This window comes from Stegostoma tigrinum, chromosome 15 (assembly GCF_030684315.1).
Source record: "Stegostoma tigrinum isolate sSteTig4 chromosome 15, sSteTig4.hap1, whole genome shotgun sequence".
NCBI lineage: Eukaryota > Metazoa > Chordata > Chondrichthyes > Orectolobiformes > Stegostomatidae > Stegostoma > Stegostoma tigrinum.
In genome coordinates, this window is record NC_081368.1 from 67991466 (window position 1) to 68279823 (window position 288358).

Sequence of the window (288358 nt, forward strand, 5' to 3'; positions counted from 1 at the left end):
TTCTGCCTGAAAAAAGGTGCCCCTTAGGTCCCTTGTAAAAAAAAAATTGGGTCGCAGCTTAGAACAGCCATTTAAAAGCCAACCAAACTCTTGACCTTATTTCGAGGAAAGAGAATTGAAAAGTAGAGAAGATATGCTGAACCAGTACTGAATGTTGCTTAGCAATTAACTTGACTCCCCAAAGGGTACTCACCATTTACAAGGCACAAGTCAGGAGTGTGAGGGAATACACCTCACTGACCTGCACGATTGCAGCTCCAACAATACTCAAGAATCTGAACACAATTCAGGACAAAGCAGCCTGCTTGATTGGTACCTCAATTAATACTTCCAGCATCTACTCCCTTCGCCATTGACAACAGTGGCAGCAGCGTGTACCATCTTCTAGATATGCTGTGGCAACTCACCAAATCTCCTTTCACAGCACTTTCCATGACCTCTACCATTCAGAAAGACAAGGGCTGTAATGCATGGGAGCACTGCCATCTGCAAGCTTCATTCTAAACTACACACGACTCTGATTTGGAACGATTTTGCCTTCCCTGCCACAGGATCAAAATCTTGGAGCTCCCTTTCTAACTCTGTTACTGCTCACCATGCAGAATTTTCACCTTCTGATCTGCAATATTTATATTGTTGTTACAGTTCAGTTTTCGATTAATGGTAACTTCAAGGAGGTTTTAGAGTTGGTAATCCCACTGAATGCCCAGAGATGATGGTTGGATTCTGTCCTGTTGCAGATGTTCATCACCTTGCAGTTGTGTGCTATGAATGCTACTTGCCACTTATCAGCGCATACAGGAATGATGTCCAGATTGTGCTGCATCTATCCAAGCAGTTGTAAATGGTGTTGAAAATTGTGCATTCAATGACAAACATCCTCATGTTTGATAGTATAGTGGAGACAATGTCATTGATAAAGTAACCAGAAATGTTAGACCGAGAACATTCTCAAGAAGTTTTTTTTAAAATTCTCTTATAGGACATGGGCATTGCTAGCTAGGCCAGAATTTATTGCCCATCTCACGTTGCCCTTGAAAAGGTGGTAGTGAGTTGCCTTTTTGACTTGCTGCAATTCAAATGCTGGGGGAAGACCAACCATGCCCTAGGGAGTGAAGGTCAAGAATTTGATCCATTGACAATGAAGAAATGGCAATACATTTCCAAGTCAGAATGAGAAATAGCTCAGAGGGACAATTGCAGAAGATGATGTTCCCAACTGTCTACTGCCTGTGTTCTTTGAGATGGAAGTGGTCTTGTGTTTGGCAAGTGCTGTTTGAGACTCTTTGGTGAATTTCTGGCGTGTGTCTTGTAGATAGTACACACTACTGCTCCTGACTCTCAATGGCGGAGGGAGTGGGTTCTTGTGAATGGGGTGCCAATCAAGTGGGCTACTTAGTCGTGGATGATGATAAACTTCTTGGGTGTTGTTGGACCTGGTTCCAAGTGGGGAGTGTTGCATCACAGTCCTGGCTTGCGTCTTCCAGATGGTGGAGAGGCTTTAGAGAGTCAGGAGGTGAATTACTCCCTTCAGTATTCCTAGCCTCTGAATTGCTCTTGTAGCTATTGTATTTAGATGGTGAATCTAATGAGTTTCTGGTCAATGGTAGGTCCCAGTATGTCGATAGTGAGGGTTCAATGATGTAGCACGATTGAATATCAAAAGGCAGTGTTTAGATTGTCTCTTCTTGGAGATGATTATTGCCTGGCATTTGTGTGGTGCAAATATCACTTCCCATTCTCAACCCAAGTCTGGATACTGTCCAGGCTTTGTTTCACTTGAAAATGGGCTGCTTCAGTATCTGAAATGTTATGAATGGTGCTGAACATTGTGCCGTCATCTGTGAAATTGCCTACTTCTGACTTTATGATGGAGGAAAGGTCCTTGATGAAGAAGCTGGAGATAATCTGCTGTAGGCCACTACACTGAAAAATTCCTGTGAAGATGTCTTGGAGTTGAGATGACTGATCTCCAATAAGCACAACCAGCTTCCTATGTACTAGGTATGACTCATTGGAGAGTTTGCTCCCTGGTACCTATTGATTCCAGTTTTTCTCAGGGTCTTTGATGCTACAGTTGGCCAAATAAGGCTTGATGCCAAGGACTGTCACTCTCACCTCACCTCTGAAATTCAGCTCTTGTGTCCATGTTTGAACCAAGCCTAAAACGAGGTCAGGACCTGAATAGGTCTGGAAGAACCCAAATTGCGTGTCTCTGAGCAGGTTATTACTGTGCAGGAGTTGCTTGATAGCACTATTGATGAGACCTACCATCACTTTACTGATGATTGAGTGTAGACCGATGTGGCAGTACTTTGCTGAGTTGGATTTCCACATTGTTGGGTAGATCTCAGTGTTATAATGGTGCTGAAACAGTTTGGCTAGAGGTGTGGCAAGTTCTGGAGCACAGGTCTTCACCGCTTTTGCAAGAATGTCGTCATGGCCCATAGCCTTTGCAGTATCCAGTGCCTCTAACCGTTTCTTGAAATGACATGGAGTGAATTGAATTGGCTGAAGGCTAGTATCTGTGATGCTGGGGACCTTTTGACGAGGCTGAGTTGGATCATCCACTGGTAATTTTGCCTGAAAATTGCAGCAAAAGCTTCAGCCATATCTTTTGCACTGATGTGCTGGGCTCTTCCACCATTGAGATGGTCATATTTATGTATCATCCTCTTCCAGTGAGTCTTTTAATTGTCCATCACCATTCATGACTGCAGAACGTTGATCTGATCATTGGTTGTGGGATCGCTTTGCTCTATCATTTGCTGCTGATGCTGTTTGGTGTGCAGGTAGTCCTGCTTAGCACTTTCACCAGGTTGACACCTCAGCTTCAGGTATGCCTGGTGCTGCTCTTGGGCATAGCCTCCTGCACTCTCTATTGAACCAGGGTTGATTCCCTGGCTTGATGGTAATGGTTGAGCGGGGGATAGGATGGGCCATAAGGTTGCAGATTATACTGGAGTACAATTCTGCTGCTGCTGATGGCCCACAGCACCTCATGGATTCCCAGTCTTGAGTTGCTAGATCTGTTTAAAATTTGCCCCATTTAGCACAGTGACAGTGCCGCACAACATGATGGAGTATAATCTCAGTATAAAGGTGGGGCTTTGTCTGCACAAGGACTTTTTGGCAGTAGGTTTTGCCAATATGGTCATTGACAGATGCATCTGCAGCTGGCAGATTGTTAAGGAGGAGGTCAAGGATACCTTTCCCTCTTATTGGTTCCCTCACCATCTGCTATTGCCCCAGTCTAGTAGTTATATCTTTTAGGCTCTGACCAGCTTGATCAGTAATACTACTGCTGAGCACTCTTATGGTGAACATTGAAATTGCCAACCCAGAGCACATTTTGTGCCCTTGTCACCCTCCGTGCTTTCTCTAAACACTGTTCCACATAGAAGAGTACTGATTCATCAGCCGATGGAGAAATGATATATGGTGATATTTGTTTGCAAAAATTTAAAGGACAGGATTTTTAAATGCCTTAGCAACCTGACTGCTCCTTTTGACAGGCTTTCTTGACGCTTTCTATCATGTGCTCTTAGGAGTTGCCTTTAACAATTTTGGCACACCAATAAGCTGGATTGCTAATTAGTTGATACACATTTTGTACCACTCATGCCTACTTTCAACCATTCCAAATGACAGATGGCCTCACCTAAAGTTGTCCCAGGACCATTTCCAGAGACATGTAGGACTTTTCCAAGGGTGTGCTCCAGCTATCCAAAGAAATGCATAAATGCACCATTCAGATTTACTGTCATCAAGGCTTTTCTACTCAATTCAGTTTGCACGCTCGTGGACTAATAAATTCTAAACATGGTGGAGGCAGCTAATGTTTCAAATGGTCATCTATCTCATGAACCATGTACATGCAAGAAGTTACCTTCCCAAATCCCTCCAGCAGGTGAAAATGGGAAGTGACACATTTGGGTTGTGAAGCTTGACATTTCTAGGTTCGTATCCAAAATTTTTGCCATGATGGAAAAGCTGACAAACATGGAGAAAATCAAAATCAAACTGCTTTAAATCATTTCCTCCCCCTCAAATATGTTTAATTGACTGTTAAAAATTGCATTCTGCAGCAGTTATAATAGTGAAGAACAACACTGTCCAAAACATTGGGCTGTCTTTCCTTTCATAGAATCTGCCAGGCTCGCTGTGTTTATTTCAACATTTATTTCAGACAATGCTTCTTTCCCAACATATTTTTTTGCGTGGTTTTTTTTGTAGTTGTTGTATTCTATTTGAATTGTTTAATTTACTGTCAGTTCTCTGTTTCGGGAATGTAGCCTTGAAGAGGTTTTGTTCATTTCTTCTTTGTCATTTCCATATGCCTTGTTCACCCATTACCATAATTGTTACTCAATTCCTTGTCTCATTTGTGACTTTGTATGTGCTGAGACCCTCCTTCACAGCCATTTCTGGGCATTTGCCTCTTGCTCTGGTGGATCCCACTGACAATCTACTCAATGCTTGTTCTTGGGACCACTGCTGGGGTCCAAATCTCCTCCGATCACTGATTCCTTGTTTGTATATTCAGTATGCCTATTTGCAAAGCCAAAATTGTACTCCCTATGCCCAAGATCGGTTAATAAGTATGGAAGAAAAGCAATGACACTAATATCAAATGGGCCGCAAATGCATGATAAACATGGAATTTGCATCAGAGAATGAAATCCAGGTTAGATTAACTATGGAAAGCAATGTGACCAATGTCTAGCCAAGGTGCTGGTGTGAGGTGTTACTCCTTATGGATGTGAGAGTTCGAAGAAGGATAATAAGAAAAGGTTAAATGCTTTTGAAACGTGGGAGTGGCCGAGGAGACTCAGAAACAGCTAGATGGCTGGAAAGACAAATGAGTAGGTGAGATCGAGAACTGTCATGCAGGAAATAAATGGTTATTAAGTCCAGTTTGAGAAACAAAGATAGTTCTGTGGAATTGCAATGAGAAGGGGAGTATCCAATGGTAGAAGTCCCTGGCAGTGCCAAAAACATAGGTGGAACTTGGAAAGATCTTGAAGTTGATAGAGTTGTGTGTGGATAAACTTCCGGCTCATGATAGACTTCATTTTAGAGTCTTAAAATAGGTTGCTCATGAGGTGTGTAGGTGTTAATTGTAGATTGGTGTTAATTTACCAAAATTCATTAGCCTCTCTATTCAAGAAAGAGGGAAGCAGAAAACAGGAACCACAGTCCAATTAGCTTGACATTTGTCATGGAGATGTGTCTAATTATAATCTATTTTCTTTAGCATCAAGATAGCTCCATATTGAGGTGCCCCTATCTTTCCTTCTGCTAGAAAATGCTTGCTATCAAAAGAATCCCCACATTACAGCTTTGACATTATTGATTTATTGTTTTCCTGGCAAACTTGTTTCCAGTCAACCTGCGCTGATTTATTCTCAAATCGTTGTCAGTCATTGAGATGCAGATTCTGCACCATGTGCCGTAGATGAAGCTATCATGTGTCATCAGTGGGGGACATTTTTTTAGGCATTAACAGTTGTTTCAGTGGAGTCAAGTGTCATCATGGTGGTGCATGCCAGAGGTGTCACCATTGCCCTCTGTCAATACCTTGTGATGCCTACCTCCACCCAAGTTGTGATTATGGATTTTAGAGTGTTTAGGTCACATGGCATGGTGGCTCAGTGGTTCGCACTGCAGCCTCACAGCGCCAGGGACCCAGGTTCAATTCCAGCCCCAGGCAACTATCTGTGTGGAGTTTGCACATTCTCCCTGTGTCTGCGTGGGTTTCCTCTGGGTGCTCTGGTTTCCTCCCACACTCCAAAGATGTGTGGGTTAGGTAGATTGGCCATGCTAAATTGCCCATAGTGTTCAGGGGTGTGTGGGTTACAGGGGGATGGGTCTGGGTGGGATGCTGCAAAGGGTGGTGTGGACTTGTTGGGCCAAAGGGCCTGTTCCCACACTGTAGGGAGTCTAATCTAATCTAAAAACCTGCAAACACTCTTGAGCTCTGGCTGCAGCTCCTAACTTCTAGATACCTCACAATAAAGAAGGTCCTTGCGTATGCAATCATTCCTCATCCTACAACATTTTTTTAACCAAAGAATTCTCCTCCGTTTGATTTGTGCTGAACAAACATTGATGTTATGTATGGTGAAAATTACTGGAGAGAGACATTGGGGATCTATTGAAGTGTCACTTTTCCTTTGCAAGAGCTTCTGTTCACCAGTTGTCTTGTTTCCAGATTTGTACATTCTTTCAATTCTTTCCAGAAGATACCATCTGGTTGGTATGCTCACTGTAAAGTACTTCAGCACTGGTTAGACATAACAGCTACAGCAACTGGTGGGAGAGAATATACAGCTGGTCTCCAGGCTTTGGTTACATCACAGCCTGGAGTCTTTTCTCCCTGTACCATGAGCTCACACAATGTATATCTGCATAGGAGCCAATCAGAAAGTTGTTTTCATGCTGATGGCTTCTGACATCTAGTCCTGATTTCCACAAATCAATCAGCATCTGCCACTGGGAGGAACTCAATCCATAAACACATGCCCAGTGCAATGGCATCATAGATATTCCCCCAACATCTTGAACAAAGCGACAGTGTAATCAGTCATAATTTCCACTAACTGGTTTTTAGAAAATGCAACAACTTCCATTTTAAAACATTCTTTTTCCCATTTTGGTCCACAACACAAAATAAAGAAAAAATAATTTTAATCCTTGCAAGAGTCAGTTTGTTATTGCTCCCTGCTCATGTATTGAATCAGCCAATGTTAATAAATGCTTAGCCTGAGTGTGTATCAAGTTCTACATCAATGAGTAGATCATCTGTGGATGTATGTCAGTAAAATTTGCTCATTGTAGACAGACGTTAGCACAGAAAGAGACCATTTGGCTCATCACGTCTGCACCAATTCTCTGAAGAGCAACCCCATCTCACGCCAGTAACACCACATGGGATTTTTAATCATGTGGTAACCCACCTGACCTGCAAATCCTTGAGCACGTTTCTTTTTAAAGCACGGCCGATTCACCCAACCTGCACATCTTTGTAATTGTGGGAAGAAACCGGAGCCCCAGGAGAAATCCATACAGATGCAGGGAGAACTCCCTGCAGACAGCCACCCAGTGCTTGAGCCCTGATGCCTGGCGCTGTGAAGCAGCAGTGCTAACCACTGTGCCACATTGCTGCCAGCACTGGTATCACTTCCAGTGAGTTGTGATCATGAGGTCATTTTGTCTTGTGAATACAATTTTCTTAACGTTTATAGTCAGTGGGATCAAGTTGCTGGCATTGCAGAGATATTCTATGACTCTTTGTAACTCTACTCACTGTGGACCTCCAAAGATAGACCAAATCTAACTGTTGGAGTCTACAACAGGAACCTGCTCTCTTAGCTGCATGAGGGCTCCACCAGCAAACTCCTCTGCAGTGTTTAGCAACGAGGTGTGCTCTCACTGAAGCCATTAGTATCACTAGTCATTAGTATCACCACAAGAACTCCCATCCTACCCATGAAGTAAACTAGTCAGCCCCTGACCAGGTTGGCGCTTTCTGTCATCAAATAATAATTTTAAGAAGTTTTGAACATTTTAAAACCATGCAATACATTTAATCACTTTAAATAAAATGTTGAAAAACAACATTTAGAACTTTACAAAAGCTTCCACAATTGTTTGGCATTGATTATTTCAGCAGTAGAAGTTTAAACAATAGAACATGACTAATTATTAGTAGATTGCAGCAAAGACACTGATGAGAAGAAATAGGTACCACTTGCTTATGTTTTAGATTTATATCTTTTCATAGCCTTTGCAGAAACAATTCTAGTTAGTTACTAAGTTCAGGAAAATTGGAAATTTAATCTAGATTTTTATAAGTCCTCTCAACATAAACCTCAATTCTCATTCAGCTACAACTTACCACAAAGCAATCTAATTTAATAGTAGGTTTTAACACTTAACGGCATCACGATGGAACACAATATAACTAATTGAACTAACACCAGGGAATTGTGTTTTCCTTATAATGCATTCTGTTTTTAAGAAAAAGATTGCGTCTGTGGATGGACAGGTCAAAATGTTAATCAAAAGCTTTGATTTCATGTAGAATAAGAAAGTGGAATCTTTTTTATCATATGAGTTAATCTGAGGTTCCTTCAGTTCTTTGCATATTCAGCATGATTTTGTTCTCCTGTTTATTATCAACTGATAAATACAGAAGTAAGAAGGAAATTTTAATAAGACAAGATCATTGGAATTTTACACATGTGGTAATACCAGTAGCCAAGGTGTACCATTCTGTTTAGTTGTTGTAATAAGAAACAAATAATCCAAGCCAAGGTTCATGGTGAAGACATCTGTTCAGCACTGGTAATAGCAAAATCCTAACCTTGTCAATAAGGAACAAGTTTATGCAGTAATTTCACAATGCTTACAGCATGCACCTTTTAGTGACTTCGAAACTGTCACACACTTTCACCACATTATGTATGTTGTGTCATTATATGTCATCTGTTTGGTAATTCTGCTCAATTTTAACCGTATTATATGGATCTTCCCTGTCAAATGCTGTTTTTGAAAGGAGATTTTTTTTTCACCAGTTGTTGGTCATCTGGTTAAATACTTACGAAGTTGTGAGGGTAGGCATTGCTTATCCAATACATGTGGTTGGCTGTCTGATGATGTCTCAGCTCTGTTTTATTGAGAAATTCTGCACCAAGCCTCCTTTCAAAGATACTTCTTATTTTTTGTTGGATTGAGGGGAAAGATGAAATTAAAGATGCATAAGCTCCAGACACATGCTGTTCTTTTATAAAATTTTATGATTTTAAGTATTGAATAATTACAGGGAATATTGTGTTTCACCATTATTGCTGTTTTTAATAAAGCTTAAAACATAAAATGACCTGATTAGTTTAGTTTGGTGCATGTTCATAATATTAAATTTATGCTCTCGTCATCATAAATAAGAAGCAGTTTTGTGATTCTTGTGCCTGATAGTATTTCAGAGGCAGGACGAGAAACAAACTGTATTTGACATCAGTAGAAACAGGAAACCAGTGGACCTGGAACTGTGGAGCATGGGGAACTGATAACAAGAGGAATCATGTTTAGTATCATAACTGTCCCTGCATTCTCTATGGGCCCTCCTGTCTTCTCCTGATCTTCTCATCAACAACTACTTCAATAACATTGGTCAGTTTTCAAAGAATGTCTTGGATTTATGTAATGCATTTCACAATGCTGAGATGTTCCAATGAACTTTTGCAGCCAGGTATGTCCTCCTTATAAGTGTAGTCCTGGTTATAATGATGGAAATCAATTTACGCACAGTAAGCTCGCAGAAACAGCATGAAATAACCTGGAAGATAAATTGTTTTCAGCATTGGTTGAGAGATTAATGTTGGCTGGGATACCAAGGACAGGTCTTTGAAGTTTTCATTTCTGCCATTGGCACTTTTCTCTGGTTAAGCTTATGTTACTCTGCCTCCCTCTATACTTGCAGTACTTTGTTCTTGCATTGCAAAGTACATCATCAAGGTCACTGACAAAAAGAACTTTCATTTTGCGGGACACAAAGCTCTATTTTTGTTTGATCCTGAAAGCCATCTTTTGTGTAGCTCTTTATGCACCATGACTCCACTGTGAAATATTATTTTTCAGACGATTACAAATCTCATCTCAACTGGAGAATTCTGCCACTATAACGGGACACAAGAATTTCAGATGAATTTCAAAAAGGCCAAGCTTGCCTTCGTGATTTGCAGAAATTATCAACAAAATGCAGCTGTGGGTATGTAACGGAGTTAAAGAGAGATAAGACAAGAGCCATAGGTTTATAAGAGTTGACAAGAAGTTGATAACCAATATACTGTCGGCTTTAGTTTTAGAAATTTATTTTAATAAATTCAGTAACATATCAAAATGTCTGATATTGTACGGCCTTCTGAAACCTCCAAAGGAGATTCAGGTCAATTAGGAACAAAGTCTGGTGAGTGGAAAACATCATATGAGAGTTTGTAGTTAATAGTGAAGAGGATTAAATATAGGATGACATTAATACACTTGCAGAGTGAGCCTCTTTTTCCTTTCTCTTCTTCTTCTCCATAACCAGTCCCTTCAGGATTGAGGGTGGCTTTCTTCCATTCCAGAACTGTGGATTCAGAAGTCACTAAACAGTCCAATGTTGGATCAGCATCCTGCTTCCAAAGATGGGATGGGTCTGGTTTAATGAGGGGGGTTGGGGGGGTAGATTGTCAGTTTTTGCCTGCTTCTTCCACAACATGTACTTCATCTCCAGTTGGGTCTGTCCAAGATGTTTGAATTGTATTGTGCTTTCATAGATGTTTCCACTCCTGCTTGCATGGTTTTGCATAAGAGATTTCATGAATCAACCGGGGCATTGCATCATTTCAGGAAAACTTTGAGGCTACACTTAAAACATTTCCTCTGCTCTCTTGGTGACCCCTTGCGTTGAAAAAGCTCAGAATAAAGGGCCTGTTTTAAAGTGCTTGTGTCAAGCATGTGGACAATGTGACCCATCCAGACAGCTGATTAAATCTAACCAAAGGGCCAATGCCCAGGGGTTTGGCCTGAGAGAGATCACTGACACAGGACTGCCAGCAATGTTATTAAATTTCAAGGTTTTGCAGTGGTATCTATGATGATATTTCTCCAAGGATTTGGGGTCTTTGATGTACATTACCTATGTCTTCAATGCAAACAGAAGTGGGGAGAGGAGTTGGGGGTGTGTGGTGGTCAGTAACTGTGTGGCCCTGGAGATTATGAGCTTGGTGCTGGGTTTGAAGTCTTTGACATTGAGCACTCTGTTTTTCAGATAGCAGCAGAGAGGATCACTAATATCCCTTCAGGGAACAAATCTGTTATTCTGACTAGGCTTGGCCCTCGTCTAACTGTAGATCCACAGTAAGGTGGTTGACCTTCAGTGACCCACTGACATGGCCTAGATGGTCACTGGTTAAGTTCAAGAAGGTGGTGCGCCCCACTCTTCCCAAGGACAATAGATATGGGAATTCAAAGCTGACTTTCCTGATGCTTTGAGTAAATTGTTTTATAAGGGTGATTCTGGAGGCAATTGCTAATATTTAGGATATTAAGGGGTGGATGGTGGGGGGGTAGTTCCTGATATTAATGAATTAGATACTAAACCTGTCTAGTTCTACCAACCGCGACAAACAAATCATATTAAGACCAACTTGCTCACTGTACGAAACTGTGATGTTAAGATCATTGCAAGCTAATACTTTCTTTCAAGAAGCTGCACTAAAACAAAACTCTCATAGTTCAATGGTAAACCTATATAACATGTGAGCTCTTGTGTACCTGTAATATTTTCTTTTTAATATAAACAAAAGTTGATCTTTTACCCAGAATTAGTTTGAATTGTACTGAAATTCAATTTTGATTTGATTTATAGGAGTAATATGTACCTGGGTACAATGAAAAACTTCCTTTAGCGAGTAGTACAGGCAGATCATAGCAAATAAGGGCATACAGATCATAGTGTGCTTAGACAGAGCAAGGCACACAAGATTATGACTGCACAGAAGGTGCACAAAGCCAAATCAACATTATTTGAAGTTAAAAATGTCCCTTCAGCTGAAGAATAATGGCAGAGAAGACACTGTTTTTGACAGTATCTTGAACTTGTTGGTACGTGTGTTCAAGCTCCTGTATCTTCTACCTGACAGAAGAGGTTGGAAGACAACATTACCAAGTGGGAGGGTTTTTTGATTATGTTGGCAGGCTTTCCATGGCAACGAGAAGTATAAATGGAATCCATGGATGGAAGGTTGGCTTTTGTGATGGTCTGGGCTGTACACTTAGCTTTCTACAGTTTCTTACAGTCCTCAGCAGATCAGGTGCCACATCAGGCTATTATGCACCTATATAGAATGCTCTTTATTGTGCATCTGTAAAAGATGGTGAGGATCCTGATGGACATGCAGAATTTCCTAAACGGGCTGAGGAATGAGAGGTGTTGTTGTGCCTTCTAGAACGTCACATCTACGTGAGTTGTCCAGGTCGTCACTCCTAGGAACTTGACGCTATTGACTCTCTCCAACTCAGCTTCATTGATATAGACAGGAGCTTGTCCTCCTCCTTTCTTCCTGAAGTCAATGATCAGTTCATTTGGTTTGCTGACATTGAGAGAGAGGTTGTTATCATTGCACTCTATCTCCTCTTGTGTATTCTGATTCATCGTTGTTTGATATCCATTGGATAATGCTTGGTTCTGGTTAAAATGTAACGTTTTACGTTCATAATATCAAGCGCGATATTTGAAATATTGTTGATGCACATAATTCTTGCAAACAACATTGAATAATTAGTGTTTTGTGTACAATACCAGAAGTGATATTTTGAATACTAATTGAAAGCTACTTTGTTTCTTTTCAATTTTTAAACACATGCTTTGGGATTAATGGGATTATACCTCAACTATGTGTTTAAAATATTTGAATTTTTGTTATAAGTAGATGGCCTGGATTACTCTTTTTGTTTCTTTTGCAATTATAAAATTCTAAAATGAATTGTATTATATGAAGTTGTGCTTAAAATATTATTCATTTTGTTGCATAAGCGGCAGTACATTCAAAAATACACTCATCATATTATGCATGAGAGCCGCAACAGCAAAAGTTCTATAGACAATCCCTATCTATTTCTTAAAAACTGAAAGAACAGCAAATGTTGGAAATCAGAAACTAAAATAGAAATTGTCAGAAAAGCTCAGTAGGTCTGGCAGCATCTGTGGAGAGAAATCAGAGTTAACGTTTCGACTGCAGTGACACTTTCTCAGATCTGTTGGAGATGGTCACTCTGTTAGGACTGTATTATAGAATCCCAAACAGCCAACGGGTACGAGAGGAGCAGATGTGTATAGAGTTTTAGATACCTGTAGGAATGATAGAGTAGCATTGGTTGGAGATTTTAATTTGCCCTGTATTGACTGGGCCACCCAGAGTGTAAAAAGTCTGGACAAGGTGGAATTTGTCGAATGTGTTCAAGAAAGTATCCTAAGTTGATATGTAAAGGTGCAACTCAGGAAGGTGCAACATTGGACTTCCTCTTCAGAAACAAGTTCAGACAAGTGACTAACGTGTCAGTCAGAAAGCACTTGGCGCCAGTGACCATAACTCTCTGAGTTTTAACAAAGTTATGGCAAAAGATAGCACAGGTCCACAGGTAAGTTACTAAACTAGATCAGGGCCAATTTGGGGACCGTTAGGCAGGATCTAGCAGAGGTTGATTGGGTGAGTCTATTTGAAGGAAAAGGAATGACTGGCAAATGGGAGACTTCTAAAAGTGTGTGAAGTCAAGAGTCCAGGGGCAGAATGTCCCTGTTCAGGTGAAGGGAAAAGCTGGCAGGTTTAGGCATCCCTGGCTAATAAGGTATCTTGAGGCTCTGGTCAGGAAAAAGAAGGCAAACATTGGGTTTAAGCTGTTGGGCTCAAGTGAATCCTAAATGCCTATAAAAAATGTAGGACCACACTTAAGAGGTAAATCAGAAGAGCAAAAAGAGGGTATGAGATGGGTCTGGCATATAAAGTTAAAGATAATCCCAAGAGGTTCTATAGCGATGTTAAACGTAAAGGGGTGATTAGGGAAAGAATAGGTCCCCTTAAAGATCAGCATGGCCATCTATATGTGGAGCCGCAGGAGATGGGGGAGATTTTTAATGAATATTTATCCTCAGTGTTTGCTGTCGAGAGAACCATGGGTGCTAAGGAAATAAAGGAGACAGTGGGGGATGTTTTAAACTGCATACATATTACCAGGTGGTTGCAGACTTAAAGTGCATTAAAGTGGATAAATCCCCTCGGCCTGATGAAATCTATCCTTGGACATTTTGAGAGACTAGGGAAGAAATTGCAGAGGCCCTTGCAGAGATTTTTGTTTTATCTTTAGCCACTGGTGAAGTTCCAGAAGACTGGAAGGTGGCTAACGTTGTTCCCTTGCTTAAGAAAGGTAACGAAGACAAACCAGGGAACTACAGGGCAATGATCCTGACATCAGTGGTAGGCAAACTATTGGAGAGGATACTGAGGGACAGGGTCAATCAACATTTGGATAGTCAAGGTCTGATTAAGGATAGTCAGCATGGATTGCGCATGGGAAGCCATGTCTGACAAATCCTTTAGAGTTTTTTGAAGAGACAAGCAAGAGGTTAGATGAGGGTAGGGCAATGGATGTTGTCTATATGGACTTTAGTAAGGCCTTTGACAAGGTTCCACATGGCAGGCAAATCATGACAGTTAAGTCACATGGGGCTGGGGTTCCCATTCCTGTTCTTTTGGTACAGCCCTACAGAATCTATAAGACCCTGGTAAATAGTTCTTCCAAAGCTGATTTTGGAATTAAAGGTCCAGATGTGGTCTGATATATTGATACTTGCAGACCCATCCAAATATAAGTTTGCAAAATATTTTACCAAGATAAAAGAGATTGACTTAATCATACAAGTCTGGCCCAGAGATATGGTTGGCAAGAATATGACCAAAGTACAAGATTCTTGAATGTTACAGCTCGCAGCCATTCAATTCACCCTCCTAGCCCATAGATATTTCAATAGCTCACAGGAAAAATAACAAAAAAGTTCACAATGTAAATATAACTTCTGCAATCCATCTGTTGACTCAATATGGAAGAAAAAGAAACTCTAAGAAGATACTGGAATACTAATGAAACATCGCCACCTACTGTATCCCTACTGGAAATTGCATCAGAGGCAAAAATCCAAACAAATTCAACCAAACACACTCAGATGAAACTTCAATTCAATGTTTTCTTTTTGTTTATTTTTTAACAGGAAGGGGACAAGACCAGCACTTATTGTCCATCCCTAACTGATCTTGAGAAGGTGATGTTGAGATGCTTTCTTTAACCGCTGCAGCCCATACAGTGTATGAGCTCCTGACATTGACATCTCCATCTTGACTAAGACACAGCAGGCTGGAGTAGGCCAGCTCAAAGAGCACTGTGGTGGATAAGTAAAGGTAAGTTACAGGAAGGCCACTGACTCCATTGGATTCATCATAAAAAACAAACTAGTTGGCCAACCAGGTGAGTTTCCCCAAGGGATAAATGAACAACTTATGACCCCTTGGCTCATTCTAACCGAGAAACAGTGTACCAGAGATGTGGATATGCTGATGTTGGGCTGGGGTGGACAAAATCAGAAATCACATGACACCAGGTTATAGCCCAACAGGTTTATTTGATATCGCATGCTGTCGGAGCACTGGTCCTTTGTCCAGTGAAGTGGAGGGAAACATTTATAGACAGAGATTCTCAGTCAGGGAACACTTCAGTGGTCAAGGGCATTCAGTCTGTCTCTCATCTTTGGGTAAGTGTCCTCCAACATGGCCTTTGAGATACATAACAATGCAAAATCACCGAGCAGAAACTGATATCAAAGTTCCATACCCATGAGGACAGCCTCAACCGTGATCTTGGGCTCATGTTGCGCTACATGTAAACCCACCACACTGTTCTGTGTTTTTAAAATCTTCCTTACTGTTCTGTTTTGACACCATCACCATGATAACCTGCTATTACTGCTCTATCTTAATTAGTTTGTACCGTTTTGGATTACTTTGCTTCGACCCTTACCATGCAACTCTGATACGTATCATATTATTCCAGACATTTGGTTTCTCTGTAGCAAAATTTTATTTTTGATTTTTTGTAATTACCTCTCTGCCTTAATTAATTGGATCATAGGTCATCCCTTCACTTGTTACTCAGCTGTTGACACTTTACTTACCCAGTGTGACCCAGCCTGTCCACACTCCACTCACACTATTTGCGTTTATCTTTTGACACTCTTAATTAACTGGAATTATCTTCCCATTATCTCTCTGCCTATAAATTCTGTGCCTGTGTGCTTCCCTCTATTTCACCTGATGAGGGGGCAGCAGTCCGAAAGCTTGTGATTTCAAATAAACCTATTGGACTATAACCTGGTGTCATGTGACTTCTGACAGTGTACTAGAGTCAGGGGTAAGGCAGAATGTCATTTTGAATTTGGAATCACTTCAGCCAAAATCTTGTTGAATATTGGAACATGTTCAATGTGTTGGAGATAATAAGGACTGCAGATGCTGGAAGCTAGAGCCTATAGGTGTGAGGCTAGATAAATGCAACGAGTCAGACGACATCCGAGAAGCAGCTAAGTCAAAGTTTCAGGCCAAAACCCCTCTATTTAGAGGGCGGGGGATGAGGCTTGAAGAAGGGCAGGAGAGATAGTGATAGGTGGATGCGTGAAAGGGGTTATTGCGATTGGTCCGTAGGAAGGGTGCCCACAATCACATCTCCTCCATTTCCCACTCTTCTGCCCTCAAACATCCTCCCCCAAACAGCAATAAGGATAGAGTTCTCTTAGTCCTCACTTTTAACACCCCACCAAACTCCGAATCCAATGCATCATCCTCCGGCATTTCTGCCACCTATAATCACACCCCACCACCAAAACGATATTTCCCTGACCACCCCTTCCGCTTTCCACATGGGCTGTTCATTCTGTGACTCCCTCATCAGATCTATGCTCCTCACCAATTCCTCCACTATGCCCAGTATCTTTCCCTGCAACTGCAAAAGGTGCAACACCTGCCCCTACACCTCCCCTCTCAGCTCTGTCCAAGGCCCCGAACTATCCCTTCAGATCTGGCAGAGATTCAACTGCATTTCATCCAACCTTATCTGTTGCAATTGTTGCTCCCGATCTGGTCTCCCTTCTATTGGGGAGACCAGACACAGACTTGGGGACCGATTCACAGAGCATCTGCATTCTGTGCGCAACAATCAACCTATCTTCCAGTTGCCATCCATTTAATTCCCCCTCCCACTACCCTGGCGACATGTCCATCCTTGGCCTCCTACACTTCTAGAGTGAAGCCAAATGTAAACTGGAGGAGCAGCATCTGATATTTTGCCTGTGGAGCTTACAACTCAATGGCCTCAATACTGACTTCACCAGCTTCAAAACTCCTCCATCCCCAGTGTTATCCCAATTCCCCTCCACCTCCTTCCCTGACCTAACCTGTCCATCTTTCTACTCACCAAACTGCTCCACCCTTCCCACAGACCATCAAAATAACCCCATACCATCATCCATCTATTATCTTCTCTCCTACCCTTCCCCCAGCTTCCAAACCCCCCCCTCTATTTTTTTTTCTGAACTCCCTTCTCCCTCCCCAGTCCTGATGACAGGTTTTGGCCCGAAACCTTGACTCACTTGCTTCTTGGATGCTGTCTCACCCTGTTAAGCTTTTCCAGGCTCACACCTGTAGACTCATGTTTAAGGGGATAGATAGCTTATTTGTATGTTTGTAATTCTTATGTGAAATATATCATATGACTTGCTTAACTGATTTAACATCAGGCCAATATGTGGATTGGCCAACAATCTCTTATCTCTGCATCTGTGTAACTCATCTGGAGATGGTGAGCATTATAAAATTGAAGCATGCACTTACTGAATGATAGAGCATTTTGAGAAATTGAAAAAATGCCTGTCAAATGGATAGTGTGTTTTTATGGGGAAGATCTTGAAAAATGGGCAATTTGGTTGCACACTTTGGAATGTATAGGGATAAAGTATAAATGCTCCTTGTAAGTCATTATTCTCTTGTAGTGTGCTATATGCCTTCTATTTTTAGAGGAACAGATCCAATACCAGTTGACAAGTAAATGAATCAAGGAAATTGATCTGGCTAATGCTAATTTGTCACTTCTTAAGTGGCCATCAGGAAAAAACCTCACCATCTATAGTGCTCTTGGCAACATAAGTGAATGCAGGCCAACATCCCCATCCTTTGAACTGAATCAAAGGGAAGCTTCAGACATGGATGGCAGTCACAGAATTATAGAAACAACAACAGCCGAGATGGAGGCCATTCAGCCCATTCAGCCCATTATGACTCTCTACATGAGCAACTCAGCTTGTCCCCATTCACTTATCATGTCATGTTGCTTAGTAAATTCTTTCCTGTTCTGTTATCTGTTCAGTACCATTTGGAAAGCAATGCCTTATTCTACTGCAACACAATCATAAATAGGCGATTCCGGATCTGAAATACCTACTGCGTAGAAAATATATTCCCTTTGGGTCCTCTGCCTTTTACTTTAATTTTGTGGTTTCCGGTTCTCATATCTTCTGCCCAATGAAATTTGAGCACTTCTATGAAATATCCTTCCCACCTTCTCTTCAGCAAGAAACCACAGTTTCCCCAGTCTATCTCATAACTAATGGTCCCCATCCTTGGAATTATTCTTATGCATCCTTCCTGATGCTTTTATGTGATTCCTGAATTATGGGGTCAAGCAATGTATACAATGCTCCCTTTGAGGCCACGCCAGGATTATCATAACTTCCTTGCTATCACACTCTATGGGCTGAACTTTAACAAAAATCAGCTAAGTATTCGTGGAGTTTCATGGATGGGTTCTGTCTGTGAGCTTATTCTGTTATTCTTATTCACTGTGCATCATACCACCTACAGCATTGTGCATTCAACAATGGTCGCTATGTTCACCACTGCTGGAAATGTCGGGCTTTTTGACACCAAGATAGCAGCAGACTAGGACTCGTGAGCTGGAGTTCATCCGCTCAATCCGTTCCTTTTCTCTCTGTTTTCACGTTTTTTTTTCCTTTTGCTTTTTATTTCCCATCCTCAGGTGGCATCGGCAATGTCCAGGGTGAAAGTCAGAGCAGGCTCCTGGCCTCCATGTGATCTGACTCCCAGCCTCAGCACAGTCTCAAACTCTCAGACTCAGCGTGGTCTTAACTCCCAACCTCAGTGTGGACTCAAACTCCTAGTCTCGACTCCTAGCCTCAGTACGGGCTTGGACTGCATGGATTCAATTCCTAGCACTCCCAGTCCCAAGGTGAGGCCTGGTCTGGCCTGGGAGACTGTTATTCTGAACTCTAATTTCTCCATTTTCTGATTTTCTTTTTCCTTTATTCATTCATGGGGTGAGGGCACCACTGGCTAGGCCAGCATTTATTGTCCATCCCTAATTACCCAGAGGACAGTTATAAGTCAACTACATTGCTGTGGGTCTGGAGTTATATGTAGAGCAGACCAGGGAAGGATGGCAGTTTCCATCCCTAAAGGACATTAGTGAACCACTTGGCAATGGATTCACAGTCTTTGTTAGATTCTTAATTCCAGATGTTTATCAAATTCAAAATTTAACATCTGCTGTGGTGGGATTCGAACCGTGGTCTCCAGAACATTATCTGGGTCTCTGGATTAACTGTCTAGCGATAATACCACTAGGCATTGCCTCTCCTATTGCTGGATGCTTTATTTCTTTACCTTTCTTCTTTTTTCCCACAGAATTCGTGTTTAAGACTCTGTAGCCTGCTACCTTGGTACCTAAGATTGCACCGTAAGTGGCAACTTATAAACTTTTCAAGTGCTCATGTGAGTACATGTGATAATAATTCTAATGCTAGTTCTAATTCCTACTTCTGGGGACATTATTAAAGCCAAACATATGTCAGGCCATGCGTTGCAACCAGGAGCTGCCCTTCATATTGCATTAAGTAGGAGAGGAGCAATCAAGATACACTTCTGTGGGCACATATGTTGCATGAGTCACACTTTTGTTTTCAAACATTCATAAATAGATTGCTGCTTCTGATCGAGCGTCCTTGCAACTGCAGCTCCAAGCACGAAACTGCACAGGGTACCCAACCTTGGTGTCAGCTTATCTTAAAACCCGATATAAGGGGGTGCTACGTTTTCCCTAATGCCTGCTTAAGAATAACATCTCTCATTGTTATAGGTGGTACATCATGTGCTGGAAAGCCTAACTTTCATTGAATGACAACTAAAGCAAAGTAAAAATAACAAAGTAAAGATGCATGTAGATGGGGAGTTAGGGAGGGGATAGGTCAGTCCAGGGAGGACAGACAGGTCAAGGGGACAGGATGAGGTTAGTAGGTAGGAAATTAGGGTGGGGCTTGAGATGGGAGGAATGGTTAGGGGGGCGGGGCTGGTTTTGGGATGTGGTCATGGGGGGAGGGGAGATTTTGAAGCTTGTGAAGTCCACATTGATATCCTTGGGCTGCAGGGCTCCCAAGCAAAATATGAGATGCTGTCCCTGCATCTTTCGGGTAGCGTCGTTGTGGCAATGCAGAAGGCCCAGAATGGACATGTCATCTGAGGAGAGGGGTGAGGAGTTGAAATCGTTCACGACTGGGAGGTGTAGTTGTTTGTTGCGAACTGAGCATAGGTGTTCTGCACAGCGGTCCCCAAGCCTCTGGTTGGTTTCCCCCATGTAGGGGAGGCCACAATGGGAACAGCGGATTCAGTATATCACATTAACAGATGTGCAGGTGAACATCTGTTTGATGTGAAAGGTCTTCTTAGGGCCTGGAATGGGGTATAGGGGCAGGTGTAGCACTTGTTTCGGTTACAGGGAAAAGTGCCGGGGCTGGAGGGGAGTGTGGAGCAGACAATGGTCCCTCTGGAGAGCACATAAGGGTGGGGAGGGAAAAATGTCTTAGGTAGTGGGGTCTGATTGCAGATGGCAGAAGTGTCAGAGGATGATTCATTGGATTGGGAGGTTGGTGGGGTGGTAAGTGAGGACGAGGGGGATTCTGTTTTGGTTATTATTGCGGATCGGGGTGTGAGGGAGTTGCGGGAAATGCGGGAGACATGGTCGAGGGCATTGTTGATCACTGTGGAGGGGAAGTTGCGGTTCTTGAAAAAAATCCGAGATGCCCTCGTTTATTAAGAACTGCAACTTCCCCTCCACAGTGATCAAAAATGCCCTTGACCGTGTTTCCCGCATTTCCCGCAATTCATCCCTCACATCCCCATCCGCAATAATAACCAAAACAGAATCCGCCTCGTCCTCACTTACCACCCCACCAACTATTATTATACTGACTCCATAACTGAATATGCTGAATGGGACTGCACTTCAATGTGACTGTTAAACTGGGACAATGTAATAGAGGGACTGTATTTTAACATGACTATGTAATACATAGAACATAGAACATAGGACTGTGCAGCACAGTACAGGCCCTTCGGCCCACGATGTTGTGCCAAACTTACACCCTAAACCTAAGGTCTATCTACACTCCACCCCTACCTTATACTCTCATCCATATGCCTATCTAATAGCCGCTTAAATGCCCCTAATGATGCCGACCCCACCACCTTCTCCGGCAATGCATTCCACGGCCCTATCACTCTCTGAGTAAAGAACCTATGTCTGACGTATCCCCTATATCTACCTCCACTCACTTTAAAACTTCACTCCCTCATAATAGCTACGTCCAGGCTATCCACGCCACCTATACCTAGAACATAGAACATAGAACATAGAACATTACAGCACAGTACAGGCCCTTCAGCCCTCGATGTTGTGCCGACCTGTCATACCAATCTGAAGCCCATCTAAACTACACTATTCCATGTACGTCCAAATGCTTCTCCAATGATGACTTAAATGTACCTAAAGTTGGCGAATCTACTACCGTTGCAGGCAAAGCGTTCCATTCCCTTACTACTCTCTGAGTAAAGAAACTACCTCTGACATCTGTCCTATATCTTTCACCCCTCAATTTAAAGCTATTCCCCCTCGTGCTCGCCATCACCATCCTTGAAAAAGGCTCTCCCTATCCACCCTATCTAAGCCTCTGATTATATACCTCTGATCATTTTGTACACCTCTATCAAGTCACCTCTCATCCTTTGTTGTTCCAAAGAAGAAAGCTCTAGCTTTCTCAACCTCTCCCTCATAAGACCTTCCCTCCATTCCAGACAACATCCTGGTGAATCTCCTCTGCACCTTTTTCAATGTTTCCACATCTTTCCTGTAATGTGGCAACCAGAACTAGACCCAATACTCCAGATGTGGCCGAACCAGGCTTTTGGATAGTAAAAATAATAATACCTGGACTATGTTATAACGGGATTACTTTAACATGAGTGTGTAATACTATGACTATTTTAATAGTCATACATGTTAAAATAATTGTGTTAAATGAGGACAATATTTTAATGTGGCTGTATATTGATGCAACCATGCTCTACTGGGACAATGTTATAATATGCATTAATCTGATTATTTTCGGAATAATGGGACAATACTTTAATGAATCTATAAACAGAATTGCTTTTATTCACTCACAGAATGCAGGCACCACTGGGGTGAGACCAACAGTTCTTACCCAATCCTAATTTTCCAGAGGAAAGTGAGAAGTTAACCATATTCCTGTGTGGGTCGAGAGTCACATATAAGACAAATCAGGCAAGAATGGCAGATTTATTTCCCTAACAGACATTAGTGAACGAGTCTGATTTGTACAACAATTGACAATGGTTACATATCACCCTTTGACTAGGTCTTTGCTGCTGATTTTGTTGAATTCAACTTTCACTATTTCCCATAGTGGTATTCAAACTCTAATTCCAAAATTATTGGCCTGAGATCTGGATTGCAAGTCCAGTAACATTACCATTTGGCCATTGTCTCCCCAAAAGGAAAACTACCTAAGAAGAGAGATTAAAATCATATGGTATGATTTATTATACTCCTAAGAATCATGCTTGTGAATAGGGCTGCTGAAAATATCACAGCGAGTAAAACAGCAGAAATAATCCAGATTGCTATAAACAGTCATGGGACATAATTCAAACAGCTACAATGTGGCTCTATCAATAAGAAAGAGAAGTTGGATTCTGTGAGTACACAACAATGGATATTGTTCATTCATTAATGCTGCGGAGATACTTGTCTACAAACGAAAAGGGACATTTCAATTGGCCATACTGTTGCTTGGCACTTATTAGACATTCTGAGAATTAGAGTTCAAAATATAGAGTACGGAAATGGATTTATTCAGTGGTGACTGTGTCTCCATCTCCACCTATGAGATTGGATGTTAGTTCAAGCTCCAGTTGGGAATACACAAGTTCCTTTTCGCCAGGGTAGGAGAGTCCAAAACTAGATGTATAGGTTTAAGGTGCTTACCACCAGGTTTTTGCAGCGAATGATAGACCTTGATATGGAAGTTCTGTCTTGCATAATTTTGTCAGCCAATCAGAAGCTGGGAACGGGAATGATCCCGAAAGTGTAGGGGGTGAAAACTTGACAGAAGCAATGCAGTCGTCACAGGGAAGGAAGGGGATTGAAAGACCATTCTCACCTCTCAGAATAGGTATTGCAAATGAGCTTACGTGCAAACATACAAGGAACAGACCAAGTGCTGGAAAAAATACTTTATACTGGAGGCACCATCGTAAAAAGGCCACAGGCTGTATTTAAGGGGATTAAAACAAAACAGAAAAGATTGATGGAAGAGTAAAATAGAAGAAGTTAAAACAGTTGTAAAAATGTTAGAAAACTGGGGCACTTGGGGTTTAAATGGTTATTTCAGCACAAAGATTTATTAAAGCTGCAGCCAAAGAACTTTACTTCAAAATTGTGCAAGTGGATATGCCTTGTGTAGGAAGGAAAAAAGATGGGAAAGCTTTCATTTCATCTGGGGAAAAGCAGAATATCACCATCTTGACTGCAAAAGGTGGGAAAACTTGCCAGGAAGTGGAAACCACTATTTTGTTTTTTTTTAATCAAAATGTAGGGAAACACTGAGCGAGTGGTTTGGAGATACAGAATTGCTACTTAGCAAAGTGAGAAACAAGAAGTGCCAGAATAAGCATTTCTAGTTAACAGAGTTTAAAACTTTATTAGAAGAATGCAGAGATGCTGTAAACCTAAGTTTAAAAGTCTGTATAGTTTAAAATATTGAAACAATTTTAAGACAACAAGTTTGAATATGTCTTTAGTTCAATACAAGAATAAAAGCTGAAAGAGAGCAGATTTGAGATCCTTCAGATTTGAAATAATATTACAGTAATTGTGGCTTAGATACTCCATTGGCCAATCAGTCAATATTCCAGGCAGTTGTGCATTGGATCCCTGCAAATCCCTGCCATAACAGGCTCCAAAATAATAGCGCAAGAAATTGATGATTCCACATGGAAATTCCCCTACACCTGGAAACTTTCAAACGTCCACATTTAAATTGGACAATTCAGAGTGATCCAATGAAAATGTTACTCAACAAGTTTAAACTATTGAATTAATAGTCCTGAGTAACTACCTGTGTGCCATAGAATCACACATGGTGGAAACAGACCCTTCAGCCCAAATTGTCCATGCCAACCAGGTTTTCTAAACTGAGCTAGTCCCATTTGTCTGCATTTGGCTCATCCTATCCATGTACCCATCCAAGTATTTTTTTAAAATAACATAGTTGCACTCACCTCTACCATTTCTTCTAGCAGGTAATTCCATATATGCACCACGTTCTGTGTGAAAATGTTGCCCCTACCGTGTCTTTTAAATCTTCCTCCTCTCACCTTAAACCTATACATCTAGTTTTGGACTCTCCTACCCTGGCGAAAAGGAACTTGTGTATTCCCACTATCCACGGCCCTCATGATTTTTAAATCCCTGTAAGGTCTCCCCTCAACCTCCAATACTCCCGAGAGAAAAGCCCCAACCTATCCAGCCTCTTCTTATATCTCAAACACTCCAGACCTGGAAACATCCTGGTGAACCTTTGTTCGTAGCTATACCTATCTCAAATTGTTTGCACCCAGTATACACTGGTCTGACGCGTCCTGCCCCACTCCACAACTGAGCTTACCGCTCCTCCAATGCATGATCTGACAACTGAATCCCTCCCACCCCAACACACCCTGATACCCTGAATTTATCACTACCCACTCCATTGCTGGCTCCAATGCCCAGTTAGAATGGGCCCACACTGATCGACACTAAACATTGCTTCACTTACCTCGTACCTTTCCCACTTGCAGTCTGGCCCTCCATTCACTCCCCACCTGGTACCCAACCTCTCACTCAGCTTGTACCCTGTTCACCTGGCACATCATCTCTGACCGAGCTGGCACAATATTTACCTGATACCTGACTAACCTTCACACTACTCATTGAGCCCCCTACCCATAATGTTACTATTACTTGATGTACTTACCTCTGACACCAGCTCTTAGCTACAAATGGGTTGTCAAAATGGAAGTATGGCTCTGCACTTCTGCAGGATCCCTGGGCAGAATCTTCTCTCAGGGCAGCATGGTGGCTCAGTGGCTAGCACTGCTGCCTTAGAGTACCAGGGACACAGATTCGATTCCAGTCTCGGGGAACTGACTGTGTGGAGTTTTCACATTCTCTGCGTGTCTACATGGGTTTCCTTTGGGTGCTCCCATTTCCTCCTACAGTCCAAAAATGTGCAGGTTAGGTGGAATGCCCATGCTATATTGCCCATAGTTTTCAGGGATGTGTACATTAGGTGGGTTATATGTATTTGTGTGGGATGTTCCAAGGATCAGTGTGGACTTGTTGGTCCAAAGGGCCTGTTTCCACACTGTGGGAATTCTAAGAAATGAATTGGTGGGGCTCCATTGTTACATAAAGAAAGAAGGGCCAGGTGGCAATCTCTGTGAGATTGCCTTTCCTTGAAAAATCTGGCCCTGTACATCCAAATAGATTTAATGTGAGAGTTAGGCCCAGCAGAACATGAGTTGGACAATTTGGAAAAGGCCATTATTTAGATACGGAATTGTTTTGAAATTAAACATCAAACCTGAAGCTAAACAAATTGAAACATTATTCTACTCAGTGGTTCTAAGAGAAGAATAAATTTTAAATCACCTAAATATTAAATAATGCAGGAATCTTTTGACAAAGTTTTAAAAGCCTTTGATGATTAATTTAATTTGGGAAGAAACATAATTCCTAAACAAGCAAGAGTTACCAGAAGAATTCAGCTTCTGGGGCAATCCATAGCTAATTTGGTGAAAGGCTTCTACAGGTTAGTTGAAACTTGTAATGGAGCTTCTAAATTAGAATTTGTAAGAGGCAGAATTGTTGGCTATTGATGAGTTTTTGTCAGATTTCTTACAGTGAAGCAATATTTAACTTTGAAGAATCAGAAATCAGAAAGTCTCACAGAGACCTATCTATGGAAGAACCAAATCAGGGAAGTAAGAGAATCTACTTTCTTCATAACATACAGACTTACTAAAGAGGCATGTGAAAAGCAATTACAAAAGATGCTAAGAGGCAGTGTCACTCTGTGACACAACAAAGCCTCACAGACACAGATGATGCCCAGACATGACAAAATAAATTACATTTGCAAAACCCTAAGCCATTTTTAGAGCATGCAAGGGATTCAATGGTGCCAGGGAATAGTCAGGAAAGTAGAGTTAGAGATGATCAGATCGTCTATGATCATGCAAGGCATCCACTGAGGCTTTTTGGATGGTGAGAACAACAATTTCAGAATAACAACTCTACCCTTGTGGAGTGGCTGATGCAGTTAGTCCAATTCCAGTAGAAATATTAGTGGTGTTGGATGACAGAACTCTGATGGTAAAGATACCAAAGGCAATCCTAGGTGAAATTACTACTTTAAGTAAACATAGAGTTTCAACTAATGTGATTTCCACAAAGCTTATTAATGTCAATAGAGATTTTGCTATATTAAGCTTAATACAGGAAGGAGTGTCCCTATCCTGTTAGATCAGGTATGGTGACTGAAGAAGCAAACATTGGAGGCTATAGAAATGAAACAATATGTGTAGTTGAGCTCCAACATACACAATGAGGCTTCCTCCTCCCCATTGTTCCCATTCTCCTCTTTGGAAGCTGACTGACATTCTATTAGTTCATCCACAGCATCCAGTGTGTTCTCTTATACTGTACACAACTTGTATGCGAGTGTTGTGAGGCTGATAGGGCACGCTTTGCCTAGACTATGCAGGAAACTTTCCATGCCCCACAGGATCAGCCTATGCAGCGGAACCACATTTTTAGGTGGTCCCTATTGTCAACTCTACCACGGCCTTGGTTACAGCATAGACGCAAATCTGGTGATGGTGCCAAGTGGCTGAGTGACCATCAGTTCTTTCATTACTGAAGCAGAAAGAAAAATAAAATAACTGGTTTTGCTTCAGTTTGTTATTGGGGGTCTCTTATGACTTCCTGCAAAGTATTTGCAGAGCACACACTGTGACTGTCTGTCCTTCCTTGTTCTGATAACATCTTTCTCAGCATATGTCTGAAACAGTAACCACTCCTAAAGGGAGATCTGTAAGATTCACACAAAACATTTTACTTTCACAGTAATTGGGTTGTATCGGGAGCAATTTTCTCATCCTGTTTGAAAACCTCAATGTTATGACTCACTGGTTAACATGTTGTAAATGAAACTGCACCATTCCTAGAGTTGTCACGAAAGTTAGAGATTTTAAAAAGTACACAGAATTTCCCAGTTTATCAAGTTAACAGAAAACACAGACAATGTTTCTGTGCTTAACAAAAAAATACTACTTATTACAAGTAATTAGATTGTTGTTAAAGATAAACACTGAGGAACTGTCAGCATATAAATCTACTGTATAAAACTCTTAACCACTTTAAACACACACTTAAACAAACACGGATCAGAAAAAAAGGCCAAGCAGCATCTTAGGAGCACAAAAGCTGACGTTTTGGACCTAGACCCTTGTTTAGTCCCAAAACGTCAGCTTTTGTGCTCCTATGATGCTGCTTGGCCTGCTGTATTCATCCAGCTCCACACTTTGTTATCTCGTATTCTCCAGCATCTGCAGTTCCCATTATCTCAGATCAGAAAAAGACATGGGTTTTATAGATGGAGGGAAGACTGGGAAAGCAGTTCAGTAGTCTGATTTCACAGGACCTGCTGAGATGGTTCTTGTACTGATCAGTGTTGTTTCTCAACCTTCCTTCTCTGCTGGTTTACAGAAGGTACAGGGTGGCTTGTCTGCAAATGAAAAGATGTCTGTCTCTTTAATTAAAGAACATAGCTTACAGTAACTGTTGTAGGAAAACTAAAATGGTTTTCTTTTGGCTTAAAGTAATTTTTGTTGGCTTTACTGAATCCTGTTCATAGCCTCAAGCTGCTCAGTTACCTGTAAACCAAACATATATTTGTTGGCAGGTAGAAGGCCTTTGGAATTGACAATTTGTCATGCATACACAGACCAAAACTACTTGCTTCCAACCAAAACACCATTTGTACATACCCCTGTGGCTTCAGCTGATCTGCCAACTATACTTTAGTGACTGTTCGAGCAAGCAGCTGTATGAACAGCACTTATGAGTACTCAGTTATTTGTTTTCAAACCATGCAGAAATCCTTGGTTTTGAAAGTTTATTTTTCATTTCAGTCCACAATTAAAACTACATTAATTTTTAAAAAAAGTGACACAGCCATTACATGAGTGATCCTTTCTTTGATTGAACCTGTTCATTTCCGCTACCCAGTGTAAGATGAAATTCTATAGTAAACAAGCTGCCCTGAAGGCAGGACAAAGTAGATGATGGTGTCTCTTTGCTTCCTTGTTGCTCACAGGGATAAACAGATTCATCAAGGACATTGAGATGATGACTTGAGAAAGGAATTAGCTCTATTGGCTGTGGTGAGAGTGTGTTGGATTCTGATCTCTCTGTGTTTGCTGGCCATAAAATGTTACATCATTTAATGATTAAGCTGAAAATACAATCCACTTTGTTTAGTACCTTGTTTTGAGCATTTGTTTCATTCAGGAAATCTTAATGCGTTCTCTCTATTCATGTTGATTGTAAACAGATACCACATCACTGCTCAATACTATATTGCTAATGCACCAGGAACCATAGGTTCAATTACAGCCTCAGGCAACTGTCTGTGTGGAGTTTGCACATTCTGCCCATCTCCATCTGAGTTGCTGCCAAGTGCTCTGGTTTCCCCCTCAACAGCGCAAAGCTGTGCAGGTTAGGTTGATTGACCATGCTAAATTGCCCATAGAATCCAGGGACGTGTAGGTTAGGTGGATTAGTTATTGGAAATACAGGGTCATAGGGATAAGGTAGGTGGCTGAGTCTGGGTAGGATGCTCTTCAAAGAGTTGGTGTGGACTTGTTGGGGTGAATGGCCTGTTTCCACACTGTAGGCATTCATTTCTAAAACAAACACTGCTTCTGGTGGGCAGTGTTGGTAACCTGTTACACTGGACGAACTTTAAAATCATGATGGGTGTCTAAAATAATGAAAAAAAAGGTGGGTTCTTGAGTAAAAGAAGAAAAGCCAGGTTCTTAGCCTCAAAGCCTTTAGCAAGAAATGAGCACCACAAGCACAGGGACAGGAATGCATGAGAGATAATGGGAACTGCAGATGCTGGAGAATTCAAGATAACAAAGTGTGAAGCTGGATGAACACAGCAGGCCAAGCAGCATCTTAGGAGCACAAAAGCTGACGTTTCGGGCCTAGACCCTTCATTAGAGCGGAGTACACTGTATACTGTATTCACTGTACCCGTTGTGGCTTCCTCTACATTTGGGAAACCAAGTGGAGGCTTGGGGACCACTTTGCAGAATACCTCTACTCGGTTCACAATAAAAAACTGCACCTCCCAGTCGCAAACCATTTCAACTCCCCCTCCCAGTCCTTAGACGACATGTCCATCCTGGGCCTCCTGCAGTGCCACAATGATGCCACCCGAAGGTTGCAGGAACAGCAACTCATATTTCGCTTGGGAACCCTGCAGCCCAATGGTATCAATGTGGACTTCACAAGCTTCAAAATCTCCCCTTCCCCCACTGCATCCCTAAACCAGCCCAGCTCGTCCTCGCCTCCGTAACCTGTTCTTCCTCTCACCTATCCCCTCCTCCCACTTCAAGACACACCTCCATTTCCCACCCACTAACCTCATCCCGCCTCCTTGACCTGTCCGTCCTCCCAGGACTGACCTATCCCCTCCCCACCTCCCCACCTATACTCTCCACTCCACCTGTCTTCTCCTCTATCCATCTTCGGTCCGCCTCCCCCTCTCTCCCTATTTATTCCAGAACCCTCTCCCCATCCGCCTCTCTGATGAAGGGTCTAGGCCTGAAACATCAGCTTTTGTGCTCCTGAGATGCTGCTTGGCCTGGAATGCATTATCTGCCTGTCTAAAGCTAATTTGATTTATTTCACTGCCTTATTTCCCCACCTTTTTAACTTTTATGATTGTCTTGCTATCCTAAATGGGCAGTCTTTGTTGTTCGTCAGTTGAGTGAATTGGTAAATTGGTGCTCTGTTTCACACGTACAGTGAATCTAAGCTCTTTGCAGCCCCTGGTGGGCAGTGTTGGTAGTCTCTTACATTGGATGATTCGATCACTCGGTGGGAGGCGACTGAAAACAACAGTCTCCTTCCAAGTAAAAACAACACAAAAATAAAGAGTGTGAAGCTGGATGAACACAGTAGGCCAAGCAGCATCTCAGGAGAGGGTGCTCCTGAGATGCTGCTTGGCCTGCTGTGTTCATCCAGTTTCACACTTTGTTATCTTGGATTCTCCAACATCTGCAGTTCCCATTATCACAAAAATAAAGAGGCTGGGTTTTTAATTCCTGTAGCTGTTAGAGATAGGTGCACACCACTGAGGCTGGAGAGTATTATTTCTGTCACCAACATGATTTTAATTTAGTTATTGTCTTTGTATTTTTCCCCCCTTTTTGGTTTTAGATGTTTGTCATTTTGCCACTCATGACCAGAGGATGCAATTTGCTATTAGGTGCTTTGCAAATTTGATGATGAACGTATTTAATAAAGGAAAGATGTTGGGTGTCTTAGACCGTAGAGCTGTAGAATCTGCAAGCCATACATTGAATTGACGATGTTAAATTACTCTGTAGCATCCAGGAATGTGCAGGCTAGGTGTGTTATTGTAGGGTTACAGTCAGGTGACTGGATGGGATGTTCTTTGGAGGGTTGGGTGCAGACAGGATGGGCCAAATGGTTTCTTTCTGCACTCTAGGGATTCTGTGACATTTGGGGAATGATCAGAAGGATCAGAAGGTGAAATTAGGTAGACAAGATGGGTGGAGGCATTCCAATTCAAGAGAACAAAATGATTACAGGAAAGAATACATTAAAATAGCAAAATACTGCAGGTAGATTGTGATAAAGGTTAGGAAGAGAAGGATCCTACTGGTAGGGAGGTATTACTGATCATGTGCGTAACAATGCATTTTGGCAGGAGAAATAGAAAATGACAATATGAACAGAACATATTGAGATAACAAGGTGTACAGCTGGATGAACACAGCAGACCAAGCAGCATCAGAGGGATGGGAAAGAAGACATTTCGGGTCTGGACCCTTCTTCAGAAAAAATATTGACAGAGTAGATAGCAAAGCGTATGTGATTGTGAATGTGGTAAGTGTAGATATTGGCCCAGATCAGCCAACTACTGTTACACCGGATCCAACTAGCATTAACCCTATTAAGGATTACCCATTTAATATATCAGCGATTATTTCTGATGCCACCATCGTTGGAAGGAGGCCAAAATATGCTGAACTTTTCTGTAAAAGCTGTTAGGTTCCCATGAGTAAATTGTTTAATAGTGCCATAGCCACTTTGAAAAATACTGAGAGAAAGTGTGTAAGGTAAACCGATGAGGGATAAGATAGTAGATGAGTGATAGGATAGGACAACAGGCAAGTGAGTGAGCATTTAATGTAGGGCAGGTGTGAGGAGAATCCAGGGTTAGGGATGGCGTATTCAGATCTTCCTTATGGGGAGATGGTGTGGGGATGTGAATGATAGTTATAAAATATTACAGTGCAAGAAGAGGCCATACGATGCAGTGTGTCTGTACTGACAAGCTAGTCCCATACTCCAGCCCTATATCCATAACCATTTAAATTCATCATTTTCAAACATAAATTCAGATTTCTTTTGAAATGTCCAAAGGAACCTGCCTCCACCACTTTATCAGGTTTCACCTGATGAAGGAGCAGTGCTCCAAAACCTGGTGATTTTAAATAAACCTGTTGGACTATAACCTGATGGCATGTGTCTTCTGACCTTGACAAATGTCCCAGATAGCACCTTCCAAATCCCAACAACTCTCTGAGTAAGGAGGCTTCTCCTCACCTTGTTCCTAACTCACTAACAGACAATCTTGAAATTGTTAGCCCTAGTTATTGATGTACAAATTCATGGAAACAAAATATCCTCCTTTACCCTGTCAAAATTGTACATAGTTTTGAACACCTCAGTAAGGTCACCTCTTAATTTTAAATGAGCCCACATTTTTAAAATCTTTCCTTGTATTTAAAATCACTCATTCAGGTTTAATTCTAGTAAAGGGATAATGAGGTGCAAAGCTGGATGAACACAACAGACCAAGCAGCATTAGAGGAGCAGGAAGGCTGATGTTTTAGGTCAGGAACCTTCTTCAGAAATGGGGGAGGGGAAGGGGGTTCTGAAATAAATGGGGAGAGGGCGAGGCAGATAGAAGATGGTTAGGGGAGAAGACAGGTCAAAGACGTTGGGATGGAGCCAATAATGGTGATTGGAGTTAGGGTGGGGATAAATCAGCCCAGGGAGGATGGACAGGTCAAAGAGTTGGTATGAGATGGTCGGTAGGAGGTTGGGGTGGGGCTTGAGGTGGGAGGAGTGGATAAGTGGGAGGAAGGACGGACAGATTAAGGACATGGGGACGAGCTGGGCTGGTTTTGAGATGTGATAGAGGGAGGGGAAATTTTGAAGCTTGTGAAATCCATATTGATACCATTGGGCTGCAGGGTTCCTAAGCGGAATATGAAATGCTATTCCTACAACAGTCAGGTGGCATCGCATCACACTGCAGGAGGCCCAGGATGGACATATCGTTCAAGGAGTGTGAGGGGGCATTGAAATCATTTGTGACTGGGAGGTGCAGTCGTTTGTTGCAAACCGAGTATAGGTGTTCCACAAAGTGGTCTCCAAGCCTCCGCTTGGTTTCCCTGATGTAGAGGAGGCCACGTCAGGAACAGCAGATGCAGTATACCACATTAGCAGATGTGCAGGTAAACATCTGCTTGATGTGGAAGGTCTTCCTTGGGCCTGGGATGGGGGTGGGGGGTGGATTAGGGTAGGTATAGGGGCAGGTGTAGCACTTCCTGCAGTTGCAGGGAAAAGTGCCGGGGGTAGTGGGGCTTGTGGGGAGTGTGGAGAGGACAAGGGAGTGAGAAAGAGAGTGGACCCTCCAGAAGGCAGATAAGGGTGGGGACGGAAAAATGTCTTTGGTAGTGGGGTCAGATTGCAGGTAGCGGAAGTGCTGAAGGATGATGACTTGGAATTGGAGGTTGGTGTGGTGGTACGTGAGGACCAGGGGGATTCTGTTTTTGTTGTTGTTGTGGGGAGGGGGTGTGAGGAATGAACTGCGGGAAATGTGAGAGGCCTGTCTGTCTCCTCTCTGCCTATCTGCTCCTTTATCCAACTTCCATCCGCTTCCACCTCACTCTCTATTTATTTCAAAATCCCCTTCCCCTTCCCCATTTCTGAAAAAGGGCCCAGTCCCAAAACGTTAGCCTTCCTGCTCCTCTGATGCTGCTTGGCCTGCTGTGTTCATCCAGCTCTACATCTTGTTATCTCAGATTCTCCAGCATCGGCAATTCCTACTATCTCTTAATTCTAGTAAATCTCCTTTACACTCTCTTCACGGCCTTAACATCCTCCATTAATTGAGTTACCTGGAGCTGAACACAATAGTCTAAGTGTGATCTGACCAATGATTTGTAGAGGTGCAACATTACCTGCTTTTATACTCTATGCTCTATTTATAAAATCTTAGAAGCTTTCTTAACAATCATTTCAACTTGCCTAGCCGCCTTCAGAGATTCATGCACATGAACTTTGATAACAATCTCCTCCTGTATTCCCCTCAAAGTTGTATCATTGAGCCTGTGTTGTCTGTCTGCAATTTTTTCTACCAAATGCATTTCCTGACATTTCTCTGCTTTGGTATTCATTTGCCAGGTAACTGCCATTTGGCCAACTTGCCAATGTCCCTCTGAAGTCACTCAGCACCACCATCATAATTTATGACTCTCCCTAGCTGAGCATCATCTGCAAATTTAGAGATTTTATCCCTCAACATCCATCTCCAAATCCCTGATATAAATCAGAAAAAGCAAGAGTCCCAACAACAATCCATGGGGAGCACCACTGTCAACTTCTTTCCAATCTGAGAAATACCCATCTATGCCTACCCTCTGTTTCCACCTTCTAATCCATGCTGCCAAGGACCCATCAATCCCAAATGTCTCTAACTTGCTAACCAACTGCATCAGATGTTTTCTGAAAGTGAGCAGCAATGTTTTATTTAGGCAAGGAGGCAGCCATGCCAGCTGGGTCATGTAAGGTTACCTCAAAAGCAACAGAAGAGTTGCCTCACCATTCACCATCCAGTTAAGAATGATGGGCACATTCCCAATGTGAGAGAACCAGTCAGAGAGCCACAATCAGTAAGGATAGTTGAGAACACCTTTGCCACAATAATCCTCAACACCGGTGCCCCACAAGGCTATATACTCTGCCCCTTACTCTACTCCTTATACACTCAAGATTGTGTGCCCATATCCAGTTCTAACTCCAAATTTGCTGATGATAACATAGTAGTGCGTCAGTTCTTAAACAAGGATGAGGCAGAGAGGAAGGAGATCGAGGGCTCAGTAGCATAGTGTAAAAATAAAAATCTCTCCCTCAATGTCAGCAAAATGAAGGAGCTGGTTTTCAACTTCAGGAAGCAGAAAGGAGGAAGTGCTCAATGGTGCTGAGGTGGATGTGATCGAGATCTTTTAAGTTCCTAGAAGTAAATTTCACCATTTATCTGTCCTGGTCCAGCTATAGTCAAAAGAGCACACCACACCTCTACTTCCTCAAAGCCTAAAGAAATTTGGCATTCCCACAATGACTCTTACCAATTTTTAAAGATGCACCATAGAAAGTATCCTAACTGGATGCATCACAATTTGGTATGGCAACTGCTGTTTGCAGGACTGTAAGAAATTACAAAGAGTTGTGAACGTTGCCCAGTCTATCAAGAAAATCAGCCTTCCTTCCACTGACACCATCTACACTTCCCACTGCCTCAGGAAAGCAGCCAGCATAAACAAAGATGCCTCCCACCCCAGTTATATTCTCTTCCAACATCTTCCATCAGGCAGAAAAGAGAAAAGTTTGAAAGCACGCACTGATAGATTTATGAGTAGCTTCTTCCCATTGTTAACAGACTTAGGAATAACCTCTCGTATATTAGAGTTGATTTTTCCCTGCATCTTCTCTGTAGCTGTAACAATACAATTCTACATTCTGTTCTGTTACCCTGTGTACTTATGTAAGGTATGGTTTGTCTGGTTAGCACACAAAACAATACTTTCTACAGTATTGCAGTACATGTGACAATAAAAAAACAAATCAAATCAATTCTCTGGATGGCCCAACAAGAAGAAGTGGGCACCAGTAAGGAATGGAGGAGAATGCATGTTCTATTAGGGTCTGCAAGGGTCAATGCTGAAGAGTACATTTTGCAGTATGGGATGGGGTGAGGTTGAGGGTTTAAACCTCCAATGAGCCTACTTTATAGTCCCATGCTCTCCAGTGAGCTCGGATGCCTCAGGAATAAGTCATATCACATCAAAATCCTTCAATGGGTGTGGAGTCAAACAGTCAGTTACAATTGGACCTTTGCAATGATATGTGCCCAGCTGACTAGCTAAACCAGGCAGTGTGTCACCAAGACAATGAAAGGCTGTGCAATAGGACTCTCACTCTAACAGATGTAATGCAGAGGCCTGTTTACAAGCAGCAAATTTCCACCAATTATTCCGCAACCAGCTAGTGGTTATGGCTGCCTGGGGTAGTGGATCATAATATCTGGGAGTTTCTAGGCACAAACTGACAACAGAAATTGCAATTACCAATTAATCATTTGACTTTTAATGAAGGCAGAGAGATGGTTGGATGTGTAATAAAAATTGTTAGAAATTTACAGAAGAAGCACAATGTGATTGATTCGCCAGATGTCATTCTGGAATCTGGCTTTTCCCGTAAGAACATCAGTTGGAATTGTAGCATGTGGGGCTTTTGTGGGATCTTAATTCACTGAATTTAAGAGGGACCTGTTTCTTTTAAAAAAGTGAAGTGCTCCACATAAAATGTTGTATTGAGGTGAAGTTTAATGTGGAGATTTTGAAAGTGGCTTTAAATGTTACTAAGAATTTTCTGGGTACAGAAGATACAACAGTGGATTTGTAACAGTTGATTAAGGATAAGTTGAAAGAGTTAGTGGATAAATGAAAGACGTCACAGCTGATGTGATAATCCTCAACTCCACTCTCCTGCCTTGACCAGTATCCCTTGATTGTCTTACTGACTAAAACTATCCATCTGTCTCTAGTGGCCCATCCCACTGCAGTAGCTTTGGACTGGCAGTTTAGGAGCAGGTATAAGGAGCCATTGTGATCTGCAGCTGACAGCCCATCAACACTTGCCGACTAGGACCATAACCTTCAAATAGGCTGAGACAGCAAGGGTCTAGACCCGAAACGTCAGCTATCCTGCTCCTCTGATGCTGCTTGGCCTGTTGTGTTCATCCAGCTCTACACCTTGTTGTCTCAGATTCTCCAGCATGGGCAGTTCCTACTTTCCCCTCAAATAGACTGCCTTTTTGGGAAGGACATGGAATTGCCATCACCATGCCTACAATTGACCACTTGATGGATCTCACTGTCCATCTGTCTTTACCAGGTAACACATTGGCATTAGTTTCATTGATGTTGTTGGGATGCAGGGCCACTTATATAGCTCACCCCTAAAACCAACATTTTCTCCTGGCCCCATCTCCTAACATGCCTGTCTTCATGAGGAGCCTAAATACCAGCATCAATATGACTGGCTGAATGGTCTGGTTTCATGTTGTATGTCCGCTATAATTCAGTGTGTTGTTTTAACGAATGAAACTGTAAATAAACAAGCTGAAAATAATTGGCCTCATTCTGCTTCTGATTTTGCCTGGTGCCTTCATTTTAAATAGGGTCTCTTGTTCTGGGCCTTAGCAACATACATCCCTCCAACACATGGGCCTGTTGAATACCCCTTCTGGGCAAAAGCACAGGGCTGGTGTATGACCATCTTTCAATACTGTGTGGATTCCCATTGTGGCCAGAGTGAGAAATAAAAACAGAAGGTGCTGGAAAAGTTCAGCAGCTCTGGCAGTATCTGTGAAGAAAAAAAAATCAGAGTTACTGTTTCGGGTCCAGTGCAGTGACCCTTCCACAGAAGCTCTGAGGAAGGGCCACTGGACCCAAAACATTAGCTCTGAATTTTTCTTCACAGATACTGCCAGACCTGCTGAATTTTTCCAGCGACTTCTGTTTTTGTTCCTGATTTCCAGCATCCGCAGTTCTTTTGGTTTTTATTTGACCAACGAGAGTTATCCAAGCTGCGGTCTCCACCTTTTGGCAGGTAAGGCAATAAGGAAATATCTTTCGAATATGAAGGGTAGAAAGCAGTGAGTCATGGCAAAAAGTTGCATTTCAGTTTGAATATGGTTCTCCACGGGCTGATTCTAGGGTCACGGACTCGCCCCGTTTTATATTTACAAATGAAATGAATAGTATGATGCAATTTATAAAAATGAAATTTTTCTGAAGATACTGAACTTTGGAGTAAACAGTGAGGGCAGGCAGTTGAACATGGGTACACCAGCAGATTGGGCCGAAAAGGGACAATGGAATTTAACACAGAGAATAACTTGAATTTAGCAGAGCTTAGAGATTGCCAATGAGGCAGCAATGTAGCTCGAATTGCCTGAGCATGCTGTATGTCACAAACAAAACATAGACACACTGGATAAGTGAAGATAAAAGATTTTTTTTCAATTAGTTCACACCTTACAGTTGCACTCCCTCTCATTTTTTCACATGGAACTCAAAGGTCTATGCATAGATTCATAGAGTCCTTTAGTACGGAGACCGGCCCTTTGGCCCAAACTGGTCTGTGTTGACCAAAATGCCCATCCACGTTAACCCCTGTTTTCCTGCACTTAGTCTATAACCTTCAAAACCTTTCCTATTCATGTGTTCTTCCAAATGTCTTTTAAATGTTGTTAACATACCCATCTCAAACACTTCCGCTGGCCGCTCATTCCAAATGCATACCACCCACTGTGTAAAAACGTTGCCCCTCAGGTTCCCATGTATTCTCTACCCTCTTAGCCTAAACTGATGCTCATTTCCCCAACCCTGGTAAAATGACTGAGTGCATTCACCCCATCCATGGCTGTCGTGATCTTATACACTTCTGTAAGAACCCCCCTTAGTCTCCTAACCTCTAAAGAAAAATGTCCCAGCTTGTCCAACCTCTCCCTGAAATCCAGACTCTTAAGGCCTGGCAACTTATGACAGGGACTTCCAAGTCAGTTCTGGGAACAGTGACTGCCGATCACTGTGCATGGACTCTTGGGATGGTCACACAAGTTAAACTGATTGGTACTTACAAAGGGCTTGACCATGTAGAATAAAAGGTACTATACATACTAGCAATCCATGGGATCAGGATAATGTTTCATCACAGCTATTGGTAGAATTTTTAAAAAACAGTGAATTATGAATTTAATTGAATAAAAGAAGTTGTATTTGAAAGCTGGTTTCAGTATTGGTCAACATGAAACTATCATTACTGGTTCAGTAATGGCCTTTAGGAAAGCAAATCTGCCGTCCTCGCTCAGTTTGGCCAACATGTGACACTGGATCCATAGCTACCCGGTTGACACTTTACTGTTCTCTAAAATAGTCTAGCAACATGCTCAGTTTTGGCAGTTAGGGATGGGAACAAAATCATTGCCAGTGATACACACATCCGTTTAAAGAACATATAAAAAAAGTTGGGCCGTTGAAATACTTTAGTGAATGACCTCTTGCATAATGCATCAGTATTGAAGATTTCCTGGAGCATAATCAATAATGCAATAGCTTCCTTATGTGCTGAGGACACCCTGCACCTTCCTTTCTGGAGAGGTGCAGACTAGTTGAAATTAGCCCCAGGCTCTGGTTTCTAGCCCTCAGCTTGTCTGCACTGGCAGTCCACCACAATGTTAGATTGCACACTGTACCGATGTTCATCTCCAGGATGAACAAAGTTGAAATATTTTCTGCATCATATTGAATAAGTGCATGTTAATTATGCAGGAATCTCAGAATTATCAAATGTTGTCCTGGTATCTGTAATTTTCTGAGTGGGGTTTCTTCCACTTTTTGAATGGTACTACAACCTGAACCTTCTTCCACAACTAGATTTCCTTGTGTGATCACATTGTAAGATAACCTGATTGGAAACAGATTTTTATCTCATTGAAAGTGTGATGTAAGGTATGTGATTTCTGATATTCTAATATCACCTGGTTTAGATTTTGGACTTTGAACATGTGGCCCATGGGATTTTATCTGTGTCTGAAGAAAATTAAAGATTAGCTTATAAGTGTTCCTATAGATATGGTAATTAGTTTTAAAGCGCAGTATGAGAGAAATGGAGAGCAATGTTGCATTATTTATCTTGGAAAAATTTTTACAAATCCAAAGAAATGATAATAAGGAGGATTGCTCTGCAGTTAAAAAAGATTGGATTTTATTTTGCCTTAGGGGAAATGCTCATTCTTTGAATGAAGCCATTTTGGTTTCGGTTCAGTTGGAAGCAGCCCTGGGTGAAACTGGATGTGTAAGGTGGTTACTCCTGAAGAAGAGAGATTGCTCATAACTCCTAAAAAAAAGCATGTTACCTTGCTGTAAGGAGCAATTTGAAAGCTCCAAACCAGAAGAGGTTGGTTAAAACTGTGAAGGTGTATTTGAAGATGGGAAAGTCTAAAATCCTGAAGGTTCCAGGAAAAGGCTGTCGGATTCTCAGGAATGGGTATCAAAGCCACAATTAAACGAAACAATATAGGTACAGCAGAGAAGGAAATCCAGTCTGGTGTTAGTTCTGTAAAGAGGTGTTATTAAGAATAATGGCATTGCGTTTTATTATACTTTGGAACTTGTGTGATTTGTAAATAGTGTGGTTTATTCTTATTTTACCTTAAGTTTTTGCAATAAACTTCTGATTTATTATTTGAACCAAATCTGCAAATTTTGTCGCATGTTTCAGTGTAAGACTAAATTGTTAAAGAGAACAAAAAAAAATACAAATTTCAGTCTAGGACCTGATTCATCCAGTAAGAACATTAGCTGTGGTAGGGCTCTGGGATCAGAACAGAAGTTGATGGTCAGTGAAACTTGGGCTGAAATCGCTAAACATTTCATTTTTCCCTTCACAGATATTTTCCCAACTAATTTTGCCCAGAAAAATTTACAGACAGAAATTTAGATCAATAAATACTCAGTGTTCACAGCAGATTGCCATCAGTTCCTGATTGGGATCTGTACTTGGAACCACACAGATGGAAAATATACAGAAACAAGCCGGATTCTACAAAGGCCCCAAACTGTTTGCATCTCCTTAGTCACTCCTAAGATGTGAGAAATGGAAGAAAGGATTTGATGTTCTATTTGTAAACAATGTCCCGAAAATCCATAGGAGGACAATGGTTTACTTACAGGATAATATCAATGCAAGTACTCTGCAACAGTTAAAAATTCAGCAAGGACACCAATAACCAATTCAGAGTTTATCCTTCTGAGTCCTTCCTGTATGTTTATTGGTGCTTTCTGTTTAAATCAGTTTGGGATCTGTCAAACTATCTGCTCCCATCTCTTAATTCTTCTCATGTTGTACTGTTGTCTCTTATTTACTTCTTAATCCGTTTATGGGATATTGTCCATGCCAAGTTACAGAGGGCAGTTAAATATCAACCACATTACTGTGAGTTGGAAGACACATATAGGCCATACTAGGCAAGGATGGCAGAAATACTGTCTCTAAAGGACATTTATAAACCAGGTGATTTTTTAATGACAATTGACAATAGTTACTTGTTGCCATTAAAACAGCATTTTTCCAGGTTTTCATCAAAATCAAATTTCACCATCTGCTGTGATGGGATTTCAGTCCATGTCTCCAAAACGCTAGCCAGGACCTTTGGATTACTCGTCCAATGACAGTATTACTACTCCTGTAAAGTCTATACCCTGTCATGCTTTGGTCCAGTAAAGTTCTGAGATGCCAAACTTGCGATTTCTTTTCTGTTCTCTGTGATCAAAACTCTCACCGTTTCGGGCTCAGCTGTTGGATGGACTCCAAGTACTTCCAAGATTATTTCCTAACAGAAAAAGTTGTTGACTAATTTTGATTGTTTAATCTGTTCACTTCCTGACTTGTTACAATTATAATACTTAACAGCAGGATTTAAACGCTTCAGGAGGCACCTCCGTCTGGGGCAGCACCATCTGGAATCAACCCTCAGGGATAATAGCTCCACATGATTAATAAAAGTTTAAAACTGATTGAGAACATGGGCCATTGATATTCTGGTGTTGATTCGATTCTCGCAGTCATCCTTAATTTGAGATTTTAAATCTTCTGTAATGTATTTAGTTTATCATATTTTTATATTTTACCATCAGGAAACTGGGTGAATTTTTCCCAACTAATGTTTCCAGAAAACTTTGCAGGCAGAAATTCAGATCAATAAATACTCAGTGTTCACAGCAGAGTGCCATCTGACTGATGTACAATATAAAGCTCAAGTAAAGTGTGAGAGATTAGCTTGAAGATTTCAGATGGGAAACAAATGGCTAAATTTTACAAAAAAAGTGACAAAGTCAATTTCGTGGAGGCTTTCTTCCTGTGAGTTCCAATGGCTTATCTCACGCATTTTCTCTGCACCCCTCAGTATGACTGTGCCATGACTTAATAGCACTGCACCCACGCTATCAAGTATTTAACAGCACAGCAAGTACTTTTCACTGTCAGAAATTTCTGGTATTTCTACTGCAAGTGCCATATTTTAATACCACCTGTGCACTAGGTGTCAATAAGGAATAGCCGTTCACAGTACATGTAATTGGGGGGGCAACGTCTGTGAGAAAATGGATGGCGCAGATGATATTTCACTGCAAGTTGAATCTCACATTCATCAACATATTACTTTGTTACACTTCCTTGATCATCTCCCTGATCAACTGTCATTGTGCAAAATTCAAGCTACACAGGCTACTTAGTCTCAGCACCATGTCATGGCAGAGCCTTGTGCATGGGACTGCCATTTTTTCCTTAAGGCCCAGCAAACATCTGGTTCAATGCCAAAGTATAATTTGTTGGAAGACAAATAAACAATTGTTAATGTTAATTTCTATTGAATAACAGGAGCATAGGTTTCCTTGGGGTACACCGGTTTCCTTCCACAGTCTGAAGATGTGCACATTAGGTGGATTGGCCATGCTAAATTGCCCGTAGTATCCACGGATGTGCAGGTTAGGTGGATTAGCCAAGGAAAATGCAGGATTGCAGGAATGGGGAGTCTGGATGGGATGCTCTTCGAAGGGTTGGTGTGGACCTGTTGGGCTGAGCAGCCTGTTTCCACGCTGTAGGGATTATATGAACAGGAAAAGTGAAGAAAAGAAATGAATAAAAAAGATAGCATTTGCTACTGGGGACAAAGAGGGCTTCTTGTCTGTTGAGCAACACCAAGTTTACAGTCAATGAATGATGACCTCAACCAACTCAAATCAATTGAAAGTGAGTGTTAACTAACTCCTGTATAACATGTTGCACTTGATGCTGCACCCATCTATTATGCAGGGGGAGATGTTCCTCCTGTCCAATTGTCTTCATCTTCTTTGTCTGATTTTTTTTCAAAGAAGCGATCAGGCATGTAGCTGAGGGCATCTGACATACTCTAGTGGGACTTCAGCAAGCCTTTGATAAGATCCACCATGAGAAACTGATAGCAACGATAAGAGCACAAGGGGTCCAAGGAAATTTAGCTAATCAGGTCCTTAGTTGGCTGAGGGAGAGGGCAGTGGTCGAGGTGTGTATTTGTGGTTGGAGGCCTGTGCCCAGAGAAGTTCCACAGAGATCAGTGTTGGAGCCCTGGCCGTTTGTGGTATGCATAAATGATTTAGACACGAACATGGGAAGGCTGATCAGTAAGTTCATGAATTATATTCAAAATTACAGATCGTAGGCTGATCACGTGGACTGATCAGTGGCAAATGGAATTTAACCTGAATAAATGTGAGGTGATGCACTTGGGTGGTACAAGCACAGCAATACATGATGAATGGTAGGAGCATGTGAAGCACTAAGGATTAGAAGGATCTTGCTATGCATGTCCACTAGTCCCATACATATCTGCTGCTTTTTGCCTTTAAGATGGTAATCAAAGAATACCTTTTATCAGCACAGACACAGCATTAGGAATCAAACTCAGATGGTTGGCTCACTGTCAGGAGAGAGAAGGAAGTAGTTCAGAAGTCTCCTGAGGCTATTCCTCTCTCAAACATACCCAGTTTTAGGTGCTGCTGAAAAGGCTAATCTCAAAGAGGATAATAGAAAAGTCAGTCAGACCGTGGGGACTTAGAATGAATCTTGCTTTCGATGGGGTTGACAAAATTTATAAGAATAATTGTTTTCAGAGACTGTCCTATCAACGGTACAGCCAAGAGATTCTGTGGAAGTGAGCATGAGTCTAGGATAGTATGTAGCTTTCCTGGTGCCAGGATTAAGAACATATCAAAATGTTTGAAGCATACTGTTAAAGGGGAGAGTGAGAAACCAGAAGTTATTGCACACAATGGGAGGAATGACATAGTTTAAGAAAAGATTAAGGCTTTACAGACTGAATATAAGATGTTCAGCAGAATATTAAAGAACAGAACTTCAAGGGTAGTACTCTTTGTTTAACTCCTGTGTGCCAAGCTTAAAAGAAGGAAAGAATAAAACAATAAAGGAAATAAATCAACGGAGAAAGAAGTAGTGTAATGATCAGTAATTTAGGTTCTTGGATCATTGTGATCTCTTCTGGGACAGAAAAGACCAGCTCAAAACAGATGGGTTTCACGTATACTGGAAACAGACCAATATCCTAGCGAGAAGATTTGCTAATACTATTAAGGGAGACTGTAAACGATTAGAACAGCGGGTCCTAAGTAGCACAATAAATAGAAAAAATAGATGGTGATGGTTTTGAATCTGAAAAGCACAAGTTAATTAGAAAAGACAGGCAAGAGCAAGTCAGGCAACGAATTAAGTAACTGTGAAGAATTAAATTACATTTACTTCAAAGTAAGGCACCTTACAAGTAAGGCTGATGAACTCAGGGCATGTTTGAGTACATTGGATTGAGACGACCTAGCTATTACAGAAACTTGGCTGAGAGGTGGACATGAATGTCAACTCAATGTTCTGAGTTTCAGATGCTACAGGAAAGATAGAAAGACAGGTAAATCAGGTGGGGGAGTGACATTTTTGATTGCTGTTTGAACTAGAGAAGATACTTCTGAAAAATTGCCCAGTAAAAATATATAGGTTGAAATTAGAAATAAAGAAAGAATTGATCACCTTGTTGGGATTATACTATAGACCCCCTCAACTGTCAAAGGGAAATTGAGGAACAAATATGTTAGAGAGAAGTCAGATATATGAAAGAATGGTAAGGATGAAATAGTAGATGATTTCACTTTTCAAAACATTGACTGGGACTGCCATAATGTTAAAGGTTTAGATGGTGAAGTAATTGGAGACTACCAATTCAGAATGCTCCAGACCAGGATGCAGTAAAAACAGGATTTGATAGTGAATGTATTAAATATTCACATAGCAAAAATCTGTTCCTATTAGAGCAGATTTGTTGGTTTGGCCACATTAAATTGCCTGTAGTGTCTCAGGTGGGAAATGCAGGGATAGGGTAGGGCATGGGTTTGGGTGGGATGCTCTTTAGAGGATCGGTGTGGACTCCAAGAGGACGAATGGCCTGCTTTCACAGTGCAGGTATTCTATAATTTCTATGAAAGCCTGACCTTGTGTATCCCAGGACATTGTGGGAAGTTAGGGAGGAAACTGCAGGGCCCTTTGCAGAAATACTTGTATCGTCTGTAATGAAGAGCTAGGTGCCAGATAACTGGAAGCTGGTTAATATTTGGCCTTTGTTCAAGAAGGGATGCAAGGAGAACCCTGGGAACTATAGACCTGTGAATCTGGCTTTGGTGTGGGTAATCTGTAGAAAGTGATTCTGGAAAATGTGATATAAATGTGTTTGGACAGGCAAGAAATGCTTAGGGATAGTCAGGTTTCATGCAAGGGAAATCCTGTGTCACAAACCTAATTGCTCATTTTGAGAAAATGAGCAAGAAGTTTGATGCAGGCAGAACAGCAGCCATGTTGTGGAGGTGCCGGAGTTGAACTGGCATGGACAAAGTCAGAAGTCACATGACATCAGGTTGTAGTGCAACAGGTTTATTTGAAATCACAGGCTTTTGGACATAGAGCAGTTTTTCCGCCACCTTCGCCTCCACGCTTATTTCTTCAACCGGGAACCTAACCCTCCCTCCACTGGCCCCTTCACCTGCCTCCAACACAAGTCCTCCTCCTGGACACCACCCCCAGGCCTCCTACCCTCCCTCGACCTCTTCATCTCCAACTGCCGTCGAGACATTAACCGCCTCAACCTCTCCACCCATCTCACCCACTCCAACCTCTCCCCAGCAGAACAGGCAGCCCTCCGCTCCCTCCGCTCCAACCCCAACCTCACCATCAAACCCACAGACAAGGGTGGCGCAGTGGTAGTTTGGCGCACTGACCTCTACATCGCCAAGGCCAAACGCCAACTCTCCGACACCACCTCCTACCGCCCCCTCGATCATGACCCCACCCCCGAGCACCAAACCATCATCTCCAACACCATTCATGACCTCATCACCTCAAGAGACCTCCCACCCACAGCCTCCAACCTCATTGTTCCCCAACCCCGCACGGCCCGTTTCTATCTCCTTCCCAAAATCCACAAACCTGCCTGCCCCGGTCGACCCATTGTCTCAGCCTGCTCCTGCCCCACCGAACTCATCTCCACCTATCTGGACTCTATTTTCTCCCCTTTGGTCCAGGAACTCCCTACCTACGTCCATGACACCACCCACGCCCTCCACCTCCTCCAGAACGTCCAATTCCCTGGCCCCCTACACCTCATTTTCACCATGGACGTCCAGTCCATATACACCTGTATTCCACATGCAGATGGCCTCAAGGCCCTCCGCTTCTTTCTGTCCTGCACGCCCGACCAGTCCCCCTCCACCGACACCCTCATCCGCCTAGCCGAACTCGTCCTCACCCTCAACAACTTCTCTTTCGATTCCTCCCACTTCCTACAGACAAAGGGGGTGGCCATGGGCACCCGCATGGGCCCCAGCTATGCCTGCCTCTTTGTAGGTTACGTGGAACAGGCCCTCTTCCGCACCTACACAGGCCCCAAGCCCCACCTCTTCCTCTGTTACATTGATAACTGTATCGGTGCCGCCTCTTGCTCCCCGGAGGAGCTCGAACAGTTCATCCACTTCACCAACACCTTCCACCCCAACCTTCAGTTCACCTGGGCCATCTTCAGCACATCCCTCACCTTCCTGGACCTCTCAGTCTCCATCTCAGGCTACCAGCATGTAACTGATGTCCATTTCTAGCCCACCGACTCCCACAGCTACCTAGAATACACCTCCTCCCACCCACCCTCCTGCAAAAATTCCATCCACTATTCCCAATTCCTCCGCCTCCGCCGCATCTGCTCCCACGATGAGGCCTTCCACTCCCGCACATCCCAGATGTCCAGGTTCTTCAAGGACCGCAACTTTCCCCCCACAGTGGTCGAGAACGCCCTTGACCGCGTCTCCCGCATTTCCCGCAACACATCCCTCACACCCCGACCCCGCCACAACCGCCCAAAGAGGATCCCCCTCGTTCTCACACACCACCCCACCAACCTCCGGATACAATGTATCATCCTCCGACACTTCCGCCATCTACAATCCGACCCCACCACCCAAGACATTTTTCCATCCCCACCCTTGTCTGCTTTCCGGAGAGACCACTCTCCCCGTGACTCCCTTGTTCGCTCCACACTCCCCTCCAACCCCACCACACCCGACACCTTCCCCTGCAACCGCAGGAAATGCTAAACACCTCCTCCCTCACCCCTATCCCAGGCCCCAAGATGACTTTCCACATTAAGCAGAGGTTCACCTGCACATCTGCCGATGTGGCATACTGTATCCATTGTACCCAGTGTGGCATGCTCTACGTTGGGGAAAAGAAGCGGAGGCTTGGGGACCGCTTTGCAGAACACCTCCGCTTGGTTCGCAATAAACAACTGCACCTCCCAGTCGCGAATCATTTCAACTCCCCCTTCCATTCTTTAGATGACATGTCCATCATGGGCCTCTTGCAGTGCCACAATGAGGGTTGCAGGAACAGCAACTCATATTCCGCTTGGGAACCCTGCAGCCAATGGTATCAATGTGGACTTCACCAGCTTCAAAATCTCCCCTTCCTCCACCGCATCCCAAAACCAGCCCAGCTCTTCCCCTCCACCCACTGCATCCCAAAACCAGCCCAGCCTGTCTCTGCCTCCCTAACCTGTTCTTCCTCTCACCCATCTCTTCCTCCCACCCCAAGCCGCACCTCCATTTCCTACCTACTAACCTTATCCCACCTCCTTCACCTGTCCGTCTTCCCTGGGCTGACCTATCCCTTCCCTACCTCTCCACCTATACTCTCCTCTCCACCGATCTTCCTTTCTCTCCATCTTCGGTCCGCCTCCCTCTCTCTCCCTATTTATTCCAGAACACTCACCCCATCCCCCTCTCTGATGAAGGGTCTCGGCCCGAAACGTCAGCTTTTGTGCTCCTGAGATGCTGTTTGGCCTGCTGCGTTCATCCAGCTCCACACTTTATTATCTTTTGAAACGCTGTCCATTTATCAGGTGAAGTGAAAATTGGCTTAACAGCTGGAAACAGGAAGTGATGGTGGACGGTTTTTTTTCAGACTGGAGGCCTGTGACTGGCTGCATTTCCCTGGGATTGGTGCTGGATATGCCTTTGTTTGTTATCGATACAAATGATTTGAATGAGAATATAGAAGGCATGGTGAATAAGTTTGCGGATGACACCAAGGTTGGTGATATTGTGAACAGTAAAGAAAGTTATCTAAAATTACAAAGAAATCTTAGCCAATTGGGCCAATGGGCCAAAGAGTGGCAGATGAAGTTTAATTTGGATAAATGTAAGGTATTGCATTTTAGTGAAACAAACAAGGGCAGAGCTTGTACAATTAAAAGTAGAGCCTTCGGCAGTGTTGTAGAGCAGAGAGACCTAAAGCCTCAGTTTTATAATTCTTTGAAGTTTGTGTCACATATAGACAGGGTAGTTTAAAAAGGTGATCAGAGATAATGGGAACTGCAGATGCTGGAGAATCCAAGATAACGAAGTGTGAAGCTGGATGAATACAGCAGGCCAAGCAGCATCTCAGGAGCACAAAAGCTGACGTTTCGGGCCTAGACCCTTCATCAGGCTCTGATGAAGGGTCTAGGCCCGAAACGTCAGCTTTTGTGCTCCTGAGATGCTGCTTGGCCTGCTGTGTTCATCCAGCTTCACACTTCGTTATCTTAGTTTAGAAAGGTGTTTAGCATGCTTGCCTTCATTGCTCAGACCTTTTGAGAATAGGAGCTGAGAGAATAGGTTAAAGTTGTGCAGGACGTGAGACCTCTTTAGGAGCATTGTGTGCAATCCTGGCCTCCCTGTTATAGGGAGGATTGTGTTAAACTGGAGAGGGTTCAGAAGAGATTTACCAGGATATTGCTGGGAATGGAGGATTTGAGTTATAAGGAGAGTCTGGATAGGCTGGGACATTTTTTTCACTAGAGGATATCAGGTTGAGAGGTGACATTATAGAGGTTTACAACATCATGGTGGGTCTAAGAGAGGTAAATGGCAGGTGTCTTTTTCCAAAAGTGGGTAATTTCAAGACGAGGGGCATGTTTTTAACTTGAGAGGAGAATGATTTTAAAAAGACATGACAGGCAATTATTTTACACAAAGAGTCATTTGTGTGTGGAATGAATTTCCAGAGAAAGTGGTGAATGCAGATATATATACAATGTTTAAAAGATGTTTGGATGAGTGCATGAATAGGAAATGTTTGCAGATATATGGGCCAATTGCAGGCAGATAGGACTAGTTTAGTTTGGGAATATGGTTGGCCTGAAATGTCACTTTGCATGCTGTATGATTCTATGATTCTAAAATCAGAAGTAAGAGTTGCACAAATCTCCACCTCCAGAACAGAGCTATCAAGAGACTTTGCTAGTACCTTAGAATCATGCCTCGTTAGATCTCAGCCTAAAGAGTGAATTTGGTGTAACCAAGCATTTTGTTCAATCCAGAAACATGACTCTTCACTTACGACACCCAAATTGTTCAACTTGAAGTTGATTATGTGGAGGAGAACAGGACTAATCTGACAATAAGTTTGAGCATCTGCTCACGTGGGTCATTGACCCAGATCCCACTAATGCCTAAGACAGTCATCCACATCCCTAGAAACATAACCTGGTGCTTGGCTTTCATATTGCACTGGAAAAATTGGTAGAATTATTCAATTCAGGGGTACAGATTGTTCTCTGAAAATAACAAAACTGTGCCCCAGTCAGCTTTCATTTCAATTCTAACCTTCCACCTACTCCATGCTTACTTGGCATCAGTTCTCAATGGGCAAGCTACTGCCAAGCAGAACCTGGAACCCACTGTGGCTCAAAGTGCATTGACTTTAAGATTCGGAATCCTTTATATCCTCCAATGCTGTGGGATATGTTGAGGTTACTGACGTTAGAGAAGGAGTATTCTATTCTTGCAGTACCTTTTCAGGGCTATCGTTTACAAATTGAATGCATTTTCATTTCCCTTCAAGTTTCACATCTCAGGGAAAGTTAACAAGTTTCACAAAATGAGAGGTCGCACTAGGGACACACTAGTTTTTTCTCTGTTATTCCAAGCAGGGGCAGCAACTAGTGTCCGATGCGCACGCAGCAGAAATTTTCTGTGAAAAGTAAAATCTTCACTGACTTCCTCATGAATTTTGCACATACATGCAATTAACATCCACGGGGAGAACAGGAACAGAGTGGTGGGAGGGTGCAGACTGGGGTTGGGATGGGTGGGGGAGTTGTGGTGGGAGACAGTAGAGTTGCCATTAATGCTGACACTGACAGTTAAGCTGGGCATGTGAGTGAATGATATTAGACAAGAGATTGTTCGACTAAAGCTGGGGAAGATATTGGATAACATACAACAGGAGGGTCATGAATCTTTAGAACTGTAGAGGAATTGGAGCCTAAGTCACTTAAATCTGGGTTTGACGGATTATTAGCAATTGGGGAGTTCAAGGTTATGGAAAAGAGGTGGGAAAATGAAGCTTAGTTCAAAATCAGGTCAATGATGAAGGGTCTAGGCCCGAAATGTCAGCTTTTGTGCTCCTGAGATGCTGCATGGCCTGCTGTGTTCATCCAGCCTCACATTTTATTATCTTGGAATTCTCCAGCATCTGCAGTTCCCATTAGCAATGATTCTTATTGATTGGAGAAGCACACTAGAAAAGCCATAAGACTCATTGCCATTCTTACTTTGTATGTTTCATGTTCTTAAAAACCTGGTGATCAGGATGTTAGTTCTTGTTCTTCCTTCTCCAGGTGTTCTCACTGTTGGCACAGAGGGATTGATTCACAGTTACAAAACTGCCTGAATTATTCATTTAAAGTTGCAGCTTACAGCAGCTGGTCAGAGGAAATAAGCTGGGTATCTTCAGACTTTGGATGCTTTTCACTGAAGAGCTTCTTCTCTTCCAGTTTGTTTGGACATTAGGAGAAGCCCATTTTATTAGCACACCATTTTTGCTGCAAGATTTAGCCCACTATTTACCAGTAATGTAAACTTTATCACTGTTGTGCACCATAACATTGATTGTTTTCTCATTTTCCATTCTGTTTCTAATTGATGTTTCGTGTCAAATTTTAAAAATGACAAATTTCTTTGTACAGTCTCTAAATATTTAATGTCATTATTCAACTCCAATCTCTGTCCATCCTAATACAAGCGCAATATTCTAGTGTGTGTTCAGGACCAGATTAGCAATTTCTATCAAAATGACTGCTGGAATTCTACATTTTCATCATTGTTCAGTATACATAATCCAGAATAATGGTATCTAATTTAACGTCTGACTGATGATTGATTTCAGAGATCTAATTAAAGTGATATGATGGATTTGAATAGATTTATACTGCTGGTTACACTCACTTATAGATAATAAACAGCTGAGTTGCTATGTTTACATTGTTTATTGTAAACTATTTTCAGATCTAAACTATTGGATCTACAGAAAAGGTATGTTAAGAATGCTGAACATTTTCTCAACTTTATAATATTTTAACGGGAGACAGCTAATTGGACACTGCATTTACCTGACTGTGACCTCTGAATCAGGCTTGTGTGTGCATGAGCCATGTATCCATGGATGGAGAATATGACAAATCAGCAAACACACTCATTGTACCTGGTTTGCACTCATTGTACAACTGTCAACACAGCCAATGAAGGCATCTTGGTAACAGTTATTGTGGAACTTGTTGCAGGATGACAGCATTATTAAGCTACTAGAATTCATCGAGGAAGAAGAGAAAATTTAGATTTCTGCATCTTTCCAGACCTGGTAAAGAGAAGGCTTTATTAGTCAGCACTAGGAGACTTTGAGAAATGACTTACTATAATTTCCCTTCAAAAACTGAAAGAACTGTGTTTACTGGAAAGCAGAAACAAAATCAGAAATTGCTAGTAGAGCTCGGGAGGTCTGGCAACATCTATGAAGAGAAATCAGAATTAATGTTTTGGGTCTCGTGACCCTTCTTTACAAACTGATGGCAGCTAGGAGAATGTTGTTTTTTTTATGCAGAAGATAGGGTGAAGGGGTAAGGCATAAATGATAGGTGGGGATAGAGCCCAAAGAGAGGCAAGAACAGTTGGACCAACAAAGGAGTGGGTAACAATCAGGTTAGGAGGGTGAATAGCTGTTAATGGAGTTTGTTAGATGCTAACAATGGATTGTATGTAATAGCAGAACATGTGAAAGCAAGGCCTGGTGTATGGGGGTGGGCGGACATGTGAGAGCTCAAGCCCAAAAATTGCTGAACTCAATACTGATTCAAGAAGGCTGCAGAGTTCCTAAACTGAAAATGAGGTGTTGTTCTTCCAGCTATCCAACTACCCTATCCCATCCAATTCCACCGCATCTCATCATATCTCATCTAATATGTTAAATTCAATACCTGCTAATGTATAGAAGACAAAAATAATAATTAATCTTCTCACACAGCTTTCTGCTGATTCCCTGATACAATGGACAACAACGTAAGTTGTCTTAGATGAACAATGCAGAAGAAAACATGCAGTCTTTAATTAAATGTTTCAAATAACCAGCTCATAAAGAAACAGAAATATTAAAAAAAACACATTCACTGAAATTATAATTGGCATCTTCTAGTATCTTTTATATGTATCTACTTCTAGTCTTTATATCTGTACTTCAGATAATAGTTGCATCACATTTTTACCGGGTATTCCTCAAAAATCTGGTAAAGTAAACTAATCTTTGAGCTTTGCTGTTAGCTATTTTCAAACTGGACCACTCAATGAAGAAATGAAAACATATAGATGAATGAGATAAATTCATGGTTCAAACTGACCAAGCTGCAAGTAGGCTTAGTGGTCATGGCGCAATTATATTGTTACTTTTACTTCAGCATCAACTAGTTTGGAGAAATCTAACTGGCTTCAGATGTAGAATATAATTCCTTTAGACGGTCCCTCCAGGGTAGCCCTTTGAATCAGGAGTATGGTCAGAACACATATGGGAATGTCGCTGTGAAATAAACCACCAGAACAAAAAGGGAAACTTGGTGGATCTTTCTGTTTTGCGGTTACAACATTTACAGCATTCAATCCAAGTGAATGGAAAAATAATATGATTAATGACTTCAAAGAATGAATCCAACGATGATTGGAAAAGTAATAAGTAAATGACAGCTGTACTTAAACCTGAGCTACAAAATGTAACTGAATATAAATAGCACAATATTATTCTTTAATTTATTCCTGATATTCAGGAAAGTAAGACATTCAAAAAGCAGAATGTAACACAGTATAATAAATATATTTCACTCCTCACACCTACGCCTCAGGTCTCTTTCCAGTTCACACCATCCAGACAAATCTCATTTCACCCAACTAAAACCCTGATCTTAATCTGCTCAATCACTTCCCCCAGGCCTGCTCAGGTTCCAGAGCAATTGGAAATTCCCCCAGAGACCCTGTAATGGTGAGTGAACCCCTCAGATTGAGGGAGACATTGCAGGGATTTGGGGGGAATTGCTGCTGTTCTTTCCCTCAGGAGAAAGATCTTCACATCTCCCTCAGGCCACAAGTTTTGATGAATTATGCACCTCCCACACCTCAAGCAAATGTTTGTATTATCACTTGGGAGATACACCAGTGACTACACAAATGATTTATAAATTCCAGCTTCATTGTTCAAGAAATATGAACTTTGTCACTAGCTATAACTCTAATTGTCACTAAGAATGTACCTCTCCTGAAGATTTGATTCCTTTTGATAGTGCTGCTCCAACTATCAACCAAGCCAGAAGCAGGCAGAGAGCTAAACACCAGACTATCTCCCCAATCTCATCCATTGAATTGGAATGGCCTAAAATCACATTACTGAATAAAATTACAAAGAAATAATTGAGTGTAAGGATTATGTTCATTATGTAGGAAAGAAAAAGTATGTATAATATGAAGATATTATTGACAAAAAGACACAATCGTTTGAAGCTTTTCATTTTGTATTTCATGAGATCAGTTCACAACAAATTAAGGGACCACAATAGTCATACTGTATGAGAAGAAATCTGATTTGTTGCCAATAGACTCTAATTATTAGAGGCTTTTCTAGAGACAATGCATCCATTAGTGATGTTTAACAGTTAACTGCCAATGTCTGTTCACATTTTAAACAAGTCCAGTTGACTCTAGTCAAGGGATTGCCCTGAAAAACAAAAGCGGCCTGAGAATTATTGTGGGATAGTAAGAACTGCTGATAGTAAGATGCTGGAGTCAGAGAAAACATAGTGTGGAGCTGGAGGAACACAGCAGGCCAGGCAGCGTCAGAGGAGTCGGAAATTTAACGCTTCGGTTTGGGTCCTCCAGCTCTACACTGTGTTATCTCTGAGAATAATTGTCATCTATTTTGTCAGGTTTAAACAGGAGCACTGTATGTACTTCCTCTTTGATTTCAAAGAATAAAGCACTGTGAATTAATATATGTACTTTCCAGTACCAAAAAGTGCTCCACACTACAAACTCAAATGTTAATCTAAAATTCTTTTTCTTTGCACAGTCAGGGTTATGTCATAAATGGAGTAAAATTATAGAATTACAGCTAATGCTGGACAATGCGTTGCAGGTTTTGTAAGCGTAGGCTGTTTGGGTATGGTTAATGTCATCCTTATTGTGGACAGCTGAAGAGATATGCAGTTTGATAGGATCTGCTGGGTTTTGGGGCATCCAAGCTAACTGGCATCAAACTGGCACTGACATTCTTCCACCACTTTATTCATTTGTATGATAGACAGAATGCTTAGTTGGTTTGACATAATATAATGTATGACAAACTTTCATTTGTGTTGCTGCTGTAAAGTTGCAGTGTGAAACAGTTAGCTTTATCTGTTTCTCAAACTGCCAAGATACTTTAAACATTCAGGGAAATTTGAGGTTGACTGAGTACTTTCAAGGACCAAATTCAATGGCCTTAGCCCGTTCATAACTTTCTGTGATATACAGAGAAGAATGTGAAGAAAGGATCAAATAATGTATACCAGTGAGAAAAGGACATTTTTCCTTCCATATTCATAGGCTATGAGTTCATTGGTTGGGTCAACATTTGACCCCATCCCGAGACAATCCTGAGATGATGGTGATGGGCTGCTGAATGATATGAACATATGAACATGGAGCAACAGTAAGCCACTAGACCCTGCTCCGCAATTCAATAAACTCATAGCCGATCTGATTTTAAACTTAACTTCACATTCCTGCATATCCTGATAATCTTTCAACCGTTTGCCTTCTTGAACCACTGCTGCCCATGTAGTATGGATAAATCATCCATGCTGTAAGAGAGATGCATCCAGGATTTTGACCCAGAGCAATGTAAAAGGAACTCTGCTCTTCAGAGTTGAAGAATGGCCTTGTGGCGTGAAATATTAACTGTGTTTTCTGACAACAGATGCTGCCAGACATCCAATATTTTCAAGATGGCACCAAAGCATGGCGACTCTGTGTGAGCTCTCCAAAGTAGATCATCCTTTTACATCTTTCAGAATCATTCCACTCTTTTAAATGTCAGTTGTAAGTCTGTCAGCATCAGTAACAATATTGTCTTAAATCTACTTTCAGGTCTGGAAATCTTTTGATTTCTGGAGACAACTGAAGGCCCAGGGAAGATCAGGACCTCCAGGAACACCCAATGTGTGAACCAATGATATCCGACTGATGACTCTTGAACTGCGACCACAGCAACGAACAGCCACTTACTGGCTCCCAGTAGGCCTGATCCAGACATCCAAAAGCAACCCAACTGTGTGGAGTGGACGCAACTTCCTACCTAACCACATGGAGGCCCAATAGCGAGGCCCAAGCAGGTAGAGAACAAGACCCCTGGAGTGCCCAAGGCTGCAAGCAATGCCCAGGGCACAATCAGGAACACCAACTTACCTTCCAGAATGACAAGCTATCCACTAATTCCTGGGCCCCATTCAAAAGCAACAAACTAACCAGGAAACATGGGAGACTCACCAATATCAGACTCCGATTTATTGATTTTAGTCCCACCTTCAACACCATAATTCCAACGAATCTCATCTTCAAACTCCAAGACCCAGGTCTCGGCTCACCCATCTGCAACTGGAATCTTGACTTCCTGACCCTCAGACCATAATCAGTAAGGATAGGCGACAACACCTCCTCCACAATAACCCTCAACACCAGTGCCCCACAAGGCTGCAAACTCAGCCCCTTACTCTACTTCTTATGTACCCATGGCTGTGTGGCCAAATCCAGCACTAACTCCATTCACAAATTTACTAATGACACCGCTGTAGTGGGTTGAATCTCAAACAATAACAAGACAGAGTATAGGAAAGAGATAGAGAGCTTAGTGGCATGATGTAAGAACACAATCTCTCAAACAAAACAAAGGACCTGATCATCGACTTCAGGAAGCAGAATAGATGATATATCTGTATCAATGGTGTTGAGGTGGAGATATCAAGAGGAAGTTCTTAGGAGTAAGTATCACCAACGATCTAACCCTGGCCCATCAACATTGACTCCACAGTCATGAAAGTACATCAATGCCTCTACTTGCAAGGCTGTAGGAAATTATAGAGAGCTGTGAATTCAGCCTGGTCCGTCAGGAAAACCAATCTTCCTTCCATTGACTTTGTCGGCACTTCCTGTCACCTTGGGAAGACAGCCAACAGAATCAAAATTCCTCCCACTCTTACTTTACTCTCTTCTACCCTCTTCCGACAGGCAGAATGTACAAAAGTTTCAGATTCAAGATTCTTCCCTGCTGTTATCAGACTAATGAATGGGCCTCCCAAATATTAAAGTTGATCTTTCTCTGAATTTTCGCTGTAACTCTAATGCTACATTCTGCATTCTGTTCTATTACACTGGTGTATTTATGTACGGTATGACTTGCCTGGATAGCGTGCAAAACAATACTTTTCACGGTATCTCAGTCTATGTGACAATAATAATAAACCAAATCAAATCAGACCTGCGGGGCATGTTTTGTCTTTGCCCTGCTTGATGATGCTGCTTGTGGATTTTGAAGATACTGTATAATGAGCTTTGATGAATTGTACATGGCAGACTCTGCTGCTAGTGTGTGTTGGCGTTAGAATTGGAGAGGGGGATGTTTGTGGATACAATAGAAATCAAGTCTTTCATCTGGATGATGTCAATCTCTTTGAATGTGGTTCGAGCTGCACTTCTCCCCACAGTTGGGGATTATTTCATCACGCTCCTGACTTGAGCATCCACACTTCTGACTTTATGGTGAAATAAAAGGTCATTGATGAAGCAGTTGAAGATGGCTGGGCCTAGAACACCCACCTGGGGAATTCCTGAAAAGGTGAGCTGGAGCTGAGATGACTGAGCTCCAACAGTTGCAATGAATAGCTGTAGACATCACTTCACCCTATCACTTGCAGCTTACGTTGTTTGCCATGTAAGGAGGCCTCTGTTGAGGTTTCATCAGTCAACACCTCATTTTCAGGCATGCCTGGCACTGCCACTGGCATGCCGTCCTGCACGCCCCATTGAACCAGGGTTGATCCCTAACTTAAAAAATACCGAAAGAACTGCAGATGCTGTAAATCAGGAACAAAAACAAATCTGCTGGTAAAGTCCAGCAGGTCTGGCAGCATCTGTGAAGGAAAAAGCAGAGTTAACGTTTTGGGTCCAGCGACCCCTCCTCAGAACTCTGCCTTTCCCTTCACATATGCTCTCAGACCTGCTGAGCTTTTCCAGCAACTTTGTTTTTCATCCCTAACTTGATGGTATTGGTAGAGTAAGGGGATATGCCGGACCATGAGGTTACGGATTGTGTTGGGGTATGATTCTGCTGATGCTTTTGGCTCACAGCGCCTCGTGGATTGCTAGTTTTCAGTTGCAAGATCTGATTAAAATTCATTCCATTTGGCGTGGTGATTGTGTCACAATTTAATGTATTTTCATTGTGAAGGTGAGCCTTTTTCTAAATAGGAGTCTGTGATGCGCTCACTCCTACTGATTGTGTTATGGCAGATAGATCGGTAAGAATACCTCTCACTCTTGTTGCTTCCTTCACCACCAGCAATGGGATTGGCCGTATTTGGCTCCGCAAGCTGGGGCTCAGCAGCTCACGGGCACCATGCAGCAAAGCCGAATGCATCAATGTCACCCACTCCATCTTGTACATCTTCATCGTTTGGTGCCCTGGCGGTTTTGTTCCCTTTTCTGCAGTGGAATCAGTTGGCAGCAAACCTGTGTAGTCCCAGATCTATGGCTGGCTCCCGCTCCAGCGCTGAGGACTCAAAGTCTTCAGTGTCAGCAGTGGGCGAGGCCAGATCCAGGATCCAGACCACCACAGGATCTGGAGGAGGAGCTGGAAGTATGACACCAGGCCCATGTCTCCAGCTCCGATGCAGCGGTTACAGGGCCTTTAACTGAGAGTGAAGTCAAGCAGCGAACAGAGGAATAGCAAAGAAGAGTGGACGATTCATAGAAACCCCACAGTGTGGAAACAGGCAATTTGGTCCCACACGTCCACGCCAATGCTCTAAAGAGAATCCCACCCAGACTCATTCTCCCTACCCCATTCCTGCATTTTTCCCAGCACTAACCGACCTTCCTTACACATCAGCATTGGACGTTATGGGAAATTTTAGTATGGCCAATGCACACCTTTGGAACATGGGAGGAAACCGGAACATGGGAGGAAACCAGAACACCTGGAGAAAACCCACACAGACACAGGGAGAACTTACAAACTTCACACAGACAGTCAGCTGAGGCTGGAATCGAACCCAGGTCTCTGGTACTTTGAGGCTGCAGTGCTTAACCACTGAGCCACTGTGTCGCCTGATGAATTCTGTTGCAGTAAAATCTAACATGAGATTCAATGCTTCAAGGTGGTACCAGAGCATGGCGACACTTTGCGTCTTGCACATGAAGAAACACTTTTCACTGTTTATTTTGAATACATTGACAACACATTTAAATCTAATCTCATCTACTCTGTTCTGATCAACTGCTGTAGATCGAGTCAACCAGCTTAGTTAGCATTGCTATTGCCGACCCAATCTTCAGGATGGACGTGGAAGGCCCCAAGTCAGAGAAAATTCATTGTCATTGTCACGCTTAGTGCTTTCTCCAAGTGGTGTTCGACATGGAGAAGAACTGATTCATCACTCAAGGTGGGTTTTGGTAATTGTTGATCAGCAGGAGGTTTCCTTGGAATCCCGAGTACTCCCAGGATAACTGCTTCCTTCCTTTACCCCACTGTGCCGCCAGTGGGACAGGTTATCCCAAAGGTTGGTGATACTGCCTTCTGGAGAATGATCTGGAAGTTGAGACACCCTGACTGTGATTATGTCAGGCTGCTGCTTGGGGACTCAGTGACCATTCCCCTACCTTTGGCACTCCGCCGCCTCCCCACCCAATATCTTTGTAAAGATGATTTTGTCGGGTCAACAAGGCTGTTTTCACCTTTGTCACTTTTAGTGCACAGGTCAATGCCAGGCAATCTATCAGTTTTCACTGCCTTGAGGCTTTTTTTTTTGCATTTTGATACAATTGATTGGCTTGCTGCCTCATTTCACAGGTGTTAGAGGCCTTACCAGTGTCCCTCAAAATATTTTACGGAGATAGCCTGTTCTAACTTCTATTTTTGCTTTAAAGGCCAGTATAAGGCTTTTTGTTCCAGGTATGATTCAAATGATACATCACTAACCTTTAATCAAAACACACTTTATTCTTACAATGAAATGCAATGAAAATGCAACAAAATGAAGAATTGGTGTAACTTTACATTATTGACACACTTAACAAGGTAATTTACTATTTAGTCACCAATCATTAACTGTTGCAATAACCTCCAGATTACTCCCTGAACCACAAGCAAATTAGCACAGGGTCAACAAGACTACTGCAATGCATGAGTGGCTGAAAGATTGGTATGTGGAGAAATGAATTCAAATTCATGGGACTGGGGAGGATGGGTTTGGCTCCACTTGAATGATGCTGGGACTAGAGTTCGTGAGAATTGCATAATTGGTGCATAGATAGGGCTTGAAACTAAATTGTGAGGCAGAGAGTTGGCTTCAGTTACATGGAAAATTATGGAAAATGTTAAAGCTGGGAGGGCTCAGGAGAGGTTATTAAAGATTCCAGAATAAGTAATAGGGCAGAGAGTATGGTAAGGTTATCTAACTTCAGGCACAGCAGATAAAGGGACAACTACGAGAAGGGACAGTCAACGCAGGACTGAAGGTGTTGCAATCAAATGAACGCAGTATGCAAAAAAAGGTAAATAAACTTGTAGCACAGGCTGCAATTGGCAGCAGGACGTTTTGGGCAGCAGAGAAACGTGGCTGCAGTGGGATCAAGGCCGGGAAGTAAATATTCAAGGATATGCATCCTATTGAAAGGACAGGCAGATGGGCAGAGGGAACAGAGTTGCCTTACTTGCAGGAAAAGAATTTAAGTTGAAAGCAAGAAACAATATGGGGTCAGAAGTTGTGAAATCCATGTGGGTAGAGTTGAGGAACCCCAAAGAAAAAAAGAATGACTCTGATCAGAGTTGCGTACAGGCCTCCTACCAGTCGTTGGGATGTGAGGAAGAAAATATATTAAGAGATAAAGACATGTAAGAATGGCACTATTACAATGATCATGGGGAACTTCAATGTGCAGGTGGACAGTGAAAATCCCGTTGGCAGCAGATCCCAAGAAGAGGAATTCATCAAATGTCTCTGAGGTGGTATTTTGAAGCAGCTTGTGGTACAGCCCTCTGCGGAACAGGGCAATTCAGATTTAGTGATGTGTAATGATGCAGGTTTGATTAGGGATCTTAAGGTAAAGAATCCCTAGGGATTCTAATGACCATAATATGATAGAATTCACACCGCAGTTTGAGGGGAGAAGCTGGGATCAGATATAATGGTATTACAATTGAGTAGAGGTAACTACAAAGACATGAGGGAGAAGCTGGCCAGAACTGATTGGAAGGACACCCTAGCAGGGCCCACGGTGGAACAGCAATAGCAGATGTTTCTAGGGATAACTCAGGAGTCACAACAGAAATTCATCCTAAGGAAGAAGAAACATGTAAAGGGGAGAACAGGCAGCCATGACTGACAAGAGAAGTCAGGGACAACATAAAAGCAAAAGTAAAAGCACACAATGTTATGACTCATGGCAAACCAAGGGTTTGGAAAGCCTTTGAAACCAACAGAGGATAACTAAAGAAGAAAGAACATGGAAGAAGATGAAATATGAGGTTTAAGTTACAGAGTAATATAAAAGAAGATTGCAAGGGTATTCTTAGACACGTTAGAGCTAAGACAGAGGCAACAGTGACATTGGACAGCTGGAAAATTAGGCTGGAGCAGTGGTAATGAGGAACAAAGAAATGGTGAAGGAACAGAACAAATATTTTACATTAGTCTTCATCAAAGAACAGACATCATGACCATACTAAAACTTCAGAAGAGGCAATGGCAGAGATGAGTGTAATGGTCGTCATTACAGAGAAAGTGCTGGAAGCCTGAAGTTCTGAAAGTGGATAAGTAACCCGGGTCAGATGGACTACACTCCATGGCTTGATGCTGAGGAGATTGTGGAGGCATTGGTGGTGATCTTGAATTACTGGAATTAGACAGTGTCATAGAAAGTGGCTAAAGTAACACCCCTGCTCAAGATAGGAGGGATGCAGAAGACTGGAAATTGTAGTCTCTACTGTTTAATTGGGAAACTACAGAACATAGAGAACTCCATTGAGTCAGTTCATGTGGATTAACCTCATGGTTCATGTCATTTTATGTGTTCATATTTATGTAAAGTTTCTCACTACAGACTGATTTAATTTCCTATTTACCAGATCTGGAAAGATGCTGCTACTCAAATCTTCTCTTCTATTTCAGTGGGTTGGGCAGTTTAATCATATTGTCATCCTACAATACTTTCCACACTAATTACTACAGAGATACCGTTGTTGTCAGCGCTGTTAATTGTGCTACAAGTGTGTTTGCTGGATTTGCCATTTTCTCCTTTCTTGGACACATTGACAAGACAAGACTGTTTTAGAGGTTGCCCAGTCAGCTATACACAAATGACAAAAAATGTCAACCAGGGTCACAGAGTTTTACCCATCTCTGTGACAGCAACCAAAATAATACTACTGCATCCACTTGTATAATGTTTGATTCTGTGTGTAGATTAACATCAAAATTAACCAAAATATCCACTCTTTCTCCTTACTACCCAAACACCACTGAAGTCAAACTGACCCCTACTCTTTTGATAAAGTATTACTATTAAAGACTCAACTTTGACAGCAAAATATGTACTACAATGCTCCAGTGCACAGATACACCGATTCGGGCAGCACAGTGGCTCAGTGGTTAGTACTGTTGCCTTACAGTGTCAGAGACCTGTTTTTAATTCCCGCCTCGATCTGTATGAAGTTTACATAGGTTTCCTCCAGATACTTCAGTTTCCCACAGTCTAAAGGCATGCCTAAAGGCTGGATTAGTCATACTAAATTGTCCAGGGATATGTAGGCTGGGTGGATTAGCCATTGGAAACGTAGGGATAGAGTAGGGGTGAGGAATGCTCTTCAGAGGGCTGGTGTGAACCTGATGGGCCAAATGGCCTATTTCCCCACTGTAGGGATTCTATGATACAACCTCAGGTCCACAGTAGTAATTCTAATTGGAAATTGATAACCTGGCTTTGAAAAGCAACATACTGATATGATGTTTGCATTATATTGGACCTGAATGAAACTGAATAATGAGCTGGAATGCCTGAAGATTGACAGTCTTGTTTATTTAACCTTCGATCTTAAATGTGAGATTTTCAAATTGCTAATAAATAACGAATCACAAAGCAACAAATAAATATTGACATAATGTAGGACCAGTTATTTATGTTACAGTTACATTTTATGTCAGACGTGTTTTACACTTTATTAGTGAAAATGTTGAGTGAGTTGGTCAAGGCTTATCATTTTTATAATGTAATGACTTTCTGTGTTTTACATAAGTGAATGGCAGTAGTTTGTATTAAAAGGTAAAACCACCATAGACTTGTTAAAGAGAAGTAACTGGTAGTAAGTGTAAACTGACAGTCACCATACCTCAGTAAGGGGTGAGTTTGAGAAGGCAGGAGATCCGTGGTAATCAGGTAGCGCAGGAATTGAACCTACACTATTGTTATCATAATGAATAAATAAACCAGCTTTAAAGCTAACTGAGCTTCCAAGTGCTTTGTTGTGGCATGCTCTCAAACCATGAATCGTTAATTGTCTACTTTATTTCAGGGTAGTTTTAATATGAAGTGTGAAGCTTATAAGCTGTCTATAGATGATGCTGCAATGAGGAATTAGTTGAAAACCTGGTAAAATTGCATTAAAACGAGGTTTGCGTATCTTGCCTGGATTTTCAAATATCTGTTTTAAGCAGTGAATGGTACTGCAGCCTGTATCTGAGCATTAAGTTCTCCAGTCAGGTACTTCACATCCATCCCTTTTCTCTATCATTTTTTTTAATGCCAGTCTTACCAAACAGATCTGAGAGATTTTTACTTTGCACGTAAACATAACTTTGAACTTACAATGTGCTATTGCTTCTATCTATTATACATACACAATATTGAGTGATTTATAATATAAATATGTGATATGGAGTTGATGATTTTCTTTATACACATGTGTTGCATATATATTGCAAATTTTGACAAATATTGATAATCTAGTTTCTAAATAAACTAACTGTTGTAAGTAAACGACGTCAGTTTATTGTGCATTTCTCCTGAGCACCATTCATTTTGTTATTTGAATTCTGTCCATTGTTTAGGTTTTGGTTTAGTTTTCATTGCCCGCCCTAAGGCTCTTGCACAATTGCATGGGCACCATTATGGTCCATGTTATTTTTTGTTGCGCTGCTCATTCTGGGAGTTGACACAACATCTTTTTTTCACAACAAAATTTCTTTCTACTGGAGCAGTAGTAGGCCATTCAGCCCATTGAGTCTGCTCCATCATTCAACAAGAATATGGAAAACCTGATCATCCTCAATAACAACAGAAATTGTTGGAAAGATCAGCAGGTCTGGCAGCATCTGTGGACAGAAATCAGAGGTAATTTTTCAGATCCAGTGACCCTTCTTCAGAACTGATGGTAGCTGGGAAAAGGATGGTTTTTTATGCAGGGGAAGGGGGACACTAAATACTGGGTGGAGATAAAGCTCCTTTCCCACATCCTCACACACCAGGCCTTGGCACCTCATGGGCTGCCATTACACACTACTCTTTGTCAGTCCCTAACAGACCCCATCAACATTTATTCATTCCCCAAGACTGGTCTTTACCCACTGCTTTTTCTATCCAGGCAGAATCAGAGGAGCAGGCAAGTTGACGTTTCGGGTTTCTGAAGAAGGGTGCCAACTCGAAATGTCGACTTTCCTGCTCCTCTGATGCTGCCTGGCCTGCTGTGTTCCTTCAGCCCTACATAGTGTTATCTCTGACCCCAGAATTTGCAGTTCTTGCTGTATCCCTTTGTCTGTCCCATTGTTTTTCTCTCTGTTTGGGCTCTATCTCCACCTAGCTAGCATTAGTTCTGAAGAAGGGTCATTGGATCCAAAATGTTAACTCTGATTTCTCTCCACAGATGCTGCCAGACCTGCTGAGCTTTTCCAGCAGCTTCTACTTTCATTGAGGATTTCTAGCATTTGCAGCTTTTTGCAGTTTGTCTAATGCTCCTCAACTCCACTCCCTTTTCCCGGTGACTCTTAACTCCATTACTGATTTTTTAAAAAATCAGCCTTGAACCAACCTCAACAGGCTTCTTTGGTAAAGAATTCCACAAATTCACTACTCTCTGAGAAAGAAATTTTTCCTCATCTCTGTCCTAGCTGTGGGACCCCTTATTCAGAGATTATGCATTCCTGCCCTAGACTCCTCCACAAGGGAAAGCAACCTCTTCATACCAGCTCATTAAGCTGAAAGTGGACTGTAAGTAAAGCTCTCTTGATGCTGTCTCCATGACTTAGTCCCAGAATGGGGACGGTACAGGGTTACATACAGAGTAAAGCATTCTCAAACACTGTTCCCATCAAACACTCCAGAGCAGGTACAGCATAAGGTTACACAAGGGTAAGCTTTCTCTGTGAAGAGAAATCAGAGTTAAAGTTTCGGGTCAGGTGACTCTTCCTCAGAGCTGATGGTAGCTGGGAACACGTTGGTTTATATGCAGAAGAAAGGGTGGTGAGGGGTTAAGGATTAAACAACTAGTGCAGATAGGGCCCAAAGAGAGATGGGAACATTTGGGCAGACAAAAGAGTTGAATATGTTCTGGCTGACAGGGTGAATAGCAGTTAATTGTGACCATCAGTGATTAACAATAAGTAGTGTGTGATGGCAGGCTATGTGGTAACAAGGCTTGGTGTATGGTGTAGGGGGCGAGGACATGGGAGAGTTTAGGCCCTAAAATTATTGAACTCCATACTAAGTCCAGAGGGCTGCAGGGTCCCCAAGTGGAAAATGAGGTGCTGTTCTTCCAGTTTGCGCTGAGCTTCACTGGAACACTGCAGAAAGCTTAAGACCGAGACGTTGGCTGGGGAACAGTGTGGTGTGTTAATGCAGCAGGCAACTGGACACTCAGGGTCTTCTTTGCAGGCAGAATGTTAATGTTCTATGAAGCAGTCACCCAGCCTACACTTTGTTTCCCCAGTGTAGAGGACACTACATTGTGAGCAGCGAATGCAGTAGACTAGATTGTAGGAAGTACAGGTAAAGTGGTGCTTCACCTGGAAGGTATATTTGGGCCCTTGGATACAGGGGAGGGAGAAGGTAAATGGGCAGGTGTTGCACCTTCGCCAGTTACTAGGGCTGTGTGAGGGGGCTGTTGTGAGTGAAGAAAGAGTGGACCAGGGCACCCTGGAGGAAATGGTCCCTGTGGATGGTAAACAGGGGAGGGGACATGTCCATGTGTCTAATGTTGGAATCCTCCCTCTTTCCCTTAGGGATCTGGGGTGGAGGGTGTTGCATGCAGCAGACCCTTGCAATCCCAGATTGCGGTGGTTCACAGACTCCTAGCCCGACTGCTTGTTACACAGCATTGAGGAGTCCATAGACAATGTGTAAATTGCTTGTGGATATTTGCATTCACTTTTGGGTTACTTAAAGAGCCTTCAGCCATGTTTCTGCTTGCAATTTAGTCCCATGCTCCTGATCTTCAGGCACCCGGTGCAGAGGGTGACGGTAGGTCAGAGGATCTCCTCCTGGGTCTGCTCCTCGGCTTGGTCAGGCTGGCTATAAACTGGCTGGTTATGGAGGAAGTCATTTTGGCTGGTCGACTGCCCTGCTTCCATGGCTATGTTCAAACCAGGGTGCCCTTGGAGACGGAGCACATGGTTTCCACCAAAACTTGTGATACCTATAGGAAGAGATGTGCACTGTGGGAGGGGCTGTTGGTGAGGGGATGGGGTGTGGCTAGGGGCTTAGATTTTCCCCTCTGACTATATATTGATTTAGCCCCTTCCCTCTGTTCCTAGCTCTCCCTTTCACGTTTTAATGACAGCATTGTCCGCAACAGGTTTTGCTTGTCCATGTTTCAATAGTCACATAGGGTGTTTCCCTGGTGGTGGAAATAAATGTACTGCAGTCTGTGAGTGTGTACTCGCTTGTGGAACAGTGGTAGTGTCCCTAATGTCAGGCGAACAGGCCCAGGTTCAAATCCCACCTGCTCCAGAACAGGTTGATTTAAAAAATAGGCTAAGTAGTCAAAAACAAAAAGCAAGGTCTGTGAATATCAAGGGAACCTCAAGGCTGGTGGTGCTGTGAGGTCACATCACTAAGTATGGTGGCAACATCTTTAAATGGGTCAGGCACTCCGCTGAAAAGAACCAGATCCAAAGGAAGTTCAGCAGGATACCAGCAAATGTAAACTCAATAAATAGCTGCAGAGGCAAAATCCTGGGCGGCCCGACAGTTAGCTCCAGCAAGTCAAAAAAAACCTTCTTTCCCAGGAGGAAAAGATGGGACTGTCAGTCCAAGCAAGTCAGGATAGAGATCACAGAGATGGTCAGCATCATGGAGACAGCTGTAGAACCTGGTTGCAGTGCTGCAATGGAGTCATTCCTAGAACCTGGTTGCAGTGTTGCAATGGCGTTATCCCTGGAATGTGGCTGCAATGCCACAAGGTGGTGGCTGACTTCCTGTGCTGTGACAGGGTAATTGCACTGTAATCTGATGTCCTTGTGGGGTTTCACGTGACAAGATATAAGGATGAGACATTTCGGAAAAGAAAGCAAATCCAGGCCCTGATAAAGAGCCAATGCGTGTATAGATTAGCCCCTAATTATATTCCCATCTCACCTAGGTCGTGGACAAGAGCAGATACCTCCAGTCATCAGGGGAATAGGTTTCCATCTCTGAGTTTAGGGGAGGGAGTGTCAGAGGATGCACTGTTACACTGCCCACTGTACCCTTCATCAGTATAGATTCTCTCTGATCTAGCTGCTCTTTAATCTGTGATCACAATCTGGTGACAAGCTTGACCAATAGCTAATGGAAGCTGCAGCAGTTGAGGCCAGTGATAGTCAAAGGTATCTTTGGTGAGCTCACTGATACTGAATGTCAGGCACTGGCTGGTAGAATTTCTGGAGGCTTTTTCCCACTGACAAACATATGACCGAGAATTCCACCGCGACTGTAGGTGCACTCACAGCTCTGGTGATTTAAGGGCCAATCTTCCTCCATGGAGAGATTAGCTGGCCTCCCAAACAGCTATAACCAGCAGGACACCCAGTGGACGATAGAGACAGACCTGCAAGACCCTCAACAATTCTATGAGCTTTTACGCTGCAATGGATGAGACGGCGGTACCTCGAATCAGTCCCTGCAGCTTGCGGAACTGAAACAGCAGGGAGGTGCTTGTGTGCCTTTAATGGGTAAAAAAGTGGCTGGGGTTAGCTTGGAACACCTCCTGAAATGGCAAACAGCTCCTTAATTGCTGCTAATGGTAACTGAGCTACAAATACATATGTCCTCTCAGCTGGGTAACCATATTTCATAAACAAAGGATGTGCAGCCTTCTCTGCCCTTCGTTTCCAATTCCCACCTCCCCCATACCTTTTTCCCTCCCTACAAAGACCACCATCACAAGGCTGGCACTCCTGGTGCCCCTTTGGTTGATGCTGACCTGCTACGTATGCTTGCAACTCTTTCCCTCTTCAACGTCATTAAAGGATCTGATTCCTGGATGAACGAGTCCTATGACATGCAGCTTTGCTCACCATCGAGGGTCTCACTCCTCCTCTCAGCACACCCATACCAGTACTGTACTCTCATACTATGCTTACCACAAGCACTGGCACCTTTTCTCTTTCTCACAACCCTCTCCCCAACCCCGACTATGCCAATGCCTACACTTTTGCACACAATTCCTCAAAGTTCCTGAGGACGTACATGGCTGCTTCTCAAAGATGGAACTGACATCCCTGTGGCTCGGTATCTCTTTATACCTGTCATGCTCCTGCCCATGGCTTTCAAGCACTTCTATAATGATTCAATCAATTTGGTGAAATTATGTGGACTTTTAAAGGGGGCTTTTAAAAGACTTTCAAAGAGTTTTAAAAACTTATCCACTATCTGCACAAAGACCTTGCTCTGCTGGCCAAAGTTTGTTGTATTCAATTCCGAAGTGTACTGATTTTGAACTTCTGTCCGTCAGCCTACCAACCCTGCCATAGCACAGCTCACTGACAGAAAATGATTACAGTTGAGTCTAACTTTGATAGGTAATTTATTCACTCAGCACAACAGCTTGAAGACAACAAAAATAATGCAAATGTAAGCAACTAAGAATGAACTGTTTGTGCCTATGAGGTTTCCTTGCTGTACAGTATTGACATTGAGTCTTAGTATCTACTGTCTAGTTAACTCTCTCCACTGATTCCTCTGCTGTTGTTTTGTTTTAATTTTTAACAAAGGAACTGAAGAGAATCTGCTGACCTCTTGTGGTAAGGTTGACCTTCCTGACTTTGGTTGATCTGCTTTCCTTCCAGATTTTTGCTTCTCTCACCATCTAAATGGCTTTCTCTGAAGTAAAATTTTCTTTGGACCACAATAAGGCTGACAAAGTCTTATCAGTAATTCCAACAACAATTCTTTGTTTAATGAAGGTTGATTTCAAGGCATCATAGTCACATTTTTCCAGTAATCTGGACAGAGTGAGAAATAAATTCCCCATAGTTTTCTCTGGATGCCGAACACTTTTGATTAATAACGCACATTTTAAAACTTAAATTCATGAATTTTTGTTTTAAACTTATTCATTCACACAATGTGTGTATCACTGGCCAGGCCAGTATCCCTAAGTCAGTTAAGTGTCAACCACTTTTCTGTGGGTCTGGAGTCACATGTAGGCCAGACCAGGTAAGGATGGCAGTTTCCTTCTCTAAAGAACATTAATGACCAGATCGGCTTTTCTGGCAATCAGCAATGGTTTCATGGTCAGATCTTAATTCCAGATCTTTATTGAACTCAAGTTCCAACATCTACCATGGCAGGATTCAAACCTGGGATCCTAGAACATTGCCTGGGTCTCTGGATTAACAGTCCAGAGATAATACCATTTGACCATCACCTCCCCTGTTATTGTGAAATACTTACAGAACTTTAAGTTTTTATGGTGCAACATTTATGACTTAGCAAGCTGGATTATTGAATACAAACGTGTATTTGCTCATTCAGCCTCCATTTCAGAGTCCAGTTTACAGTCAATTCTGTATCTTAATTCTCCAAGGTGCCCATTTTTGTGTATTATTTGCCCATTTCTAAAATTATATCCTACTGGAAATATCATTACTGTTGCCTTATGTGACCATTTATCTTCCTTCCTTTAATTATGTAGTATCTCAATGTTGCTTTATTCTCCTGACCTTAAAGGATTTCTATGTTGCAGCATAACAATGCAGTTACTGAACATTGCTGTATAAGTTTACATGGTCAAAATAGATTATTCCCACCTTACTTGCAAATACAATGAATGAGTTCCACTTCTTTGTGACATGATAAACACTTCCTATTCTCTTCAATGTCTTTACCTGCTGTGTGTGGATTTAAAGACAATCCCGTTCATTTTAATGTACTCTACCAGCTGAATCTCAATCTGTTGATTCCGCCTTGCTAAATATTACCATGATTTATTCTTCTTAAACTTGTCTCTGTAGGTATCTTCAAAGATCATCAAAACCTGCCCCACTGTTCACCATGGCGCAGATTGGCCCATACTATCAGAATATCAAGGCAGGCCATCAATAGGTCACATTTTACCACATTCTTCCTGGCAGGGATTTGTGGGGCTCACTTTGTCGAGTGTGGTTGAGGGAAACCACTTGGTCATCCAACAAGGAGGGGCCCTTGTCCAAAACAAGGTGTCGTTTATTATGTGTTAGCGACTAGGTACACATTCTACAAATAATGGTAGATATTGCTACAGAGACTGTAAAAGGGACTTCAATGATACCTTTTATTAATCATGATCCTATTCTTCCACTCAAAACAGGTTGACATCATTAATATAGCAGCTCTCAACACACATCTCAGCATTAACACTTTCTGCACCTTCGATGACAAATATCAGTTTGGATCAGATCCCTCTGCCATAACTCTATGGTTAATAACAGGGAATCCAGCCACTGCAGACTGTAAGTGGGCATTGTTGTGATAGTAGGAGTTTCTGTATACAAAGTACAGACACAGGAATCTTGTATATTATCACCAGGATTCAGGGAGGAGCACAACTGAACGCCCATGATGCAGGAACTCAAATGGTCAGTAATTCTTGCCAGCCTCACCCTGCTCCAAAATTGATGCCCATGTTCACAATGGGCACAGGAAACCTCAACCAACCTTATGCCTTGATCTTGGCCAAGGTGCTGACTGATCAAGGGAATACCCAATGAAGTTACATTGATTTTATATCAGAACAGTGGTGGAATTTTTGGACCATTGTTTACTAAATGAACAGGAATTTTCCTTTAAATTTTCATTTCTCAGGAGAGGCCAGATGTTGCACACAGTTCAGGAGTTCTGTAGAGTCAGGCCTCGCCCTGTATCTTCCCCTTCTGTGTTTTTCCAAGTACAGACCCCAATCAGGAGCTGATTTGCAAGCAGCAAATATTTTCTGTGAATGGAAAAGTGAAATGTTTCATCATTTCTGCTGGATTTTTACCCACTGTTAACTAGAATTGAAATCCGGTTCCTAATCAAATTGTTCTGCAGTTTGTCCTGACACCTGTTGATTCATATCATACCAAATAATATATAGCATACATGGTTATGACATATGTTATACTTTCATCCAGACACTCTAATTGACACTGTTATACACTTGCATTTAGACACACTGAAGGAAATTGGGCATTGCATTGAAATTATCCCTGGTGAAATGAAATTATTGCAATTCATTAAATGTTAAAGGTAAGTGAGTGTGAGATAAAGTAGTTTAGAGATGAAATTCCAACATTTATGATCAAGTCTGCTAAATGAACAGCCACCAATAAAGGAGTGATAAAAGAAGCCCTCACCTTATCACACCCTCCCTGCCCTCCCCCTAACATGAAAACCCACAACTGGGAGGGAGGATAACTGGTGCTCTAGGCTTTGCCCACACTTTATGTAGTAGACTGGACATGAGCAGGTGGGAGAACATTAAGAAGGCAATTGAGGAGATGTCACAGGCCTTCCTGCCTGCAAATCTGCCAGTGCTGGTCCGTAAGAAGCTATTGTTTGCAACAACCTCAAAGACAATCTCTTAACTATTGCATTAGGCATTTAGTACTGTGGAACCAACTTGTAATGATATCACAGAGCTGCCCTTCATTGAGAAGAGAAACCACAGTGTGAGCTGAGTTCAGAAATGAAGGACAGAAACTCTTGGTGAATTAGGCAGAGCCCCAAAATCTAACCTTGTTTACATTAGAAACACTTGTAGAGAAGCATATGGAGTGCACTGACTAGAATTAGTGGTAGTGATCACAATAGTTTATCAAATAGTCATTTGGAAGGACAGAACCAGTGTGTTGCAGAGAAAAGGCACATGTTGTCAAAACTTTTTGTCTTGCATTCATCAGAATATTTTGCAAGAATAAAAACTAATTCAAGGTGAGAAACAAAATTTATACTACATGAATGGTTGCTAAATTGAACTCTGATGGGCAAAGGTGATGATGTGGAGAATGCTCCCAGCAGTACTGATTGACAGTTATCTATCAGGCTTTGAATAGAGGATTTGGGACTTTTCTCCATAGAGAGGAGATTTGCTTGGTGTTTTCAAAATCATGAGAGGTCTGGACAGAGCAAGCCAGAACAATTAGCTCCCACTAATTAAAACGGTGCTTTTTAGTCCTTGATATTTCAGAAATGGTTTGCAAAAGTAGCAAATATGATGTGAAAATAACACTGTTGTACAGTTTGTAACGTATCCTGGAAGTCTGGTGGAAAAAGAATCAGTCGGGGTATTAGAGACGGCATTGGATAATCATTGAAATGGGAATAATGTTCAGGATTATGGGGAAAGGTTGGCAGAACAACACCAAGTCTGCACATTCAGCAGGCTAGTACAGACGCAGTGGGCTAAACGAGCTCTTTCTGCACAGCAACCTTCTGTGAACTTTGTGAAACTGAAACAGATGAATTGTAACCTTGGTTTTATTCAAAGTTGAAATGGGCTTCTGTATACATGTTCGTTTTTCTACCTGCATAATATGGTCAGAGTCCTCCTCAGTTCATCTGTTGCAGAAATCCTCTTCCAAGCAGTTGTGTCATCAGAACTTGATGACTCAATTAACTCAGGTAACCTGCCAAATTCTGCCCTTTGTGAACTTGGTAATTCCAAACCGTGTTCTTATTTACAACAAATCCTGATTAGCTATCATTCCTTTTTCCCATTCACTTTGAGTTATTGCTTAAGCAGGAGCCAATTTTAAAATTCTCCTGCTTGTTTTCAAATCATCCACGGCCTTGGCTCACCCTGTCCCTACATTTTCATGTCACCTTAGAAGCCTCCGAGATGTTACAGGAAAACTAATGAATCCCACCTCCTATTAACGCTACCTCTTGTCACAACTGGAGAGAAGTAAAACTCTGCAACACAGAAGACATCATTCTGAAACTGAGAGAATGATTATGAGACAATCCAAACTCCAACTTTGTAAGATGCATAACTAATACGTGAATTGCTTGAGATTTTGATGCATTCAACTTGACAACCTATGATCCATGAGCTGTGACACAAAATTTAGAGCAGAGCGGACCCCTCATTGTATATTTGCTAAATTAAGAAGATCTGCATTTTGCATGGTTTTGAAATTATTGGCATACTGATGAGTTCATATTTGTGCAATTATTTTAAAACTTTTGTTTTAATTGTGTATGTATTATAATTTATTATTTTTTGTAATGTTAAAGTCACCATACTCTTATCAGACCATAAGTCAGATCTCTCTTTAGAGAGAGATAGAGAGAGAGAGATGACTGATGATGGTTTAACCTGAGAGTCACGGTGTCTCAGGTAAATTTTTATTTTAGATTCCCCTACAGTGTGGAAACAGTCCCTTTGGCCCAACAAGTCCACATCGCCCGTTGGAGCATTCCACCCAGACCCATCCCCCTATAGCCCACACACCCCTGAGCACTGCAGGCAATTAAGCATGGCCGATCCTCCTAGCCTGGACATCTTTGGACTGTGGGAGGAAACCGGAGCACCCGGAGGAAACCCAAGCAGACACGGGGAGAATGTGCAAACTCCACACAGACAGTTGCCTGAGACTGGAATCGAACCCAGGTCCCTGGCACTGTGCGGCTGCAGTGCTAACCACTGAGCCACCCTGCTGCCCCAAAAAAGGGAGAGCTCCAGGAGAAGAGTTCCTCACGGTAACCTCAGCTGGTACAGGAAATGAATCCATGCTGTTGGTATCATGCAGCAGTGCAAACTAACCATCGAACCAACTGAACTAACCAGCCTGCCTTGTTTTATTTGTATAATCAACACTATTCATCTGTTTTGTTATGAACTCATGATGCCCTCAGGTAAAGAGCCTTTAACTTTGTAATTTTACTCTTTTTCCTCACTTGGACCTTAATTACTGTGCATTCTTACGTTTATACATTCTGTCCCTTACTATCACACTCTGGATTTATCCTTACCTATGGCATAATCCAGGTCCAACAGCAAGTCGTTTCTCGTTAACATGGTGAATCACACCTCAGTGAAGTCTTCACATACACTACTTCCAGTGCACACACAACACTTCGCCTTTAAAGCCCTAACCAAGATTGCATTCACAGTGAACTAAACTGAGCATGAGTGGAAGCAGAACTAAAGGGCATTTTGACTTTGAAATGATACTTTTTGTGTTGAATCTATTGGAACTCTAGGGCCTAATTGTGTGTTCTATGTTGCTTTTGACTTTAAAATATTTCAAAGATGTTCCTCACCTGCCACAAGGTGGAGCCCTCAGCTTGGACAACTCTCACCACGGCCACAAGGGGGATCCATATAATACAGGAGATGATCACACGCCAGCCCAGTGCTATTGACCAGACAGGGTTATTCAACAGGACCATATGTTGGAGGGGAGAATGTTGCTAAGGACCAGATTAAGACTGCCTGAACGAAAAGATGCAAAACTAGATCAGAAACAGAATGAGAGATTGTCTGCCAGCTTGATTGTTCTCAGTATAAATCATTAAAATGTGTAAAATCTCCTTACCACCAGCAAACATGGAGAGATCAGAATCCAATACATTCGCCACCACAACCAGAAAAGCCAAGTCCTTTCCCCAATCATCATCTCAATGTCTTTGATAAACCTGTTTATCCCTGCGAACAAAGAAGCAGAGAAACACCATCACTCACTCTGTCCTGTCTTCAGGGCAGCTTTTACACTGACAAAGTTCATTCTGCACTGAGTGGCACTAATGAACAGGTTAAAGCGGAGAAGGGATCACCCCAGATTTCAAACAGGATGAGGAAATCCATCCCTGCCACCAACTGATCAATCATCTTCTCCTATTTTAGGAACAATAGTCTGTCCAACCCAGCACAAATCAGAAACATGAGCTTTTCCTGGAGTGAATTCTTCATGGGCTAAGAAGGGAATGTGGAATTTGAAATACAAACTGAGCAGTCATGATCTTATTGATGGTGGAGGAGGCTTGAGGGGCCAAATGGTTTATTTCTGCTGATTAGTGCTTGTTACAAACTTTTGAATTTCATATTTTACAAGTCCTTAAAGAAGTAGATGTGTCATGACACAATGATGGAGGAAGCTGTTTAAAGTGTCAAAGTTGGGAGAAAAATTATGAATAACCCCATGACTACTGCTTGTATCACTGGAAAACTGGCACAAATTATATAAAGTCGTGGAGTTAAATGTGTGGCTCTGATTGGTTTGTGAGTTATAAGGTTTAATGCAAGAGAGCAGTACTGGTATAGAAAGTAACTGTTCCAGTTGGATGGACAGGCCTCATTTGAACCATATTTGAATCAGTGTCCCGGCAAGTTGAGCAACAAGGACTCTGTAGGTGTCTTTGGGGCTGTAACCTAAGTGGAGTTAGTGAGGGTCCAGAAGAGAGAAAATTAGGCTGACAAAGCAAAATAATTACATGGCATTACAAGGCAACCCCTTAAATAATAATATTCAGAGTGGGATAGAAAGGGACAAGACTGTCTAAGAATGCTATTTTCATACTGACGATGTCTGGAGAACAGTGACCATAATATGGCAGAATTTCGCATTTAGTTTGAGAATTTGTAAATTGGGTCAGAATTAGTTGAGCTAAACTTTAACAAGGAAAATTATATATGGATGAGTGCGGAAATGGCAGGTGTGGACTGGAAAGGGAGTTTAGAAGAACAGGCAATTGAGAAACAATGGCTGATCTTTAAGAAAATAATTACTGGCCTGAAGCAAGGAAAAATTCCATTGAGGAAGAAGTTTTCTAGGAATGGGATAGACCAACTACGGTTAAGAAAGTAAGTTAGTTTGGATGATTTCATACTGAAAGAAAAAAAAATACAGGATGGCAAGAGCAATAGCAAACCAAAGGATTGAGAGATGGATTTATTGATTTCTTATTGTCATATGTACCAAGACACAGTGAAAGGAGTTGTTTTGTGTGCTATACCGGCAGATCATATCATACAAAGTGGATCAGAGTAGTAGAACAGAGTGGCAAATACAGTGTTACAGTCACAGAGAAGGTGCAGAGAGAAAGGTCAGAATTACCCTTTGAGAATTACCACTCAAAAGTCTGATAAGAGCAGGGAAGGAGCTGAGTTTTAGGAACAAAACACAATCAGAAAAATAATCAGTGCGAAAGTTAATAATGAGAAAAACTGGAAGTAACATAAAAATGCCTACAATGAGAGAGTTTCTTAAAATGTATAAAAAGGATGAGAGATCCAAAAATAAATAGGCGCCTCAGAGAATGAAACTAAGGAAATGCTAAGAGAAACAAGAAATGGCAGTGGTGTTTGATTAATAATGTCCCAAAGATTAAAAAAAAATTAACAAAGTACTAAAATGTAGCGTGGTGGGATGTGGGACGTGAATAGAGGGTCACGGAGCTCTACAGCATGGGAATAGGCCCTACGGCCCATCTCGTCCATGCCGACTAGATAGCCTAAATTAATCTATTCTATTTTCCAGTACTTGATCCTTATCCCTCTAAACTCTTCCTATTCATATACCCATCCAGATGCCTTTTAAAATGTTATAATTATACCAGACTCCACCACTCCCTCTGGTAGCTCACTCCATACGCACACCACCCTCTACATGAAAATGTTGCCCCTTAGGCCCCTTTTAAATCTTTCCCCTCTCACCTTAAACCTATGCTCTTTAGTTTTGGGCTCTGCCACCCTGTCCATGACCTTCATGATTTTATAAACTTCTATCAGGTCATCCTTCAGCCTCCAACTCTCCAGGGAAAATAGCCCCAGGCAATTCAGCCTTTCCCTTCAACTTAAACCCTCCAATCTTGGCTAACATCCTTGTGAATCTTTTCTGTATCCTTTCAAGTTTAAAAACATCCTTGCTACAGCAGGGAGACCAATATTGAACGCAATATTTCAAAATTGGCCTGACTAATGTGCTGTACAGCCGCAACATGACCTTTCAACTCCTATACTCAATGCACTGGCCAATAAAGGCAAGCATACCAAATGCCTTCTTCACCATCCTGCCTATCTGTGACTGTGCTTTCAAGAAACTATGAACCTGCACTCCAAGTTCCCTCTAGTGTGCTCCATACAAGCTCTAGCCTGCTCCAAAACAAGTTCCATGAGTGCTTCCCTTGTGCCAGCGTCTACTCGGGACACGGTCCTTGTGCCAGCCTCTGCTCCAGTACTGCCTTACCCGCTTCGGCAGCTGTTCCAGGACCACTTCTCCTATGCTTATGCTGCAATATTGCGCTAAACACTAGCCTCTGCTTTAATCTTTACTGATTGCCTGTTGATGTGATAAATAAACATTTCTTTCTGTCCATCACTCATGCATGCATACTCCCAATCACTCAGGCTGCATCTCCAGGCTACCCACTTGATATCACAGTGCACACTCATTCTGAGCTGACCTGGGCACTCACAACATCTCTGCCTTTGTGTGTTTTGCTTCCTGGGCCAGGGATATCACTTATATCTTGCCTTGCCATTTAGTGCAGACACAAAGGAAAGAAATGAGCTGTGGTTGTCAGCAGTATGCTTAAAAAACAGAGAACAAACAAAGAGGTATTTAATTATGACGCCAGCCTTGAAAGTTAATTGCAGGTTGATTCTTGTTCAAACAGTGCTTTAGATGTTTCAGTTTCAGAGAAACATTACACTCAAAGAGATGCTTGAATGTTAATAGGACAAAATACTAGAAGACGTGTTCTAAGCAGTCTAACCAAGAACATTTTGGAAAGGACAAAAGCAGAAAGAGAACCTAAAGTTTGTGTTTCATACAGTGTTCCTATTAGAAGGATTGTGACTGCCAAAGCTACAAGAAGGAGATCTCATTGCTCTTTGGTTATCCTCTTATTATCAACTTATTGAAAGCTTGGAGAATAGAATCTAAGTAGTAGGTAAATATTTCTCAGAGTCTAATGAAAAGTATCTGCATTAAATCATTGTCTTCAGAAATCAAGTTAAGGTACAATCCCACATGCTTGTGATATCACAGATCATGGAACCTGCTTAATTGAAATGAAAATCAAGGAGAAGATATGATACAATTAAAGAAATTAGACAGATAGAGGGGATTCTTGGAGGATATTCAAGTAGATAAGCCTCCAGGGCCAGGTGAAATGTATCCTGGGTTGTTGAGAGACACAATGAAGGAAATAGTAGGATTGCTTGCGAAACTTTTTAAATTCCTCTCTGCTTACTAGAGAGATGCCAGAGGACAACCAATATGGTAATATTTTTCAAGAGGAGAGTAAAGGATAAACCAGTAAACTACAGGCAGGTTAGTCTAACCTCTGCAGAGGGGGAACTATTCTGAGGAACAGAAATTATCTGTATTTGGAGAGGCAGGGATTAATCAGGAACAGTCAACGTGGTTTTGTTAAGGGAAGCCATGTCTGGCCAACTTGACTGATTTTTATGATGTGGAGGTGTCGGCATTGAAATGGGATGGACAAGGTCAGAAATCGCACAACACCAGGTTATAGCCCAACAGGTTTATTTGAAAACACAAACTTTCAGGTCTTCAGTCCTTCAACAGGTGTCAGTGAGGGAAATAGGATCATACACAGAATTTATAAGTAAAAGATCAAAGTTTCAAACCATTGATGATAGGTTTATTTAGTACATCACCAATGGAATGAGCCTTAGATCTTTTACTTATAAATTTGGTGTCTGACACTATGTCTCTCAGTAATGCCTGAAGGAAGACTGAGGCTCCGAAAGCTTGTGTTTTCAAATAAACCTGTTGGACTATTGCCTGGTGTCATGTGATTTCTGACTGGTTTTTGGAAGAGGTGACCAGGTGCATAGATCAGGGCAATGCTTTTGATGTCATCTACTTAGACTTCAATAAGGCTTCTGATAAGGTCCTGCAAGACAGACTAATAGCAGAGATAAGAGATGGACTGAAAACATTAATTTCCAGGGGCTATAAATGGACGTGGTGGACACTGAAGAGGCAGGTTGGGTTGTTCATGAGATAAATGTGGTGAGAGATGGCAAGAAAGGCCATTAGGCCTTGTGGGAGAAAACCATTCAAAAACACGATGAAACTCGGACCAAGCAAAGTACAAAAATGTAATTCAAGTTAGAGAGTTGGGAGAAGGTGGCGTTTTCAGGGTGGCAAGCTGTACCTAGTGAAATAGCCACAGGATTAGTGCTTTGGTCACAATTATTGACAATTTATAGTAAGGACTTGGATGAGGAAAGTGAATATACAATCACCAAATTTCCAGATTGCACAAATATAGATGAGAGGGCAAGTGGTGAGAATTAAACAAAGATTGTTCAGAGGGCTATAGACAGGTTAAGTGAGAGAGTAAAAATTTGGCAGGCAGAATATAATATGGGAAAATGTGAGGTAGTGAACTTTGACAGGAGGAATAGAAGAGATGAATAGTATTAATTTGGAAAGACTGCAGAAAGTTGCAAAACAGAAGGATTGAGGGTTCCTTGTGTATAAATCTGAAAAAGCTGGTCTTCAAATTCGATGATAATAGGAAATGGACAATTGGCCTTTATTTTCAAAGGAAATAGAATATAAAAATAGACAAGCCTTGCAAAAACTATTCAAGGCATAAGTGAGACCATAGCTGGAATACTGTGAACGTTTTTTGTTCTCCTGTCTAAGGCAAATATATTGTCTCCAAAGCCAGTCCAAAGAATGTTCGATAGATTGATCTTGAATATCGAGAGATTTTCTGATGAAGAATGGTCAGGTGGTTTGGCCTTGAACACTTTGCAATTTACAGAAATGAGAGGCTATTCTCACTGATCTTAAAGGAGAGTGAATCTGTATATTTATTTACCACACAGGGCTGTCAAGGCTGGGTTTAAAAGTCTATTCAAGACAGATGGATTGTAAATCAACAAGGCAATCAAAGGTTGTGGGGGAAAAGCAGGTAAGGATGGTTAAATGAATGATGGAACAGACTCAATGGGCTGAATGGCCTACTTCAGCTCCTCCATTTATGGTTTTATTGTCTTAAATCCTTGCATAGCTGTAAAAATTCATGCTTACACAGTCTGGGCTCTGTGCTGCACACCTACATAAAGCAAACATACAGTAATTGCAAGTTGGCTGCTGATATTATTACAGATACTGAAGGTGCATCAGGAACCTTTGCACATCATATGTTTCTGAAGCCATCTGACAGAACAAAGATAATCTGCCTGTCTGGCCTGGGATCTACGGAATGATACAAGTATCAGCAATTAACAAGACAATGATTGCAGTAAAATTGCGGCCAAGCTGAAATCCGGAAAATTCAAGTCAATCATGAGTGAAGGGTGCAAAAATGAACCCTGTGTGTTTCATGTTGGTTTTTGCCACCAATTAGGGAAAGATAGAGACATAGTCACAGAGCTATACAGCATGGAAACAGACCCTTTGGTCCAACTCATCCATGCTGACCATATATCCGAAATTAATTTGGCCCCATTTACCAGCATTTGTTCCATATCCCTCGAAACACCTCCTATTCATATACCTATCCAGATGCCTTTTAAATGTTGTAATTGTACCAGCCTCCTGCAGCAGCTCATTCCGTACAAGCATCACCATCTGTGTGAAAATGTTGGCCCTTCAGCCACTTTTGAATGTTTTCCCCCCCTCACCTTAAACTTATGGCCTGTAGTTTTGGACTCTGCTACCTGAGGAAAAAGACCTTGGCTACCCTATCCAATGACCCTCATGATTTTATAAACTTCTATTAGGTCACCCCTCAGCCTCCGGCACTACAGGGAAAATAGTCCCAGCCTATTCAGCATCTCCCTACATCTCAAACGATCCAACCCTGGCAACATCCTTGTAAATATTTTCTGAAACATTTCAAGTTTCACAACATCCTTCCTATAGCAGTGAGACCAGAACTGAATACAGTATTCCAAATGTAGCTTAACCAATGCCCTGTACAACCACATTTAAACATTCAAAGAAGAGCTCTTGAATTCCCATCACCTTCTGATATAACTACACCATGTGCTGATTCATCTGGTTTAATTTTTATTAAAGAAACTTTAAGGTCCACAAAGTGGCATGATTTAATTTATTTTAGAACATAGAGCATAGAACATAGAACAGTACAGCACAAAACAGGCCCTTCAGCCCACAATGGTGTGCCGACCATTGATCCTCATGTATACACCCTCAAATTTCTGTGACCATATGCATGTCCAGCAGTCTCTTAAATGACCCCAATGACCTTGCTTCCATAACTGCTGCTGGCAATGCATTCCATGCTCTCACAACTCTCTGCGTAAAGAACCTGCCTCTGACATCCCCTCTATACTTTCCACCAACCAGCTTAAAACTATGACCCCTCGTGCTAGCCATTTCTGCCCTGGGAAATAGTCTCTGGCTATCAACTCTATCTATGCCTCTCATTATCTTGTATACCTCAATTAGGTTCCCTCTCCTCCTCCTTTTCTCCAATGAAAAGAGACCGAGCTCAGTCAACCTCTCTTCATAAGATAAGCCCTCCAGTCCAGGCAGCATCCTGGTAAACCTCCTCTGAACCCTCTCCAAAGCATCCACATCTTTCCTATAATAGGGCGCCCAGAACTGGACGCAGTATTCCAAGTGCGGTCTAACCAAAGTTTTATAGAGCTGCAACAAGATCTCACGACTCTTAAACTCAATCCCCCTGTTAATGAAAGCCAAAACACCATATGCTTTCTTAACAACCCTGTCCACTTGGGTGGCCATTTTAAGGGATCTATGTATCTGCACACCAAGATCCCTCTGTTCCTCCACGCTGCCAAGAATCCTATCGTTAATCCTGTATTCAGCTTTCAAATTCGACCTTCCAAAATGCATCACCTCGCATTTATCCAGGTTGAACTCCATCTGCCACCTCTCAGCCCATCTCTGCATCCTGTCAATGTCCGGCTGCAGCCTACAACAGCCCTCTACACTGTCAACGACACCTCCGACCATTGTGTCTTCTGCAAACTTGCTGACCCATCCTTCAATCCCCTCGTCCAAGTCATTAATAAAAATTACAAACAGTAGAGGCCCAAGGACAGAGCCCTGTGGAACTCCACTCACCACTGACTTCCAGGCAGAATATTTTCCTTCTACTACCACTCGCTGTCTTCTGTTGGCCAGCCAATTCTGTATCCAGGCAGCTAAGTTCCCCTGTATCCCATTCCTCCTGACCTTCTGAATGAGCCTACCATGGGGAACCTTATCAAATGCCTTACTGAAGTCCATATACACCACATCCACAGCTCGACCCTCATCAACTTTTCTAGTCACATCCTCAAAAAACTCGATAAGGTTTGTAAGGCATGACCTACCCCTCACAAAGCCGTGTTGACTGTATTTGATCAAGCCATGCTCTTCCAGATGGTCATAAATCTTATCCCTCAGAATCCTTTCTAACACCTTGCAGACGACAGACGTGAGACTTACCGGTCTATAATTGCCGGGGATTTCCCTATTTCCTTTCTTGAAGAGAGGAATTACATTTGCCTCTCTCCAGTCCTCAGGTACGACTCCAGTGGAGAGCGAGGATGCAAAGATCTTCGCAAGTGGCGAAGCAATTGCATTTCTCGCTTCCCAAAGCAGCCGAGGACAAATCTGGTCCGGGCCTGGCGACTTGTCAATCTTAATGTTTGACAAAATTTTCAGCACATCAGCTTCCTCTATCTCTATCCATTCCAGCATGCACACCTGCTCTTCAAAGGTTTCATTCACTACAAACTTCGTTTCTTTCGTAAAGACAGAAGCAAAAAACTCATTTAGGGCTTCCCCTACCTCCTCAGGCTCCACACACAAGTTCCCTATGCTATCCCTGATCGGCCCTACTCTTTCTTTGATCATTCTCTTATTCCTCACGTAAGTGTAAAATGCCTTTGTGTTTTCCCGGATTCCTTCTGCCAAGCCTTTCTCGTGCCCCCTCCTGGCTCTCCTCAGACCATTTTTGAGCTCCTTCCTTGCCTGCATGTAATCCTCTCTAGCTGAACTTGACCCTAGCTTCCTCCACCTTATGTAAGCTACCTTCTTTCTTTTCACTAGAAGCTCCACCGCTCTCGTCATCCAAGGTTCCTTAATCTTACCCCTTCTTGCCTGTCTCAGAGGGACATATTTACTCATCACTCCCAACAACTGTTCCTTAAACAGTCTCCACATGTCTATAGTTCCCTTACCATGGAACAACTGCTCCCAGTCCATGCTTCCTAACTCATGTCTAATCGCATCATAGTTTCCTCTTCCCCAATTAAATATCCTCCCATTTTGCCTAATCCTCTCCTACTCCATAGCTATGTAGAATGTGAGGCAGTTATGGTCACTATCACCAAAATGCTCTCCCACCACAAGATCTGATACCTGCCCCGGCTCGTTTCCGAGCACCAAGTCTAGAATGGCCTCTCCCCTCGTCGGCCTGTCAACGTACTGCATTAGGAAACCCTCCTGAACACACCTTACAAAAACAGCTCCATTCAAATCTTCTGCTCGAAGGAGGTTCCAATCAATATTAGGAAAGTTAAAGTCACCCATTACAACAACCCTACTGCGTGCACACTTTTCCAAAATCTGTCGACCTATGCTTTCTTCAATCTCCCTGCTGCTATTGGGGGGCCTGTAGTAAACCCCTAACGAGGTGACTACTCCCTTGCTGTTCCTAATTTCCACCCATACTGACTCAGTAGGCAGATCTTCCTCGACAAAGGAAGCTTCTGTAGCTGTGATACCCTCTCTGATTAGTAGTGCTACACCCCCTCCTCTTTTTCCCCCCTCCCTATTCTTTTTAAATGTTCTAAACCCTGGAAGATCCAGCAACCATTCCTGCCCATGTGAAACCCATGTCTCTGTTAAGGCCACAACATCATAGCACCAGGTACTGATCCATGCTCTAAGTTCATCACTTTTATTCCTGATACTCCTGATTTTGTTCTAGTATTCTTCAAGACTCACTGACCATAGATCCAGCTGAAACCGATGAGTTGCAGGAGAGCTGTTAAAAACAGAATCCAGTTCGTAGTGTAATGATCCACAAAATTTAACCAGTAAATCCCAACCTAAAATTACGTGGAAAATTTAAAAATGTTGCATAGGAAAATTAAGTACTCTTACTTTCAAATTCAGACTTTAAAGAGATTTGAATTATGAAGACCTGTGAGTATTTATTAAAAAAAAGCACAAAATGGTAATTAAAGCAAAATGCGGTAAATGATGAAAATCTGAAACAACCACAGAAGATGCTGGAGAAATTTACCAGATCTAGCTGCATCTGTGGAGTGAGAAACTGAGTTACCATTCCCAACCTGGTATGACTCATCTTCAGAATTGTTCCAACACAATTCTTACTTGGTGTTCAATATTTGGTCAATCATTTATGTTTGGGCATCAATTACATTGCTGTTCTCTCTTCTACATTGATAACTGAATGTGATTTTCAAAATTTACCTGCAGTATTCTAAATGTGATCTTACATGCCTAAATTTAGACATGACGACCATTCCTGTCCATCTTAACCCTCTATCTCCAGATTTAACTGCCTGGGATCATTGGGTTTTTCACAAATCCCATTAATACAATGATATCTCTCAGTATCTCAGAATTCAGCAAGATAACTTTGACATGTAATACAAACTAGGCAGCAAAATAGTTGCTTCAGACACAATGAGAAGTGTGCCAAAGCCAAATGAGACTGTGGTTGTTTTGCAAAACTGACAAAACACTACATTAGAAAATATAGTCAATATTAATATGATGAGCATTGGTCAACAGAAATGCAATCACATGAATAAAAATATACAACAAGTGATCCACGGTTGAAGGCATTTTGGAAAACTTTATTGAAGTCTGATCTGATGTGATACAAGATGTACCAGATACGCTGAAAGGACTTTGATGATACAGAGATGACAAGTCTCTCAAGAGACATGACTTTCAAACATTCACAGATGCTTGTAGCTGAAGTTCTTTTCTGAGCTATATTCCAAATTATACCCAGGGTTTGTGGCATATAGTGAAAAAAAGGTACCGCTACAGCTCACTCTGAATTGGTCAAGAATCAACAGGAAAATTGAGAAGGCATTGAGAACGTGTTACGCATGTCAAAGTCACCCACCACAATCAACAGAAAGAACCTCTCCAGCCACACAAATTTCCATTGTACGCTTAAGTTACCACGAGTGCAAAGTATCTTCTATTCATGTATCTGGACAAAATATCTGAAGTTGGACCACAATGCACTAGTTGATCTTTAATGGATATGGGACATGTCCTTGCATGTGTACTAAATGGGACATGAATCTCGTGACAGCCTCACTATGTTATCCCAGACCCAATAGTCTTGCTGAATGAAATGGTTCACACCATCGGTTATGAAATGCCAGGCAAATGACATAATCTTCATATTGCCACGCCACACTTAAAAACAATGCCTCTAGATATGGGCTTTCCAATTCCACAACAATCATGCTCAGAAGCAGGTCAGGTCATCTTTTCCCATGTCATCAGGTGTCCAGGATCTCAGAAATACAGGATAAACTTCTTGAATGTCCAGGGAGAATAAAAACAGCACACAATCGACATCCACGTGTGGAATTGTCTAGTTTGTGTGAATGGTAAAAAGTTTGAGTCATGCCTCCCATCCAGGAAACATGGTCACCCACAGAAGTATTCAGGGTGTACAGTGAGCCTTGAACTCAAGAGGTCACATTACCCGTATTGTGGAACAATGAGAAAGAGGAATAGAAGGTAATTCAGAGAATTGTACAACATTATAACACCGAGCATTCCAATTGTGCACAGAACACCACCAGAGATAAACTCAGGGAATGTAATTGTGGAACCCTACCAGAAAAATAGTATACCCTTCAGCAATACCGAAGACACCAAAATTCCAGTGGGTCAAGAACAGCTGGTTGATAAATCTAGATCTCAGAAAGGTTACACAATCATGAGACCTGGGAGGATTGTTAAATCATTGTGGCGTTATACAGCCTCTTAAAATATTAACTTGTCTAATTCTTAAACTCTTAAACACTGTGATCTACTTTTGGAGTGAAGGATTGTTTGCACAGCCAGCCTGAGGCACATTTACTTTTGTTAATGTATGTAATTACCTTGGGAGAAAATAGGATATTATAATATCACTTTACGAGGAGCATGTTGATGTGCAAATACACATGTCACTCAAAGCGTAGACCCATTCAGTGTACAGCACATATTGTGAAGGGAGATCAGTTGTGCTTTCCTGTTACAACTTAACTACTATAATAAATGAATCTGCTGAGCAATCTTATAACACAGCTTCAAATAAACAGAACCAAGGTCCAGTTTCCCATTCAATGTGAGCTAGATATGTCTGTGAGAATGAACTCAGAATTGCAGCAACATATCAGTATGATATGATCATTGCACAACATCAAACAACTGCAAAAACAAAATGACCAAAGTACAAGCTCCTTCTGTAGCATTTCATTTCGTGAATGTGATCACCTCTTAAGAGTTACCGAGTATGTGTGAAAGCACCTTAAATTACTGAGAAACAACCTACCCCTGTCACAAATAGAAGGCCAAGGAGATAAACAACGAACACCAACAGTCAGAAGAAGGCGCTTTGATCGGAGAAATGTAGGGAACTGGTCCAGTAGGGCTGTTATAATTGTTTCTGATGGAAGAGAGAAAATGTCAAATGAAATCATTAATTAATAACTTGCATAATGAAAAGGAAACACACCATTGCAGAAACCAAAGCCTCAGAGTCCAGACAAACAGGTGTTTGCATTGTTTTTCTAGCCCCGAAACATGCATTTTTTTCCTAGTCGTGTTCCCGTTACACTGACTCAGAGGAAAACTGCATCACCATGATCTACAGGCATCATTTCCCCCCACATTTTACTTCCAAGCAGTTGCTAATCAAACAAATCAGAGATTGATTCTTCTTTCAGACAACGAAGAAACAATTGCTACAAAGAAATGTTATGCATTTGTCCACTAACATCACCGACAGCACATTTTTGCCCAATACTGTCATTATTCCTTCAATACAATCTATTATTTAGATGATACAATACCTAAACCTCCCAACTGTGTGTCAACTCCCAGTGTGAACAGCATGAAAAAAAGGCCATAATGGTACCCATGGCAACTGTGCAAGAGCCTCTGGGTATGCAATGAAGACCAAGCCAAAACCCAGACAGTGAATAGAATTGAAATGATACAACTAATGTTGTTCATTGACTTAAAATCCACATAATTTATTATTTCTTAATTTGTTAATATTTGCAAAGTTGTGCATGTCATCAAAGTTCAATGATGTGCTGATATAGCCAATAATGTATTTGTAAATGTATATAATAAATTAATAATCAATCTCAGTTAAGAATTTATAATACTTGGAGGCAGTGAACACTGAGTTCAGAGTGACAATTGTAATCAAGGCAAAAAGAAATCTCTCTAATATGATGTTGAAACTGGCGTTTTTAAGCAAGGGATAATGTTGGACAATAGAGAATGGGAGAGAAACAATTAAACAGATAACTTAGTGCAGTATATTTCTTTTAAGTTTTTAAGGGTTGCAAAGTGTACATGTAGAAAAGGACCTCAGTATTCTTGTTGCTGAGAATTAACATGTTTGGACAGCAAGTTATTAGGACATGGAATATCAGCCGTGGAAACAAAAGGATTTAAGTACAGGAATAGTGAAATCTTGCTTCAATTGTCTATGATAACAAAGTGTGAAGCTGGATGAACACAGCAGGCCAAGCAACATCTCAGGAGCACAAAAGCTGACGTTTCGGGCCTAGACCCTTCATCAGAGAGGGGGATGGGGACAGGGTTCTGAAATAAATAGGGGGAGAGGAGGACGCAGACCGAAGATGGATAGAGGAGAAGTTAGGTGGAGAGGAGAGTATAGGTGGGGAGGTGGGGAGGGGATAGGTCAGTCTGGGGAGGACTGACAGGTCAAGGAGGTGGGATGAGGTTGGTAGTTGGGAAATGGAGGTGTGGCTTGAGGTGGGAGGAGGGGATAGGTGAGAGGAAGAACAGGTTAGGGAGGTGGGGATGAGCTGGGCTGGTTTTGTGATGCAGTGGGGGGAGGGGGAGATTTTGAAGCTTGTGAAGTCCACATTGATACCATTGGGCTGCAGGGTTCCCAAGCGCAATATGAGTTGTTGTTCCTGCAACCTTCGAGTGGCATAATTGTTTATGAGCTTAGTAAGACCACACCTGGAATACTGTGTACAGTTTGTTCTACTTTTCTTGGGAAAGATATCTTTGCTTTAGAAGGAATGCAATAAAAGTTCACCAGACTTGTTCCCGGGATGGCACAACTGTTCCGTGAAGAAAGATTGGGAAAACTGGACCTGCATTCTCTGGAGTTTTGAAGAATAAGAGATGATCTCTTTGAAACTTGCAAAATAGTTACAGTAAACAACATGGTAGCTGCAAATGAGGTGTTTCCTCTGCCTGCAGAATCTAAAACCGCGGGGAGGGTGGGGGCATGATTTAAAAACAAAAAGGGGTGTCAGTTAGGGCCAAGATGAGGAGAAATTCATTTACAGATATAACTGGCATTGCACAGAATGTTTATATGAAACTTGTTTTTCACATGAAAAACTTTATGGAAAATGTGTTATCAGCAACTTATAATTTGAGTACACCATATACTACTAGTTATATCTATTGATAATGCTGTAATAAGTAATTAATAATGACCAGGGCTACATGGTGGCACAGTGATTAGCACTGCCGCCTCTCAGTGCCAGGGTCCTTTTTTTGAATCCAGCCTTAGGTGACGGACTGTCTGTGTAGAGTTTGCATCTTCTTGCCAAGTCTGTTTGAGTTTCCTTTGGGGGCTCTGAATTATTCCCACAGTCCAAAGAATTGCAGGACAGGTGGATTGGCCATGCTACATTGTCTTATAATGCCCAGGGTTATGCAGGACAGGGATAGCGTGGAGGCTGGGTCTGGGTGGGATACTCTTCAGTGGGTTGGAACAGCAATAGGACAAATGTTATTTTTCTGTGCTGTAGGGAATCTATGATTCTGGGTAAAGGTCTAATAAAACACAGTTCACACACCATAAATGTCATAAATAAACAACTAAAAATGTGGTTCAGATTATAAATACGAGCTACCATTATGGAATTCATTCAAAATTTTCTTCATAAAGCATGATGCATGGCTCATATATAATGTAATTCTAAGTTAAATAACAGATCTTACTTTGGACCATCACGTTAATTGATTGCTTTGGCATTTCCTATTCTGTGGTTATTTCAAAAGCTCACTTTTAGGAGCTAAGGTTCAAGCCGCAGGCACTCCATTGCATTATTCAGCTCCGATCCCTGTCCAGTATAATCTAAATATCATGGCAGTGTATTGCATTTCAGAGCCTGGTTATCAATTTGGATCTGAGGATTGATTATTGTGTCTGGACTTTGAGTGTCAGGTTGATTCACTACAGAGAGCAGATGAAAGCTGTCTGACCCTTGATACTTTTAACAGTTCTAGTTTACCTGAAAGTGCAACTTCTGAAACAGGCTTGTCTCGTACATGAGCCATGTGCCCGAGGATGGAGAAGATGACAAACCTAGCGAACACACTCGTAGCACAATTAACAACACAGACGACGATGGTGTCTCTGTAGCAGTTGTTGTGGAACTTGTTGTAGGATGGCAATGCGACTAAGCTGCCACAACCCACTGAGATAGAAAAGAAAATTTGTGTTGCAGCATCTTTCCAGACCTGGTAATTAGAAAATAGAGTTATTGTCTGGAGAGAAATTAAACACAAACTAATTCAATAGGTTAATAATATTAACCTTGAAAACAATGAGGATTCAGATGCTTAGTCCATGGTGAACTGTGGGTGTAAGTAGCTGTGATGCCTGATACATTCTTCCACCAGTCTTGGCTTTCAGTGACTGACTCAGTTTCCAGAAGGCATTCAAGATAGTGCCATCAAAAGCCTGCTTCCTAAAATAAGGGTGCATGGTGTGATGGACAATGTATTAGTGTGGATAGAAGATTAGTAAACTAACAGAAAGTAGAGTAGGGATAAATCAATGTTTTTCTGATTGGCAGTCAGTGACTAGAGGTATGCCTCAAGGACCAGTGTCGGGATGGCAATTGTTTACAACTGAAAACATAATTTGGATTTGGGGACTAAGTGTAGTCTGGCCAATTTCTCAAATAACATTAAAATCAGCTATATAGCAATCTGTGCAGAGGACACTGAAAGTCTGCAGAAGGATATAGATAGGTTCAATGAGTGGCAAGGTTATGGCAAATGGAGTACAATGTTAATTAGTGTGAGATCATCCATTTTGGTAAGAAATGACAACAAAATGAATGACTATTTAAATAGTTAAAAATTGCAGCATGCTGCTGTACAGAGGGACTTGGGGTGCCCATGTAAAAAAATCACTAAAAGTTGGTATGCAGGTGCAGCAGGTAATTTGGAAGGCAAACGGAAAATGTTCTTTCATTGCTAGAGAGAGGTGGAGAGGTTATGCTGCAGTTGTATAGGGTGCTGGAGGCTACACCTGTAGTACTGTGTACATTTTTAGTCTCCTTACTGGAGAAAGGATGCACTGGTACTGGAGAGGGTGCAGAGAAGGTTGGCTGGGTTGATTCTGGACTTGAGAGGGTTAGCTTCTGAGGACAGATGGAGTAGACTAGGATTATACTCGTTGGAATTTAGAAGAATGAGGGGGATCTTCTTGAAACGTAAAATTATAAAGGGAATAGATAGGATAGAAGTAGGGAAGTTGTTTCAACTGGTGGGTGAAACTAGAACTAAGAGGCATAGCCTCAAAGTAAATGGGAACAGATTTAGGACTGAGTTGAGGAGGACCAAATTCTCCCAAATGGCTGTGAATCTGTGGAATTCCCTGCTCAGTCAAGAACTTGAGGTTATCTCGTTGAATGTATTTCAGGCAAAGATCAATAGATTTTTGAACAGTAAAGGAAATAAGGTTTAGAGTGAGATGGTGAGTAAGTGCAGATAAGTCCATGAAAATATCAGCCATGATCAACATGCTGGATGGCCTACTCCTGCTCCTATTTCTTATGTTCTTAGTTCATTACTGGCAGCATTCACACTGGCCCCAGTTAACTACATTCTTTTATGTACAGCAACAACATAGAGCATCTTTCAGCACAAATAATGATTCATTTTTAAAATTGTAACAATATCACAGCAACCAAAAAAATTTAACATCTATAGGCATCATGAAATTGTTGTTATTACCCATTATAAAACTACATTATAATCTGCAGACACAAGTTAAAAAGTGGATAAATAAAAGAATGGAAATCTAATCTGATTGCTGTCTGAAAATTTGAGAAACTAATAATGTTCACTATTTTCGATTTGCAAACTCTGCAGTATTTGAGGACTGAATACAATTATCCAACCATTGTTATCCAGCAGACATTAATCCACTGTCTGCTTCCCAAAACAGTATCTCCTAGGCTTCCCATTTGTATTCACTGGGTGCAGTGAAGTTCCTGTCCTCACACTGTGAACTGAATCACCTCAGAAATCTGTTTCAAGGATAATGATATGCCAAGTGTTGATTCACTACCTGCCACAATCTCTGGGACTTAAACTAACAATTGGAAGAGTGGAATCACTCAAACTTACACTTTCCTTCTCTGCCTCAGTCCTTGCATTGTTAATTTCAAAATACTACACTCAGACTGGTTAAGGATATAATCAGTGGCTTTCCAATGCTCATTTCAGACGTAAATTCTAAATTTCAGATGTAGACAATGTGTCTCATTTCCCTCTCCCACTTCAGATATTTGATGTATGAAATATCATTGACACGGACAAGTGTCATCAAGAGTGGACCCTTTCTTTGCCCTGATACAGCAAAATATGGGTCAATATTTGCTTCATACGTTGAAAAGGCATTTCATCCGGAACTCTTAGACCTGAAACAATTCCATGGTTTCAGAAAGGAGGAGACATGGATGAGAAATTGTATTGCATCCCATTCCATGTGACATTTCCTCATCAATTTCCATCCTCTTTTCCATCACAGCCTACACCCGACCCTGTTCCTTGCTAAAGGCAGGATGATATAGACCTTAAACTGACTCTTTTAAATTCATTACAAGCTCAATTAAAACTTTGCAATAACTAAATCTAGTTTTCTGACATTTAATGAAGGACTCACGAGTAAGACCCTCATTTTAAATTGACTACCCCAAGCAGACTAAAAATATAATTTAGGCTCAATCATTGATGTTGCTGCATTTACCTCAGCAGCAGCCAGTTTGGAGAAGTCTGATTGGCTTCCGATGTAGAAATTGATTCCTTTAGAGGCTCCCTCCAGTGTAAGTCCATGGATCAGGAGTATGGTTAGAACCACATGAGGGAATATTGCAGTGAAATAAACCACCTGAACATGGAGTGAAGCTTGTTAGATTTTCCTGTATTACTGTTACACCAGGAGAAAATAAAATCAAGGAGCAGCACTAGGCCACTTGGCCCTCAAGCCTGCCCCACCGTGCAATTAGATCCTGCTGCTCAGATGTTAAACATAAGTTTGTTTTCGCGCCTGATCACCTCAACACATGCCCTCTCGCTAACCTTGACTCTCTTGTAAATCAACAAATGATCAAATTCTGCCGTGAATGTATTCAATGAACGAACCTCTCCTGCATTCTGAGGAAGAGAATTTTAAACTTTGAAAATACGCCGATGGAAAAGATTCCTCTTCGTCTCAACCTTACCAGGAGACGCCTTATTTTGAACTGAGCTCCCTGTTCTAGATTCTCCCATGTGGAGAAAAAAGCCTGTTAAGACCATTCAGAATTTTTGAAGACAGTTTCTCAGTTTCCTAAGTTCCTGTTAGTATAGGCCCAAACTTCTCAAACATGTTATTTTTTATAGAATAAACTTTTTATTTGTGAAATTAGCCCAGAGACGTTGACAGAATTGTCTCTAAAACAAATACACCCCTTAAACAAGGAGACCAAAGCAGTACATGCTGTACCTTTATAGTAAGACTTGCCCCATTTATACTTCATCCCCCCTTGCAATAAAGATAATATTTCCAACTAAATGGCAAAGTAACAGGATTCTCATCAGTGCATTGAAAGTAGCAGAAGTCAACCAGGAGAGAAATAGTGACATGGAGGGTACACAAACAGATGTGTTTGCATGCGGTTCACAGAGTTTGCATCTTGAGACAGTCTGAGACCTTGTTATAAATGTGCTCATTTAAAATGTGCTAAAATCATAGACATAATAATAGAAATAACAAAATGAGGATAATCAGTTGAGGGTAATTACATTTTTTTTGAGGATCAAAAACATGAATATACACGTACAATCACTTATTACTGAGCAGGATTTGACAATGTACCAGAACTAGTTGCAGGCGGAGCTAAGTTGTTCCATTACAATGTGGAAAGTTGCCCAGGTATACCATATCTTCAAAAAGCAGAACAAATCTAACCTTACTGAGTAATGCCCCATCAGTAAATTCTCGGCCATCAGTGAAGTGATGGAAGGGGTAGTTGATAGTTCTATCAACTGTTACTTACTCATCAGCTGCTTAATTCAGGTTCTTCCAGGCTCACTCAGCTCCTGACATTATTATAACCTTGGTCCAAGTCAATTGAACCAAACTCTGGAGGTGAGGTGAGAGAGACTGCCCGAGACATCACAGCAGCATTTGACTGAGTGTGGTTGCAATGAGTCCTAGTAAAACAGAAGGGAATGGAAACCAACAGCAGGGTGGGAAACGGAGGGGGGAGAATTTTCCACTGGCTGGAGTCAGACCAAGCATGAAGGAAATGGTTTGTGGTGACTAGGGACTGAACAACTCAAACCTAGGACTTCTCTATAGGAGTTGCTCAGGATCAGGACCAAGGCACAGCCACCATCAAATGCTTTATCAATTGCTTTTATTTTTGCTCCAAAATAATGTCAGAAGTGGACATTAAACCTTTCATAATGTCAGAAGTTTGCTGATGATTGCACAAAATTTGATACCATTCCCAAATCCACAGATACTGAAGCAGCCCATGTTCATATTCAGTAAAACTTGGTAACACTTAAGCTTGAGGTAAGCAACATTCACAGCATTTCAGTGCCAGGCAATGACCATAGCATCCCTACAGCATGGAGACAGGTCATTTGGCCCATTAAGCCCCTACCAACCTTCCAAAGAGCCGCCCTATCCTGGAAGTCCTGCATTTCCCATGGCTGACCCACCTAGCCTGCACATCCCTGGACACTATGGGAAATTTAGCATGGCCAATCCACCTAACCTGCACATCTTTGGACTGTGGAAGGAAACCGGAGAACTTTGAAGAAACCAGCGTAGACACAGGGAGAATGTGCAAACTCTCCACAGACCAAGGGTTGAATTGAACCTGGGTCCCTGGTGCTGTGAGGAAGCAATGCGAACCACTGAGCCACCTGTTCCAACCATCTCCAACGAATGAGAATCAAGCCATAGTCCAGTGGAGTTCAGTCATATTGCCATAACTAAGTGTACCATTATCAACCTACTCAGGGTCACCATTTACCTGAAATCTCAATGGAATACCCACATAAATATCACCACTACACAAAATGTTATTCATACTGTTCATGACATTAAATCTTTCAAAAATTTGGACTTTGTTTTCCATCCCCCAACATAAATATTGACTTCCTCTAATACTTGTGCACTGTGGCAGCTACGTATACCAGAGACAAGATTTAGAGAAGTAACTCGCCAAATTCCAGATGGTACTTTCCAAATCTATGACCTCTGCCATCTAGAAGGACAAAGGCAGCAGACACATGGGAAAAACACCACTTGCAATTTACCCTCCAAGCCACTCACCATCCCAACTTGGAAATATGTCACTGTTGCTTCAATGATGCTGGGTTAAAATCCTGGAACTTCCCCCTTAACAACACTGAGGGTGCCCTGACACCTGTTCAACTACAGTCGTTCAAGAACACAGCTCACTACCACCTTCTCAATGGCAGTTAGTAATGACCAATAAACACTGGCCCAGCCAATAGTGCCCGTATGGTTTATAATAATATCATAGATAACCTTAAAGCTACTTCAGCGAAACATTGCAGATGCTGGATATCTGAAACAAAAGCAAAACAAAAAATTTTTGGAAGTACTCAGCAAGTCAACTAATGCCTGCAATGAGAGAGAAACAGAGTTAACATTTCAGGTCATTGACTTGTCAATAGAACAATAGCAAAATAAAACAGAGAGTAGGATGTGTCCATATTAAGAACTCATGGTTTCAGGAAAAGCCAGCGATATCAGAAATGCCAGTGTGAAAGGCTGCAACATCAGATCAATGTGACAGAGATGGAAGCAGGGTGTGAAGAAGTATAGTCAAAGGTAGCTGTGAGAGTTGTTGCTTTTGAGTAAAAATTAGGAAGGCTATATCCATAAATCACAGACATCGGGAAAGGGAAGATGAGATTCAGAGCTGAATCAGGTGAAGGTTATGGAAGTTGGAAATTGGAATCAAAATCAATGAACTTTTCCAGTTTGTGGTGAGAGCAAGAAATGACACTGATACAGTCATCAATGTACTGGGAAAATGAAGCAGCTACCAAGGTAACAGGCACGTGTCTCAAGGAAGCGGTAAGAGTTCTCAGATATTACCTAAACACCAATGAAATCGACACCATTCCTGTTGATAAATTCTGCAGTGTTGTGATATGGCCATCTCATAGCTGCATGTGAGCAGTCGATGACATCCTGTTTGTTGGGGAAGCCTGAATCCTATATTTCAGAATCCTATTGCCTGAGTGGCAGCACTTACCCCACCGTTGGGATACAGATGGCATCAGTGATGCAATCCATGTCCCAACAGTGAGGCAAGTGCTGTCCTGATGCATTTGTGGGTGCACATGTCACAAACTGGGAACACAACAGGGCCAAAGAGGTTCATCGCTATGAGAACAGTCAGTGGATGAATACCCTGCAGATGAGGGCTGCACACATCTCTCCATACAGCGAGACATATTGCTCATTGGGGAGACAATGGCCTAGTGGTGTATCATCACTGCAACATTAATCTCGAGTAATGTTCCGGGGACCTAGGTTCAAATTCCACCACAGTATATGGTGGAATTTAAAAGCAACAAAAACCTGGAATTAAGAATGTAATGATGACCATAAATCCATTGCTGATTGCTTGAAAAACTCATCTCATTTACCAACACCTTTGGGGAAGGAAATCTGCCATCCTGACCTGGTCTTGGCCTGCACGTGACTCCAGACCCACAGCAATAAGGTTGGTCCTTAGCTTCCCCCGGGCAATTAGTGATGAGCAATAAATGTTGGCCTCACCACATCCCATAATGGTCATGAAGCATTGGCAAATACTAGCTGACAGTGTTTGTGGATGAGGACTCCTGGATTGTGCTGTTTGACGGTGAGCAACATGGAAGCTGTTCACAGCCAGTAGCGATCTGAAGTCACCAGTTACTCGCTCTGATTTTCAGCTCAAGAATTCACAACATTTTGCTTGTTTGGCATATTTGGTAAAATGGGAAACTGGATGTTAATAAGCAATTTGTATCATTAATAAGGCATTAAACAAGCTACAAGCCCTTAATTCACAACTTGTCACTGCCTAGTAAGAAACTCACCTCCTCACTTGACAGATACATCAGCCAGTTGTTCCTGATGTTGATTTTCTGCACTATATTTCATCATAGGTCACGTGGCTTATGTCAGTAATAGATTCTGCCAACAGTAATTACTACAGGGCTACTACAACATAGTCCTCCAACATTAATAACTATTGAAAGAGAGGTGGGTAACATTATACTGGAATGTCACGTGCTGTGATACTTTCCAACAGGCTTAAAACTACATAAGCTATTGTGCAATACCAGTATTTTATTGTTTTGTCCCAATGATTACTCCTTATCACCTGGGAGATAATCCAGCCCCTCTACAAATGATTTATCAATTCTAGTTTCTTTATTTCATAAATCCATACTTTGTCATTAATTATAACTCTATTCATCCCCAATCAATTACCTTTCCTGATGATTTGGTTCCTTTCGATAACACCAGTCCAACTATCAACTGGGCCAGAAACAAACAGAGAGCTAAATCCCAGACTATCTCCCCAGTCTCATGCATTGAACTGGAACGGTGTAAAACTATCTTACTGAAGAAGATAAACAAGAGCATCTTGTGTCAGGATAAAATTCATTGCTCACATTTACAAAGCAACTAAGTATTTATTGAAATAAATAATTTAGATTTGAACATCATAAAGCTTGCGTGTGTCTTTAAAAAAATTGTTCCAAAGAGTTTAGGGGAAATTTGATATTCTTTCTGACCCCTGTCACTATTCCTATTGCTCTTTAATATAGATCCTTGTTTAAACAGCGAGTGCTAATGTGGTCCATCAGACAGCAGATTTGCTTTGAAGAAGCTTCTGACAGAGTTTCACTGACTGCCTAAAATTGAACTGTTAAAATTATCTGATTTAATCATTCTGTCTCCCAATGAAATCAGCTCCTTCATATTGTTCAATATGGGATCTGCTTCCAGACAGTTAATCTAAATACAGTTCCCAAGTCTATGTGTTAAATGCAAGACCTTATCATAATTAAAAGGTCATTGGTCATTGATAATTTAAAACATTTAATGTTTTGGAATTCTGGTGGTGAATACTTCCCTTGATGAACTAAAAAAAAACCTTTTGAGGTATAAATGTTGTCAATGTTTTGAAACCAGAAGGCTTTTAACTCGTAAAGAGCCCATGGCAATAAAGCTTTGATATAAAAATGCAATGAAGCAAATGATATTAATAAACTCTCTATGAAAATCAAACAGCTTCCCTCTCACTTAACAGGGCATTCACAAAATAAACATCCCAAGAGAAGTTACTGGCCCAGCTGTGCAGATTATTGGTGCAGCAATGTACTTACTCCCAGTATTGCTCACTCGGACCCTGGTGACGAATGGAGATTTCTGAACCATTTGGACATGTTTCATTGTTTGCCTGCAACCATGTTGTATTAACAATTTCAAAACATCCACCATCGAGAGTGAAATTGCAGAGTAGATCTGGAAATGTGGAACGTGTTTCAATATTATAAATATTGGATTCTATTTCAATAATAACCAGAGTCACTGTTTCACTCTGACTGCATCAGTTAATCATTTTGATTACATGGGCAAGGTTATAGATGGATCACAACACAGAGGTAGAGCCTGTACACTCAATCACAGCACAGACTGACTCTGGTGCTCAATCTGCTAGTTCTCCTGTTTGACAAAATCTGCCATATGCCTGATCATAAAACCAAATTAAAATGTTACAGTATAAAAAATTACTTCAAAAGCATTCAATTAGCAGCTTTTGCAGAAGACATCAGGGATTATAATGAGCTGGACTTTCCAGGGAAGAAGACTTTCACACACTATGCTACACCACTCCTTTTTCATTAATGAATGAATGGAGCTCCTAATTGCTGAGAGGGAGATTCAACTCTGGGTCCCCTCAGAAATGTGAAGCCACATTTCCATCCAGACAGTTCTGTTACAGCACAGAGGCTATCAGAGGAAGTCAAACCATGACCCGTTTTCACAGCAGTCAGCTGCTGTCTCCTGACATTTTAAGGTTCCTGACAGCTATTTTTCCAGCTGCTGTCAAACAGTAAGCGCATAATGTAATTGTGTCAGAGATAATGGGAACTGCAGATGCTGGAGATTCCAAGATAATAAAATGTGAGGCTGGATGAACACAGCAGGCCAAGCAGCATCTCAGGAGCACAAAAGCTGACGTTTCGGGCCTAGACCCTTCATCAGAGAGGGGGATGGGGGGAGGGAACTGGAATAAATAGGGAGAGAGGGGGAGGCGGACCGAAGATGGAGAGTAAAGAAGATAGGTGGAGAGGGTGTAGGTGGGGAGGTAGGGAGGGGATAGGTCAGTCCAGGGAAGACGGACAGGTCAAGGAGGTGGGATGAGGTTAGTAGGTAGCTGGGGGTGCGGCTTGGGGTGGGAGGAAGGGATGGGTGAGAGGAAGAACCGGTTAGGGAGGCAGAGACAGGTTGGACTGGTTTTGGGATGCAGTGGGTGGGGGGGAAGAGCTGGGCTGGTTGTGTGGTGCAGTGGGGGGAGGGGATGAACTGGGCTGGTTTAGGGATGCAGTGGGGGAAGGGGAGATTTTGAAACTGGTGAAGTCCACATTGATACCATATGGCTGCAGGGTTCCCAGGCGGAATATGAGTTGCTGTTCCTGCAACCTTCGGGTGGCATCATTGTGGCAGTGCAGGAGGCCCATGATGGACATGTCATCAAGAGAATGGGAGGGGGAGTGGAAATGGTTTGCGACTGGGAGGTGCAGTTGTTTGTTGCGAACTGAGCGGAGGTGTTCTGCAAAGCGGTCCCCAAGCCTCCGCTTGGTTTCCCCAATGTAGAGGAAGCCGCACCGGGTACAGTGGATGCAGTATACCACATTGGCAGATGTGTAATTGTGTGTTAGGGTTCAGGGAGGGTAAGATGCTTGACTTATAGGAGTAGCGTGCCAGCTAAATGGGATACGTGTATCCTTAAGGGTGCAGATATACAAAAGGATAGCTATGCAAGGTACATTGTCGATTGAAGCAGGGTGCCAGGTAGATAAGGTAACAGCTGAGTCGATGTAGGGTGCCAAGTGGGTAAGGTGTGATGGTGCAGCATAACAATGGATTTAGCTGAATAATGTGGTGTTTAAAGGCATTTGGAGGGAAGGGAGCAATTTTGAATGTCAGGTCCAGCAGCAGTGACATTAGGAATGGGTGATGGGGTGGGGCAGGGGATGGGAAGTTCAATGCTAACAGTGAGCAGGAGAGTGTGGTCATCGTCAGAGATTGGGGGGTAATGTCACGTCTCTAAGAGAAGCTGGGGACAGTTGAAGAGGTGCAGGGCCTCTGGTCAGGGTCTAGACACTAAGGGGTTGAGGGGATCGGATTATGTGAGATGAGTGTGTGATATGTTTCAAAAATTGCTCAGGCATTTGACCATATGTGTAATACTCTACCTTTTGCTGAATAACTGCATAACATAATTTAATTAGTCATGTCACTTTGGGTATGTTGCAAATCCATTTAAATCTTGACCCTGTTTCTTGAGCCTTCCACCAATTCGAACAGTTTCTGTCAGTCTATTCTGACCAAACCCACCATGATTTTGAACAGCTCTGTCAAACCTCCTTTCAACTCTTTCAGTTCAAAAGAGAACTGTAACAGCTTCGGCAATTCTTCCGGGTGTCCGGACCTCAATCCCTGGAATCATTCCCATCAGCCTTTTCTGAACCCACTCCAATTACTTCACTTCTTGTGCAGTGCAGTACCCAGGACTGGACACAATAACCCAGCTGAGACTGAGGCAGTGTTTAAAAAAAACGGTTCACCATAACCTCCTTAGGTGATGCCTGACCTTATTGTCCAGACTGAGACTATGGGTGATGTGTGATGTTGAGTGATGGATGATTAAAATGACAAGAATTAATAGCAATCTGCGAAGTAAATTTAGTAAAGGAAACAAACTTCAAATACTTACCAACTCCATATTTGGTCAGGGATTACCCATAATCCCAGCCTGTACAAAAAGGAATTTTGTTTCAAAGCTGAAACATTTTGTCCTCTGCTTCAGAAATTTCAAATTCACTCATCTCAAGATTTCAGACTTACTTTTTCCAATTCAAACAGAAGTAATCTTTGATAACAACATTAGATAATAGGAGTTAAACCACGTTGATGTGGGAAGTGAGATGAAACTGAAAGAAACAAAGCTTTTAAATAACGCAATAAAAACTGAGTGTGTCACAGAGTCAGACGGTATAAGAAATATATACAAGAGGTAGATTAGATTCCTTACGGTGTGGAAACAGGCCCTTCGGCCCAACAAGTCCACAATGCTCCTTGATATATCCCACCCAGACCCATCCCCATTCCCCTATAACCCACACACCCCTGAACACTACGGACAACTTAGCATGGCCAATCCACCTACCCTGCACATCTTTGGACTGTGGGAGGAAACCGGAGCACCCGGAGGAAACCCACACAGACTGTGCAAATTCTGCACAGACAGTTGCCTGAGTCTGGAATCGAACCTGGGTCCCTGGTGCTGTGAGACTGCAGTGCCAACCACTGAGCCATTGTGCCACCCTCAATGATGTTTGGGAAGATCACAGAAGAGGAGAAAATAATACCAGCACAAAACACAGAGATTGAGAAAAGGATCAATGTGAGACACAATACTGGGATGCTAGAGAGATACTAACAATGAACACACAGTCCGAAAGAACACAGGACAGAATTACCGAAAAGGTGAAATAAAAAAATGAGTTTGGTTTTGGTTTCTCCAAACCTGAGGAAAAGACCTTGTTTATTTATCCTATCCATGCTCTTATAAACCTTTCTAAGGTTACGCCTCATCCTCTGTCTTTCCAGGGAAAATAGCCCCAGTCCATTCAGTCTCTCCCTATAGTTCAAACCTTCCAACCCTGGCAATATTTTTGTCAGTCTTTTCTGAATTCTTTCAAGTTTCACAACATTCTCCCAGTAGTAGGGAGAACAGAATTGCACACTAAATTCCAAAAATGATCTAACCAATGTCCTGTATAGCCGTAACATTACCTCCCAACTCCTGTGCTCAATGCACTGACCAATGAAGACCAACACTTCAAATGGCTTCTTCATTATCCTATTTATCTGCAGCTCTACTTTCAAGGAACTATGAACCCACACTCTAAGATCTCTTTGTTCAGCAACACTCCCCAGGACCTTACTGATAAGTATTTAAGTCCTGCCCTGATTTCACTTTCCAAAATGCAGCACCTCACATTTATCTAAATTAAACTCCAACTGCCACTCCTCGGCTCATTGGCCCATCTGATCAAGATCCCATTGTACTCTGAGGTAACCTTCTTCGCTGTCCATTACGCCTCCAATTTTGATATCATCTGCAAGCTTTCTAACCACAGCTCCTGTGTTCACATTCAAAATTATTTTCGATAAAGGATAAAAAGCAACACAGATCCTTAGGACACACTGCTGGTCACAGGCCTCCAGATGAATTATGGATCTCCCACTCCCCAGGCAGCCACTGGTAACATCACCTGGGAGATAAGCCAGCCACTTCACAAATGTCATAGAAATCTGTAGTTTGATCAGCAATCATTTACCTTTCCTGACGATTTGGTTCCTTTTGATAATGCTGCCCCTGCTAGCAGCCAGGTCGGGAGCAGGCAGATGACTAAATACCAGACTATCTCCCCAGTCTCATCCATTGAACTGGAATGCCGTAAAACCATTTTACTGCAGGAAACAAAAATAGATAATGTTACATGTAAGGATATTTTTCTTCATTCATTGCATGCTTATTATTACCTGTATGGTTCAGTAATATATTTAAGGAAGGAAACCTGTCTTTAGCCACTGCTGGGAAATTGCATTGCCAGAAAATTTAGAGTTTCTCCAGATCTCATATCATTTCCAGCATGGGTCAGAATCTTGTGAGGTTGGTAGAGCCAGTGAAAGCCCTATACTATTTCTTTTCCAAACAGGCTAAACATCCTGTGCCATGCAAACATTTAATGGGACAGTGGTGATCATTTCTATGGGATCCAAGAGATCAAAGTCAGAATTCTTGTGGTTTAACACCTACGGCTGAACTTGTATTCAGTAACACCGCTGAGGAACTAATGGTTGCATCCAAGTCAACACCCACCTGAGACCTCATATCATTGAGGCATGGGTAAGTAATGCAAAATAGAATTACAGGAAGGAGTTCAGGAGAGAACAGTTGAGGGAGGGTATCTGAAGCATGGATTTTGAATAAAGGGTTTTCATTAACAACAGTAGAGGCATAATGATGCCTTAAAGATGCATTTTATGCTAATTCAATTGGCATCAAGGCAGAAAAGCCATTAATGGGCTCTCCCACCCTGTATTTTATTGGGGTGGAGGCAGAAATGTGGTTTCCAGCTGCCAATCTCTTGCTCCCTAAGTACAGAACCACCGTGGGTGGGGCACAAGGCTCCTCCCAATGATATGGAGTGTAAATAGCTGAGGCCATAGCTGCTGTTATGGCTTGGGCCAATCCACTTGTCACAGCCTGAAAATGTCCTTTACCCCGATTTCTTTACCATTAAACAAACCTTCCTCCTTTTTGAACAGATTGTCCAAGATCAGGAATCCTAATCTTGCAGAGTAACCATTTGTATAGCAACTTATCAAATGCATATTGGAACTTCAAACATACAATTGCAATGCCCTCATCTTTATCTACTCTATAAATTACAGCTGACAGCTTCAATTATTTCATGGATTTCCCCTTGGTAAGGCAATGCTGCCTTTGTCCAATCAGACTACCAATTTCAAGGTATTTGCAATCACTCCGTTCAGTCATGTTATGACACACCTCTGAAGAGGGTATGATTCGAGCATAGACATTGTGGTTCAAAGTAGGGCATCCTTAATAAGACATTGTAGAATTTTTTCTTCTTTCTTGAACATTTATTAATTTCCAGTTTCATGGGACCATTCCAGAATCTAACAAATTTTGGAAATTCATAACCAACATAATCATTATCTCCACAACATATTTGTTTGGTTTTAGTTTTTAAAATCTATTCAATTTATCCTTCACTGTTATTCTGAAATTCGTCTTTTTTAAAATCCCTTGTTTTCATCTATTTCTGGTAACTTTAGTTTCTTCTGTTGTGAATACAGATCATAAAGCACAGAAGCAGAAGTAGGCTACTGAGCCCATTGAATTTGCTTCACCATTCAACGAGGTAATTGGTTGATCAAATAATTATTAAATTAATTTTCCTGCCTTTTCTCTATAACCTTTGATTCCCTCACCGACTAAAAATCTGTCAGTCTCAGCCTTGTATAGGATTAACAGCCAACCTTGACACCTTGGAGGGCTTATCAAACCAAGGTCACTTGGGTAGAGCTCAGGAATAGGAAAGGCACAATCGCTTTGATGGGATTGGACGACAGACCTCCCAACAGCCAGTGGGTGATGAATGAACAGATATGTGGAAACGTTATGGAAAATGTGAAAGTAATAAGATTGTTGTGCTGGCTGATTTTATTATCCCCCAGATAGACTAGGACTCCCCTAGTGCCAGGGGCTTGGATAGTGGGTGGGAATTTGTTAGACATGCCCAGGATGGTTTCTTGAAGCAATATGTAATTAATCCAACTTGGAAAGTGGCCATAGTAGACCTAAGTAGTGGGGAATGAGCCCCGGTAAGTGATCAAAGTTTCTGTGAGGGAACCTTTCAGGAAGAGTGACCATAATTCTGCAAGTTTTAAATTACTTATGAGCATGGATGAGGAGTAGTCCTCTGGTGAAAGTACTATAAAGTACAGAACCTTAATAGGATCTATCCCAGATTACATGAGGGAATTAAGGGAGGAAATTGTTGGGTTCCTGTATGAAATCTTTGTGTCCTCTTTAGTTACAGGAGAGGTCCCAGAAGATGGACAGTAAGCAAGTTCGTCCTTCATTTGAGAAAGGCAATGAGGATAATCAGGGAAATTACAGGCCCTTTAGCCTTGCATCAGTGAGAAGGAAATTATTAGAGAAGATTCTTATGGACAGAATTTATTAATTTTTGGAAAAAATATAGTCTGGTGGTATGCAGTGTCTCACAAATTTGACTAGCTTTTTGAGAAGGTGACAGAGACTAGCAGTGGAAGGATATTTTTTTTCTGGCTGAGATCTGTTGTTCCACCTGAGTCAGTGCTGGGACCTCCGTTATTTGCAATATATATAAATGGTTTGAAGGAGAATGTAGGTGTTCTGATTAATAGGTTTGTGGAAGAGACAAAAATTGGGGAGCTACAGATAGGGAGGAGGGTTAACAGAGGCTACAGCAAGATATAAATATGTTGGAGAATTGGGTGGAAAAATTGCAGATGGAATTTAATCTGGAAAATACGCAGTGCTACATTTTGAAAAGTTTATTGCCTGCGGGTGATAATGCATGTTTTGAGTTGATTGACCCTTCTTCGGTGCTTATTTCTCTCCACAGATGATGCCAGACTAGCTGAACTTTTCTAGCAATTTTTGTTGTTGTTTCTGATTTCCAGCATCTACAGTTCTTTTGGTTTTATTTATTCAACTCCTTTGCTATCTCCTGGGTCCCCATTATTACTTCCCCAGCTTATTTGCTATGTTTGCTTGACCTCCTTCTTCCTTTTGAAGAAGTGCTTATTGTCTGTTTTTACACTACTTGCTAGTTTAACTTAAAATTAATTTTGTCTTTCATTATTGAGTTTTAGGTCATCTTCAGTTGAATTTTTTTGCCATTCATTTGTCTTACCATGGATCCTTGCCACATTTTACATGTTTGTTTCTTTCCATTTGATACTATCATTAACTTCCATGATTAGCACTGATTGGCTTATTCCCTTCCAAGAATCTTTCATCTTCACAAAGATATATCTTTGTTGTGAGTCGTGAACTGTTTTTTAAAACATCCATCACTGTTTATCAACCACCTTTTCTGATAAACTCCTGTTTCTAGTTCTTTCCAGGCAAGTCTGCCCTTGTTCTTTTGAAATTATTCATTTAAATGTTGTACAATTAATATGTGTCATGGTAGAATTCAAACCCATGTGCCCAGGTGCAGATATGTACGCTAACACACACACATTTTCAGTTATTGAAAGGATCCCTGTTGCAATTTTATTTTTCAACAGCTGTATGACAAATAATACTTCAGTCAAAATCCAACCATTTCCCTCTCAATAAACAGAACATTTACCAACCAATCTTCTCAGCAGGAGCTACTGGCCCAGCTGTGCAGGCCACAGGTACAGTCATCTGCAGCAATGTACTTACTCCCAATATTGCTCATTCAGAACCTGTTGGGGAATGAAGATTTCTGATCCACTCGGGCAAGTTTCATTGTTTGTCTGCAGGCATATTGTCTTTACAATTCCAAAATATCTATCATCCAGAGAGAGATTGCACAGTGGACCTGGAAAATATAGATTTTTTTTTTAGAATTATATTTCACTGGGAACAATACTTTCAATTTCTCATTACATAATCAGGGTTATCTGTCTTTGATTGCATTGATGAAGTTGCAGATGGGCCAGAACACAGCAGTGCAGTCTGTATACTCTAGTTTAGGTGCTCACTCTGTGCCTGATGATAGATTTTATTTGGCGTTGTCCAATACTAGCAAGCACAAGAATAGATCATGGCATTATATGTTATGGCCCCTGATTTGGGCTCTTAATCTGGCCCAATCAGCGAGCCCTGGCTCTCAGATAAAAAGAGGAGTGTCAAAGATTCTCACACTCTGGGTGTTGACTCTGATGAGGCTGTGCCAGAGTTAAGCATTTTCCACATGTAACCAAAGTTTGACTTTGTGACGGGATACCGGCCTCTCTGCAGTTATTTCAGTAGTGATGATAGTAAAGCATGTTCCTGAAGAAACTTGCTCACAACAGTCATCTTTGAGTTAGGGTAAGTATTTCTTGCATCAGCCGTCATTAGGAAGCATGGCTTGTTTGAGATTGCAATTGAAGACTGAGTTGACTATATTGAAAGAATGCATTCTTTTTCCCAGGCCAATAATATTGGGGCAGATGAAAAGCAATGATTAATTCTCCTGACAGCTTGTAGAGCCACAACTTTTTCTGTGAACAGGGGCCTACTTGCCCTGAGGGACCAGATACTAAAACCTTTCAAGAGTCGACAGATTTAGTTAAGGAATATTAAATCCCCAGGTTCCTTAAATTCTGAGGTGCTATTGCTTTTACTGAGCAATTTGAGAACCAGGGGAAGCTGTGCTGTGATTTTTAACTAGGTTATCCCTTAATGAGAAAGAGTTATAGAGTTGTATAGCACGGAAGCAGACTCTTTGGTCCAACTCTTCCATGCCAACAAGATATCTGAAATTAACCTAGTCCCATTTGCTAGCATTTGGACCATATCCCTCTAAGTCCTTCCTATTCATGAACTCAAGCAGATGCTTTTTAAATATTGTTCTTGTTTCAACCTCCACCACATCTTCTGGCAGCTCATTCCATACACGCACTGCCCTCTACATGCACCAGTTTAAATCTGATTTTCCCAGAGCTGGGAGGGTGAAACAGCATCAGGGGCACCAATGCTGAACTCAAGATTCTGCCAAGCAAGAGAAACAGTTTACCAAAGGATTTGGTGTAGGAACCATGGAAATGGCTCTGTATGGGTAAGGGGCATGATCGCCATGCGGTCGGGAGGCAGTGATGTACAAAGTTTGGATCAGTGCAATGGCCCTGAACTAGCATATGGGCCTTTATGAAAGCTGCAAACTTGCAAATGGTGCAGGAGCAAAGTGTACCCTGCCCCTCAGAACCGCCAACAGTCATGGGTTCATCCTCTCGGTCAAGCGTTGATGAGACTTCTGAATTCAAGATGGACATGTTGGATGTTGTGCATCGGCGCCTTTGCTGGTGGAAGGAGAGAATGAATTTCTACCAAGGCATTCCTGGTGCAAGAGGTGAGGTCACAGTTACTCGCTGCCCACATTGAACGCTGAGACAGAAGAACCTGATGCAGTGCTAAAACATTCCGGGAAGCTCTCCGAAAGAAAAGGACCGACCTACATCCCCTCGGAGGGGACAGATTTAATGATTGTAATGAGGTCAGCTAGGTGGGCACCATAGAATATGAGATCCGTGATTGGGGCCGTTAAACTAGTCTACTCAGGGAGCATTGGCTGACAGATAAAAAAGAGGTGTATCAGAGATTCTGGCACTCTGCCTTCTGACTCTGATGAAGCTATGCCAGAATCAAGGACTTTCCACTTGTAAATAAAGGGACTTGGTGACAGGATACTAGCCTCTGTGGAGTTATTTCAATGAGAGTTTCAATTTTAATTGACTGTAATATTGACTCCACAAAGTCTTTACTCCCTGCTCCCTCCCCATTCCTATCTTCCTTATATAAACTGACATTTTCCTAGCTACCATTAGTTCTGAGAAAGGGTCACTGAACCCAAAACGTTAACTTTGACTTTTTCTTCACAGATGCTGCAAGACCCTCTCAGCTTTTCTAGCAACTTCTGTTTTCATTTCTCAAAGTCTTTCCCCAATCTACAAAACACAAACTAGGTGGATAAGTGCAGTCCACCAACAATTAGTTTCCTTTAAAGATTTTGTCATATACAATATACGATTGTAACATTATCATCACTATACCAGTTACTCAGTGACATTGAATCAGAGAGCAACAGAGATGTCACTGAGAGGAATTCTGGGAGATGCCAGTGCAGTCACCATGACTGATCGGAATATTGCAGAGGAACTGGTGTCAAGGCTTAGTGACTGTAATTCCATAAAGTTTTGAGTAGTCATGAACAAGGACAAGAGTGGCTCTTGGGTGAGGGTGCTTAATTGGGCAAGGGCTAATTACATCCAAATTAGACAAGAACTGGGAATGTGAATTGGGTGAAATTATTTGAGGGCAAATCTATGCCTGGCACGTGGGAGGCATTTAAAGACCAGTTGTTTAAAGTGCAGGATATGCATGTCCCTGCAAAACTGAAGGATAGGAATGGCAGGATTCAGAAACCATGGATGACAAGAGAAATTGTGGACTTAGTCAAAAGGAAAAAGCAAGCACACAATAGGTCTTGGCAACTACAAACTAACAAAGCCCTTGAGGAGTATAGGGAAATTAGGAAGGAAATTAAACACAAAATTAGGAAAGCTAAAAGGGGCATGAAATGCCTTTAACAAACAGGGTCAAGGAGAATCCCAAGGCTTTTTATGCACACATTAGAAGAAAGAGGGTAGAAAGTGAAGGAGTAGGCCCCCTCAAGGATAAAGGATGTAAGTTATGCATGGACCCAGTGGAAGTGGGAGAGATCCTTAATGAGTACTTTGTATCAGTACTCATCAAGGAGAAGGACCTGACTGATGTTGAGGTCAGGGATGAGTGTGTGAATACTCTAGGGAAAGCCAATATATCGAAGGAAGAAGTTTTGGGTATCCGAAATTGCATTAAGGTAGACAAGTCCCCAGAGCCAGATGGAATCTATCCCAGATTATGTGGAAGGCAAGGGAATAAATATCTGGGTGTGCAGGTCCACAGTTCCCCAAAAGTGACAACACTTGTGCCCAAAGTGATTAAGAAGGCACATAGTATGCTTGCCTTCTTTGGCCAGGGCATGGAGTTCAAGAGTTGGCAAAACATATTACAGCTATATAAAACACCTGTTCGGCAGCATTTGGCGTATTGTGTGTAGTTTTAGTTGCCACATTACCAGAAGGACGTGAAAGATTTGGAAAGAGTGCAGAGAACTTTCACTCGGATGTTGCTCAGTCTTGAGGGCATTGGCTATGAGGAAAGGTCAAAAAGACTAGGATAGTTTTCACTGGAAAGATGGCAGCTGAGAGGAGACCTGATAGAGGTCTACAAAATAATGAAAGGCATAGATCGGGTGGATAGCCAGAGGCATTTTCCCAGGGTTGAAATTTCAATTACAAGGGGTACAGGTTCCAGCTGAGAGGGCAACAGTTCAAGGGAGGTGTGAGAGGAGAGTTTTTCACACAGAGTGGTAGGAGCCTGGAATGCACTGCCAGAGGAGGTGTTGGAAGCAGGCATGTTGGCAACATTTCAGAGCCATCTGGGGATGGTTACATGAATAGAGAGGAAATAGAGGGATATGGACTGAATAAGGACAGAAGGTTTGTTTCTTAGCTTAGCCAGGGCATGATGACCAGCACAGGCTTGGAGGGCCGGAGGGCCTCTTCCTGTGTCGTATTTCTCTTTTTTTTGTTTCTTTTCTTTCTTTTCTTTTCATTGTGCTGCTATTTTCTATCCAAACCTTTCTGCTAGATGATGACAATCAGGATGGTCACTAAAAGTATTGTCCACTTGTCTCCCTCATTCAATCTGACAGAATGAATAATGAACAGGTGGTGTCTATACTTTCCCCAATCGAAGTGAGTACTGTACCTTTAGGAATCCTGCTGCATGTTTCATCTGCTCCCCAACAACTGAAGCAGTCTGCCCACGGCAGGGGCGATTGGAAGGAAGCAAACAGGTAGTACAGACTGTAGGCAAGGATGCAACAGTAGGAAATGTTTGAAATAATGCCATATAGAAACATAGCTCACCCCACACCTTAAAAGGGTAGTAGGAACAAGAGTTTAGTTTAGAGATAATGTACTTAAAAATGTTTTAAACAGTTAAACAGACAAATGTTGACTGGTTGCCAGTCAGTAATACAATTTCTGAGATAATGGGAACTGCAGATGCTGGAGAATTCCAAGATAATAAAATGTGAGGCTGGATGAACACAGCAGGCCAAGCAGCATCTCAGGAGCACAAAAACTGACGTTTCGGGCCTAGACTCTCTCTGATGAAGGGTCTAGGCCCGAAACGTCAGCTTTTGTGCTCCTGAGATGCTGCTTGGCCTGCTGTGTTCATCCAGCCTCACATTTTATTATCTAGTAATACAATTTCTGTTGTCATTTGTCCATCCACTTATACCATTTATTGATGAGGGAAGCAGTTTTGTGTTAAGAAAAGTTCAAACATATGCAGATGTAGACATTTCCTGTCCATCTGACTCCAGGTATCTTACCCTTGTTGCCTACTCAAAGAAGTATTCAGAAATATAATGTATAACAATAAGAAGAAACAAACCAATGATGACCTGTTGTTAGAGAAATCAAGCAAAGTCAACCAGCAACCATTCCTTGCAGGAACTTAGTGCAGCCTGAGCAATAGGAGCATACATGGAGTGTTTGTGAGCTATGAATAATCAGTCATTTGGAAACAATTGGCTGTGCATTTAAAAGAAGGAGGGTTTTTATCAGTGGTAAGGACAAAGCATTTAATTTTCATGAATATGTGATATTCAGAAAATGATGGAGAAAGAAAATGGGAGGTACAGTAGTAGTGACTAGAGAAGTGTTGGAAATGGATGATTGATGTGATTTGAGGCAGAGATACAGAGTACATTTGGCTACAATTGAGAAGTGAGAGGTTATTGCCTATCATATTGGTCATAGTATTCCAGAAAAAGAGAGATCTTATAAGGGAGAAAGTCTATCGGAAAATCACTGATAAATGTAAGACCAATAGAATTGTGATATTGTCACTTATAAGTAAATGAATATGAATTAGTGTAAAGGGTGAAAAATGGCAGAAATTTCTGATAAGTTAAAGAGTTCAGTTCTAACAGGAAGGCAACATTGCTGGATCTCATGTCGCAGTTACACGTGTCTGTGGGGAAGCAGCTATGTAAGACAGAAAAGATCAAGTCTATAATAAAGAGATAACAATGTGTGGAGCTGGATGAACGCATCAGGCCAGGCAGCATCAGAGGAGCAGAAGAGCTGACGTTTCGTGTCTGAACTCTTCTTCACAAATGGGGTAGGGAAGGGGGCTCTGGAATAAATAGAGAGAAGGGGAGGCGATGAGAGAAGGTGGATAGAGGAGCCAATAGGAGGAGAGAAGATGGACAGGTCAGGGAGGTGGAAATGAAGCCAGTACAGGTGAGTGTATGTAGGAAGTTGGTTTGTGAGGAGGGAGAGGCGGGTAGGTGGAAGGGAAATCTGACAGGTCAAGGAGACAGGGATGAGGGTAATAGGTAAGAAGTGGGTGTGGGTGTTGGTCAGTAAGGTGGGAAGAGTGGATAGGTGGGAGAAAAGACGGACAGTTCAAGGAGGCGGGGATGAGGGCGGCTGGTCTTGGGATGGTCGGGGGAGAGGAAATTTTGAAGCTTCCAAAGTCTACATTAAGACCATTGGGCTGCAGGGTTCCCAGATGGAATATGAGATGCTGTCTCTCTAGCCTTCAGGTGGAATTGTTGTGGCACTACAGGAGGCCCAGGATGGACATATCGTCCAAGGAGTGGAAGGGGGAGTTGAAGAGGTTCGCGACTAGGAGGTGTAGTCATTTGTCATGAAGTGAGCATAAGTGGTCCTCAAAGCAGACTCCAAGCATCTGCTTGGTTTCCCTGATGTAGAGGAGGCCACATCGGGAACAGCGGATACAATATAGCACATTAGCAGTTGCCTGCAACGGTAGTAGATTCGCCAACTTTAGGTACATTTAAGTCATCATTGGACAAGCATATGGACGTACATGGAATAGTGTAGGTTCGATGGGCTTGAGATCGGGATGACAGGTCGGCACAACATCGAAGGCTGAAGGGCCTGTACTGTGCTGTTATGTTCTATGTTCTATGTGCAGTTGAACATTTGTTTAATGTGGAACGTTTTCTTGAGGCCTGGGATGGAGGTCAGGGGGGAAGTGTAGGGGCAGATGTAGCATCTCCTGTGGGTTGCAGGGGAAAGTGCTGGGGTGGTGGTGCTAGAATGGCCCCTCTGGAAGGCAGATAAGGTTGGGGAAAGAAATATATCCTTGGTAGTGGGGTCATATTGCAGGTGGCGGAAGTGGCAGAGAATGATGCGTTGAACCCAGAGGTTAATGGGGGGATACAAGAGGACGAGGGGGAATTCTAGATAATAAAGTGTGAAGCTGGATGAACACAGCAGGCCCAGCAGCATCTCAGGAGCACAAAAGCTGACGTTTCAGGCCTAGACCCTTCATCAGAGAGGGGGATGGGGTGCGGGTTCTGGAATAAATAGGGAGAGAAGGGGAGGCGGACCGAAGATGGAGAGAAAAGAAGATAGGTGGAGAGGAGAGTATAGGTGGGGAGGTAGGGAGGGGATAGGTCAGTCCAGGGAAGACGGACAGGTCAAGGAGGTGAGATGCAGTTAGTAGGTAGGAAATGAACGTGCGGCTTGGGGTGGGAGGAATGGATGGGTGAGAGGAAGAACAGGTTAGGGAGGCAGAGACAGGCTGGGCTGGTTTTGGGATGCAGTGGGGGGAGGGGAAGAGCTGGGCTGGTTGTGTGGTGCAGTGGGGAGAGGGGACGAACTGGGCTGGTTTTGGGATGTGGTGGGGGAAGGGGAGATTTTGAAACTGGTGAAGTCCACATTGATACCATTGGGCTGCAGGGTTCCCAAGCGGAATATGAGTTGCTGTTCCTGCAACCTTCGCGTGGCATCATTGTGGCATTGCAGGAGGCCCATGATGGACATGTCATCTAAAGAATGGGAGGGGGAGTTGAAATGGTTTGCGACTGGGAGGTGCAGTTGTTTATTGCGAACCAAGCGGAGGTGTTCTGCAAAGCGATCCCCAAGCCTCCACTTGGTTTCCCCAATGTAGCGGAAGCCACACCGGGTACAATGGATACAGTATACCACATTGGCAGATGTGCAGGTGAACCTCTGCTTAATATGGAAAGTCATCTTGGGGCCTGGGATTGGGGTGAGGGAGGAAGTGTGGGGCCAAGTGTAGCATTTCCTGCGGTGGCAGGGGAAGGTGCTGGGTGTGGTGGGGTTGGAGGGCAGAGTGGAGCGAACAAGGGAGTCACGGAGAGAGTGGTCTCTCCGGAGAGCAGACAAGGGTGGGGATGGAAAAATGTCTTGGGTGGTGGAGTCGGATTGTAGATGGTGGAAGTGTCGGAGGATGATGCATTGTATCCGGAGGTTGGTGGGGTGGTGTGTGAGAATGAGGGGGATCCTCTTTGGGCGGTTGTGGCGGGGGCAGGGTGTGAGGGATGTGTTGCGGGAAATGCGGGAGACGCGGTCAAGGGCATTCTCGACCACTGTGGGGGAAAGTTGCGGCCCTTGAAGAACTTGGACATCTGGAATGTGCGGGAATGGAATGCCTCATCGTGGGAGCAGATGCGGCGGAGGCGGAGGAATTGGGAATAGGGGATGGAATTTTTGTAGGAGGGTGGGTGGGAGCAGGTGTATTCTAGGTAGCTGTGGGAGTTGGTGGGCTTGAAATGGACATCAGTTACAAGCTGGTGGCCTGAGATGGAGACTGAGAGGTCCAGGAAGGTGAGGGATGTGCTAGAGATGGCACAGGTGAACTGAAGGTTGGGGTGGAAGGTGTTGGTGAAGTGGATGAACTGTTCGAGCTCCTCTGGGGAGCAAGAGGCGGCGCCGATGCAGTCATCAATGTAACGGAGGGAGAGGTGGGGTTTGGGGATACTGTCTTGTTATTTCGGTGTGTGAGGGCTGATGTTCAGGAAATGCAAGAGATGCGATCGAGGGTATTTTTGACTGCTGTGGAGGGGAAGTTGCGGTCCTTGACAAACGAAGACATGTGGGATGTCTGGGAGTGGAATGCCTCATCTTCATAGCAGATGCAGCAGAGGTGAAGGAATTGGGAATAGGGGATAGCATTCTTGCAGGAAGGTGGGTGAGAGGAGGTGTGGCCTAAGTAGTTGTGGGAATCGGTGGGCTTAAAATAGGTATGTTTCCAGGTGATTACCAGCAATGGAGACAGAGAGGCCCAGGAAGGAGAAAGAGGTGTCAGATATGGCCCAGGTGAACTTAAGTTGGGGTGGAAGGTGTTCATCAAGCTGATGAACTGTTCGAGTTCCTCATGGGAACACAAGATGGCGCCATTACTGTCATTGATGTTACAGAGGAAGAGGTGGGGTTGGTGCCTGTGTAGCTGCAGAAGAGAGATCATTCCATGTATCCTACAAAGAGGCAGGAATAGCTTGGGCCCATGCAGGTACCCATGGTCACACCCTTAGTCTGAAGGAAGTGGGAGGAGTTGAGGGAGAAGTGATTTTATGAATGGCTTTGTTTTGTCTTTTTTATCATCCCACAGGTACCAAAGAGTCCATGAAGCTTTTTTTTTCTTTCTCATTCAATAATAGAGTTTGAGTACTTTTGGAAATGTTAGCACTTGTTGTCCATTTTGAAAGACGCTGGGGAGGGTGGTGGTAAAGTGCCTCCTTAAACTGCTGTACTCCATGGGCTAGAAGACCTACAATGCTGAAAGACTGGGAGATCCAGGATTTTGATGAAGCGATAATTAACATACAAGTTGCCACTAATCTGTACTAATCTTACGGTTGGTGTAGTGTACTCTATAGAATGAATTACAGCATGGTGTGTCAGTGGTGAATGTGATGCTAAACAAGCAGGCTGCTTTCCAACTCTTCAGTACTGTCAGAGCCACACTCATCCAGGCAAGCAGTTAAGGAAGGCAACTCACCACCACCTTCTAAAGGGCAACAAATGCTAGCCCAACCAGCAATGCCCTCATCCAGCGAGTGAATTAAAAACGAAATACATTATCAATACTGACTGAAGCTATGGACTTCAGTAAGGCATTTGATGAGGTTCCCCATGGTAGGCTCATTCAGAAGGTCAGGAGGAATGGGATACAGGGGAACTTAGCTGTCTGAATAGAGAATTGGCTGGCCAACAGAAGACAGCGAGTGGTAGTAGAAGGAAAATATTCTGCCTGGAAGTCAGTGGTGAGTGGTGTTCCACAGGGCTCTGTCCTTGGGCCTCTACTGTTTGTAATTTTTTTTAAGACTTGGATGAGGGGATTGAAGGATGGGTCAGCAAGTTTGCAGACGACACAAAGGTTGGAGGTGTAGTTGACAGTATAGAGGGCTGTTGTAGGCTGCAGCCGGACATTGACAGGATGCAGAGATGGGCTGAGAGGTGGCAGATGGAGTTCAACCTGGATAAATGCGAGGTGATGCATTTTGGAAGGTCGAATTTGAAAGCTGAGTACAGGATTAAGGGTAGGATTCTTGGCAGTGTGGAGGAACAGAGGGATCTTGGTGTGCAGATACATAGATCCCTTAAAATGGCCACCCAAGTGGACAGGGTTGTTAAGAAAGCATATGGCGTTTTGGCTTTCATTAACAGGGGGATTGAGTTTAAGAGTCATGAGATTTTGTTGCAGCTCTATAAAATTTTGGTTAGACCGCACTTGGAATACTGCGTCCAGTTCTGGTCGCCCTATTATAGGAAAGATGTGGATGCTTTGGAGAGGGTTCAGAGGAGGTTTACCAGGATGCTGCCTGGACTGGAGGGCTTGTCTCATGAAGAGAGGTTGACTGAGCTCGGACTCTTTTCATTGGAGAAAAGGAGGAGGAGAGGGGACCTAATTGAGGTATACAAGATAATGAGAGGCATAGATAGAGTTGATAGCCAGAGACTATTTCCCAGGGCAGAAATAGCTAACACGAGGGGTCATAGTTTTAAGCTGGTTGGAGGAAAGTATAGAGGGGACGTCAGAGGCGGGTCCTTTACACAGAGAGTTGTGAGAGCATGGAATGCGTTGCCAGCAGCAGTTGTGGAAGCAAGGTCATTGGGGTCATTTAAGAGACTGCTGGACATGCATATGGTCACAGAAATTTGAGGGTGCATACATGAGGATCAATGGTCGGCACAACATCGTGGGCGGAAGGGCCTGTTCTGTGCTGTACTGTTCTATGTTCTATGTTCTATGTTCTATCTGCTATACTGATAGTGGTTTTGAACATATTACACATGTGAAATGTTGCTCGTCTAGATTTTCTAAATAAACGTTAACCTTGTAACATTGGCATGGCTTTCCACACTGCTACAGGTCCGAGGCTGGGAAACTGTCCAAAAGAAGATTCCAAGAAAAACTCTGGCATCCCAACAAGGAAGTGAAGGGAATAAGGAATGCCCCTGGAAAATATTTTAAAAAGTGAAATAAGTTGTATGAATGTCAGAGTGAGTAAGATCATTCAGGGAGTTTTGGAACAAATGTTAAACTCTTAAACAGTCAATTTCATATTAATGCAGTAGTGTTATTGTGCTAAATCTTTTCATTGACTTGACTGCATAATGGCAACTTATACGTTTAATCAGCTTTGAAATACAGAATTAAAAACCACCAAATAAACATTCAGAGTCCTATGTTGTTTTCATCACTCAGTTCCTGACTCTTGAGATTCTTAAATGACATCCAACACAAAGCAAATGCTCAATTTCAACACAATCAAGTTTTTGATAAGGAATTTATTCATTCATAGAATCGCTACAGTGTGGAAACAGGCCCTTTGGCACAATACATCGCCCCCAACATTCACAGCATCCCACCAAGACCCATCCCGCTAAAGCCCACCTAATCTACACACCCCTGAACACTACAGGGTAATTTAGCATGGCCAATGCACCTAGCCTGCACATCTTTGGATAGTGGAAGGTAACCAGACAGCATGGAGGAAACCCACGCAGACACGGGGAGAATGTGCAAGCACCACACAGACAGTCACCTGAGAATGGAATTGAACCCAGGACCTTGGTGCTGTGAGGCAGCTGTGCTAACCACTGAGCTACCGTGCTGCCCAACGTACAGGGAAAATGCTCAATAATGGCACACTCACTCCAAAGACAAGCATGCATTGGAACTGCACATGAGGACTGTATCAGAGATAATGGGGGAACTGTAGATGCTGGAGAATCCAAGATAACAAAGTGTGAAGCTGGATGAACACAGCAGGCCAAGCAGCATCTCAGGAGCAGAAAAGCTGACGTTTCGGGAAGGGTCTAGGCCCGAAATGTCAGCTTTTGTGCTCCTGAGATGCTGCTTGGCCTGCTGTGTTCATCCAGCTTCACACGTCTTTGTCTTGCACATGAGGACTTTCACTTTAACCAAGATTGAAGCAGTCACATCCCTAATCACTTACCATTTACAAGCCACTGAAAGAAATTTTCAGGAAATAGTACTCTTTCAGCAGTGGGATGAAGCATGCCCCCAAATCTAAAAATATTGCTGGACCACGTACCCAACAATGCAGGAGATAAGAGGAATTGAAGATACTGGAGAATCTGAGATAACAAGGTGTAGATCTGGATGAACACAGAGGGCCAAGCAGCAACATAAGAGAAGGAGAGCTGACATTTCGGGTTGAGAATTTTGAATTCTGAATTTCTGAAGAAGAGTTTAGGCCCGAAACGTCAGCTCTCCTGCTCCTATGATGCTGCTTGGCCTGATGTGTTCATCCAGCTCTACACCTTGTTATCCCAACAATGCAGGTATTTGTTTAGTATTTTACACTCTTTATTTAAATATAAGTCTTAAAGACTTCACTACCTCAGTGCATACTCAAGCACAGCTACAGAGGTATTGATTCAATGTTGTGCTGATTTTTATAAAGTTGTACAAATACATCATTCTCATTGACAACTTTCTAGCCACTAATGAGAAATTAGTTGTGTCAAATTGCGATGCTGTACAGACGCCATTGTAAATATTTAGAAATTACAAAGTGCTATGCAAGGACACGATACTCAATTTCATGGCCAGGCATGACTTAGCGTATCAAAGACGTGAATTTATAAGTTGTACAATCTGTGCCATAAATAGCCAGGAATGAGAAGAAGTGACAATGGGAACTGCAGATGCTGGAGAATCCAAGATAATAAAATGTGAGGCTGGATGAACACAGCAGGCCCAGCAGCATCTCAGGAGCACAAAAGCTGACGTTTTGGGCCTAGACCCTTCATCAGAGAGGGGGATGGAGTGAGGGCTCTGGAATAAATAGGGAGAGAGGGGGAGGCGGAACGAAGATGGAGAGAAAAGAAGATAGGTGGAGAGGAGAGTATAGGTGGGGAGGTAGGGAGGGGATAGGTCAGTCCAGGGAAGATGGACAGGTCAAGGAGGTGGGATGAGGTTAGTAGGTAGGTGATGGAGGTGCGGCTTGGGGTGGGAGGAAGGGATGGGTAAGAGGAAGAACAGGTTAGGGAGCCAGGTTGGACTGGTTTTGGGATGCAGTGGGTGGAGGGGAAGAGCTGGGCTGGTTGTGTGGTGCCGTGGGGGGAGGGGACGAACTGGGCTGGTTTTGGGATGTCGTGGGGGAAGGGGAGATTTTGAAGCTGGTGAAGTCCACATTGATACCATTGGGCTGCAGGGTTCCCAAGCGGAATATGAGTTGCTGTTCCTGCAACCTTCGGGTGGCATCATTGTGGCACTGCAGGAGGCCCATGATGGACATATCATCGAAAGAATGGGAGGGGGAGTTGAAATGGTTTGCGACTGGGAAGTGCAGTTGTTTATTGCGAACCGAGTGGAGGTGTTCTGCAAAGCGATCCCCAAGCCTCCGCTTGCTTTCCCCAATGTAGCGGAAGCCACACCGGGTACAGTGGATGCAGTATACCACATTGGCAGATGTGCAGGTGAACCTCTGCTTAATATAGAAGTCATCTTCGGGCCTGGGATAGGGGTGAGGGAGGAGGTGTGGGGGCGAGTGTAGCATTTCCTGCGGTTGCAGGGGAAGGTGCCGGGTGTGGTGGGGTTGGAGGGCAGTGTGGAGCGAACAAGGGAGTCACGGAGAGAGTGATCTCTCCGGAAAGCAGACAAGGGTGGGGATGGACAAATGTCTTGGGTGGTGGGGTCAGATTGTAGATGGCGGAAGTGTCGGAGGATGATGCATTGTATCAGGAGGTTGGTGGGGTAGTGTGTGAGATGAGGGGGATCCTCTTTGGGCAGTTGTGGCGGGGGCGGGGTGTGAGGGATGTGTTGCGGGAAATGTGGGAGACACGTTCAAGGGCGTTCTCAACCACTGTGGGGGGAAAGTTGCAGCCCTTGAAGAACTTGGACATCTGGGATGTGCGGAAATGGAATGCCTCATCGTGGGAGCAGATGCGGCGGAGGTGGAGGAATTGGGAATAGGGGATGGAATTTTTGCAGGAGGGTGGGTGGGAGGAGGTGTTTTCTAGGTAGTTGTGGGAGTCGGTGGGCTTGAAATGGACATCAGTTACAAGCTGGTGGCCTGAGATGGAGACTGAGATGTCCAGGAAGGTGAGGGATGTGCTAGAGATGGCACAGGTGAACTGAAGGTTGGGGTGGAAGGTGTTGGTGAAGTGGATGAACTGTTCGAGCTCTTCTGGGGAGCAAGAGGCGGCGCCGATACAGTCATCAATGTATCGGAGGAAGAGGTGGGGTTTGGGGCCTGTGTAGGTGCGGAAGAAGGACTGTTCCACGTAACCTACAAAGAGGCAGGCTTAGCTGGGGCCCATGCGGGTGCCCATGGCCACCCCCTTAGTCTGTAGGAAGTGGGAGGAATCGAAAGAGAAGTTGTTGAGGGTGAGGACGAGTTCGGCTTGGCGGACGAGGGTGTCGGTGAAGGGGGACTGGTCGGGTCTGCGGGACAGGAAGAAGCGGAGGGCCTTGAGGCCATCTGAATGCGGAATACAGGTGAATAGGGACTGGACGTCCATGGTGAAAATGAGGTGTTCTGGGCCAGAGGATTGGAAGTCCTGGAGGAGCTGGAGGGTGTGTGTGGTGTCACGGACGTAGGTAGGGAGTTCCTGGGCCACAGGGGAGAAAATGGAGTCCAGATAGGTGGAGATGAGTTCGGTGGGGCAGGAACAGGCTGAGACAATGGGTCGACCAGGGCAGGCAGGTTTGTGGATTTTGGGAAGGAAATAGAAACGGGCCATGCGGCGTTGGTGAACAATGAGGTTGGAGGCTGTGGGTGGGAGGTCACCTGAGGTGATAAGGCCATGAATGGTGTTGGAGATGGTGGTTTGGTGCTTGGGTGTGGGGTCATGATCGAGGGGGCGGTAGGAGGTGGTGTCGGAGAGTTGGCATTTGGCCTCGGCGATGTAGAGGTCAGTGCGCCATACTACCGCTGCGCCGCCCTTGTCTGCGGGTTTGATGGTGAGGTTGGGGTTTGAGCGGAGGGAGCGGAGGGCTGCCCGTTCTGCAGGGGAGAGGTTGGAGTGAGTGAGAGGGGTGGAGAGGTTGAGGCGGTTAATGTCTCGACGGCAGTTAGAGATGAAGAGGTCGAGGGAAGGTAGGAGGCCTGGGGGTGGTGTCCAGGAGGAGGACTTGTGTTGGAAGCGGGTGAAGGGGTCAGTGGAGGGAGGGTTAGGTTCCCGGTTGAAGAAGTAGGCATGGAGGCGAAGGTGGCGGAAAAACTGTTCTATGTCCAACCGTGACTGGTATTCGTTGATGTGTGGTTGTAGGGGGACAAAGGTGAGTCCCTTACTAAGGACTGACCTTTCGTCCTCAGTTAGTGGAAGGTCTGGGGGAATGGTGAAGATGCGGCCACCTCCCAGTCGCAAACCATTTCCACTCCCCCTCCCATTCTTTAGATGACATGTCCATCATGGGCCTCCTGCAGTGCCACAATGATGCCACCCGAAGGTTGCAGGAACAGCAACTCATATTCCGCTTGGGATCCCTGCAGCCCAATGGTATCAATGTGGACTTCACCAGTTTCAAAATCTCCCCTTCCCCCACCACATCCCAAAACCAGCCCAGTTCGTCCCCTCCCCCCACTGCACCACACAACCAGCCCAGCTCTTCCCCTCCACCCACTGCATCCCAAAACCAGTCCAACCTGTCTCTGCCTCCCTAACCTGTTCTTCCTCTCACCCATCCCTTCCTCCCACCCCAAGCCGCACCTCCATCTCCTACCTACTAAATTCATTCCACCTCCTTGACCTGTCCGTCTTCCCTGAACTGACCTATCCCCTCCCTACCTCCCCACCCATACCCTCCTCTCCACCTATCTTCTTTTCTCTCCATCTTCGGTCCGCCTCCCCCTCTCTCCCTATTTATTCCAGAACCCTCACCCCATCCCCCTCTCTGATGAAGGGTCTAGGCCTGAAACGTCAGATTTTGTGCTCCTGAGATGCTGCTGGGCCTGCTGTGTTCATCCAGCCTCACATTCTATTATCCAGGAATGAGAAGAATCACGGTTACCTTCCTCTTATGACTCTCTTATAACTATTGGAGCACCCGGGAAATGATAAATTTGAGTTCACTAGAAAATTCTCTATTATCACGATAGGTTATTATTCAAGATTAATTGAAGCAAATCATTTTCTTAGGAACACAATGGAAAAAGTAACTAAATTGCAAGAGAGCTTGTTCCACATGTGGAATGCCACAGGTTGTAGAGTCTGACAAGGGGTTACAATTTGTGAATGAACAATTCCAGAATTTCACAAGTAAATACAAATTACTTCATACTAGCAGATGGCTAATCAGTGTTGAAATCCAAGGAGAGATTATGGCTGTGTATGCTTGAGGCATATCACAAAATCATGGGACCATAAGACAGAGAAACTAAAGTAAGCCATTCAGCCCATGGAATCTGCATTGCCATTCAATGAGGTCATGGCTGATGTGATCATTCTCACCACTGCTTTGTTGCCGTTGCTTCATAACTCTTGATTCTCATATTGATTGAAACTGTAAATCTCTACCTTGGATATATTTAGTGACTGAGCTTCATCAGCCCTGTAAGCAAATCACACATCACTTTGAGAGATAAGATTCCTTCTCATCTTTGTTTTAAATGTGTGTCCCTTATTCTATGATTATTCCCTTTGGTACTAATCACTCCTTGAGGGGGAAATTCTATCAAATCCTTCAAGTGTCTTGTATGTTGCAATAAAGTCGCCTCTCACTGTTCAACCTACTCAACCTCTCCTCGTAAAACATACCCAGCATCAGCCTAGTAAACCTTTTCTAGGCTACCTCTAATGCCTGGATACTCTTAGATAAGAGGCCCAAAAGCAGCTTACAGTATTCCACTTGTGGCCTGACTAGTGCCTTGGATAGTTTTCCCAAGGCGTCCCGGTTTTATACTCTATTCCCTTTGAAGTCATGGCCATCATTCCCATTGTCTTCGTTATGCCATGGTATAAGAAGGATGAATTGTGGTGTCTTATTTTCCTTAAGGCAAAGAAACCTGGGCCATTAGATACACAAATGAAGATGGAGAAAGCATTACATTGAATTCTACAGCTTCTCAGGATGCAGAAAAAGCACTCACACCAAAAGCAGGGAGAATGCAAAGTATCCTCAACCTCAAAAATAGGCCAAAACCAGATTGATCTAGTCATCATGGAAACTAACTTTATGAAGTCTGAGTCTCTAAGATGAAATGGAGGGGAATGTATAGAATCTAAATATGGCTGAGGCAGAGACCAGAGTGGGGGTGCAAATGAAGATTAAAGAATTATCATCAGAAATATATGTTGTGTATCTATATACTGTGATTTGCAAACTCTGGACAATCCAAATAGTTTTACAGTTAAAGTTGAAATAACTGCACCCCTGTCACCAAGTCACCCATTATTTACATTTGGAGAGTCCTTGAAACTGATCCAACTCCATCAGAGCCAACTCTGATGAATAAACAGGATGTCTGACATCCCTGCTTTCTTTTTTTCCCAAAATAACTTTATTGGATACTTCCAACAACAGGGAAACACCCATGTAGCCAATGAAGCTATAAACAAACAAAAACAAAGTTGCTGGAAAAGCTCAGCAGGTCTGGCAGCATCTGTGGAGGAGAAAACAGAGTTAATGTTTTGAGTTTGGTGACCCTTCCTCAGAACTGATGGTGACTGGGAAAATGTCAGTTTATATGCAGAAAATAGGCAGGTGGGTGGGGTAGGGAGTAAACAATAGGATAGAGCCCAAAGAGAGAGAAAGACAGGTGGACAGACAAAGGAATTGCTAATGATCAGACTGGAAAGGTGAATGTTTGTTAATGGGGACTGTTACTGATTAACAAGAGGCCCGTGTGTTATAGCAGCCTACGTGGGAACAAGGCCTGGTGCGTGGGTAGGGGACTAGGACATGGGAGAGTCCAGGCCCTAAAATTATTGAACTCAATATTGAGCCCAGAGGGCAGTAGGGTCCCCAAGTGGAAAATGAAGTGTTGTTCCTACAACTTGCATTAGGCTTCACTGGAACACTGCAGCAAGCCAGAGACAGAGAAGTTGGACAAGGAGCAGGGTGGTGCATTGAAGTGTCAGGCAACAGGTAGTTCAGGGTCTTGTTCAGTTATAAGCAAATCCTATTAAGGGCAATGCTTACATGATAAAAGTGAAGGGGGAGGGTAGTGATTAAATCCAAATAGAGTTGGAGAGGGAAATAAACCAATCTACCCTCAAAATGCCCATTTCTGCCTAAATACATTCAGCATATTGGTGAACACTGTGAAGTCCCTGTCCAAGAACACCCGGACTCGAAAATAACCAAGGAAGAGGGGCAGGAAGTTGGCAGAGATGACCCCCTCCATGGCCCACTGACTAGATGTGTTTTCAGTCAGCCTGGCCAGGCCCAAGGGTAGAGCCACGAGGAAGACGTCCGACTGGCCCCCAACCCCTCGCATTGGGGTCCAAAGGTCAGGAGCGTAGGGCTGAAGTGTAACCAAAAACACAACAAAAGTTTTTTAGGAAACTAAAGTGGGAGTGTAAATGCCCACAAACTACATACATGGTCCATGGACTCCACAGCACCACAAATTAAGCATTTGGGCTGGGAATCCATGAACCACTGCAATCTGAGGTTATAAGGGATTTCTGTGTGCAACTCCACCCACCCCAGATGTCAGATGGCAAGAGGGAGGACTCCCTCACAGCTCCACTAGGGATTCACATCGACCGGCGGTAAATACAGACATGAGGATAGTGGATGAAAGAGAAGAGATGGGATAGCGCTGTTCTTATCTGTGAGCCAGGGGTCCCTGATTGGAACAGGTTAACAGCCCCAATTGGGGAGCTCATATTCTATGAGGTCCACCTGGTTGACCATATCACAATTACTCCTCAAGGGCACAGGACGGTTCTCTGTTTTTGCAGCTGCTCCTGGGACATTTTAGCACTGAGTCATGTTCTTCTAACACTGCCTCTGATACAGGCAATGCAAAATGCAATTTACCACAGTAAATGGTATCTTTCTCTCAGGAGTATCAAGAATGAAATTAATTCTCCTCTTCAGGTGGCAAAAGAAACGAAGAGGTAAAATCTGCCATGTCCACCTCAGATTATAAGGTATAGAACATAGAACATTACAGCACAGTACAGGACCTTCGGCCCTCGATGTTGTGCAGACCTGTCAAACCGATCTGAAGCCCATCTAACCTACACTATTCCATGTACATCCATATGCTTGTCCAATGATGACTTAAATGTACTTAAAATTGGCGAATCTACTACCATTGCAGGCAAAGCGTTCCATTCCCATACTACTCTCTGAGTAAAGAAACTACCTCTGACATCTGTCCTATATCTTTCACCCCTCAATTTAAAGCTATGCCCCCTCATGCTTGCCGTCACCATCCTAGGAAAAAGGCACTCCCTATCCACCCTATCTAACCCTCTGATTATTTTATATGTCTCAATTAAGGCACCTCTCAACCTTCTTCTCTCCAACAAAAACAGCCTCAAGTCCCTCAGCCTTTCCTCGTAAGACCTTCCATCCATACCAGGCAACATCTGAGTAAATCTCCTCCGCACCCTTTCCAAAGCTTCCACATCCTTCTTATAATGTGGTGACCAGAACAGTACGCAATACTCCAAGTGCGGCCGCAGCAGAGTTTTGTACAGCTGCAGCATAACCTCTTGGTTCCGGAATTCGATCCCTCTATTAATAAAAGCTAAAACACTGTATGCCCTCTTAACAGCCCTGTCAACCTGGGTGGCAACTTTTGAGGATCTGCGTGCATGGACAGCGAGATCTCTCTGCTCATCTACACTACCAAGAATCTTACCATTAGCCCGGTGCTTTGCCTTCCGGTTACTCCCACCAAAGTGTATCACCTCACACTTGTCCGCATTAAACTCCATTTGCCACCTCTCAGCCCAGCTCTGCAGCTTATCTATGTCTCTCTGCAACCTACAACATCCTTCGTCACTATCCACAACTCCACCGACCTTAGTGTCGTCTACAAATTTACTAACCCATCCTTCTACGCCCACATCCAGGTCATTTATAAAATGACAAACAGCAGTGGACCCAACACCGACCCTTGTGGTACACCACTAGTAACTGGTCTCCAGGATGAACATTTTCCCATCAACTACCGCCCTCTGTCTTCTTTCAGCAAGCCAATTTCCGATCCAAACTGCTATATCTCCCACAATCCCATTCCTCCGCATTTGGTACAATAGCTTACTGTGGGGAACCTTATCGAACGCCTTGCTGAAATCCATATACACCACATCAACCGGTTTACTCTCATCTATCTGTTTGGTCATCTTCTCAAAGAACTCAATAAGGTTTGTGAAGCATGGCCTACCCTTCACAAAACCGTGCTGACTATCCCTAATCAATTTATTCTTGTCTCTTATAACCTTTTCCAACACTTTACCAACAACTGAGGTAAGGCTCACTGGTCTATATTACCAGGGTTATCTCTATTCCCCTTCTTGAACAGGGGAACCATATTTGCTATCCTCCAGTCACGTGGCACTATTCCTGTAGACAATAACGAGTTAAAGATCAATGTCAAAGGTTCAGCAATCTCCTCCCTGGCTTCCCAGAGGATCCTAGGATAATTCCCATCCGGCCCAGGGGACTTATCTATCTTCACATTCTGTAGGATTTCTAATACGTCTTCCTTGTGAACCTCAATCCCACCTCGTCTAGTAGCCTGTATCTCAGTACTCTCCTCGACAACATTGTCATTTTCTAGAGTGAATACTGTCGAAAAATATTCATTTAGCGCTTCCCCATCTCCTCTGACTCCACACACAACTTCCCACTACTATCCTTGATTGGCCCTCATCTTACTTTCGTCATTCTTTTATTCCTTAAATACCTATAGAAAGCCTTAGGGTTTACCCTGATCCTATCCGCCAACAACTCCAATGTCTCCTCCTGGCTCTTCTGAGCTCTCTCTTTAGGTCTTTCCTGGCTGCCACGTAGCCCTCAAGCGCCATAACTGAGCCTTCACGTCTCATCCTAACATAAGCCTTCTTCTTCCTCTTCACCAGAGATTCCACTTCCTTCGTAAACCACAGCTCCCACTCTCTACAGCTTTCTCCCTGCCTGACAGATACATACTTATTTAGGACACACAGGAGCTTTTCCTTGAATACGCTCCACATTTCTAATGTGCCCATCCCCTGCAGTTTCCTTCCCTATCCTATGCTCCCTAAATCTTGCCTAATCTCATCGTAATTGCCTTTCCCCCAGCTATAACTCTTGCCCAGTGGTATACACCTATCCCTTTCCATCACTAAAGTAAACATAACAGAATTGTGATCGCTATCACCAAAGTGCACAGCTACTTCCAAATCTAACACCTGGCCAGGCTCATTACCCTCAGTACCAAATCTAATATGGCTTCGCCCCTTTTTGGCCTATCTACATACTGTGTCAGGAAGCCCTCCTGCACACACTGGGCAAAAACTGACCCATCTGTCGTACTCGAACTATAATGTTCCCAGTCTATAGGAAATTTGAAGTCCCCCATGACAACTACCCTGTCTCTCTCGCTCCTATCGAGAATCATCTTTGCTATCCTTTCCTCTACATCTCTGGAACTATTCGGAGGCCTATAGGAAACTCCCAGCAGAGTGACCTCTCCTTTCCTGTTTCTAACCTCAGCCCATACTACCTCAGTTGACGAGTCCCCAAACATCCTTTCTGCAATTGTAATACTGTCCTTGACCAACAATGCCACACCTCCCTCCCTTTTACTATCTTCTCTGTTCTTACTGAAACATCTAAATCCCGGAACCTGCAACAACCATTCCTGTCCCTGCTCTATCCATGTCTCCGAAATGGCCACAACATTGAAGTCCCAGGTACTAGCCCATTCTGCAAGTTCACCCAGCTTATTCCGGACGCTCCTGGCGTTGAAGTAGACACACTTCAAACCAACTTCTTGCTTGCCGGTGCCGTCTTGCATCACTGAAACTTTATTTCGGACCTCCCTGCTCTCAACCTTTTCTAAACTCAAAAAGTATCTTCAACATTTGACGGAGACAGAGAACCCTGGGTTCTAGAACAGTCAGTAAGGCAGTCAAGGAGCTCGGTACATTTTGCTCCTGCAGCATTTGCGAGATTGCAGCTTTCACATGTTCCACGCACTTTTTTAGGATTGTTATGCCTGCCTGAACTTTATACTTCACTGGACCTGACCTCACGCCGACCTTGCCTCTTACCAATGCAGGGCATTCCCAATGGTTCCTCGACCAAACTGCATCACCTGAAGTAAACTGTCTGTCTTGCTTAACCAAGTCTTGTGTCCAGCACTGGTATTTCTGATGTCATTTCACCCTCACCTGTAGATCCGAGAAGATCAGATTTGACCTGGTGTAGACTGTTTTCCCCATGAACAACTCTTCTGGACCTATCCCTGTGGTTGCTTGAGGGGCAGTCCAATAACCAAATTGGAAATTGGGCAATTGGGTATCTAGTGATGCTATAGGCTGTTGCATTAAGCTGGCCTTCAAATTTTGGACTGCTGTCTCTGCCAGACCATTGGATGATGAATGGGATGGAGCGGTCTAATTACGACAAATACCACTTGACTCTTGGAAATACCTAATCCCCTGCTGTGAGCGATGGCCCGTTAACTGTAACCAAAATTTCCAGGAGTCCGTGTATTGCAAAAGACACGTGCAGTTTTTCTCATGTCATACCGATATTTGGCAAATGAGCTCTATGCACGCCCAGCCATTTTGAGTGGGCTTCTGCATTGTCTAAGAATGCTACACCCATGAAAGCTATTGTGGACTGAGTCCAGGGTTTACCCAGCCATTCCCGCAAATGTGAGGGAGCTGCAGGCGGTAATTTTTGATTTTGTTGGCACTCTGGGCACTGCTCCACCAATGTAGCTATGTCTGCATCCAATCCTGGCTACCAGCCATTAGGTCTCAGCAAAATCTTCATTTTGGAAATGCCTGGGTGGCCCTGAGGAACTTCAGTCAGTATCTGGCGATGACCTTAATGCAGTACAATCACTCTTGCTCCCCATAATAATATGCTGCCCTCTACTGTGATCTGGTCACTCTACCAGCTGTTTCAATTTTGCCACTTCCTGTGTTCAAAGTCTGACATTGTCAGCTGTGACTGGACGTGGGTCCAAAAAATTTAAAACCATTATGGAATCTTCCAGTGATGGTAACACCTGTAGGAGTGAGCAAAAATTCCTATCATCTAATATATTGGACAAGACCCTGGGCTTTTCTAATGCCTAAAATATTGGAAAAAATACTTGAGTTCAGGCTGCAACAAACACACAACAGAGCCAGAATGATTTCTGTCTGGGAGCTTTGTTCAGCCTGGAACTCCAATTTACACCTCCACTTGAAGAGAACAATCAACCAAGCTTAATACTCTAGACTAAAACTAACGTTTACACCTCGAGCTACAAAGAACAGACAGAATGGGGCCTACAGAGATATCAAACATTCATCTTCAATCAAAATACATTCACAGAGATATTTGGCATTCAACTTCAATAGAAATCCATTCACAGAGACCCTGAACAATTAACTTCAACTAAAATCCACTCCACATATTCTTAACTATCAGGAAACCAATTGACTTCAAAAGGAACACCAGAAACACAATTAAGGCTTAGATTTGGTACAAAGACAAGGGGTCCACAATTAGTATAATTGCAGGACCTAACATCACTTGAGGCAGCTATCCCTGAGAGCATTCCAGGGGGCTATCCTCAGAAGGATCTCAAGAGCTATCCTCACAAGTGTTCCAAACAGCTGTCTCCAGAAGAATTCCAACAGTTAATCCCACTGGCTATTTCCAAGAGCTATCTCCTGAAGGGGGATCCCAACAGTGATTCCAAGAGCTACTGATACATATCTGTTCCGAACAAGCAGAACCAGTGGCAACTGACCATGACCAGCAGGTACAAAAACTGACAAACTCTGAAAACCACTGATCTAACCGATACCGCAAGGCCTCAAGCACATCCTGAGGTCAAACCAGCAGAAAGGGAAGAAATTCAAATACTTACCTGATAGGTCTGTTACGCACTTTACTGCACTAGTGGACTCAAGCCAAACTGAAAGGCTTACAAAGTCTGAAGTCTTCACCCAGGCTTTGAGTACAGCGAGCGGGAACAGCCAGCTGCACTGCAAAACTGTGTTTTCCTCAGTAGTGCGCTGATATTCCCCAGGCCACAAAGTTTCCCACCTACCTAGCAGGGAATGGAAAGTAGGTGGTGAAAGTGCATGGGACCCCAAAAGGTAGGAAACCTGATTAAAGAAGTCTGTGATTAAAACTGTTGCTTTTAGATCCTAATTGTGTTGATTCTAACTAATAGTGCTTTTAATAGTATTACTGTCCTCTGTATAACTGAGTTGGTCAATCTCACTGTTCGTTGCACCTACCTGTATTTGTTGTATTATACTTACTGTGTTTGTATTTTAAATAAACACAGAGATTTTTTTGCTCTGGAATACCTGTCTGCTGCCTTCTTCATTTTGTATTCCCTAAATAAGTCCAGTGTCTAGAACCAGGGATCTGGGAGTGATTTGAACCACCTAAAACCAACAAACAACTTATGGCAACTAGAACCCGGCACACTGGTAATGTGTATGCCAGTGGGAGGCAGTTGAGTGCATCCACATTTGCAACTTGGCCTCCCGTGCAGTGTTCCAACTTGCAATTATGCACACTTAGTATGAGAGTCCACTGCTGAATTTGCTCTGAAACACTAGGGTGGGCTTCCTTGTTCTTCTTCAAGAAGACCTAGCAGGATTTTGTAGTCCATTATTATTCCAACTTTACATCCATAAAGATATTGGTGGAACTTCCTGGCTCCAAACATGACAGCCAAATCTTCCTTCTCTTTCTGGACACATTTGCACTCTGCATTAGCCAAAGTCCTGGATGCATAATCTATTCGGCTTTATTCTCCATTAGGCCACCTTGGGCTAATACTACTCCAATACCATACGGGGACACATCACATGTTAGTACCAGATCTCACTTGGGATCATTGTGTGGCAACTCCTTACAGAATGATAACTGTTTCTTCACTTCCCTGAAAGCGATGGCTTAACAGCATGAGCATTTCCAAGTTTGATCCTTTTTATGAGTTGGTGCCAAGGTGGAGGCCAGGTTATGTTTTATTGTTCTGTTACAATTCACCTGTCCAAGGAAACACCTAAACTCTAGAATGGATGTGGGAGCCAGACACCTTGATTGCACACAATTTATCTTACAATGGGTGTCAGTATAGGTACTCAGTCTAGCTGAGAACTTACACAAACTTAGTGGTTGTATACCAGATCCAATTTTGTTAAAGACTGGTTCTGTGATCACTGAAAAGCCTGCGCCCGAATGGAGCTTCATGACAACCATGTAACTATTTATTTTGATTGGTCCTGACTGGGGTGTTGCTGAGCAATTTAACTGTTTCAAGCCAGATGTGGGGGACTTTCCAAGCAGTGCACTCTCCTGGATAACTGGCCTATCCATTTTCTTATTCAATTTAGGTCTGGTGGGACTTTTTTTGCTGTCTTGAGTATGTGTACATGCAGAAACAACAGGTGGTTGCTGGCTCAGATTGTGGGGAAAATTTTAAAAGTTTGGTTAAGGCCTGCCTCTGTTTTGGGGTATTGTGGAGTGCTGATCAAGAGAAGTTCTGTTCAGGATATATCCCGCAACTCATATGCTCCACTTGGCTGCAATTTTCTAATGATAAAGCCAATTATGGGTGCCTTGTTTGAGGTTGAGTTATTGGGTGCTTTTGCACGGTTACATCATTAATCCCACATACCAAATGGTCTCTTAGCATCTCATTAGGGTTAAAACAAAATCACATGCATCTGCCAGATGTCTTAACCTAGCCAAAAATCCTTATACCGAACACAGGTCCTCCAATCGCCAAGTAAAAGCAATGGAGTCTCAGAAGTACAGGAGGCTTGGGATCGTAAAATTTCTTAACTAAATCTATCCACTCTTAGATAATAAAATGTGAGGCTGGATGAACACAGCAGGCCCAGCAGCATCTCAGGAGCACAAAAGCTGACGTTTTGGGCCTAGACCCTTCATCAGAGAGGGGGATGGGGTGAGGGTTCTGGAATAAATAGGGAGAGAGGGGGAGGCGGAACGAAGATGGAGAGAAAAGAAGATAGGTGGAGAGGAGAGTATAGGTGGGGAGGTAGGGAGGGGATAGGTCAGTCCAGGGAAGGCGGACAGGTCAAGGAGGTGGGATGAGGTTAGCAGGTAGGAGATGGAAGTGCAGCTTGGGGTGGGAGGAAGGGATGGGTGAGAGGAAGAACAGGTCAGGGAGACAGAGACAGGTTGGACTGGTTTTGGGATGCAGTGGGTGGAGGGGAAGAGCTGGGCTGGTTTTGGGATGTGGTGGGGGAAGGGGAGATTTTGAAGCTAGTGAAGTCCACCTTGATACCATTGGGCTGCAGGGTTCCCAAGCGGAATATGAGTTGCTGTTCCTGCAACCTTCGCGTGGCATCATTGTGACACTGCAGGAGGCCCATGATGGACATGTCATCTAAAGAATGGGAGGGGGAGTGGAAATGGTTTGCGACTGGGAGGTGTAGTTGTTTATTGCGAACCAAGCGGAGGTGTTCTGCAAAGCGGTCCCCAAGCCTTCGCTTGGTTTCCCCAATGTAGAGGAAGCCACACCGGGCACAGTGGATGCAGTATACCACATTGGCAGATGTGCAGGTGAACCTCTGCTTAATGTGGAAAGTCATCTTGGGGCCTGGGACAGGGGTGAGGGAGGAGGTGTGGGAGCAAGTGTAGCATTTCCTGCGGTTGCAGGGGAAGGTGCCGGGTGTGGTGGGGTTGGAGGGCAGTGTGGAGCGAACAAGGGAGTCACGGAGTGAGAGGTCTCTCCGGAAAGCAGACAGGGGTGGCGATGGACAAATGTCTTGGGTGGTGGGGTCAGATTGTAGATGGCGGAAGTGTCGGAGGATGATGCGTTGTATCCGGAGGTTGGTGGGGTGGTGTGTGAGAACGAGGGGGATCCTCTTTGGGCGGTTGTGGCGGGGGCAGGGTGTGAGGGATGTGTTGCGGCAAATGCGGGAGACACGGTCAAGGGCGTTCTCGACCACTGTGGGGGGAAAGTTGCGGCCCTTGAAGAACTTGGACATCTGGGATGTGCGGGAGTGGAATGCCTCATCGTGGGAGCAGATGCGGCGGAGGCGGAGGAATTGGGAATAGGGGAAGGAATTTTTGCAGGAGGGTGGGTGGGAGGAGGTGTATTCTAGGTATCTGTGGGAGTCGGTAGGCTTGAAATAGACATCAGGTACAAGCTGGTTACCTGAGATGGAGACTGAGAGATCCAGGAAGGTGAGGGATGTGCTGGAGATGGCCCAGGTGAACTGACGGTTGGGGTGGAAGGTGTTGGTGAAGTGGATGAACTGTTCGAGCTCCTCTGGGGAGCAAGAGGCAGCGCCGATACAGTCATCAATGTAACGGAAGAAGAGGTGTGGTTTGGGGCCTGTGTAGGTGCGGAAGAGGGACTGTTCCACGTAACCTACAAAGAGGCAGGCATAGCTGGGGCCCATGTGGGTGCCGATAGCCACCCCCTTAGTCTGTAGGAAGTGCCAGCTATGCCTGCCTCTTTGTAGGTTACGTGGAACAGTCCCTCTTCCGCACCTACACAGGCCCCAAACCCCACCTCTTCTTCCGTTACATTGATGACTGTATCGGCGCTGCCTCTTGCTCCCCAGAGGAGCTCGAACAGTTCATCCACTTCACCAACACCTTCCACCCCAACCGTCAGTTCACCTGGGCCATCTCCAGCACATCCCTCACCTTCCTGGATCTCTCAGTCTCCATCTCAGGCAACCAGCTTGTAACTGATGTCCATTTCAAGCCCACTGACTCCCACAGCTACCTAGAATACACCTCCTCCCACCCAACATCCTGCAAAAATTCCATCCCCTATTCCCAATTCCTCCGCCTCCGCCGCATCTGCTCCCACGATGAGGCATTCCACTCCCGCACATCCCAGATGTCCAAGTTCTTCAAGGGCCGCAACTTTCCCCCCACAGTGGTCGAGAACGCCCTTGACCGTGTCTCCCGCATTTCCCGCAACACATCCCTCACACCCTGCCCCGCCACAACCGCCCAAAGAGGATCCCCCTCGTTCTTACACACCACCCCACCAACCTCCGGATACAACGCATCATCCTCCGACACTTCCGCCATCTACAATCTGACCCCACCACATTTGTCCATCGCCACCCCTGTCTGCTTTCCGGAGAGACCACTCTCTCCGTGACTCCCTTGTTCGCTCCACACTGCCCTCCAACCCCATCACACCCGGCACCTTCCCCTGCAACCGCAGGAAATGCTACACTTGCCCCCACACCTCCTCCCTCACTCCTATCCCAGGCCCCAAGATGACTTTCCACATTAAGCAGAGGTTCACCTGCACATCTGCCAATGTGGTATACTGCATCCACTGTGCCCGGTGTGGCTTCCTCTACATTGGGGAAACCAAGCGGAGGCTTGGGGACTGCTTTGCAGAACACCTCCGCCTGGTTCACAATAAACTGCACCTCCCAGTCGCAAACCATTTCCACTCCCCCTCCCATTCTTTAGATGACATGTCCACCATGGGCCTCCTGCAGTGCCACAATGATGCCACCCGAAGGTTGCAGGAACAGCAACTCATATTCCGCTTGGGAGCCCTGCATCCCAATGGTATCAAGGTGGACTTCACCAGCTTCAAAATCTCCCCTTCCCCCACCGCATCCCAAAACCAGCCCAGCTCTTCCCCTCCACCCACTGCATCCCAAAACCAGTCCAACCTGTCTCTGCCTCCCTGACCTGTTCTTCCTCTCACCCATCCCTTCCTCCCACCCCAAGCTGCACCTCCATCTCCTACCTACTAACCTCATCCCACCTCCTTGACCTGTCCGTCTTCCCTGGACCGACCTATCCCCTCCCTACCTCCCCACCTATACTCTCCTCTCCTCCTATCTTCTTTTCTCTCCATCTTCGTTCTGCCTCCCCCTCTCTTCCTATTTATTCCAGAACCCTCACCCCATCCCCCTCTCTGATGAAGGGTCTAGGCCTGAAATGTCAGCTTTTGTGCTCCTGAGATGCTGCTGGGCCTGCTGTGTTCATCCAGCCTCAAATTTTATTATCTTGGATTCTCCAGCATCTGCAGTTCCCATTATTACTCTCTCCACTCTTGAAAGGTTTTAATATTTGGTGCCTCAGGGAAAAATAAGCTTCTGATAAACAAAAAAAGCTGCCGTTCCACAAGCTGTCAGGAGAGTTACTTATTGCTTTTAATCTACCTTAATGTTATTTACCAAGAAAACAATAAGACATTCTTTTCACATAATGTGCACAGTCTTCAATGGCAGGATCGAACAACACAAGCTTCTCAAATAATGGCACAATGCGAGAAAAGCTTAACCTCACTCAAAGGCAAATGTTGCAAGTGAATTTCTATCGGAACATGTTTGTCTTTTGTTGCCACTGAAAAATCTCCACAGAAGCTGGTATCCTGGCCATTCTTTATTATGAAATTGATCCAGCTCCCTCAGAACCCATTCTCAGAGCAAACAGAACCTCTGACACTCCTTTTTTATTTATCAGCCAGGGCTCCTGGATTGGGCTAGATTAGCAATCTCAATTAGGCAACTCATATTCTGTGAGTTCCACAGTGCTGACCTTGTTACAATCACTACAAGTGTGGGAAGGTAGCGAGAGCAGGAGCTTTTATTAACACTGAACATTTACTGTAATCCTCTGTATTTTCGCCAGGACTCATATAAGACATGAGTGAAGATATGAGTGCAGGAGGCTGTGTTTGTGGCTTATATCACTGCTGGAGAAAGCGGTGGCGACAGTCTAATCATGCAAAATCAGAAGGCAACTGGTCTATGGCCATGTCCAAATTTGCCTCTGGCTTATCTAGAGAGTGAGATCATGTTATTATACCTTCCCGGAAACCATCTCAAATTTCCCAAGGACATCACCAATCAGGCGCATCGAGTTAACTGTTTTTATTATCTTGAAATGTTAACATTAGCTTTTGATAGTTTGCCGGTGAAGAAGGGGAAGGAAGTGCTTCCCCAGTTTCTGGATTGATCAGATAAGATTGAAGGGTCTATTTGATTGAAAGCTGTGTCCCTGTGAAGAGATGGGGCCAAACAACAAGTCACGACTGGACTGTGTCAGCAGAGACACTAACCATCAGTGTCACACATTGTCAGACAGTGCTTTCAGTCAGCGCTGGTGTGAAAGATCTGTATGGAGCAAGGTCTCCAGTGAAATTCTTACTAAATCCTGTGGATAATGGGAGGGAACCCAGCCACTGCAGACTGGAGGTAGGGTTTGCTGTGAGCCCAGGAACTTCTGTCTACAATATACAATGACTGGAATCCTGTGTATTAGCACCAGCACTGAAGCAGGAGCATGGCTAAAGTTTCATGATGTGAGAAATCTAATCTTCTTTAAATCCACAACATGCCACCCTAGTCCTGCTGCATAGCAGTGACCCCATGTTCCAGTACACTTCAGAGAGCTGGAGAACCAGCAGAAACCAACTCAAAGTACTAGGAGCAATACCTTTGCAAAATCGTCCAAACGCAATGTCAAGAAAGATCCAGCAACATTACCAAAGCAAACCTGTCAAGAATTGATGTGTAATCACTTCACATCAGTTTCATTAAGTAGTATACATCTTTCACATGCCTTATACCAGACCTCGCTAGAACTATTCCACTGAGACTCGGCCACTGCAGGACTCTACCACAAGGACAGCAGAAACACTTATGTATGTCCTCAAAGGATTCCCTGAGGAGATAAATGCCCTCTACTGTCTTCTGGGAGTGCCTAGTTTGTAAACAAATAAAATGGTGAGTCTCATCTGGGAAGATTTTGAAGACATTAAGAGACTTGATGCAGAATGTGCAGAAGTGAAATTGAAGAGTGCACTGAGCCTCAAACAGCCCATTTAAACCCCTTCAAACTCTAGGAGTCCACATGAGGCTGAGTTTAAAGATCAGCCATCTCAGAACGAATCAAACTGGAGAAGAGTCGAGTCATTCATAACCGAGGAACTGCCTAAGACTCAAAAGAAGCTAAAGAAAACTTTATTGCAGGCACGGTCATGTCAGTTTAAACAGAATTACTGAGTCATCAATTTATTCTAATTTCATGAAATACCTACTACATTTAAAAGATAAACATTTGATTGAGAACGCATCACTAATTGATTGGTGTGACTTTTAGCGTTTCCCAATCACTCATTTTGGAGACACATTGTGAGCTGGTGACACTGCAGGAACACATTGACAATATGGGTACTGGGGCTCAAGAAGCAGCCCCACCAGGACTTACTGAAAGAGACAGCCAAACTTATTGGTAAAACCATTGAGTTTTCTGTGTGGGAACAAACAATGAAGGAGAGCATAGAGAAGTTGGAGGTCTAGCAGAATATTGATGGGAAGGGAGGAAAGAAATTTATAGAACCAGAGCTTTAAAATGGTCTAAACATGAATTAACAGGCAAAGAGATTGAAAGAAAAATGTCTCTACAGTAATGTACTAAGATAAATGATTAAGGACAATGGGAATGAAAGACTGCTGCACATAACACACAGACAAGACAGGGAAAAGCCAAGGTGGATCAACTGTGCTTTTGTAGGATAAATTAATGGCTATAGCAAAAGAAGTTGGCGAATTTGACGCAGAATTCATGTGGATAGAGATGACAAATAGAGGATTAATCACACTAATGTACAGAGCAATTAGTGGTGAAAGGGAAGTGGAGGACGGCTTAGAGAAATTAGAAAATAAAGTAAAAACAATAACTGTAGGGGATTTCACACACATCAATTGGACATAAAAGATTGGTAAAGGAGACAAAGGGAATGGCGATCTTACTGTGTCTACTGAGCTCATTTGTAAGCCAGGGTGTGAAAAAAATCCACAAGGGAAGCTTTGTTCCTATATATTAATGAAACATGATCCAGAGCAAACAAGGGAGGTAAAAGTTGGACAACATCTAGGCATTGTTTTCATTTATTATAAGATGATTGCGAAAGGCCCCAGTTCCAGTCAATCTGGGAGGGGTTGCCCTCCAGTCAGGCTAGGAGAGTTACACACTGATCAGTCCAGGGTTTTCCCACATACAATCTGCCTCGGGCCATACTCTGGGTTCTCAGTCAGTCTGGGGCAGGCAGCGTTTGAGGTTCTGTGGGTGGGGCTTGTAGCCTTGAGGAGGATGTGGTTAAGAAACATCACGGTGCAAATAACCTCAAGCAGGCAGGTGTAAGGTGGAGGCACCTTGATCACAGAGGGGGCTGCATAGTAAGCAGGTGGGGTTAAAGTGTAGCAAGGATGTTGAGACATTGAGGATGGACTTGAATGGGGTAATATGGCAGGTGATTTAGCAAAGGGTGGGGGAGACATGCTGAGGGATGGGGCAAGGTTTGTACTCAGACAACCCACTAAGCAAACTGAATTACTCCATGACTTACTTGGAAGGAGCTGTACTACACTCTTGTCACATCCAAATGGAAGTGACCAAAGTGGGAGGGACTTTACCAGGCATGATGGAGAAGGCTGTCAGTGAAACAGTCTCAGATAAACATGGCGATATGCATGGCAAAGTCTCCACACATCATGTGAAAGCAACATCGTTTTGGCGCAGATCAACTCTGTCATCATGTCCAACAGGGATAGTAGCAAGTGGAATTGGCACCATTGCATACCAGCCTGCAGGGGCACAGCAGCCAGCTCAAGAGTGCCCATGACAGCATCAGCCTGAAAAGATTACAAGTCTATAGGTCTGGTACAGCTTTCCTTAAATGAAAGACCAGTGCTGATGATATCTTGAGTGTCCTAGAATGTCATCTTCTACATCTGCTTGTTAAGTACATGCTTCCTCATGGGCTATGATGGAGTCTAACCCAGGTTGGCATGAAGTTAACAGTGATTCTCAACTTGGACTCCAAGGAGATCATTTCAGGGAGCCACTGGAGATCTGTGGAATCTCACAGGCATCTACACAGAAATATATCAGCAAAGAGGCTGATGCTGTCTTTGTTAGAGGGCACCAATTTATTCATTTGCTCTGAATCTAGGGACACAGTCAGCTGGGGCAGTCCCTGTGCTGCAAATGATGGATTTCAAGGTGTATTCAATTGTACCCATACAGCTATTAAAGAGGCCTGTCAACAACTAGTAGTGCTCAGAAATGTGAAAGGCTCACAGTTCGCAGACCCACTGCGAACCTGCCAATTTAATAAAGCGGGTCTGCACATTATTACAAATCAGGATCTCAGAAAACTCAAACTTTGCAGTATTTTCTAATATGCTCCAAGTAATTTTGTATTTCTTGTTCAAACGTTAACAAACCCAAACAAAACAAGGACAAAAGGCAATTTCAACGTGATGATTTGTTTTAGCACAAGGGATATTCCTGTCATATGCTGGGCCATCCCTCCATTAAAGGGCAGGTTGATTTGGATGCATTCAATTTGGAGAAGCTTCCCAAGGTCTGTGACAATCTACCTGACATCATTATTCTCATTCTCACCCCTCTTTTGCTCTTCACAGCCCTGTAGAATGTTAGGATCCCATACCATTGCAACGGCTGAACATCCGCAGTGATTGACTCCCAGTAGAAGCTGCATAGATTTCCCTATTATATCCCACTAAGGAAAAGAGAGAGTCACCTCGCAGGTGTCTTGATAATGCCTAGCCTGTCTATGGAGTCCCCAACTAGGGAATGACATTTGCCCCTGGTACCCTGTAAATGCCAAAGGCTTCCCTGCATCACTTCCATGCGATTGAGAGAGAGTGTCTCAAGCCCTAGATGCTACCTAGGAACAGACGAATAAAAGTGGATGCCTGAATGCTGCCTCTGATATTTGGAGGAACAAATTACCACAGAAGTTTATAATCTGTGCTGAAAATAGCAAATGTTGGAGATCACAATGGGTCAAATAGTATCCAAGGAGAGAGAGCAAACTAATGTTTCAAGTCTAGATGACTCTTCAGAGCTGATGAAGTTTGGAAATTTGGAGTTCACTAACAAATGCCGGGTCAATATACGTATAACATGCACACACACTACGCACACGTGATACAGTGAGACATTCAAAGGTATCCTGAGAGAAGGGCAGTTTATGCTCAGAATGGGGACAGATGTTGCACTACTTTCACTTCAGACAGCCTAGTGAGCAGACAAGGCTTCAGTAAGTGTTTGAATTATATAAACAAATGTTTCTATTTATGTTTAGGCCAGGCCACATCAGGAGCGGGAAAGTTGATGTTTCGGATCAGGACCCTTCCATCCAAAATGTTAACTTTCCTGTTCCTTTAATGCTGCCTGGCCTACTGTTTTTCTCCAGCTCCACACGGCTATCTGGCTCCAGTATCTGCAGTTCTTACTATGTATTTAACTAAGAGATTTTCATACATCAATGTCAGGCCCGAGTTACTAGGGTCCCCTCAAAAAGGATTTTTCTTTTCTTGCCAATCGCCACGTCTGATTGTGGGCCTGACATGTACAGGTGATGCAGATGGAGCGTGTTTGACTGGTCTGTCCTGGTGACTGAAGAACTTGGCCAGTGTCCTGAGGAGACGAAGGGTGTAGAGGTTTCCAAACAGATAGGAGTGTCCTGCATTAGTATAGACACATCCTACTCAACCTGCTGGCAGAGCGGATGGGAGCAGGGCACTTCTGTACTTTCCTGGGATAAAGCTCCCAAGGTCTTGTCTATTGACTTTTGTGCCTCCTGATATTTGATACTTGCACACAATACCCTGTGACTCCTTGCAAGTTACAGATGCCTGGGGGGGGAGGGGAGTTGAATCACCTTGCAGAAGCAATAAATGATTTGGAAAGTGAAATCAAACATTCAAGGAGGTACATAAAAACCAAAAGAACTGCAGATACTCTAAATCAGGATCAAACACAGAAGGTGCTGGAAGAGCTCAGCAGTTCTGGCAGCATCTGTAAAGAAAAATTGGTTCACGTTTCAAATCTGGTGACCCTTCCTCAGAACAAGATGGTACAATGGGTGGGAAGTCTAGGGAGATCATTAGTTACTTGGAAGGTGCTGTTCCAGGTGGGACAGAGGACTAAAGGAATGTTGGAAACCAATGATAGAAGTTGTGTCATAGTTTATCAAATCAAGAAATGGCAAAATGAAACTCAAGGATTTATTTTGAGACAGCCAGAATTGAAAAGTGGTGAAGTTGTGCTAAACTGTGTCAAATGTTGAAAGTTAGAATTGAGTAAGCTGATTTGCTTTCCATGTTATAAAAAGGATATAAAGATAGGTACAGAGAAGATTTACCAGGATAACATGCAATGGTGTACATATGAGGCAAGAATTCACATTCTGGCTCTCTCTACTGAAGAAGAATTATAAGAGTGACTGAATAGCGATCTTTAAATTGATGAAAGGTTTGACAGAACAGGTAGAGAAAGATTGTTTCCGCCTGAACATAAAAGCATAACTAAATGTTACCAATATAAGATAGTGACCCTAACATGCAATACAGAACTAAGCAGATGCTTCTTGACCCACAAAAGGGAGGAATGTGGGATAGAATTTCAGAAGGTGTTGAGTGTGGAATGGAGTCAGATTAATTGATCTCAGAAACAAAGCATCAGCAGGCACCAATGTGGGCAAGTGCTAAGGTGAGCTGGTTAGAAGGTGCTCAGCACTTTTCTGGGACTTTGACCCAGTTGTGTTAGAAGACTTTAGGCTCTCTATTCCATCCTCATAATACATGCTGACCACTCCCGCACCCATTTCATGACTCTTTACAGCTTCCATGCCAACTGAGCACCATTTCAGTTCCCCCTCCTAAAGCTCCCCCTCCCTAGACTGTCATAAATACATCCATTCTAAAATTCAATTCACATCCTTCCATAGCCATTCAGTTATGTTCTCCACATATAAAATCAGTGATTTTTAGAAAAAGAACAGCAACAATGGAGTTGCTGATAAAAGCAACTACCCATTCACCAAATCTTGTCTTGAAGATCAACTTGGTGAATGAGTGTATTAGCATTCAGTAGAAATGGGTAACCACAATAGGCATGGCTAAGAAGTTTCATTCTCACCATGTACAAAATTTCCCAAATCCAGATTAAAATCTACAACTCTTGAAGAATGCTCTGAACCAGTGCCACGGAGAAGCTGTCCCAACTTCACAAAAGTTGAAGTTTGAATGAAGGTTCTTGCTCCTTGAAACCAGTCAGGTCAAGAACGTAGCGGTGCATGCTTGTTAGCTATGCAATTATCCTAGACCAGTAAAAACTGGCCACATCAGGAAGGGGGCTGAATTCTGTAATCAAACACCATTGCCATCTTTAAATGACTCTAGGTTTCTTTGAAATCTCTGAAAACTAGGCCCTCTTCTCCACTGGTATCCATGGCCCTCCTTCTGTAATCACCTCCAGTCCCACAATCTTAGAGATATCTACACTCCTCCATTTTTTTCTCTAGTAGTCGTCAAAAGTCCAAACTCTGGAATTGCTCCATTCATTTCCACTTCTCTTTTAAAGACATCTTTACACCTATTGGGTCAACTAAGCTTCTGGTCTTCTATCCTGTAATTCCTCGTAAGGTTTGGCATGAGATTTTGCTTTGTGACGCTCATTTGGAGTGCAGTGGGACATAGTTTAGCAGCATAGGTGCCATACTAATACAAGCTGCTGTCAAGTGGGAGACTGAGAGACTGTCGCAGAAATTCTATTCCCTGATCTTTAATACATTCAGCTTGGACAACTTTCATCACATATGTGGGAACCCACATAATACAGAAGATGATCATACACCAGCCCTGGGTGAGATTACCGAGGCAGGGCATTTGACAGGTTCATATGTTGGAAGGGCAAAGGTTATCAGGGCCAGGTTAAGATAGCCTATGTAAAGTAAATATACAAAATAAAATCAATAACATGATGAGAGAGATTCCATTCAGCTTAATCAAAAATGTAACATCTCCTTATGATTAAAACATGGAGAGATCAGAATCTAACCAGCTGTCCACCTAGGCCAGAAGAGCCAATTCCTTTCCCCAATCATCATCTCAATATCCTTGGTGAATCTGTTTATCCCTGTGAACAGCAAGGAAGCAAAGAGACACCATCACTCACTCTGTCCTGTCTTCAGGGCAGCTTGCTTACCGATGAAGGTCATTTTGTACTGAGTGCCACTAATGAACAAGTGAAACCAGAGATAGGATTGCCCAGGATTTCAAATAGGACAAATACACTGTTCCCTGCTACCAGCTTGAATACCTGTATTCCAAGATTTAAAGGCCTCGAAAGGAACTCTCACACTGTTTAGGGAAGTTTCAGATAAATGGGAGATGGAATGGAGTGGCAGATTGTAATTATGAAGGGGGCTAAAGGTGGCAGGTAGGTGAGGCCTCGGGTGCCAAACTGAGTGGGGTTGGCTAATGTGGAGGCATGTTGGCTGAGTCGGGAACAGTGAGGGAGGAAAATTTGGATCTGGTCAGGTATGGAATTGGGGGTGAGATGTGTTTACTAGTGGGAGTGATGGGCGTGTTGCCCAGAATAGAGGAGAGTGGTGAGTCGGTGTATGCCCGTGGGGAGTGGTGTCACAGGTGAATGACTTGGGGTGGGGTCAGTGTCAGTCATTTTCAGATCGATGTGAATGATTTAGGGGTGGGGGTGGGTGGTCAATTTTTACAGTGAAGAAAATTTTATCCCTCTAATGCTTCCCGGGTAATAAGTCAGTTAGAACTCTGAACTCAGAACTGGGAGCTTTCTGGAGTTTCTTGACGTTGGGTAATTGCCCATCAAAGTTGTACATTCCCAGGCAATTCCCAAATAGCCAGAGTCTTAGGACATCCACCTAATTGTGATATACAGCTTCCAGACTGTCTGGGCTCCAAAAATCTGTCAGTGTGAAATATAGGCTAAGAGATCATATTTGCCACTAGTGAATTGGTCAGCTTGACCTTTGTGTAAACAATGCTTAGGGAGCGGGAACAATACAAAGGCTAATTCCTGTAAACAGGAAATCAGTATAAGATATTCCCTTTACGAATACCCTTCTGAGGAAGGGTCACCAGACACGAAACGTTAACTCTGTTTTGTACCTTCACACATGCTGTCAGACCTGCTGAGCTTTTCCAGCAACTTTGTTTTTGTCCCTGATTTACAGCATCCGCTGTTCTTTTGGTTTTTATACAGTATTCGCTTGGCTGTATTGTTGTAAGCAGCACAAGGGCAAGAAGATGCTCAAGGAACATGTCTAATCACATGAATGGTTATGGGTAACATGGGTAAAAGACATTGGAGCGTTGAAATCAAAATGTAGGAAGTAGGGGTGCTGTCTTCAAAGGTTGCCCTTTTGCAATTTGGAGGCACCCCAACTGAGCATAGCACCATTGCTCCTGAAAGTCCCACACCCAACCAAAGATTTTGAAACCTTCCCCCACCCATTATCTGTGTGATCCCTTGGTCCCATCTTGTGGGCTCGCCTGCAATACCAGCAATGCCCAGTACTGAGCTCATGGCAATGCTGACTCTGTTGGAGCGACTTGTCAATCAGATTGTCCAGCTAAGGGTGGGACCTCTTCTTTCTGGTGAAGAGCCCACAGCACTGTAAGACTGCAGGGAATGGACAAGTCACTTCCAGTTGACTTTCCACTTGGAGAGAGAAGGAAACAGAGCACTCTCCAAGATCTACTTATGTTTTAGCCTTTCTCCACAGATGCTATCTAATCTGAGGAGTATTCCCAGAATTTGTTGTTTATGCTTCATAAGATCCCTACTACCTGTATTTCTACCTCCAAGGTTTGCACCATCCCAAGCTATATCATAGTTTTTCCAGTGTTGCTGAAACTCTATCCTTAACAACACAGCAACTATACCTACACCTAGCCCCAGTAGGCTGTGGAAATTTAGAAGACCAGCACCTTCTGAGGACAATTTGCCCTGAGCAAAAATGATGGTCTAGTTAGCAATACCCATATTCCCCAAAGAAAAAAGTGTCACCGAATTGCAAACCGAGGCTATTTGTCTCATTGTGTCTACACTGCTTTCTCAGTCGGCATTATGTCTCCTGCCTTTCCCCCAATCCTTGCAATTTATTTCAATGGAAACAATTGCCAATGCCTCTATTGACTCGGCCTCCATGACATTTCAAGGTGGTCTATTCAGGCCTGAAGTGTGAAAAAGATTTTCCTTATTACATTTGCAAATTCCTTTAAATCTGAGCTGTCTCATTCTAAGTCCTTTCACAAAAGGGGAGACATCTCATGAATTTGAAAATTTGTCACATCTTTTCTTGACCTCTCCTCTCCAATGGGAATGACCCTAAACCTTCCAATGTATGATCATAAATTACATTTATCTTTGGAATAATTTTAGTCAATTTCTCCTGCACTAACGTGCTCACATCCTTCTGATATCGCGGCATTCAGAACAGTGCCCAGTACACCTGCTGAGGTTAACAAGTATCTTGTGCAAGTTCAACATAATTTTCTTGGTATTAGACACTAACTATTATTAAAGCCCAGGATACTGCATGCTTTATTAACTGTTCTCTCTGTTTTTCTGACTGCCTTCAATGATCTATGCAAATATGCCCACAAATCCTCTGCTCCTGCAACTCTTAGGTTTTGTGGCCCCATGTTCTACAGTCTGTCAAATTATTTTTCTACCAAAACAGATCATCCTCAAACTTCTTGCATTGAACTTTACCTGCAAGCAAGCTGCCCACTCCAACATGTGTATGAACTTGTGGACTTTCTCTGCTGTCCTGCTTCTTAGTTTAACATCCTTCCAAGTTTCAAGTTATCTGCGGACTTTGAAGTTGTCCCTTCCAAAAGGAAGATCTAGGCCATAAGTATAAAACAGGAAAAGCAGGGCTCCCCTACTGATGTAAAAAAGAAGGGACAATGGATGCTGGAAATCTAAAACACACGTGAACAGAAATTGATGGTGAAACTCAGCAGGTCTGCCACTATCTCTGGTGAGAAAGCAGAGTTAACTTTGAGTCCAGTGAACCATTGAAGAATCACCACTGAAATGTTAACTCTACTTTCTCCCTACAGATGCTGCCAGACTTGCTGAATTTCACCAACAGTTTCTGATTTTGCTCTAATACTGATCCCTGGGGAATTCACTATAAACCTTCCTACAGCCCAAAAATATCCAATGACCATTATTCTCCATTCCCTTTCACTCAGCCAATTTTATATCCATCTACTACTATCTCCTTTGTTCCATGAGCCATATCTTGCCTCATGTCAGTTGTATGACACTTTATAAAGTACCATTTGAAATTTCAGGTACACCACATCAACAGCATTACCCTCATTGATACACATTCTTTTACCCCTTCAAGAATTGTCAGCTATGATCTGTTTTTCAGAAATCCACGTTGTTCCTAATCAACGCACAGCCGTTTTTTATTTCTATGTGACCACTGATTCTATTCTAAATAGTTGCTTGATTATTACCCACCACTGAAGTTGAAATGAGTTATCTGTCATTGCTCAGCTTATCCTCACGGTTTTATTTTTAATGACCAGAGGCATAACATCTGCAATTTTGTAACTGTTTAGCACCTTCCGAGTCTTCGGAAGGCTGAAAGATGATGCTCAGTGACCCTTCAATATGCATGCTTGCATCTCTCAATACTCATGGATGCATACCATCTGCTTCTGAAACCTCGGAAATTTAAGCCTACTCAAAACATCCCCCATACGAATGTTGACACTTATTGTGACAGAGCCTCCTCCTCTATACCAGACATGGTGACAGTTCATACCTCCTTGGTGAAGACAGATGCAATGTATTCATTTCACACTTGAGTCATGTTTCTTGTCTCCATTTGTTGATCATCAAGGTAAATGCCAGCAAGGAGTTGTGTTGCGAATTTGGGTAGAGTACTCATGGTTTGGGAGGCAGGAAGTTACATGCTGGTAAAATGCTAGGGGAAAAGAATTGTGTGGTCCCTTTAAAAGGTGTGCTTTTTCATGTGTTTAAGAGATTAAAAAGGCTTGTGAACAGCAGCTTGAAAGTTTGCAAGTACACAGACAGGGTCCAAATTGAAACAAAAGGGCGTGCATTTATCAGGCTATGCAGCAGATTTTAAAACAAGACAAAAAGTTTTGAATTTAACCAGTTAATTTGAACCAGGCACTCGGATACCAAAAAACAATTAAATTTAAATCTGATGGTTTTGATATCATAGGACCAATCCAATTGTAAGAAATTAATAGGTCATCAAAGTATAAGTGAAGGAGCAGTTGGGTAAAGACAGGAAAACTAACTGCCATTTGCCAGAGTTAATGGCTCCCAGCTCAAGAAAGAATCACGAGCTCTCAAGACTCCTATAGGTCTTGGATGCACCACCTAAAATACCAAAGGTACCAATGGCACAACAAGTTAATAATCCTGACAGAACGTTCAACAGAAAAGGCACAGAACATTCTGGAAGACGTAACCTGGCTGTAATTTTAAGGCTAAATTCTACCTTTTTTTATTATGCAAGTGGTATTTATATTTACTGGAACAACATACCTTTAAGAATCTTGCATTATTTGGGAATAGTTAGTAGTTAGAAGTGGTTTATTTGGTTTGTTAATAGTTTAGTTCATGTTTTCCCCCAGATGGCAATCCTATGTATTGATATAAACCATTATGGATGTTTATTTTAGCACAATTCTGGGGCACCTCATCCAGTTGTACTTGTAGGTAGGTATGGCTCATGTCCAGCTTTGTTAAGGACTGCACTCCTGCCAACTTTGCATACAAGTTCTCCAAACCAGGGATTGGATTTTTAATTCAGCTGTGAGAAGTGGTTTACCATTTACTTAAAATCTGCAGAAAGGCAAATTGAGGGCCATTAGGATTCATAATTGGTATGACTGGTGCTACCCATTCACCAAATTATACCGGCTTATTGATTCCTTTGCTCTCCAACCATAGATACAGCTGCACCAGTATCAACCTCCATGGGAACTGATTGACCATTTAACCAAACATTCATTTTAATCAGTTCCAGCTCCACTGAGCAATTAATTGTTCCAACCCACATGTAGGGGGACTTTCCTGGGTGTGCACTCTCCTTGTACAGCCCTACAAGTTCTTTTTTCCCCCATCCCCCTTGAGTCCTACATGCCTTGTAGGGCTCTTTTGATGTCTCAAGTGCACATACTAACAGCAATTACAGTGGCTTGCTAGCCCAGATCCACAAAAATTTTTAGCCACTTGGCCAAGGCTTAGCTTTGTTTTGAGATTCTGCAGTGGGTTTAACCTGGGTCCTTCTGCTCAGGATACACTCTGCATGAGGATCTGCAATTACCTACACACAAGCTCAGTCAGAGAGGGGAGGGTGCCCACTTCCATTGGGATGCCTTGTAGCTCTCATGCTCCACTTCCTGCATTTTCTAAAGACAGGGGCAATTGTAGCTCCTGTTTGAAGTCCAGTTGGGTTTCAGCTAGTAGGCATATCTGCATGGTTACATTATTAATCCCAGATACCAAACAGTCTTTCAGCATCCCATTCAGTCTTAACCCAAAAATCACATGCTTCTGCAAGTCATCTTAACCTCAAATCAAAAATCCTGATAGATTTTCCAGGTTCTCTAATAACCAAAAGAAACCATAGCATATCAGAATAAGAGGAGGTTTGGGCTTTTAACATTCCTTAACCAGCTCTGAACTCTTGGAAGGTGAAAGTGTTTGGCACCTCTAGGAAAATTAAGCCCCTTAATCACCAAAAATACTACAGGTCCACAAGCAGGACCTGTTTCCACACTGTAGGGAATCTAATCTAATCTAACCTAATCAGTCAGAAGGATTACACATTGCTTTCAATCTGCCCCAGTGTCATTTGCCCAGAGACAAAAAAACACCACATTATTCCCACATATAGGGCCCAGTCTTCAGCAGCAGGATTGAAGAAGTCAAGCTTCCTAAATAAAGGCATAATGCCAGAAATGCTTATCACAACTGCACAATGACTGATACAAGCAAGCTCTCTTCAGGTACATACTGTTCTCTCCCATCATAACTGAAATAACTGCACAGAGGCCAGTATCCCATCACCAAGTCACCCTTTATTTGCACACAGTACACTGGCTGTGACCAACCAGCTTGGAGTCAGTCTCCTGGACCAAGGGGACTCTAAATCTCGTGGTTATATTGGTCAGCCAATGATCTCCTGATTGGTCCAGGTGAGCAAGCCCAAACAAAGAACTCGAAGTCAACAACATGCAGTTGGTTCCATTCCCTACAGATGTGCAATTACTGATCAGTTCCACTGAATAGCACATATCTTTCACATGCCTGACACCAGATCTCCCTAACTATTCTACTCAGACTCTGTCATTGCAGGACATGCTGCATGGACAGCAGAAACATTTACACATGTCCTCAAAGCATTCCCTGAGGAGATCAAAGTCCTCTGCTGACTCATAGGAGTGCCTAGCTTCTGAACAACCCAAAATGGCGAAGCCTCATCTGGGAAGACTTTGAAGACATCAAGAGACTTGATGCAGAATGCTCAGAAGTGAAGTTAAAGCATCAGAAAGATTGTGCTAAGCCTCAAAGAGCCCATTTAAAACCCTTCAAATGCAAGGAGTCCACAGAATGCTGCATTTATAGATCATGCATTGGATTTATCAGCCATCTCTGAAACCATCAAACTGGAGAAAAAGAAAGTCATTCTCAACCTCAAGGAGCTGTCTAAAAGGTGAAGAATATCAAAGAAAATTTTACCCAAGGTAGTTTCAGAGATTGTAGGAACTGAAGATGCTGGAGTACCTGAGATAACAAGGCATAGAGCTGGATGAACACAGCAGGCCAAGCAACATCAGAGGAGCAGGAAGGCTGACGTTTCCCTTCTTCAGAAGAAGAGTCTAGGCCCGAAACGTCAGCCTTCCTGCTCCTCTGATGCTGCTTGGCCTGCTGTGTTCATCCAGCTCTGCACCTTGTTACCTCAGTTTACCAAGGTTATCCTGGTGGTGTTGAAGACTGCTCTGAAGAAGTCCCATTGCAGTTATAGTGACAGTAAACCATAAAGGGGAATTTTCACGGCCATTGTTGTCCAATTGAACAAGAAATTTTCTCAAACTTCCTCAAATCTGAGGAGTCGCAAGAGGTTGCACATGATTCAGGTCTTCTGTAGAATCCAGCTTCTTTCTGTATCTCTCTCCTCTGTGTTGTTCCAGGTATGGTCCCCATTCAGGAGCTGATGTGCATGCGGCAGAAATTTTCTGTGGAAACAATGTGAAATATTTAACAATTCCTGCACAATATTTATCAATTGTTAAATTCCACTGGAAATGAAAGCTGTGCCTAATCACATTATATTGTAATTTGTTCCAACATTTGGCAATTCAAATTGTAGTGAAACATGTTCAATCTGTGCATTTATTGCAAAGATCATACTCCCATGTCTAAACTGACTGAATTTCTCAGGCAGCGATGTTCACTTGCAACAAAATGCTCTGGAGAAACATGAATCACATCTAAATAATCCTGAAATTAAGTTGAACGATGTTAACAAAAAGCTTTATTGCAGACACTGTCATGTCAGTTTAAACAGAGTTACTGAGTCATCAATTTACTTAATTTCATGAACTGCTACATTTAAAAGATGATCATTTGATTGAGAACATATCACCAATTGATCTGTTTTATTTTTAACATTTCCCTGCTCACTCATTCTGGAGACACATGACAACATGGGCTACTGGGGTACAAGAAGCAGTGCCAAGCAGAACTTACTGAAAGAGATAGCCATACTTATTGGCAAAACCATTGATTTTTTTGAGTGGAAACAAACAAGGAGGGAGAGCTTAAAGAAGATGAAGGACTGGCAGGATATTGATGGGAAGGGAAGAAAGAATGTTACAGAACCAGAGTTTAAAAATGGTCCAAACATAAACTATGAGGCAATCTGATTGAAAGAAAATGTCTCTGAAATAATGCACAGCAAAATGGTTACAGAGAATGGAAATGAAAGACTGCTGTATGTAACACACTTAGACTGGACAAGAAAAAGCCAGTATGAATCAATTGCACTTTTGTGGGATAGCATAATAACTGTAGCAAAAATGGTTACAGAGTTGGCGAATTTGATGCAGAATTCATATGGATAGAGGTGGCAAATAAGGGTGGATTAATCACAATAACAGTGATAGCGAAGTTGAGGAAATTAAGGCACCAAGCAGAACGCAATGCCATCCATGCTCTCAAGACCAATCACAACATCATAATCAAACTAGCAGACAAAGGAGGAGTCATCCTCATACAGAGTAGAACGGACAACTGTAAAGAAATGCAATGACAATGAACAACCAGGAACTCTACAGATAACGACCTGCAGATCCATCCAAAGAACGCACCTGTCAAATCAACAGATCGATCAAGATCTTTGTTCCAGACTTTCAGAGTATCCTATACACGCTCATCTGCATACTTATTGAATAGGAGTCTTCTACTGCCTTCTGAAAATACACAAATCCAAGACACTTGCACATCCCATCGTATTGGGCAGAGGGGCCCTGTGTGAGAACCTCTGCACTATGTCAAGGACATCTTGAAACCCATTGTACAAGGAACCCCCAGCTTCTGTCACAATACTACAGATTTCTCACAGACTCTGAGTACTTACGAATCTGTCGAATCAGGAACATTCCTTGTCACAATGGATGTTTCAGCACTCTACATCAGCATCCCCCACAATGACAGCATCACTGCAACAGCCTTAGTACTCAATACCAATAAATGCCAATTTGCAGACACCATCCTACAACACATCTACTTCATCCTTGACCACAGCATCTTCACCTTTGACAACCAGTTCTTCATCAGGCACATGGAACAGCCATGGGGACCAAATATGCACCCTAATATGCCAACATTTTCATCCACAAGTTTGAGCTCTTCTTTGCTATGCAGGACCTCCGACCAACGCTATACACCAGATACACTGATGACATCTTCTTCCTTTAGATTGATGGCAAGAAATCATTGAAACAACTACATAGCTATATCAACAAGTTTCATCCCACCATGAGGCTGACCATGGACTACTCTTCAGGATCAGTCTCATTTCTTGGTCACACGCATCTCCATCGAGGACGGACACCTCAGTACCACAAACCCACAGATAACCTCACAAAGCTGTTTTTCTCTAACTTCCACCTTAAATAAATTGAAGAAGCCATCCCACATGGACAAGCGCTGCACAAACACAGGATCTAGTTCGATAAGGAGGAATAAAACGGACACTAAAGGTTTTGAAGGACACCCTCATAAGAACAGGGTATGATGCTGAACTCATCGTCACCAGTTCTGGCATACCACAGGTGAAAAACCGCAATGACTCTCTCAGAAGATAGACACAAGATACGAATGATAAAGTACCCTTTATCGTCCAGTAATTCCCAGAGCAGAGACACTATGCCATATTCTTTGCAGCCTTTAATATTTCATCGATGACAATGAACATCTCTCCAAGATCATCCTACGTCTCCACTTCTCACCTTCAAATGACCACCAAGCCCTAAACAGGCTATCATTCACAGCAAATTACCCAGCCTTCAGGACGAAATCGACCACAATACCACACAAACACTGCCACAGCAACCTCTGTAAAATGTGTCAGATCATCGACATGGAAACAACCATCACATGTGGGAGCACCACTCACCATGTACATGGCAGATACTCATGGACCTCAGCCCATGTTGTCTATCTCAAGCTTGGTTATATTGGTAAGAATATGCAGACACTACGACAATGGATGAATGAACACCACGCAACAACTGCCAGACAGGAATGTTCCCTCCCGGTAACTTCAGCTGTCAAATAAGTTCAACCTCTTATCTTCAGGTAAGTGTCCTCAAGGCAGACTTCAAGATATATAACAATGCAGAATCGCTGAACAGAAACTGATAGCCAAGTTCCGTACCCACGAACACGGCCTCAACCATGATCTCAGGTTCATATTGCACGATGTGTGACCCCACCACACTGTTTTGTATCTGAAAAATTTTCCTTACAGTCCTGTTTTGACACCATCACCTTGACAAATTGTTGTGATCTCTCTACCTTAAACAGTTTGTACAGTTTTGGATTACTTATGGCTTTGGTTAGAGTCTCAGCATGCAACTCTCATGGCTATCATGGTAATCCAGTCAGAGATAATGGGAACTGCAGATGCTGGAGAATCCAAGATAATAAAATGTGAGGCTGGATGAACACAGCAGGCCAAGCAGCATCTCAGGAGCACAAAAGCTGACGTTTCGGGCCTAGACCCTTCATCAGAGCTGAATGTTCTGGGTGTAGAAGTGGTCACGGTTGGGGCCAAATTGGGAAGGCTGAAATGTGGACTGTAGTCCCTTGGGGATGATCTGGTTCCGTAGGCAGGTGCTGAGGAAGGTGATGTGGCTGTGGTACCTGGTTTGCTTCAGGACATGGTCGAGCAGTTTCAAGGCCGAAGAGATTACAAGAGAGTTGCAATGGGACAGAGATTCCCTGAGGTTGGTCCGGAGGGAGGAGGGTAACTTCTTCAGGTTAGGCATCCCTGGAAGAGGCTTCGCAGTGAGGTTAAAATAGTATCAGAGATAATGGGAACTGCAGATGCTGGAGATTCCAAGATAATAAAATGTGAGGCTGGATGAACACAGCAGGCCTAGCAGCATCTCAGGAGCACAAAAGCTGACGTTTCGGGCCTAGACCCTTCATCAGAGGATGAAGGGTCTAGGCCCGAAACGTCAGCTTTTGTGCTCCTGAGATGCTGCTTGGCCTGCTGTGTTCATCCAGCCTCACATTTTATTATCATGGTAATCCAGTCATTTAGTTTGTCTCCGGCTCCACTTTATTTTAAATTTCTTCTAATTATCTCTCTGCTTCATTTAATTATCATAGAATCCCTACAGTGTGGAAACAGGACCTTTGGCTCAACTAGTCCACACCAACCCTTGGAACATCCACCCAGACCTATTCCTGATAACCCATAACCCACCATCCCTGAACACTATGGGACAATTTAGTATGGCCAATCCACCTAGCCCGCACGTCTTTGGAGTGTGGGAGGAAGCAGACCAGCTGGAGGAAACCCACACAGACACTGGAAGAATGTGCCAACTCCACACAAGCAAGCGCCTAGGCTGGAATAAAACCCGGGTGCACTATGAGGCAGCAATACTAACCACTGAGACACTGTGCTGGAGGTTCCTTGTACAATGGGTTTCAAAATGCCCGTGACATAGTCAGAGGGGTTCTCACACAGGGTCCCATTGCCTGATGTGATGGGACATCTAGCTGTGTTGGCTATGTGTATCTTCAGAAACAACTACATAGCGATATCAAGGAGTTTCATCCCACCATCAGACTTACCATGGACTCCTTTTTAGAATCAGCCTCATTTCTTGGTCAAACGCATCTCCATCAAGGGCAGACGCCTCAAAAGAAGTCTCATAATCAATAAGTTCACAGATGAGAGTGCATAGGATACTCTGAAGGCCTGGATCAAAATCGTCATTGGTCCATTGATTGGACGGGTGTGTTCTTTGGTCAGTTCAGCAGGTAGTGCTCTTGGGTGTTCAGTTATCGTTACACATCTTTGCAATTGTCCGTTCTACTCTGTACGACCATGGCTCCTCTTTTGCAGGTTTGATGGTGATGTTGTGATTGGCCTTGAGGGCATGGATGGCATTGCGTGCTGCTTGGTACCCTAATTTCCTCAACCTCCCTATCACCGTTATTGTGATTAATCCTCCATTATCTGCCATCTCTATCCAAATGAATTCTGCATCAAATTTGCCAACTTCTGTAGCCATTTTCGCTACAGCTCTTATGCTATCCCACAAAAGTGCTTTAATCCACACTGGCTTTTTCTTGTCCTGTCTAAATATGTTATGTACATATGTAAATATGTAAATGTGTTATGTTATAGGTCATCCCTTCATTTGTTATTCAGCTGCTGACATTTTACTCAAACCATCTAACACTCTTGGTCACCTGCAGGAATTTATTATTCTTCAACACTTCACCCACAGAGTTATATGATCCTTTGATCTCTCTGCCCTTGATCTCTCTGCCTATAAATTCCGTGCCTATGTGGTCTTCTCTCACACTTCACCTGATGAAAGAGCAGCACTCTGAAAGCCTGCAATTTCAAATAAACCTGTTGGACTACAACCTGGTGTCGTGTGATTTCTGACTTCATTACTTCTTTAGAAGGAGCTGCACAACATTCTTTGTAAACCAAATGGCAGCACCCAAAGTTGGAGAAGTTTTTACCTGGGAGAAAGATGTAGTTACATCGTACATGTTTTGGCCCCCTGTTTGACCCCTCGTTCATCAGAACTCCAGTGGATGGTGAGCTGACCTCAATATTTACAGCACTAGCATAGCAACAATACTCAATGGTCACATCCCACTGAGATTATATACTATACAGTGATGGAGCTAGGGTCAGCTGATTGCCACCTAACACTTGAACGCACAAACAAACAACAAGAGTAGGCCACTCTCCTTTCAAGGCTCCTCCATCATTCAGTAAGAATACCTCGATCTGAAAACAAAATCTGACCCAAGGGCAACTATTTAACCATTGTCAGTTATTGTAAAAACCCATCTGGTTCACTAATGTTCTTCAGAAAGCTGCCTGCTGGGCAGCTGGAGATGGGCAATAAATGTTGGCCTGGCCAATGACACCCATATCCCAAGAACGAATGGGAAAAAAAAGCTATGCAGTAAGCTTTACAGTAAAGGAAGCAAATGCTATTCAGTAGCTGCCCTGTTAGCATAGGGCAACCATCACAAGCCTTGCTTATACTGGCATCCTGGCCTGATGCCTCTGCCAAACAAGGGGAAGGGTGGTAGTGATTGGGCATTAAGTGGCAGGGTGGGTGACGGTAGTGCCATCATACCAATGCCACATTAGAAGAGTTTTCATTCATGGTCTCAGAGGGAAGCTGATTACTGTTGTGGGAAGGAGCGGTGACAGGTTTTCAGTATCCTGGCAATGCCTGCTGCCACAAGAAGCTGTCCTCCTAAACCACACAGGATGCACTTTCCAGGCAGACACACAATGGTTCTGCAGGAAGCTGGGTGGGAAGCATTATGAGGTGACAGGCTCTGCCAGGCACGATTGAGAAGGATGCCAGTGTGAGATTCTCAGATAAACATGACGATATGCAGCGCACTGTCTCCACAGATCATGTGAAAGCAATATCGCTTTGGCGCAGATCAACTCTTTCATTCTCCTGACCATCTTGTTTGTCACCACCTCCGACAGTCATAGCAGCAACAGGAATTGGCACCGTTGCATACCAGCCTGTAGGGGCACAGCAGCCATGTCAAGAGTGCCCATGACAAGCATCGGTCTGAAAGAATGCAAGTCTACAGATCTGGAGCAGCTTTCCATAAACCAGTGCTGATGATGTCTTGAGTGTCCCAGAATGTCATCTTCTAAATCTGCTGGTCTTCTCATGGACTAGGATGGAATCCAGTCTTTGGTTGCCTTGAAGGCAATAGCGATCCTCGACTTATACACCAGTGGATCATTTCAGGGAGCTGCTGGAGATCTCACAGGCATCTACACAGAAATATATCAGGCAAGTCACCGATGCTCTCTTTGTTAAGGGGAACCAATTCATTAACTTGATCTGAATCTAGGGAGATAAGCAGCTGGTGCAATTCATGTACTGCCATCAAAGGTTTTTAGGGTACACTCAATTGTACCCGTACAGCCATCAGAGAGGTCTGTCAGCAACTAGCAATGCTCAGAAATGGGGAAGGCTCAGTGTGCCTGAAGGGACAGACCCACTGTGAACCTGCTAATTTAATGAATCACGTCCGCACGCTACTAGAAATCAGGGTCAGCCAGAAAACCAAAGCGGTTGCACTATTTTCCAGTATGCTCTGAGTAATTTTGTGAAACTGCAATTGCAGCAGTTATCCTCCTTGCTGAAACATAATAACCCCATACAAAAACAAAGACAAAAGGCAAATTTGACTTAATGTCGCAAAGGCTACCAGGCCAATGTGTAACACGCAGGGTGCTCCTGTGATGTTTTAGGCAATCCCTCCATTAAAGGGCAGGTAGATCAGGATGCTTCAATTTGGAGAAGCTTCCCCAGGTTTCTGACAATCTACCTGACATAAATATTCTCATTCTGGCCTCTCTCTCTTGCTCTCCACACTGCCCTGTAGAACTCGAGGATCCCACATTGTACCATTGCAATGGCTGAAGATCCTCAGCGACTTACCTCCCAGTATCATAAGCTGTGTGGATGTTAATATTTCTCCATTATCTCCTGCTGAGAAACAGTGACAGTCACCTTGGAGGTGTCCTGGCAATGCTTACCTTGACAATTATGACCTCAACAAGAGAACGACATTTGCCTCCTGCAGCCTGTAAATACCAGTCACTTCCCTGCATCAATTCCATTTGATTGCAGCAGTCTGAGGCCCAACATCCTGCTTTGGAACTGATGACTACGTGTGGATTCCTGAACACTGGCTCTGAAACTTGGGCTTCCCCACCAAAACGCTTGGTCCATGGTTCACTGGATTGGGAGAACGATTCCAGGCACACACACACATTGATGACGGAGTGAGACATTCCAAAGAGTCCTGACAGAAGGGCAGCTTCTGCTCAAAAGACAGCCCAGTGAGCAGACCATGCTGCAGTAAATGTTTGAATAACATAAACTAGTGGATTTATTTATGTGTGTCAGCAGTCGATACATCAACGTTACACCCAAAGTTGAGTCACCTTGCAGAATCAATAAATAACTTGCAATGTGGAATTCAACATTCATGATGATACAATTGGTAGGAAGACTAGGGAGAAAATTAATTACTTGCAAGGTATTATTCTAGATGTGATAACGGACCAAAGGGATCTTGGACGCAAATATAGCAATCAAAGTTGTGACATTGTTTAACGAGCCCAGAAATGACAAATGAAGCATGATGATTTATTTCAAACTAGCTAGAATTGAAACATGGTGAAGTTGTGCTGAACTGTATTGAACCTTGATAGTTAGAATACAGCAAGAGGTTTTGCTCACCACGTTATCAAAAGAATACAAAGATAGGTACAGAGAAGAGTTACCAGGATGACGTGCAATGGTGTACATATGAAGTAAGAATTCACAGCCTGGCTCTCTTTTACCATGAACAAGAAGTTTAAGAGTGACTGAATAGTGAACTTTAAATTGATGAAAGGTTTGACAGAACAGGTACAGAAAGACTGTTTCCGCTTGTGCAGAAAAGCATAACTAAATGCTACCAATATAAGATAGTGATCTCAACATGCAATAGAGAACTAAGAAGATGCTTCTTGACCCACAAAGGGGAAGAATGTAGAATGGAATTGTGGAAGGGGTTGAATGTGGGATGGAGTCAGATTTATTGACTTCAGAAACAAAGCAGCGGCAAGCTCTTGGGTAGCCAAGTGCTAAGGTGAGCTGCCTAGAAGGTGCTCATTTTGCTGGGATTTTGACCCAGTTTTGTTAGAAAACTTTAGGTTCTCTTTCCTCACCCTTAATATGCACTGACCACTCCTGCACCCATTTCATGGCTCATTTCAGCTTCCATGCCAACTGAGCAATATTTCAGAGCCCTTCTTCCAAAACTCACCCTCCCCAGTGTCTTACAAAGCATATGCAAAATTTAGTGTCGACACACATCCCTTCCATTCCCTTTCACCAATTATGTACTATACATGTAATCAATGATCTTTAGAAAAACAATGACAACTATGGAGCTGCTGACAAAAGCAAATATCCATTCATAAATCTTGTTTTGAATATCAACTGGGTGAATGAGCATGGGTTAGCATTCATTAGAATCGGGCACACAGAAGAGGCATAGATAAGAGGTTTTGTCCTCACCTTTCATCTCACCTTTCCCAAACCCAGATTAATGTCTACAGCCTGCGAGGGGCTCTGAACCAGAGCCATGGGGAAGTTGTCCCAACCTGCTTTTCACTCCCTGGAAGCAGTCAAGTCAGGAATGCAGTGGCGCAGGATTGTCAGTTATGCACTTATACTGGACCAGTAAAAATTGACCACATCTGGAAGGGGGCTGAATTCTGAAATCAAAGCCCTTTGCCATCTTTAAATGACTTCAGAGGTAATGGGAACTGCAGATGCTGAGAATCCGAGATAACAAATTGTGGAGCTGGATGAACACAGCAGGCGAAGCAGCATCTTAGGAGCACAAAAGCTGATGATTCGGGCCTAGACCCTTCATCAGAAAATGACTTAAATGATTTTAAATGACTTCAGTTTTGTTCAGACTCTGCAAAGGCATGGCTGCTTCGTCCATTGATATCCATGACCCTCCCTCTAATCACCTCTAGTCTGTTGAAGATATCTACACTCCTCCAATCTTTCCTCTAGCAGTCAAGGATCTAAACTTTGGAATTGCTCCATTCATTTCCACCTCTCTACTTCTCTTTTGTCCTTTCCAATACATCTTCACGCCTATCGGTTCGGCTAAACTTCTGGACTTCTATCCTGTAATTCCTTGTAAGATTTGGTATGAGATTTTGCTTTATGACACTCCTTCAGAATGCAGTGGGACATACTGTAGCAGCATAGGTACTGTACTAATAAAGGCTACTGTAAACTGGGAGACTGAGAGACTGTCACAGGAATTCTATTGCCTGATCTTTAAAATATTTCCTTACCTGCCACAAGGTGGAGCCCTCAGCTTGAACAACTCTCACAATGGCCACAATGGGCACCCACATAATACAGAAGATGATCATACACCAGCCCAGTGCTATTGCCCAAACAGTATACTCAACAGGTCCATATGTTGGAGCTGAAAATGTTGATAAGGACCAGATTAAGATTGCCTGAGTGAAATAAACGCATAAAATAAATTCAGTAACATGATGAGAGGGACTTTCTGTACATTTTTACATTCAATTTAATCACTCAAATATACAGCATTTCCTTACCATTAAAACACAAGGAGAGATCACAATCCAACATGCTCTCCACCACAGCCAGAAGAACCAACTCCTTTCCCCAATCATCATCTCAATGTCCTTGATGAATCTATTTATCCCTGTGAACAACAAGGAATCAGAGAGACACCATCACTCACTCTGAGGTAACAAGGTGTAGAGCTGAATGAACACAGCCAGCCAAGCAGCATCAGAGGAGCAGGAAAGCTGGCGTTTCGGGTCTGGGCCCTTCTTCAGAAATGGGGGATGGGAAGGGGGTTCTGAAATAAATAGAGAGAGAGGGATAGGTGGATGGAAGATGGACAAAGGAGCAGATAGGTGGAGAGGAGACGGACAGGACAAGGAGGCGAGGATGGATCCAGTAAAGGTGAGCGTGGGTGGGGAGTTAGGATGGGGGTTGGTCAGTCCAGGGAAGACCAACAGGTCAAGGAGGCGGGATGAGGTTGGTAGGTAGGAGATGGGGGTGGAGCTTGAGGTGGGAGGAGGGGATAGGTAGGTGGAAGGCCGGGCAGGTTAGGGAGGCGGAGACAAGCTGGGCTGGCTTTGGGATGCTCTTGGGGGCAGGGAGATTTTGAAGCTGTGAAGTCCACAGTAGTGCCATCGGTATCAATTCTCCAGCATTGGTAGTTCTTACTATCTCTGAAGCTTATCTCGAGTGTCGGTGCCTTCCATTTCTGGTTGCAGCAGCAGCGTGAGCGGGAGCTTGGAGCAGGAGCCTGTCGGGAAGCCGGTGAGTCACTGTTTTTAAAAGGCTTACCTTGTGAATAGGCGAGGTACGCTGAGCAGGAGCCGACATGGGACTGGTGAGTGAGTGAGGTAATATTTGTGAGGTTGCGTTACCCGAAACACTACCCGGCTAGTGTCTCCCACCCATCCTCCTCCTCTAACCAAAACAAAAAGGTTCTGTGTGCCTGATTAGTAAGGTAACAAGTTTATTTTTTATTCGTTATTTTTTAAGTCTTGGGAATTTAGAATAATGGGAACGGAGGTCAGGGCAGTTGAATGTTCCTCCTGCAGAATGAGGGAGGTAAGGGTCACCTCTAGTGTCCCTGCTGACTACATCTGCGGGAAGTGCACCCAGCTCCAGCTCCTCGAAAACCGCTTTAGGGAACTGGAGCTGGAGCTGGATGAACTTCAGATCATTCGGGAGGCAGAGGGGGTTATTGAGAGGAGTTACTGGGAGGTAGTCACTCCTCAAGTACAGGAAAAAGGCACATGGCTTACAGTCGGGGACGGAAAGGGAACTGGCAGGCAGTGCAGGGATCCCCTGTGGCCATTCCCCTCAACAATAAGTATACTGTTTTGGATACTGTTGGGGGGGACAACTTACCAGGGGAAAGCAGTGGGGCACAGGTCTCTGGCACAGAGTCTGTCCCTGCTGCTCAGAAGGGAAGGGGGAAGAGGAGCAGAGCAGTCGTCATTGGGGACTCCATAGTTAGGGGGATAGATAGGAGGTTCTGTGGGGACAAGAGAGACTCACGGTTGGTGTGTTGCCTCCCAGGTGCCAGGGTGCGTGATGTCTCTGATCGTATTTTTGGCATCCTCAAGGGGGAGGGGGAGCAGCCCCTAGCTGCAATGTGTGGTCCACATTGGCACCAATGACATAGGTAGGAAGAGAGATGGGGATTTAACGCAGAAATTCAGGGAGCTAGGATGGAAGCTTAGAGCTAGGACGAACAGAGTTGTTGTCTCTGGTTTGTTGCCCATGCCATGTGCTGGTGAGGCAAGGAATAGGGAGAAAGAGGAGTTGAACAAGTGCTACAGGGATGGTGCAGGAGTGGGGTTTTGGATTCTTGGATAATTGGGGCTCTTTCTGGGGTAGGTGGGACCTCTACAAGCAGGATGGCCTTCACCTGAACCAGAGGGGTACCGATATCCTGGGGGGGAAATTTGCTAAGGCTATTCGGGTGGGTTTAAACTAATTCAGCAGGGGGATGGGAACCAAAATTGTAGTTCGAGTATATAAAAGGTTGAGAGTAGGGTGGACCGAAATCAAGTTTCAGGGCGCAAGATGGCACTGGCAAGCAAGAAGTTGGTTTGAAGCGTGTCTACTTCAATGCCAGGAGTGTCCAGAATAAGGTGGGTGAACTTGTAGCATGGGTTAGTACCTGGGGCTTCAATGTTGTGGCCATTTCGGAGACATGGATAGAGCAGGGACAGGAATGGTTGTTGCAGGTTCCAGGATTCAGATGTTTCAGTAAGAACAGAGAAGATGGTAAAAGGGGGGGAGGTGTGGCATTGTTGGTCAAGGACAGTATTACAGATGCAGAAAGGATGTTTGGGGACTCGTCAACTGAGGTAGTATGGGCTGAGTTTAGAAACAGGAAAGGAGAGGTCACCCTGTTGGGAGTTTCCTATAGGCCTCCAAATAGTTCCAGATATGTAGAAGAAAGGTAGGCAAAGATGATTCTCGATAGGAGTGAGAGAGACAGGGTAGTTGTCGTGGGGGACTTCAACTTTCCAAATATAGACTGGGAACACTATAGTTCGAGTACTACAGATGAGTCAGTTTTTGTCCATTGTGTGCAGGAGGGCTTCCTGACACAGTATGTAGATAGGCCAACAAGGGGCGAAGTCACATTAGATTTGGTACTGGGTAATGAGCCCAGCCAGGTGTTAGATTTGGAAGTAGGTGAGCACTTTGGTGATAGCGATCACAATTCTGTTATGTTTACTTTAGTGATGGAAAGGGATAGGTGTATACCACTGGGCAAGAGTTATAGCTGGGGGAAAGGCAATTACGATTAGATTAGGCTAGATTTAGGGAGCATAGGATGGGGAAGGAAACTGCAGGGGATGGGCACATTAGAAATGTGGAGCCTATTCAAGGAAAAGCTCCTGTGTGTCCTAGATAAGCATGTACCTGTCAGGCAGAGAGGAAGCTGTAGAGCGTGGGAGCTGTGGTTTACGAAGGAAGTGGAATCTCTGGTCAAGAGGAAGAAGGCGGCTTATGTTAGGATGAGACGTGAAGGCTCAGTTATGGCGCTTGAGGGCTACGAGGCAGCCAGGAAAGGCCTAAAGAGAGAGGTCAGAAGAGCCAGGAGGAGACATGAGAAGTTGTTGGCGGATAGGATCAGGGTAAACCCTAAGGCTTTCTATAGGTATTTAAGGATTAAAAGAATGACGAAAGTAAGATTAGGGCCAATCAAGGATAGTAGTGGGAAGTTGTGTGTGGAGTCAGAGGAGATATGGGAAGCACTAAATGAATATTTTTCGACAATATTCACTCTAGAAAACGACAATGTTGTCGAGGAGAATACTGAGATACAGGCTACTAGACGAGGTGGGATTGAGGTTCACAAGGAGGAGGTATTAGAAACCCTACAGAGTGTGAAGATCGATAAGTCCCCTGGGCCGGATGGCATTTATCCGAGGATCCTCTGGGAAGCCAGGGAGGAGATTGCCGAGCCTTTGGCATTGATCTTTAACTCGTCATTTTCTACAGGAATAGTGCCACGTGACTGGAGGATAGCAAATGTGGTTCCCCTGTTCAAGAAGGGGAGTAGAGACAACCCTGGTAATTATAGACCAGTGAGCTTTACCTCAGTTGTTGGTAAAGTATTGGAAAAGGTTATAAGAGACAGGATTTATAATCATCTAGGAAAGAGTAGATTGATTAGGCATAGTCAGCACGATTTTGTGAAGGGTAGGTCGTGCCTCACAAACCTTATTGAGTTCTTTGAGAAGGTGACCAAACAGGTAGATGAGTGTAAACCGGTTGATGTGATGTGTATGGATTTCCGCAAGGCATGTGATAAGGCTCCCCACAGTAGGCTATTGTACAAAATGTGGAGGAATGGGATTGTGGGAGATATAGCAGTTCGGATCGGAAATTGGCTTGCTGAAAGAAGACAGAGGGCGGTAGTTGATGGGAAAATGTTCATCCTGGACACCAGTTACTAGTGGTGTACCGCAAGGGTCGGTGTTGGGTCCACTGCTGTTTGTCATTTTTATAAATGACCTGGATGAGGGCATAGAAGGATGGGTTAGTAAATTTGCAGACGACACGAAGGTCGGTGGAGTTGTGGATAGTGACGAAGGATGCTGTAGGTTGCAGAGAGACATAGATAAGCTGCAGAGCTGGGCTGAGAGGTGGCAAATGGAGTTTAATGCGGACAAGTGTGAGGTGATGCACTTTGGTGGGAGTAACCGGAAGGCAAAGCACTGGCTAATGGTGGTGTAGATGAGCAGAGAGATCTCGGTGTCCATGTACACAGATCCTCGAAAGTTGCCACCCAGGTTGACAGGGCTGTTAAGAGGACATACAGTGTTTTAGCTTTTATTAATAGAGGGATTGAATTCCGGAACCAAGAGGTTATGCTGCAGCTGTACAAAACTCTGCTGCGGCCGCACTTGGAGTATGGCGTACAGTTCTGGTCACCGCAGTATAAGAAGGATCTGGAAGCTTTGGAAAGAGTGCGGAGGAGATTTACTAGGATGTTGCCTGGTATGGATGGAAGGTCTTACAAGGAAAGGCTGAGGGACTTGAGGCTGTTTTTGTTGGAGAGAAGAAGGTTGAGAGGTGCCTTAATTGAAACATTTAAAATAATCAGAGGGTTCGATAGGGTGGATAAGGCGAGCCTTTTTCCTAGGATGGTGATGGTGAGCACGAGGGGGCACAGCTTTAAATTGAGGGGTGAAAGACATAGGACAGATGTCAGAGGTAGTTTCTTTACTCAGAGTAGAACATAGAACATTACAGCACAGTACAGGCCCTTCGGCCCTCGAGGTTGCGCTCATCTGTAGAGTAGTAAGGGAATGGAACGCTTTGCCTGCAATGGTAGTAGATTCGCCAACTTTAAGTACATTTAAGTCATCATTGGACAACCATATGGAAGTACATGGAATAGTGTAGGTTAGATGGGCTTCAGATCGGTGTGACAGGTCGGCGCAAATCGAGGGCTGAAGGGCCTGTACTGTGCTGTAATGTTCTATGTTCTATGTTCTATGAATCACTTGCTCCGTCCTGTCTTCATGGCAGCTTGTTTGTTGTTAAAGTTCGTCTTCTACTGGGTGCCACTGATGAATAGTTTAAAGTAGAGCTCAACATATTGAAAGTTGTATTCCCTCCCATATTTCCTACTGATACTGAAGACGTGAGCAGAGACTGGAACATTGTAATGCTCATCAACAAACATGTCACCCTTTTCTGAAGAAGGGTCGTGACCCGAAATGTCAACTGCCTGCTCCTCTGATGCTGTCTGGCCTGCTGTGTTCCTCCAGTTCCATACTGTGTTACCCTTTTCAGTCGGCTGCTTAATATAAAGCATAGATTGTGAGGGAAAGTTTAAGTTTTTATGTTAGTTAAATAAAGAGGCCTGGATAAATAAGAAGGTGTGGGTGCATGGGTGTGGTGTATGGGTGTAGGTGTGAGTTGCATGTACATATGTGTACGCAAGGATACGAGTGTGTGTGCATGTGCACGCACGTGCATGCATGTGTGTACATGTAGGCTTGTTTATATGTGTATGCATGTGTGTGCATGCGTGCATGTATTTCTACGTGTTCATGTGTGTGCGTACACGTGTATGTGTACATGTGTGTATATTGCGTGTATGTGTATACACATGCATTAAAACTATGCATGCGCACGTGTTCAGACTGACTTTACAGTCTGTTTTATAATAATCATTCAGATTAACTAGATTTGTGATTTTTTGATATCCCAGTTTCAATGAAAACAGGAACCTTGAAGGAAAATAGAATAGAAGGATAATAAAATGTGAGGCTGGATGAACACAGCAGGCCCAGCAGCATCTTAGGAGCACAAAAGCTGACGTTTTGGGCCTAGACCCTTCATCAGAGAGGGGGATGGGGTGAGGGTTGTGGAATAAATAGGGAGAGAGGGGGAGGCGGACCGAAGATGGAGAGAAAAGAAGATAGGTGGATAGGAGAGTATAGGTGGGGAGGTAGGGAGGGGATAGGTCAGTCCAGGGAAGACGGACAGGTCAAGGAGGTGGGATGAGGTTAGTAGGTAGGAGATGGAGGTGCGGCTTGGGGTGGGAGGAAGGGATGGGTGAGAGGAAGAACAGGTTAGGGAGGCAGAGACAGGTTGGACTGGTTTTGGGATGCAGTGGGTGGAGGGGAAGAGCTGCTGGTTGTGTGGTGCAGTGGGGGGAGGGGACGAACTGGGCTGGTTTTGGATTGCGGTGGGGGAAGGGGAGATTTTGAAGCTGGTGAAGTCCACATTGATACCATTGGACTGCAGGGATCCCATATGAGTTGCTGTTCCTGCAACCTTCGGGTGGCATCATTGTGGCACTGCAGGAGGCCCATGGTGGACATGTCATCTAAAGAATGGGAGGGGGAGTGGAAATGGTTTGCGACTGGGAGGTGCAGTTGTTTATTGCAAACCAAGCGGAGGTGTTCTGCAAAGCGGTCCCCAAGCCTCCGCTTGGTTTCCCCAATGTAGAGGAAGCCGCACCGGGTACAATGGATGCAGTATACCACATTGGCAGATGTGCAGGTGAACCTCTGCTTAATATGGAAAGTCATCTTGGGGCCTGGGATAGGGGTGAGGGAGGAGGTGTGGGGGCAAGTGTAGCATTTCCTGCGGTTGCAGGGGAAGGTGCCGAGAGTGGTGGGGTTGGATGGCAGTGTGGAGCGAACAAGGGAGTCACGGAGAGAGTGGTCTCTCCGGAAAGCAGACAAGGGTGGGGATGGACAAATGTCTTGGGTGGTGGGGTCGGATTGAAGTTTAACACCACCTTGAAGGAAAAGATCAGTTGTCCTGTATTTCAAAAGATAAAATACAAATTGAACAAAGAACAAAAAACATTCAGCATAGGAACAGCCCATTTGGCCCTCCAAGCCTGCGTTGACATATATTGCCCTTCCATACTAAAACTGTCTTCACTTGCAGGATCTGTATCGCTCTGTTTCCTTCCTGTTCATGTATCGTCCACAAGCATCTTGAATGCTGCTATTATGTCTGCTTCCACCACCCAATCTGGCAGCATGTTTCACCCTTTGTGTGAGTAACTTACCTCGCACATCTCATTTAAACATTCCCCACTATCCTGTGTCCCCTGGTAATTGACCCCTCCACCCCAGGAAAAATGCTGATATTTACTGCTCTATCCATATCACTCACAATCGTCTAAACTTCTGTCAACCTCTTGCATTCCAGCGAAAACAAAGCCAAGTCTATCCAAGATAATAAAGTGTGAAGCTGGTTGAACACAGCAAGCCAAGCAGCATCCCAGGAGCACAAAAGCTGACTTTTCGGGCTTAGACCCTTCACCTTTCTTCATTGTTAAAATCCTCATACCAGGCAACATCTTGCTAAACCTTTTCTGTACCCTCTCAAAAGCATCCACATCCTTCTGGTGGATATCAAGAACTGCCAATTCTGTTGCCAGAGTCAACACGGTGTGAAGTGGAGGAACACAAGTCAGGCAGCATCAGAGGAGCAGGAAAGTCAATGTTTCAGGTCAAGATCCTTCTTCAGAACTTCTCTAATGCTGCCTGATCTGCTGTGTTTGCCAGCTCCGCACTGTATTGACACATTCTTCTGATAGTATAGCGACCAGAACTGTAGCCAATATTCCCGAGTGTGACCTAACTAAAGTTCTATAAAGCTGCAGCATAACATACCCATTCCTTACACTCAGCACTCCTTCTAATGAATGCAAACATGCCACAGGCCAGTTGGATTGGAAGGATTAGTTGCTGTGGAGTAATTACCAAATGAGAACACAATGGAATAGAAAGTAATTAGTTTGTAAATTTTGCTATTCACTGTGAGACATGCATGATGGTGTTCACCTGTTACATCTGCTATCAGAGTGATACTCATAGCCTTGTGATTTTGAAACACAGTTCAATAAAATTAGTTTAAGAATTTTACAATCCTACACCTTTGCCTGTGTCATTTGACTCAAGTTTAAACCCTCACTAGTAGGTTAAACCCTGTAGTTATCTACACTTTGTCCAGTGTAGATTTTGAACTGTCCTCTGAAGAGGTGAAAGCATTGTCACAAATGCTTTTCAACTGTAATTGTTTTGCTTTGGCCTTTTTTTCCAGTCTTACCTACCATAGACCCAGCTGAGACCAGTGAGTTCCAACAGACCAACTGTAATGAGAATCCATCCAGTACAGAAATAATCCATTAAATAAAACCAATAAATTCCAGCCTATAATGAAATGGAAAATTAGCAAGTATTATATGGGAAAACCATAACATTCAAACCTTCAAAACAGGCATAAAAAGGATATGAATAATTTATCTTTTCTCAAATACAAAATATCCTGTTTGCTTGATTTATTCTTATTCACATAACATCAAGATTAATGGTGCTCCTTTTATCTTTTCTGAAACAAAAGATCAAAACTGCATGCAGCAGCACAGTGGTTCTGTGGTTAGCACTGCTGCCTCACAGCGCCAGAGGCCCAGGATTGATTCTACCCAGGGTTGACTGTCTGCGTGGAGTTTGAACATTTTCCCTGTGTCTGTGTGGGTTTTCTCCGGGTGGTGTGGTTTCCTCCCACAATCCAAAGACATGTAGATTAGGTGGACTGGCCACTCTAAATTGCACATAGTGTCCAGGGATGTACAGGTTAGGTGGATTAGTTGTGGGGAATTCAGGGTTGTAGGGGGGTGGGATGCTCTTCAGAGGATTGGTGTGGACTTGATGGACTGAATGGCCCGCTTCCACACTGTAGAGAATTTACGATTTTCTCCATCTGTGATCTCAGTCAGGTCCAACACCCCTGTGGATTTATATATTATGATCCTTTTCATGCATTTAAACATCCTATTCACTGTTTTATCTTCCTAGTAACATTGTACTAATGATATTTGCAACATGCTTATGAAATTTCCCAAGATCTCTCCCTTCCCATTACCTCAACCACATTCCTAGATAATACATACTTCACATCAACCTTCTCTCTGTTGAATTGTACAGCATTGCAATTGTCTTTATTAAATTAAATATGTGATATCCAGCTTAGTCAATTTTTTTTGATGCTGCGATCATAGGGGTTAAGTGTAGCGGTCAACATAGAGACCACAGCTTTATCCTGGATGGTGAAGGTCATTACTCCATCTTTATTTAGACCTTAGTAATTGGTGAACACTCTGATGTTGGAATATTTGATTGTTTGTTGAATGGTTTCTAGGTTTTAGGCTCCACTGCTCAATGTGGAAATTAGTGCTGTGTGTCAATCATTCCTCATGTGTTGAAGAATTCCAGATATAAACTTTAAAATTGCCTTCCCTCATTTTAAGCCATGCTCCCTAATCTCATAAATTTAATATTCTGAATACACTTCCATTTTATAACACTATAAGGTCAGCTCTCAAATTATCTGATTTGCAGTCTGCAAAGTACAATCTCTTGAGTCTTGCCTCATGACTGAAAACTCCAGTTCTGGGGTCAGTCTTATGGCTCTTAGCATCACAGTCTCTGGTGACCATATGTCTGTCCTTTTTGATTGGAAGAAGTGGATGCACTAGCTAAGGTGGGGTCTGACCACAGCACTGTAAAGTTCGATGGCCAGTTTTTCTGATTTCTATTCTACCGTTTGGCAATCCAATTGATGAGCCTTACTGACTTTGTTGGTGCTGATCTCAGAAAGCTTGACACAGCCCAGGGCAAATCAGCCTATTTAATTGTCTCACCATGGAACACCTTCAATATACACCATCTTGGCAAATCTCCTGCAAGGGCATCTTATACACACAAGTGTATCTTATACACTTATATTCCCTACAACCAAGAAAAAGAGGGGCCAGGCATTTAAAAAAAAAGCAAAGAATTTCAGGTGCTGGAAGGTTGAGATGGAAGTAAGGAAATCGTAGAATTAGTCAACAGGGCAGACAGATTCAACAGGGAGATGAATGAGATTAACATTTCAACTCAATAATGACCCTCTAGAAAGGAACTGGTAACCATCGGCAACGGACCAAGGAGACTCAGGGTGGGAAGTCTGAGGTGGATTTTGCAAAGCAGTTGGATTGAAATTGGAGATAATAAAATGTGAGGCTGGATGAACACAGCAGGCCCAGCAGCATCTCAGGAGCATAAAAGCTGACGTTTCGGGCCTAGACCCTTCATCAGAGAGGGGGATGGGGTGAGGGTTCTGGAATAAATAGGGAGAGAGGGGGAGGCGGACCGAAGATGGAGAGAAAAGAAGATAGGTGAAGAGGAGAGTATAGGTGGGGAGGTAGGGAGGGGATAGGTCAGTCCAGGGAAGACGAACAGGTCAAGGAGGTGGGATGAGGTTGGTAGGTAGGAGATGGAGGTGCGGCTTGGGGTGGGAGGAAGGGATGGGTGAGAGGAAGAATAGGTTAGGGAGGCAGAGACAGGTTGGACTGGTTTTGGGATGCAGTGGGTAGAGGGGAAGAGCTGGGCTGGTTGTGTGGTGCAGTGGGGACAGGGGACGAACTGGGCTGGTTTTGGATTGCGGTGGGGGAAGGGGAGATTTTGAAGCTGGTGAAGTCCACATTGATACCATTGGGCTGCAGGATTCCCAAGCGGAATATGAGTTGCTGTTCCTGCAGCCTTCGGGTGGCATCAGTGTGGCACTGCAGGAGGCGCCTGATGGACATGTCATCTAAAGAATGGGAGGGGGAGTGGAAATGGTTTTCGACTGGGAGGTGCAGTTGTTTATTGTGAACGGAGCGGAGGTGTTCTGCAAAGCGGTCCCCAAGCCTCCGCTTGGTTTCCCCAATGTAGAGGAAGCCACACCGGGTACAGTGGATGCAGTATACCACATTGGCAGATGTGCAGGTGAACCTCTGCTTAATGTGGAGAGTCATCTTGGGGCCTGGGATGGGGGTGAGGGAGGAGGTGTGGGGGCAAGTGTAGCATTTCCTGCGGTTGCAGGGGAAGGTGCCGGGTGTGGTGGGGTTGGAGGGCAGTGTGGAGCGAACAAGGGAGTCACGGAGAGAGTGGTCTCTCCGGAAAGCAGACTGGGGTGGGGATGGAAAAATGTCTTGGGTGGTGGGGTCGGATTGTAGATGGCAGAAGTGTCAGAGGATGATGCGTTGTATCCAGAGGTTGGTGGGGTGGTGTGTGAGAACGAGGGGGATCCTCTTTGGGCGGTTGTGGCGGGGGCGGGTGTGAGGGATGTGTTGCGGCAAATGCGGGAGACGCGGTCAACGGCGTTCTCAACCACTGTGGGGCGAAAGTTGTATCAATGTGGACTTCACTAGCCTCAAAATCTCCCCTTCCCCCACCGCAATCCAAAACCAGCCCAGTTCGTCCCCTGTCCCCACTGCACCACACAACCAGCCCAACTATTCCCCTCCACCCACTGCATCCCAAAACCAGTCCAACCTGTCTCTGCCTCCCTAACCTGTTCTTCCTCTCACCCATCCCTTCCTCCCACCCCAAGCCGCACCTCCATCTCCTACCTACCAACCTCATCCCATCTCCTTGACGTGTCCGTCTTCCCTGGACTGACCTATCCCCTCCCTACCTCCCCACCTATACTCTCCTCTCCACCTATCTTCTTTTCTCTCCATCTTCGGTCCGTCTCCCCCTCTCTCCCTATTTATTCCAGAACCCTCACCCCAACCCCCTCTCTGATGAAGGGTCTAGGCCCAAAATGTCAGCTTTTATGCTCCTGAGATGCTGCTGGGCCTGCTGTGTTCATCCAGCCTCACATTTTATTATCTTGGATTCTCCAGCATCTGCAGTTCCCATTATCACATCATGGATGGAAATCGGCTTTTCTTTTATAAAAGATAAGTATAAAAAGTGGAAAGAAATGGTGACTGCTGTCTTTGGGGGTTGCCCTTTTGCAATTTGGGGGTGCCCCAATTGAGCATTGCACCCTCCCCACCTCAGCTGCAAAACCCACACCCAACAGAAGATTTCCAAACCTTACTCCATCCATTGTCAAGGAGTTACAGATCCCTTCATTCCACCTTGTGGCCTTGCCTACAGTACCAGCAGTGCCCACTATTGAGCTCATGGCACTGTTGGAATGTTCAGTGAATCAAATTGTCTGGCTAAACTTGGGACCTCTTCCTGCTGGTGGTGAGCGTAAGTCCCACAGTTAGGAAATTTATCCTGCCCACTGCACCGGAAAGCTGTAGGGAATAGAAAAGTCACTTCCAGCTGACTTTTCACTTGGTGAGAGAAGGCAACAGAGCACTTTCCAAAATTTCCATATGTTTTAGTCTATTAACTCTGCTTTCTGCATAGATGCCGCCTAACTTTTCATGTTTTCAGAATTAATTGTTTATGCTGCATGGCATCCCTTCCAACTGCATTTCTCCTCCAAGGTTTACATCATCCAGAACTACATCATTATTCCTATCATGTTGCTGGAACCCTGTTCTTGACAGCACAGTGAGCGTATCCACGCCTCCACGGACTTCGGCAATTCAAGAGAGCAGCACCTTCTGGGGGCAATTTCGCCTGAGCAAAAATGTTGGTCTAGTAAACAATACCCACATTCCACAAACAGAGAAAGTCACAGACTTACCATGCAGAAGAAGGCCATTCAGCCCATTGTGTCTACAATGTTTCTGCTCCAGGAATTTTAACTCCTGCCTTTCCCCTATTCACACATTCCTTCCATTTAAATAATCATCAATATCCCAATTGACTTTGCCTCCATCACACTTCAAGTCTGTGCATTCAGACCTGAACTGTGAAAAAGATTCTCCTCATTACATCTACAGGTCACTATCCAAACGTCCCATGAGTTTGAAAACTTCTATCACATCTTCTCTTGACCTCTCCTCTCCAAGGAGAACAATCCTAACTTGTCCAATGTACACTCATAAATTAAGTTTCTCAATTTGGAATCATTTTAATCAGACTCTTGTGCACTCTAATGTTTTCATATTCTTCCGATATTGTGGCAATCAGAATAGTGCACAATACACCTGCTGAGGTTTAACAGGTACATAATAGAAGTTCAGCATAAACCTCTTGCTATTAAACTCTAATAACTCTGTTACTAAAGCCCAAGATACTGTATGCTTTATTAACTACTCTTTCTACATATCCTGCCACCTTCAATGATCTATGCAAGTATGGACAGATCACTCTGCTACTGGGCCCCTTATGTATTGTGCTCCCTAAGTAATACAGTCTGTCAATCTTATTTTCCTATCAAAATTGATCACCTCAAAGCTCTTGCATTGAGCTTCATTTGTAAGCTACCTGTCCACTCCACAAACATGCCTATGAACTTGTGGACTTTTCCACTCTCCTACTTAGAGTTTACACTCTTCCAAATTTCATGTCATCTGCAAACTTTGAAACTGTCCCTTACAAAACAAAATCTAGACCATGAATATAAAGCAGGAAAAGCAGGGCTCCCACTATTGATGTAAAGCAAAGGGCTGCAGATGGACATCTGAACCAAAAACACAAACAGAAATTGCTGGTGAAACTCAGCAGGTCCATCACAATCTTTGGTGAGAAAGCAGAGTTACTGTTAAGTCTGGTAAACTGATGATATATCACTGGGCTTGAAATGTTAACTCTGCTTTCTCCCTTAAAATGCTGCCAGATTTGCTGAGTTTCACCAGTGGTTTTGGCTTTTGTTGAAATCTTGGCCCGTTGGGAACTCCACTATGGAACTTCCTACAACCCAAAAAAATCCAGTGACCATTCTTCTCCATTTCTTTTCACTCAGCCAATTTTGTATCCATGCCGCTATTATCTCCTTCTTTCCATGAACTATATCTTGCATCCTAAGTCTCTTGTGTGACATTGTTTAAAGTACCCATGGAAGTTCATGCACACTGCATCAATAGCATTACCCTCATTGACCCTTTCTATTACCTCTTCAAGAACCATCAGTCATGATTTGCCCTCTAGAACTCCACACTGACTGTTCCAAATCAACATATACGTTTTTCTGTGTGACTGATTCCATCCTTAATAACCATTTCTGGATTTTTACCCATCACTGAAGTTAAACTGCATGCCTGTCATGGCTGGACTTATCCTCACCACATTTTTTAATGAACAAAGGCATGACATGTGCAATTATCTAACCATTTAGCACTTCCCCTGAGCCTAGGGAAGGCTGAAAGGTTATGGTCAATGATCCTTCAATTTCCAAGCTTGCTTTCTTCAATACTCTTGGCTGTATAATATCTGCTTCTGGATTTTGTCAATTTGAGTATTGATTGCCTACTCAAAACATTCTCCTTACAAATGTTGATCCTTATAGTGACAAATCTTCCTGCTGTACCACAATGACTGATGTAGGCTCTACCTGTTTGGTAAAAATAGATGCAAAGTATTCATTTAACACCTCAGTCTACCTCTTGTCTACATATGTCCTAAACTTCAAGGCTATGGGCCAAGGGCTGGAAAGTAGGTTTAGTGTGGAACTAATATAATTTTAGTGGCACAGGCTCAATGGGCCAAAGGACCTCTTATGTACTGTAGGATTCTATGATTCTATGTGTAAATCACTTTTTTCACCCTAATTGACTCAACTCCACCTTTTCCTATCACTATGCCCATAGAAGACTTTGGAATTTCTTGTTATGTTTAGCTGTCAGCCTTTGCTGATCAGTTAGTACATTTAGCTGGACAGCTGGTTTACAAAGCTTAGTGATGGCAGCAGCACGTGTTCAATTCCCCCACCAGCTGAAGCTACCATGAAGTAATTTCCTTCTCACCCTCTCATCTTGCCTGATGTATGATGATTCTTGGGTTAAACCACCATTAGTTGCCTCTCTGTGGCCCAGTAGGTCCATGGTGGCTTTAACTTTTACCATAATCTTCTCATAAGCACCCTTCATTTCTACACCATGCTTTTCACTTGCCCTCTGAACCTCTGTGTTCCTCTTAAAGCTTATGCCTGATAGTTGTCACAAGCTCACTTGTTCTTCTTCATTTCATATTCTATTTCCATTTTTCTCATTCTTGGAGCTCTGGATTTGTTGACCCCTTTGCTTTTTGAGAGAACATGCCTTGACTGTACCAGTCTATTGACTGGTACTTGACTGTCTATTTTGAAGGTAGCCGCTATTCAGCAACTGTGTTTCCCATTATACTTTTATTCCAGTCTCTCTGGCCCGGCTCAATTCTTGCCCCATTGAAAACAACTCTCCCCCAGTTAATCCTTCTTCAAGATCACTGACTGTCCCTTTTATGATCATGTCCGGTCCAAAACTAAACCAGAGCTGGGGCTCTAAATGTTGGAAGCCTATTTAGACTGAACTTGACTTCTTTGTAATTAATCAATGAAAAAAGTCTCTCATTTTACTGAGTTTCTTGTCAAGAGATGTCTTACTGTTCATGTGGAAACATAGCAAATGACCAAATTACAGCCTACCTGTGTTACACACACAAGGCCAAGGAAATAAAACAACAAACAAACATCAACTGTCAGATGAAGACGCTTTGAATGAAGGAGCTCAGGGAACTGGTCCAGCAGGATTGTTATCACTGTTCCTATTGAAATAAAAAGGTTGAATGTTGTCAATGATTAATTATTGATCTACACCAGAGAGACAACAGCCAAGAAGATGGGAGGAGCCAATGAGAAGAGGTTTCTCTGCCCATGGGCGGAATCTTGGGTTATGGAGGCTTTCCAATGTCTCCTGACAGTAACTCACCATCTCAGGTGGGTGATGGGAGATTGAGATATGGGCTGTGAGCTATGATTCAGTTAGAACCACAATAGACAGCTGGGTCAACGATGTGGTGGAGAGCTTGCCCAGATTCTACTGCAGAAGAGTTTGCAGCATTGACTAGGAGGATTGTGTCTTTGTTGTTTTCAATGCCAGGAAGTTCATCTGGATTATTTTTACTATCAAAGCAATGAGCCACAACAGAGTGGCTTTCCAGTTTATTTCAGAGGGGAGAGTTGCTTTATGCTTCACATTTAGTACGCAAGCTTATCCTGTAAGACATGGTTTAAACCTGCATAATTATGTGACCTTAGAGTAGGAAGGTTTAGAATACATCTTGACTGAAGCCACTTGAAGCATGACACACTGGCAAACTGCATGGCATGTTGTAATTGAATAGTTTCATACTAACCAAGAAGTATATGTGAATATAATGTTTGCATATAACAGTGACCTGCAATAAATCTTCCGTTGGATTCTTTAATAACAAGGCATTGAAGCAAACTGCACATCAAGGATATCAGGGTCTAGCATATGACTATGATTCTGAGGATTTTGTTTTAAGTAGGCCTACACTGTATCCTTGTGTAAAAGGCATCAGGTGCCAGATGGCACGATGAAAGTTCTACAGCCAAAGCTACTGACAACAGATTTTTTTTAAAATCCAGACTTATTTGATTGAACTCAAGTTCCTCAGACAGATCTGAAACACAGGCAGAAGCTGTTGGAAACACTTGACGGATCTGGCAGCATCTGTGGAGAGAAAGCAGAAATAACATTTAAGATCCAGTGACCCCACTTCAGGACGCTATTTTCTGAAGAAGAGTCACTGGACCCAAAATGTTAACTCTGTTTCCTCTCCATAGATGCTGCCAAGGCTACTGAAGTTTTCCTGCAATTTCTGTTTGTGTTTCTGATTTCCAGAATCTGCAGTTCTTTTTTGACTGAGGTAAGGTTTGCACTCTCATGTCACCTGGCCATTGATACAGGCCTCCAGAATGATCTAGTAACTAAATCACATTGTGACTGTTGCTCAATGCACTTTAACAAATCCTCTTCCTGATAAAGAGGGTTTAGACAGACATCAAAAATCATATACATTATACTCAGACACCTAGAACTTGGCAACAGAAACTGGGCAGAAACAGAACTATGAGTTGTATTATTTAACAAGGAAAGGCTCAACAGGGAGATTGAACATGAAGGCAGATAGAAAAATAATTACTCATGAATTCCATTCCAAATCTTCTAGATGTTAGGTAACATTGACCCAAATATTTCTTTCATGCAACTTGGAACACTTTTCAGTCAATCAGGCTGAGGTTCCATTAAAGGATTGTGGAAAATATGACTTTAGGGTAACATTATTTTCTCGTGCATTAAAACCACCAACAGTAATTCCCAACGCTAGATTTTAAACATAATTTAGGTAAGTTCCTTCTGTGAAAAAAAAGTGTCACAAGATTGGTTAAATTAAGTAACATTGTTGTTAAGCTTAAAAGATGTCATTCTTACCAAAACCTGCAAACAGTGTGTCAAGCCCAAGGGTGATCAGCATGAAGAAAAATAAAATGGACCATAAATTTGCCCACGGCAGCTGGACAAGAGCCTCTGGGTAGGTAATAAAGGCTAAACCCAAACCTAAACAATGGATACAAGACAAATGACAGTATTAATCCTGCTTACAATTGGCATACACTGCTACATTTAATTCCTTACAGTCATTGGTGTTTAGCCAAATTCAAAATGTCTTGGCTGGAAGATTCCGGTTACTTCTGCAACACACTATACGGCGCACCCTGAACATAATGATAAACGTTTGGGAATGAAGTGAATAATTTAGAATGGTGAAATTGTGATGTGGTCATTGTGAGTTGGATATGTAGAAGACTTATAATTTCATTTCTCAAACTATGTCAATTGGTTCTACACTCTTGCTGGATAAGGCCTACTTTCATATTGAATCAATAATTTTAAAGAAAACAAACAGGAGGCTGGGAGAACACAACAAGCCAGGCTGCATCTGGAGGAAAGGAACAGTCAACATTTTGGGTATTTCCCTTCTTCAGGACTCCAGTACCCTGAACCTTTCCTCCAGATGCTGCCTGGCTTGCTGTGTCCACCTTGGATTTCAGCTTCTGCAGTTTGTCTCTAATAATTTTGTAGAAACCTGCTCAATGGATCTAAGTCTAAACCCAATCTATTTAAGTTACATCACTGCCCACTGGTTACTGGGTAAAACATTTAAATTAATGCTCAGTGGAGTAGTAGATGAGAGGGAGACATTGCACTCCTCCAGCTTCAGTGTTATTAGAGGGCAGTGGTGAGATTTTAGCAAGGAGTTTGGAGTAGCTGGAATGTCCAGGCCTTCTCTTGCTGACCTACTGCTGGGACGCTTGTTACCAGCAGGAACATGGTGGAGCAAGCCACTGGCTTCATGTGTCAAATGAAATTCAATGGACCACATCTCCAAATCGCTAGAAGTTTGCTGCATCTCTCAAAACTTGCTTTCAGGACTTCAAACACACCTTGGCAGAAGGACCAGAAGGAGGAAGAAGGTCGGTGGTTGGTATGGTCATCCCCGAACTGATACGCAGGTTGTCCTATAATCTATTCACCACTGAAATAATCACTGCACCATTCCCAAGTTATCAAATCCAGAAATAGAGGCCACCAGCAAACAAACTCATTCCATGAGAACGTTATCATGCACTGATTCCGATAATACAGAAGAAGTTCATCTTTCCTTTACTGAATTCTCTTAGCACCTGTCTTGCGTTTGCCCTTTGGCCTGTTACCATTCTCCTCAATTATTTGTCTGTTGCTTTCTCAATCCTTCAATCCCATTGACTCAATGCAAAATATACACAGGCCCAGGTTCCCTATTGTCTCTCATACATGCCTAACAAATGACTCACTCCGTGATGTGCCATTCTCCAGCAGTACAGTATGTTTAACTCTGCATTTACCTGACTGTGCAACCTCTGAAACAGGCTTGTTTTGCACATGAGCCATGTGTCCGAGATTGGAGAAGATGACAAATCCCGCAAACACACTTGTAGCGCAATTAACAACGCAGACAAGGATGGTATCTTGGTAACAGTTGTTGTGGAATTTGTTGTAGGATGACAATGTGATTAAACTGCCCCAACCCACTGAGACCGAGTAGAAAATTTGTGCTGCAGCATCTTTCCAGACCTGGTAAATAGAAGACAGAATTCGTCATCACAGGGAGATTTCACTTGAACTCATTCAACTGAAAAACTACATTGACCACAAAGAGTGAATTAGTCCAGCAGCTGGCTAGTGATCTGACTGAATTACCTCGCTCTGATCAACAATATCTCCACTGAATAGTGGGGCCATTATTCGATCTCCCTTCGACCAATTACTGCCAACTTCTTTCCAGGAGATTTGATGTTTCCCATAGTTAGTCATGTTTGTTGGAGAGTGAGTGTTTGTTTCCTTGTCACCCAGTGACCTTCATTTTCTTCATGAAAACAGCAAAGGAAAGATTTTCCCACCAAAACTAAGACTCATAGCAAACAGAAATAAGGCCCTACTAGATTAAATATCAGACCTTCCCTGAAGACATTGCTATTTTTCTGCACTGCTGTCTGTAAGGCGAATGTAAACTGCACACACTGGGGTTAATCTGGATCATATAAATAATATAAATCTGAATTAAAATAGGAATGAATGTCAAATGGGTGCTCATTTGTAATCAACCAATTAAAACTTATATGGTGAGGCAAAAGGTGGTCCCTGCTATTTCTATGTAAATCCCACAATAATTTCAGGTTGCACTCAGAAATTCAGAGAAATACCTGACGTGCACAACACTGCTGTTAGAAAAATAGCATCCCCTGATATTTACAAATACTGCTCAGCATGAAATTTCCGTACATGCACTGTACCTTCAAATTAACCTTAAAAAAAGAAACTGGTCATTGCAAATCTCAGTAGCCATTTGATAAAATGTTGATATTACTGATAGTTAATCTTCCTTGGCATTGTAAATTACTTACTACATGTGTGGAGTCACGTTACTATTTTACTGTGGAAGGAGGGTTGGGGAGGGTGGAGGGGAAGATTAAATGAAAGACAAGGATCTTAGCTTTCAGCAGATTCGCCCAGCCCTCCCTCCTACTAGAAGTAGAATTCTTCAAACTGGTCTTGAACAGGTGAAACTGCCTTCCTGGAAGCCCAAAATGAATCCACCAGGATTTTGTTTTAGGCTTCCCTCATGATGTGTCCCCTGGTCCCTATACGTAGGTGCTGAACCAGGGAAGAGACCCTTCAGTGGGCATTCGTTGGCCACTTAAACACTGTAACTGGTGGCAGAGAATCAAAATCTAACCATGAACCTTCCTGCCACCACAATGGTCTGTCGAGAGGCAAGAAGCTCCTGACAGATACTTTCCCACCGGATTCTATGGCCTGATGCTACTAAAATTGTTATTTGGAAGGACATTAAATTCTGCTTTTTATTCCTGAACTACACTGAGTTCATCCACTGAGAGTTAGATTTCCTTCACTATCTCAGTGTATGTGCTGTAAATTTTGCAATCCTACAATTTACTTGCTTAAGTGGATGCTGAGTTGCTTTCTCTCTGCAGTCAGATCCCAGGTACAGATGATATTGTGACAATTCTATCTCCCACTGTAGATAAATATGAAATATCATTGTGTTACAACAGGGAGTGGCCAAAGTCCTCTGATAATTAAACCAAAACACAAGCTCCAATCTGTTATGACAGGAGTAGGGGTTCCCCTCTAATAATTACTCCCAAAACACCCAGAGAAACTCATTTTTTCCCCTCATAATCTATTAAAAGAGTGGTTAAAAGAATTCCTGGTCTCCATTTTCCAAGTCACAAGAAACAATTTATTTGTTTAACCCAACAATGAAAAAATTAACAAAACTACGAACAAACCAACAATCCCCTCCTAGACTATTAACAACTCCCTAACTGGAATACTGTTTAAATAAAGACAAGTCCCACTAATATACCCAATTAGTAAGAAGCAATAAGCTAAAGCTTAATCTCCCCAAGTTCACACAGGTTGTCTTCTGGAATTTTCTGTCATCTCCACTCTCTTCACAAATGCTTTTCTTCTGCTATATCTGCTTTCAGGGAAATTTCATCTCTATAATTTCTTCAATGAGGACTTTGACCAAAAGTGCCATGGTGCCTTCAATAAATTCAATGGGCTTTCTCCAAGGGCTGAATGTGCTAACTCTGGTAGGTGGCAGTTGGCTTTGTCTGATGTTCCAAATGCCCTCATCTTATATACCCATAATGGCAGAATCAAATTCTTATAATACTGGTTCAGGTTGTCAAGCCCATCAGATTTAAATTCAGTTGGCTTTCTGTTTCTAGGTGCTTCATTCAACTTAATCAACCAAATTCAAATTCATTGTCAAAACATCAAAACATGACCGCTGTTTTGTCTGCTACCAGTAAGGCATTTTTGGTACACGTGTTTCACTTTTTGAGGTTCTCTGTACTGGCAACGACAGCTGCTGCTCACAGACGTACAAATTTAAATGAGAATTCTAAGTATAAAGCACTAATCTCTTAAAGGAACCACAATTATAGCTTCCCGCCTTCCCCATCACAATGAATCTACCCAACTTTGTAACAATTGACATTAAATAAGTCAGGAGATGTCAAATGGACTTCCACAGCATTATCTGGACTACATTTGCCCTTTTCAAGGGCAACTAGGAATGGGCAACAAATGCTGGCCAGCTAGCGTCACCCGCACCCCACAGATGTATATTAAACAAATATTGATGACATAGTTTCATAAGTGATTTTAACTGAAGAAAAAAGAGGCACTGAGAATAAACGATCTTTGAATCCCACTGCCGATTTCATCCAGTTGTATCCACACTCATCGTCCTAGCCCTTAGCATCATTTCCCTCCTGTTCACACCAAGATGATTACAACCATAAACTAACTCATTAGAATTCATCACAAAGTTTCAGTTAACTTATTGCAACATCTGCAAATGATTTTCCTGCATGCAAATAAAAGGTCAAAAGTACCACTCAAATTAAAAATTTTAACATCTCAAGCAGACAATTAAACGAATAAAAGACTTTTGGTATTTAATCAATTCTGTTGTTGAACTCACCTCAGCATCAGCCAGTTTGGAGAAGTCTGACTGTCTTCCGATGTAGAAGTCAATTCCTTCAGAGGCTCCATCCAGGGTAACCCCTCGGATCAGGAGTATGGTCAGAACTACATATGGGATGATTACAGTGGAATAAACAGCCTGAGAATGGAGAGTAAATTCTTAGAGTTGCTTGTATTGCTGGTACAACATTTACTTTATTGGATGCAACTGATTGTAAACTAATAGGAATATAATCAGAGAGCTACATGTTGAAAATTCTACAACAATAATTTTAGTTTTATAATGAATCACATTCAGGGAAATGACAGATTTATTCAGGAGAATTGACGAGATCATCATGAATATATTCAACATTTTGCATTTCAGGTTTCTTTATTATTCTAACAGTCCAGACAAATGGCAAATAAACCCTGACCCTATTCTGCAAAACCATTACCCACAGTCCTGCCCAGCCTTCCAAAGCAATTGGAAATTCCCCAGAGTCCCTGTATCAGTCACTGAAACCCTCAGAATGAGAGACACACTTCAGGGGTTTGGGGAAATTGTTGGGGCAAAAATTGGTTCGGTTCAATTTTCAGTTGTAGGCATTACAATTTTTGTCTTTTCTTATTAAGATAAGCATTTTTTCAAACTTATTTCAGCTTCTACATTTCACTGATTGTTGTGACATGCAAAGCAGGACCCACAGTTCTTGGCTGAACACTTGACAGGTAATTGAGCAGCAGGAGAATATATCTGCTCCTCTGAAAGGCAGTGTCCCCTCAAAGGGGAGCTATACTCTGTGGAAACGACTGATGAACAAGAAATCACTTCCTATTTTCTATCTCTTGCAGGACAAGATCTCGTACACAGTAGAAGGCCTTGGAGGAGAACCAAAGTGAAAATATACTGCTTCTCGCCATCTTGTCACTGCTGCCTCCTCATTCATTGCAATCTCTGTAAGACTAGGGAACATTAGTCTTCTATCTGCCCAGTGTCACTGCCTGTCCAAATCAACAACTCACCATGACGCCTCTGAAAACTCTCCTCTGCATTTAAACCTTAAACAAGGCAATAGCAGATGTTGTTCTACATCATATTACTTGCAAGTTGGGTGCCTGATAATTTAAATAACTTTCACATGGACTGCTTCCTGCAAATGGACACCAGTTCTTTTGCTGAGTCACTACTGAATGCATTAAGTGAACCTGTGGGCTTCTAAGTTTGTGATTCATGCATGAAGTAAGTTTGTAAAGCTGTTTAACATTTGAAGAAGGCTCTTGACCGAAATGTCAACTTTCCTGCTCCTCCAATGCTGCTTGGCCTGCTGTGTTCATCCAGCTTCACACCATGTTATCTCAGATTCTCCAGCATTGGCAGTTCTTACTATCTCTGTTTGACATCATGATCTGAGCAGTTGTAAATGCGAGACTGTGTATGGAACTTCCCTCCATGAGGGGCTAGGCCTGATGTGGCTCAAGGGGTTGTATCTCCACTCAGTGTCCCAAACCATCAGTTTTAGTTCTGGAGACACTCCTGTTCTTTCCCCAAGGAGAAAGATCTACAGATATCCCTCAGGCTTGATGTGTTGATGAATTATGGATCTCCCCACCACCACTGTCAACATCCTGGGAGATAAATTGCGCACTTTACAAACAATCAATAAATTCTAGTTTTAATCTTACAGAAATCTGTACTTTGTCACCAGTTTTAATTCTCTTCATTACCATTCATTTACCTTTCCTGAAGTTTTGAATCCTTTCCAAAACGCTGCCCCAACCATCAGCCAGGCTAGAAGCAGACAGAGAGCTAAATGCCAGACTATCTCCCCAGTCTCATCCAATGAACTTGTACGGTGCAAAACTGCTTTGCTGAATAATTCAAAAAAATGTTAATTAGGGTACTGTTTATTACGCAGAGATACTACGTATTCAATGTATCTGAGTATTTAGTGCAATTCAAGGATTTTAAAAATATTACGTCGATCAGAATAAGTCCTACTTTTAAATAAGAGAATGGTTACTGAATTTTGGTATCCTTTATTATTTTTCTTTCTACTTCTGTAAACATTTGTACAAAGATTTTTTTTAAAGAGTGTGGATACGTTTGCTGTATTTGAATCTGCAACTGCATGTAAATAAAATGCCCTGGCATGCCTTAATGGTCTCTGCCCTGAGCTCAAAATTTTACTTGAAATGGAATAGTCAAACTAACCTTCTTTGAGTTCTACAAAGAACAAAGAAAAGAAAATTACAGCACAGCAACAGGCCCTTTGGCCCTCCAAGCCTGCGACAATGAGTTTAGTCGGGAAATCAGACAGAGGTTCTCTACTCCTGTCTACCAAAGATCTACCATCCAGTCCAACCTGTCTCTGCCTCCCTAACCGGTTCTTCCTCTCACCCATCCCTCCCACCCCCAGCCGCACCCCCAGCTACCTACTAACCTCATCCCACCTCCTTGACCTGTCCGTCTTCCCTGGACTGACCTATCCCCTCCCTACCTCCCCACATACACCCTCTCCACCTATCTTCTTTGCTCTCCATCTTCGGTCCGCCTCCCCCTCTCTCCCTATTTATTCCAGTTCCCTCCCCCCATCCCCCTCTCTGATGAAGGGTCTAGGCCCGAAACGTCAGCTTTTGTGCTCCTGAGATGCTGCTTGGCCTGCTGTGTTCATCCAGCCTCACATTTTATCATCTACCATCACCTGTCAGTATACAAGTTGAGATTCCTACATTTGCATGTGCTGCAAAATGGGCTTGATCAGCAACCATCAAAACTTATTAACCATGCAAACTTGATGACGAAGTAGGGCACATATAATGTACCCGGCAGGGCAATGGCCACCTTGATCAGATAATCCCTCACTGTATATGGCAACCAGACATGACAGACCCTACCGCAGGACTGAAAGTGCCGCGTTCTCCTCAGGTTTCTCTGATAGGGCATGGTATTGCAAAGGTTTGACCAAGAGTTGAAGTTAGCTGTTTCACTTTGCTACTACTTTTGCTGCTATCACGATGCTAATATTAAACTAAAAAGATGTTCTGCCTAGCACAAATAAATAATGTGGTATATTAATTTAAGTGCCAGTGTGATGCCATGTCTCAAAGTCATGTACCCCAAAGACTGATGGATTGTATCAGTAATTCCCTCTGTTGTTCCCAGCAAGCAACATTCTGAGTGTTGTCAGCCTGAAAATATGAAATTCGCAACACAGTGTTAGAAGAGATTATAAACTGGACTATATTTACTGCATAATCCAGGGTGTTCAAATAATTACCCTTACATTAAGTTTAGGATAAAGCTACAGTTATGACTTTTCAGCACAGCACACTTGCATGCACTGGAAATCATGTATACTAATACGCAGGGATCTTCTTTGTAGACAGAAAGAATATTTACAGGCTCTGCGCAATTCAAAAGAACAAAATAGGCAATAGCCAAAAACTCAGGCATTGCCCTGACCAATCTATCAACCTCCTGGTTTAAATTTAAACAAAATCTTCCCGGTAAATGTCAACCAGCTCCAATGGGCACATTACCCATGGCAATAACTCAACCAATCAGAGTTCACTTGCCAACCAATCAGAACTCTCTTCACATACAGCATACTAGTTATTTTCCACTAAAATGAAACAAATGCAGTAAATCTGAAACAGAAACATAAATTGTTGGAGAAACTCAGCAAGCCTGGCAGCATCTGCTGAGAAAAAGCAGAGTTAACATTTTGGGTTCAGCAGTCCTCCTTCAAAACTGGACCTGAATCATTGACTCTGCTTTCTCCCCATAGATGCTGCCAAACTTGCCGAGTTTCTCCAACAATTTATGTTTCTGTTTCAGATTTACTGCATTTGTTTCATTTTAGTGGAAAATAACTAGTATGCTGTATGTGAAGAGAGTTCTGATTGGTTGGCAAGTGAACTCTGATTGGTTGAGTTATTGTCATGGGGAATGTGCCCATTGGAGCTGATTGACATTTACCGGGAAGATTTTGTTTAAATTTAAACTAGGAGGTTGATAGATTGGTCAGGGCAATGCCTGAGTTTTTGGCTATCACCTATTTTGTTCATGTGAATTGGGCAGAGCCTGTAAATATTCTTTCTGTCTACAAAGAAGAAGTTTTGACATAACATGTCCTTTGTCAACAATATTCAAGTTCTATCGGACTAAACAACAATGTACTTACTCCCAGTATTGTTCACTCGGACCCTGGTGAGGAACAGAGATTTCTGATCCATTTGGACAAGTTTCATTGTATATCTGCAGCCATGTTGTATTAACAATTTCAAAGTATCCATTGTCCAGAGTAAAGTTGCAGAATGGTTCTAGGAGAAGTTGAAAGCGTTTTAGAATTTTACCATTCATTGTTGAGCAATGTTGTCATTTCTGGTGGTACATTCAGGGTCACTGGGTAGATTTAACCTAATCCAACCCCATTCATTATATGGAGTGGAATAAGAGGCATGGACTGAGGTAGGAAACTATAAAATGGAGAGCCTTTCTTCTTCCCATCGTCCGCTCGTTGAACCCATGATGGGATTGCTTAAGGACTGCCTTTGCTTCCAGAGGCAAACTGACTCCCTCAAGTGATGTCTTAAATGGATATGCTGTCTGCAATTAGCATTCTCAAATGTTGGGAGGGAGGAGGGCAGTGGCACAACATGTGGGTTCACTCTGCGTAGCCTGCTGTTTGCCAGGAGTGTGGATTTTCAACTCACTATGTCCAATAGAGGTATCCAATGATATCAAAGAAAATTGAACATTTCAAATACTGACTTCCGTAAACCGTTTGGTACTACTGGTAGATGCAATCATCGTAGATCATAGAAGATCATGGAATCCTGTGGAAACAGGCCCTTTGACCCAACAAGTCCACACCGATACGCAGAGCATCCCACCCAGAACCATCTCCTTTAACCACCTAATCTACACATCCCTGAACACTGGCATAGCCAATCCACTTAGCCTGTACATCTTTGGACTGAGAGAGGAAACTGGAACACCAGGAGGAAAGCCACGCAGACACGGGGAGAATGTACAAACTCCACACAGACAGTTGCCTGAGGGCTGAATTAAACCTGGGTCCCTGGTAGCGTGAGGCAGCAGTGCTAGCCACAGTGCCACCACGCTGCCACTAAGTGGCCCAAAAACTCTCTTAACACACAAATAGGTACACCAACAGTAAATGCTCCCACTCCATGAAGGTGCACCCTGAGACACTCCGTAACACAGCCTGCATGTGAAAGAACATCACACAGGGACATAACCACAATGTTTTTGTCGAGCATCATTTTGTAACAGCACGGAGAACCGTCAAATTATTATGGCACAGAATGAGGCTACTCAAACTGTTGTGTCTGCAACAGAACTCCAAATGAGAGTTTCACCTATTTCCTCCACCCTGTAACTCCGAACCCCGTCCTTTTCAAATAATAATCCAGTTCTTTTTTGAATGGCTTGATTAAAAGAAACCTCCACCACACTCTCAGGCAATGAATACTCAATCCTAACTTCAAGCTGTTTCCCCTCGAGCCACCATTGGCTGTGAATTACTTTAAATTGGTCCCTCACACTATCCAGACTGTACATCTTAGGTACAGTTACTGAAACTACCTTCTTGTATTCCACACCAGACTCCCCCAGTTCACATTAATGACAGCGGCAATGAGGGCTATTAAGTACCTCATATACCATGCGTGGAGCTGCCAAAAACAAAGCCAGCATTGTGGAGCACAAACAGATGAGACAAATGAGTAATGAATTTTCTACATAAGTGCTAACTGTGTCCCTTCAGATCTGATTGGTCTGTGCTAACCAGGTGATAGGCTCACACAGGAAGGATCAGCCAATCACTGAGCTCTAAGATCCCCCACCCCCTCAGGGGCAATACCACAGCCTCCCTACTTTGTCTAATCTCCACCTCAGGTCTCAGATTGCTGCCCCCAATTCCTCACACAAGAAATCAGCTATTATATTGACACATTTATTAGCGTTTTTTTCATGTCGACATCTTATGCCCAAATTCTGAGTCCTGCCATTTTCAACATATATATCCATGATTACCTTTATCACGCATTGCAGTAGTTCAGAAAGGTAGTTCACCACCATATCATCAAGGGCATTTGAGATAAGCAATGAATCTGGATGCAAGTTTGCTCGCTGAGCTGGAAGGTTCATTTTCAGACGTTTCGTCACCATTCTAGCTAACATCATCAGTGAGCCTCCAGTGAAGCGCTGGTGTTATGTCCAGATTTCTATTTAACTGTTTAGGTTTCCTTGGGCTGGTGATGTCATTTCCTGCATTGGTGATGTCATTTCCTGTTCTTTTTCTCAGAGGGTGGTAATTGGGTTCCAAATCAATGAGTTTGTTAATGGAGTTCTGGTTGGAATGTCATGCTTCTAGGAATTCTCGTGTGTGTCTCTGTTTGGCTTGTCCTAGGATGGATGTGTTGTCCCAATCAAACTGGTATCCTTCTTCATCTGTATGTAAGGATACTAGTGATAGTGGGTCAAGTTGTTTTGTGGCTAAATGATGTTCATGTATCCTGGTGGCTAGCTTTCTGCCTGTTTGTCCAATGGAGGGCACAACTACACATGGATAAGGAGGGACACAAATTCGTCTGGGACAACACACCCATAAATGCACAAGCCAAACAGAGACACACAAGGGGATTCCTGGAGACCTGGTATTCTAATTGGAACTCTATCAATAAAGACATTGAGTTAGATGCTGTGTACAAACCACTGGGAAATAGAACCAAATAATACCAGCCACCCCAGCATACTGAGGCATATGAATAACAAGCAGGACAGAACTCTGACGCTTCACCGGAAGCACACTAACAATGTTACCTAGCAGGGTGATGAAACATTTGCACCCAAACCCACTGGTTTAGCAAGCATGTCTACAACCTCATCCACAACACCAGTTACAAATCTTCTCCAAAACTTTAAAGTGATAATGTAGGTAGTGATAATAAAAGGCTAGAACTATCTTAGCATCCTTCTTTCCATTGTCCAGGTGAGTACAGCTGCTAAGGATGACCAACAGGGACAATACTAAAGGTGTGATGAATTAGTTGCTTTGAAGCATCTTTCTTGTCTATAAACAATTGTTATTGACAATCATTCATTTCAGTGACTCAGTGACATGATCCTTGCAGCTGTGTTGTACAACCATAATGAAGATGGTCACCGAAACCATTGGCTATTGTATCTCTGACGGATCAATAGAATGAAATACAATTACTGAATGTTCCCACTAAAAGTGAGCACTGTACCTTTAGGAGTCCTGCTGCATGTTTCATCTGCTCCCCACCAACTGAAGCATTCTGCCCACGGCAGGGGTGATTGGAAGGAAGCAAACATGTAGTACAGACTGTAGGCGATGATACAGGCATAAGAAATATCGGCAATTGTAATCAGAAGGGCCATAGTGATTCCAACACCTTAAAATTGAACAAAGGAAAAAAACGTTAGAAACAACAGTTTGTTTGAAATAAAATTGCTCTTTTGAATTCAATTGTAATGTATTTCCAACTAGAATATGTTTAATGCAATTGGAGAGAGAAAAGAAGAGACAGTGTTTTGCGATAAGGCAGCCATGGATGATTGATTTCATTGCTCCTCAGTCTGAATTTATTTGGTTGACAACAAGCCATCAACTTTATATTCAAGGACAGGGAAGATAAGTACAGGCCTGACTCAGAGTTCAGAAATTATGTTAAAGTTACCGAGGATTAGATTCCGAACCTAAACAAGACTTGGACAAGAGAACATGGTTCTGTTCTCATCGCTATCTTCTGTTATTGCCATTGTTTCAGTACGTGCAAGATTTGATCAGCATTTGCAACAATCTTCAGCCAGAAATGATGAGCGAATGATCCATCTTGACCTCCTCCAGTGGTCCCTAGCATCACAGATGCCAACTTTCAGCCAATTCAATTCACTCCAGGTAAAGTAAAGAAACAGTTGGAAGTACTCCATTGTGCAAAGGCTTTGGGCCCTGGCAACGTTCCAGCAACAGTACTGAATAGTTGTGCTCCAGAACTTGCAACTCCCCTAGCCAAGCTCTTCCAGTAGAGTTAGAACACTGGCATAATCCTGATGATGTGAAACATTGCTCAGGTATGCTCTGTACACAAGAGCTGGACAAACCCAACCTGGCCAATTATTGTCCTGTGGGAGGATGACCGGACCCGAAACATAACCTCTGATTTTCTCTTCACAGATGCTGTCAGACCTGCTGAGATTTCCAGCAACTTCCATTTTTGTTTCTGGCCAATTACTGCCCCATCAGTCCACCCTCTCGATCATCAGTGAAGTGATGGAAGGTGTCATCAATGGTGTTATCAAGCAGCACCTGCTCAGAAAAAACCTGCTCAATGATCCCAAGTTTGGGCTCCTCCTGGGTCACTCAGCTCCTGACCTCGCTACAGCCTTGGTTCAAACATGGAAAAAACAGCTGATTTCCAGAGGAGTAGTGGAAGTGGCTGCCCTTGACATCAAGGCCGCAATCAACCAAGTGTGGCATCAAGGAACCATAACAAACTGGAGTCAAAGGGCTATCTCTCCACCAGTTGAAGTCAAACCTGGCACACATAAAGATGGATATCGATGTTGGAGGTCAGTCATCTCAGCTCAAGGACATCTCTACTAGAGTTTTTCAGGCTAGTGTCCTAGGCCCCACCATCTCTAACTGCTTCATCAAAGACATTCCCTCCATCATTACGTAAGAACTGCATATTCACCAATGATTGCACAATGTTCAGCAACATTTGCCACTCCTCGGATACTGAAGCAGTCCTGGACAATATCCAGACTTGGACTGACAAGTGACAAGTAACATTTATGCCAAACAAATGCCAGGTAATGACCATTTCCAATAAGAGACAATCGAACTACTGCTCTGCGATATTCAATGGTGTTACCATCACTAAATATCACTATCAACATCCTTGGGGTGTCACCATTAACCAGAAGGTCAGCTGGACTTACCACATAAACACAGCGCTACATGTGGCCAGAGGCTTAGAATACTGCAGTGAATAACTCACCTCCTGAATCCCCAAGCCTGTCCATCATCAACAAGGCATAATTCAGGTTGGTAATGGAATATTCCCCACTTGCCTGGAAAGGTACAGCTCCAAGAGCACTCCAGAAGGTTGACACCATCCAGGACAAAGCAGCTCACTTGATTGACAAAATATCGAAAAGCACCCATTCCCTTCACCACTGACATTCAGTTGCAGCAGTGTGTACGACCTACAAGATGCACTGCAGAAATTTACCAATGCTTCTTAGACAATACCTTCCAAACCCATGGCCACTTCCATCTAGGAAGACAAGGGCTGCAGATATAGGGGAGCACCACCAACTGTAAGTTCCCCTCCAAGCCACTCACCATCCTGACTTGGAAAAGTATTGCTGTTCCTTCACAGTCACTGGGTCAAAATCCTGGAATTGCCTTCTTAAGGGCATTGTGGGTAAACCTACAGCACATGGACTGCAGCGGATCAAGAAGGCAGCTCTTCTCTACTTCTCATGGGTAACTACCAACAGGCAATAAATGCAGGCCCAGCCAGCGAAAATAAGTTCCATGAATGAGTAAGAATAAAGCTCATCAAAGAGCTTGTCGCCACCGATAACGTGCCAGAACTGTTAGTTCTAAAGTTTTTGAGAAGATTTGTAGCTCAGGTTGTGGATGACATTGTAGACTTGCTCACTGAGCGAGTAGGTTTGACTGCAACCAAGCCCACTGGCTCAGTGAGCAAGTCTACAGCCTCATAGTTCTAGCTCCTCCTCCTTTTTCTCAATGTCTATCTCATTTGACAGTTTATTCCCACTGGCCATCTTCTCATCAGATGTCCAAATCAGCATTCTTCAACCAAAAGACTAACCAATGAAACACTGAACTCCATCAACTATTAACCGGCTGGGCCCAGTCCTGACCCAACGTGTAATACACACATTAGTACTTTAACCAAGGATCCTGGTTCTCCAACTTAACCTGAGGATACAGGTTCAGCTCTAGAGCTCTCAGTGCAGTTCAGGGTTAGCTGCACTGCTAACCCATATCTTGTGATTTAGCTTTTATTTAATTCAAAGGAGACTACCAACTGCTGGTATGAGTTTATCTTCAACAAAGTATTTTACCTGATGTAACAATGCTTACATGATGCCCCATAACATAAAAAACTGGGTGTGGATATCATGGGACTGAAGAGACCAACGAACATGTATTACAATTAACTATTACAAACAAGCATTATATTCCTCAGATAAAACAGTGTCTGTGCCAAAATTTTGCAATAGAAGAAACAGATAAACATGGTTGTGCAGAGGCACATGGAATTAATTTGAAAGAGTATAAAGATTAACATTTCAAAATTCAATGTAAAATTTAACAATTCTTTCTGACTGGGTAAGTGTATGTCCAACTGGAAAGATATGCATTGATCCCTGCTGCACTTGTTTGACAACTTAGTTAGGTGCTGCCGATTGCTATAACTCAACCTCATCACACAACATCATCAAAGAGTTCACTCTCAATCTCTTCATGCATGTTTGGTCTGTCATAAATTGTTCCGAGGCAGCTCTGTTCCTTCATCGTGTAATACCATGTGCTGCAATGAATTTCTATGATTTGGGTTAGTTGCATATTTTAGAAACCTTTGCTGGTATCCAAGGATTTGTATTTAGAACTCACAATCTCTGTCCAGAGTACAATTTTGGAGATTCTATACTTGGGACACCAAATAATCTGAAAATACTGCTATCACCACAGTGACAGTTGTGCTTATCATGTTGCTAAATCATAAAAAAATGAGTGATTTAGAGAACTAACCTGTCACAAGGATGTAATCTCCCCTATGAAATATGAACAGGTCTGTTGCTAGTTTTGCTGGAAGAGTGGATGAAATATCATGTGGAAACAGAGGCTGCCTCTGTTTATATATTTGGCATGCCTCACATGCATTCATGAGTCATTGAATATCCTCATTTATCCCTGGTTCAGTGCATAGATTTACAATCCGACTTTTTTTTTTCAATGCTCATGTGTCCCTGTAGTTTGCAACTGCAGCCAATGGCAATAGCTCATATTGTCCAAAGTGTAACACGTCAGCCTTCAGTGCACATTTAATTTCATTGTTTAGATGATCAAGGTGCGGATCAAGAGGAATACTTTATGTTTTGGATAAGCCGTTCTGTAAGTCAGATGCAATCATCTAGGCTATCTGGCTTAATTCCTACTTCAAAGTTATATCTTTGTCAATTCTTGACTAATTCAATTGCACCACATGGGGTCTGTGCCACCACAGTGGGTGTGGTTTGAATGTCATGATTTGAGACTACACCGAGATGTGTACTTATTGGTAATTGTGTATCTAACAGATTAAATGTGCCAGGAATCCAATGAGAGATGGCACATTGGCACTGCAGTGTGATTCTTACAATGCATGCAATTGCTGTCCTGCTGTATACTGTGAGATAGCTCTCATAGCCTGTACCATGGAGCATCACTTGCTGAGGTGCGCGTCAGTCTGGCTTCATTGTGGTTAGATGGTGACACTGATTGATTTTAGCTTTTATCTTCTGTTACACTATCTTTCAGAACTCCTGACTGCCTCTGACTGCCAACACAGTGTGTGAGGTTAACATTGTAAAGCTTGCTTATCTTCTAAACTTTGCCTTTCCTTTGGTAGACTATACCTCATTGATGTGCTTGCACTGGTGCATTAGGTGCATCTTGTTAACAGTTTCCTTGTTGCTAGAGATTAAATATTATACTGCCTTGTTGGTCACCTGTGTTTTGTTGTCGGGGCCTGGTTTGGCTTTTGGAAACAGATTCCCTGCACATAGCAATGTCCCTTGATGCTACAAATACCAAAAAATAGACAACGGCCTTTGGAGAAGTGCAACAAACCATAAATGTTTAAGATTTTGCTGGTTTCGTGTGCTTTACTGATGAGTGCAAGAGCATTGGCCATGCCTAAAGCATGTAATTGTTGCTGGTCTGCCACTATATCTTTATATTTGTGCCCATCCTTAAGTAATACTTCAAGATTATGGCCCTTCTTTTGCACAAATGTTCCTTCCTAATGGTTTTAATTCATGTGGATAAGATGATTAACTTAGTAATCTTCTCTCACAATTTCTCTCCAGTAAAGCCACACTCATACCCTTTGCTGTAACATCTTCCAACAACTGGTGAATAGATGTTTGAGGATTCTGTCTGTTTGAAATGATGTGGAGTCTGTTCATCCTGAAGTTTATTCTTACCTTGACATGTTCTTCAAAATGTATCCAATCAACCCCAGAAAAACTGGGCCTGTTAATTACATGGAGTTCCCCCTTGTCAAGTCATAGAATTCTTACTGTACAGAAGCAGGCCATTCAGCCCATCGAGTCCACACCGGCCTTCCTAAGAGCATCCCACACAGAACCACCCTCCTACCTTTTCCCTGTAACCTCACATTTCCACTGGCTAATCTACCTACACATCCCTGGACACCACGGGCAATTTAGCATGGCCAATCTGCCCAGCACACATGTCTTTGAATTGTGAGAGCAAACCGGAGCACCTGGAGGAAACCACAGAGATGGGGAGACAGTTGCCTTAGGGTCAAATCAAACCTGGTCTCTGGCTCTATAAAGCAGTAGTGCTAACCACTGAGCTACCTTGCTGCCCTGAGACAAGGCAAGATTTTTAAGATTTCTTTTCGTGAGCTCACTTATAACTTGATCTGCAAAGTAGAACTGTACAAAGTTTTTAAACAGAAAATTCAGTAAAGGTGTTGCTGGATGACAAATCAATTTAAGTTTTTTTTGTTATCCATGACATAGCCTTTACAAAAGCACCAGCTTTTACTGTGTGTCTCTGATTTTTTTCTCTATGTAAATTATACTGCTCTTTCCTGAAGAACAAAGATTTTTCTAAGTGTTGTTATCAAAGACTGTCACTTATTTAGTAACTATCAGCAACAGTGCTTTCTACATTTCATGCCTTGTGTAATGCATCGGCCTATGTCCCAACTCAAGTGCGCTCGTTCGCCATTTAATGTACTTTTTCTTATTATCAAAGAAATCTTAGAAATGCATTTTATCTTGAAATAATTTACATTCTAAAGAAAATAAGGAACGTGTTCCATTCTTCTAATGCTTAATGTTCCATCTACAGATATGCATAACTGTCTGTACTCAGAGAAACTGATTCTTATTTAAGGATAAGGAAATTTTATCTAAACTCCCTGCTTCCAAAGTCATATTGCTTATCAGTTTGTTTTCTACACCTCTGCCACTAAGATGTCTTTAATGGATAGTAACTGCTTTTGCTATGGCGTGAGTTTGCCTCCACCAGGTTGTTTTACCTGATGTGGCGCTGCATTTGTCAGAAACTGGGCATTGATATTGCAGTATTGAAGAACCCAGCAGACATTCATTGCATTGCTCAAGCATATAAAGGTCTGAGCTAAAATTATGCTCTTAGTTTACATTGGACAGGCACGCTTCCAGTCAAGTTTCATGCTTTACATGATCGAAGCAAAGGTTGACTCTGAAAAACAAAAAAGTTCAGACTCATGCAAATGAAAGACAAATTTTAGAAGATGAGCAAGCTTTACACGTTAACCTCACTCATTGTGTTGGCAGCAGAAGGCAATCATGCCATTATGGGAACTGCAGATGCTGGAGAATCCAAGATAACAAAGTGTGAAGCTGGATGAACACAGCAGGCCAAGCAACATCTCAGGAGCATAAAAGCTGATGTTTCAGGCCTAGACCCTTCATCACAGAGGGGGACGGGGAGAGGATTCTGAAATAATTAGGGAGAGAGGGGAAGGCGGACTGAAGATGGATAGAGCAGAAGATAGGTGGAGAGGAGCGTATAGGTGAGGAGGGTGGGAGGGGATAGGTCAGTACAGGGAGAACGGACAGGTTGAGGAGATGGGATGAGGTTGGTAGGTGGGAAATGGAGGTGCGGCTTGAGGTTGGAGGAGGGGATAGGTGACAGGAAGAACAGGTTGGGGAGGCGGGGATGAGCTGGGCTGGTTTTGAGACACAGTGGGGGAGGGGCCAAGCTAGGCTGGTTTTGGGACGCGGTGGGGGAGGGGGAGATCTGGAAGCTTGTGAAGTCCTCATTGACACCATTGGGCTGCAGTTTTCCCAAGCGGAATATGAGTTGCTGTACCTGCAACCTTCGGGTGGCATCATTCTGGCGCTGCAGGAGGCCCATGATGGTCATGTCATCTGAGGAATGGGAGGGGGAGTTAAAATGGTTCGCGACTGGGAGGTGCAGTTGTTTATTGTGAACCGAGCGGAGGTGTTCTGCAAAGCGATCCACAAGCCTCCGCTTGGTTTCCCCAATGTAGAGGAATCCACACCGGGTACAGTGGATACAGTATACCACATTGGCAGATGTGCAGGTGAACATCTGCTTAATATGGAAAGTCATCTTGGGGCCTGGGATGGGGTTGACGGAGGAGGTGTGGGGGCAAGTGTAGCACTTCCTGCGGTTACAGGGAAGGTGCTGGGTGTGGTGGGGTTGGAGGGGAGTGTGGAGCGGACAAGGGAGTCAGGAAGAGAGTGGTCTCTCCAGAAGGAGGACAAGGGTGGGGATGGAAAAATATCTTGGGAGGTGGGGTCGGATTGTAGATGGCGCAAGTGTCGGAGGATGATGCGTTGTACCCGGAGGTATGTGAGGAAGAGGGGGATTCTTTTAGGGCGGTGGTTGCGAGGGCGGGTGTGAGGGATGTGTTGCGGGAAATGCGGGAGACACATTCAAGGGCGTTCTGGACCACTGCGGGGGGTAAGTTGCGGTCCTTGGAGAACACGGACGTCTGGGATGTGCGGGAGTGGAATGCCTCATCGTGGGAGCAGATGCGACAGTCAAAGGAATTGGGAATAGGGGATGGAATTTTTGCAGGTGGGTGGGTGGGTGGATGTGTATTCTAGGTAGCTGTGGGAGTCGGTGGGCTTAAAGTGGACATCAGTTTCTAGCTGGTTGCCTGAGATGGAGACAGAGACGTCCAGAAAGGTGAGGGATGTATTGGAGGTGGCCCAGGTAAACTTGAGGTTGAGGTGGAAGGTGTTGGTAGAGTGGATGAACTGTTCGAGCTCCTCTTGGGAGCAAGAGGCAGCGCCGATACAGTCATCAATGTAACGGAGGAAGAGGTGGGGTTTGGAGCCAGTGTAGGTGCGGAAGATGGACTGTTCCACGTAACCTACAAAGAGGCAGGCATAGCTTGGGCCCATACGGGTACCCATGGCCACCCGCTTTGTCTGTAGGAAGTGGGACTAATGGGAGGAGAAGTTGTTGAGGGTGAGGACGGGTTCGGCTAGGCGGATGAGTGTGTCGTTGGAGGGGGACTGGTCGGGCCTGCGGGACAGGAAGAAGCGGAGAGCCTTGAGACCATCTGCATGGGGAATGCAGGTGTATAGGGACTGGACGTCCATGGTGAAAATGAGCTGTTGGGGGCCAGGGAATTGGAAGTTCTGGAGGAGGTGGAGGACGTGGGTGGTGTCACGGACGTAGGTGGGGAGTTCCTGGACCAAAGGGGAGAAAATGAAGTCCAGATAGGCAGCAATGGGTTCGGTGGGGCAGGAGCAGGGGGAGATAATAGGTCGGCCAGGGCAAGTGGGTTTGTGGATTTTCGGAAGAAGATAGAAGCAGTCGGTGCGGGCTTGGGAAACAATGAGGTTGGAGGCTGTAGGTGGGAGGTCACCTGAGGTGATGAGCTCATGGATAGTATTGGAGATGATGGTTTGGTGCTCGGGGGTGGGGTCATGATCAAGGAGGCGGTAGGAGGAGGTGTCGCAGAGTTGGCGTTTGGCCTCGGCGATGTAGAGGTCAGTGCGCCATACTACCACTGCGCCTCCCTTGTCTGCGGGTTTGATGGTGAGGTTGGGATTGGAGCAGAGGGAGGGGAGGGCTGCCTGTTCTGTGGGGGAGAGGTTGGAGCTGCTGCTGCCGCCAAATCCCGCTCCTCCCACTACCGACGCCACACCACCCACTGCTGACGGAACACCGCCCACCGCCGACGGAACTCCACCCACTTGGGTTGGAGGCGGGTGAAGGGGTCAGTGGAGGGAGGGTTAGGCTCCTGGTTAAAGAAGTAAGCGTGGAGACAAAGGCGGAGGAAAAACTGCTCTATGTCCAAACGTGACTGGTATTCGTTGATGTGTGGGTGGAGGGGGACAAAGGTGAGCCCCTTGCTTAGGACTGACCATTCGTCCTCAGTTAGGGGTAGGTCTGGGGGGATGGTGAAGATGCGGCATGGCTCAGGGTGGCTGTCTTCTCTGGGGTTGCTGGTTGTGGAGTTTGTGGGCGGAGCGATGAGGTTGTCAGCTGTGGGTGGGGTTCCGTCGGTGATAGGCGGTGTGGCGTCTGCGGTGGGAGGAGCGGGGTGGGTGGCAGCAGCAGCTCCAACCTCTCCCCCACAGAACGGGCAGCCTTCCGCTCCTTCTGCTCCAACCTTACCATCAAACCCGCAGACAAGGGACGCGCAGTGGGAGTATGGCGCACTGACTTCTACATCGCCAAGGCCAAACGCCAACTCTCCAACACCTCCTCCTACCACCCCCTTGATCATGACCCCACCCCTGAGCACCAAACCATCATCTCCAATACCATCCATGACCTCATCACCTCAGGTGACCTCCCACCCACAACCTCCAATCTCATTGTTTCCCAACCCCGCATGGCCCGTTTCTATCTCCTTCCCAAAATTCACAGACATGCCTGCCCTGGCCAACACATTGTCTCTGCCTGCTCCTGCCCCTCGAAATCATCTCCACCTATCTGGACTCCATTTTCTCCCCCTTGGTCCAGGATCTCCCCACCTACGTCCAGGACACCAGGCACGCCCTCCACCTCCTCCAGAACTTTCAATTCCCTGGCCCCGAACAGCTCATTTTCACCCTGGGCGTCTAGTCCCTATACACCTGCATTCCTCATGCAGATAGCCTCAGTGCTCTCCGCTTCTTCTTGTCCTGCAGGCCCAGCCAGTCCCCCTCCACCGACACACTCATCTGCCTAGCCAAACTCGTCCTCACCCTCAACAACTTCTCCTTCGATTAGACCCATTTCCTACAGACAAAGGGGGTGGCCATGGGTACCCGCATGGGCCCAAGCTATGCCTGCCTCTTTGTAGGTTACGTGGAACAGTCCATCCTCTGCACCTACACTGGCCCCAAACACCACCTCTTCCTCCGTTACATTGATGACTGTATCGGCGCTGCCTCTTGCTCCCAAGAGGAGCTCGAACAGTTCATCCACTTTACCAGCACCTTCCACCCCAACCTCAAGTTTACCTGGGCCATCTCCAATACATCCCTCACCTTCCTGGACGTCTCTGTCTCCATCTCAGGCAACCAGCTAGAAACTGATGTCCACTTCAAGCCCACCGACTCCCACGGCTACCTAGAATACACATCCTCCCACCCCACACCCTGCAAAAATTCCATCCCCTATTCCCAATTCCTTTGACTCCGCCGCATCTGCCCCCAGGATGAGGCATTCCACTCCCGCTCATCCCAGATGTCCGCGTTCTCCAAGGACTTCAACTTACCCCCCCCGTAGTGGTCCAGAACGCCCTTGAATGTGTCTCCCACATTTCCCGCAACACATCCCTCACACCCTGCCCTCGCAACCACCGCCCTGAAAGAATCCCCCTCGTCCTCACTTACCACCCCACCAACCTCCGGGTACAACGCATCATCCTCCGACACTTGCGCCATCTACAATCCGACCCCACCTCCCAAGATATTTTTCTATCCCCACCCTTGTCCTCCCTCTGAAGAGACCACTCTCTCCATGACTCCCTTGTCCGCTCCACACTCCCCTCCAAACCCACCATACCCGGCACCTTCCCTGCAACTGCAGGAAGTGCTACACTTGCCCCCACACCTCCTCCCTCACCCCCATCCCAGGCCCCAAGATGACTTTCCATATTAAGCAGATGTTCACCTGCACACCTGCCAATGTGGTATACTGTATCCACTGTACCCGGTGTGGATTCCTCTACATTGGGGAAACCCACTGGAGGCTTGGGGACCGCTTTGCAGAACACCTCGGCTCAGTTCGCAATAAACAACTGCACCTCCCAGTCGCGAACCATTTTAATTACCCCTCCCATTCCTCAGATGACATGTCCATCATGGGCCTCCTGCAGTGCCACAATGATGCCACCTGAAGGTTGCAGGAATAGTGACTCATATTCCACTTGGGAACCCTGCAGCCCAATGGTATCAATGTGGACTTCACAAGCTTCAAAATCTCCCCCTCCCCCACCACATCCCAAAATCAGCCTAGCTCGTCCCTGCCTCCCTAACCTGTCCTTCCTCTCACCTATCCCCTCCTCCCACCTTAAGCCGCTCCTCCATTTCCCACCTACCAACCTCATCCCGCCTCCTTGACCTGTCCATGCTCCCTGGACTGACCTATCCCCTCCCATCCTCCCCACCTATACTCTCCTCTCCACCTATCTTCTCCTCTATCCACCTTCGGTCCGCCTCCCCCTCTCTCCCTATTTGTTTCAGAACCCTCTCCCCATCCCCCTCTGTGATGAAGGGCCTAGGCCTGAAACGTCAGCTTTTGTGCTCCTGAGATGCTGCTTGGCCTGCTGTGTTCATCCAGCTTCACACTTTGTAATCATGCCATAATGTTCACCTCGCGTACTATTTTGACAAATAGAAGACAACCAGGAGCTCTGATAACATTTAATTATATGTCCTGAAAATACTACATCATACATATTAAAAGTTAGAATCAACACAAGAGCTAGTGTCATCATATAACCATTTTCTGTCCTGAAGGGCATACACCTCCACGTACAGGCTGTGAGAGACCATCTCAACAGCAGATCAGGTTGCATGAAATGGTAAAAACATGAACATGTCTCTTCATTTGGTAATGGCAAACTGATCATCAGACAAAACACTGTTTTTCTCTCCTAAATCACAATTGATTTGAAGTATGTTTCGTGTTCAAAGAGCCATCTTATTACATGAGGAAAGACTTAGTGATCTCTTTCATTTTGTCGCAATTGCAAATGTTAATCCAAATTCCTGGAATTTTTTCTATGTCATGAACGTTAGTTGTTATATCTAAGTGAAATGAATACAATCACAATCAAAAGCATTTGATAAATAAAAAATAAAACTAACATCAAGCCTTAATCACTGATCTATCTTGGCAAAACATACAAAAGTTCAGATTTCAAAGAGAATGACAGCAAGGCTGACATACAGTCCTATTTAATTACACAATTATAACTAGTTTATTAATTTGAATTAAACATTAAAATGCATTTAAATTGTTTCTGAGTGTTTATTGTTCAACAACCTCTAACCTTGTAATATTGGTATAGATTTCCACACTGCAACAGGCCCAAGGCTGGCAAACTGCCCAAAGGAAGATTCCAAGAAAAACATTGGTATTCCAACAAGACCCAGCATGAGAGAATAGGGAATAAGAAATACACCTGGAAAATAGAATAAAAGGAAGCTGAAACAGGGTCCATGGATGTGCCCAAGTTTATTCATGCAGTTTGAAATGAATGGTAACAAACAATTTTGTATCAGCAGAGAAATGAAGCATTATTATTGACTGCACAGTGTGACTGCCGATTAGAAGTTTACTCACTGTCTGAATATAAAATAAAACAGCCACAATGAACAAGTTGGCTGTCATCCTATTGCTTTGTTGCCAACAGCACAGTTCCTCGCACCTGTGAGTCTCAAATCACATCTGACAGACACTTAAAGCATCATTTTACACAAAGAAGTCATTGATACTGGAAGTGAAATCAACACCAGTGAAGTTGTCGCATTAATCACAGCAGAAACTTCTTACATTAATATTGCTCCAGGTGATGGAGGCTTAAGCATTCCTTTGGAAGCTGCAGAACATAAAACACTTAAACGCAGGGTTATTTGATTCTAACAGAAGTGACATTGTAGCCTATACATTCTTCCCTATTTTGAATCAAGACACAATGTCTATTTTGGACCCATCACTAGAACTCGTTTCAGGGGTTATCCCATTCTCTTCATTTTTGTGCCACTTTGCCTCTGAAAAATTACAGGTAAAATTCAGACCAGTGCTTCCTGCACCTACACCATTTTACAGGGTACAGAATAAAACTTGACAATAATGACAAGATGAGTGAAAATTTCCATAATTTTAGGCCCACTGCAGCATTTAAAGGAAATTCACCATCATAAATCACAATCCTACATGTCTGCCAAAGATCATTTATTTCAGTTTTGAATGCAATCAATTTAATCATTCTGACACTTTAATAGAAACATGCTAATCTTCTTTAAAATATAAATCTCATGCCCAGATATTCCCTGGTTTTGTTGATTTCATTCTGGAGCAGTCTTTATTCATTTCTTGTGACCCAGCTATTCATTGAGATGTTGTTAAGTGCAATGATTCTGCTGTGAGACAAGGAATCAAATCCAAAGACAAATTGTGAAACTGAAGCTTGTACATCTGGGAACTTCTAAGTTGGAACTAAAACTAACATTGACCTATACTGGATTGTTATAAAAACCTAATTAGATGACTCACGACCTCAGTTGAAAAGGTCACTGTCATCCCAAGTATTCTAACCTAGATAGGGTTCCAGCCTCAGACTCTTCTCAGAAATGCAAAAAATGGGGAATAAATATCTTAAAAAAAACAGTCTGGAGATCTGAAATTAAAACAAAAATTGTTGGAGAAACTCAGAAGGCCTGGCATCATCTGTACAGAGAATGCTTTATAATGTTATTCTATCACACAATGTTGGTAGTAGAAGGCAATCTTGCCATAATGTTAACTTCACATGCTATGTTGACAAGCAGAAAGCAGCCAGGAGCTGGTTCTATCAAGAGATAGTCGGAACTGCCGATGCTGGAGAATCTGAGATAACACAGAAAGCTAGATGAACACAACAAGCCATGCAGCATCAGAGGAGCAGGAAAGCTGGCGTTTCGGGTGGAGACCCTTCTTCAGAAATGAGGGAGGGGAACAGGGTTCTGGATAAATAGGGAGAAAGGGGGGAGGCAGATAGAACATGGATAAAGGAGAAGATAGGTGGAGAGGAGACAGACACGTCAAAGAGGCAGGGTTGGAGTCAGTAAAGGTGAATATAAGTGGGGAGTTAGAGAGGATAGGTCGGTCCAAGAAGCATGGACTTGTCAAGGAGGCAGGATAAGGAGATGGGGGTGGGGCTTGAGGTAGGAAGAATGGTTAGGGAGGTGGGGATGATTTTGGGATGCGGTCGGGGCAGAGGAAATTTTGAAGCTTGTGAAGTCCACATTGATACCTTTGGGCTGCAGGGTTCCCAAGCGAAATATGAGATACTGTTCCTGTAGCTTTCGGGTGGCATCATTGTGGCAATTTAGGAGGCCCAGGATGGACATGTTGTCCAAGGAGTGGGAGGGGGCATTGAAATGCTTCGCAATTGGGAGGTGTAGTTGTTCGTTGTGATCTGAGCATAAGTGATCCGCAAAACGGTCCCCAAGCCTCCTCTTGGTTTCCCTGATGTTGGGGACCGCTTTGTGGAATACCTGCTGTGTTCATCCGGCTCAATACCATGTTATCACTGGTTCTATCAACTCCATTATGATGGCACAGTGGCTCAGTGGTTAGCACTGCTACCTCATACCACCAGGGAACCTGAATTTGATTCCAGCCTCTGGCCACTGGCAGCATGGAGTTTGCATATTCTCCCCGTCTCTGTGTGGATTTCCTCCCATGGTCTAAAGATTGCGGTTAGGTAGGTTGGCCATGCTAAGTTGCCCGTGGTGTTCAGGGATGTGCAAGCTAGGTGGACTAGCGATAGGAAATGCAGGGTTACAGGTATAGGGTATAGGGTAGGGGGTGGGTCTGGGTCAGATAGTCTTCGGAAAGTCATGGTGGACTCGGTGGGCCAAATGGTCTGCTTCCACACTATGGAGATTCAATGATTCCCAGAACCTACATTTAATTAATAAGTAACAAATTAAAACCTGTGAGACTCACTTAATCTTTCACTATACACCATGGAGCCAATTGTCTAATGGTATCACTGGGCTGGTAATTCAGTGGCTGAGGTAAATTCCCAGGGATCCAGGGTTGAATCATGCAACAGTAGACAATGGAATTTGAATTCAATTTTTTTAAAAAATCAAATTTAATGAACAAGTTAAGAGATGAATGAAGACATTGTCAATTGTCTGGAAATCGCATTTAGTTCACTAATGTCCTTTAAGGACGGAAACTGCTATCCTTATCTAGTCTGGCCTGGCCTACATGTGACTCCAGGCCCAGAACAATGTGACTGATTCTTAACTGCTCTCTGGGCAATTAGGGATGGACACTAAATGCTGGCCCAGCTAGCAATGCCCTTATCCTGTGAATGATTTTGTTTTTAAAAAGCACCAATCATGCCTCTATTATTTACCGAGTACTATAAATGATTCCCCAGTTAAATGACATAAATGATCTGGATTTTGTTATCAATGGAGGTGATGGCATTCACGTCTGACCTCAAAAAAAGTTGCCTACAAGGATCTTGTCATTTCTCTAGTGTGGGTTCCCCTCTATGAGGTTACTGTGGAGCCAGTGCAAAAGGGATCATGAGGATTCCTACCATAGTGATGTCACCGAGCACAGGAAACAAACGATCATGTCGAAGAATTCACAGAAAGCAAACCAGGAGCATAGGAAATGGAAGAGGCCAATCAGTCCCATGAACACCTGTCCCACCATACAATGTGATTGTGGCTGATCTGTGGCCTAACGTTTGGCCCATATCCCTTAATACCCTTGCTTAACAAAAATGTATCTAACTTAGATTTAAAACTACCAACTGATCCAGCATCAGCAATCATTTGTAGACAAGAGTTCTAAACAACTATCACTTTTTGTGTGTCAAATGCTTCTTAACATCCCTCTCAATGGCTTTCCCCTAATTCTTAAATGATGCCCCCAGTTTTAGAATCGTCAAACAGTGGCAATAGTTTATCTTTATCTACTCTGTCTTTTCTTGTTAATATCTTCATGATTTCATCAGATCCCTTCCTATCATTCTAAATTCGAGAGAAAACAGGCATAATTTTTACAATCTCGCCTCATAACCTAACCCTTGAAGCCCAGGTGTCATTCTTGTAAAACCATGTTGTACTCACTCCAAACCCAATATATCCTTCCTAAGATGTGATGGCCAGACCGGCCCGCAGTACTTCACTTGTGGTCTAACCAAGGTTTTATATAACTGCAACACAATGTCTGCATCCTTGTATTCAAGTCCTTTCGATATAAAGGCCAGATTCCACCAGCTTTCTTGATTATTTTCTGCACCCATTCAGAGCATTTTAAAGACCTATGCACCTGAGCGCCAAGTCTCTTTGAATATCCACTATATTAAACTTCATGCCATCTAGGAAGTACCCTAATCTATATTTATTTTGGTCAAAACGAATAACCTCACACTTGCTTACATTGAACTTCATCTGCCATAGTTTTGTCCATTCACTTAGTCTATCAATATCCCTCTAATGTTATGCTGTTGTTTACATTGTCTACAATGTCACCTAACTTTGTGTCATCAGCAAATTTGGATATATATTTTTTATACTATTATCTTAGTTGTTAATTAATAATATGAATAAATGAGACCCTAACACAAATCCTTTTTGGGTCCCACTGGTCACGTCCTGCAAATTTGAGTACTACCTCATTATCCTTACTTTCTGCTGCCTGCTATTCAACCAATTTCTGAGCCAAATCGGTAATTTTCCCTCAATTCCATGGACTTCTACCTTAGTTAACAATCTGTATGTGCAATTGATCACATGCCTTCTGAAGTCTATACAAACAATGACCACTGACATTCCCTCGTCCACTACCTTAGTCACTTAAAAAAAAAGAGGTTTGTTGGGTGTTGTCTGCCTGTTATTCATCTATTCTGGCTCTCTCTGGTTAACTGAAAAATTTTGAAGTGCTCAGTTATTTTATTCTTGATCAGAGGCAGCAAACCCATCACAGATGCTAGGCTACTCATCTGTAATTACGTGATTTTCCTCTTTCACCTTTCTTAAAAAGCGGAGTAATGTGTGCAATTTTTTGATCCAGAGGGACAATTCCCGTAGCGAGGGAACATTGAAAGATTATAGTTCGAGCTCCCCTACTTTCTTACACGCTCAGATGGAAACGGTCAGGTCCCAGAGATCCGTTGCTCTTTAATTCTATTAGTAACCTCATTACTGATGTTTTACTTAGGTAAAATGTGTCCAAATTGTTTATAATTCAAATTTATGAAATTAACAGAAGGCAAAATAAAGATTGGTGCTTTTTGATCTATCTATCTATGATTGATAGATAAAGAGATAAATGCATTCCAACCATGGATTAACTACTGGAAAATATTAACATATAACTGTAAACACACACACAAACACACACACACACACACACGCACACACACGCACACACACCTAAAAACAAAGTATTGGCAAAACAATTCAATAGTTCCAGCCCTTAGGATACAATGAGTATTCCATTCATTTCCCAAGTCTTTCAGTTTTCTGATGCTTTCCTTCAGGTTTTCTTTTATTTGCTCACAGAAGATCAACATCATTGTCTTAGCTAACATTTCTGGCCCATTGTGATGGGCAGGCATAGAATGATTAGTTCACGAATGATAAGATCTGTCATCAGAAGCTTACAGCAAATGGTGGATGAAAATAACCAGCTTTCTCTAGTTTCAGATATCTTTACTGTGGATAAAGAGGGAGAGAAGGAGAGACACCATCTCTGCTTTCCAGAAGTCTGAAGGCTTTTCACGGTATTCCACTCACTCAGAGGATGTTTAGCTAATGGGAACCAATCAGAGAGCTGTTATCAGGATGCCAAACTTTGGCATTCACAACTGATCACAATTCCACAAAACAGTCGACCAATGTTGCAGGCTGAATGTCATCCTGGGTACAAACCCAGAAACTGACCACTTCTTAAAACCTACAGCAATGCTTACATAGTAATAATGTAAGGACAACCCACAATGCCTTTCAAAAACTTGCTATTCAAAACTACAACAATTCATTCCTCAGTCCTTTGTGGTAAAACAGTCCTTTTCTCACATTCAAAATTAAAGTACTTTTCTTTTCAAATGCAACATTTTTCAAGCATTCATGGCATGTGGACATCTCAGGTTGGACTGGCATTTATTATCTTTCCCACTTGCCCTTGATAAGGTGGTGTTGAATTCACATCATGAATAGCTGTAAACCAACTGTTGTATTATCCATAATGCTGTTAGAAAAGGAATGATAAAATTGTAACCCAACCACACTGATGGAACAGCAATATATTTTTAGGTCAGGACGGTGAGAAACATGGAAGGGAACTTGTAGATTATATTGTTCCCATGTACCAGCTATCCTTGTCTTTCAAGACTTAAATGGTTGTGAGTTTGGGAGGTGATATCTATGTAGTCTTGATAATTATTACAGTCCATCTTGAAGATCATACAGACTGCCACTACTGAGCTTTGGTGGTGGACTGGCTGAAAGTTTGCAGATGTGATGCTGTCCAAATGGCTGCTTTGTCTTGGATGGTGCCAAGCTTCCTGAGTGTCATTGGAGCTGCACCTATCCAGGGTATGTGTGGAGCATTCCATCACTCTTCTCACCTGTGCCTGGTAGATGATAGACAGGCTTTGGGGAGTCAGGAAGTGAGTTACTTGCTGCAGCATTCCTAGCCTCTGACCTGCTCTTGCAACCAGCATATATATGTATGAAGAGTTTAGTTCAATTTATGGTCAATCGTAACTCACAGGATGTGGATATTGAGTGATTCAGTGATTGTCGTGACATTGAATGTCACAAAATAATGGTTTGATTCTCTCTTATTGGAGGGGGTCATTCCCTGGCACTTGTATGGCATGAATGTAATTTGCCGCTTGTCATCCCGAATACGGATACTGTCCATATTTTATTGCATTTAAACATGGGCTGCTTCAGTATCTGAGAACCCGTGAGTGGTGCTGAACATGGTGCAGTAATGCACATTACTGTGGAACAAAGGAGAGTTCATACCTCAATACTCATTGATTCCAGTTTTGCTGGGGCTCCTGGATGCCACATTCAGTCGAATGCAGCCTTGATATCAAGGGTTGTCACAATCACCTCACCTCTAGAATTCAGCTCTTTTGCCCATGTTTGAACCAAGGCTGTAATGAGGTCAGGAGTTGAATGGCCCTGATGGAATCTAAACTGGGCATCACTGAGCAGGTTATTGCTGAGGAGGTGCTCCCCAATCGCAGTATTGATGCCACCTTCCATGAATTTATTGATCTTCAACTGAATGGCTGGGTTAGATTTTTCCTGTTTTTTTTCTGTATACAGTACGTATCTGTGCAATTTTAACAACGTTGAGTGGGTGCTGGTGTTGTAAATCAACTGGAAGAGCCCGATTATGGGAGCAGCAAGTTCTGGAGCACAAGTCTTCAATGCTACTGTTGGAGTGATGTCAGGGCCCATAGCCTTTGTAGCACCCAATGCCTTGAACTGTTTCTTGATGCCTCATGGAGTGAATCAAATTGGTTGAAGGCATCTGTATTGTTGGGGACATATGGATTATCCACTTGCCACTTCTGGCAGAGTACTGCAGCCAATTTTTCAGCCTTATCTTTTGCACTGATGTGTTGGGCTCAGAGTCTCCTCCAGTGAGTTGTTTAAATATCTACACCATTCATGACTGGAAGAGGTAGGACTGCTGAGCTTAGCGCTGATTGATTGGTTGTTTGGGATTGCTAAATATCATTTGCTGCTTTGCTATTTGGCATGTAAGCAGTCCAGTTTAGTAGCTTCACCAGATTGACATCTCATTTTTAGGTCTGTCTAATGCAAGTCCTGACATCTGCCCCTACATTGAACCAGGGTTGGTCCCTGTCTTGATGGTAATGGTTGAGTGGGGAATAAGCTGGGCCAATTAGTTTGCAGATTGTGCTGCTGTTGATGGCCCACAGTGCTTGAAGGATGACCAGTCTTGAGTGGCGACATCTGTTCGAAGTCTGTCCCACTTAGCATGGTGATACTGCCATACAACACAATGGACGGTATTCTCAATGTGAAGGTGGGACTTCATCTCCACAAGGACTGCGTAGTGATCACTCTTATCCATACTGCCACAGACAGATGCATCTGTAGCTGGCAGATTCGTAATGAAGTCGAGTATGTTTTTCCCTCCTATTGGCACTCTCACTACCTGCCACAGACCGAGTCTAGCAGCGATTCCTTTAAGACCTGACAACCTTGATCAGTAGTGCTGCTGCTGAGACAGTCTGGGTGTGAAATCCCTCACTGAATTCCCTCAACTAGTTTGTTCCTTTGCCACCTTCAGTGCTTCCTCCAAGTGTTGTTCAACGTGGACAACTACTGATTCATCACCTGAGGGAGGCTGGTATGTGGTATCAGCAAGAAGTTTCTGCGCACCCCCGCCCCCCCCCCCCCAATCCCCGCACCCCCATTCTACCAGATGCCATGACACTTCAAGGGGTCTGGAGTCACTTTTAAAGGACACCCAGGAAAACTCCCTCCCAAATATATAACCTCTACTGGATCTGTCTTGCAGGTGGGGCAGGACATATCCAGGGATGGTGATCATGGTGTCTGGGACATTGTCTGAAAGGTATGGTTCTATGAGGCTAACTTTGTCAGTTTGCTGCTTGACTAGTCTGTGAGACAGATCACCCATGTTTGGCACCAGTCCCCAGATATTAGTTAGGAGAACAGGTGTTCCTTGTTATTGCAGGTTTCTGCAACTAGATTGGTGCTGGGTGGTTCTTCCAGTTTTGTTTCTTTGAGACTTTGTAGAGTTCAGCATAGTTTAGTGGCTTGCTAGACCATTTCAGAGAGCAGTTGAGAGTCAACTACATTGTTGTGGATCTGGAGGCACAGGTAGGCCAGACCAGGAGAAGATTTACTTTTGTGAACAAGGTGGGATTTTCCCTGAAAATCTTAATTCTTAATTCCAGATTTTTAAATTGAATTTAAATTCCATCACCTGTTGTGATGGGATTTGAACAGAGATATGCAGAACATTAGCTGGCTTTCTGGATTAATACTCTCTTGATAATAACACTAGGCCACTACCTTTCCATCATAAGATGAAACATTATCTTGTTATGACACAGAGACAGATAGCCAAACCAAATTAGTCTTTCTAACTCTATTCGCAACACATCAAAATTAAACTATTCAAGTGTCCCAAAGATTACTCCATTGGACCCTCATCAGACTTCTGAATAACTGATATCAGACTTTGTGAATAATTAGTCCCAGGTACTGGTTTTGCATCTCAAATAAAAGATTCTTAAATTTGCAATTAGTTTAGCAGGAGTAACTGCAATGCGTTTGCCTACTCAACTTGTCGAAATCACATTGAATCCTCCTTGCATTCTCCCCATGACTCACAATCCCATCCAAATTTGTGTTGTCAGAAAATTCAGAAATGTTGTGTTTAGTTCCCTTATCCAAATTGTTCATCCATCTTGTGAATAACTGGGGCCAAGCATTGATCCTTGTAATACACCCAGGCCACTCGCCCCTGCCACACAGAAAAGAAAAGCTATTTATTTCTACTTTCTATTTCTTGTCCACCAATCCATTCTTAATCCATGCTTTAATATTGGCCTCTTATGAGGGGTCTTATTAAATCTCAGTCAATCTGTTAAACAATTGTTAACCGGTTCCAACACTAGAGAATCTAACCTTCATCCCTTGATGTCTAATGGTATTGCCCGTATCGAATTTTCCACTTTAAACATCCTGGGAGTAGCTATTGAACACAAACTGAACTGGACCTGCCACATAAAAACAATGGCCATAAGAGCAGCTCTAACAATATTGCAGAAGCTCAATGCAATCCAGGACAAAGCGGTTCAATTGATTGTCACCCCAACCACCACTTTCGCTGCACAAATGCACTGGCTCAGTAGGAGGCTATGTACCACCTACAAAATTCATGGCAATTACTCATCAAGGCTTCTTTGACAGCGACTTCCAAATTCAAATAATCTACAACCTTGAAATACAAGGGCAGCAGATCATGGGAACATTGCCTTCTGCAAGTTTCCCTCTCAGCCTCAGCCATCCTGACTTGGGACTATATCACTGTTGCAAGGTCAAAATTCTGGACCCTCTTCCTCACTGTACTTTATGTGTACCTACATCCTAAGGACTGCAGCACATCATAAAGGTGAAGATTGTCCAGGTCAAAATGTGTTGTTTCCCTGACATCAGGATTAAGGATATCTCAGAGAGAGTGCAGAATATTCTAAAAGGGTAGAAGGACTAGCACGGGGTCATTGTACACATTGGAATTAAAGACATAGGTAGAGAAAAGGATGATATACTGAGGACAGAGTATAGGAAATTATGCAGAAGTTTATAAAGGATGACATTGGAGATAGTAATGTCTGGAGTTCTCCCGGTGCCTCGAGCTAGAAGGGAATAGAAGGATAGAGCAGATGAATGTGCAGCTGAGGGACTGGTGCAGGGGAGAAGGATTCACATTTTTGGATCATTGACATCATTTCTGGGGTAGAGGTGACCTGCATGAGAAGGACAGATTGCGTCTATATGGAAGGGAACTAATATACTGGTGGGGAGATTTGCGAGAGCTGCTTGGGAGGATTTAAACTAATAAGTTGGGGAGGGGTGGGCGTTAAGACCCAGAGAGATAGAGATGAAAGAAATCAGTCTGAACTGATGGAGTTGGGAATAGTGTAAATAGGTAACAGCTTTTCACTGGGGTGTGGTAGTCCAATACCAGTGGGCATGGTTTTAAGGTAAGAGGGAAAAGCTTTAAAAGGGGCCAAAGTGGCAAAATTTTCACACAGAGGCAGGTGTGTGTATGGAATGAGCTGCCAGGGTAAGTGGTGGATGCTGGTACAAGAACAACATTTAAAAGGCATCTGGATGGGTATATGAGATAACAAAGTGGAGAGCTAATGAAAATGGTGGAACCAGCTGGATTCATGGAAGGCTCAGGTCTCTAACTCTGAGGTGCCCAAGATGGAGCCAAGGACCATTGGCAACATTGAGTAAGAGATGGATAGCTGTAAATATGCCATCCAGAAACAAGAAGCAGTTTCGCATGATGTGCCTCCAGATGCTGCTGGCCAAGGAGAAGTGCTATGACAAACAAAGATGGGGTTTCAGAAAGACTACAAGAAATGAGACACTGCAGCATCCTTTGCATTGTCGCCCTGCACCCCACACTCCAATACCTGGGGGAAGGAGAAGAACATGTGGACAGAACATTTCAAAGAAGCAGTCAAAGGGGGTCGAGGGGTTGGTGGGCATCAGGGTTGAGACAGAAATCTCACTAATGAGGGAGAAGGCATACTCAATGAGGAGAGTGATAGCAATGCCACAGAGGGACACAGAATGAGGTTTTAGCCAAGATTGTGAATCGATTGAGAAAAAAGGATAAAGTCACAGCTGGCACAAGTGTGGCTGCACTGTGGACCAATTTTGAAAGAATCAAGACAGCCAATTTCTGATCTGCTGGGGATAGGGAAAGTATGAGAAAGCTTCTGTAGAGTACTATCACGAGACAGAATTGGTGAAAGTCAATGACAAGGAGATATCTACAAGATCTTTATAATTGGGAGTAAAGCCATGCAGATGGAGTGAAAGAGATCACTGCACACTTTCCCTTATACTGTGGGATTAGTAGACTACTGCAAGCCCACATACAGGGGTAGATTGACGGGCAAAAACTCTAAGTACAACCCAGAGTACGGTGACATGAACCTGAATCTTAGATTCTTGTGGGATAATCTTATCTGTGCCACTGCCAATAGAGGAAAACCTGACAAGGAACTTTGGCAGAGATAATGGGAACTGCAGATGCTGGAGAATTCCAAGATAATAAAATGTGAGGCTGGATGAACACAGCAGGCCAAGCAGCATCTCAGGAGCACAAAAGCTGACATTTCGGGCCTAGACCCTTCATCAGAGAGGGGGATGGGGGGAGGGAACTGGAATAAATAGGGAGAGAGGGGGAGGAGGACCGAAGATGGAGAGTAAAGAAGATAGGTGGAGAGAGTGTAGGTGGGGAGGTAGGGAGGGGATAGGTCAGTCCAGGGAAGACGGACAGGTCAAGGAGGTGGGATGAGGTTAGTAGGTAGCTGGGGGTGCGGCTTGGGGTGGGAGGAAGGGATGGGTGAGAGGAAGAACCGGTTAGGGAGGCAGAGACAGGTTGGACTGGTTTTGGGATGCAGTGGGTGGGGGGGAAGAGCTGGGCTGGTTGTGTGGTGCAGTGGGGGGAGGGGACGAACTGGGCTGGTTTAGGGATGCAGTAGGAGAAGGGGAGATTTTGAAACTGGTGAAGTCCACATTGATACCATATGGCTGCAGGGTTCCCAGACGGAATATGAGTTGCTGTTCCTGCAACCTTCGGGTGGCATCATTGTGGCACTGCAGGAGGCCCATGATGGACATGTCATCTAGAGAATGGGAGGGGGAGTGGAAATGGTTTGCGACTGGGAGGTGCAGTTGTTTGTTGCGGACTGAGCGGAGGTGTTCTGCAAAGCGGTCCCCAAGCCTCCGCTTGGTTTCCCCAATGTAGAGGAAGCCGCACCGGGTACAGTGGATGCAATATACCACATTGGCAGATGTGCAGGTGAACCTCTGCTTAATGTGGAATGTCATCTTGGGGCCTGGGATGGGGTTGAGGGAGGAGGTGTGGGGACAAGTGTAGCATTTCCTGCGGTTGCAGGGGAAGGTGCCGGGTGTGGTGGGGTTCAAAACCACATTCGGAGTGGTGAGCATAATCCCAAGATCTCAGAGCACTAACTTAGTTAGTAATAGGAGGTGGATAGCATTGGTGTGTTGTGATTCTAAATAGTAGGGCATTTTTGATAATCATGACCTTGTCTTGTATTGTTGAGTTATCTTTCTGCATATTGTTGAGTTATCTGTCTCCTGTACTGTTGTGTTACTTTCTCTGTGCATAAATAAACACAGATTCCTTTGCCGTCAAATTTCTGTCTGCTGCCTTTTCATTACATCCTGATTAATAAGTCCAGAGTCCACAAAAATGGGTTGGAAGCAATTTGAACCTCTTAAAAGTCAAGGTTGAAACCCAAACCCTACATAACTTAGCCATTAAGTGCCACTGCAGAATCAGACATCAGGAACTGTCCCTGTCTCACAAAACCTGATGTCAAATAGTGCCTGTCTGGACAAGTGAACACCAACTATTTGATACTAAAGCCATCACAGCTAATGGATCTAACTTCAAGTGATAATCTTTTCATTTCAACAAGGAACTCAAGCAATTGGTTCCACCAGCATTCCACAGAGACTGATTGAGACTTTGTTCTTATCTTTTGCTCTTCTATACTTGTTTTAATATTAGTACCTGCTGACATTGCTGGCAAAAACTTTATTATTTTAACTGCTGAGGAACATTGCATAAAACTCGTAATGAACTAACCTTTGCCTGTTAAACCAAAAATATGACCACCCTGAACTGGTCTTCTCTAACTTGAACCATATAAATTAAAAAAGGGTACGCAAATTTATTTCACAATTTATTGACCATGCTGGGAACAGTTCTTGCTTAAATCTATGAAGCCACTTAATCAATTTCAACTTTATACTTTAGGATTTAACTGTGTCATGTCCAGACTGCAACATTTCTACGCTCTTCACAGTTGTAATGATGGCAAGCGCTGACAAGAGCAATGTCCAAGCCAACAGTCCTTATAAGTTGATGAAATTTCCTTGCGTTATGCTTTTCTCTCCCCCGTAATATGGGTTCAATACAGTACCTCCTCCATGTCTGTAAGCCAGGTAAGGGAATCTCCAGATGTTGCCCAGACCCACAGCACAGCCGACTGTCGAGAACAAGTAGTCAGTTTTCGAAGACCAGTTGCCTCTCTTTACTTTCTCATTATTTTTACGCACAGGTTTATTGATAACACTCTGGAGGCAGAGAGAAGAATTGACCAAATCAGGAAGTAGATTTTCTCAGTCTAAACCTCGGCAATAAATCTAACTCTCCCCCACTGTAGAAACATTTCTTTATTCCCGATTTTACAGCAATTACTTAGCAGCTAGGAAACATCGTGAACATTGCAGAGCGACTCTGCAGTTTACAACAGTTAAGATCCCCAAACATCTAGCACCTCTCAGGATTTTACATGTTTTGATAAAATACTCACTGTATCTCCCAGACAGTGTGTTTCCTGTTCATTCTGTGAGAGCTCAGATAAAGCCAAGTCCCTCTGGCCCATCATGGGGTTACAATGAATAATTTTTTCACTTGTTCAGGAGCTGGATTTTAACCACGAGGAGTAAATCTTGCCTAAAGATATTTTATCCTTCCAACATTCCAGACATCTGGTGAAGAACTATTCAGCTTCTTACCAGGTAAATGACTGCTGAGTCTGACAAGGCATATTGAAAAAAGGCAAGACCTAACTGCTCCAGTCTGGGTGGTTTCCAAGTTTCCTGACTATCTCTGGTGCTCATTAACTAATGTCCACACTTAAAAAGACTGATATGCAAGTATTTGCACTTGTTTCAGAACATTCAGTGACAGAATTCAGCTGTTTTGCATTATGTCATTCACACCAATGTTTTGAAATGAAGAGGTCACGATGTAGAGAAGAGGCCATGGCATGAATCAGCTTGTGCAGCCTTCAGCTTGGGGTGGCTGTTAATCTACTTTCTACCCTCCTACAATGATAATAAGGTCTTCCTGCTTCTCAGTTCCCATCCCACCTACTTAGCATCCAAAGGATCATAAAATACCATTTCTGTCACCCCCAGCACGATGCCACGTCCAGACACATATCCCCGTCCTCTCCCTGCTCAACATTCCACACTGTGGTCCACTCCTCCTCCATTCCCAAAAGCTCCCCACAATCCCATGGCCCCATTCAGTCTTTACCATCCAATGGTCAAACGTAGCTTCTAAGGCCCAGCACCCAGTTCAGACTCCAGTAGATTTACCAGAGGCTGCACTGGTGAGATTAGCCCAGCGTGGAGCTATGGCAGCAACTATGCCAGTGGAGGCACAGTGGGGCCAAAACCTGGTGGCGTGGTTCTGGCGACAGCTGTGCAGCTCCAGCACATGGCTGAGACTGGATACCTGATGGCAAAGGCGGTGGTGTTTCAAACTGTGGACTCAGGGCACCTGAGTGTTCGCAGACTGTGGGATAGCCTTGGTGGTTTTGCTTTTCTGGCAGGAAGGGCTCATGTTGGAAGTAGGGGAGCGATCTGGATGTTTCCTTTACTTGTGGCTGTTTCTTTTATTTTGCTTCGGCTTTTTAATCTGTTTTTTTGTATTCTAAGATGGCTCTGGAGAATGGCGACTTATACACTTTTCACTGTACTCCTGTACTCGAGTATGCATGACAATAAATTCTAATCATAAATGAGTTTGAGATGAAGCAGTGATTTGCCTGAACTTCTTTCAATGCACTAGACTATTCGCTGTTCACATTGTGGTCTCTGGTATACTGGGGAGACAGAGCACAGACTGATTGACCACTTCCCACAGCACCAATGCTTTGTCTGCTACAATGATCCAATGCTCCCAATTCAACTTGGGTGGTGTGATTGGCATAGTTGAATAGCTGAAGGTACATGGGGGCCTCAAGTTGTGGGAAGAGACTGGCAACATTGATAAGTACGTATGGGTGAAGTGGAACATATGAATGTGAAGCATAATTGATACTGAGTAATAGAAATCTGGTGCATTGAACAGTGAGAGAGGTTGTCATTGCAGGCAGTGGAATATGGAATTTGAAGATACATTCACTGACATTGATATGTTATCCAATGCCATTAAACATTTACTGACAGAATATTCCGAACCTCAAGGGGATAGTGTAGGGGGATGGGCTTAGATTAGTTCACAGGTCGGTGCAACATCAAGGGCCGAAGGGCCTGTTCTGCGCTGTATTGTTCTATGTTCTATGTTCAAAAGCCAAATCCAGCACATTGACCTCAACAGTTATCGGCTCACATTCCTTTCACAGTGTCTGGGCCTCCTGACCCCTTGTGGTGAGAAGGTCTCTCTCTTCCCTTCCGTCTCCCACGCAAAAGTCTTCAGCACCACATCCAAGCACCGAGGAACTTTCCCCCTGGTCTGTGCCTTCATTGATTTGGTATTCTCTTACTCAGAGATAATTCCCAAAAACTTTCAGCATCTTTAGCGCCCAGGAGGCACCTCCCCTGGAAGTGATTGAATTGGTTTTAAGAAGTACAGGCTATGGTTTTAATTGATGTTAGCCTGTCAAGAGCCTGTTTCCTGACTGAGCCACACTGAGCAGATGGTTTGTGGTGTGCGTCCATGTTACAATCACGGAAGTGACCGAGCACCACAAAGTTTTCACCTCGGTTCAACGTGGGTAATTGCAATACTACACCAAAAAGTAATGAGAGATGGAGAGTTAATTTCTGGCCTTACTGGTAATGCCTTACTCCCAAGAAAAAAATGTTTTAACATGTGGAGCATATAATCTCAGTGGAATTGGAACAAGAGTGAATATTCAAAAAGCAAAGTAAACGTATAAAATTCACTGCCAATCCTTTGGAATGTCTTTAGGTTTTTGGTACAACAGGCCATTCCATTTTGAGCCTACAGAACTCTGCTTTATTTGAGCTCCTGATTTATGTAGCTTCACTTGATGTCATCGCCCTTCAAAACACTGGCGTTGGCAAAATTTCTGACGCAAATTAACTGCAATTTGGAACTCAGTGTTCTGAAGCTGGTCCAAATTAAGTGCTGAGGCTGCAGTTTGGGGAAGGTTTTGGCAAGATATCCTCAGAACCTGACATTCTCTGGTTCCATTTCCAAATGATTGATGTATCGATCCATTATCACAATATCCTTAATACCTTATACTACACAAATTGGTCATTTCACTCCTAGTAAAAACTTTGCCTACAGAAAAATAATGTCTTTCTCGTACCAAATCAGCATGGCTAATCACTGCCTTCTCATTCAATACTTTTATGTTTCAAAAATAATTTGGTGTTCTATTTTAATTTAGCCATTGTGATCAAGAGGTCACTGGCCCAAAATAGATAGGAAAGGGGGCAACCACCTGGAAACCGATATCCATTTCAAGCCTACCGACTCCTGCAGCTACCTAGAATACACCTCCTCCCACCTTCCTGCAAAAATGCTATCCCCTATTCCCAATTTCTGCACCTCTGCCACATCTGCTCCTGAAATGAGACATCCCATTCCCGGACATCCCAGAAGTCCTCGTTTTTCAAGGACCGCAACTTCCCCTCCATAGTGGTCAAAAACGCCCTCAACTGTGTCTCTTGCATGTCCCGCAACTCATCCCTCACACCCCCTCCCCACAACAGCAACCAGAACAGAATCCCCCTCATCTTCACGTACCACCTCACCAACCTTCGGATCCAATGTATCATCCTCCGGCACTTCTGCTATCTGCAATCTGACCCCACTACCAAAGACATTTTTCCCTCCCCACCCATATCCCCCAGGGGGACCACTATCTCTGTGACTGCTTTGTCTGCTCCACACTCCCCACCAGCACTACCATCCCCAGCACTTTTCCCTGCAACCGCATGACGTGCTACATCTGCCCCTACACCTTCTCACTCACCCCCATCCCAGGTTCTAAGAAGACCTTCCACATCTGACAGATGTTCACCTGCACATCTGCTAATGTGGTATACTGCATTTGGCCTCCTCTACATTGGGAAAATGAAGCAGAGACTTGGGAACCACTTTGTGGAACACCTACACTCAGTCATCACAAATGACTGCACCTTGCAGTCACAAACCATTTTAACTTCCCCTCCCACTCCTTGGACGGCATGTCCATCCTGTACCTCCTGCAGTGCCACAACGATGCCACCCAAAGGTTGCAGGAACAGCATCTCATATTTTGCTTGGGAACCCTGCAACCCAATGGTATCAATGTGGAATTCACAAGCTTCAAAATGTCCTCTCCCCTAGCCACATCCTGAAACCAGCCTCCCTAACCTATTTCTCTTCCCACCTCGTTGCTCCTCCTACGTCAAACCCCAATCCCATGTCCTACCTATTTGCCTCATCCCGCCTCCTTCGCCTGCCCATCTTCCCTGTACTGACCTATCCCCTCCCTAACTCCACAATTACACTCACCTTTACTGGTGCCAACACTGCCTCTTTGAGTTGTCTGTCTCCTCACCACCTATTATCTCCTTTCTCCATCTTCTATCCACCTCCCCCTCTCTCCCTATTTATTTCAGAACCACCTTCCGCTCCCCAATTTCTGAAGAAGGGTCCAGACCTGAAACATCAGCCTTCCTGCTCCTCTGCTGCTGCTTGGCCTGCTGCGTTCATCCAGCTCTATACCTTGTTATCTCAGATTCTCCAGCAGTGGCAGTTGCTTCTACCTCTTTACCATAGAGGGGTAATACCCTTTCTCAGAGAGAGAGTGCCTGATACAATGTAAATATTGTGGAAATTAGAAAAAGCTCACATTGTGCTTTTAATAAGGCATGTTTTGTTAGCAAAATTGATCTATACTGCAAACCGAATTCTGTGCATCTTTCTCTGCCTCACTGACAAGAACACTTGGGTAATGTGTTTTTAGTGCATAAACTGGTTGAAGTGTCCCTGGATGATCTTTGATTCAACGGCTTAGCATAGCCTCTCAAGCTGAGTCCCACCAAATGGGAACCCACGAACATCCAATCTGACCCTGTAATAAAACAGTGGCCGCCACATGTGATGGCCAGGATTCAAGTGGGTGAAGGTTTCTAACTAGTGATTGGGCTGTAACCACGTGTTTGTAACATGTGAAGGACAAACAACCCAGAGTTAGTACAAGATTTGGGAGCCACAGAAAACAGGGGCAAGAATGTCGAATGCAGGGTCAGAAGACCCACGAAGGGTAAGAAGATGGATATTGGGATTGAGATCTACAAGGATACAGAGAAGCCAGAATCAAGGCAGGGTCCTGTGAGGTAAGAGATAGTGAAAGAGGTCAGGCACCCAGAGTCACAGAAAAGCTAATAAAGCTGCTATTATAGTCTACCATGAGTGAACTATACCACAGGAACGTCCGAGGATCCAACACTAAAGGCTATTCTCACAGCCCTGTCCCCACCTTTTGCCTGTAACCTTGCAATTTCTTTTCTCCTTAGGTAATTAATCCCATTGGCTTTGAAGTCCCCAATTGATTCTGCTTCCATTGCATTCGAGAGTGATCAAGATGAATAACACATTAGTCTGCTTTGGCTGATGATAATTGAGGCAGTAATATTGGCTAGATCACGGGGGGATTTTCACAACTGGATGCCACTCCCCATCCCCCCCCCCCCCCACCCCCGAAAAATTGCGCCAATTGCAAGTTCTCCGATTGAAAGAAGGAAGTGGCTAATTTCGCAGTACCTATCGCAAGTGCCACCAGAATAGCAGTCAAATCTTATCCATGAGATCTTGGAAATGGGGAATGGGCCACAATTTTCTAGTCTGGTAATTCTCAAAACACTTTCCATTGAAGGATCCCTTTTCAAATGACTTCATAATCATGATTCCTGCATCTAAGTTATAATTCTTTATAATGCTCATAAAGTGAAATGAGGCATATGGAGATTATTAATAATCCCTCCCTGATGTTAAGGTGGGTCTACCCCACAGCGCATGGAATGCAACAGTTCATGAAGGCAGCTTCTTGAGAACTACTTTCTCCAGGGCAGTTGGGAATGGGCAATAAATTCTGGTCCAGTCACTGATGCCCACCTCCCAAAGAGTGAATAAAAAAGAATGCTTTTGAGTAGGTGAATATTTACTAACAGATATCAATGAGATGGGCATGCCTGCTTCTGGCTGCAGAACCTGTCTGTCTTATTCAGTTACAAAGTTAGCAGGAGAAACTCAGCAGGTTTAGCAGCATTTGTAAAGAGAAAGCAAAGTTATTGTTGTGGATCCAGTGCCTTTCAAGGGTTAATTCAGCTTTCTTTCCACAGATGCTACCAGATCTTTGTTCTTTGAGAAGGTGACCAAACAGATAGATGAGAGTAAACCGGTTGATGTGGTGTATATGGACTTCAGCAAGGCGTTCGATAAGGTTCCCCACAATAGGCTATTGTACAAAATGCGGAGGAATGGGATTGTGAGAGATATAGCAGTTTGGATCGGAAATTGGCTTGCTGAAAGAAGACAGGGTGGTAGTTGATGGGAAATGTTCATCCTGGAGACCAGTTACTAGTGGTGTACCACAAGGGTTGGTGTTGGGTCCACGGCTGTTTGTCATTTTTATAAATGACCTGGATGAGGGCGTAGACGGATGGGTTAGTAAATTTGCAGACGACACTAAGGTCGGTGGAGTTGTGAATAGTGACGAAGGATGTTGTAGGTTGCAGAGAGACATAGATGAGCTGCAGAGCTGGGCTGAGAGGCGGCAAATGGAGTTTAATGCAGACAAGTGTGAGGTGATGCACTTTGGTAGGAGTAACCAGAGGCAAAGTACAGGGCTAATGGTAAGATTCTTAGCAGTGTAGATGAGCAGAGAGATCTCGGTGTCCATGTACACAGCTCCTTGCAAGTTACCACCCAGGTTGACAGGGCTGTTAAGAAGGCATACAGTGTTTTAGCTTTTATTAATAGAGGGATGGAGTTCCGGAACCAAGAGGTTATGGTGAAGCTGTACAAAACTCTGGTGCGGCCACACTTGGAGTATTGTTTACAGTTCTGGTCACCGCATTATAAGAAGGATGTGGAAGCTTTGGAAAGGGTGCAGAGGAGATTTACTAGGATGTTGCCTGGTATGGAGGGAAGGTCTTACGAGGAAAGGCTGAGGGACTTGAGGCTGTTTTCCTTAGAGAGAAGAAGGCTGAGAGGTGACTTAATTGAAACATAAAATAATCAGAGGGTTAGATAGGGTGGATAGGGAGAGCCTTTTTCCTAGGATGGTGACGGCGAGCACGAGGGGCCACAGCTTTAAATTGAGGGGTAAAAGAAATAGGACAGATGTCAGAGGTAGTTTCTTTACTCAGAGTAGTAAGGGAGTGGAATGCTTTGCCTGCAACGGTAGTAGATTCGCCAACATTAAGTACATTTAAGTCGTCATTGGGCAAGCATGTGGACGTACATGGAATAGTGTAGGTTAGATGGGCTTGAGGTTGGTATGACTGGTCGGCACAACATCGAGGGCCAAAGGGCCTGTACTGTGCTGTAATGTTCTATCTATGTTCTATGTATGTTCTATGTATGTTCTATGTAGATCACGAGTGGTTAGCGAGTCACAAACATGACTGCGGAAGTATAGAGGGCAAGGTAGTGATAGACTGACCAGACCCTGTGTTACAAAGACAACGTGCTTCTCTCCTAGCAGGTAGAGGGGGAGGTGTCCAAGGTCATCAGCAGCTTGGTAGAACAAAGAGTCTTATACCCTGTAGCATCTACCAATAACTTGCCAATGCAGCTGGTTAAGAAACCAGATGGCTCTTGGCAGCTATCCATTGATTACAGGGAACTAAATAAAACCAGCCAATCACAGCACTGGCAGTAATAACTAGCAGCACAACCATGATGATGGAGGCCTCACACGTAAAATATCACACTGCACTGGAGATTAGATGGGTTTTGGCCCAAAACCCTCCACTGACACTGGCAATTAAACACACCTTCACATTTCAGGGCCAACTCCACCCCAGAACTAAAAATTCACACGAGAAGGTGTAGATCAGGAGGCCCCAGGTCTCATCCTTGTAAATATGATAGCTCAGCAGAAGCACAAAGCAGAAGGGAAGCCAATCAAGACTATAACTTGTTTGCCCCTCCCCAGGGATGATAGCTCACTGCCTTTCTTTCTGGGGTCAGTGGGATACCATTGAGACCATATCCATGGTTTTTTTACTAAAACTGCCCCACTCTCCGACTTCCTTTAAAGAAAAGCCCTGGGATAATCGACTGAACAGGACACAGACACTGTTGCTGAATTAAAACAGGCAGTACCGGAGGACCCTATGCTGCACATACCTGATCCAGAACTTCCCTTCACTTAGAATTTGCAGCCACAGACGCCATACTGGCAGTCATACTTCTCCAAGAACAACACAATAAACTTGGACTAGTAGACTATGCCTTCCAGACTCTTTCTCCAGTGGAGAAGCACTTTTTAGCCATGTTGTGGGTAGGAGAACAGTTTGCTGATACTATCAGCCTGAACCCGCTACCCAATCTGATAGAACACAGCCCCACTCAATTTTTGCTCAATGGCAGGGTTAAAGATGGTACAGTCAGCCAAAAATCATGTAGCACGCTGGACCTTAATGTTACAAGGTCGCATCATTGTACCAAAGTGCCTACCTTCTTTGTCAAACATCTAAGCTATGGATAGAACCCCATGAGTGTCACGTAGTGGCAAAGTATGTTCCCAAAGGACTATTTGCACCAAGACAAAGTGAAGGAAGACCCAAAGGAATCTGGGGAACAGGAGAATGCACCGTCCCCCCCAACATTGCCTGTAGATTGAACCTCTATGGTGGATGATGGACACTGAAAGACATGGTTGTGGTATATGTGGATTTGGAGAGACAGAGGTGAACCCCTACTAATGTTAGTGCTGAAGCTCCCCAACAAAATGAGCACTCAGGCTACCAAGCCAGCAGCTGTAATCTATACCATCAGCCCCCTGAAAACCATCCCCCACCAGCAGACAGGCACTCAGACAGCGTGTATATCTGTAACAGTTTAACTGATGTCCTGCCTCTTTGGGAAGTATAAGCCTTGTGTAGCAAGTGGAGGGGTAAGTTAAGTGCTAAAGACAACTTGATGTGAAAGATGGACAGTATGTCGTTCTGGTCCAGGGCTGAAATCAAGTGATTTCTCAATGTCACAATGTCCTGGGTCAACAAGGGACACAGCCATGACTGACAGAATTAGAAGATTCCATTGATGTTCAGAAATGGGAAAGGACATAAAACATTATGTCAAGAATTGTATTGTGCCCAGAATAATCTAAACAAATATGCCAATAAAAGAGGGTTAAGGCATAATAAGTAGATCTGTGGACAGACCTTTAAATAGACTATGATGGTCTCTAACATCTTGTAGAAGGGGATTTAAAGATATCTTTGTCTTTGTGGGCATGTTGAACAAATGAGCAGAGGCATTCCTTGTTCGAATGATCGCTGCTAAAGTTGCAATGAACATCTGAATTCAGCACATTAATATTAGATAGGGTCTTCCCCACAATATAGTTTCAGACTATACCAGCATTAATTGGCAGGAGTCCTTATGCCCCTGATCTATATGGTTTTCCCGCTGGAGGCAAGTGGATGCGAGGACAGTAAGTCCACGTCAACAAATTCATGACGTTTGGGTGTAACAACCAGCAGGTTGTGTGTAAGAAAACAAATGGGTGCTCACATTATTGCTACAGAAGCCACAACTGATGGAATCACGGGATTGTGTTTGTGGGCATAAAAAGAAAAAAAATCATAACATCAAGAATTGTGTCATCTACACTACGAAAAATCATCGAACCCTTACATTGTGGAAAGAGGCCATTCAGCCCATTCAGTCTACGGTGACCCTCAAAAGAGCATCCCACACAGAGCTGGTCTCACACTTGTAACCTGTAATTGGGCAGTAGTAGCCTGTAACCCTTCATTTCCTAAATCAAAAAAAGATGCCACATGAAAAAATGCCATGCGGATTATATTACGATGCAAGTTTGGAATAACCATAGAAACATTTGGATGGCAGAAATACAAATTTACACCACAAGAGCAGACAAACGTATACACGTGAAAAAATGCAAACAATCTCATGAAAAACTAAGGCAAAATGCATTCAAGTCTTTTATGTTGATAAACATTGTCCATGATGTGAAACAAACCTAAAACCTCATAAACAAAAGCAGTGGTCCTCTCTGCTCCAAGGATATAACTTTTGCAAGAAAGTAGGCCATTTTCAAAAAATGAGCTAAACAATCAGAGATTAGAGTCATTGGGTCGTATTGCATGGAATCAGACCCTTCAGACAAACTAGTCCATGCTGACCATAATCCCAAACTAAACCATCCCCACCTGCCTGTGCTTGGCCCATATCTTTCCAAACTTTTCCTATTCATGGAATTATCCAAATGACTTTTAAACACGCCATCCACTACTTTCTCTGGTAGTTCATTCCGTACGTGAACCACTCTCAGTGTAAAAAAATTGCCCCCATGTCTTTTATTAAATCTTCTCTTCTCACTTTAAAAGTACACCCCTACTTTCAAATGCCCCCACCCACTCGGGAATAGATCTTTGCCATTCACCTTATCTGTGCATGTCATGATTTTATAAACTTCAATAAAGTCACTCCTCAACATTCTATCCTCCAGTGAAAAAATACCCAGCTTTTCTAGTCTATTTTTATACATCAAACCCTCATAAGAACATGAGAAGTAGGAGCAGGAGTAGGCCATCTGGCCCTTCAATCCTGCTCTGCTTTTCAATAAGATCCTGGCTATTCTTTTCGTGGGCTCAGCTCTACTTATCACCCACTCGTCATTAAAGTTAACCCTTAAGTTTCTATAAGATACCCCCTCAGTCTTCTAAAATTCTTCTAAATTCTAACAAGTACAGTCCCACTCTACTCAATCTCTCCTCATAACCCAACTCTCTCAACTCCAGAATCAACCAAGTGAATATCCTCTGCACCTCCTCCAGTGCCCGTACATCTTTCTCATTTAAGGAGACCAATACTCTGTGCTTCACTCCAGGTACTTTGCTTCACCAGCTCTGTATTCACCTGTAGCATAACCTCCCTGTTTTTAAACTGCACCCCTTTAGTGATGAAGGACAACGTTCCATTTGCCTTCTGAATTAATTGCTGCACCTGCAAACCAACTTTTTGTGATTCATGCACAAGGACATCCAGGTCATTCTGAACAACAACATGCTACAATTTTTCACCATGTAAATAATAGCACATTTTGCTGTTATTCCTATCGAAATGTATGACTTCACATTTACCAACATTGCACAAGCTCAACATAATGTCCCAAGTGCTGTACTGAAAGGTTTGAGCAATGAAGGCAAGCATTAACTTAACTGTCCTGTCTACTTATGATACAAATTTCAAAGAATTATATCCCTGAACCCCAAGCTCTCGCTGTTTTACAACATCACCCAGGGCCCTACCATGAATTGTATAAGTCCTGTCCTTCCTTATATGAAAGAAACAATACTGGTTATGTATGCAAAACAATCTCTACTTCGTACAAAACACCATGAGAAGAAGACTTCTACCTTCTGAGGTATATTTGTATACTCTAGCAGCAAGCCAGGGATAGAGGTGTTGACCAGTGAACAGGGTGCTGTGTTAAAATTGCAGGCAATACATAGCTCAGAGCTTTTTTTTGTGAGCAAAACATAGATGGTCTGCAAAGTGGCCACCTAATCTACACCGAAAATTGATGGCAAGAACGTTATAGAAGGTGAAGACCTAGAAGCTATCATTATCACTAAGGAAGCAGTGTTGGGCAAGTTAATGGGGCTAAAGGTAGACAAGTCTCCTGGCCTTGATGAAATGCATCCCAGGATACTAAAAGAGACAAAATGGGAAATAGCACGCACTAGTAATTATTTACCAAAATTCACTGGAGTCTGGGATGGTTCCTGCACGATTGGAAAACAGCTAATGTGACACCACTGTTTAAAAAAGGAAGTAGACAAAAAGCAGGTAACTATAGGCCAGTTAGCTTAACTTCGGTAGCGGGGAAAATGCTTGAATCTATCACTAACGAAGAAATAGCAAGACATCTGGATATAAGTTGTCCCATTGAGAATACCCAGCATGGGGTCATGAAGGGTAAATCATGTTTAACTAATTTTGTGGAATTTGTTGAGGCTATTACTTGCATAGTGGACAATGGGGAACCTGTGGATGTGATGTATCTGGATTTCCAGAAGGCATTTGATAAGGTGCCACACCAAAGGCTGCTACATAAGATAAAGTTACACAGTATTATAGGTAATGTATTGGCATGGATAGAGGATTGGTTGACCAGTAGAAAGCAAAGAGTAGGGGTAAATTAGTGTTTTTTTTCTGGTTGGCAGTCAGTGGCTAGTAGTGTGCCTCAGGGATCAGTGTTGGGACCACAACTGTTTACAATTTATTTAGATGATTTGGAGTTGGGGACTAAGTGTGGTCTGCCAAAATTTCCAGATGACACTAAGTTGAGTGGTAGAGCAAAGTGTGCAGAAGACACTGAAAGTCTACGGAGGGGTATAGCTAGTCTAAGCGAATGGGCAAAGGTCTGGCAGATGGAGCACAATGTTGATAAGTGTGAGGCCATACATTTTGGTAGAATTAACAGGAAAATGGGCTATGTTTTAAATGGTAAAAAATTGTAGTACGCTGCTGTGCAGAGGGACTGGGCTATCTTTGTGCATGAATCGCTAAAAGCAGGATTACAAGTGCAGCAGGTAATTAAAAAGGCAAATGGAATTTTGCCTGTCATTGCTAGAGGGATGGAGTTTAAATACAGGGAGACTATGCTGCAGCAGTATAGGGCCCTGGTGAGGCCACACCTGGAGTACCATGTGCAGTTTTGGTCTCCTTACTTGAGAACGAATATTCTAGCACTGGAGAGTGTGCAGAGGAGATTCACTCAGTTGATTCCAGAATTGAGAGGGTTGGATTATGGGGAGAGACTGAGTAGTCGAGGATTATACTCATTGGAATTCAGAAGAATGAGGGAAGATCTTATGGAAACATATCAGATTATGAAGGGAATAGTTAAGGTGGAGGCAGGGAGGTTGTTTCCACTAGCAGGTGAAACTAGGACTAGGGGGCATAGTCTCAAAATAAAGGGAACCAGATGTAGGACTGAGGTCAGAAGGAACTTCTTCACCCAAAGGGTTGTGAATCTGTGGAATTCCTTGCCCAGTGATGTGGTTGAAGCGACCTCGCTGAATGTTTTTAAGGCAAGGCTAGATCAATTTTTGAACAGTAAAGGAATTGAGGGTTATGGTGAGTGGCCAGGTAAATGGAGATGAGTCTCAAAAAGATCAGCTATGATTCTATTAAATGGCGGGGTAGGCTTGAGGGGCCAGATGGCCTACTCCTGCTCCTAGTTCTTATGTTCTTATGTTCATTTCCCCAATGTACAGTAGACCTCATTGTGAGCAGCAAATGCAGTTGACTAAATTGTTGGAAGTGCAGGTAAAGTGTTGCTTCATCTAGAAGGTATGTTTGGGCCCTTGGATAATGGGGAGGGAGGAGTTAAGTAGGCAGGTGTTGCACTTTTGCCGGTTACAGGGGAAGGTGCCATAGGGCTGTGGAGCGGTGTCGGGGGTGAAGGAAGAGTGGACCAGGATGTCCTGGAGAGAACAGACCCTAAGGACAGCAGACAAGGGAGGAGAGGGGAATATGTGTCTGGTGGTGGTATTTCACTGGATATGTTGGAAATTGCATCTGATGATCCCCTGGATGTGGATGCTGTTGGGATGATAGGTAAGGACAAGGGGAACCCTATTGGTTTTGCAGGAGGGAAGAGAAGGAGTGCAGGAAAAAGTGTGGGAGATGGGTTGGACCCGGTTACTAAAGTTACTAAAAAGATTGATGATGGCAAAGCCACTGAACACTAGTTAATTGGATTTTAATAAAGTCTTTGACAAGGTACCACATGTTAGACAAATTCGTAAAATTAGGTCACGTGGGTTTCAGAGTGAGCTTGCCAATTGGATGCATAATTGGCTTAATGGTAGTAGACAGAGCGTGGTGGTGGGGTATTGTTTTTCATACTGGTCGCCTGTCACTGGTGGTGTTCCGCTGGGATCATTCCCAGGTCGTCTTTTATTTGTCAGCTATAGAAATGATTTGGATGAGAATATAAAAGGCATGGTTGGGAAGTTTGTCATCTGCAAATTGGTGACAGAGTAGACAGTGAAGAAGATTTTCTAGGATTACAAAGTGATCTTGATGAAATGGGTCAACAGGCTGAAAAATGGCAGGTTCCAATCTGGAAAAAAGCGAGGTATTGCGTTTTGGTCCAACAAACAAGGGAATGGTCTGTATAATTAATAGTAGGACCATTGGTAGCATTGTAGGACAGAGGGACCTAGGGGTGCAGGTACTCAATTCTTTGCAGTTTGTGACACAAATAGACAATGTGGTTAAAAAGGCTTTTGGCACGCTTGCCTTCATTGCTCAGTTCTTTGAGTGCAAGAGTTGGGAAGTCATGTTGACGTTGTACAGGACATTAGTAAAGCCTATTTTGAAATACTGAGTCCAGTTCTGGTCACCTAGTTATAGAAAGCATAATATCAAGGTGAAGAAGGTTCAGAAGAGATTTACCAGGATGTTATGAATGGTTTGAGTTATAAAGAAAGGCTGGATAAGCTGGGACTTTCTTCAATGGAGCATGGAAGGTTGAGAGGTAAATGTGATAGAAGCTTATAAAATAATGAGGGGTGTAGATAGAATTAATGGCAGTTGCCTATTCCCTTGGATGGGAGATTTCAAAGCCAGGGGCCACATTTTCAAGGTAAATGGAGAGAGACTTAAAAAAGATATGAGGGATGAATTTTTTACTGTGTGGAATGAACGTTCTGAGGAAATGTGGATGTGGGTACAACTACAATGTTCAAAAGACATCCGGATAAGTACATGAAGGGAAAGGTTGGAGGGATATGGGCCAAGCGCAGGGAGGTGGGACTATTTTGGTTTGGGATTATGTTCAGCATGGACTGGTTGGATCCAAGTGCCTGTTTCCATGTTGTATGACTCTGTGATTTACCTTCCATCACATGTAGTATTTCAAGGAAATTAAAGATCCCTTTGAGATGTTAATGGCCCAGTATCAACATTGATATAGACTCACAATAAAAAATATTATGAATAAAAGTCTCACTGGTCTTTATAGAAATCAACCTTCCACATTCTTCCTCAAGCAGATTACCTATCTCAGATTCTCCAGCATTTGCAGTTCCCATTATCTCAGTAAACAATTAATACTTCTTTTACATTTTTATATCATGGGTTAAATGTGGTGAAAGAAGAACTTGGGGGAAGAGGTGTTACAAAGGCCATGTAGCCAGACTGGATTAAAATTGAAGCCTTTGTGTAGCTCCAAGCACAAGATATAAGTGACCGACTCAGGGAGAGGCTACAGAAACAGAATTTGCTGGAAAAGCTCGGCAGATCTGGCAGCAACAGTGAAAAAAAATTAGAGTTAACATTTCATGTCCGGTGACCATTCCTCCAAACTAATGGAAAATTTTGGTTTATATGCAAAACTGGGGAGGAGGATGGGAGAGGGACTAAATGTTAGGATGGAGCCCAAAGAGAGAGAAGGGCAGTTGGATAAATAAAGGAGTTGATTACAATCTGGTTCGGAGGGTGGATAGTTGTTAATGGGGATTGTTAGTGACTAATAATCGGGGGTGTGTAATGGCAGGCTATATGATAACAAGAGACAGTCAGAACTGCTGATGCTGGACAATCTGCGATAACAAGGTGTGAAGCTGGATGAACACAGCTGGTCAAGTAGCCTCAGCGGAGCAGGAAGGCTGACATTTCAGGCCTAGACCCCATTTTCTGTAGAAGGGTCTAGGCCCGAAACGTCAGCCTTACTGCTCCTCTGATGCTGCTTGGCCCGCTGTGTTCATCCAACTCTACGCCTTGTTGTATGATAACAAGGCCTGGTATGGGAGGGAGAGGGGGGCGAGGACATGGGAGAGTTTAGGCCCTAAAACTATTGAACTTCATATTGAGTCCGGAGGGCTGTAGTGTTCCCAAGCGGAAAATGAGGCGTTGTTCTTTCAACTTGTTCTGAGCTTCGCTGGAACACTGCAGCAAGCCATGCAGCATCACTTGCACACTCTCGACTTTTCTCACCAACAGCTTCACAACACACTGGCTCAGGTTTGCACCCTACGTGGATTCCAACTGAAATTGCATCACTCATGTTTTGAATCCTCCCAGGATCACAGATATGACAGAAATCCCAGCTGCTCTTGTCACATCCTGAGATCCACATTCAGTACCATGGACTTCACATGCACAATCTTGAACTTTCTCTCCAACAGCATCGCAACAGACTGGCTCAGGGCTGCACCACTCCACAGTTCCTCTGGCTCATTCGTCGTGTTAACAAGAAACTTTTTCCTCAGCTTTCAGGAATCAAGGCCCACAGGATGCAACAACTCAAAAATACCCATGGCCCTCTGGAACCTTCTTCTCCTCCCCTTCCCTCTGACTCCATCCCTTCTCTCAACAACCCCCCCCCCCACCTCCTGTTGTGTATTTACCATCTCTCGTAGCCTTCTGCTTTCCAATGTTGAATGTTCTGTACTCAGCAAAGGCCTTAGCTTTGTTCCTCTGCATCCCTACTATAACAAATTTTGGGCATGACATGACTTTGAACTCTTCTTCTGCAGCCTTTCCCTCCATGCTCATTTCTTAGGACAAGAGTCCTCTCCCTATCCCACAGACCCCTTTGCCCAGTTCCCACACTCTCCCTCTACCTCAACCCCTCCTTCTGGCCTTTTACCTGCACGGGATCTAACATTGAGAACTATTGAGGTGATATTATCGCCTCAATTTTTCTGCCCAACCCCACCCTCGCCAAATCCAACCTATTTCTCTCCAAACTGACTGCCCTCCGTCCACTAGATCTAACCTTGACTTTGTTATTAAGCTTGTTGATAAGGCAAGTGCTGCAGTCTGGCGTACTGATCTCTGCATTGCAAGAGATTGAGAGCCAGCTCTCAGATACCTCCTCCTATCTTCCTGGACCATGACCCAATCATGAAATATCAGGCCATTGTATCTAATGCAGTAATTGATCTCATTTCACCTGGTGGCCCTGCCCCCACAACTAACTCCATGTTGATAGTCCCCCAGCTCCACACAGCTCATTTCTACCTCCTTCCAAAAATTCAAACAGGACTGTCCAGATAGATACATTGTTTCAGTTTGCTCCTGCCCCACAGAACCCATCTCTTCTTACCTTGACTCAGTCTTCTTTTCGTTGGTCCAATTCCTACCCACGTACAGCTGTGATTCTTCTGACACCTTACACCAGTTTCAAAACTTCCAGTTTACTGGTTCCAGCCACCTCCCCTTTAGCACGGATGTGCAATCCGTTTACACATCTGTTCCCCTCCAGGAGGGTCTTAGGGCTCTCTGCTTCTACCTGGAGCAAAGACATGTACTGTTCCCACCCACCTCCCTCTTACACTTGGCTGAGCTCGTCCTCAACCTCAACAACTTTTAACTCCTCTTATCTTCTTCAAGTCAGAGTGGTTGCCTTGGGTACCTGCATAGACCCCAGTTACGCCTAACTCCTACGGGGTGGGGGGGGGGGGGGTACATGGAACATTCCTTGTTCCAGTCCTATTCTGGCTCCCATCCACAACTCTTTCTCTGATATATCAATGATATCATCCACGCTGCTTTCCTCTCTCATCCGGATTGGGAAAGTTCTTCGATTTCGCCTCCAATTTCCACCCTGCCCTCACTTTCACCTGTCCTATCTCTGACTCCTCCCTTCTCTTCCTGGATGCCTCTGTTTCCATTTCTGGGGATAGACTGGTCACTAATATCCACTATAACTCCACTGACTCCCAAGCTACCTGGACTATACATCCTCACACCCTGCATCCTGTAAATCCCTCCCTATTTTGTGCATATGAACTGAGGTTTCCCAGCTAACATCAGTTCTGAGGAAGCTCATTGAACCCAGAACATTAACTTTGTTTTTTTTTCTTCACAGATGCTTCCAGAGCTGCTGAGCTTGTCCAGAAACTTACGTTTTGGTTTCTGATTTACAGCATCCACAGTTCTTTCAGTTTTCATTCAAGGAGAAGCTAGTCAGTTCAATTTTAGTTCATTTCAGTTGCAGTTGTTGTCCATTTCTTCTACTTCCAATATAATAGTGTTATATTTGCTGTTAACTTTGCACATTTGAGTGGTATATTTTAAGAGAAACTTGTACTATAACTTACTGCTATGAAAGAAATTTTGATTTGTTACTCAAAAGCATTCTTCTGCAGTCAGCACTTATGAACAGTCGTCCTTCAGTCATTAATATCCATGTCTTTACAATAGGACGTTCAGATCTCATGACTTAACTGGGGAGAGTTCACCGATAATCATGCCTCATGGTTTCATAAGCTTTCATAAGATGCAGAAACGTATAAAATATCAATGAGACACTAAATGGCCCATTTGCTTCCCAGGCTAAAATCAACTCACACCAGGTCTCATTAGTAACAGAAAATAAAGAATAAAAAACTATTTGTTGTACAAGTCCAGAAAAAATGGAAAGCTCTATAATTTAAGCAATTTAAATAATACGCCTTCAAACCCCAAAAACACACACATCTTCAGTCACATTAAAAGCATTAAAAACAAAAGAAAAAGGCTTTAACCCATACACCACACATGATAAATGAAAACAGGCAGAGTACACAAAATTCCAAAGATCATAAGTTCAGACCACAACATGGAAAACTATTTTCTTCACAGTCCCTCTGATTTTTGCATTAATGAGCCAGCTTTGTCTGTACCCACTATTGTGCTTTGATTCAATGGTTGAAGTGACTGGATTTTTTTTGTACAAATTCTTTGTTTTAAGCTGTCTTTGGTTTCCTGTGCATTTTCCCTCACAGATAAAGGGAGAGGGGGAGGGAGGGAGAGAGAGAGAGAGAGAGAGAGAAATGGAGAAAGCAAAAGACAGGTAGGCAGACAGCCAAGATAACAAAGTGTGAAGCTGGATGAACACAGCAGGCCAAGCAACATCTCAGGAGCCCAAAAGCTGATGTTTCGGGCCTAGACCCTTCATCAGAAAGGGGGATGGGGAGAGGGTTCTGAAATAAATTGGGAGAGAGGGGGATGCGGACCGGACACCTTCCACCCCAACCTCAAGTTCACCTGGGCCATCTCCAACACATCCCTCACCTTCCTGGACCTCTCAGTCTCCATCTCAGGTAAACAGCTAGAAACTAATGTCCATTTCAAGCTCACTGACTCCCACGCTACCTACAATACATCCCCAATTCCCAATCCTCCGCCTCCGCCACATCTGCTCCCACGATGAGGCATTCCACTCCTGCACATCCCAGATATTCATGTTCTTCAAGGACCGCAATTTTCCCCCTGCAGTGGTCGAGAATGCACTTGACCGCGTCTCCCACATTTCCCGCAACACATCCCGCACACCCCGCCCCTGCCACAACCGCCCTAAGAAGATGCCCCTCGTTCTCACATACCACCCCACCAACCTCCGGATACAACGCATCATCCTCTGACACTTCCGCCATCTACAATCCGACCCCACCACCCAAGACATTTTTCCATCCCCACCCTTGTCTGCCTTCCGGAGAGACCACTCTCTCCGTGACTCCCTTGTCCACTCCACACTCCCCTCCAAACCCACCACACCTAGCACCTTCCCCTGCAACCGCAGGAAGTGCTACACATCCCAGGCCCCAAGATGTCTTTCCATATTAAGCAGATGTTCACCTGCACATCTGCCAATGTGGTATACCGTATCCACTGTACCCAGTGTGGCTTCCTCTACATTGGGGAAACCAAGTGGAGGCTTGGGGACCGCTTTGCAGAACACCTCCGCTCTGTTCGCAATAAACAACTGCACTTCCCAGTCGCGAACCATTTTAACTCCCCCGCCCATTCCTTAGACGACATGTCCATCATGGGCCTCCTGCAGTGCCACCATGGTGCCACCTGAAGGTTGCAGGAACAGCAACTCATATTCCACTTGGGAACCTTGCAGCTCAATGGTATCAATGTGGACTTCACAAGCTTCAAAATCTCCCCTTCCCCCACTGCATCCCAAAACCAGCCCAGCTTGTCCCCGCCTCCCCAACCTGTTCTTCCTCTCACCTATCCCCTCCTCCAACCTCAAGCCGCACCACCATTTCCTACCTACGAACCTCATCCCGCCTCCTTGACCTGTCCTTCCTCCCTGGACTGACCTATCCCCTCCCTACCTCCCCACCCATACTCTCCTCTCCACCTATCTTCTCCTCTATCCATCTCTGGCCCTCGTCCCCCTCCCTCCCTATTTATTTCAGAACCCTCTCCCCATCCCCCTCTTTGATGAAGGGTCTAGGCCCGAAACGTCAGCTTTTGTGCTCCTGAGATGCTGCTTGGCCTGCTGTGTTCATCCAGCTTCACGCTTTGTTATCTTGGATTCTCCAGCATCTGCTGTTCCTATTATCTCTAGACAGACAGCTAGATGATTTCTGTCTACAGGTTCAGGATGCATTTCAATCTTTGTTGCTTTTGCCACTGACAGATTTTTATAAAACAGAGCAATGCAACTAATCAGAATGTTGTTGACAGGCTGAATTTCCTAAACTTGAAAGAGTCTTGGTGTGTTATTCTGTCTGAAATTCTCCACCTTACCAATCCCAAAAATCAACATGATGCAGCACAATGGAATTGGTTACAACCCCAATTTTCAAGTTGCTAAACTCTCCTGGTTTTTATCAATTATAGCATTCCATCTTCTATTTCAGTTCATGGGTCCCAAAATGAAAATTATGTGGTATCTTAATTTTTTTAGCCTATTAACCCAATAAACCTAAGTCAATACTTCCCCCATAGACTGAGTATTTTTTTTAAATTTAAAATTGCTGTTTGAATTTGGATTCTGTTGCATTCATACATATGATAGAATTCATTTGTATCATGGTCATTGTTTTCCCATTGATTACTCTGCCTTACTTTACAATTCCAGATCTTATATCTCTAAACAGTTTTATCTCTTGTTTGGTTCACAGCATATTGTTTCAGGAAACCATCATGAAAGTACTCTGCAGATTAATGTTCTGAACAATCCTTGCCAATTTGTGACTCAGGCCAAAATGAGGTTGTCGATAATTTCATCGTACAACACATCAGACTGGAGGTGCCAAGTGAACCACCCTTGCTCCTATTTCCAATGTTCTTATTTGATTGATCCAGTAAATGTGAAGATTAAAATATCACACAATTATTATTTTGGCCTTAAAACAGTCATTTCTTGTTTAATGATAATGGGAACTGCAGATGCTGGAGAATCCAAGATAATAAAATGTGAAGCTGGATGCACACAGCAGGCCAAGCAGCATCTCAGGAGCACCAGTCAACTCTGCCAAGCTCCTCCATCACGTCTCTGTAGTTGTCCTTATTCAGCTGTATTTCCATTACCTCTGATTCTACCTCCTTCTTCTTATGCTCAAGGTCGTGATCTCTGCTAGGCATTCCTGTCAAATTTCTCTGTTTAGAATCTAGACGCTTCCTTTCTCTTTCCTGGAATGTGAGTTTAACTGTTAAGGCCAGTATTTGTTGGGCATTGAATTGAGACACTTGCCAGGCTATTTTGGAGGGCAGTTCAGAATCAACCATGTATCTATTGTCTTGTACACCAGACTGGGTAAGGATCCTGGGCCCTGACAGGACTCAGTGAGGTATAAATTTCACAATAGTGGACCCTGACAGGGCTCAGTGAGGGACAGATTTCCCAATCCCGAACCCTAACTAGACTTAGTAAGGGTTAAACCACAAATTGAAGGCAGGATGTGGTGGAGACATATCTGCTGGCCAGTGAAGAATTGCCGTCCATTTACTTGAAGACAGTAGGAACTGCTGTGCTGGAGTCTGAGATAACACAGTGTGGAGTGGGAGGAACACAGCATGCCAAACAGCATCAGAGGAGCAGGTAGGCTGACATTTCAGGTCGGGACCCTTCCTCATTTTTCTGAAGAAGGATTCCAACCTGGAACGTCATCTTTCCTGCTCTTCTGATACTGCCTGGCCTGTTATGTTCCTACAGCTCCATACTGTGTTATCTCCATCCATTTACTTGTTCTGTTTGTATCACTTCTACTTATCATGGAAGGAAATCCAAAACTTCAATGTCAAGATCCTCGCCAGCTTATATCAGAATAACCAACTTTATGTTGGATTTCTCTTTATTGCATCTCTAATTTGAGCCACTGCTGACTGAGATTACAGACTTAGGTTTGGATTGTTCAACAATCCCTTCCAACTTGTGTACTGATTATTGTTGGGCCCTCTAACAGTAGGTACCTTTTCTTGTTTAATGCTTCATTCAGTGGTGGTACCTACTGTTAGTTTGAGATTTCTGAATACTTCAAAGTACATAGCAAAATACGGCAAAGTCAATGATAATAAACTGTGAAGCTGAATGAACACAGCAGGCCAAGCAGCATCTCAGGAGCACAAATGCTGATGTTTCGGGCCTAGACCCTTCATCAGAGAGGGGGATGGGGTGAGGGTTCTGGATAAATAGGGAGAGAGGGGGAGTCGGACCGAAGATGGAGAGAAAAGAAGATAGGTGGAGAGGAGAGTATAAGTGGGGAGGATGGGAGGGAATAGGTCAGTCCAGGGAAGACAGACAGGTCAATGAGGGGGGATGGGGTTAGTAGGTAGGAAATGGAGGTGCAGCTTGGGGTGGGAGGAAGGAATGGGTGAGAGGAAGAACAGGTTAGGGAGGCAGAGACAGGTTGGACTGGTTTTGGGATGCAGTGGGTAGAGGGGAAGAGCTGGGCTGGTTGTGTGATGCAGTGGGGGGAGGGGACGAACTGGGCTGGTTTTGGGATGCGGTGGGGGAAGGGGAGATTTTGAACCTGGTGAAGTCCACATTGATACCATTGGGCTGCAGGGTTCCCAAACGAAATATGAGTTGCTGTTCCTGCGCCAGCTTCAAAATCTCCCCTTCCCCCACCGCATCCCAAAACCAGCCCAGTTCATCCCCTCCCCCAACTGCATCACACAACCAATCAGCTCTTCCCCTCCACCCACTGCATTCCCAAAACCAGCCCAGCCTGTCTCTGCCTCCCTAACCTGTTCTTCCTCTCACCCATTCCTTCCTCCCACCCCAAGCTGCACCTCCATTTCCTACCTACTAACCCCATCCCCCCTCATTGACCTGTCCGTCTTCCCTGGACTGACCTATCCCCTCCCTACCTCCCCACCTATACTCTCCTCTCCACCTATCTTCTTTTCTCTCCATCTTCGGTCCGCCTCCCCCTCTCTCCCTATTTATTCCAGAACCCTCACCCCATCCCCCTCTCTGATGAAGGGTCTAGGCCCAAAACGTCAGCTTTTGTGCTCCTGAGATGCTGCTTGGCCTGCTGTGTTCATCCAGCTTCACACTTTATTATCTTGGATTCTCCAGCATCTGCAGTTCCCATTATCCCCTCTACGGCAAAGTCAGCATGGTTTCATCAAGGGGATGTCATGTCTGGTAAATCTGTTAGTATTTTTTGAAGTTGCCTTTATTCAGCTGTTGTACCATTACCTCTGATTCTATCTTCTCCCTCTTCTGCTATGCTAGTGATCTCTACTAGGCATTCCTGTCAAATGTCTTTGTTTGGAATCTCGATGTTTCCTTACTCTTTCCTGGAATGTTGGCTTAACTGGTAAGGCCAGTATTTGTTGGGCATTGAACGGAGACACTTACCAGGCTATTTCAGAGGGCAGCAAGTAATGAGCAGTGGCAAATGGAATTTAATCCAGAAAATTGTGAAATGATGCTGTTTGGAAAAACAAGGGTGTACATGTTGAATGGTCAGACCTTAGGAAATGCAGAGGATCAACACAACTGTAGAAGCCCTAGCGTGCAGAAGAAGGCCATTTGGCATTTTGGGGCTACACTGACCCTTTGAAGAGCATTCTAGACAGACCAACCTTTCTCCCCTATCCCTGTATTTTTCATGGCTAATCCATCTAGCCTGCACATCCCTGTAGGGCATTTTAAGCATGGCCAATCCACCAGCACACATTTTTTTAGATTAGATTAGATTCCCTACATTGTGAAAACAGGCCCTTCAGCCCAAGGTTAGAATTGAACCCGGGTTCCTGGCACTGTTGGAGGAAGCAGTGCTAACCACTGAGCCACTGTACCGCCCAATGGCATGCATGTCTATAGATATTTGAAAGCAGCTGAACAGGTAGCTGTAGTAGATCAGAAATCAAATGGGTTACTTGCTTTTAATTTGTTAGACATAGAATAAAAGAGCAAGTAGGTTATAATGAGGCTGTATATAATGTTAGTTAGACCACAAATGATCATCACAGTATAGGAAGAATATGATTGCTCTGGAAAGGGTGCAGAGGAGATTCACCAGAATGTCTTCTGGGCTGGATCGATTTAGCCATGAATGTTTCTTAGAGCAGAAAAAGCTGAGGGGAGACCTGATGGAGGTATGCAATGATCTGAAGGCCAAAGACAGGATAGATAGGATGAAACACTTACCCCTAGTAGAGGGGTCAATAACCAAGTGGTGTAGTTTTAAGGTAAGCAGCAGGAAGCTTAGAGGGGATTTGAGGACTAGGTATTTACTCCAAAAGGGGTAAATATCTGCAACTAATGTCATAAAAGGGTGATAGAGGCAGGAACCCTCAAGACATTTAAGAACTATTTAGATGAACGCCTGAAACACAACAACATACAAGGCTATAGGCCAAGTGCTGGTAAGTGTAATTAGAACAGATAGATGTTTGGAGGCCAGCACAGACAAATGGGCTGAAGGATCTCTTTCCATGATGTATAAACTCTATGGCTCTTAAGAACATTTGAGGAATGAATATTTCCAGCTAATATCATAAAAAGATGTAACATCTCCTCACTGCCAGCAGGCACAGTGTGATCAGCATCCAACACATTCTCCACCACAGCCAGAAGAGCCAAGTCCTTTTTTCCAAACATCATCTCATCATCGTCCTTGATGAATGTGTTAATCCTTGTGAATAACAAGAAAGCAGAGAGACACAATCATTTGCTTTGTCCTGCCTTCTAGGCAGCAAAGAATAACTGTGAGAGATGAAGATCCTCATCAATTAGCCTGAAATATTTTACAGTGGCACTTACACCAATGCCCACTTACTGTAACTAACAAGAACAAGACATTTCATGGGCAGCATGGTGGCTCAGTGGTTAACACGGCTGCCTCACAGCGCCAGGCGACCAGGTTTGATTTCAGACTCAAGCGTCTGCCTGCATGGAGTTGCACGTTCTCCTTGTGTGTGCATGGGTTTCCTCCAGGTGCTCCGGTTTCCTCCCACAGTGCAAAGGTGGGTTAGCCATGCTAAATTGCTCATTGCATGTTCTGTAGGAAATGCAGCAGTAGGGTAGGGGGCAGGTCTGGGTGGGATGGTCTTCGGAGGGGGTGTGTCAGTGTGGACTTGATGGACTGGTTGGCCTGCTTCCACACTGTAGGGATTTTATGGCAATACAATTAATCCAGAGATGGTAGGGACTGTAGGTGCATTTATAAACACAATTAATCCAGCGCTTCTGTTGTTTCACATTGACATTTGGAAATAACTGGGGATAAATCTTAGGAAAGCATTTGAACTCCCACATCCTCAGCAACGAAGGACTATCTACAGTATATCAATTAAGTAATTTATCCTTATTCTTGTGAAGATCCATGTAATTTATTTTTACGAGAATGTTTATTTCTTTCATTTACTTTCAGTGCTTTGCCCTTGGCACATACCATGCAGCCAGCTTAGACCAATAAGTTCCAGAGTAGTAACCATATGGAGTCTCCATACAGCGCTGAAGTGATCGATAAAATTGATCCAGTAAATCCCAGCCTGAAAAGAAATTAAATATTTGAAAATACGCTGCACCTGAACACTATAAAGCTCTCCATTCAAAATCAACAATGTCGAGGATGCACTTTTGTTCAGCAAACTCCAACTTGATGAAGCTATTTCACTGCTATCTCTCTGGTCCACTGTAGCCAGAATAATAAAATACAAGTGAAAGAGATTCCCATTTAGCTGTTCCTGTTTGAGGTATTTGCACACCCGGTAACTCTGATCCTCCTCTTTTTACCTGAAATTGATTGACATTGGCCCATTACCATGTTGACATGGATAGATGTAGCAATAAGTTTAGTCATCAGTTGCCACTTGATTTGAGGATGATATCTGCTAAGGGTCATGAGTTTCTGCCATAGCTTTTACTGTTAACTTAAAAGATTGCTACTTAGCTGTGTCTAAAGATCACATCATAATTATAGTCGAGGGAGGCATTCAGTGCATCCTGATTTAACAGGGCTTGCCAACAACCGAAAATTGCAGTATCATCATCTTTTCAATGATTTTAAGGTTTTAGTCTCCATCATTCAATTAATAAATTAATTTCACATCTGGATCATCATTTGTGATGTTGAAAAATTTCCAAACATTCCTGAATCATGTTTAGAGTTTGTAAACAGCAATCCATTGAACAGGGAGATGAAGAAAGTGTGATGAACTGAGTCAAACTAACATTCAGACAGATACTTACCAAAGTGGCCAGCCGATATCAACAGAGATAACAAGATGTAGAGCTGGATGAGTACAGCGGGCCAAGCAGCATCAGAGGAGCAGGAAAGTTGACGTTTTGGGTCTAGATTCTTCGAGGCCCGAAACGTCAGCTTTCCTGCTGCTCTGATGCTGCTTAGTCTGCTGTGTTCATCCAGCTCCACACCTTGTTATCTCGGATTCTCCAGCATCTGCAGTTCCTACTATTTCTGAAGCCTATATCAACTGAATTGATTTCAAACAATGTGACACAATGTAAATCTGCTTCACAGTTACAACCCTGAGTTCCATCTCTTTCACCAGACTCTGTATTTATAACAGCAGATAGGGAAGGATTATTCAGTCCCACATCATTATTGCACCGTATGATATAACTGGAAAGACCACAAGGACCAAGCAAAGTAGGACAAAGTGTCTTCTTCATTCTTTCATCCTCATCTATGCCTGATTGCAAAAGATTATAACAAGCACTGCACATGAAAAGGCATCAAATTATGAAAGGATAACATACTTGTGTAACATAGATAAATTCAAGGAAATAAAACAACACGCATACATTAGTTGTCAAATAAAGCCGCTTTGATCGTAGAAACAAAGGCAACTGGTCCAGCAGGTTGTTAGGATTGTTTCTGTGAAAAGAAAATGCTAAAGGAGATCCAGAATTCATCATGGTCTTAGCAGACCCACCACTGGAGAAATCAAAGCCCTGCAGCCCAAAATGCTGCTGGCTACCGTATCCATATTTCCACTCTCTGAAATGCTGAAGGAACTTGGTCAAGTTGTTGGCCCTTTGCACGATTATAAACAAAATGTCACTGCAAAGTGGTCTTAATTCATGTTTCCGACAAGAAGAGAGGAAACTGATAATCCAGCCATTGTGGAGAAGCTTCCAAAGTTCATGGTGTGGCTTTTATACTGTGGCTTGAAGATTATCCAGTGAGATGCCCTGAGGTCAAAATGGAGAGAAGGCCAAAATATCAATATCAAAATATCATTGGGGGCATTGCATTCTTCCTTCCAGGACAAAAGTGGACCTGACAGCAATGGATGACTTAATTACAATTTTTTTCTTGGGATTTTAATAACTCAGAAGGAAAAATCGGTAAGATTGGCGAAAGGAAAAGAATAGAGAGGGATTTTGGAATGTCTATGAGACGGTTCTTTTTAATTTTGGAGTAGCAGAGCCCACAAAAGAATAGGCAGTTCTGGATTTAGTGATGAGTAATGAGGCAGACTTGATTGGGAAGCTTAATGTGAAGGAACTGCCAGGGGATAGTGACCACAATATGATAGAATTCATCCTGCAGTTTGAGAAAGAAGATACTGGATAGGCATAATGGCATTACAACTGAGTAAAGGGAATGACAAAGACAGGAGGAAGGAGCTGGCCAGAGTTGATCGGAAGGGAAGTCTAGCAGGAAAGACAGTGGAGCAGCAATGGCAGAAGTTTTTGGAGGTAATTCGGAAGGCACGGCAGAAATTCATCCCAAGGAAGAAGGAACATACTAAGCGAAGGTTGGGGTAACGACGGCTGGCAAGGGAAGTCAGAATAGCATAAAAGTGAAAGATTAGTGGGAAGTCAGAGCATTGGGAAGACTTTAAAAGCCAGCAGAGGACAACTAAAAAAGCAATAAGATGGAAGAAGATGGACTATGATGAAAAGACAGCTAGTTGTATAAAAGATTGCAAGAGTATTTTTAAATATATGAAACATAAGAGAGACATAAGAGTGGATATTCGATAGCTGGAAATGGAGGCTAGTGAAGTGGAAATGGGGAACAAACACACCAGTCGTATATCAGAACTTGAAGAGAGTCAGGGGTCAGAGGTCAGTGTAATGGCAATCACTAAGGAGAAGGTGCTGTGGAAAGGTTGAAAACTGGATAAATCATCAGGACCAGATGGATATACGCCAGAGTTAGCTGAGGAGATTGTAAAGGCAATTGTGGTAATCTTTCAGGAAACGCTGGAATCAGGGAGGATCATGGAAGACTGCAAAATGGCCAACATAACACTCCTGTTTGAGAAGTGAGAGAGGCAGAAGATTGTTAGCCTGTCCTTGGTCATTTGTAAGATTTTGGAGACCATTATATAGGAAGACACTGTGGAGCACTTGGAAGTGTATGGTAAAATAGAGCTGCGTCTGCCCGCTTCATCAACGGAAGGTAACCGACAAATCTGTTAGAATTCATTGAGGAGGTAATGAGCAAGTTAGACAAAGGAGAGCCAGTGGATGCAATTTATTTGACTTTCCAGAAGGCCTTTGACAAGGATGCTGTCAAATAAAATAAGAATCCATAATGTTAGGAGAAACATACTGGCATGGAAATAGGATTAGATGACTGGCAGAAGGCAGAGAGTGGTACTAAAGGGGCCTTTTTCAGGATGGCGGTCGGTGACTAGTGGAATTCCACAGGGGTCAGTGATGGGACCATAGCTATTCACATTATACATGAACAATTTGAACAAAGGAACTGAGGCCATTGTTGTTAGGTGCTCAGGTGACACAAAGATAGGCAAATGGAAAGACAGCATTGAGGATTTGGAGATGCTGCAGAAAGACTTGGAGAGGGTTAGAGATTAGGAAAAGTAGTGGCAGACAGAATACAATGTTGCAAAGTGTAAAGTAATGCACATTGGTAGGAAGAATAGAGGTGCAGACTAGTTTATAAGTGGAGAAATGTTTTGGAAATCTGAAGCACAAAGGGATTTGCAAGTCCTGGTTCAGGATTCTTTTAAGGTTAACATGCAGGGCATCAATATGACGAATGGCAGGTGTCTTTTCGCTAGGGTGGGTGATTTCAAGACTAGAGGGCATATTTTAATGGCAAGAAGACAGTTTGAGAAAGGACATGAGGGCAACATTTTTTAGACAGACAGTGTACGGAATGAACTACTAAAAAGAAACGGCAGACGTAGACGTGGGTACAGTCACAAAATTTAAAAGACATTAAGGCTCTTGGGTAGATTTGTAGCTCAGGTTGTGGTTGCTGTGGTTGGTTTGCTCACTGAGCTGGTTCATTCATCCACAGACATTTCATTGCCCTGCTAGATAACATCATCAGTGCAGCCTCCAGTGAAGCACTGTTGTGTATTCCCTCCTGGTATTTCAATTTTGAGGTCCATTGGATTTGATTACCTCGTTTCCAGTTTTCCTTCACAGTGGAGTATATACAAGATCTAGTACTATGTGTTTGTTGATGGTCTTCTTGGTGGAGAACCAGGCCCATAGGTATTCCCGTGCTTGTCTCTGGTTGACCTGTTCTAAGATCCTGGTGTTGTCCCAATCAAACTGGTAGTTCATGTAAATGAAGATGAGTGAGAATTGGTCGTGTCTTCTTGTTACCAGTTGGTTTTCTTGTACCCTTGTGGCCAACTTTCTTCCTGCCTGTCCAATGTAATGTTTGCTGCAGTCCTTGCATGGAATTTTGTATATTACGTTGGTTTGGTCCATAATGGGTAAGGGGGGTCTTTGGTTCGAGTTAGCAGCTGGCATAGGGTTGATGTGGGTTTGTGTGCTATTCTGATAGCCAACTGTTGTAGGAGTCTTGTGGTCAGTTCAGACACGTTCAAGATTAGATAAGAAAGTATGAAGCTGGATGAACACAGCAGGCCAAGCAGCATCTCAGGAGCACAAATGCTGACGTTTTGGGCCTAGACCCTTCATCAGAGAGGGGGGTGGGGAGAGGGTTCTGAAATAAATAGTGAGAGAGGGGGAGGTAGACCGAAGATGGAGAGAAAAGAAGATAGGTGGAGAGGAGAGTGTAGGTGGGGAGGTAGGGAGGGGGTAGGTCAGTCCAGGGAAGACGGACAGGTCAATGAGGTGGGATGAGGTTAGTAGGTAGGAAATGGAGTTGCGGCTTGAGGTTGGAGGACGGGGTAGATGAGAGGAAAAACAGGTTAGGGAGGTGGGGACAAGCTGAGCTGGTTTTGGGATGCAGTGGGGGGAGGGGATGAGCTGGGCTGGTTTGGGGATGCAGTGGGGGATGGGAAGATTTTGAAGTTTGTGAAGTCCACATTGCTACCATTGGGCTGCAGGGTTCCCAAGCGGAATATGAGTTGCTGTTCCTGCAACCTTTGGGTGGCATCATTGTGGCACTGCAGGTGGCCCATGATGGACATGTCATCTAAGGAATGGGAGGGAGAGTTAAAATGGTTTGCAGCTGGGAGGTGCAGTTGTTTATTGTGAACCGAGCGGAAGTATTCTGCAAAGCGGTCCCCAAGCCTCCGCTTGGTTTCCCCAATGTAGATTACATAAGTGTGTTAGACTGTGCACTATCTTCCTGTTGTTTTTTGTGTGATAGACATCATTGGATCCAGTTGTTTGGGTATCCGTTGTCCTTAAATACTTGCTGGAAGTATTCCACTTCTTTTTGGTGTAGCTCTGGGTTGCTGCAGTGTGTTGTTGCTCATTTAAATAGTGTCTTCACGCAACTTCGTATGTGGGTGTTGGGGTGGTTACTGGAAAAGACATTTGGAAAAGTTCATGAGGAGGAAAAGTTTGGAGTGCTATGGGCCAAATGCAGGCAGGTGGGAGTAGTTACTTTGGAAATATAGTCGGTATGGATGAGTTGGACCAAACTATCTATTTCCATGCTGTATGACTTTAAACCCCGCAGGAGAGTGGAGGTTGCCGAGGGTCACTGTTTGAAGGTTCAGTTAGCAGTTAGGAAGGTAAATGCAATGTTAGCATTCATTTCAAGAGGTCTAGAATACAAGTGCAGAGATGTACAGCTGAGGTAGCACCAGGCTCTGATCAGACTGCATTTGGAATATTGTGAGCAGTTTCGGCCCCATATCTGAAGAAGAATGTGCCGACCTTGGTGTCTTAGAGGGAGTTCAGAGGAGGTTCACAAGAATGATCACAGGGATGAAGGGCTTGTCATTTGAAGAGTAGTTGAGGGGTCTGGGTCTGTACTTGATGGAGTTCAGAAGGATGAGGAAGGATCGCATTAAAACTTGCAGAATACTGAAAGGCCTGAATAGAGTGGGCATGGAGAAGATGTTTCCGCTCGTAGGAGCGACTTGGGCCTGAGGGCATCACCTCAGAGTGAAGGACTACACTTTGGAACTGAGCTGAGGAATTTCTGCAATCAAAAGATGGCTAATCTCTGGAACTCATTGTCACAGAGTGCTGTAAATGTCAAGTCGTTAAGTGTATTTAAGACATAGACAGATAGGTTCTTGATTATTAAGGGAATCAAAGGTTACAGGGAGAAAGCAGGTGGATGAAGTGGAGAAACTTAATCAGTCATGATAAAATGGCAGAGAAGACATGATGGGCTGAATGACCTAGTTCTGCTCCTACATCTTATCATCTGGTCTTATAAAACATACTGGTCTGACTCAACTTGCAGACTTCAAAATGGAGTGACAGTACAACCACTGCCTTCCATTCCATGTTGTTGTAACGAAACAACACCAGAAATTGCTGGAGAAACACAGCAGGCCTGGCAGCTTCAGTAGATAAAAAGCAAAGTTAACATTTTGGGTCCAGTGACCCTCCTTCGGAAATACTTTTCATTCTTCCTTAGTTCCTGAAAAAGAAAGTTTCTTGATAGAATGTTATACAAGCTGGAGAATTAAGTGGAACTGGGTGTGGCTGGGTGGGGCAGGATATTTCTGAGGCAGTGCGAGGTGGTGCTGATGGAGAGAAAGGTCAAGAATGTGCATATGGCAATGCATGGCACTGAGTGTGGATCTTAGAATGTGGAGAGAACAGCTGTCTGAGGGGTGTTGTACATCACAGAGGTATCTCTGATCTTGGATGGATTGAAAACACAAAGGATAAACTTTCAGTTGGAATCCATGTGGGAGGAGTCTGAGCAGAGGCTGTCAATGAGGAGTGGGATGTGGCTGTGGAGGCAGGTTTTGGCAAATACCTGGTCAAAAACCTGGAGTTAAAACAAAAGTAATAATGGTGAACAAGAAGGAAGATCAGAATAGAAATTACATCAGAGAGAGGAGAAGAACTTCTTCAAGGAGGTTGGCATACCTGGAAGAGATGTGGTATGTGTTTTCACTGTTTGTTTACCTTCTTGGAAATGGGATGAGGAGGAATATTACTCCACACGGAGATGGTCTTTGCATGCTTCCATGGTTTTACAAAACAATTATAGCCATGAGTGGTGAGGCCATTATTGTTGAGAATGAACCTATCCAGTGCACAGCCTGCAGCTGAGGCTTTGACCTGCGGAACCTAATCTGCCCTACATGTGTTTCCAGACCGGTTGTAATATTGTTGACTCTCAACCAACTTCTGAAATGGCCTAACGAGCCATGAAGTTCAAGGGAAATTAAGGTAAGGCAAAAAATATTAGCCTTGCTCTCAAATTCCCAGATACCATGAAAGAATGAAAATAATAGATCATTGGCAATTTTGAAGGAGCAGAGTGTGAGATTTACTACAGGCGGTGAGAAATAACAGAGTTGGAGGAAAAAAGTCTGAAACACCAGAAATATTATGACTTTCATCCCATCACACTAACTCTTAAGAAGAAAGTATTGTCTTCAAAATTGGATCAGTAGCTTAAACCCATTTTTTTCATAAACTGGGAGCAGCAATGTTGTATGGGTGTGCCAGTTTGCGAACATGAAAGACATGGTTTTCCTATTTGGCTGAGGAACACTTTGGGTTTTGCTATTGTTGCAGACTGTCCTACTTCGTTGATATACTTGTGTGGGAAACTATTTAATTCTTGTTTCTGCTGAAACTGTTTCACTTTCTGTGCATTTCCTGGAGGTGGGCAATTGAATAACAAATAAAGCTCTTACTTTTAACAACTTGACGCTTTGCTCCATGGCCCACATGACTTTTAGAGTATGGTGCTTTTTGTAATAGCTCCAATATTTTCTCACACATGCTGTGAGTTTTGAGGGCCAAGAATTGAATAGACTCTGCTGAATTTCAATATACAATTTTATCTTCTCCTTTTACAATTGATCTGTGATGCTTCCAGACATCTGCCTCTCTCTCCTCCTGGACAATCTTCTCAAGAGGCAGGTCTTTCCTGGACTGCACTAAATCTACAAAGATTCATTCACATTTCCTACTACAATTTTTAAGGGTCACCATAGACACATATGTTTAGTAATCCGCAGAGGTCATTAATTAGATCATTTTTAGATCTCACCAAATATCAAACTCTATTTAAATCTTCATCTCACAAGAACTTTACTTGTTCTGAGATTAAAGTAATTGTCAAAAATGTTCAGTATCCCTCAGTGCGATAACATGAACAGCTTTACTCCAAATACGTTAAAGAAGTGAATTTACGTGTTCAGCTTTTGATTTTGAAGTTATTCCATATTTCAGAAATTGTTTCTTCTCAGGTGTCTAATTTTGTGCTCCTGGCAATAATATTTCCATTGTCATGTCTTCCAAATCTGATACAATATTTTGTTGCTGAAGAGACTTTTATCTTGCACTGATAGCAGTTCAGCTGTTCTTTGCAGCAGTACTTTATAGCTTAAACTTGATTCTCATTTTCTTGCAGGTAAAATGAAGGATTCACACTTAAGTGGCTAAACTAGAGGTTAGAGATAATGGGAACTGCAGATGCTGGAGATTCCAAAATAATAAAATGTGAGGCTGGATGAACACAGCAGGCCAAGCAGCATCTCAGGAGCACAAAAGCTGACGTTTCGGGCCTAGACCCTTCATCTGATGAATGAAGGGTCTAGGCCCGAAACGTCAGCTTTTGTGCTCCTGAGATGCTGCTTGGCCTGCTGTGTTCATCCAGCCTCACATTTTATTAAACTAGAGGTTACCTGCCTTTGTGATAATAGGAACCGCAGATGCTGGAGAATCTGAGATAACAAGGGGTAGAGTTGGGTGAACACAGCAGGACAAGCAGCTCCAGAGGTGTGTAATAACATCTCAGACCCACTTGATTAGAGAAATGACAGAATTCATTCTGCATTTAATAATTTCACATATGACTACCATCAGATAGAAAAGAAAACCCTCCCTCATCTCTGTCTAAAATGGGCAATTCCTTATTCAGTAATGATGCCCTCGGCTCATTGACTCTCCCAGAAGGAGAAACAACTTTTCTGCATCGGCTTTGCCCTCTAAGAATCTTTTACATTTCAATGAAGTCTCCTCTCATTCCACTAAACTGCAAAGAGTATATGACCAAATTAATTAATTAGAAAATTCATTCATACCTGAATCAACCTGGTGAACTTTACACAGTCAGAGATCCATAGAGACCTGCACAGATAAAACCCTTGACCCATCATACCTGTGCCAGTCAAATCCAACTACCTAACTAACCTTCTCTGAACTGGCTCAGTATGAGCCTTCAGTGTAGAGGACACTAATAGCAGAGTGGTGAAGGTGGAGGGGAATTAAACATATTAATTATCAATTGACTATTTACAAAGGTTTAAAGAAACAAGTGGCCTAAAGATCAATTGCTCCCCTTGGCCTGATAGGTTCCATCCCACGACTTTAAAGGAAATATTTTATGCACTGGTAGTAACCTTCCAAGAATCCTAAGATTCTGGAAACATCCCAGAGGATTGGATAACTGTTCAATGTAATACGCTTATTTAAACAAAAGGGATGGAGATTTTTTAAAAGTATCGCTAGTTAGCTTAATATGTCATTGGCAAAATATTAGTCTATTAGATGTGAAAGTAGAGCATTTAGAAATACATAATATAATCAAAATGGAGTCAGCATTATTTTATAGAGGGGAAATCATGTCTGATTAACTTATTGGAGTTCTTTAAGGAGGCAACAAGCAAGATAGATGAAGGGGATTGGGTAATTTAAAAACATTTAGATTTTCAATACGCATTTAACAAGGTGAGGCACATAAAACTACTTAACAAGGTATAAGTCCATGGTATTGAGTGTAATATATGAGTATGGATAGAGGATTGGTTAATGAATAGAAGACAGACAGTTGGGATAAAATGAGCATTTTCACATTGACGATTTTTTAACTAGTGGAGTGCCACAGAGATCGGTGCTGAGGCCACAATTATTTACAATATATGAATGACTTGGATAAGGAAAATGAAAGAATTATAGCTAAGTCTGTGGATGACATAAAAATAGTTGGGCAGACAAGTGGTAAGCTTGATACAAAGAGTTTACAGAGACATATAGACAGTTTAAATGAGTGGACAATGATGTGACTGGTGGAATATAATAAGAGAAAATGCGAAATTATCCACTTTGGCAGGAAAAATGGAAAAGTTAAATATAACTTAAATGGTGAAAGAGAGGAGAAAGCAGCAACATAGAGTGGCTTAGGAGTCCTTATGCATGAATCCCAAACAATAGCATTTAAGCTCCATAGGTAATAAGGAAGACAAATAGAATGTCCATCTTTACGGCAAAGGGAAAGGAGTATAAAATTAGAAGCATCTTGTTAGAACTATACGAGCCACTAGTCTGACCACAGCTGAAATACTGTGAACAGTTTTCATCCCATTACCTATGGAAAGACATATGGCATTGGGCCAGAAAATGTTTATTATTTTCTAATTCTGAATATGGATTGATTTCCTTATGAGGAGAGGTTAAATAGATTGTGCTTGTACTCGCTAGAGGCAGACTTATTAAACTTTCTAAGGTGTTATGGATTTGACAATGTGGATGCAGAGAAGTCATTTCTGGTTGTGTGAGAACCCAAGACCTGACAGCATAACCTCAAAGGAAAGTGTTGTCCAGTTATGACAGATATGAGGAGGAATTTCTGCTCTGAGAGGGTCATGAATCTGCAGAATATGGGACAACACAAGGCTGGATTATTAAATATATTCAAGGCTGAGATGGACAGATTTTTAATTTGTAAAGGAGTCAAGGGATGGAGCCAGGCAGGAGAGTGAAGTTGCTAATTAACAGATCAGCCAAACTCTCACTGAACGACAGAGCAGACTCAATGGACAGAATAGCTGCCTTCTGCTCCTATGTTTTGTGTTGATATTATCATTCTTTACCAGATCTATTCTGCCCTCCATATTATTGAAAGTTCCTTTACAGGCGCTCAGATACTGACTGAAACATACATTAGGTACTTTTCACATGCAAAAAGGGGACATAAATCCTCCTCCAGGCTCTTTACAAAATTTGTTTATGACTGATCCCAGTATTCTCCATAGATGCTAATGTTGTATTTTCGAGCAGTCCAACATGTGATCCTTAAAGGCACATATAAAGCTGCCTTGAGAGGAAGATTTCATTTTGTCACACACACCTAATTGTGAAGACAAATGACACAAGATTGCACTTCCAGCTTGGGGGTATGATGGAAATGCTTCAAACATCCTGGACTGTCGAAGCCCCTTTGAAGCCATGATGAAGATGAACAATTTAGACAAATGGACAAGGGGTCCATGACCTTGGCACAAGGACCATGAGATGCAATCACCGTGCACATCTCTGGGGTCATCTGCCAGTTCAGATACAATCCATTTTCTAGCTTCATAATATACAATTTTGTACATGTGGAAAGGGATTATTGACACAAAGTCAAGTTGCTCTTATTTGAAGTTGCAAACAGCGTTTCAATTCCCAGAGTGAACAGCATAAAGAAAAATAATGTGGCCCATAAAGGTGCCCATGGCAACTGTGCAAGAGCCTCTAGATAGGCAATGAAGGCCAAACTGAAACCTAAGCAATTGAAATGGTGACACTGATCATGTTGAAAAGAGAAATACTGCCAGCTGATGATATTCATTAAAGTACAATTCATTAATTGTAATTTCTGTCTCATGGCAGACTGGTACAAAAGGTGAAGTTACATGATATCAGGAGTGAGCTGGTAAGATGGGTACAGAACCGACACAGTTTCAGGAGACAGAGGATAACAGTAGAAGGATGCTTTTCAGAATGAAGGTTATGACTAGCGATGTTCCACTAGGATCAATGCTGGGGACTCTGCTGTTTGTGATCTACATAAATGGTTTGCAGATGACACAAAGATTGGTGGAGTTGTGGATAGTGAGAAGAATTGTCAGAGGGCATAGCAATAGATCAGTCAGAGGCAAGAGCAAAAAAATGGCAGATGGCATTTACACCGGACAAATGAGAGGTGATGCATTTTGGAGGGTTAAGTGCAGGTGGAAATTATACAATGAATGGCAGAACCCTTAGGAGTATTGACATGCAGAAGGATCTCAGTGTGCAGGTCCACAGATCACTGAAGTTGGCAGAGCAAGTGGGTAAGGTCATAAAATAAAGGCTTATGGCATGCTTACCTTCATTGGAAGGGGCACTGAGTACAAGGATCGATACATTATGCTGCAGCTCTACAGAACTTTAGCTAAGCCACACTTGGAATATTGCATACAGATCTGGTCACCACATTACCAGAAGGATGTGAATGCTTTTGAGAGGGTACAGAAAAGGTTTACCAGGATGTTGGGAAATTTTAGCTATGAAGAAAAGATGGATAGGCTGGGTTTGTCTTCACTGGAACATGGGAGATTGAGGCACTACCTTACAGAAGTTTATAAGATTGTGAAGGACATGGATAGAGTGGCAAGTATGATGCTTCTTCCTGGGGTGGAGGGGTCAATTACTAGGGAACACAGGTTCAAGGTGCGAGGGGGGAAGTTTAAAAGAGATGTGCAGTGCGAGTTTTTCACACAAAGGGTGGTGAGTGCCTGGAATGCATTGCCACAGCAGATGGTGGAAGCAGACACCATAGCAGCTTTCAAGAGCATCTGGGCAAATACACAAATAGGAAGGGAATAGTGGGGTATGGATACTGTAAGTGACAACAGTTTAGAATGGAAGGGCAAAATGTGTCAGCACAGGCTTGGAGGGCTGAAGGGCCTGTTCCTTTGCTGTATTGTTCTTTGTTCTTTGTTAATGTGTACCACAATTTGTACAGTGTGTAATTGTATTGACAATTTGTGATTGCTTTCCACTGGGGGAGTGCTATCAGTATGGTGGAACTGACTATTTTCTATTTACAGACTTCAGTTTGATAACGTCAGCCTGAAAAGTGAAGATCCCTTTACTCTGCCTCAGCAACATGCCTTTTCTCTGTGCTCATCAATAATTGTATCAATGTGACATTTTCCCATTATCCCATAAGAGGCATTCTGCTGCCTCTCCATGATGTTGCCAATTCCGTGATGTTTTGCAGGACTAGGAAGGGAATAGCACAAACTCTGCATGTAGAACTTTTACACCCACTGGTCATTGGAAGCAATGTCATCAGTTTGGGGTGGATTTGTGCTGAACCCCAAACTAAGCACAGAGTATCTCCAAAAAAAATCAATGATAAAAAAATGAAGTTTTTCACCATCTTTAACTTCTTTAACTCTCTGGCTATTTTGCAATAATCTGATGATGTTCCAATTGACTCTCATTCCTTCACCAAGATGGTACTCAATGGAGTGGGCATCACAATGCAAGCTGTGACAATGAAACCACAAGCCCAATCTCTGAGACTTAACAACTGCACATTATTTCATACACATGCATGGTAATATTTCAACTGATCAAACCCACTACTTCTTGGGACTAAACTCATTTATTTTTAAAAATATTTTCCGCTAATAATAGACTGAGCTGAACCAGGAACATGTCCATCAACTGTTTCCACAAATGGCAGCTATGGTAATTTCAAATTTGCAGGACACCGACTTGAACATTAAACATCCAGTGCCCAAAGCAGGAGGGAGCTCCTTCCATTGAGAAGACTGCTCCTGTCAAAAAGAAGCTGGTTGGATTGGGCCTGAGAACCAGGTAGATGATACTGCAAAATGTTCAGAGAGCTATCATCAACTTTTTGTCCATTGACAATGTTACTCGACTCAATGCTAAATATGGTCAAGCAACCTAATGTATCAAGCACTAAATCTAACTAGATATTGAACTAACCAAATGAAACAGTAAAATGTAAATGAGGGAATAACATAATTCATAATTGAAAGACACTAATGGAAATCATTGGCACAGTATTTGGTCAAGTAGTCCTAATTGGGATTCTGGAATGTGGTTTGGAGGTATTCAAAAAACTGAATAGCATGACATCAAAGGGTCACTAGAGAACTCACTCTGGTGTGGTGGGGGAACAGAATCTATTGGGAAGCCAGGAGTGAAGTACTGAATATGTCTAACCTCAATGCTATACAATATAGAAACAGCTCATGAAGTGTCTTGGTTATGTTATCCAAGTAATGGATATTCATTATTCAGTTTGAGTACTTATCCAGTATAATCCAAACACTATTTTAATCAGTGTTAAAAAATGCAGTCTGAATATCACATACGAACTTATTTTGCACTAGTACAAGTGTGAGCAATTTCACCTCTAACTACTGATTGATTTCAAAGAATTGATTTAAGCTGTGCAAGCCTGGTCGATATTTGAACCAGTTCTAGCTTATCTGACAGTGTGACAATTAACGACACAGATAATGATAGTGTCTCTGTAGCAATTGTTGTGGAAATTGTTTTAGGATGATAGTGTTATTAAATTGCCAGAACCCACTGGGGCAGAAAATAAAATTTTTGTGTTGCAGCATCTTTCCAGACCTGGCAGATAAAAGAGAAGATTAATCAGTAGTAGGAGATTTTACGTACACTTACATAGCCATGAAAAGCTGACTTTCACTTCAGAGACAGTAGGAACTGCAGATGCTGGAGAATCTGAGATAAGAAAGTGTAGAGTTGGATGAACATAGCAAGCCAAACAGCGTCAGAGGAGCAGGAAGGTTGACATTTCGGGCTCGAAACGTCAACCTTCCTGCTCCTCTGATGCTGCTTGGCCTGCTGTGTTCATCCAGCTCTACACCTTTTTATCTCTTACTTTTACTTCTACCTTTGCTAATTTCTTCCATAACGCCAAAGACCCCCGGTCATTACAAACATCACCGTCACTATGCAATACTTCACATTAACCATATAATTTTTTCCTGATTCCCCGAATCACATTACAAAGTTTGGCAATAACAGCCTCTCAAAGCAACATTCCCATATTTGACTTGCATATTCAAACATCCCCGACAGAGTGAGGCAGAGCCTAGGTTTTGTTTGTAGCTTAGAGGCAGCATGATAATTCAATGCAAAAGGAAAGAGGCGTTTTTTCCTTGCTTTTCTGAAACATAGCTTGTAAGGTTTTTTTTAAACAAGGTAAGTTGAGGCCCAGGATTAGAGGCCCAACACAAAAGAAAGAGTAACATTACAGGAAAACAACAAGCCCATTGTTTGGAAATAGCTACTGATTTGATTATCTGTCATAAGTTACTTCCAGATTGAAGGTAAAGAGGAGGAATATTTACAGATTACAAACTAAGATACCAGTGGGAACCATTTTGCAAAAAAAATTATGCAATTAAATTAGAGACACAGGGCCTGGCAATGTGTTGTACTTGCGTGATATGGGAGCTGGTGGATCCCAATGTGGTTCATTGCGCCGACACCCATGGCAAGTGTTGGTTACCTGAGGAGGTTAGAGGTGATAATGAGCGGGAGTCTGAGCTTTGAGTACTGCAACACCTCGTGGAAGGAAAGAGTTACTTGGATGCTGAGTTTCAGGAGACAGTTAGTCCCTCAGAATAACTACGTCGAATTTGGACAGGGGTATGTGACTAGGAATAAGGCAGGTCACGAGTCCAGGAGGTAGTGCTGAAGGAGCCTTAGTCCTTAAATTCGTCTAATAGGTTTGAGATTCTTGCTCCTTGTGTGGATGAAAGTGTAGGCTGTAGGGAGAATGAGCAAACTGTCCACAGCACTGTGGTACAGGGATTTATTAAAGGGCGGGAAGAAAAGAGAAATGTAGTTGTAATTGGGGATAGCATAGTCAGGGGAATATACACTGTTCCTTGTGGCCAGGATCAAGAATCCCAATGTAGATGCTGCTTGGCCTGCTGTGATCATCCAGCTTCATACTTAATTATCTTGGATTCTCCAGCATCTGCAGTTCCCTTTATCTCAAGAATCCCAATGGTTGTATTGCCTGCCTGGTGCTTGGGCTTAGGATATCTCATCTGAACTACAAAGGAACTGCAGGAGTGGGAGGGGAAAATTTCAACTGTTGTGGTCCATGTAGGTACCAATGATACAGAAAGAAAGGGGAAAGAGGTTCTACTGAGGGAATATGAGCAGTTAGGGACTAAATTAAAATGCAGAACCAAAAAGGTAATAAACTTCGGATTACTAACTGAGCTAAGTGCTAATTAGCACAGGGTCAACAAGATGAAAGAGTTGATAGTGGTGTGGGGTCACAGGTTTGAATTCATGAAACTTTGGCATCAGTACTGGAGAAGGGAAATGTTCTGGTGGGACGGACTCCACCTTAATCATTGTTGGGACCAGAGCCCTGATGAATTGCATAACTAATACTGTGAGTAAACCTTTTAATAGTTGGGAGCTAGGTTCAGTCACATGGGAAATTATAAAATCAAAGTAATGGAGAAAAGATTGCAGTTTAGTGATGGGTTGATTGTTTCCGGAAAATAAACAGAATGGATAGGATGTGCGAATATCATTTTTGTGCACTGGAATCATAAATGTGTAGAGAAATTTGATAAACAAATAATCATAAAATTGTTACATAGTGGAAGCAGGCCATTGGGCCCATAGAGTCCACAATGACCCTCCAAGAGCATCCGACCCAGACCCAGCCCCTTACCTTTGCCCTGTAACTCTGCATTTCCCATGGCTAATCCACCTAACCTGCACATCTTTGGATGATGGAAGGAAAACAGAGCACTCAGAGGAAACCCACTCAGATACACAAAGGATGTGCAAACTCCACGCAGACAGTTGCATGAAACTGAATTCGAACTTTGGAGCTTTAAGGCAACAGTGCTAACCACTGAGCCACGAGCTGCCCTAAATAATGGAACAAACTTAAAGGGATTTAGATGAACGAATGATGCAAATTGAGGTAAATCAAAGTCATAAAGACTTTGAATAGACTGGGAAGCGGGGTGTGGTGCAGCTCAGGAGATAATAATTTTTCCACCAGTGATAGGACAGAGGGTATGGAAAAGGCCAGGAATCTAATTTCAGGCATAGCAGATAACAAACAGAAGGGGAAAAGGGGGCAGTCAACACAGGCTGTGTGTTTTGTACTTAAGACAATGTAAATGAGTTTGCAGTGAAGATTGAAATTAGCATGTACAAATGTTGTAGGTATCCCAGAGAAAGGGGATCAGGTCTGGGAACTATATATCCAAGGATCTGTGTCTATCAAAGAACATGTAAATAGGCAGAGAGGGTGGGGTTGCCTTGTTAGTAAGAAATGAAATGAAATTAAATCTATAGCAAGAAGCAACATAGATTCAGAAGGCACAGGATTTGTGTGGGCAGAGTTGAGGAACTAAAAAGGACAAAAGAAAATGTGGATGTGAGTTGCGTACAGGCCACCTACAGTAGTCAGGATGTAGGACAGAAAATAAATGATGAGACAAAAGGCATCTAAGAATTGGCACAATTAAAATAATCGCAGGGAACTTCAATATGCAGGTGGACTGGAAAAATCAGGTTTGTCGCAGATCCCAAGAAAAGGAACTTGTGCAATGTCAATGACATTTTTTTTGGAACAACTTGGGATCGACCCTACTAGGGAACAGGCAATTCTATATTTGCTGATGTGCAATAAGGTAGACTTGATAAGCGAGCAGAAAGTGAAGAAACCCTCAGGAGTGACGAGCATTAATGTGATAGGATTCACCATGCAGTTTGAGAGGGAAATCTGGAATCAGAAGTAACATACCTGATAAAGGGGCTATGCTCCAAAAGCTTGTGTTTTCAAATGAACCAGTCATGTGATTCCTGGTATTACAATTGAGTAAAGCTAACTCCAAAGTTATGAGGGAACAGCTGGTCGGAATTGACTGGAAGGAGACCCTAGCAGGGATGACAGTGGAACAGCAATGGTGGAAGTTTTTGAGGGTAATTTGGGAAGCACTGAAGAATTTCATCCCAAAGAAAGAAGAAATATATTAAGGGGAGAATGAGGCAACCACTGTTGACAAGGGAGCCAAGGACATCAGAAAAGCATAAGGAAGCTCACATGAGGGTTGGGAACCCTTTAAAAATCAGCAAAGGACAACTAAGGCATTAAGGTACAAGTAGATGAAATGTGAGGGTAAGATAGCAAGTAATACAAAAGAAGACAGCAAGAGTAGTTTTCTATGAGTTAAGAGAGAGGCAAGAGTGGACATTGGATCATTGGAAATTGAGGCTGGAGAAGTAGTACTGAGGAAGGAAGAAACAGTAGAGGCACTACATAGGTACTTTGCATCAGGAACCAGCAATATACCAGAGATTCGAGACAGTCAGGGATCTGAGGTGAGTGTAATGGCCAATACTAAGGAGAAGGCACAGGGGAAGCTGAAATGTCTGAAGGTAATTAAATTATCCAGACTAGATGGACTACACCCCATAGTTCTGGAGGTTGCTGAGGAGATTGGTGAGATACAGGTGGTGACCTTTCAGGAATCCTTCGAGTGAAGGTATGGGTCCAAAATGACTGGAAAATGGCCAATTTGACAGAAAGGAGGGAGGCAGAAAATGTGAAACTACAGGCTGGTTAGTCTGATCTCAGTTGCTGGTAAGGTTTTAGACTCCTTATAAAGGATGTAATTGTTCAGAATTTGGAAGTGCATGGTTAAATAGGGCTGAATCAGCACAGCTTTGCCAAGGGGAGGTCATGCCTGGCAAATCTGTTAGGATTATTTGAGGAGGTCATGAGAAAGTTAGTCAAGGGAGAGTCAGTAGACATGATCTGCTTGGATTTCATGAAGGCCTTTGACAAGGTGCCACAGAGGAGGCTGCTGAATCAGATCAGAGCCCATGTTGTTTGGAAAGGGCACTGACATGAATAGAGGATTGGCTGACTGGCAGAAGGCAGAGAGTAGGGATAAAGAGGTCTTTTGCAGGATGGCAGATGGTAACTTGTGGAGGTCGGTGGGGTCAGTGTTGGAACCACAACTATTCACATCATACATTAATGATCTGGACAAAGGAACTGAGGGAATTGTTGCCAAGTTTTCAGATAACACAAAGATTGGTAGAGGGACCGGTACTGCCGATGACGTGGGAGGCTACAGAAGGACTTAGACACACTGTCAAGTGGGCAAAGAAGTGGCAGATGGAACATAATATGGAAAAGTGTGAGGTTATGCACTTTCGTTAGAAGAATAGAGAAGTGGACAATTTTCTAAATGGGGAAAGGCTTCAGAAATCTGAAGCACAATTTAAGTTAGGAGTCCCAGTTCAGCATTCTCTTAAGGTTTGCATACAGGCCGTTGGGAAGGCAAATTAAATGTTACCATAATTTCAAGAGTGCTAGAATACAACAGCAGAGATGCTGTGCTGAAGCTGCATAAAGCGCCAGTCAGAATGCATTGGAATACTGTGAGCAGTTTTGGGGCCCAAATCTAAGGAAAGATGTGCTCGACTTGAAGAGTGTCCAGAGGAGATTTACAAGAATGATTCTGGGGATGAAGGGTTTGGTCAGATGAGGACCAGTTGAGGACCCTATGTCTGTACTCAGTAGATTTTAGAATGATGAGAGAGGATCTGATTGAAACTTACAGAATACTGAGAGACCTGAATAGAGTGGTCTTGAAGAAGATGTTTCTGCTAGTTGGAGAGGCTAGGACCTTGGACACAGCCTCAGATTGAAGGGATGATGTTTTAGAACAGAGGTGAGGAGGAATTTCTTCAAAAAGAGGGCGGTGGATCTAGAGAAATAATTGTCACAGAAAACTGTGGAGATCAAGTCATTCAGTGTATTTAAGACAATGATAGATAGATTCTTGATTGGTAAGGGGATCAAAGTTTATTAGGAGAATTGCAGTTTGGTAAAGCAAACAAAGATAGGACTTATACAATTAAAAGCAGGGTCTCAGGTAGAGCTGAAGAACAGTTTCAGATACGTAATCCTTCGAAGTTTGCATCACATAAAGATAGGTTGCCTAAGAAGGCATTTAGCATGCTTGCCTTCAATGACCAGACCTTTCAATGTATGAGTTAGGACGCTATGTTTAGGTTATACAGGATGTTGGTGAGGCCTTTTCTGGAACAGTGTCCAGTATGGTCACCCTGTTATATGAAGGATATTATTAAGCTAGAAAGGGTTCAGAAGACATTTAGATTAGATTAGATTCCCTGCAGTGTGGAAACAGGCCTTTCAGCCCAACAAGTCCACACCGCCCCTTGAAGCATCCCACCCAGACCCATTCCCTATAACCAAACACCCCTGAATACTATGGGCAATTTGGCATGGCTGATCCTCCGAGCCTGCACACCTTTGGACTGTGGGAGGAAACCAGAGCACCCGAAGGAAACCCACGCAGACACAGGGAGAATGTGCCAACTTCACACAGACAGTTGCCCAAAGCTGGGATTGAACCCAGGTCCCTGGAGCTGTGAGTCTGAAGTGCTCACCACTGAGCCACCATGCCGCCCATTTACCAGGATGTTGCTGGGAATGGAAGATTTGAGTTATCGGAAGAGGCTGGATAGGCTAGAATTTCTTTCACTCAAGTGTAGGAGGTTGAGGGGTGACCTTATAGAGGTTTATAAAATAATGAGGGGTATATATAAGGTGAATGGCAGGTGCATTTCCCTAGGGTAGGGGAATTTCAAGACAACGGGGCATAATTTTAAGGTGAAAGGAAAAAGGCAAGGGGCAGTTTTTCTTTCTGCAGTGTAATTTGTGTGTGGAATGAGCTTCCAGGTGTGGGTACACTTACAATGTTTAAAAGATATTTCGATAAGTGCATGAATAAGAAATGTTTGGGAGGATATGGGCCAAGTACAGGCAAGTGGGGCTAGTTCAGTTTTGGATTATGGTTGACATGGGACTTGTTGGACCAAAGGATTTGTTTCCCTGCTGTATGGCTCTTTGAATCTCTGAGAAGGCAGGAGATTAGGGTTCAGAAACATATCACCCATGTTTGAATGGTAGAGCAGACTCGATGGGCTGAATGGCCTGCTTCTGCTACCACATCTCATGGTCTGACTTTTATTGCTGCAGAGATCTATACCTTGTCACTAGTTTTAAGTCTATTCATCACCAATCATTTAGCTTTCCTGAAGATTTGATTCCTTTCGATAATGCTGCCCCCACTATCAGCCAGGTTAGAAGCAGAGAGAGGGCTAAATGCCAGACTACCTCCCCAGTCTCATCCATTGAACCAGAATGCTGTAAAACCACTTTACTGAAGAAAAATGACAAAAACTAATATCATGCCATTTGTTACACTCAATTTCTAACATTTACAATGCATTATAATAAACATTTGAACAACATCCACTTTAATACAAATAAGTTATCATTTTATAATTGAACTGCTGCCAAAAAATTTGAAATTTTGTCATCTCTTATCATCTCTTTCTATATGCAGCGATTTTTAAGTTAAAAAGCTTTGTTTAAACAAAGAGCACTGCTGAGATTTCCATGAGAGCTGATTTGATTTGAAGGAATTCCTTCATTGAAAACCTCACGTTCCACTGATCAAACTGCTTAGGTTAGTCACTGTGTCTCCCACTGAACTCAGCTCCTCATGTTGTTAACTACTTGCTTCCATACAATCTCCACCAATCCAGTTCTTTGGACTTTGGGTTAAACACAGTACCGGATTCAAATCTTTTTTTCCTTATTTCTTCATGGAACATTGGAGTCTGTTGAGGCCAGCATTTGTCATCCATCCCAATTACTCTTGAAATAAATGCTTGCTAGGCCCTTTCAAGGAGCAGTTATGAATTAGCCACACTGATGTGGGTCTGGAGGCCCACATTGGTCAGTCAGGCAAGGGTGGAAGCTTTCCTTCTTCGAAAAGACATTATTGACCCAGATGGGTTTTCAACAATAATCCCACTTCTCATTGCTGAGACTAACTTCAAACTAATTAATTATACTTGAAATTTACCAGCAGCCATGGTGGGATTTTAAGCTGCGCCCCTTTAGACCATCAGCTGAGTGACATTGCCACTGCACCATTATTTCCCCACAACTAGATGTTTAATTTAATTTAAGACACAGAGCAAAAAGGCCATTAGTCACAGATTATTTGAGGTATCTTATTATTTGGAATTCTAGTAGTGAATGTCACCCTTAAAGAATAAGTAAGTAATAAATATTCAAAAAAGGATTCATAATAAATATTGTTGAAAAAAACCTGGTGTGTTAAAACCAGAAATATATTAACTAATGAAAAGGCTCCTGTTGTGATGTTATTTTGCAAGAGGAATATGACATAAATAATATCTCTATCAAAACCAAAAAGCTTCTCTCTCATTGAACAGAACATTCACCAACTAACTGTCCCAAGAGGAGTTACTGGCCCAGCTGTGCAGGTTATAGGTGCAGCTGACTGTAGCAACATATTTACTCCCACTATTGCTCACTCAGACCCTGGTGAGGATCGGAGATTTCTGATCCATTTGGACAAGTTTCATTGTTTGCCTGCAGCCATGTTGTGTTAACGATTTGAAAATATCCATTGTCTAGAATGAGGTTGCAGAGTGGATCTGGAAAGAATGGAATGTATTTTAGAAATCCTATTTATTGGGAATGATCTAGTGGCATAATCAAGGTCACTGTTTCACACTGAAAGAATCACTGCAATCCCTTTGATTGAATTGCTGGAATCACAGATGCAACAAATGAAGTAGTGGGGCATGGATAGGCTACCGTTCTATTGTTGGATGTGCCTTTAAGAGATCAACACGCAAACTAGCCAAGTATCTTAATGTTTTCACTTGACCATAGGTCACAGATATTCTGATTTGGAGAAATTGAGCAGACAAAACCTAGGACAACTCTCTGATTCGTTCCTGGATAAGTGAACAGCTTGCAGGTAGAAATGACATAGTGAAAAGTGCTCAGGTTGTTAGAAAGGCAACTGGTATCTCCCACCTCTCTCTCTCCCTGTGCAGTAAAACAAGTGAAGCTAAAGAAAGCCAATTGTTTTCTCTCAAATTTGCTGTAGACTTGGCCTCTTGTGATAGTGTGGAAGAAAACTGAAGAAAGGAGGACGAAGAACAGAAAGCCTTGTCAAGCAAAAGGAACGTCTCAGTGGAAAATGTGAACTGGTGCTATTGAACTATGTTTCTCAATTTTTCTCCCTCTACTCATAAAAATGTTTTGTTTGCTTGTTTGTATGTGTGAGTGGGGTTTTTAAAGGGGATTGGAATTTTAACTAGTCTAGCCATACATCGAAAGCTCACAGATGCTTACTTGTGTTTAGAATGTAACAAATAGTAATTCTTCTTAAGTACAGGAAGCTAATTGGTATTTTGTGTTAGTTTACTTCCATCTGTGAGATGATTCAGGAAATTTGCTTGTTGTTAACTTCTGTGACAACCCAAACTTGAGATTCAATGCAATTTCCTAAAGGGATCATAATGAAAGTAATTGAATTCAGACAAAATCGCCTGAGAGCACCCAAAACATCCAAACGGAAGACAGGCACAGCAGTATGACATCAGCAACAAGGATTGCAGCATAGACCTCTGTTTATATAAGCCAAAGTGTGAAGTTCAAAACAAGAGAGACCCAAGTTGAGATGGAGGATGGAGCAAATCCCAAACAAAAGTTGAACTGGCTCCCCACATTGTAAATGTAACACATTGTAAGGATGAACTAAGACATTAGAAACATTTGGCATAATCAATATAATTAGCTCAAAGCAAACCAGTGAACACATGCTTCAAACAAACATTGACACGTGTGCAAATGCAATGCAAATACATTCGATTGGTGGCAGGGTCCAAGAATACTCACATTGAGTGATTCCAGGATTTATAACAATTGGACCCAGACAGATTCATTGCTATACGAGTTTCAAAGACAATGCTGCATTGCATCTCCAAGAAAGCGCATCTCCATAAATCGATCCTCTCAGAAAATGTAACAGTCATATGTGAGAACAATGACACTGGAGCTCGGTGGTTAGCACTGCTGCCTCACAGTGCCAGGGACCAAGATTCAATTCCAGCCTTGGACAACTGTCAGTGTGGAGTTTGCATATTCTCCCCATGTCTATGTCGGTTTCCTCCCAGTGCTCCAGTTTCCTCCCACGGTCCAAACATTTACCATAGTATCCAGAGACGTGCAAGTCAGCTGGATTAGCTGTGGGAAAGGAGCATCTTAGGAGCACAGGCCTGCTGTGTTCATCCAGCTCCACACTTTGTTATCTCAGATTCTCCAGCATCTGCAGTTCCCATTGTCTCTTGGCCATGGGAAATGTAGGTACGCTGGCATGGGCTAGTTTGAGAGGGATGCTCGTTGAAGGGTCAGTGTGGACTCAATGGGCCAAATGGCCTGCTTCCATTGTCTTGGGATTCTATGATTCTCAGCATGAGCAAATGACATGGAATTCAATGGCACTAGCTAGGAGGATCACCACACAGTGGCTTCATTCAATTACATATATAACAAAGGATGATTTGGAAGCAAGTCATGTCCAGACCTGAGACATTTCAATCTCTCCCAACATAGGTTCTAACCTAGATGAAAGGAATCCCAAATTCACAGGAGCCAAATTCTCGTCCGAGGTGGATGGTTGGTACATTTAAGCATGGAATCTCAGGAAATCGGTAGCTTCAGAATACTATTTATTTGATATTACTTCCAGAAATGTTATTTAGCTTATTGTGCCCAATACTCCACATTACTAACGTTCATGGTGATGGGGTTCAGAAACTTCATATAACAGTATTGTATGCGTGTATGTTGTATCAATACTGGGAATAGTGCAAAAAAGGATAAAGCACTGCAATTAAAAATATCATTTTTTGTACTGGAAAACCCAGTCAACCCATTAAGTCATTTTATTCACTAATGGGATGAGAGTGTCGCTGGCTAGGCAGCATTTATTGCCCTCCCTAATTGCCCAGAGGGCAGTTATGAGTCAACCACATTGCTGTGGGTCTGGAGTCACATGTAGGCCAGGCCAGGTAAGGGCAGCAGTTTCCTTTCGTAAAGGATATTAGTGAACTAGATGGGTTTTCCTGACAATCGACAATGGATTCATGGTTATCATTAGATTCTTAATTCCAGATATTCATTGAATTCAAATTCTACCTTCTGCCGTGGCAGGATTCAAACCCAGGTCTCCAGAACATTTTCTGAGTCTCTGGGTTAACAGTCCAGCAATAATACCACTAGGTCATCATCTCGCTGAAGCGTGATGTATCCTCCTGATAAACCTGTATGGAGATTTTCCAGCTGTCAGTCATCTTTGCAGCTCATGAGGGTCATCAGCCCCTTCAAGAGCCTTCCAAATATAGAAAGTGTTAAATAAAGACACTCAGAGGCCAAAACAGAAAGAATGCCAGAATATATTGCTGGTTGTACAGTGTCTGGAACAAACTGTTTGGCTTTACTTTGAATATTAGTATCTGGTTTTGGGTAGTTTGAGGTCTGTTTTGAATATGGAGGTTATGGCTGCCTTGGGTCTGACTGCAATAGATTTCTTCAAATTCACATTTACATGTTTAAACGTTCTACGCTTCGAAATGCATTCATCCCTCTCTTGTGCAGACATTTCTATCTCTTCTCAAACTCTTGCAAAGTAGTCCGCTACTATTGTTACGTCCAACACATATCACTGCCTCAGCATCACAATTATTAGGCAGTTTCTGCTGACATGCACACCTTGCACAACTGGCTAATCTGGAAATCCGTACAAATCCTGACCCACTACATTACCACATAACGTTTCGAAGAAGGCGGCACGGTGGCTCAGTGGTTAGCACTGCAGCCTCACAGCGCCAAGAACCTGGGTTCGATTCCAACCTTCGGTGATTGTCTGTGTGGAGTTTGTACATTCTGCCCAGTCTGTGTGGGTTTCCTCTGGTGCTCCAGTTTCCTCCCACAATCCAAAGATGTGCAGGCTAAGTGGATTGGCCATGCTAAATTACCCATAGTGTTCAGGGGTGTGTGGGTTATTGGGGAATGGGTCTGGGTGGGATGCTTCAAGGGGCAGTATGGACTTACTGGGCCAAAGGGCCTGTTTCCACCTTAGGTAATCTAATCTAATCATATCTGAAGGCAACACTATGTTTGCATAGGGAAGAAGCACGACATTGAGCAGAGCAGAGAGGGGACAAGGATGAGGCAGGGGATGATGTCATGTGATCAAGGGGTGTGTTGAGGGGCAAGAGGCCCATCTCCCCCTTCCACCTCTCCAATTTGTTATCCACCCCCTTCCCAATACCCTTTCTGATGTCCATCCTTACTTTCAACCCTCAACTCCCTCTACACCTCTAACACCCCGTCCCTCACTCCCTTCATCTCTTCCCCTTTTGCCTCCCACCTTTTAGGCCATGCCCCTAAACCTGTTTAAAAGTGAGCACATCATGCAGGCACTGGTGTCAGCAAGCATAGGCAACCATTAATTCATAATTCAACACTAAGGTCGCTGTTTTTGTTTCTGGATTTACCAACGAATGACCTCCACAGGAGGCCAATTTGTGTCATTGCAACAAAATCAGAAATTGATAGGAAAAAAAACTCAGCAGATCTGGCAGAATCTGTGGAGGCAAAGCAGATTTAATGTTACAAGTCCAGCGACCCTTCTTCAGCACAGCGGCTATTTCTGATTTCTCTTCACAGATGCTGCCAGACCTGCTGAGTTTTTCCAGGAATTTGTTTCTGATTTTCAGCACCTTTTGGATTTTAGCTTCTTTAAAATATTTCTCTGATCTATAAAGATTCATAACTAACTGTCCTAAAATCCCAGTGACTCAGTGCCATGATTACTGTTGCTGGTCTTTCTGTTCTATGGTCACAAAGAGGATGGTCATTGAAACTATTGTCCATTCTTCTCCCTCATTCAGACTGACAGAATGTGTAATGAACAGGTGGTGTCTATACTTTCCCTAATCGAAGTGAACACTGTACTTTTGGAAGTTCTGCTTCATATTTCATCTTCTCCCCACCAACTGATACAGACTGCCCATGTCAGGGGTGATTGGAAAGAAGCAAACAGGTAGTACAGACTGTAGCCGATGATACAGGAGTGGGAAGCATCAGCAATTGCTGTCAGAAGTGCCACACTGATCCCCATACCTGAAAATAGAATAAAGGACAGCATTTTACACTGAATTTTTACGTCACAATAAATTCTTTTTCATGGCTGCAGTGGAACTCATATTCCAAAGGCTTGCATCATTCCTCGGGAGGTATGTGTTTGGTAATATCTGGGGACTTGTGCCAAAATTGAGAGAATTGTTCCCCAGACTATTCAAACAACAGCCAGACAGTAGCAAATTACTTTGTCATACCTTTCAGACAATGGCCCAAACTCCCCCGCTGTCATTTCTTCTTGTCTCTGGGTCAGCAGTCAACCGCAGCTTGATCTCTTTTTATTTAATTTGGTGCAGCTAATGAACTAGAATCCATTTTCATAAAACTCTTACATTTATATTAGTTTTTCATTATTAACATTCCAGAAGTACAACACCATGGCAGTAATGGTTAATTATACCTTTATTCTAGGAGTAGTTACTGAGCATGAGCAAAAGAAGAAATGTCGTAGTGACATCAGGTCAGATGGAACTGAAACTTGTCTCGAATTTGATGCAGATTATATGTCCTCTCATATCCTCCGTACATATTCAACAAACCTTACTGTTGTTCATTCACATGAATGTAAACCTTACCTCACTGTACGGTGGCAGCATTACATGCCTCATGGAACCCAACAGCACACACAGCCAGGTCAATTGCATGATATTGGATGATGAAACAGGATCAAAGGACCAGATGGCCTACTTCTTCTCCTAAGCTGCATGTCTCTACGTCACTGTTGTTGAAACATCAGTGTTATTAATTGCTTGTTGTCTACAATGAATATGTATTGGCCACACAAGTTATCTGTAGGATGTCCTAGAGAAGATTCACCGGAGAACATCTAGGTATTTTAAAATGCCAGACCAGGGCACAGCAATTGTCCAGGTAGATGACCAGATATTTCTCATTCTCTCAAGGATGTAACGTCCAACTGCACCACCTGTGCTACACTTAGATAGGAACAGAACAAAACCTTTTCTGTTCCCTGCCTTTCCAGCTAAACCATGGGAATATCTTGGCACTGATCTCTTTGAGTTGAAAGGTTAGGTTTCTCTCATTCAGACCAATTATTATTCCCCAAGGGATCAAGATCTAGAAGCTCAATCTAGAAATTTTCAGTGCATGTAACCCCAGATCCCAAATCCAACAATGAGCCTCAAATTGATGATGGATTTTTCCAATGCTTTGCAATCTCATCTGTATTTGACTACATCAAATGCTAGCTGTGAAACAGGGAAAAAGATAGTAACCATAAAAACCTCCTCAGAAAGACTGAATATTTTCATCCAGTTCTACCTAGTTGCTGGTCCACATCTCTTCAAAGCAACTTAGACCCATACTAGACAGGCAGAAAGTCATGAGGCAAACATACCTCCTTTTCCCAGCCTCTAATGCCCAGAATCAATACTTACAACCATGAACAGGTAAAACAGAAGGAGAATACTAGAGTACAGACTAAGCTCTAATCTTCAATCAATGAAAAAGGGCTCATAATCTGTTCACATTTGAGAAAGAATGCCAAGTGTTTCTTAAGGGCTGGCAACATTAGAGCACAGCGCATTCACAGCTCTAACAGCTGAGGCCCTACCCTGTCTGTATAAATATGAAAGTGAAGAAACAGCCACACTTTCATTTTGCTAAAGGTGAAGCTGGTAGTAGAATGGTTGAAATGTTCTGATACGTAGCAGGATATTGAACCAACAAAGCCCATCGCAGCTGAGACAAGAACTGAGAAATCTCAGAGAAGTGAATGCTTTGAAATGGACTGACATAACCTCCAGTGAAATTCGGTAAATGTTCAAGGTCAAAGACATCTCAGGCTGCCCTTGTAAATCACAGAGATGATGGAAACAGGGAGGTGTAGAATTCTGTAAATAGTGTATATAGTCCTTTGGGATAAAGTCTAGGGGAGAGAGATAGAACAAGTGGTTAATTATACCTTTATTGTAGGAATAGCTACCAAGCATGTACTGAGGAAGTTCTTACACATTGTCATGTGCAACTACAGCCTGCTTCTGTAATGCATCAGGTAAGATGTTCTCTCTTACCATCCTTTGTATATAGTTCAGTTCACAAACCTTGTTGCTGTTTTCCACAATTGTTTCAACCTTACTTTGCTACAAATACACCACTTGAAAAGTCTAGATTCCCACTTTCACTTTATACCAACGCAAAATATTTCTCTGAGTTCTTCAATTCCTTTCCATAATGCATCAAATGATAAAATACAATTGAAACTAACACACTCTCAATAAATCAACAAGCCTTTCTGAAAAACCTAACATAAAAACAAAATGCATGCCAGTCTTTGTAAAGTCTACAGTACATAAAAAAACAAACAGTACTTCAACAAAGCTGAAGAAACTATAACAGATATATTAATATGAATTGAACATTATTCCTCATTTAGCAAACACTAACCTTGTAATTTAACACAGCCTTCCACACTGCAACAGACCCAATGCTGGCAAACTGTCCAAAGGAAGTTTCCAAAAAAAAAAGTGGCATCCCAATGAGTGCCAGTGCCAGCATGAGAATGTAGGGAATGAGGAATACCACTGAAAAATAGGGGAAATGGAAACTGAAATAGATTGAATGTGTGTAGTGTCCAGGATTATTCAAACAGTTTTGCAATAGATGTTAAACAATCCAACTGTTAATTTTGTATTAGCACAGAAACTAATTGTTGTCATTAACTCAGCAGTAAGATTTCAGATTACAATTTTAATCAGCATCTGAATACAAAGCAAAACAATTATAATGATCATTTAGGGCCTTAATTTGCATTGAAACTTAGAAAATAGGAGCAGGAGTAGGCCATTCAGCCCTTTGAGCCTGCTCCACCATTCAATATGATCATTGCTGATCATCCTACTCAGTGCCCTGTTCCTGTTTTCTCCCCAAATCCTTTGATGTTGTTTGCCCTAAGGACTATATCTAACACCTTCTTGAAACATTCAATGTTTTGGCCTCAACTACTTTCTGTGGCAGAGGATTCCGCAGGCTGATGATTGTCTTAGGGAAGAAATTTCTCTACATCTCAGTCCTAAATGGCCTACCTTGTGTCTTTAGACTGTGGCTCCAAGCTCCAGACTCCTGAGTCATTGGAACACCCTTCTTGCATCCACCCTGTGTCACTGTTAGAATTTTATCGGTTTCTATGCAGTCCTCCCACATTCTTCCAAACTCCATTGAATACAGTCCTGACTGATCCAGTCTCTCTTCATACAGGTCCTCCACACTCCAAGCCCATGACATGGGTTGTTTTCAGTGCAACACACCCGTTTTCTCCTACTAATGGTTCGTATAATCAGCTTTTCTTTCTCCCTGGCTTATCATTATCCACCCAGTTGTCAGCCTAACTGACTTTCCCTCCCTCGGGACTCCATCTCGACCTGTCGCATACCCTTCACCCACGCTCCCTCTCTTCACCCCCAACCCTTCAGCATAGATAGCACCTTTTACTAACTACCATCAGTTAGCTCTGAAGAAGGGTCACTGGACTGAAATGTTAACTCTGCTTTTTCTCTCCACAGATGCTGTCAGGCCTGCTGAATTTCTCCAGAAATTTCTGCCCTTTTTTCAGATTTCCAGCATCCTTAGTTGTTTGTTTTATTTTGTAATAAGCAATTTAGGAACTATCCCAACTACGCAAGGCCTGTTTATCAGAGCGCATTTTAAACATGACATAATGCAATAGAAGTGGCATACAGTTCCTATCAACAACCCATATTAATACATTTTGATTCAGTAAATGTTGTGAAGAAAGTTTGTAAAGACCATTTTAGTTTGAAATATAAACTGGGAAGATGCAAGTTTGGACACCATTGTGTTCTAGTGAATGAACCAGGTGGTTTTGTTTGGCTTTGCAATGATAAGGTTAAAAGTGAAACTGTGCATGGTGCATGCTTCTTGGTTATTCAAAGTCATGTAACCTTAGGAGAAGCTGAAAACTTTCACTGAGTCTGTTGCTGTTGCTCAGAAGGGAAGGTGGGGAAAAGGAGGAGAGCATTAATGATTGGAGACTCCATAGTTAGGGGGACAGATAGGAGATTCTGTGGGAACGAGAGAGACTCGCAGTTGGTGCGTTGCTTCCCAGGTGCCAGGATCCGTGATGTTTCAGATCGTGTTTTCGGGATCCTTAAGGGGGAGGGTGAACAGCCCCAGGTCGTGGTCCACATAGGCACCAACAACATAGGTAGGAAAAGGGATGGGCATGTGAGGCAGAAATTCAGGGTGGAAGTTTAGAGCTAGAACAAACAGAGTTGTTATCTCTGTTTTGTTAGCCATGCCACATGCTAGCGAGGCGAGGAATAGGGAGTGAGAGCAGTTGAACATGTGGCTGCAGGAATGGTGCAAGATGGAGGGATTCAGATACCTGGATAATTGGGGCTCATTCTGGGGTGGGTGGGACCTCTACAAAAGGGATGGTCTACACCTGAACAGAGGGGTACCAATATCCCCGGGGGGGGGGACGTTTGCTATTGCTCTTCAGGAGGGTTTACACTAATGCAGCAGGGGGATGGAAACCTGATTGTAGCTCCATTGTCCAGGATGTTGAGAGTAGTGAAGTCATAAATAAGGTTTCAAGGTCACTGGAGTGCACCGACAGGCAGGAAGGTGGTTTGAAGTGTGTCTACTTCAACGCCAGGAGCATCCGGAATAAGGTGGGTGAACTTGCAGCATGAGTTGGTACCTGGGACTTTGATGTTGTGGCCATCTCTGAGACATGGATACAGCAAGGACAGGAATGGTTGTCGCAGGTTCTAGGGTTTAGGTGTTTCAGTAAGATCAGAGAAGGTGGTAAAAAAGGCAGAGGAGTGGCATTATTAGTCAAGAATAGTATTAAGATGACAGAAAGGACTTTTGATGAGGGCTCGTCTACTGAGATAGTACAGGCTGAAGTTAGAAACAGGAAAGGAGATGTCACTCTGTTGGGAGTTTTCTATAGGCCTCCTAGAAGTTTCAGAGATGTAGAGGAAAGGATTGCCAAGATGATTCTGGATAGGAGCAAAGGTAACAGAGTAGTTGTTATGAAGGACCTTAACTTTCCAAATATTGACTGGAAAAGCTATAGGTCAAGTATGTTAGATGGGTGAGTTTTTGTCCAATGTGTGCAGGAGGGTTTCCTGACACAATATGCAGATAGGCCAACAAGAGGTGAAACCACTTTAGATTTGGTTCTGAATAATTAGATTAGATTCCCTACAGTGTGGAAACAGGCCCTTCAGCCCAACCAGTCCACACCACCCCTTGAAGCATCCCACCCAGACCCATCTCCCCATAACCCACACACCCCTGAACACTACGGGCAATTTAGCATGGCCGATCCACCTAGCCTACACATCTTTGGACTGTGGGAGGAAACCGGAGCACCCAGAGGAAACCCACACAGACACAGGGAGAACGTGCAAACTCCACACAGACAATTGCCCGAGGCTGGAATTGAACCCGGGTCCCTGGTGCTGTGAGGCTGCAGTGCTAACCACTGAGCCACCGTGCCACCCCAGGTCAGGTGAACCAAGTCAGGTGTTAGATTTGGAGGTAGGTGTGCACTTCAGTGATAGTGACCACATTTCGGTTATGTTTACTTTAGCAATGGAGAAGTACAGGTATATACCACAGGGCAAGAGTTACAGCTGGGAAAAGGCAATTACGAGGCAGTTAGGCAAGATTTGGGATGCATAGGATGGAGAAGGAAACTGCAGGGTTGGGCACATATGATATGTGGAGCATGTTCAATGAACAGCTAATGCGTGTCCTTGATAAACATGTACCTTTCAGGCAGGGAGAAAGTGGTCAAGCGAGGGAACCGTGATTTACTAAAGAAGTTGAAACTCTTGTCAAGAGAAAGCGGGAGGTTTATGGAAAAGATGAGGCATGAAGGCTCAGTTTGGGTGCTTGAGAATTACAAGTTAGCCGGAAGGTTCTAAAGAGAGAGCTAAGAAGAGCCAGGAGGGGACATGAGTAGTCTTTGGCAGGTAGGATCAAGGAAAACCCTAAAGCTTTCTATCGGTATGTCAGGAACAAAAGAATGACTAGAGTAAGATTAGGGCCAGTTAAGGACAGTAGTGGGAAGTTGTGCATGGAGTCCGAAGAGATAGGAGAGGCGCTAAATGAATATTTTTCCTCAGTATTCACACAGGAAAAAGACAATGTTGTTGAGGAGAATACTGGCATACAGGCTATTAGACTAGACGGGATTGAGGTTCACAAGGAGGAGGTATTAGCAATTCTGGAAGGTGTGAAAGTAGATAAATTCCCTGGGCTGGATAGGATGTACCCTAGAATTCTCTGGGAAGCTAGGGAGGAGATTGTAGAGCCTTTGGCTTTGATCTTTATGTTTTCATCATCTTCAGGAATAGTGCCACAAGCCTGGAGAATAGCAAATGTTGCCCCCTTGTTCAAGAAGGGGTGGAGGGACAATCCTGGTAATTACAGGCCAGTGAACCTTACTTCAGTTGTGGCTAAAGTGGTGGAAATGATTATAAGAGATAGGATTTATAATCATCTAGAAAGAAATAATTTGATTAGGGATAGTCAACACAGTTTTGTGAAGGGTAGGTCATGTCTCACATATCTGATTGAGTTCTTTGAGAAGGTGACTAAACAGGTGGATGAGGATAAAGCGGTTGATGTGGTGTATATAGATTTCAGTAAAGTGTTCCCCATGGTAGGCTGTTGCTTAAAATATGGAGTCATGGGATTGAGGGTGATTTAGCATTTTGGAAGAAGACAGAGGATGGTGGTTGATAGGAAATGTTCATCCTGGAGTTCAGTTACGAGTGGTGTACCACAAGGATCTGTTCTGGGGCCATTGCTGTTTGTCATTTTTATGAATGACTTGGATGAGGGCGTAGAAGGATGGGTTAGTAAATTTGCAGATGACACTAAAGTCGGTGGAGTTGTGGACAGTGCGGAAGGATGTTGCAGGCTACAGAGGGACATAGATAAGCTGCAGAGATGGGCTGAGAGGTGGAAAATGGAGTTTTAATGCAGAAAAGTGGAAGGTGATTCACTTTGGATGGAGTAACAGGAACACAAAGTACTGGGCTAATGGTAAGATTCTTGGTAGTGTGGATGAGCAGAGAGATCTCGGTGTCCGTGTACATAGATCCCTGAAAGTTGCCATCCAAGTTGATAGAGTTGTTAAGAAGGCATATGGTGTGTTAGGTCTTATTGGTAGAGGGATTGAGTTTTGGAGCCATGTGGTCATGTTGCAGCTGTACAAAACTCTGGCTGCACTTGGAGTATTGCGTACAGTTCTGGTCGCCACATTATAGGAAGGATGAGGAAGTATTGGAAAGGGTGCAGAGGAGATTTACCAGGATGTTGCCTGGTAGGGAGGGAAGGTCTTATGAGGAAAGGCTGAGGGACTTGAGGCTGTTTTCATTAGAGAGAAGAAGGTTAAGAAGTGACTTAATTGAGACATGCAAGATGATCAGAGGATTAGATACGGTGGACAGTGAGAGCCTTTTTCCTCGGACGGAGATGGCTAGCACGAGGGGACATAGCTTTAAATTGAGGGGTGATAGATATAGGACAGATTTCAGAGGTACGTTCTTTACTCAGAGGGTAGTAAGGGCGTGGAATGCCCTGCCTGCAACAGTAGTAGACTCGTCAAGTTTAAGGGCATTTAAATGGTCATTGGACAATAATAATGATAATAATAGATAATAATGAAATAGTGTAGGTTAGATGGGCTTCAGATTAGTTTCACAGTTCGGTGCAACATCAACGGCCGAAGGGCCTGTACTGTGCTGTAGTGTTCTAAGTTCTAAGTGTTTTATTTTCAAGCTTTGCTTTCAGATGCAATGTTCCCCGTGTAAATTCCTGCCACCCTTTTAACATCCATCAGCTTTAGCGATGCTGTCTTTTTGGAAGACTCTTGAAATGTTCCCATTTGTTTACCATTGTGCTTCCAATAAATCGTTTCACATATCCTGTCTTATGGCAATGAAAATGTACTGGTTTCAAAATACTGCTCCTATTTCCCATATTAATTTTTTACAATTAGCCAAACCGCTTAAGTTTTCTCCCTAAAGCTCGTCCGTTACTCCAGCTACCGTACAGTTTCCACATGACCACTTACTAATACTCAGCTGTCTTTGGGAATTATTGTATGCATCTTCCAGAGCTGTTGTCTTTTTGACTTTACACCCTTGACACTCATCTGGATAAATTTAATTGCTACAAAATGCCACCCCTGCATTCTTCCACACTGTGATTTCCCCCATGCTCTCAAAGGTTTGTTTTAACTTCAGTGAGCAAAACCAATTATCCCATAAAAATTTTTTGTCCCTTGTGAGTTTAATAAATGTCTGACTCGATTTTACCTTTACTCCCCTAAACCTTAGGCTTCAAGAACAAAATCATAGAGTTAACTATCACAGGTTTGAGTTAATTATCGCAGGCTTTAACTGCCTCAGATTTTGAGGATTGTGCAACTGAATGATGAAAACAAACACCAAATGCTTTGCCAGACAGGATACACCGAGTACTTCAAATATTTAGCGAATTTTTCACAGGAAAGAAAACTATTCTCTCCTGCTTCTTCCATCATTTTAAGAACAAAAGCAAAATTTTGGTTAAATCTGTGACATGGGATTTACCTCCTCAGCCAATCCACTAGACTGACATGTTTTCTTTCAGCAGTTTATGCTTCCTAATTTCTTTCTTTCATTGGAGATCAAGTTCAAACATTTTCCTTTCTCTTTCTATCTCAAGCTGCTTCCGCTGCAATAGAATTCTACCCATTTCAAGCTGCTTCAAACTTGCATTACACTCATTTTTCCAATCCCAGATGTTGTGTTAATTTCACAACCATATTTGGTTTCTTAGTCCCTGCCTTTTAATTCGAACTTCTACCTTCCTACCAAGCTGGTAAATATTTGCAAAATCACTCACGGATAGACACATTCTCTCCTGAAAAGTCATAGTAATTGATAAAGCTATCCTAGCTTTTCAATGCAAACCACAAAATTCCCTGTAAAAACCTTAACTAGCCTCAGAATGTTCCAGCACTTGTATTATTTGATCCTAGACCACACAACCAAATTTAACATTATGATTTGGACAAGATCACCAAACGATGTTATGAGCTAGTTAAAGACTACTAACCTTCATAGTAGACAAAATGTGGGATTCAGAGAGCTAAGTCAGAGAATAAAGCCACAAAGTTTCATCTTTTTGAACAAGCAACAATACTTTACAAGTTAGAAGAATTATACTATTTACAACACATGTAGAACTTATTTCGAACACCCAGAATTAACATACGATAAACATGGGTTGTACTCTCTGATTGAACACACCACATCATTTATCAAATAGCTAATGTGATCAGGACAACACTATGGCTTTCTTGGCAACTCTCTCGGATGTTAATAAAATGATGGGTTATCAAATCTCATTTAACTTCACAATTTCATAATTACAAACCTTTACTTTTCATGGTCTAATCTTGAAACTCCCTCTCAGAAGGCATTTGTCATAAAGCACCTTAGCATCTACTCCTGTTTCAACCAACTGCCTTGCTATCATAGAGTCAGCAATACCCGCAGCACAGAGAAGCTCACTGTATCTGTGTTGGTCAAAAGCAAACATCTAACTATTCAAATCCCATTTTCTACTACTTGACCCATAGCATTATATGCCTTGACATCACAAATTCATGACTAAATACTTCTTAAATGTTATGGTGGTTTCTGTCTCTATTGCCCTCTCAGGCAGTGAATTCCAGATTCCTATTATCCTCTGGGTGAAACAGGCTTTCGTTACACCTCATCTAAAACTTTTGCCCTGTACCTTAAATCTCAAGTCCCCTGGCCAATGATCCCTCCATCAAGAGGAAATATTTCTTCCTGTCTACCACTTGACTCTGAAACTGCACCCCAAAACTTATTCTCTGCAACTGCCCCAACTTTTCACTCACATTTAGTTTCATCAAGTTCGCTATGTTCTGGGATTGCTGAGTCCTAATCTTACTCAGTTGTACTGAGCAAATACTGTATGTGTGCCTTTCAACCACACTGCCGCAGCAGCACTAAAGTGTGAAAGTTTGGAGGCTACTGCCACCTCTCAACACACTCAAACAGAGGCTTTAGATAACAAGGTGTAGAACTGAATGAATACAGAAGGCCAAGCAGCTGAGGAGCAGGAAAGCTGACGTTTCGGGCCTCGACCCTTCTTCAGAAATGGGGGAGGAAAAGAGGGTTCTGAAATAAATAGGCAGAGAGGGGGCGATGGGTAGAAGATGGATAGGGGAGAAGATAGGTAGAGAAGAAACAGACAGATCAAAGAGGTGGGGATGGAGCCAGTAACGGTGAGTGTAGGTGGGGAGTTAGGGATCAGATAGGTCAGCCCAGGGAGGACAGACAGGACAAGGGGGTGGGATGATGTTGGTAGGTAGGAGATCGGGTGTGGTTTGAGGTGGGAGAAGGGGATAGGTGGGAGGAAGGACAGGTTACGGAGGCGGGGTCAAGCTGGGCTGGTTTTGGGATGCAGTAGGGGGAGGGGAGATTTTAAAGCTTGTGAAGTCCACATTGATACCATTGGGCTGCAGGATTCCCAAGCGGAATATGAGGTATTGTTCCTGCAACCTTCGGGAAGCATCGTTGTAGCACTGCAGGAGGCCCAGGATGGATATGTCATCTGAGGAATGGGAGGGGTAGTTGAAATGGTTCGCAACTGGGAGGTATAGTCGTTTAGTGCGAACCGAGGTTAGGTGCTCTGCAAAGCGATCCCCAAGAATCCGTTTGGTTTCCCCGATGAAGAGAAGGCCACAATGGGAACAGCAGATATACTATACCACATTAGCAGATGTGCAGGTGAACCTCTGCCTGATGTGGAAAGTCTAACATCTGCTTGATGTGGCAAGTCTCACCTACATTCCAGGCCCCAAGATAGATCCAACACATCAAGCTCCGACACTTCTGCCATCTGCAATCCGACCCCACCAGCAAAGACATTTTTCCCTCCCCGCCCTTATCTGCTTTCCACTGGACCACTGTTTCCGGCACTTCCCTGGGCGCTCCACACTCCCCTCCAGCCCCACCTCACCCGGCACTTTTCCCTGCAACCACAGGAAGTGCTACACCTGCGGCTACACCTCCCCCCTCAGCCCACCCCCGGCCACACGAAGACTTTCCACATCAAGCAGGTGTTCACCTGCACATCTACTAATGTGGTATACTGTGTCCACTGTTCCTGTTGTGGCCTCCTCTACATCAGGGAAACCAAGCGGAGGATTGGGGATTGCTTTGCGGAACACCTACACTCGGTTCGCACTGAACAACTGCACCTCCCAGTCGTGAACCATTTCAACTCACCCTCCCGCTCCTTGAACAACATGTCCATCCTGGGCTTCCTGCAGTGCCACAATGATGCCACCCAATAGTTTCAATGTGGACTTCGCAAGCTCCAAAATCTCCCCTCCCCCTATCGTGTCCCCAAACCCGCTTGTCCCCACCTCCCTAACCTGTCCTGTCCTTCCTCCCACCTATCCCCTCCTCCACCTCAAGCCCCACCCCATCTCCTACCTACCAACTTCATCCCATCCCCTTGACCTGTCTGTCCTCCCTGGACTGACCTATCTCCTCCCTAACTCCCCACCTACACTCACCTTTGCTGGTTCCATCTCCGCCTCTTTGACATGTCTGTCTCCTCTCCACTATCCATCTTCTATCTGCCTCCCCCTCTCTCCCTAATTATTTCAGAATCCCCTTCCCCTCCCCCATTTCTGAAGAAGGGTCTAGGCCCGAAACATCAGCCTTCCTGCTCCTGTGGTGCTGCTTGGCCTGCTGTGTTCATCCAGCTCTATACCTTGTTATCTCTGACAATTTAATGAGTTTGCTTAGGTGCTTCATCATTTCATCGCTTCATGATGAGACAAAGCAGGATTGTAATCTGTATTGATAATTGCTTAGCAGAACAGAGCTCAAACACAATTAAAAACAATGCAAATTATAAGTTTTTTCCTCTTTCATTCAACAGGATTGGAACACATAACGAAACCTGAAAAAGGGAACACCAATGTGCGTGTGAGATGGGGATGCTGGTTATTTGGACCATGAATGGCCGGACAGACTGCAGGACCTGTTTACTATCAAACTTAATCTACAGCTCAAAGCTGGCACTCAAGTTCCTGAGCAGTGCCCAATCTACTTCGGATTTCCCTGGAAAAGAAAGGTATCTCAAAAACTTAAGCAACAGATGAAGCTAGTTGTCCCAGACCGGTACTCCTCAGGAAATACACGTGTGATATTTTCTAGTAATGGGATGCTGCCATCGAGAGAAACAAACATTCTGTCCACTGCACGAATAATGTGTTATATGAGTTTCAGTGCTGTTGTGATGCCAGAATATGTAAACCATTTGTCCCAACAACAGGAAGACCATATCAAACAGCACCTCCATTCACCAGCTCACAATGGACAGTATGCATTCCGTGCTCAACCAGCTTGTCCTTACAAACCTCTGGACACTGAGTCCAACCTTAGGTTTGATTCTGATTATATCCACCATTTAATGAGTAATCCTAACTACTTGAGAATTACACTGGAAGCCACTTTCTGATTATCAGTTGGTCTCATGCTATAATGTTAGAACATATGCAAAAGCCTGTGCTTTGTGTGCTAGGGAATTTTAATCAAGGCTGGCTAAGAGGGTGAGCTATGAGGAGGGTGCAAAGATCCTTCAATAGAATTTGGATGAATTGAGTTGAGTGAGTGAATACACGGCAGGTGTCGTATAATGTAGATAAATGTGAGATTGGGAGCAAAAAGATGAAGGTGTATTATTATCTGAAATTGAGTGGGTGAGTGTGCGGAGAGATTGGGTGTCCTCCTACACCAGACACTGCAAGTGAGTGTGCAGGTGCAGCAGGTGGTGAAGAAAGCAAGTGGTACATTAACCTTCATTGTAAGATGATTCAAGTAAAGAAGCAAGGATGTCTTGCTGCAATTGTACGCATCCTTAATGAGACCACGCATGGTATATTGTGTGCAGCTTTGGCCTCCTTATCTGAAGATGGATATTCTTGCTAATGTGGGAGTTCTGCAAAGGTTTAGCAGACTGATTTTTGGGATGGCAGGACTGACAGATGAGGAGAGGTTGAATCAGTTGGGACGTTCTTCAATGAAGTTCAGAAGAATAAGGGGTTTCTCGTCAAGACCAATAAAATTATAACAGGACTAGACAGGGTAGATACAGGAAGGATGTTCCTGATAACTGGGGAGTTCAGGATCAAGGGTCACTGTTTCAGAATACAGGAGAGACCATTTAGGACTGAGATGCAGAACAATACTTCATCCACAGAGAATTAGTGTAACGAATTCACTAGTACTGAAAGCAGTTGAGGCCAAACCACTGTATAATTGCAGGAAGGCATTGGATATAGCACTAGGGCTAAAGGGATCAAAGGGTTTGGGGAGAAAGCAGAAACCAGGTGCTGAGTTGAATCATCAGCCATGATCATACTGAATGGTGGAGCAGGCTCAAAGGGCTAAATGGGCTAAACACCTGTTTGTATTTTCTATGTTTATGCTTTAATTGATAGGCACTGACTTCCTCTCATGTCCTTCTGGTTGAAGCACATGCAGTCTCTATCAATTAAAATCAAGTAAAGTAAGGTAAAGTAAAATTGGAAAAGTGAGTTAAAGTTGAAGTTATGTTAGATGAAATAAGTTGGAAATGTTGCAATGAGTGTACGTTTTATATTTAGAGTGAATTGGAGATCACCTCCAGAGGCCTATACTTGTTTGGAAAAAGAAACTGTGGAAGAGGTAGAAGCCAGCACAAGATTCATCGTGGAACCCCTCAGCTCTACCAGTCACGAGAAATACTTCTTGCCGTCAGAGGCAGATGTGCTTAATAATGAATGGCAGTTTGCAAACAGGAAGGAGGCTGTGAATCGAGGACATTCATTAAACTTCAGCAGGATGGAACACCAGACAATCTCAACATGATGAAATGATCAGCAAGGTTGATGAGGGCAGGGTGATAGGCGTAGTCTCTATGGGTTTCAGTAAGACTTTTTTTAAGGTTCCACATGATAGGCTCCTCTGGAAGGTTAGATCACGTGGAATCCAGAGAGAGCTGGCATATTGGGCATGCAATAGGCTTGATGGTAGGAAGTAGAGAGTAATAGGGGAAGGATGCTTGTCGGACTGGAGGCCTGTGACTACTAGTGTACCTCAGTGATCAGTGCTGGGCCCATTGCTGTTTGTTATCTATATCAATGATTTGGATAATAATGTACGAGGCATGATGAGTAAGTTTGCAGATGACACTAAAATAAGTGCTATCGTAAATAATGAGGAAGATTATCAGAAATTGCAGCAGGATCTTAATCAGCCGGGGAAGAGGGCTGAGAAATGGCAAATAGAATTTAACATAGATAAGTATGAGGTGTTGCATTTTGGAAAGTCAAATCAAGGTTGAAGTTTCACGTTGAATGATTGGGCCTGAAGAAGTTAGTGCAACAGAGCGAACTTGGACGGTTCTCTGAAAGTTGGAGTCACAGGTCGACAGGGCAGTGAGTAAGGCTTTTGGCACACTGACCTTCATGAGCCAAGGCATTGAGCATAGAAATCAGGAAGTTATGTTGCAGTTGTACAGGACATTGGAGAGGTTGCATTTGGAGTATTGTGTTCAGTTTTGGTCACCTTGCTATAGAAAGGATGTTATTAAATTGGAAAGTGTGCAGAAGAAATGTTGCATGTTGCCAGGACTCAAGGCATTGAGTCTTAGGAAGAGATTGGATAAATGAAGACTCTTTTCTTTAGAGTGTAGGAGACTGAGGGGGATCTGACAGACGTGTATAAGATCATGAGAGGTATGGACAGGGTGAATGCACTCAGTCTTTTTCCCAGGGTTGGAGAATTGAGGACTACAGGGCATCAGCTTAAGGTAAGAGGGGAAAGAATACATGGGAACCAGAGGGGAAACGTTTTTACACAGAGAGTGGTACGCATATGGAATCAGCTACCATTGGAAGTGGTTGGGGTGGGTACATTAACATTTAAAAGACACTTGGATGAATAGGTGGCTAGGAAAGATTTAGAAGTATATGGGCCCAAGTGCAGGGAAATGGGGTTAGTGCGGATGAACATTTTGTTCAGCATGGGACAGTTTGGGCCGAAGGGCCTGCCTCCATGCTATAGGACTCTACAACTTTATGAAATAAGAAGAGTTTGTTTAAGTAAGTTTTGAGTCAGTTCCCTGCCTTTTCTCTGTCACACAAGGGAAGAATACCTGGGTAAAAGGTTGAAGTATTCCTTTTGGGCATTGACACAGTAAATCTGACCCATGAGCTAAATGTGCCAAAGGGTCCCTCCCCATTGAGCGAAATTCCAAAAAAACTCTTCCAAGCCTCGCAGCTCCACACTATGTTGTCTCTGACTCCAGCATCTGCAATTCTTGCTATCTTCCAAGCCTTGCTTGTTCCCTCTGTGATCTGTTTGGTGTACAACGTGGGAGGGATTTCTTCACCATTATTCTGGAAATTCAAAGGGATCATTTACATTGGCTAGCAAGGTCATCTGTGAATGATTTCTTCATTTTGCAGCCTTCACTGAGGATGTCACAGCATCTATCTGTCAATCCAGCATTAATGTGCATTTTTCAAAAAATTCCAAGCATGTGGTCCCACATAATTCAGACAACCAGCTTGTGTTACATTTTTCATTTGGTGACAGTGCCACTTTAAGAAGGAAAATACAATAAAGGAGCGATTTCCACAAGGGAAGCAGAACTCACTGTTTAGACAGCTACCAAGTGATGGACACCAACAGTGACCTTATGGCTAACTGACCCTACCTTCGCACACTGCCCCATTGTAAGATCACAACATTAGTCTGGGCTCGGTGACCCTCAAAGAATCAAGAATGCTACTTGGAGATGAAGGAGGAACAGGAGGGAGCTATGAGACGAAAGGATTTACTTGTCGGTTACTTGATGGGATTTAAGAAAATGAAGGTGTGGCTGGGCTGGTAACAATAAAGAGAAATGACAGCATGTCAAAATGCCCGACTTTTAACTGCAATGTGGGAAACCAACTTATGCAACCACCCAGAAGAGAGGTGGGTTGCCCATTAAAGCACTTTAGTCGCACATTTGACTGCAGTATTTACACATGCTTTCAAACTCTGCATCAGTGCAATGGGTTTCTCTGAATTCTTCAATGTTCCCAGTTTGAGCAGGGTGACATCAAGGGGTAAAATCAAACTTGAGGGAATATCAGATTTTTCGCATTACTTTTGCTGAGAGATTATTTTCTACACTTTGAGGATGGCATTGTAGCTATCTTGTGTAAGAACCAATATACCCATCACCAGCACAGCTTACTGTTCATGTGCATATTGAATAGGTCAGATGGCAGAGAGGCCAGCAACGAAGAGAGGAGCTGTGCAGTAAGACAGGATTACCTGCAGGATACAGCTCACTCGATCATTTTTCAAAATACAAGCAGAGACAAAGGCATGACAAAAACAGCAACATCTCAGCTGATGGCAGAAAGCGCATGTCCATGCCAATTATCAAGCACCTACCTCTTCTAATCCCACTTCCCAGCAATTGGTCTGCAACCTTGAATGCTTTAACTAAAGCATTCAATGAACAGTTTTTCAAGTGTACATTTAGATCCTTCTTAAATATTCTGATGGTTCCCATCTCTCGTACCTATCAGAAATTTTCCAACATTATATTTCATCTGCCAAGTTTTGCCCTCTCACTTAAACTGTACATCCCTGTCTGCAGACTCTTTGTGCCCTCAGCATTTGCCTCCCCACTTATTTGTGTCATCTACAAATTTGGCTAAAATACATCCACTTTCCTCAACAAAGTCATACATAGTAAATGATTGGGGCCCCAGCACTGTTCCCCATGATACAGTTTGCCTACCCAAATATGCCTCTTTATCCCAACTTTCTGCCTTCTATTAGTTATGAATAATTCATCTGTGCTAAATATTATGTCCAAATGTGGTTGTCTTTCAACTGCTTTCTGGAAGAATAGGAATTGACAGTCAATGCTGGCCTAGCCAGTGATGCGCACATCCCGTGAATAAATATTTTAAAATATATACTTTTTTCCTCTTATATAAACTGTAAAGTAGCTTGAGAAGAGATTAGAAGAAGATAGCCAAAAGAGTGTAAAAGAGCCCAATGGTATCAATGTGGACTTCACCAGCTTCAAAATCTCCCCTTCCCCCACTGTATCCCAAAACCAGACCAGTTCGTCCCCTCCTCCCATTGCACCACACAACCAGCCCAGCTCTTCCCCTCCACCCACTGCATCCCAAAACCAGTCCAACCTGTCTCTGCCTCCCTAACCTGTTCTTCCTCTCACCCATCCCTTCCTCCCACCCCAAGCCGCACCTCCATCTCCTACCTACTAACCTCATCCCACCTCCTTCACCTGTCCATCTTCCCTGGACTGACCTATCCCCTCCCTACCTCCCCACCTATACTCTCCTCTCCACCTATCTTCTTTTCTCTCCATCTTCAGTCCGCCTTCCCCTCTCTCCCTATTTATTCCAGAACCCTCACCCCATCCCCCTCTCTGATAGGCCCGAAACGTCAGCTTTTGTGCTCCTGAGATGCTGCTGGGCCTGCTGTGTTCATCCAGCCTCACATTTCATTATTGTAGAGTGTAAATTGATATTATTTATGACTACAGAGCAAGATCTTAACAACATCTTCTCTCAACCACTCATAGGTATAGTCTTGTACAAAGATATTGTCTTACTCTTCATTTAACTCCTTGGTGGTACAGAGAATATGCAGGCCACGCCTTCACTGTTCTTGGCTGCTAACCTTTCAGCTTTGGAGCTGATCAGGGCCTCAGCAATGTTTGTTTTAGCTTTTCCTATGCAGGGGCATTCTGAGCCCTTTAAGGGCTCATGTTTCACCGAGGTACAATGGAGTGAGAGGGAAAGGAGGGGAATTTAGAAATATTTTAAGCTGAGTCACTATCTCCACAACTCGCTTTGCTACTTCCTCCATGCCACAGTTCCATGTGGAGCTCTCCTGCAAACCAGGCCAGCATTATAAGGCTAAGAAATTGATTCTCCTATTGATTTTGGCAAGGATTTGAGCAACAAGGGGTAACATAAATGGAGCCAAGTTATGAATATATTCAGTTCATGGTCTCATTCAATAGGTAAGCTCTCTCTCGCAAAAGACATCATTGCAATGCCTTACATCTCTGCCATCTTCTCTACAATTGTAATTAGTTTTCTTGGATAACTGTCAGTGCATATTCTATGCTGGTGTTCAGTTACTCTCCTTATTGTTGACCACAAACATTTGCAGTTGAGTGGAGTTTCAAATGGGTTGCGCAGTTCAACAGAGACTCTCCAGAGCTGCCCCTGCCCCTATCAGCTGCCTGTTCTTCATTTCTGGTGTGTTAGGTATGAACCTGACTATCTGTCTACATCCTCTAGGCATAGTCACAGGGTGAAATTTTCCAGAGGTCTGAGGAACATGGGCTCTTGCAAGATGTGTAGCAGAATCAGGTTTTTCATGAGGCATCTAGAGCAACTTGATGCATGTTTTCTGTCATTTGCAGAGTTGGCAGTTGAGGGGGATTGTTGCTTGTTAAACATGTAATTAGTACCTTAGCTCACCTCATGAATGTTCAGCTTGCTTTCTTAACAAACAGGCCAAACGATCAGCTGTGGAAGTTGTACCTGGTGACTTCAGATCACATTGGCTGTGAGGAGCCTCCATGCCTTCTCAGGCCACGATTGATCGGCAACAGTATGTGGCGTGCAGAGAACCAGGGTGGGTATCATTAAGGTATAACATTGGAGTGTAGGGAGCAGGGAGGAGGCTTGAAGGTCAAGTTCAATATGATGGATCTCCACATGGGGATTCTGGGATGAGTGGAAATATGTTGTTATGATATAGAAAGGTAAAAAGGGAAATGGATACTCTGGAGGTTAAGGTTAAGATTAAGTTTAGAATTAAGGTTAGGAGTACCTGGTTAGGCAGCGGTCGGTGCTAATGGTGTTCTCCAGAAGTTGCAGACTCTGCCCATCACTTGCTGTTCTCTAGATGTAAAGTGCTACTGGAAAATGACTGGGCTGGGTATAATCAATGTCGCTTTCTTGGCAAAAAATACAGGATCCACGTCTGCTGGACATTAGGGCATTGAAGATCAAAATATATGGAGCACAAGTTTGCAAACTCCAGCTACATTTCTTTTTACATGTGCAATGCATGTAGAATAGACATGCCTAGGCATTGCCCACTGCTCAAAGATGGATTCTACCATGCTGTGGATGCTAAATAATCTAACATTGTAAAATTTAATAATGCAGAAGTTAAAGGCAATAACTTTAAAAGGAGGTGAATGCTAACCCTAAGTGTCCTGGAATTTATGGTACTTTCAAAGGTTGGCGGAGGACAAAGGTTGGGGAGCACCTCAGTGTTATATTCCATGTAAGTATGATGATGAATTCTTGTGAACGCAATATTAAGTTTCATGGTTGATGTGAAAGGGATGGAAGGAGTTGGAATGCAGCAGGCATTCTTTTTTGATGCAATGTGTTGATCATTCAGCTAGCATAGCACCTTCACCAAGTTGGTGCCAATGCTACCTTCGAGTGCAGATGATGCTGTTCTGCTGTTTGTGCCAGTTTGGGGTCCTGTCCAGTATATGCCAGACAATCCTGGCATGCTGTACTCAGCAAAATTACAACAGGCAACAAGGTGATGGGATCAGGCGCTATAAGTCAGAAAGGAAGTGACTGATGCCCAGCTCCAGCTGGGTGCAGCAGACCCTCACTCAGTGCAGAATAATTGATGGTCAAGATGCCGGCATTTGATTGGCATTGTAGATGTGAACTGCAGTCTATTTCTTGATAATCACATTTTGCTAGATGTTAATAAAAGCTCATGTTTGGAACTGTCTGACTGCTTTCCTACATGTTGTTCTCCTCCTGGTCAATGACAATAAGCAAGTGACCACTGGGAAAGAGCAGCAGTGACTCAGAGAGGGGATGTTCAGATGAGATGTAGCTAGGTACAGGCAAATTGTGTAATCTGGTGGTTCAACAGCCACTAGTGTGAGAGAGTGGGATTGTATGCATGAAGGATTAAATCTCCATTTATGAAATATTTATATATTTATTTGTGTTGCTATAGCCTCCAGTCAAAAGCTGGAAAGTAGGATTAGTAGAGTCAGACCTTCAAACAGCACAGACTTAAAGGTAAAAGAGTGCCTCTGTGCCATAAACCTCTATGAATCCATGAGTCTACAATGATAACACTCATTTTTCTTTGTTTTAAAGGAAGGATATCCTTTATTTATATCTCTTTTAGTCCTTATATCTGCATTATAGCTGATAACTACATTACCTTTCAACCAAGTAACTTTCAGCATAGTAGTTTAATAAACTAACCTTCATTTTGTTTTAAAACTTTCCTGTTAGCTATTTTTAAATTGGCGCACTCAAGAAACGCTAAAAAGCATGGTCTCCAGGATTAATATATTGAAATATTGATATGCTTTCATGAACATGGAAAAATTCGAAATGTGGAAGCCAAGTTTAAACCTCGACGGAGTCTGCAATTTGAGAACTGTCGAGCTCGAAAAGACAGCATTAGTGCAGGCAGACCTTAGAATATCAACTTCCTGTCAAAACTGGACAGGCCAGGAACTGCTTGTCCAGGTACTAACGGCCACATTGTTTCCACCTCCATTGAAGCTGATTTGTTAGAAGAATGTTACATAGACTTGTTGGCACCCCAAGTCAGTCAAAGGCCAGTGGCATAGAGTGACAAGAACAGCACTTGAGAGTTGGAGGTTCGAAACCAGCTCAAACCGTAGAAAGTGATCACCTCATGAGATCTTCCTGCCCCCACCCAATACTTGTATTGGACACGAGCCACAGAATCATCGAGAAGGGCGCTAAAAGGGGCAACATGGAGCCCCAGCTCACTCTGCTTTTTGCACCTTCCTCAATAGCGTCTACAGATAGATCATCCAAAGACCAGAACCAGCCTTACGTGGAAAGAGAAGACCAAATCAATGATTGCAAATCCTGAAACATCAGCCAACCCTCAAAGACTGAGGAACAGACTAGCCCAGCCTTAATGAATGCGTATTACCAACCCTTTCAGACAAACACTTCAAGTGCAGCTGTCGGCACATGTGAATAGGATATAACAAACCCTCAGAAGTGCTTGTTAGCAGTAGATAGCTCGTGTTGATTTGAGACAGTGTAGTTTGAAATATAAGACTGTTTACTAAGGAGTCCTGTGAAGAAATTATGGAGTTGACTTAAAGTAGAACAATAGTCTGATAAATATTGCTTTACCTTGATAAGATGTTTAATTAAGGTTTTTTTTGTTCATTCACAGGATGTTTATGTCACTGGCCTGACCAGTATTTATTGCCCATCCTAATTGCTCAGAAGGCAGTTGAGAGTCAGCCACATTGCTGTGGGTAATAAAGTGTGAAGCTGGATGAACACAGCAGGCCAAGCAGCATCTCAGGAGCACAAAAGCTGATGTATCAGGCCTAGATTTCTGACAAAGGGTTCAGGCCCAAAACGTCAGCTTTTGTGCTCCTAAGATGCTGCTTGGCCTGCTGTGTTCATCCAGCTTTAGACTTTTATCTCGGATTCTCCAGCATCTGCAGTTCCTATTATCTCAGGTAAAAATGACAGTTTCCTTCCCTAAAGGGCATTCATGAACGCGTAGGGTTTTAAAAACAATTAGCAATGATTTCTCTGCCATATTAGACACTTGGTTAGGGTATATTTAGAAACCGTTTCACTTTAAAACAACAGCAGCAAAAAAAGTCACATAGAATTGCACATCAAAGACCACTCTGTAGACATGCCTACTGCAGCGATTACAAGAA

General features: G+C 43.2%; 1 protein-coding gene and 2 pseudogenes across 1 annotated transcript; all 3 read right to left on the minus strand.

Annotated features, from left to right (window-relative positions):
* Positions 1-70782: 70782 nt before the first annotated feature.
* On the minus strand, positions 70783-137735 carry LOC125459000 (sodium- and chloride-dependent neutral and basic amino acid transporter B(0+)-like; annotated as a pseudogene).
* Positions 137736-149434: 11699 nt separating this feature from the next.
* LOC125459001 (sodium- and chloride-dependent neutral and basic amino acid transporter B(0+)-like) lies at positions 149435-214428 on the minus strand. Its single transcript, XM_059651295.1, has 14 exons — positions 214357-214428; positions 213964-214117; positions 200494-200625; positions 188425-188592; positions 185331-185469; positions 182883-183015; positions 181163-181303; positions 177987-178215; positions 176533-176658; positions 174720-174838; positions 167491-167590; positions 159446-159555; positions 159170-159340; positions 149435-149723 (listed from the first exon to the last, which is right to left on the minus strand). Exons 1-14 carry the CDS (start codon positions 214426-214428, stop codon positions 149586-149588), a joined length of 1932 nt encoding a protein of 643 aa, XP_059507278.1. The 3' UTR covers positions 149435-149585.
* A 20828-nt stretch (positions 214429-235256) lies between these two features.
* On the minus strand, positions 235257-269590 carry LOC132210551 (sodium- and chloride-dependent neutral and basic amino acid transporter B(0+)-like; annotated as a pseudogene).
* Between the last annotated feature and the right edge of the window lie 18768 nt (positions 269591-288358).

What these genes read in the sequence shown, in the direction of transcription:
- LOC125459001 (XM_059651295.1), bottom strand. Translation starts at nt 214,428, where the DNA reads ATGGGCCAGAGGGACTTGGCTTTATCTGAGCTCTCACAGAATGAACAG. An exon ending in CACACTGTTTGCAGGTTTTG is followed by an intron (nt 174,839 to 176,532) that starts GTAAGAATGACA and finishes TTATTTCAATAG; the next exon opens with GAACAGTGATAACAATCCTG. An exon ending in GCCTTGTGTGTGTAACACAG is followed by an intron (nt 167,591 to 174,719) that starts GTAGGCTGTAAT and finishes ATTTCATTATAG; the next exon opens with GCTGGAATTTATTGGTTTTA.